The sequence below is a fragment of the Polypterus senegalus genome, chromosome 12 (assembly GCF_016835505.1).
Source record: "Polypterus senegalus isolate Bchr_013 chromosome 12, ASM1683550v1, whole genome shotgun sequence".
Lineage (NCBI taxonomy): Eukaryota > Metazoa > Chordata > Cladistia > Polypteriformes > Polypteridae > Polypterus > Polypterus senegalus.
The window spans coordinates 118,372,593-118,660,950 of NC_053165.1; the positions used below are offsets into that span (position 1 = coordinate 118,372,593).

The following is a 288,358-nucleotide window of genomic DNA, read 5'->3' on the forward strand; positions in this document are numbered from 1 at the left end:
CATCACATTAGGATCAGCAGTCACACCCAAGTCTGTAAGTTCCTCACACAAACTGCAAGCAAATTTATTAGAAACAGCCAGATCTTGCCAGGTCCAGCCTCATTTTCCTAGTAGGTGGTAGCCTATTGGACCTAAGTAGCAACAACAAGTCTGTGGTCAGAATTCACAACTGGGTACTTCTGTAGAACCTGCATTTTTGTAAGAGCTTCCATCGTCTGACCACAAGGATGAGATCAATCTCCTTCACCGTGCCACCAGTACTGGAGTACCAATTGTAATGATGCGGCTGAGGGTGTTAGAACCAGAATCCTGCAATCTGCAACCCCTGACCTTTTGCAAAATCAAGGAACATGGAGCCACTTTCACTACTGTTGCCAGACCCATGTGGACTGACACAGTCCTCATAACCAGCCCTGTCAGTGCCAGTGGTCACCTTGCAGACACCCATCAACCATCGAGCAAAGTTGCAAGTAAAATGTCTCCCTCACTGAAACATCACTCACTGCAGTCAGAGCATATAAAGTGAGACAACAGACAAGGCACCCACAAAGTAACTTAATCTGAGTCCTGTAATATGCTGATTGAAAGGAGTGACATTGGGCACCATTGGAAGGAGCTAATCCGCCACAGTATTTAGCTACTCCCTGAGTATGACAGCCATCAGAGCGACCAGACCAATAAAAGGTGTACCCACCCACAGAGATCTGGCCAGTCTCAGGTCACAGAGAGTGCCACCACTGAAATACAGAATTTACAAAGCTCCTCTGATAGCAAAGTAAGATGATCATCATGCTGGAGAGACAAGACGTTACACACGCCTACCCAGATGGGCCGCCTCCAATTGGGATCCGAGTTGTGCAGGCGACACCTTAGCACCACAACCAGTTCCAATCCCCAACAGGCCTGACCCCATTTGCTCTCCGACGGGTTTGATTCTTCCGGGGATAAGGCTCCAAAGGGCTTTCCCCCATCCCCTTCATAATGCGAGCAGCCTCTGTCTCAGAGCTGTGTGAAGCTTTTTTTACGGTGACTAGAGTGCCAGTCCTGCCACCGACCTCCACGATTTTCCTGCAAGTTGAAGGACCGCTTGCAGGGTTGGAGGCAGTTAAATGTCATACCCAGGACAAAATTGTGCTGTACAAAGTTTGTAAATGTTTGAAATGTTAAAATCTCCCACAAAAAAGCATTTGTAACTCTCCAAACTTGTCTTTTTCTTAAAACAGAGAAACTTTCTGTGTAACTTCACCTGCAAATTAGTTTTCTGTTTAAGTTTTACCTTGATGGTAGTTACACCAACATGTATATTTTTGTCTTTTACTCATCTGATGGCCACTCAGATCCCCAATTCATTTTTAGAGAAAGGGAGCATGCAAGCTCATACAACCTGTTATCTTGCTACTTTAGGTGAGCTAATCATAAAAGTGTAAAAAAACTAACTTTTCTGGAAATTAATGGAAGAGTAAATGAATCATTTAAGCATATGCAAGACTGAATTGACCGAACTAATATTTTCTACATATTATTATTGTAAAGAACTGATGTTATCAACCTGCAGCTAAAATGGTGTTTAAACTAATTAATTACATGAGGAAGGTGCAGCTGCCCTAACTGATACACATATAACATGGATTTAGAAATTGAACTGCAGATGGATTGCAGGGAGAAGACTAGGCCTGCAAAAAGGCCCTAAGGTGCACAAAGAGGCTGATTATGCTGCTCATTTTTACAAAACTCTAATATATAAAGCTCAATGTGTGTGTTTGTCCTTTATACAATTCCAAAACCTTGGTCCAATCTCAACAAAATTTTGCACGATTCCGGGAAGACCCCATAGACTACTTTGTAACACTAAATATTACCCCTGGGGGGGTACCTTTATTTATTTACTGCATTTTATTTATTTTTTTTTATTACAGTGAGTTTCATGGTTAAGTACAGTGCCACTTGGTAGCTCAGAAACAAAACAGCAGACTAGCAGAGAAAAGGACCAGAGTTTAAAACTTTGAGCGTGAGGTACGAGTTAATTTGTATCTCACTGAGCCTGTGAAGGCGTGATGTGTGATTGAACTCATATCTCAGTAAACAGCCATGGTGATGCAGCCAGTTTGCTTGTGAGCTTTGTTGCTACATCTTAGTTATCTACTATAGTGCTGCCACCAAGTGGAAAGCCATAGATTTTAGAAGCAACAGCTTGAGGCAAATAGTGCTATAAATAGGCAGTCTGTAGTTATATCATCGTGAGAAAGGTATAAAGCTGCTGACGTTTTGAAACAACTAGATTTGTTAAAGATGAATACTTTGATGATAACAACAGTAATCAAGATAGTGAGAATCAATTGGATGATATGGAACTGGTTTTCTCTGCCACTGATGCAGATCGCTGTCCTGAACATGTTTCTTTATCACAAGACATCCGACTTGTCATGACTGCCATGAGAGCACTACATGGACATTCTGTTGACCATGGAGCACAATCGGACACCAACTACCGAACGAGACAGCACAATTTTATGGCACATGTGCTTCTAAACCTGCACTCTGCGAGGTGCCATCCTTCAAGGAATCTCATTCAAATGCAGACTTTTAGCCATGATAAAAGTCAAAAATAAATAAATAATCAAAATAAAGTTATTTTACATTTTTGACAAAAGTTCCTGTAGATAATAAAACTGTTGCATTCTAATGCATTTCTTTACATTTTTCATGAATTTTGATTGAGTTCATTATTTATTATATTTGCATAGACTTACACTGCAGCATCCTAATAATAAATGGTCCAGCAGTCAGTGTGTTAAAATTACTTACCTAGGCAACATTGGGTTCTGCTGCCAAAATTTAATGAACAAAATTGTGATAACAGACTCTTGGATGAAGTAACTAAAAATGTGAAATGCTCCAGTTTTCAAATCACTTAACTTAGTCCACAAACACGTCTGAATGTTACTCCATGTATACAGTCTCCAAATTGTTACCTCTTCTCCTCACATATACACCTGTGGTATAAGTAAAGCACTATATGGCAGGGTCAGAATTGTGACTTTGAGGAGTCAGCAGATTTGCATGAGTGATAACTCAAAAATGAGTAACTCTATCCATCCATTATCCAACCCGCTATATCCTAACTATAGGGTCACAGGGGTCTGCTAGAGCCAATCCCAGCCAACACAGGGCGCAAAGCAGGAAACAAACCCCGGGCAGGGCGCCAGCCCACCGCTGGGCACACACACCCACACACCAAGCACACACTAGGGACAAATTAGAATCGCCAATGCACCTAACCTGCATGTCTTTGGACTGTAGGAGAAAACCCACACAGACATGGGAAGAACATGCAAACTCCATGCATGGAGGACCCGGGAAGCAAACCCAGGTCTCCTAACTGCGAGGCAGCAGCGCTACCACTGTGCCACCCATGAGTAACTTGATTCAAAGAAAAATTTAGCATGACTACTAGCACTGTAAAATGTTATAATTCAATTGATTATGAGCACAATCACCCCAATACATTTCATTCCACAAAGATGACTAAACATATACATATAGAGAAAGTACCAAGGTGGAGTCAAATCTTCAAAAGCAAAAACTTTTGCAGTGGAAAGTCATAGTACATAGTTCAGAATTGCTGCTTGTGCACCAAAATTTCAACTACCACACAACAGAGGATTTCAAAAGAAGAAGAATGTTCATTTGTTTAATTGAGCCCCTGATTCATAAAGTACTCAAACGAGAGTCTGGATGTACCGAATGTCTGGAATGCAGCAGTGTTAACAAGAGTTGAATCTCTAAAGGCTGTGCCTCATTAATTTCTGACACCCTGAGGCATTTCTCCTACAAGGTGAGAGCCTTTCCTGGACACAATTGCCATTCAAATAGCTCATAATAAAATCAATACGTCTGTGAAGTGAAATTGAATAATTTCAAGGTAGAAGTAAATGAATTCTAGGACACCAAACCCCCTATTCACGTTGCATTTTCATGTTATTTACCCTTGAGTGACACAATAACAATAGGGGAAGAGTAGCAGAAGTACAAGAGCTGATCAAAATGTTTTGAACCCAAACCTGAAAAAGCCAATCTGAAATGTTGACTTGGTAAGTAGGAAACAAGCAGCCCCTGTGTTCTAAAATATGGGTATTACAAGTTTCTGGCATTTGTCATTTATACAATACAATTTATTTTTTTTGTAGAGCCCAAAATCACAAAAGTGCCGCAATGGGCTTTAACAGGCCTTGTCTCTTGACAGCCCCCCAGCTTTGACTCTCTAAGAAGACAAGATAAAACTTCCAAAAAAACCCTTGTAGGGAAAAAATGGAAGCAACCTTGGCAAAGTCAGTTCAAAGAGAAACCCTTTTCCAGGTAGGTTGGGCGTGCAGTGGGTGTCAAAAAGAAGGGGGTCAATACAATACAATACAATATACAGAACAAATCCTCAATACAGTATAAAAATAAAAAAATTAGAAGTACAGAGTAGAATTTAACAGTAGATTATATCACATAATATGATTTGGATTTGTTTAGAGTCCTGGAGACCTCATTCATCTGGGCCATGGCACCAAGTGCCACATTGGAGTACCGAGAAGAGAAACAGAATACTGTAGGAGAGGGTTAGTATCCAATTATAACTATCGTGTTACTTATGATTTAGTGCTAATGGCTAACAACAGATGCAGTCTGTACAGTTAATCAGCAGCTCTAGTCAGGATATGCTAAACTGAAGTTGTTGAGTCTTCAGCCAGGATTTAAAAGCTGAAACCGAAGGGCATCTCTTATAGGAGGAGGCAGACCATTCCACAGTTTTGGGGCCCTGTAACTAAAAGCTTGACCTCGCACTGTAATTTTATCAATCCTTGGAATCATAAGCAGACCGGCATCTTGAGATCTTAATGTGCGCTCTAGTTTGTAAGTCATGATAAGTTCAGACAAGTAAACCGGACCTTGGCCATTTAATGCTGTATACAGTTAGGTCCATAAATATTTGGACAGAGACAACTTTTTTCTAATTTTGGTTCTATACATTACTACAATGAACTTTAAATGAAACAACTCAGATGCACTTGAAGTGCAGACATTCAGCTTTAATTCAGTGGGGTAAACAAAAAGATTGCATAAAAATGTGAGGCAACTAAAGCATTTTTATAACACAATCCCTTCATTTCAGGGGCTCAAAAGTAATTGGACAATTGACTCAAAGGCTATTTCATGGGCAGGTGTGGGCAAGTCCGTCGTTATGTCATTATCAATTAAGCAGATAAAAGGCCTGGAGTTGACTTGAGGTATGGTGTTTGCATGTGGAAGATTTTGCTGTGAACAGACAACATGCGGTCAAAGGAGCTCTCCATGCAGGTGAACGAAGCCATCCTTAAGCTGCAAAAACAGAAAAAACCCATCCGAGAAATTGCTACAATATTACGAGTGGCAAAATCTACAGTTTGGTACATCCTGAGAAAGAAAGCAAGCACTGGTGAACTCAGCAACGCAAAAAGACCTGGATGTCCATGGAAGACAACAGTGGTGGATGATCATAGAATCATTTCCATTGTGAAGAGAAACCCCTTCACAACAGCCAACCAAGTGAACAAGCCTCTCCAGAGGGTAGGCATATCGCTATCCAAGTCTACGATAAAGAGAAGACTGCATGAAAGTAAATACAGAGGGTGCACTGCAAGGTGCAAGCCACTCATAAGCCTCAAGAATAGAAAGGCTAGATTGGACTTTGCAAAAGAACATCTAAAAAAGCCAGCACAGTTCTGGAAAAACATTCTTTGGACAGATGAAACCAAGATCAATCTCTACCAGAATGATGGCAAGAAAAAAGTATGGAGAAGGCGTGGAACAGCTCATCATCCAAAGCATACCACATCATCTGTAAAACACAGTGGAGGCAGTGTGATAGCTTGGGCGTGCATGGCTGCCAGTGGCACTGGGACACTAGTGTTTATTGATGATGTGACACAGGACAGAAGCAGCCGAATGAATTCTGAGGTGATCAGAGACATACTGTCTGCTCAAATCCAGCTAAATGCAGTCAAATTGATTGGGTGGCATTTCATGATACAGATGGACAATGACCCAAAACATACTGCCAAAGCAACCCAGGAGTTTATTAAAGCAATGAAGTGGAAAATTCTTGAATGGCCAAGTCAGTCACCTGGGGCCTCATGTATAAACGGTGCGTACGCAGAGAAATGTTGCGTAAGAACTTTTCCACGTTCAAGTCGCGATGTATAAAACCTACACTTGGCGTAAAACCACGCACTTTTCCACGGTACCTCATACCTTGTCGTACGCAATTTCTACGCTCGTTTTTGCAGACTGGCGGCACCCAGCATCAAAGCAATGCTACTGTTCCTGTGTGGTTACTCCTTATTTTCCTGACGCGGCTTTATAAATACACTGAAACTAACTGCACATTGTTTATTAGTGTAACACATCTGATTGTAATTAACTTGTAACAATATAATGGTCCAGGGAATAGCCATAGTATTCCAAATACTATAACTGCTTTAGCGTTGTTACTCTCACTGCACCTTCTTCTTCTTCTTTCAGTTTCCTCCCGTTAGGAGTTGCCACAGCGGATCATCTTTTTCCATACTACTCTCACTGCACCACTCAGAGTATTTATATCACTGTATCCGAGTGTGAATCACAGCAGCAGCTGATCGGAAAGAGAATTATCGGTATACAGCTTCAAGGACACGCTGTGTCAGCCACGGCAAAAAGTTTCAAAGCCTTTCCTGTACGGACCTCGCGGTTCAGAAACAGTTTCATCCCAAGATCTTTAAATGCACTCAATCAATTACTCCTTGTAGAACTGTTTGGACTTATAAGTACAATCACCCCACTGTAAACTTGCACTACAGTTATAATATTGCACAACCTGCGCCACTTTATAAAGCGTGTATTTACATATGATGACAATATCATTTTTAAGGTGAAATGCAGCAAAATATGTTTATTATATTATACAGATAAAACTTTAACTTCATTTAAATAATCTATATTCTTCACTGGGAGTGTCGTGAAGGATAGAATAATTAATCATGTACTATGAATACAGTGGTGTGAAAAACTATTTGCCCCCTTCCTGATTTCTTATTCTTTTGCATGTTTGTCACACAAAATGTTTCTGATCATCAAACACATTTAACCATTAGTCAAATATAACACAAGTAAACACAAAATGCAGTTTTTAAATGATGGTTTTTATTATTTAGGGAGAAAAAATCCAAACCTACATGGCCCTGTGTGAAAAAGTAATTGCCCCCTTGTTAAAAAATAACCTAACTGTGGTGTATCACTCCTGAGTTCAATTTCCGTAGCCACCCCCAGGCCTGATTACTGCCACACCTGTTTCAATCAAGAAATCACTTAAATAGGAGCTGCTTGACACAGAGAAGTAGACCAAAAGCACCTCAAAAGCTAGACATCATGCCAAGATCCAAAGAAATTCAGGAACAAATGAGAACAGAAGTAATTGAGATCTATCAGTCTGGTAAAGGTTATAAAGCCATTTCTAAAGCTTTGGGACTCCAGCGAACCACAGTGAGAGCCATTATCCACAAATGGCAAAAACATGGAACAGTGGTGAACCTTCACAGGAGTGGCAGGCCGACCAAAATAACCCCAAGAGCGCAGAGACGACTCATCTGAGAGGTCACAAAAGACCCCAGCACAATGTCTAAAGAACTGCAGGCCTCACTTGCCTCAATTATGGTCAGTGTTCACGACTCCACCATAAGAAAGAGTCTGGGCAAAAACGGCCTGCATGGCAGATTTCCAAGACACAAACCACTGTTAAGCAAAAAAGAACATTAGGGCTCGTCTCAATTTTGCTAAGAAACATCTCAATGATTGCCAAGACTTTTGGGAAAACACCTTGTGGACTGATGAGACAAAAGTTGAACTTTTTGGAAGGCAAATGTCCCATTACATCTGGCGTAAAAGGAACACAGCATTTCAGAAAAAGAACATCATACCAACAGTAAAATATGGTGGTGGTAGTGTGATGGTCTGGTGTTGTTTTGCTGCTTCAGGACCTGGAAGGCTTGCTGTGATAGATGGAACCATGAATTCTACTGTCTACCAAAAAATCCTGAAGGAGAATGTCCGGCCATCTGTTCGTCAACTCAAGCTGAAGCGATCTTGGGTGCTGCAACAGGACAATGACCAGCAAATGACAGCAAATCCACCTCTGAATGGCTGAAGAAAAATAAAATGAAGACTTTGGAGTGGCCTAGTCAAAGTCCTGACCTCAATCCAATTGAGATGCTATGGCATGACCTTAAAAAGGCGGTTCATGCTAGAAAACCCTCAAATAAAGCTGAATTACAACAATTCTGCAAAGATGAGTGGGCCAAAATTCCTCCAGAGCGCTGTAATAGACTCATTGCAAGTTATCATAAGCGCTTGATTGCAGTTATTGCTGCTAAGGGTGGCCCAACCAGTTATTAGGTTCAGGGGGCAATTACTTTTTCACACAGGGCCATGTAGGTTTGGATTTTTTTTCTCTCTAAATAATAAAACCACCATTTAAAACTGCATTTTGTGTTTACTTGTGTTATATTTGACTAATGGTTAAATGTGTTTGATGATCAGAAACATTTTGTGTGACAAACATGCAAAAGAATAAGAAATCAGGAAGGGGGCAAATAGTTTTTCACACCACTGTATATTTCAATGTTCCTTAAACGTTTTGAAGAATCGGTGCTCTAACCTTACAGATGGCTTAACTTCTATTACAGAGCTTATTGTGTGGTGATTGGGTATTTGGGGAAAGAAAAGCAAGGACTGCAGTGGCAGCTACGCCAATATATATTGAATATAAAACAGAAAGAGAAAATAACAACACAGCTAAAAACGCAGCGACAAATTTCGACTAAAGTTAAATGTTTGTGTCATGAGCACGAGGCGGCTATGCAGTGTCCGCAACGGACGTGGCCATCCACCGTGCATAAGCTACCTTACTGACATTGGCGGGCGATGGAGCCACCGATTCTTCCTCTGCCCAGTGCCACCACAAGCCTAGAGCTGCCCCTGAGTACTGCTGAAATAAATTATTTCACCGAAAGTCGCACACAATCACTGTGACGTGAAACTCATGTTTAATAACGTGCTTTAACTCCTATCATCATAAAAATGATATCACGTATACATCTCAGTATTTCAGTTATTCAGAGAACTGTAATATCACGAATGTAATGGATTCTGTGTCCAGTTGGAGGAAGAGAGCCGGTTTAAGAAGCACGTAGTGATTCACACACATAGAGCACATAGAAGATCAAATACAAAACAAAGCATTTAACGTGCTACTTTAATTACGATGTGATTTTAAGATGAAGTTTATGATGTTCTACTTTAATGACAAAATAAACTACGTGATTAAAGTGGAAATGTCAAAATTGAATTTGACATTTCGTGCTTTTTCCCCACTGTGTGCCTTTTTTTCTCTGTACCCTAATAAGCTTTCATATGACACTCAGACAGTGGGCTACAACTCTCCTTTTCACGGCGACTTTGATATGTGATTTCTTTTTTATTTCCGGCACTGTGCGATTTTGTGAACGTGAGCTTTTAAGTTTCTCCAACACGCTATGTCACTCGATCAACTTCCTTTTGTTGATTATACCACGGTTTATTTAAACTAAAAATAGTATGTTTTTCTTTTGCCTCCAATTGGTATTCGCTGAAATTCTTATATTCCCCCCCCCGTGCTTTTCCCATTGTCTTTTCACAGAAGGCTGAGCTTAAGGGCGATTTATATTCATTTGCATATTCAAAGAGGCGTAATTCTGGGAGGAGTTGGGCGTTACATAAAGCGCGCACGAGCGTTACTTTTCACGCTGATCGGGATTTATGTAGCGGAAGAACGTGGAAGTTAGAGTACGCACAGATTCCTGCATCTGGATTTTTCTGTGCGTAAGCACATTTTAGCTTTTGTGCTTACGCCATGTTATAGTGCGAGTTCTACGCACGGCGTTATACATGAGGCCCCTGATCTTAACCCAATTGAGCATGCATTTCACTTGTTGAAGACTAAACTTCGGATAGAAAGGCCCACAAACAAACAGCAACTGAAAGCCACTGCAGTAAAGGCCTGACAGAGCATTAAAAAGGAGGAAACCCAGCATCTGGTGATGTCCATGAGTTCAAGACTTCAGGCTGTCATTGCCAGCAAAGGGTTTTCAACCAAGTATTAGAAATGAACATTTTATTTCCAGTTATTTAATTTGCCCAATTACTTTTGAGCCCCTGAAATAAAGGGATTGGGTTAAAAAAATACTTTAGTTGCCTCACATTTTTATGCAATCTTTTTGTTCAACCCACTGAATTAAATCTGAAAGTCTGCACTTCAACTGCATCTGAGTTGTTTCATTTAAAATTCATTGTGGTAATGTACAGAACCAAAATTAGAGACAAGTTGTCTCTGTCCAAATATTTATGGACCTAACTGTATGTTAAAAGGAGCATTTTGAAATCCACCCTAAACTTAACTGGGGAGCCAGTGTAAGGATTTAAGAACTGGAGTTATGTGTTCATATTTTCTTGTTCTTGTAATAATTCTTGCAGCAGCATTTTGGATTAACTGGAGGCTGTATAAAGAACAGTTTGAACATCCAGTGAACACCACATTGCAGTAGTCAATCCTACTAGAAATAAATGCATGAATTAATTTCTCAGAATCCTGTTTATTTAGAAAGCGCCTTAATTTCCCAACATTTTTAAGATGGAATAAAAATGATTTGGACAACTTTGTAATATGTGCTTTAAATGACATGCTGGAGTCAAAGATAACTCCTAGATTGCGGGCTGATTCAGTAAAATTAATGGTTATTTCAACTGAGTTAAATGATGACAAAATATTGTTGTGATCAGCGTCATTCCCTCCAACAATTAACATCTCTGTTTTATCTGTGTTTAAAGACAAGTAGTTCTCATCCATCCACTCCTTTAATTCACTAACACAACTAATTAAAGACAACATCGGAGAAACTTCATTTGATCTAAATGAAAGGTATAACTGGGTGTCATCTGCATACGAGTGAAAATTAACATTATGTTTCCTAATGACAGATCCCAGTGGAAGCATGTAAAGTGAAAACAGTAAAGGTCCCAGTACTGAGCCCTGCGGGTCACCATATCTCACTTCTGTGTATAATGATGGAGTACTGTCAGCACATTTCTGTACATATTGGAATCGATTTGATAAATAAGAGCTAAACCAAACGAGCACAGTGCCTGTAAGCCAAACATAATATTCTAACCTGTGCAGTAAAACAGAATGGTCAGTGGTGCTGCACTTAAGTCTAACAACATAATTACAGTGGAGTTTCCTTCATCAGAGGATATCAGAATGTCATTTACAACCCGCGTTAGTGCTATTTCTGTACTATGACCAGTGCGGAAACCAGACTGGAATTTCTCAAATAAATTGTAATGCGTAAGGTGTGACTGAAGCTGATTGGCGACTACTTTTTAGTATTTTACAGAGAAAGGATAAATTTGAAATAGGCCTATAATTATTTAGTATGTGTGGGTCTAGGTCTGACTTTTTAAGTAATGGTTTAATGACTGACACTTTTAGTGCATCAGGTACTGTGCCATGCAATAATGAACTATTGATAATGTTTAAAATAGGCGCTGCAAGAACATCCATTGAACTTTTTACTAGTTTTGTTGGCACCGGATCTATGGAACAAGTTAAGACTTCCTGCTCAGTTAAATTAAAATTACTAAAGTGCTGAATGCAATGTGAGGCAGGGTCTGCTAAGCTAGTATTTGGTTTGTACTGTGATGCTGAGATCTGGGATCTTATATTTTTAATTTTCTCATTGAAGAAGTTCATAAAGTCTGTACTGCTAATATCTGTTGGTATTTTGTACTGTAGATCTGAATTTCCATTTGTTAATTTAGCCACTGCTCTAAACAGTACCCGAGGATTTATATTATTGCTGTCTATTATTGTAGAATAGTATTCTAAGCGAGCTTTAAAGAGAACTTTTTTATATTTATTTATTTACACTCTCTGTCCATGCAATTTGAAAGACCTGCAGCTTTGTTGTTCTTCATCTGTACTCCAGTTTTCGACACTCTAATTTAAGAGCTGAGTGTTTTCATTAAACCAGGGAGAGTTTCTATGTGCTTTGATCACTTTTGTTTTAAGGGGAGCCACTGTGTCCAGAGCATCTCTCAAGGTCACATTATAATGTGATGTTAGCTGATCTAAATTGTTTTCCACTTTTACATTTGATGTTAACTGATCTAAATGGTTTTCCACAATTACACTCGACTTACTCAAAGTATCTATAAATTTTGAAGCAGAATTACAATCTAGATGTCGCACTGTCTTTGTTTTAATCTGTGAGTGTGTTGGCAAGGGCAGGACTAAATCAAATGTAATTAAGTAGTGATCAGAAATAACTTCATTTAATGGAGTAATATTTAAATTTTGAATTTCAACTTTGTAAGTTATAATTAAATCTAATGTGTGGTTATGATTATGAGTTGGACCTTTGACATTCTGACAAATTCCTACCGAATTTAACAAATAAGTAAAACATTTGCTAAACATGTCAGTTTCCACATCAATGTGTACATTAAAATCCCTCATCAGTACTATGTGATCATAATTTATAGCCAAATCAGATAAAAGGTTGCTAAATTCAGTCATGAACAATGAATATGGCCCTGGTGGTCTGTAGACTAGCACTATAATTGTGTTGGAATCCGTTTTAATATTTAAAATGAGTGCCTCAAAGGATGGAAAGTCGCCTACATTTTTAGACGTGATTTGCATACAGTGCTCTCCATAATGTTTGAGATAAAGACATGATTTACTCCTCTGCTCCACAGTTTAAAATTACATATCAAACAATTCAGACCTGATTAAAGTGCACATTGTAGACTTCCATTTAAGGGGATTTGAATACATTTCAGTCACATCATGTAGAAATGACAACACCTTCTCTATATGGTCCCCGCATTTCAGGGAAGTAGCAATGACAAGTCGATTAAAGATGTAATATTCAGGACTTTGTTGCATGTCCCTTGCAATGACTGCTTTAAGTCTGTGATTCACAGACATCGCCCAGGTACTGAGGATCTTCTCTGGTGATTCTTTGCCAAGACTCTAATGTAGCCATCTTCAGCTTCTGCATGTTCCCCTAAGCTTTGTCCTCAACAAATAGAAGACCTGATTAAATGGATTTAAATTGAGCGACTATCCTGCATATTCAAGAATTTTTTAACTTTTAGCTTTGAAAAACTCCTGTGTTGCCTTAGCAGTATGTTTGTGGTCATTCACTTTCTTGTAGGATCAAGCTCCGTCTGATGAGTTTGGAAGCATTTATAGGAACCTGAGCAGATGTTTCTATTCACTTCAGAATTCATTCTGCCAGTGCTTTCAGTAGCTTCATTATCACTGAAGAGAAGTGTGCCAGAACCTGTGGCAGCCACACATGCCCAAGCCATAACACCCCCATCACCATGTGTAACAGATGAGGTGGTCTGCTTTGGATCTTAGGCAGTTCCTTTTCATCTCCATGCTTTGCTCTTGCCATCACTTTGATGCAGGTTCATCTTTGTCTCATCTATCCACAAGGCATTTTACCAGAATTCTGCAGTCTCTTTTAAGTCCTTTTTCACAAACTGTAATCTGGCCCATTTTATTTTTGTGGTTAACCAGTGGTTTGCATCTTCCTAATGAATTCTTCTTTTAAAGATAGTTATTTCTGACACACACATCTGCTTCCTGAAGACTGTCTCTGATATGTTGAACAGGCACTGGAGCTTTGTCTTTGCCATAGTGAGAATTCTCGTCATCAGTCGGAGGTCTTTCTTGGCCTACCAGCCCCTTCCTTTGTGATTACTGCCCTCATCAGTGAGTTCTTTCTTCTTAATGATATTCCAGACAGTTGATTTAGGTAATTCTAAGGTTTTACCAATGTCTTGATTGGTTTCATTCTTGTTTTTCAGCTTTATAATGGCTTCTTTGATGTTCATTGGCACAGCTCATGTTAAACAATGGCAGCTACACACTCCAAAAGGCAGAAGCTATGCAGTGCATCTTATGAAGAAATGAAACACACCTGAGGAATCACAAACACCTGTGACACCAACTCTCCCAAATATTATGGTGCCCTGAAATGTGGGGAACATGTAATTTCTACATGGTGTGACCAAAATGTATGCAGATGCCCTTAATCATAGGTCTACAATGTACACTTTAAACAGTGCAGCAGTGGACTAAATCAAGGAAATATGTGTCCTTGTCCTAAACATTATGGAGAGCGCTTTAGTATATTAGCTGAAGTACCCAGCATTGTCCAGGTATATTTGTACAGTATAATGGGTTAAGGAAAGGAAGCAAATATGAGTTTTTTAAATGGTGATTATTGCCATTGCTGGCTAAAATGCATGTAACCCCATCCATCATCTACACTACATCTCTATTAACTTGTCTACTCTCATGAGTCGAGAACTTGTTTTTTTTTGTGTGTTCGGAGTGGATTCCATAATTACAGCAACTCCTTGCTGGCAATGTGTAACCCCATTAAAATAAAGTGGATGGCTTGTTGAATAAGTGAATTTGTGGACCTGGGAAAGGATATACAGTTATGGGGGGCCTGGGGATTGAGGTTCACAGACATCACCACAGATCTCCTTTTTTATTACAGAACAGAGCATCAGTGGTGGCCCTCGATTACGTTACCAACATAATCCAAAGCTTATTCATTTAATGTTGATGTAAAATAGATGCAAATCACAACAGTGTTTTGGCATCAAAGCCTATACATTGTTCTCGCCTGCTAAATAAGTCTTAGCCCAAAGAGTTCTATTTATTCTTTACATTGAAAATGACCCACGTAAGCATTTTCCAATGCTGTCTCTGTCCTAGTGCCTATATCCCTACAAGGGTTTTTTTTGGGAGTTTTTTCTTGTCTTCTTAGAGAGTCAAGGCTGGGGGGCTGTCAAGAGGCAGGGCCAGTTAAAGCACATTGCAGCACTTCTTGTGTTATCTTGGGCTTTACAAAAATAAATTGTATTGTATTGTACATGAACACAGGGAACTCCAGTTTCTGTATTACAACTTGCTTGAAGAAGGGGCCTGAGCTCCCTCAAAAGCTTGCACATTGTAATATGTTCAGTTAACCAATATAAAGGAGTTATCTTGCTTGACTTCTCAGTGTATCCCTTATGGCTAACATGGTACCACACCCTACTACACCAGCCTCATCATAAAATAGACTTGATTAAATGTCTACCTCCAAGAAAAAGTAATAGTTACTAACACTGTCCTCAGTCATTCTCTTCCTAACATATTTTGAACAGAGTGCTCAAAAAATCATCATGACATAGTACTGATATGCATGTAGATGACAACATTGGCTTTTTCAAAAATGTAAGTTTTGCTTTGATAAAAAATGTAGTGTGATCAGTTCATTTCAGACATACTGTTACATCTGCACGGTACAATGAACCACTGCTATCTGCATGCTTGAAAAACACCGAGCAGACCACTACTGGCCTTGTCCAGCAATCTCACTCCATTGGTTATGTATAATGCAGCATCACAAAATAATGGGTCGGGGTGAGCAGAAAAGCCGAGCTTCATTTTTGCACATAATTACGTAAAACTGATGCTAAATGTTGAAACTCACTTAAAAGGGTGTTTTCAAGTTTTAAAAGTCTTTTGGGCTAGGGGTGTTGAAAGAAGGGAACATTGCTCCTTAAGGGTTTGGCAACACTATATACCAGAGGTCTCCAGCATTTTTTTCCCTGAGAGCTACTTTTACAAAATGAAAATAGCCAAGAGCTACTCAAGTTTTCTAATACTTTATTACTTTATTCTCATAGCTTATTTCAACCCAAACAAACTGAATAAGCTTATTTTGTCTGAACATTTACAAAATGTTGGTGTCCACAACTCATATTTTGCATTAAAGCATCACAAAAAATATTTAGTTCACCTGCAAGTGCATTTTGTATGTCTGTATGCATTTTCTAGTGTATCTCACATTACTGAATTAAAACATGAACGCTGTCAAAACAAAACAATGCAATTCCAAATACACAAGACATTACTTATTCATTTGTCATTTTGTTACATGTCACTGTTTCACTTCACATGTCCAGTTGCACGTGTGATGTGCTGGCACTGCATGGAGTCAACAAAGGAGGTGTATGGTGGAGTGTAGCCTCTTAGGTTCACTCTTATGGAGTCATTTAAATGTTCATCTGTCAGTCTTGTTCTGAACTTTGATTTCATGACATTCATGTCAGAAAAGGCAGACTCACAGAGGTATGTAGACCCAAACAAAGCAGACATATTCAGAGCTGCTTGGTAAAGATTTTTATAGATGTCTGACTCTACCAAGCTCCAGAAATGTGGAGAATGCTGTCTTTAACTACACATTATGTTGAAGGTTTATGAATATATAATATATAAAATCCAATTTCTCTCTGTCTGTATGTCTGTCCGCTTTTCACAATAATTCACTTGTGGTATCGATTTATTTGCAGGAATCTGAGATCCACGCAACAGGCCGGGGGGAGGAGCCTTTCTCAGTCACTCGCCAGCTTCGCGGCATGTTCCTTAACTCTACTTAGCTAGCGAACAAGAGAACAATTGAATTCAACTTGTTTTATATTGAAAATTTAACATAAAGTTTTACTTAGGTCTTGATGAGTTTGAGTCTGGAAATTCTCTTAAGTGTATGCCACATTGAAAAGACAGATTGCAATTCAGATTGTGGATCGTGATTTTGTGTTAAATGGATCGTGATATGATTTTTTGGAAAGATCGCCCACCCCTAATTTGACTAATCAAGCTTTCAAATTCATAGTTAGGATTCATTAACCCTTTGGCGAGCTACTTGGAAAGGTGTTGCGAACTATTGGTAGCTTGCGAGCGACGTGTTGGAGACCCCTGCTGTATACCCTTTAAACTCTCTTCTGTTTCTCAGAAAAGGGTCTAGATGAAAATAAAAAGGGACAAACATTTTTGGAAATTCAACATGGCTAAACACACCCCACAATGAGACAAAATGACATAATTTTACATAAAAGCTGTAACATGGTGACACAACAAAACTGTTATCAAAATTAGTTATCAAAAAGTGTACCTGCAGTCTTAGCTGAGATCCCGCTTTGGCCAATATAAAAGGACATAGCAGCGATAGAAAAGGTCCAGAGAAGAGCAACTAGGCTGATTCCAGGGCTACAGGGGTTGAATTATGAGGAAAGATTAAAAGAGCTGAGCCTATACAGTTTAAACAAAAGAAGATTAAGAAGTGACATGATTGAAGTGTTTAAAATTATGAAAGGAATTATTAGTACAGTGGATCAAGACTGTTGTTTTAAAATGAGTTCATCAAGAACACAGTTGGAAACTTGTTAAGGATAAATTTCGCACAAACATTAAGATGTTTTTCTTTACACAGAGAACGACAGACACCTGGAATAAATTACCAAGTAGTGTGGTAAACAGTTAAGACTTTAGGGACTTTCAAAACTTGACTTGATGTATTTTTGAAAGAAATAAGTGGATAGGACTGGCGAGCTTTGTTGGGCTGAATGGTCAGTTCTCGTCTAGATTGTTTCAATGTTCAAAAACTTTGCACCTGCTGATAACAATGCCCTGCCATTAGCCCCAGCGATCACTTGCTCCCTGTTGGTTTTTGAGTTTTTACAGCCTCTCTCCCTGATATCCCATATAGTCTATATTTTAAGTTAGACCAACGAAGATGTACATGTAAAATTTAAAGACCTGTTTATATTCATGTCAGAAATATGATATTTATTTTTACCTCTTCTATAACTGTACAATTAAATAATTTACTAATTGGATTCAGTAGACACTATTAATGTGATATGTTACTTAACCTAAAAAATTGATTAATCTTAATTTTTTTCACAAAAAAACTTAAACATTGACTTCTGAAAACATTTATATATAAAACCAATAACAAAAGACATATACATTCTGTCATTTTGTTTTGAATACAGAACTGAGAGAGCTGGATAGTTTAGAAGTTTAATAAATGCTGAATACATAGGCTTCAAAACCACCAAATCCAAAGATTTGAGAGCAAGAAATTAAAGGAATTAAATCGACACGAGAGCCGTTTGATGTTGGTGACAGTACACTTGTGAAACGGGAGTGGTTCCTGAAGAACTGGTGGAGTCAATAGAGATGCCACTGACAGGGGCGTCACCTTATGGTTCTCAGAATGTCTCAGGTCACTGAATCTGCCTGAAACTTCAGACTGTCTCACCTGCAGCTGGTCTCTATTGTCACAGGCCACACTCAAAAGGGATAGAATGCAGAGTTAAATTTTTGTGGAACATTCTTGGAAGGTTTGGCTTGTCTTTAATAATAACAGAAGAAAATGTCAGCATTAAGGGGATTTCAAAAATGATGCTCAGATTACAGATACTAAACAGATCTGATATGGGTCGTTTGATCTATTCTTGATCAAAAATTAACATTGAGTGAGGCCTGTGCACATTGAGTGGATAGAATGTTGACACCTGAAATGAGCATTCACCACATCATGTACTCCAGGTGGAACCTTGAAATAATGATTTGGACTGATAAAAAATTGTTTTATAACTGGCCATGAAACATGGATTTATAACTATGACTTAAAGTTTACATAACAGCTGAAACAATGGAAGCACGGTTATTGTTCACTATCAGAGATATTCAAGATCTCTGCTAGTGCCAAAAAGTCACATGTACAATTTAGGACAATGAAGGTGTAGTATGTATTGATTGTATGCCCCAAAAGGCCCACTTAGCCAGTCAATATTACAGTATGATTTTTACTGTGTTTGTGGCAATCAGTCAGGGAAAAAGCAGTTGTAAAAACTGTTGTTCATACTATATAGCCTTTTGACTTCAAAACAATACCCCCATTCACACTGCACAAACTTCAAAAGCTGTTCTGCAAAACTGTGGGCATTCACTCAATTCTCCAGGCCTGGAACTATGAGGTTACTGTTCCCTAATCTAAAGGGATAACCCCCTTGGATGCACTATGCCAGTGATGAGGACTTTAAGTTACTTACAGAAGACAGGTTTCACAAAAAAGACAAATGTATCTGAATGTTAGCTACAAAAAAGTTACATTTTTTAAGCGTACTCCATAAATCCAATTCAGGGTCACAGGGACAGAAGTTTAGGAACCAACTTTGGATGGACATTGCGTCAGATAATGGCAGAGTATACTCTTGTGCACACCGACACAATCACATTGCAGGCCAATAATGCCTTACCACTCACAACTACTTTCAGGCAAATGAAGATGAACAGAGAGAACATGCAAACTCCATACAGAGTGCTTAGCCAGGCTAGGATTCAATCCTGATTGCCTGATGATTTAAAGTGAACGAGGGCTGTTGTCTTGCAGTATCCACCCTGTATTAATTTGACTTTTATAGGTCAAGGGTTATCACTTGATTTTCAGTATAGTCACTATCTTTCTTATTGCACAATCTCTGTGTTATCCCCCAGTTTTTGCCCGCAATCCAGACAAATCTTTAAAATAGCAAATTACAATGGATAGCTGTGATCTCTATGGATGACATTTGCCACATACCACTACTTTCTGGGAAAACTGGATGGATGATACAAGCTGCATTAAAAATACAGTAATTTAAATTTAATACTGCAAAACTAAAACAAAGACTGAAACGTTTTAGTTGCAAGATAAGCAATACAGGCCTTTAATATTGTTACAGTCAAAATAACTTTTCTTTATATTAGCGAGAAAGGGAGAAATCATTCTACACACCTTTAAAAAAACTGCAATATGCTATGAAAAAATAATTGCAGATGCTATTTAGAGCCCAAGAAGTTTGTTAAGTCCCAAGATGCTAAAATAATGTTCTATTTAAATTAATAAAGGATAATAAGCCATTGTTAAAATTTTCAAGAACTCTCTTTAATAAAGCCTTGGAGAACAACAGTTTACAATGTAGGAAAATTTAATACATACAGTACTATAAACAACATATTTACATCAAAAACACTAGAACAGTGGCTTTTTTCACAAATATAAATTATTTTCAGAATTCTTTTATGTCTATGTTTTGGATACACACCTGTTTACAACTGTAAAAGGAAGAATAAGCCATAAAAGTAATCATTGGCAGGGAGCAAAATAACCCTCGAAGAACAGATCTGTGCACCTCCACCTCAAAGTTGTAGTACACGGTTACTGCTGTGCAACAGGCTACTTACTCAGTAAAAACATCAAAACTGGTAATGTATCACCACCGAAAATAATTAAGACACCCACTGCGTAAATGATAACCAGTGATGGATTGACCCATTACAACTGCAAAATGTCAACCTTTTCTTGACCCAGTTGACCTTTGACATTTATAAAGTCAAACTAACATGCTGTACCCTAGGCAGTACAGATCATCCTTGTCACTTGAACAGTTTTTCTTTCTTTTCCATTTCATGTTGTTTCCTTAAGAAATTAAATAATTGCCATCTTCTAGCGAAAGGTACCTCTAACATTCATTAGGAAACAATGAATGGAAAAATGGCTCTCAATTAGTAGGAAATTGTTTTTCAACTTTATACAAAAGAAAAACAAATACTAAATAGTGAGGTTTGTCTCCTCCTGAAACAATGGTGTCATAACTGAAAACCGAACTCCTAGAAGATGGAAACAATTTTTAACCACGTCCAAACATTCTCACTAAATCTATGAGAATCTGTGGAAATTGTGAGAATGCAAATTTAAGGACAAACTTTTTAAAATTTTATTTTGGATATTCTTATAAAAAGTAGTTGACTTTCCAAATGAATTTAAAGAGGAATCCATATTGCAGAGAAACATACACTTAAAATTATACAACCACAATGAAACAGAAGACAAATGAAAAGGAAGCAAGAACAAGAAATTCTATAGAAACTGAAATTAGGGCTGCCTTTTTAGGAATTAAGCATTTCATTCATCAGGAAATAAAGACCACTGGAAACAGTATGCAACACTAATAAAATATTTTGGGACCAATTTCTTATATAATTCCAAACATTTTTGGTAAAAAATAAAGGAGTAAACATTTAACCTTTTTATTTTATTGTTAACAATCTAGTAAAATGTGGAAATTGTATCTTTTTGTTTTTGTTTGTGGAAGTTGTATCTTCAACACAAAAGGTGCAGTCAACACAACAAACAGAAAAAGGTCCTTCAAGTAAGGCACAGCTGAAAAGGCATACTGTAACTTCAAACTATTCAATAATAATCTTAGTCAGTATCTCTTTGTTTCATGGCCCCGATTAGTTAGGAGTAAGTAAAACGGTTGCCAAGTAAATACATGCTTGTTATAAACGATTAGAGTATAAAACATAGGGTGTTGATAACTGAAAATTATTGACACTTCCAGCAGACTACCTGCCAGTAGCTCTCAAATAGGCCACATTTGTCTGTATTGGATTTGACAGAGAGCTCATCCCATTGTGATCATTTACTCATGGGGCAATCACATACAACATTACTTCACAATGGCAGAAAACAGTGGAAGTAAATACCTCAGTCTCTACATCTGAAAAAATGAAATATACACATGGCTATGCAGGGAGTTTGCAAAAAGGATACCTTGTATCTAACCCAATTTGGACATGAAAAATTTAGGAAAAAGGATTACAATACTAAATATGTGTTAATATATCAACATTTATCCCAAATCATTTCTTTAAATAAAATTTAGGAAGGGTAAACACCCACCTTTATTATGGTACAATAAATGAAAATCACATACTGAATAGATGGCCAGGAAATCTCAAGACATTTCCAATATTTCAAGTATAATTTTACTTGAGACGTTTTGCTTTAATATCATCTTATATAATACATTCCCTCTTAACCAAATAAAAATGAAGGGATCTTTAAAGATGAATACTGCATTCTTGAGTGCAAAATATGCTACATGATGTACCTTTATTAAATTTATTCAACATCCAGCCTGGGTAATGTAACTATTATTGAAAAAGGAAATGGTATGGCAAAATTGCACACAAAAATCTGACTTAATAACCAAAAAAGTAAATCGAAATGACTTGTTCCAAAAAAATATATAGTTTTAAAGATTTAAGAAAACTAGTGGGTAAATGCATTTTTGCATGAAATATGGCCTCTCTCTTGTGAAAGTTTACAGTAAAATAATTTTCTTCGGAATAAAACTATTCCTTATGAACAAGAACATTAAAATTTAATGTTTCAAAAAGTGTAACAATAAATAACATTCTGTCTTAAAAGTTGAATAAAATATACCTTATTGTAAGTAAAATTTAACTAACCAATCCTGTTTCCCACATACTAAACAGGCCATGAGTTCTAGCTTACAAACAGGGAAAGTGCTTAAAATATACATAGGACTCAACATCTGGCACAAAGATGATTCAGGTAATCAAAAACATATTAAATAAATGAACAAAGACTTTATGAGAATCTCTACCTAGAAGAATCATGGTTGCTAAATAAGCAGAAATTTAGGTTCCAAAGCAGACATAATATTTTGTGAATTCCAAACTCCCAGTTAGATGAACTGTTGCTTCCAGCTAGTAGTATAATGTATTCTGCACACTGACCGATCAAATTCTGATAATCTGCAGTTGTAGAAGTCTTTAATACATTAACCCATTGTCCATATAGTCAAGCAGGCTATGAAAATATTGCCTTCCACAAAAGGACCACCAATTGAACACTTCAGTCCTGAGGATTATTGTTATAAAGAGCTGGATAAGGGACGGTCCACATCTAAAATGAGATGTTTCAGAGAAGTTCTTTGTAAAGAATTTTACTTCCAATTCTTAGGCACCCATAATGCCTGCAAATTTAAATTTATTCAATAGCGTCAGATTTTAGGCACTTCCCTTGCTGAACATTGTTAAAATGTAAAATTTCCTTTCTCCTGAAAAAAAAATCACTATGGCCACTGCATTAAAAACAAACAAACAAAAAAATATATATATGATAGAAAGTCAAAGGGCATTCTATCATTATGTCAAATCAGTTCTGCATTATTAGTAAGCTGCAAAATATGAGTTGCTGCTTGAATTTTAATTAAATACTTCTATTAAAATTGTCTTTAGAACTGAACCTGTGCCCAATACATTATCACTATTCCTTTGGTCTTTATATATATATATATATATATATATATATATATATATATATATATATATATATAGGGAGAGTGGTCTGCTGGTTCTCATATTTCCCTGGTTAATGGCAATTAACCAACTGATGAGAAAAATAGTCTTGGGTCATCCAACAAATATAAAACCATTCTCGTCTGTTTTTCTTAGCAGCACATAAGGAAGCAGGTTGCTCCACATCTTGCTTCCAATAAGCCCAGTTTAGTCACTTGCTGGTCACATAAAACTGTTAAGTTTTTCTGACATTCCAACTGAAGTCAGGAGTGTTCTTCTGATCTACAGGTCGGTCCAGAGGGGACCTGGAATCATGAGGTGATTTCTGAGATTGGGGAGATCGAGGATCTATCAGTGCAGGAGTGGCAGGTGGTATAGGTTTGTCAGGGTGGAAGGGTCGGTAGTGTTCAGGTGCACCCTGACTGTGATATCCCATCTGGACTCTGTGGTCAGGTGGTCTCCTATAGTCCTGCTGATGACTACTACCTTGGTGGTAGTTTTGAGATCTGAAATCATCTGGACGTCGTCGCTTTGGATCTTGATGTCTGAAATTAAAGTAATAAAGAGTACATAAATGCCAACATTAGAAGTATGCTGATAAGGATCTAAACCACTTCCAAAATCACTTAGTAGAAAAATGCTACCTGTCATAGTAATCCCTGTGTCCCCGGTGGTCTCTGTCATTATCATACTGATCATAAGGTCGCTTGCGAGGAGAAGTATTTGTCCGAAAGTTAACCCTGTGTGGGTCATTGTGAATTCGTCGTTCACTGTAATGATGATCTTTGTACCTGTGCTGGTCATACTGATGATGCCGTTCATTTTGCCAAGATGGATTACTATTTCCTGGATAATATTTACGCTCTCTTGGCCAATCACCACGATCTGTGGGGGAGGAGGAAATTCAAGTCATTGCTTTTTAATGTTATGTCTTTTATGCATAATGAGTAATATAAATTGTCATCCATAATATAATAATATTATTATTCCTAATACTATTACTACAACAACAGAAAGTTATGCCATTTTGCTTCTGTTATTATCATTTCTCAAATACTTCTCCCAGTTTGACATAAATGCCACTTTCCTCAGCATTTTGCACCCAAGTATTATCCTTCTTAAATTCATTTTTCAATGTGAGTCACACAATTGTAAAAGTATGCTCATTATTTAGTGCTTTGAAAAAATAAATTAAAAATACTCTGTTTTATATATGCACTATCAACTTAACACTCAGGTCAAGGTGGTTTTTTGACATTTCTTTCTAATAATAAAGGTTTTTAATAAGCATATACAGCACATGTACACACACATTCAAAATCTGCCCCTATTTCAACAAGAAAAAATCAAAAGTCATAACACACTGCCAAAAATAAACTTTGTCTCATAATATCCTTGTGAAACAAACTGGGATGTCAAATTCTAATAAATCTCATCTTTCCAAAAGAAAAATATTTCGATATTCTCAATTTTAATACTTTAAGTTATCTTAAAACAGGGTGTTGCCTTTAACTTACTGCATTCTACATCAATTTGATTAATATCATGTAGTACTTACTGAGCTTCAGTAAAAATGATTTTACTGATCCCAATCACAACAATGGCCCATGTCTCAAAAGGATGGATGAAGTCCTCATAAATAGAGCTGTTTATGACATTGCTCGCTGCGTGTTACATTACAGCTGTTTACAATACTGTATACAGAATATGACAACATTCTTAAAGAACCATGAACATGACTTACTGAAGTAGGTGGTCCCAAGCTCTGATTCACCCATGAAATGATCCCTCCATAGTTGCATACACTAGTGTTTAAAGGATTCTAATTACCCAAAAATTGTCACTTTTTTTGACAGAAACTGATACTTCTTAATCAATGTATTATTAAAACTGATTTACAAATATTGTATAGACCTTAATAACTGCTATTACTGATTGAAATGACTGATTTATGGTTTTATTCAAATATGATTGCAATACCCTATTTTCAGCAGCCATTACTCCAATTCCCTAATGCAAAGCTCTCTTCTTAAATAATAAGGTTTACATGCTGTTAGAATAGATTCTGTTCAATAGTCCAAATAAATTGTCTTTTCTTGGGCTGCAAGGTACTGGCATTCCTAAAGTTCAATTCATGGTCATAATGACAAAGCTTTCTCAAGAAAAATGCCAGTCTACTGTTGTTTTGCGAAATGAAGTTATTCCATGTGACAGATTAGAACATTAGCACAACTGTGACAAAAACAGTATACTCAGCCCAAGAAGAATGCCCATCTTATTCATGTAGATTCTCCAAAAGAACAACATATCAAGTTCTGAATTTCCCTAAACTAATACTCTTCACCATAATACTTGGTAAATTATTCTATGTGTCTATGGTTCTTTGAGTTAAGAAAAACTTTCAAATATTTGTGTGAAATTTAAATTTAACAAGTTCCTAACTATGTCCTTGTGTTGTTGTTACAGCATGTGTTTTAAAGTAACAGCTAGGATCCATTTTACTAATTCCGTTCATAAGCAAAGCACGCCCAAAAAGTATAATGTGATCTCTTTTGACAGCTGTTGCATTTAACTTGCTGATTGTGCCCATTTTTTCACACAGATTATTTCTTTGAAATAATAGCTTAAAATGCGTACAATGTCTATTCATTGCCAGTAACATCTGCCTCCATGTTTTCCAAATTAAGTGGTCTTAATTATTCTAATCTGTTCAAAGCAAAAATAACATTCTTTCCTTTGTCAATTAAGAAACTGTAAATTAATTAATGTGTTTTGTTGAATACTACTAATAGCAATTATATGTAAAAGAGGAACCCTTTCATGTAGCTGACAAACGTTATTAAAAAAGGTACTCAAACACGTATAATGAGCTAATGACTGTCTGGTTAATGTTGTGGTGAGTATTAAGGTGAGTGTAACAATTTTATTTAGTAATGAGACTGTCACTGGCTTATAAAGAAGAGATCTTGAAGGTTTTTACAATATCAGTTAAAAAAAAACACCAGGAAAATGCATTGGCACAGATATCTACAGATCATGTTGTTTTGCCTGCCTAAGGTAAAGTCATCCCTGATGGAGGAGCGCAGGAATCGTGGGAAAGAGGGGTCCTTTCATCGGACTGGTGGGCCCAGCACTGTTTCAGCTGTGGAATGGCCAAATGGGTGAGACAGCTTGATGGATGAGGTCTCCAGGACTCTAAACAAATCCAAATCATATTATGTGATGATATCTACTGTTAAATTCTGCTCCATACTTCTAAAATTTTTATTTTTATACTGTATTGAGGATTTGTTCTGTTCTGTGTATTGTATTGACCCCCTTCTTTTTGACACCCACTGCACACCCAACCTACCTGGAAAGGGGTCTCTCTTTGAACTGCCTTTCCCAAGGTTTCTTCCATTTTTTCCCTACAAGGGTTTTTTGGGAGTTTTTCCTTGTCTTCTTAGAGAGTCAATGTTGGGGGGCAGTTAAGAGGCAGGACCTGTTAAATCCCATTGTGGCACTTCTTGTGTGATTCTGGGCTATACAAAAATAAACTGTATTGTATTGTATTTTATCATCACAATTTACAGAATGTTGCATCATATTTGAGTCATATTTTATAATACCAAGAAAGATACTCAGACAGGAACAAACACTGCTCTTGCATAGCATTTGCTCACAGTCTAAGTTTCAAACATGTAAAGGAATCCTTAAAGGGCAATTGTTTTGGGCAATGGAGAGCAAAACATTTTTTGATTTAGTTTATAAAAAGAAACACTCTGAAATTATTGATTAGACTAACATTGTTAATTTAGCAATTATGGTCCAAATTTTAGCGACAGAGGGTAAAGATGAAAAAACTCACCCTAGTTTGTTTCAGTAATAATAATTAAAATAATAATAATACTACATTACTGTGTGCTGTTAAAGAAATTTCAGTATCTGTTTACTCCTGAAAAAACTGGACAATTCTAACATGATTAAATTTAGTTCAGCTTTGTTATGGCATTGCTAAAAGTTTCAATTGGTGCAAAATTATAAATAGCAGATTTAGTCCCTGTACATCATTAGCATGTACACAACATTTGCTTTCTATCATTATTGTGAAGAGCAGCACTATTTTAATATTTTCTTAAATTACAAAAATCGCTGTTATTAGAAACCAGAACACTCCACAACAATATTTTTGAAAAGTCTTGCTTCCTGAAAAGTTTTTGCTGATTGTGACAGGTACCTACTGGGTATGCACAAATATATTGGTTTTACTGCATCACATAGGAATTCTGAGAAATAGACATTTATATGTTTACTGACATTAACGTATTTAGTCACGTTTATGTTTCACATAAGCTATTAAATTCGACAGAATTAAAAGTGTTTTGCTCCTGATTTTCTTTTGTATTCAATGTCTGGTGCATCATGTTGCAGTGTCCAACATCAGTCAGCAAGCACTGATGGATTCCAGTTGCCCTGGTATCACTTCTCCATTGTAGCAATGTCCTGGTGAAACCTTTCACCGTGTTCGTCACTGACAGCACTGAGATTAGGGGGGAAGAAGTCTAAGTGTGAGTGGAGGAAATGAATCTTGACTGACACGTTGCACTTCATTTGTAACGGCCGACCCCTTACCCGGCCGGCAGCTACACCTCCAAGACCTGTGGCCTGGATTAATTGCTGAAGTTAAATCTTAATCAAGCCGTACCTTTAACAAATTAAACCTTTCACCCACAATCGACGGTGTAAATAAGCACAAAAGAAAGGCAGATATGTAAACTTAAACTGATAAATTATATTAAATGAAACAGAAAAGCTAAACAAATTATAAATATCCCTCCACCAAAGCAACACCGTGACAAATCCCTATATGAATATAACAACCCCTCCCTTGCCCTTGTAACATATAACAAACAACACAAATATCAAAAAAGAATGAATGAAGCTCGGAAATGAATGGTCGTGAACTTGAGTCCAAGTAACAATTGTCCTGAATGCAGATAACTGGTTAACCGATATATGGAGTGTTTGTAATTCCCGGAACAAAATGGAACAGCCTCACCGTGTATCCTCGGCGATGGTAAAAAATGATCCGACCCCGGTGGTCTCTCGTGATGAGGGTGTTGGAGTGAGTCCGGCGTAATGAAAGACAAACTGGATGGAAATGCGCGATGTGGAATACAGCAGGTACAAGTGGTTCGTGGTTGTAAAATGAATGTCTCCTTCTCTCTCTCCTCCTTTTTCCTTATTTCCTCTTGATTGTTTTTTTAATTCTTTGACGAATGTAATTGATTAATTGAAAGCCGGTGTTTTCCAGGTTTGGGGCTGCGATCTCCTTCCAACATCCGTCCCCCTTTACGGGGACGGCATTCACTGACACACACAAACAGTAAACGGGACGATGGAAACAAGACGCACATGGTACGAACACAAACAACACTATTACTACTATGTAGTCCCGCTACACATTGTATTGTATGCTTTGAGAAGTTTGTCTACCAGCTGAATGTAGTTTGGGGCTCTGTAATTGCTCAAAAAATTGTCAACAACATCTTTGAAGGCTTTCTAGGCAATTTTGTCTGGCCCAACTAATAGATCTTCAAACCACTTGTCACTCATAACATGTCTGATGTGGGGGCCAACAAAAATGCCCTCCTTGATCTTTGGAACATCTGTCTTAAATAACGAAAACCTTTGCATTCCTTGTTCAGTGCCTTCACGAAATTCTTCATGAGTCCCAATTTTATGTGAAGAGGAGGCAAAAATATCTTTGCTGGGTCAACAAGTGATTCATGTGACACGTTTTTACATCCTGGAACTAACTTCAGCTGGCCAGTGGCCAGTTCTGTCAAGAATAGTGCGACTCTTTGGCATGGCTGTCCCATTCACAGATGAAACAACAGTACTTTGTATAGCCAAGCTGCAGTCCTAGTAACAGAGCAACGACTAAGATCTCCACAGATATTCCAGTTGTACCTGCTATACTGGATGTGCTTCAGCAACAGTTCCATATTCTCATATGTTTCTTTCATGTGTGCTGCATAGCCAACAGGAAGGATAAACGTTGCCATTGTGTAGTAGAACAGCTTTCAGGCTTAACAAAGACAAATCAATAAAGAGACGCCACTCTTCCACGTTGTGATCACAACCCAAGGCTGAGAACAATCCTTCACTGTCACAAAAGAAACACAGACTGTCGACTTGTGCAAAAAATTTGGCTATATCATGATGTCGGCCTTGAAACACAGAAATTTTCGTACCTGGTGACAGCAAACTCCATTCCTGCAGTCTCGAACCCAGCAGCTTGGCTTTTGCTTTTGACAGATCCAAATCTCTCACCAAATTGTTCAATTCGAACTGTGTTATCAGATGTGCATCGCCTGATGAGCACGGTTTAAAATCTGGGTCATTGTCACTGTCAGTACCCTGCATTGCAGTTTCTGCATCTGGTTCGTCTAAGGTTCAATCTTCCAGTGGTTTCGGAGTTGGAAGACTGTCGTCATGTGGCACGGGTCTCATTGCTGAAGGCAGATTAGGATATTCAATTGACTTTTTGCTTTTGGCAGAGAAACCAGACACATTAGCCAAACAGAAGTAACAGTCCGTCACATGGTCTTTCTGTTCTCGCCATATTATTGGAACAGAAAACGGCATCGTCTTTCGGGTGCCTCTGAGCCAGACTCTCAGACTGACAACACATGTCGCACAGCAAATGTGAGGCGCCCATTCCTTGTCTTGATCACCAATTTTGCAGCCAAAATACAGATGATAAGCTTTCTTCACAAGAGCTGTCATCCAGCGTCTCTGAGGCGCAAGTGTATATTCGCCACAGATATAGCAGAATGTATCGTGGCTGTTACGACATCAAGGAGATATATCACCCGACACCAAAACATCTATAGCATCAAGCTATAATACAGCAGGTATAAGTTATATAAGGTACTGTTATATTGCTACAGACACTATACTTTACTATACTGATACTATACATACACACAGACTATCTATATAAACCAAATAAGCAAGATCGGTGTATGCAAGCCACCTTTATAGCATGCTGAGACAGCATCAAGCTCGTTCAGACCTGCCCAGGCATGCCCAGGATGTCAACTTCCACAGAACAGCTTCCAGTCTGGCCTGATTCCATGCCTGAACATGCCCAGGCTGCACAAACCATTGTTGATAAGTCACTTATGGGTGCGAAAATGTTTGGATACAAATATAAGAAAAAATCATAACAAAACTGAAGAATTTTGATGTGATATTCATGATCAGCACTCAAAAATCTATAAGAAACACCCAACAGTGTTCAAGAAGCAAAAACTTTGCTGTGCAGTGGAATTCATAGAATAATGATGGAATCATACTAATGTTTAGGAATCTACCCATATGATCTCTCAAGTATAAATACACTGCTGTTTTGGTTTGCCTGCAGGTAAACGACCATGGGTCTCACTTCTGCTTAGAATATACCACATAATAGTCTGTTTTAAAGACAGCAAACAGGTCTAGGATGTGTTACGCCTAGGTGGTTTAAGTATTATACAATTGTGATTACGTCTATGAGCAGTATTAACTACCCAGATAACACTGAGTCAAAGTGTCAGACTGCATAAGAATAATGGCTTCTTGATTTATGAAATGAAAACACCCTAGCCTTATCAATGAGATGTCAACTGGGATTCTCATGGTCAGCTCAGTTTGTCTGAATCACTTTCTCAGTTAACTCAATTTTCTCCAGTACCATCCACTGTTTGCAGCTGCATTAACAATTGATTTTTTTAACACATCCTTCATCATATACAGTACCTCTTGACATCTACACATTGGACAGTGCTGATTTGACAATATAAGACACATAAGAACATTAAACAATGTATTTACAAGCTAATTAAAAAGTCCATGGATTTGCTGAATCTTAAAGTAGGTATTAAGTATTTCACCGTTTCTGCTGTGTAATTCATTCAAAAACACTAAAGCTATTTGGCATTTGAATGTCAAGTTGTCAGACAAATATATAAAACATACTGCAAATAATTACCAAAATGCCTCTTGTTAGTCTGTCCATAGTTATCCCGATAATGTGGATTTGATTGTTGCTGCTGCTGCTGGGAAGGGCGTGACAGAGGCAACTGTGGTTTCTGAGGAGTCTGAGATCCTGCAGAATCTCGACTGGAACCAGATGGCTCAGGTCGGAATGGCTTTTTACATCCTGAAAAATCCTCTTTCTTTGGCTCTTTCTAAACAACAATTAAATCAGAATTAAGTTAACTGTAGTTTGCATTGTTGCATATTCACCCAGATTTACTGCTAAGGTAATCTACATGTGAATAGACATTACTCAGGTCAACTGCACTGAGGTGTACTTTCAAATTTCCCTCCTTCATGTTCTATAATACTTTCTTTACATACTACTACTATGCGCTAAATCATCTTATTAAAAATGCTGTGTGCTGTATGTTTAAACTAACCAAAAGCCTTTGCAAGTATGTTGTATTGCATCAGCTTCTATCCATTGTTGTTATCACATAATTACATACATACAGTATACATAAAACAATACTTTGCCATCAAGACAAATAAATAATATCATGACCAAAAACAAAATATTATCATAAACATAACATCAAAGAAATTTCACCCTTAGAAGTTATGTTGACAAGTGCATACCTCTTCCTCTTGTGATCGTTTCTTCTGTGCCATTTTGTAAAGCTTATGCAGTTTTCTAGCATCAAATTCAGTAAACTTGGAGACAAATATCCATAGGTTTCTAGAATTAGAAGTATATTGCAAATAAAACTCAATATACATCTAGCAAATGGTCACTGCTTTCCAGCAACAAAACATTTTCTCAAGTAACTTGTTAGAAAACTCAAATTTACTGTTTAAGATATATAAACTCTTTTATTCTGTTTAAGTTCAAACTTTTAACTTGATTATTTCAAAGTTAAAATAAAAAAGAACAACCACATACAACCAGTGAATTTCAGTTATTCCCATCAACTAATTAATGCTGTTGGGGAAGATTGCATAGCGAATACAAAACATTTCAATTAATACATTTAAGAAACTAGTAGAAAGTACAGGTAGCTGAAGTAGAACAGTTCAAATCTAAGATATCCCCTCTTAGCCTTAAGGCTTCCTGAAGCACCACATATCTTTAATAAAGTAATTTAATTATACTGGGAAAATCTGTTAACTAGTTCTTCTTAAATTAAAATTGCAGCAATCACCATAGTTGGTTGTCATTCTGTTCTGTTATTTGGTCTCCTAGCCACTATACGAGGTACCACAATACAGCATCAAACGATTAAATGATAATGGCATAGTTATGGAACCAACATGCCATACTATACTGCAGAATGCCCCACATGGTGCACGAAGCCAGTTGTACTAGATCAGCAGTGCTTTCACTTCATTTATTATGAAAAACCGTAAAGCAGTTCCATAGGTTTATTTTCTTCAGAAACTTTTTAAATAGTTTATGTTCCTCTAATCTAATGTCAAATATCAACATGTTTTACCTTTCAACTTGTATTCCAAAACATTTTTTCATTTACTACATTGGTCTTTCCTGAATTCCTCCTCTGAGAGAGGATAAGAACAGGTATTTACTGTATATGTTTTTATCACTATTACTGTATATTTAAATTAAATGTGAATTAATATATGTAAACACAGCATTGTGAGATTCTTTTCTGTCAACTGTTGTTTTGCACTTGAAAAACTGGGTAAGTGCTGTGATCCTGTCTTTAAAAACAATGTTTTATAACCTAAAATATATATAAGTACTAGCAAAATACCCGCGCTTCGCAGCGGAGAAGTCGTTTGTTAAAGAATTTATGAAAAAGAAAACATTTTAAAAATAACGTAACATAATTGTCAAAGTAATTGTTTTGTCACCGTTATGAGTGTTGTTGTCATCAAGGATTTGATTATCATTATTTCTTTCAATCAGGTTTGTATTTGTAAAGCGTGTTGTGTTCAAGTTACATTCCGTGTTTCACAACCGTTGTAAAGATAACAGGTTTCATTCATCGAAGTGTTCACTACCCAAATCGCTATGCGAGTATTTAGCGGCAGCATCTCTATTAAGTTGTGGATTTGTCTGCGAGTATTTAGCGACAGTGTGTCTATGAACTTGTGGATTTTTCTGTGGAGTATTTGGCGGCAGCATCACAAAGTTGTTTCCGTCTAGCTGCATCAGAAAATGTACCATGACGTCTGACACACCTCCTTTTTAGTGTTTTCTCACAGCTTGGATTGCTGCTGTCATAATCGGTTTGAGTACATATCTACACTATATATACACACATATACATACACACACACAAATATATATGTATGTGTGTATGTGTGTATATATATAATGTAGATAGGTGCATATATATATATATATATGTATGTATGTATGTGCCTATATGTGGTGTGTGTGTATATATATATAGATATATATATATATCTGATATATATATATAGCTGATTACCCATTGGCTTTGGTCACTGAGTGCAAGGGGAAAAAAAATAAAATGTAGTCTATAAGTTATTAAACAGTAAAACATTAACGTTTTAAGAAGTAAAGATACATTGAGGACTACTGGAGTGGTTTCGGGTAAGCTACATTTTAAAGACGGTATAACACAACAGGTGAGTAGTACTAACAGCAGCTAAAATCTATATGGATCATCTCTCGGTAGTTGATCCCTTTTGAAAGGCGCTACACGACGGCTGTGGTATAGAAATTACATTTTGTATGTGAACGTCCAAATTTCTGCCTGTGGCAATGTGCCTTACCGGCATTACCAGCAATTAAAGAAAATTAGTTTTGTGTCCTCTGCAGTGTTAAGAGAGAAAGGCTTTGGTTTGGGATAAAAGGGAAAAAGATTTAAAGAAAGGAAACTTGCTTTTTCTTTTATGTAGTGTAGAGAGACGTCTTCGCTGACGATATGAGCGCCTTTTGGGAAGTGTCGCGGCGGGTCTCGTGTAGACTGGAGAGACAGCCCTGCTATTAACTGGCTGGGATGGCACTGTTGGTCCTCCACTCCTGTGCGTGTCTTCATAATCCGACCTAACGACCTCATAATCGTGATATCGTGCAAAAGAAAGTCGCGCTTAATATTAGTTTGCCGCGGTCTAGAAATAGGATCCCGTGTTTGCAGTTGTCTAGGCTATAGCTCAGGGAAAGGAGTAAAAAATTAAAAGTGTTTACTTTACCTTATATGAGCAGGCACTCAATTACGTGGTAGGTGTGATGACGTGAGACGCAACTCCGCCTCCTACGGCCATCGAGCTGAAGTTTATTACAGTATATAGACGAAAAAATAGGTTCCAGTTATGACCATTACGCGTAGAATTTCAAAATGAAACCTGCCCAACTTTTGTAAGTAAGCTGTAAGGAATGAGCCTGCCAAATTTCAGCCTTCTACCTACACGGGAAGTTGGAGAATTAGTGATGAGTGAGTGAGTCAGTGAGGGCTTTGCCTTTTATTAGTATAGATATGATAGACCTGGTAAGATTAAGTGACTTGCACAGCTGTGGGCTAGAACTCAGCTATCACATTTGTGATTTAAACTCACTGCCTTTGTAGTCTCCTGCTTTCAGTAGTTCAAACTGCATTGATGGTTATATGGCTTTTATAGTACCCCCCCCTTTCATTTTTAGCTTTCTGTAAACCATTAATCTAACATTATGAAAAACTATTCTGCCTAAAAGTCTGCAGAAAAATTAAACACTTTAGGCTGATTATTGCATGTTTCCAGAGTGCGTTTTTTTAACTTTGATATATAACATATTAAATAAGTAAGATCTCTATGAACTAAATGTATATGTAGGGAAAGTACCAACAGAGGCCTTCTGTACCGAGCAAACTGTGGAGCTAAACATATGAAAAGTGAAGCATTGGTTCAAGATTAAAAGCAAAAAGTAAACATAAGATGATCTCTCTCTCTTTACACACAACTCTGTCTCATCTTTCCACCAGTATTCTCCTCAGACTCCTTATACAATGTCACATGTCATAGTCTCTCCGACTTAAGATGTCTTTAAAATCTGCTTCCTGGATTACATCTAGTCAAATCCCAGAGTAACCACAACAGTCTGAGAATCCACTTTATCATTTGTTTTCCATGCCTCCTAAATCGGTATTATAAAAATTTTTAAATCAAAATCATTCAATAAAAAACCCAAACGTTAAACAATATGTGAAACATGATGTTCTTTACAAGTAAACAGACATATAGCACCCACGTACAACATAAACAGATCGATATGCGATAGCACATGCAAAACAATGCAACATAGTTTCAAAAAAATAATTGGTACAATCTTGCCCAATTTTAAGGTCAACTAATCCATGTAGCCATACTCCTGTCCCTGTAGTATGTCTTCTCAGTGTGTCATTGGCCACAAGAGATGCTAAAATCCAAGAAATGTGTTTAAAAATTTATGTAAAGAATCTGAAGCAAGAAAACATTTGCACAGAAATCTAAATTTATTAATATCAAGTAACTCAAAATAAGCAGATTTAAATTTCATCTTATTCCCAGCAATTTCTGCTAAATAATGGAAGATCACACGGACTGCACTGTACCTCTACAATTTAAACTAGCATGACACTAATTCTCCACAGTTTATTCCATGTTTTATGCCAATGTTCTGTTTCATATTCCACTCTCTTTTTTATGGTCCTGGTCACTCACTGAAAACGCTCTCTGTCTTGCTTGCTCGTTTTGTGCTAGGGCAGACATGAAGTGGCTGCTATAATAGCTTGACTCTGCCTGTTTCTGTTTGTTTTTATCTATTTCACTTCAAAATATAAAAAGGAGAGTAAAATAAAAAGGACCTTAAACAGTGGACGGGTTAGAATTAGTTCACATGTGTGGTGCTTACCTCTGATACAGCAAATGCCAAGAAGTAATTGTCCATACATATTAATCACTTCTTTGCTGAGTGATTCTACATACTCTGAAATGGAGGTACTAAAACAAGCACCATTTGGGGCATACAGTTTTACCCTTGTTGACCTTCTTATGGAAAGTTGAACTCCTTAAATCAATAAAAAATTGATCACAAAAAAAAGCTGTGTCGTTGATTGAGGAACTAAGAGAAACAACTATTAAAGCACAAGTCCTTCAGCTTTAATTATGTTTAAAAAACTCACAATTTTCATTTTATGAAAACTAAAATATTGAATAATATACTGCTCTGTGAATCATAAGTCTATCAATGTGCCTTTAAGGAGAAAAAAACATCTTAGCTGCAAGAACACCATCATATCAATGCTTAAAATGGTTAAAGCAGCATGTTCACATTGATGTCAACAACTGGACCAACACCAACAGATGATATGGCTCTTGAAATCATCACTGACTGTGAAAACTTCAAACTGGATCTTAAGCAACTTGGACACTGTGCCTCTCCACTCTTCCTCCAGACTCTAGGACCACTTTTATATACAAAGGTGCATCTCAATAAATTAGAATATCATCTAAAAGTTAATTTATTTTAGTGTGTTGGTCCACTGTGTTTAATCAAGTCCAAAGTCAGCGCAGCCAACTACCAGGAAATTTTAGAGCACTTCATGCTTCCCTCTGCTGACAAGCTTTATGGCGATGCTGATTTCATTTCTCAGCAGGGCCTGGCTCCTGCCCACACTGCCAGAGGTACCAATACCTGATTTAATGACCATGGTATTGTGAAAGAAAATTTAACTGCTTGCAAGCTATTAAGGGTTAAAAGCCGTTTTTGCTATAATGGCAGGTTATTCATACAGGCGTCTGTCATAAGACAGGTTACAGTAAGCTGACCTAGGATAACTTCTTTATTTAGAATGCGTCCGTTAAGACACAGGAATCATTCCTTCTTTAGGGCCCCTTTTGCAATGTACACAAAATAGAAATGGTTAGTCGGTTCACGCAACATAAGATGAAATGTTTAGATAAACATATTGTATTTATTGATAAGTGTTTGAGAAAATATAAAAAGCCACTGAAAAAGCGGAACTTTGCTTCTGCCTTGCAACATGGAATCCATGTTCTCATCTGTGACTGAATAAAGACTGATTGATTGAACTATTCCTGTCTTCCTCAGAGATCTCCTTCCACAGTGTTGGCATAAACTACTGTATATAATGTATGAAGCCTGAAGTCCAAATATCAAAGAAATATTTTCACAAAAGGTACAAATATAAGACAACAATTGCGCTTTTATTCAAAAATATAGCTGCAGAAAAAAAAGCCGCCTTAACATGTGACATTGACACCCACTAACTATGATCGCCTCCGTGGCGCAATACATTCGACTACTGACTGGGAATCAAAAGGTTCGAGTTCGATTCTGCACTATTCCGTTTTGAGAAGTAAACTGCTCTTAGTCTTACTATTTTAGAATAAAAGCATACATTTGATTTCAGTCTGTAACAGCCGGTGTAATTTATGATCCTTGTAAAGGTTAGCTTTACTTTATTTTTTTTAATTCACTTTTAATTCTCTCAGTCGCGTTCAGAATCAATCCATACAACCCCATCTGACACGGCTGTTTTCACATAAAGATGCGCTATAGCTCTGCAGTGTACCACGATGCATACTAACGCACCCCCCACCCCCAAAGGGTTCTGACACACAAACGCTGGCGAAGCTGCCTTCTTCGTATCTCACTGTCACTTGATTTTCTTTTATTCAGTTTTATTGAGTGTTCCTGCCAGTCCCCGCATGTTGCTGTATGCTGTTTCTTTTGTACTCCAGGACATGCAGAGGAGAGAATGGTAAATAGCAGTAATTTCGGTGCTATATGCAATCATCAGACACTCCCCATCTGCCCGTGTCACTCAAACACAGGAACATATGTTGGTGTAAAAGTATAACAAAAGTGCACTTTTTCCATTGCCTTTTCCTGTAAGAAGCAATGTACACACTTCTCTCTATGCTGTGGTTTCTATTACACACCTGAAAGAAAGAGACAATATATGTGAAAATATCATCGCACTAATGCAACATTATTTGAAAACGAACAGCGTCAGATCGGGTGTGAATTTATGCAGGAAGTGGAAATTCTCTAATGTGGGATCAGTTCTGTATGGCTGTGGGCGTGGGTGTGAGTGGTGGACATAACTGGGAATTAATGTGAATGTGCGTGGTGTTTTGAGATAATGAATAGAGCTGCAAATTACAGGGAATTCTCAGATCTGACGCTGTTCGTTTTCAAATAATATTGCATGTACTGAACTATTTTAGAATAAAAACATACATTTGATTTCAGTCAGTCTGTAAGAGCCAGTGTAAATGCATAATAATTGTAAAGGTTAGCTTTTTTTTTTAAAATTCAGTTCCATTCTCTCTGTCGCGTTCACGATCCCCCCCCCATCCTGACAATGCTGTTTTCACATAAAGTCGCGCTATAACTCAAATGTGATTTATTTGGAGACGCGCTATAGCTCGAATGTGATTTATTTGAAGATGCGCTATACTCGAATGTGATTTATTTGGAGACGCACTATACTCGAATGTTATTTATACAGGGAAGAAAGTACAATGTCAGGTGCTCATTCAGTGTAATAGGAACCATAGCACAGAGAGATGTGTACACTGCAACAAGTGCACATGTCGTGAATGTAGGAAGGGTGTGCGGGAATTGTTAATATTTGAATGTGATGATTTTATATAGCACGAATCGGAAATCAGCAGTTCTTAGCATTGCACTACGCAAGCTGTTGTATCAACCGCCTACTGTAACTTGCTTTATTTTTTCTTCACTTATAGTCTAGAATAAAAGTGCACTTGTTTTGTTATACTTGCATACCAACATATGTTCCTGTGTTTGAGCGACACAGGCATGCTCAAAAAATAGACGTGTAATGCCACAAAAAGTGCACGCAGGCACTTCAGTTCACAAGCATTGGTACGAGAATGCAGTCACAAGTACGCTTTATGTGAAAACAGCATTCTCAGATGGGGGTGGGGGTAGGGAAGGATCCAAACACGACTGAGAAAATGAAAAGTGAATAAAAAAAAAAAAAACCTAACCTTTACAAGTATCATAAATTACATCGGCTGTTACACAGTGAAATCAAATGCATGTTTTTATTCTAAAATAGTAAGAATAAGAGCAGTTTACTTCTCAAAACTGAATCGTGTGGGATCGAACTCATGACCTTTTGAATACTAGTCAGCGGCTGATACCATTACGCTACCGTGACAGCTGTAGTAAGTATGTGTCAATGTGGCATGCTAAGGCGGCTTTTTTTCAGCAGTTATATTTTTGAATAAAAGCATGTTTGTTCTGTTATATTTGTACCTTTTGTGTAAGTGTTTGATATTTGGACTTCAGGCTTCATACATTTTATAGTTTATGCTTACATTTTGTCATTTACTACTACAATATGAAAAACGTTTCTGTTTTAAAAATGTGTTTACACGGATTACTGTAGAAACGGAACACACGTGAAATGCGTGTATTTCAAATAATGATCTATTATTTTCACTCTAAAACTCCACTTTACTCCCAGATAATCAATCAAGGCATGAGCTGGGAGAAGTTTGTGCACGTTCTAAGTTGGTGGGGGGATGGAATAGCCGGCTACTTGCAGCTTTTCTTTTATCCGCACATTTAGATTAACAAAAGACACTGGCGGAGAGGTGAGAACGGTTTTAAGAAGCGATTTAAGGTGGGACGGACCAACGAGTTTGTCGTAGGCTCTGGTAATTCTAGTGTTAAATGTGGTGTTCCTCAGGGATCCATTTTGGATCCTATCTTATTCTCTATATACCTTTACCCTATTGGAGCTATTTTTAGGAAATTTAACATTTCTTTTCACTGCTATGCGGATGATACACAGGTTTATATTCCTATCTGCAACTCTGCAATAAATCAACTACCCAACTGTTTTTCTGAACTAAGATCCTGGATGGCTAATAATTTTCTTCATTTGAATCAAAATAAAACGGAGGTGGTAATAGTGGGTCCACCAGCTAAAGCACAAATTGGTCTTGGACTTCTCAGCTCTTTCTCTGTCTTTTGCAAACCTCACGTCCGCAATCTACAGTTAGGTCCATAAATACTTGGACAGAGACAACTTTTTTCAATTTTAGTTCTGTACATTAATACAATGAATTTTAAATGAAACAACTCAGATGCAGTTGAAGTGCAGACGTTCAGCTTTAATTCAGTGAGGTGAACAGAACGATTGCATAAAAATGTGAGGCGACTAAAGCATTATTTTAACACAATCCCTTCATTTTAGGGGATCAAAAGTAATTGGACAATTGACTCAAAGGCTATTTCATGGGCAGGTGTGGGCAAGTCCGTCGTTATGTCATTATCAATTAAGTAGATGAAAGGCCTGGAGTTGATTTGAGATGTGGTGCTTGCATGTGGAAGATTTTGCTGTGAGCAGACAACATGCGGTCAAAGGAGCTCTCCATGCAGGTGAAAGAAGCCATCCTTAAACTGTGAAAACAGAAAAAACCCATCCGAGAAATTGCTACAATATTACGAGTGGCAAAATCAACAGTATGGTACATCCTGAGAAAGAATGCAAGCACTGGTGAACTCAGCAACGCAAAAAGACCTGGGGCCTCATGTATAAACGGTGCGTACGCACAGAAATGTTGCGTAAGAACTTTTCCACGTTCAAATCGCGATGTATAAAACCTACACTTGGTGTAAAGCCACGCACTTTTCCACGGTACCTCATAGCTTGTCGTACGCAAGTTCTCCGCTCGGTTTTGCAAACTGGCAGCACCCAGCGTCAAAGCAATGGTACTGTTCTTGTGTGATTACTCATTATTTTCATGACGCGGCTTTATAAATACACAGAAACTAACCGCATATTGTTTATTGGTGTAATGCATCTGATTGTAATTAACTTGTAACAATATAATGGTCCAGGGAACAGCCATAGTATTCCAAATACCATAACTGATTTAGCGTTGTTACTCTCACTTCTTCTTCTTCTTCTTCTTTCAGCTCCTCTCGTTAGGAGTTGCCACAGCGGATCATCTTTATCCATATTACTGTCACTGCACGACTCGGAGTATTTATATCACTGTATCTGAGTGTGAATCACAGCAGCAGCTGATCGGAAAGAGAAATATCGGTAGACAGCTTTAAGGACACGCTGTCTCAGCCACTGCAAAATCTTTTAAAGCCTTTCCTGTACAGACCTCGCGGTTCAGAAACAGTTTAATCCCAAGAACTTTAAATGCATTCAATCAATTGCTCCTTGTAGAACTGTTTGTACTTATAAGTACAATCACCTCACTGTAAACTTGCACTACAGTTATAATATCTCACAACCTGGGCCACTTTATAAAGCGCGATTTACATATGATGACGATATCATTTTTAAGGTGAAATGCAGCAAAATATGTTTGTTAAATTATACACATAAAACTTTAACTTCATTTAAATAATCTATATTCTTCACTGGGAGTGTCGTGAAGGATAGAATAATTAAACATGTACTACGAAGATATTTCAATGTTCTTTAAACGCTTTTGAAGAATCGGCTAAGCTTACAGATGGCTTAATGTCTATTACAGAGCTGATTGTATGGCGATCGGTTACTTGGGGAAAGAAAAGCAAGGACTCTTGGGCGCTACCAATATATATTGAATATAAAACAGAAAGAGAAAATAACAACACAGCTAAAAACGCAGCGACAAATTTCGACAAAAGATAAATGCTTGTCATGAGCACGAGGCTCATGAAACACATGTTTAATAATGTGCTTTAGCTCCTATCATCATGAAAATGACATCACGTATACATCTCAGTATTTTAGTTATTCAGAGAGCTGTAATATCACAAATGTAATGGATTCTGTGTCCAGTTGGAGGAAGAGAGCCAGTTTAAGAAGCAAGTAGTGATTCACACACATAGATCACATACGAGTAGAAGATCAAATACAAAACAAAGCATTTAACGTGCTACTTTAATTACGATGTGATTTGAGAAACTGGTTAATTAAACGATTTTAAGATGAAGTTTATAATGTTCTACTAAATGACAAAATAAACTACGTGATTAAAGTGGAAATGTCGAGATTGAAGTTGACATTTCGTGCTTTTTCCCCACCGTGTGCCTTTTTTCTCTGTACCCTAATAAACTTTCATATGACACTCAGACAGTGGGCTTACAACTCTTCTTTTCACGGCAACTTTGATATGTGACTTCTTTTTATTTCCGGCACTGTGCGATTTTGTGAATGTGAGCTTTCAAGTTTCTCCAACACGCTATGTCACTCGATCAACTTCATTTTGTTGATTATACCACGGTTTATTTGAACAAATAGTATGTTTTTCCTTTGCCTCCACTTGGTATTCGCTGAAATTCTTATATTTTCCCGTGCTTTTCCCATTGTCTTTTCACAGAAGGCTGCGCTTAAGGGCGATTTATATTGATTTGCATATTCAAATAGGAGTAATTCTGGGAGGATTTGGGGCGTTACATAATGCGCGTGCACGAGCGTTAGTTTTCACGCTGATCGGGATTTATGTAACGGAAGAACGTGGAAGTTGGAGTACGCACAGATTCCTGCATCTGGATTTTTCTGTGGGTAAACACATTTCGGCTTTTGTGCTTACGCCATGTTATAGTGCGAGTTCTACGCACAGCGTTATACATGAGGCCCCTGGACATACACGGAAGACATTTCCATGGTGAAGAGAAACCCCTTCACAACAGCCAGCCAAGTGAACAACACTCTCCGGGGGTAGGCTTATCGATATCCAAGTCTACCATAAAAAGAAGACTGCATTAAAGTAAATACAGAGGGTGCACTGCAAGGTGCAAGCCACTCATAAGCCTCAAGAATAGAAAGGCTAGATTGGACTTTTATTAAAGAACATCTAAAAAAGCCAGCACAGTTCTGGAAAAACATTCTTTCAACAGACGAAACCAAGATCAACCTCTACCAGAATGATGGCAAGAAAAAAGTATGGAGAAGGCGTGGAACAGCTCATTATCCAAAGCATACCACATCATCTGTAAAACACGGTGGAGGCAGTGTGATGGCTTGGGCGTGCATGGCTTCCAGTGGCACTGGGACACTAGTGTTTATTGATGATGTGACACAGGACAGAAGCAGCCAAATTAATTCTGAGGTGTTTAGAGACATACTGTCTGCTCAAATCCAGTTAAATGCAGTCAAATTGATTGGGTGGCGTTTCATGAAACGAATGGACAATGACCCAAAACATACAGCCAAAGCAACCCAGGAGTTTATTAAAGCAAAGAAGTGGAAAATTCTTCAATGGCCAAGTCAGTCACCTGATCTTAACCCAATTGAGCATGCATTTCACTTGTTGAAGACGAAACTTCGGACAGAAAGGCTCACAAACAGCCAGCCACTGAAAGCCACTGCAGTAAAGGCCTGACAGAGCATTAAAAAGGAGGAAACCCAGCATCTGGTGATGTCCATGAGTTCAAGACTTCAGGCTGTCATTGCCAGCAAAGGGTTTTCAACCAAGTATTAGAAATGAACATTTTATTTCCAGTTATATAATTTGTCCAGTTACTTTTGAGCCCCTGAAAAAAAGGGATTGTATTAAAAAAATATACTTTAGTTCCTTCGTATTTTTATGTAATCTTTTTGTTCAGCCCACTGAATTAAAGCTGAAAGTCTGCACTTCAACTGCATCTGAGTTGTTTCATTTAAAATTCATTATGTTAATGTACAGAACCAAAATCAGAAAAAAGTTGTCTCCGTTAAAAAATTTATGGACCTAACTGTAGGTGTTATCTTTTAAAGTAACCTCTCTTTTTAGAAACAAGATAATTCTGTAGTCAACAATTGCTTTTTCCAGCTTTGTCTATTAGGTAAGATCAAGCCTTTTTTATCTTTTAGGGATCTTGAGAAAGCTACTCATGCTTTTATCTTTTCTTGCCTTGATTACTGCAACTTGCTGTATTCTGGGATTAGCAAATCCCTGATACACAGGTTATAGTTGGTCCAGAATGCTGCCGCTCGCTTTCTGGTTGGGGCAAGAAAGTATGACTCAGTTTCTCCAATATAAGCTTCTTTACACTGGCTGCCCGTCAGTTTTCGAATGGATTTTCTTGTAGCTAGTTTTTAAATCTTTACATGGGCTTGCTCCTGCCTATTTATCTGAATTGTGTGTTTTACACCAGCCATCCATAGTGTTTAGATCTTCTGGTCAGATGTCTCTTGTTGTCCATTATACCAAGTGTTAAGACTAAGGGGGTCAGGGCTTTTGCAGCTGCTGCTCCTCGCCTGTGGAACTCTTAACCTCATCACATAAAGGAGTCGTCTACAATTGAACTGTTTAAAACAAGATTAAAGACTCATTTCTATTCACTTGCATTCCGTGACCTGCAGTAATACTGATGGTTTCCTCATTGTGATTATGTAACATTACTTCTATTTATTATTTATTTTATTTAAGTGAATTTATTTTATTTCTATTTATGTTATTCATGTTAATTGTATGTTTTTCTTTAATTCTATTATTGTAAAGCACTTTGGCTACAGCACTCCAATGTGGTTTTAAATGTGCTATATATATATATAAAGTTGACATTGACATTAACACATGTACATTAAATGAAGTTCAATGCAATCAGTCTTAATGACAAATTCAGGTTTATTACTTCAAACTTTAATCTTACCTCCTCCACAGTTTGACTTGCTCAGAGTCACTATACATTTTAAGGCACTCTGTGATGCGGTCCCCAATTTTTAGCAGACAGGTGCGAGTGTGTTGCAGCTGCTCTTGAACTGATAGACCTTCATCAGGTTTGTCCAGTTGCTTTAAAGCCTTCTTTACTGGTCGCATTCGCTCCTTACACTGAAAAAACGATTGAATTGTTTTTCTTTATCAGTAATACAAAATGCAATAGATGTCAACAACATGCAGAAACAGACTATACTCAAAAAGAAAATATGATATCCCAGAAGTACAATTATTTTCAGCATATCTACAAAACTGCTGCCTGTCAATAAAGCATTTCACATACTAACTAGCATTCAAACAAGTCATACAACAAACATTTTTTGAACAACAGTTAAAACTAAATGTGCTGGGAAAAAAGTGTAAATATTTAAGATCTACATAAAGCTTGACTTTTATTATCAGTTTTTATTGTGACATGGCTTTCTTTCAAATACACCAAGCATAATTTTTGATAATACATGGAGTGAAGATCTATTAAAAATACTGAAAGCAACTTATCAGTGTGGGTTATAACATTCAGTGTCCATCAATATATGAAGCATGTTATGAATAAATTCTTTTGGATACAAATCTTTAGTCTGTTTGTGTTCATATTGCTTGATCAATAGAGCTGGAATACTATAACTTAAATAAAGTATGAAACAAAGTACAGTATCTACCTGGGTTAATAAAGGAAATTACAACAAAGGGTGGAATGCCAATGCGAAAGTACCTTGAAATGTTTATTTACATCAGTGCTTCTCAACCTTTATGGTCTCGGACCCAGTTTTTCATTTTTAAGGTTATTGACGACCCAAATGTAATGAGGGTCGGGGGACTGGCTTGAAGTGGTTTCCCCTTGCTGAATTGAGCACAAATTGATACATTTTGCCCTTGATGAAATGAGTGCAAATACAAAAGCATGAATGGAATAGCTTGGGAGATAGTTTAAATATCATACAGTGCTGTCGATCGATTAGTCAACCCACCTAATCCACTGGCGGCAGCTTATGACCCAAAAGTGAATTGCAACCTGGCAGCTGAGAAATGCTGCTTTATATTACTAGCATGAATGCTAGGAAGCACAACAAAAATAAATCTAGAAACTTGCAGAGCAACCACTTTCATCTTCAATGTATAGTTCTTGTGTTGAATGAAATTAGATGATCCAGGTTGAATACAGTTTGCTACACGCTAGAGGATGGCATTTTTGTATACTAGCTTGGATGCTACTGCGGTAATAAATTAGATTTAGTCATTTCTTTCTCTATTTTCACCAGAGAAATTTATCCAGCAGTGTTTGCCAAGCTCAAGTTGTTTTAATGGATTTTCATATTCAATATAGATATCTTGTGCATGCAGGCACTATCAGCAATAAGCAGTCACCAACATAATACTAATTCTGTCACCTGTGCTTCTGTTTACTGTACTGTCTTAAATCCCCAGTCTATAATACAAACCGGATTCCAAAAAAGTTGGGACATTATACAAATCGTGAATAAAAACTGAATGCAATGATGTGGAGGTGCCAACTTCTAATATTTTATTCAGAATAGAACATAAATCACGAAACAAAAGTTTAAACTGAGAAAATGTATCATTTTAAGGGAAAATATGTTGATTCAGAATTTCATGGTGTCAACAAATCCCAAAAAAGTTGGGACAAGGCCATTTTCACCACTGTGTGGCATCTCCCCTTCTTCTTACAACACTCAACAGACGTCTGGGGACCGAGGAGACCAGTTTCTCAAGTTTAGAAATAGGAATGCTCTCCCATTCTTGTCTAATACAGGCCTCTAACTGTTCAATCGTCTTGGGCCTTCTTTGTCGCACCTTCCTCTTTATGATGCGCCAAATGTTCTCTATAGGTGAAAGATCTGGACTGCAGACTGGCCATTTCAGTACCTGGATCCTTCTCCTACGCAGCCATGATGTTGTGATTGATGCAGAATGTGGTCTGGCATTATCTTGTTGAAAAATGCAGGGTCTTCCCTGAAAGAGATGACGTCTGGATGGGAGCATATGTTGTTCTAGAACCTGAATATATTTTTCTGCATTGATGGTGCCTTTCCAGACATGCAAGCTGCCCATGCCACACGCACTCATGCAACCCCATACCATCAGAGATGCAGGCTTCTGAACTGAGCGCTGATAACAACTTGGGTTGTCCTTGTCCTCTTTGGTCCGGATGACATGGCGCCCCAGATTTCCAAAAAGAACTTGAATGTGACTCGTCTGACCACAGAACAGTCTTCCATTTTGCCACACTCCATTTTAAATGATCCCTGGCCCAGTGACAACGCCTGAGCTTGTGGATCTTGCTTAGAAATGGCTTCTTCTTTGCACTGTAGAGTTTCAGCTGGCAACGGCGGATGGCACGGTGGATTGTGTTCACTGACAATGGTTTCTGGAAGTATTCCTGAGCCCATTCTGTGATTTCCTTTACAGTAGCATTCCTGGTTGTGGTGCAGTGTAGTTTAAGGGCCGGAGATCACGGGCATCCAGTATGGTTTTACGGCCTTGACCCTTACGCACAGAGATTGTTCCAGATTCTTTGAATCTTTGGATGATGTTATGCACAGTTCATGATGATAGATGCAAAGTCTTTGCAATTTTTCGCTGGGTAACATCTTTCTGATATTGCTCCACTATCTTTCTGCGCAACATTGTGGGAATAGGTAATCCTCTACCCATCTTGGCTTTTGAGAGACACTGCCACTCTGAGAAGCTCTTTTTATACCCAATCATGTTGCCAATTGACCTAATTAGTGTTAATTGGTCTTCCAGCTCTTCGTTATGCACAAATTTACTTTTTCCAGCCTCTTATTGCTACTTGTCCCAACTTTTTTGGGATTTGTTGACACCGTGAAATTTTGAATCAACATATTTTTCCTTTAAACTGATACATTTACTCAAGTTAAACGTTTGATCTGTCATCTACGTTGAATTACAAATAAAATATTGACATTTGCCATCTCCACATCATTGCATTCAGTTTTTATTCACAATTTGTTTAGTGTCCCAACTTTTTTGGAATCCGGTTTGTAGTTTAAAGAATGACTGAATTGATCTATCTTCTAATTGTTCATCCAGGGCCAACCAAATTAACAGATGGCACTCCAGCCAGTTGGGTATGTTGTTATAACTGACTTTAATCTTCTGCACTGTCATTAATTAAATAAAGAATTGTCTGTAGAACATTTATTTCATTTTTCTAAAAGTGCATTTAGATGCTAATTTTCTTACAGTTGAAGAAACTACATATAAATACTATGTTCTAACAAAGTAATTTCCCTATCTCTATAATCTATTAAAAACATTGGGCTCATAAGAAATATAGGCAACTCAAAAATGCTCACAATACTGAAAGTTTCTTGGTCAAGTTCATCATCATCTTCTCCAATAGGAACAGGTTCACTTCCAGCTGTGATATGCACAGGGCCTTGAGGCTTCTTCCCTTTGGCTCCAGATTTGGCCTTAATTGAATATAAATTGAAAAATTCCTTAAAATGCTTGCATCCAAATAAATCACAATTTACAAAGAAAGTAATTCAACAGAAAGGGAGTTTAACTCAAATTTAATCAACCTTGAATCAGATGGAATTCATGGCTCTTTCAGTCAAGACCTAGGTGAGACCACACATAGAGCGATCTGTTCTGAATTATTTTTCCCATTATAATTTCCGTGCTTAGTTAATGCAGTCTTGCCATAGACAATGTACTGTATAAAGGGTCAGTGGGTGGGATGGTAGATGACTAACACTTATTTACAATTATGTAAATATGTCTTCTAATTTAGCTTCAACTGACCCTTGCATTATTTGGACAACATAGCAAGTCCTATGTTAGAATGGCAGTGTATGTTTTATTGGTATATTAAGGGACACATTGAAGGAAAAGCAATGTGTTTTGGCCTCCACATAGAGGATACTATGGAATACAGGACAGAATGCATTTATCATTCTACTGACATTTAAATATTAGTCACCAGTACCATTTCAAGTTGTGCATTTCAATTGCTGGTATTTTTTGTATACACATGCGGAGATGTCCAAAATGAAGAAATTGAAATTTTTTCCCTAACAGATCGCTTTGGTTAATATACCTACATATATGAACCAAGAACCTTTCTAGATGGCACTTTTATATGGTACAATATTGTCCAAGCCTCAGCATAAAATGTTAAAGTTTGAATACAGAACTTTGTGTTGTAAGTATGTCTGTGATAGTTTAAAATGTTGAAATATAATCCTTCAAAAAGGAAGAAATTGACAACTGCTTTAGTCTTGCTGATAACCTATACCAGGCTGGAGCAAAAACATTTTTCTCATCAATAGTCTACAAGCCTGTCTTACAGGTTTTGGTTAGACTTGTGAATGTCTTTGTCTGTTATTAAATGGTTTAACATTAAGTAATATGTGCTACAACCTCAATAGGTCTGTCAGCTGTGTACATATGCTCCACTATATAATCAACATACAGCTTATTCCAGTTCACACAAATTCCTAGAATATGACCACGTGCAAGCAAGTTATAAGCATAGCTTGTGTAATGGAATTCAGGGTACTCTTCTCTTGTAAAGTATCTGATCAGAAAAACTTGTTTACTTAATTGCCAAAAGTCAAAGTAAGTTGTTAGGTGTTTGCTAAATTTTATAACTATATGCTTATTTGCTATGCATTTTAAGCCATATTTCAAGGGAAATCTCTATTGCATGTCCAACACAATTTGTGTGTAGGTTGCACATGTACTGCCCATTACAGGCCTACTTTGTTTAAGATAACCATGAAAGACTCACCCTTTAATTAATATTTACGATGCAGTTAACAGGCTGGTGAAAAGCTTTGAACCACTGAGGGTCAAGTACCAGACAGACTGGTTCCAGAACCATAATCAGATATGCTAGATGTTAGAGCTCTAATTCAGAACAAGCTACAGAGAAGCCTGCCCCACTCTCTGTATTTATTGTTAATTTACACACACGATTTTCAATCCACGTTTCTTATAAGACAAAGAACTGGTGCAGTAAACTTCCCAGTGTAGCAAACTGTTGTTGACATGTCATCACCACAAAGAAAATGAAGGTAATATACAGGACAGGACATCGAATGAAAGATAGGATAAATAAACACAAACCTATCCTGAAAAATGAAAAGAAATTAGTCTCGAAATGTATACACCTGACCATTAACTAAGGGGTTATTTGAAACTTGAAATGCATTGTATAAAATCCGAAACACTTACAGAGCTCTGCAAAGACAAGTAACTAGTACACACATTAACAAATTGCACATCTAGTAATGTGAATAGCTCATGAAGGCTAGTGATGAAAGATCTATACAAGAGAAAAAATGTGTATGGTTCTGAATCATGATATTTGCATGATATATACAACATCTGAATTATGCAAATATATTGCTTGAAAAATAAAAATATCGATTAACTATCAAAAAAAAAAAAGCCCACAGGACATGTCTTAATGCTGTCCAATAAAAGCTGGGCATAATCTGAAAACAAAGTATATGGCATTCTTAGTTATGCTCATTTATTAGATACTAGCTGTCCCCTGAGGCTATGCCCACATAGTAGTGAAACAGAACAAACTTTAAAAATCAATAAAAAAAGTTATAATTTGAATTGAGAAGAATTTATATCGATAGCTTTTACATCCGAGGGCCTCTTGATATACAATATTTTTGATTTTCCTATGAGGGGCAAGAATGTAGCTGTGATCTCTTTGCCAAAAATGTAAAAAGTTACCGAGGTATCTCTGGTCAAGCGGAGGGTAGATACGCTCCAACTTCAAATGTTGCCACTGTATCTGATCGTGTTCAGCTCTGATGTGAGAGCGTCACCCATGTGGGGAGAAGAGCATGTGGCCGTGATATCTTTGCCAATGATCAGGTACCTTCTAAAACACATGTAGCTGTGATCTCTCTCTCTTAAACATGTTAAACGTTACTCTTTAACAATCTCTAGATGATAATGTCTGCTGAACAAACAGGAATCGCTACTTAAGCGGAGGCAAGGTACGCTTCAACATGTGGCGAGAGGTAAAGTGTCTCAAAGGAGGCTGGCACATGAGTGAGGATAGCCCTATCCAGCTCCCTACTCCGACTTCCTGACTCCTCCTCCCCTCGGCCCGCAGCCTGGCTCTCGGATTTACATGAATAAATCGGTGCTACAACCGAACTGTAATACTTAGCGTGGTGAGAGAAGTCGCAAAATCAACAGGAATGTTCAAGCAAATTATAGAAAATAAAACCAATCCAAATCTATTAAGTATTTCCTTTGTGAAAACCGCACAGACAGGCAGACAGATGTTGGATTTTATATATTATATATAGAGAGATATGAAACCAATAGTGTACCTTTTCTTTTTTCGGTTTTGTTTTCTTTCTTTCTTTATCCACTTCCTTCTCCTTTTTAAGTATTTGCTTTTCTTTATTTTCTTTATTATCTTTCTTTTTTGTTTTTTTTCTGGGAGGGCTCCTTTCAACACCTTCTTCCTAGACACAGAATAACAAACTGTCAAAAGGCATAACCGGTCTTAAAGGACAACTTCAGTATTGTTGAAATTGAAGTTATTTTTTTCCACAATCATAGCATACATTAACTTGTCCCTGTAGTTTGCACTGTTAGGTGAAGCATTTTTTTTTTTATAAAAATTTCAATGGGGCACCGATAGAAATATTAAACAACAAAAGTGTTAAAATTGAGTGAAGCCAAGAATATTTCAGAGATCTGATTCATATGACAGAATTTTACACATACCCTACATTGCCAAAAGTATTGGGACGCCTGTCTTTATACACACATGAACTTTAATGACATCCCATTTTTAATACATAAGCTTTAATATGGAGTTAGCCCTCCCTTTGCAGCTATAACAACTCTCCTGGGAAATTTTTCCACAAGGTTTAGAAGTGTGTTTATGGAAATCTTTGACCATTCTTCCAGGACAGCATTTATGAGGTCAGGCACTGATGTTGGACAAGAAGGCCTGGCTCACAGTCTCTGCTCTAATTCATCCGAAAAGTGTTCTACTAGGTTCAGGTCAGGGCTCTGTGCAGGCCAATCAAGTTCCTCCACACCAAACTCGCTCATCCATTTCTTTATAGACCTTGATTTGTGCACTGGTGCACAGTCATGTTGGAACAGGAAGGGGCCATCCTCAAACTATTCCCACAAAATTGGGAGTATGAAATTGTCCAAAATGGTTTTGTATGTTGAAGCATTAAGAGTTCCTTTCACTGGAACTAAGGGGCCAAGCACAACCACTGAAAAACAACCCTATACCATAATCCCCCCTCCACTAAACTTTACACTTGGCACAATGCAGTCAGGCAAGTACTGTTCTCCTGGCAATCACCAAACCTAGACTCAGCCATCGGATTTCCAGACAGAGAAGCGTGTTTCGTCACTCCAGATGACATGTCTCCACTGCTCTACAGTCCAGTGGTGGTGTGCTTTACACTACTGCATCCAACACTTTGCATTGCACTTGGTGATGAAAGGCTTGGATGCAGTTGCTCGGCCATGGAAACCCATTCCATGAAGCTCTCTATGCACTATTCTTGAGCTTTTGGAGGTCTGTAGCTAATGACTCTTCAGAAAGTTGCCAGCTTCTGCACACTGTGTGCCTTAGCATGCACTGTCCCCGCTCTGTGATTTTAAATGGCCTACCACTTCGTGGCTGACTTGCTGATGTTCCCAATTGCTTCGGTTGTTCCAACTTTGGTATAATACCATTAACAGTTGACTGTGGAATATTTAGTAGAAAGGAAATTTCACAAATTAACTTATTTTACAGGGGACATCCTATCACAGTACCACTCTTGAATTCACTGAACTCCAGAGAGTGACCCATTCTTTCACAAATGTTTGTAGAAGCAGTCTGCATGCCTAGATGCTTGATTTTATATACCTGTGGTCACGAAAGTGATTCGTACATCTGAATTAAATGATTTGGAGGGGAGTCCCAATACTTTTGACAATGTATTATAAAAGTGCATGTCCACATTGTCTCATACTAGGCCTGAGAAAGTTAACACGTTCATTTTTGTAATTAATGTGGCCTGTTTAATACATTAAAAAACATTGTCGAATCCAGGGCTGGCAATTAGGTTTTCACCTCAGACAGAGCTTTAACATTACAAAACAATAATACAAATTGGTGTGTACCTAAAAAATTACATACAAATCCAATACTGTATTTATATGCTAACTTTAAAAATTTTATGAAATTAAATTTTCATTTAATGATTTGACATTTCATATTGTGCAGTTCACAACAATATTCCACATCTTAATACACAACACTAGTGTTCATTTTCTTGATTTATAAATACATAGGCACAGGGGGGTGGGAGGAAAGTTGGTGGGGAGGGGCGAGGGTTATGGCACGTCTGAAGCAATAGTACAGTAAAACAGAATTTTTTATTTTTTTTTAATCTTTTTACTTTCTTATCCTAGGTATACACATTTACGAACCATTTTAACTTAGCAATATTTTTGTATTACTACTGACACATTTTGTGTATTATACTGTCTGTTGTATTCATGAAAAAAAACATACATTTTGTAATAAACAGAGAACATACTGTATTCTTTCCAAGAGGAAAGTCAGTTACTAGGAAATGTGATGAAAATTAACTATCTGTATTCCTTCCAAGGGGAAAGTTAGTTACTATAAAATGTGATGAAAATTAACTATGTCAACATTGGTTATATTCCCATAATCCTATCTCCAAACTATGTTTTCTGAAAATTGAATATTTATGTCTCCAAAGACATGTATTATACAAAAGCCTAGTTTCTCCCAGAATAGGCTTTGTATTATAGTTATTTTGGTGTCCAACTGACCACCATTGTATGCCAGTCAATTTATAAATTAAGCTTCACTTAACAATGTAAGTATCTGGGGCAAATAAACATAAGCCACAACTGAAAAAAAAACTTTGACTTCAAAGATACCAGCTAATCCTTTAAACTCAACACTAACATACATCCTAATTCAAGTACAATTTTGAAGATGTTAAATGTTACTTAAGAAATTAATTTACTGTAAATCAAAATAATAATGCATTATTTTAAATACAAATTAATATTTTCATTTACTCAACCTAACGGGTGGCATGGTGACACAGTGGGTAGCGCTGCTGCCTCACAGGAGACCCAGGTTCGGTTCCTGGGTCCTCCCTGCGTGGAGTTTGCCTTGTCTGTATGGGTTTCCTCCAGGTACTCTGGTTTCCTCCCACATTCCAAAGACATGCAGGTTAGGTGCATTGGCGATCCTAAATTGTCCCTAATGCGTGCTTGGTGTGTGTGTGCGCGTCCTGCGGTGGGCTGGAGCCCTGCCCGGGGTTTGTTTCCTGCCTTGCGCTCTGTGTTGGCTGGGATTGCCCCAGCAGACCCCCGTGACCCTGTAGTTAGGATATAGCGGGTTGGATAATGGATGGACTCAACCCACCTGACTATGAAACACAATTTCCTAACAGAATTTAAAATATACCCATTATAACAGTTGTTCCAAACGATTTTTCTATTATTGTGTAATACAGAATATAAATCTGTTAGAAACTTTTTTAGTTTAAGTGCAGCTTTTTAAAATTGACTATATGTAGTTGTCATGAAAATATTCATTAAATTATTTAAATGCCTTGTAGTTGGGGATAACCTTTTTCCATGTAAAATATGGTATCCATAGATACTTCTTGAGGCTGATTTATCAAGCTTCTTACTTAAAACTGAAAGGGGAGGTCTTTGATTATCTATTTAACAATAATATCTACTCGTTCTTATTATATAATGCACACATGTACAAAAACACCTAAACAATAATAATACAAATGATTACTTAATACAAAATAGTATGAAACAATATGAAGAGATGAAAAAAAAAATTGAGGAGAGGATGCACTACATCCAAACTAAATGTAAGAATTTTACCTTTACCTCTCCCTCCTCAGATGGATTGTCTGAGTGGCGAGGAGAAGAAATTTCATTTCCATGATCATCTTTGGGAAGTTTGTTTTCTTTTTTAATCCGTGGTTTGCGCTTTTTTACTTTTGTCTAAATACAAATTCAGAAGAAAAATATTTTAAAAATGCTATACTTGGTAAGCAAATAATATTATGTATTTTAAAGTTTTTCATTTATAAAAAAAAGTTTCACAAGATTATCAAATAGCACAGGTACTGTTGCTTAATGTTTGGGCTTTTTAGGAAGATTTCTACTCAGGGACACTCACTTCTTCTGTAAGTTTACTTGAGTCTTTGTTCTCAAGTTGCCGTTTTAGGAGCTTCAGGAGATAATCTGCCCGTCCTTGCAGATGTTTTGCTTGGGGCTTCTTAGATGGGTCATCAGGTAGAATCTGAGAAAAAAAAAAAAACACTTTAAAAATCAGACAAAAACTATTTTTTTTTGCTTAATCTTGAAAAAGACATAATATTTAGTATTGTTGGTTAGTTAAAAGATTCTGGCAAGAATTAAAAAAAAAAAGATGTGTGATGTCATACCTTGTTGGTTAACTTAAGGTCTGGATCTGCTTTGATCAAATCCCAGTTGCTGTAGCCATGTTCATATATTCCTAACAGTAAGTTGCTGTCATCTTCTACATCCCATTCAACATCAAAGTGGGAAACCTTTACATGGCAGTTCAAATGGAAACTAATTAAAAGACAAAGAAGAAACAAAAACTTAATATATGAGAACCTGAAAACGTGGCTAAATTGCTGCAAAAATACAGGTCAATTTAAATACATTTTAAACTGAAACAGACATAACCATGCAAGATCATTTTGCAGATTATGTACACTGGAGGACAGGGGGTCTGAGAAAATATTCCTTACCCTTACAGAAAATTTACATCATTAGTTTTATTTCACAAATTAAGAAAATACACCTAAAATAGCAAAGCGCAAACTGCCAGTAAAAGTCGTATTCATGAAACAATAATTTTGCCCTTAGTGTCTTATTTAGGTTAACTATTGATAAACTAAAGAAAAATAAAACTGTGAAGTGTAATTTTTTAAACTTACTTTTTTCTTTCTTCTGGATCTGCAGGTATAGCTTTATGCAGGGATGCAAATTCCTCCTCATGTTGAATGATGGACTTGGCATTCACCTGAACACCAGAAATCTTGATTGTTATACCTCTTCGTTTTCCTGGTCCTTTAGCTGTAAAAACATGTACTTCTTTTAGTATTATTGACAGCACATAAATATTTATGATACAGGTTGACCCTTGCGATTCGCAGGTTAACGATTTGCAGATCCATCAATAATTAAATAGAAATTATTTTGAGAGTTTTGCAGTCTATCACGGTGAACCACAGACAATGCTGTAGCAGCGCTACTTAAATGGAATGCATATTCATCACTGAGGGATAATCATTGAGGGAAACTAAAAAATTCAACAGGAAAATATCACGTGCTTGTTAGTGACCTGGACCTTAACAGAATGTGAGTGTTGTGGCACTTACAATGATCCTATATGCACAAATAAAAATGCTTCACAATCTAACAAACAGATTTCAGATCTTGTGCTCTGATGTTGTCTTTACAGAGTTACATGTTCTCTACATGTCTGTGTGGATTGTTTTCAGGGTACTCCAGTTTATCTTCTACATCTAAAGAGAAATGTAGGTTAAGCTAACTAATAATTCCACATTGAACCCAGTATAAGTGAGAGAGTGTGGGTTCACACATGCATTAGTGGGACCCTGTCCAGGACCGTTTCCTACCTTGTGTCCAGTTCTACCAGAAACAGGCATCAGGACTTGCAACCCTGCCTTGTACTATGTGGGTCCGAGAATTACTTACTTTTGTAGGAGGGCTACATAGAACTGCTGCTTCCCTGCTGCTACCATGAAACCAGACAAGAAAGAAAAAGAATGACCTCGTTCAGGTAACCAAGAAACTCTTGCAAGAAAAACCCTGTGATTTTTGCAGCAGCATATGTAAAATATATTGTAATTCAGCATTGATTTGTACAGCATCAAAAGAGAGCAAAATTGTTTTGTAGCATCTTTTGTGCATGCAGCACCACCAAAGGAAGACTGTTATTTTTTATCCTGATATTTCCCATACAGTAAGCATTAAAAAGACCCCTTATCAAGCGGGGTCATTTTTGCTAAATCGCTTGTAATTCGACCTCTCCAAATTAGAATCATTGCTGTTATTGAACTATCTGGAGTATAAACACATTTTTGGTCTCTTTGTAAAGGTAACATTCTCTAGTTTCACCCTTAGTAGTCAGAATCACTGTAGGTGTGACTGATCAAAAGTTATGCACATTAGAACTCACAAAAAAAACGAATGTTTTTGTTCTCGCCTAAGTTTTTTTATGAAAATAAAGGAAAATAAAGCTGCAGTAGGTAGGTGGGGACAGAAACACACTATGTACGAACAGAATAACTTGTTGACTACTCAAATTTCAAATTTGAAAAGAATACCTGTAAAAATGACATTTTTTACACCAGTTTTTATGTGGGCATGCCCAGGGGCTTTTAGAGGGACCATTATCCACATTTTGGAACATATGGAAAAAGTGTAATAACTTTTGAATGCTTCAACCCACATATATCAATGAGGGCTCTACTGAAAGCTTACACCTAAAGGAATCTATATCTACACACAGTGTCACTCTATTAGTTATAAAAATAATAAAACAATAAAAAATACACATTTCTATGTAAAATAGTCAATACAAGTTATGGGCCAAAAATATATTTATATTTTTATTTTTACTTTTTTTTATAAAATGCACACAAACTATATATATTTCTTTTACAAACTGTTACAACACAGCTCAGCGTTTTCCATGTGCCACTTGATGGCAGCAATCACTAGCAAGCAGAAAGCACAAGGGCGTGGCACGTCGCTCTCTGCCATTAGACGTCTCCTGGGCCGGTTGAATACTTTCGCAACGCGTACATGCATCTATTATTTAATCGAGCGTTTATTTACGTTTAAACTTCTACTTTTATTCATATTTAAAATGCGAAAAAACTTGGCGAAATCACAATAAACAACCACGCACCAACTCTGCAGACTGGCACAAATGCCACCTTCACGCAGCTCCGATCGCTTTGTTTACAAGTTAGTATGGCAAGTTACATATCAAAATGCTCGGCTGCTCATTGGCTGTAAGTTTTGAGTGTCAGTCACAGTGTCCAATCAAACTGGTAGATTCTACCAGGGTTTGGAGCTATACGTCATCCTTCAAGCTTTCTGTGACACTGCGTTGGCTATACGAGGTGCCAGTCAACCCCAGACCCGTCGTAATTGGCCAACTTAGGTGTCGATCAGAAGCTAACACTTCCGTGTTTCATGCGGTAGCATGGTTATCGTCGACAGAAACAAATTACGCCTGATATGAGCAATATAAATGAAAAAAAATTACGTAGGTGGTCTCAAGTTATGAAACGTTTTCTGGAATTTTTGTCCCTTTGAGAATATATCGTGTGTTTTGGACCTAAATCGTTTTACTGGATTATATTCGCTGGAGCCTTACGGACACAATGGGATCAATACTGCTCGGAAATATTGATGTTTGACTTGCAGGGGGTCTTCAAAGGTAGGGACAGTCAACTCTTAAAAGTATGTACTTCTCTGTAAAAAAGGCTTTAGTGTCAGTGCTGTGGTTGTTGTGTGTCAAAATGGTTTATATCATCGGAAAGACGAGACTTTGAAGTTTCATTTGATGGGTAGGGTGTCGAGATGCATGGCAGATGGGCATGCACACATTACTGTAACGTTTTTAAAACGCTGTTATGTCCCGGGACCGGTACGTGTGCGCGTTAAGAGGTTAACAATTTTAAAGGCTAACTTTAAAAGGTATAAACCGCTGCAAAAAAAATGAAAAAAATAAAAATCTGCTTTATATGAATATATTATACATGGTGTATATCACACTCAACTTATAAGTTTCCCTCTCATTGCAATGACCAGACTCCCCACATAATGGTTACTATATCAACAACTACTACCATGTCAGCCAGAAAGGCTAGTGATAAATCCTCATCTGAACATAAATGTGGACTCTCCATAACTGAAGGCCAAGTAAGGAGACAACTGAGGAAGCTACACACAGGAAAAGCTGTGGGACCAGATGGAAGCAGTCCTCGAGTTCCTAAGGCCTGTGCTGAACATCCTTGTTCAGTCTGTCCTGAAGGCTTCAGAAACTGCCACTGCCTAATGGCTTGCAGACTGGTGGCACTTTATGTCTCATATCATGAAGACCTTTGAGAGACTGGTCCTGCACAATACGAGTCCTCTTGTGGTAGACCACCTGGACCCACTGCAGTTTACCTATCAGACAAAGATTGGAGTGGAGGATGTAATTACCTATCTACCCCACAGGGCTTATTCTCACCTGGAGAAAGCTTTTGACTTCTCCAGTGCCTTCAATACCAACCAGCCAAAGAGCTTCTGTAAAAATCCAAATTTCCCCTTGGGGACAAATAAAGTTTGTTGTTTGTTCTATCTATTTTAAAACTGCATATCTTATAACTCAGAAGGAATTCTCTGCAAGTAACAGAGAAGCTGTGAAAAAATGAAGACCACATGTCAACAGTACAGTAAGTTACTGGAACAGCATTTGAAGTTTTACCTTGCATGTAGAACAGAAACATTAAAGTAACTAGCTATATAATAAACAACTAGTGCAAAATGTAGCACAGTACCAACTGATAGATGTACTTATCTTGTATTAATATTTGCAATGCCACTTGGGAACAGATCTCTGCCTTACCTGCAGCCCTGCCAAAAAGGAGAGAGTTGTGTCTCCTCAACAAGCAAGAAGAGGCAGCACATGATCTAGGCCACTGTTTTTTAAACTGTGTTCCGCAGAACCTTAGCTTAGTTCCATGATCCATCAGTCATGATGCTTTGTATCAGCAGTAGCTGGAGATCAACAAAAAGCATGAATTTGATGCAACAATGAGTACATCTCTTGCTGCATTGTTTTGAGCTTATTCAAACCAGAAAGCAGAGGTTCCACTACATGTCATGATAGTTACTAAATGTCTCTGATGTTTGATGCATGCAGTGTTGCACTAATCACCATACGTGTAGTTAAACTCATTAATTAAACTAAAAGAATTAAAATTACTATAATTCTTTATTTTATTACCATTATGAGTAAATAACTCAACTTAAATTTTTATTATTACATGCAGATGTTTGTTGTTTTTCTGTTAAGTCACATTTTTGAAAAGACTTTGTGTTGATCTAAGAGCAGAAATAATTATATTCCTATCAAACAAAAACTGTGACCTTGTGTGATTCTTAAAAGATACACATAAAGTTATCTTACCCTGCAGACATATTTCAGCTATTGAAAAAGTTTAACTTATCACTTCAGGTAATACACATAAGAAAATTAAACTTTGGATACAAAGAACTGAAAAAAAAAACTCTGATAATTTCTGAATTTAACTATCCAAATGAAGGAGGCAGGAATGAGAAATGAAGATAATAATTTTAAAAAATAAAGCTTATCATGATCAATCATTTACTAAATGTCACAGTTATATTTGAAGATTATTTTACTAAATGTCAGAACTCAGGAGGAGGTTTTTTGTGTGTTGTGGATCAATTCAACCTTAAGGAACATGTAAACAATGGTTAATCTACAAATGAAGAAGATAGTGTATGTTAATTGATCTAACCTTATACAGGCAGTCCCCGGGTTACGTATAAGATAGGGACTGTAGGTTTGTTCTTAAGTTGAATTTGTATGTAAGTTGGAACAGGTACATTATTTTAAGAAATGCAATTTGAACAGATGTTTGTCTCAACATATTTATTTAAACCTTTCTGTGCATGCACAGTAAATGCTGAAACATTTTCAAATACAGTACAGCCTTAAACAATGTTGGTAGAACTTAATGGACTTGATGAAGAGGATGGAACTGGTCTCTTAAAGTAAACATCAAGGGAGTTTTGCACAGAGCTTTTCTTTTTCTCATCATAAATAGCCTTGCCATTCCTGCTTTGATGAGATGAAATGCATCAGCTGTTTTGTAGAAAACTTTTTTATTGGAGTCCCTAGGTTCTGGTTTTCTTCGCTGAATGCTATCATTTGCTGTTCTAGTTCCATAAGGTCTTCATTAGTTAGTTCTTTGCTATGTACGTAACAGTACAAGCAGACTTGCTTATGAGAATGAATGGGGGCAGCGAGGGGTAGTTCACCGCTCACCAAGAACGAAAAGGGTGTGGCCAAAAGTGGGTAGTGAATCGTCCACCACTGCCCCCATTCAGCAGACTGCCACCCGAGACTCACTGCAATGCTGCCCCCCGACGCCCCAATCATCCTCAATGGCCACTGTTCAGCCACAACCGGGTCACCGTTTGCAGCATCACCAGCTGCCCACTGAGAACGAACGGGGCAGCTGTTCAAGGGACACTGCAAGGCTGTGTGGTGGGCGGGCAGTGAAACGGCCCCCTACACCCCATCAAGCCTCCATCCTGCAGATAAGTGGTACCATGTCTCCCTGAAAATAAGACCGGGTCTCATATGAATTTTTGCTCCAAAAGATGCACTAGGGCTTATTTTCAGGGGATATCTTATATTTATTCATGTAGAACAATATTCTTCTGGAATATCGTCATAACTCTCCACATTTAAACCCTGAATTCCAGCCTGAATTTCTTGCTACCCCAGCCGCTTTTAGGATCTTACAGGATCGATGTGCATGCTTCGATGTTTAATGAATGGATGGATGTGGTGAAGCAAAATAACGACATACAAATGCATTCGTAGTGCTTTTATACTCAAGCGTCGCATATTCCCCAAAGTAATTACATAATATATTTTAAAAGTCTCACATACCATCTTCTGTGCCATCTTTTTTTTTTTTTTTGCACCTTGTACCATCAGAATGTACAGCGGCGTATTTGAGTCACAGAGAAAAAAAAAAAAGTGCATAATGAAAATGTCTATTTTGTGATTAAAGTTGAAATTTCAGCTTTAAACTCGAAATGTCCACTTTAACCTCATTTTATCATTAAAGTAGACTGTCGTAAACGTCATCTTAAAACTGACCCAGTTGTTAATCGCTACTCGCTTCTAGTTTTTCCTTCTGAACTGACAGCAGCGGCAAGCAGCAATAGATCGCCACACAGAACACATTAAATTTATGATATTCCAGGTCTCTGCACATTTAGAATTCTTAGATTTATACTTGATATCACTTTAATGATAAAATGCATTAAAATATGTATGTTACATTTTACAGATAAATTGTTAACTTTGTTTAAATAATGAATACTGTTAATAGTTACACATCTGGGGGTGGCAAAGTGGTAGTGCTGCTGTCTCGCAGGGAGTCACGTCCCTTGTGATCCTTGCCTGGAGTTTGCTTGTTTTCCTAGTGGGTCTCCACAGTGTGCTGAGTTTTCCATCTGAAGACATGAAGGTTTGGAGATCTGGTGAAGCTACAATGACATTAGTGTATGTGTGTGCTAGTGTTCACCTTGCGATGAGCTGATGGCCCTTCCAGAGATTTTGTTTCTGTCTTGCGCCGATGCATGAATGGGCACATCCCTGAATTGATGGATATAATCATTAAACATCCTTTTCAGATATATTGTGGCAAGGTGTCTTTGGAATTTAATGGATGTTTCAGGCATACATGTCGTATAGCGTGGCGCCTTAGTTTTCAGCTGATGATCTTGACAAGGCTTATTTTTGTGGTAGGGCTTATATTACAGAGCAGCCTGAAAATCATTCTAGGCCTTATTTTCAGAGAAACACGGTAGCTGTGGCCCCAGTGACTATGGACTGTGGGTCACAACTTGCCGCGCACCCAGGCGCCCAATGAGAATGAATGGGGTGTGGCCCCCACCTCCCCATTCATCAACCAGAGCCGCCCGAGGGACACTACACTGCGCAAGCAGTGAAATTGCCCCCCTCCAGCCTCCATCTAGCTACTGCTTGCAGCATCCCCAGGCCGAAGATGACGGAGCGGCAGTTACTAAGGAGCCTGTGTCGCATCCCCAAGACAGATGAAGGAGCAGCTGTGGCCCCATTAGTAAACATGAGTTGTTCGTATGTCAGATGTATGTAACTCAAGTACTACCTGTACATTATATTAAAAAATGTTAAGATGAATTTACTTCTTGATAAATACTAGATAAAAATTTTTAAGTGAGTGAACATTTAAATTATTACTTCAGTTTGCAAAGACATGATTATGTGAAAGAAGATTTTTGACAGTCACTGCAACAGAAACAAATGATCAAAATCTATATAGATAATTCACTAAGGCAAGACAACCATAAAAAGCACGCCGGAAAGGGTGTGGATTCACTGAGCCGCCGACAAGTAAGACACCGATGGCGCACGCAGGAAGGAGCCACGCCCATCAACTCCAAGACCATTGGATACGACGATAACTCACAGAGCCACGCCCACCAACTCGGATGCGACGACATAGAAGAAACGGCGTTATTTATATCCGTCTGTCGTAGAGGCCAAATGCACCTGCACGTTGACTGTTCATAGAGGCATGTTTCTCGCGGAGGTAAATCGCCATATGCAGTGTGTAAAATGGTTTGCGAGGGGTATCCCATGGGATCTTTAAAACAATCCTTTACAACTGAGGTTAAAACACAATGAAGTAAGCAGTCTTTAAAAGTCTTCGGTTACGACGCAAGACCGCATGCACCATAACAAACTGTTTTACATGCTACATACAGCAATTCGAAATGTCATTGGCGAAACTGTTGCTCTCAAACTTCGTAACATGGCTGTTATCTTTATTTGCCAACATTGGGATAACTTCGGTGACGTGGTGTCCGTTGTTCTTAGTCACAGAGGCATTGTTATACAGTCTGCTCAACAATACGCTGATTATATGAATACGTCCGGAGTCTATGGTGGCGAGGCAGAAATTGTGGCAATGTCCCAAATCCTTCCAGCTACTATCAGCATTTACTTCCAAGAATGTCCTCATGCCTCTCCTCGAGTTTACAATCCGGCCCAGCGTCTCTTCATATCCCTGCTCTTTAGCGGTCCTTTGGATCATGGGCATTACAAGGTTCTCATGCCTCTCAAATACCCAAGTGATAACCTTCTGGTGACATCTTTTGACTCTGTCGGTATGTGCACACAGGATGCACACCCACTTGCTCGCCACACTAATGTGACGTCACCTGCCCACTCTCCTCTTCCTGAAAAACATTTAAAGACACCCTCCCCTGAACACACCCATTCCACACAGGACTTTCAATGCACCTTTTGTTCCAACAGCTTCAGAGTGCACAGATATCTGAACGCACATTTGAAAAAACACAACACTAACCGAATGATGCAATGTGGACATTGTCAACAATGCTTCGAGACAACTCGCGCTCTCAAAAAAAACTTACAAACTCATTCCATTCTCACCTTCAATTGCACATTTTGTAATGAGGACTTCACAGGTGAGATGGATCTCCACAACCATATGCAGATCCATTCAACGCAAAGATTTGTATGCAAAATTTGCGACAAACACTTTCACGCACGCAGATACCTTACTAACCATCTCAAAACACATTCCCTGATGAATTTTTTTCAGTGTCAACACTGCTCCAAAACCTTCACACGCCAGAAATATCTCCAAGCACGTTTACACACCCACTCCACTGAACAAACGCATTCCAAAAAGATCTTTGAATGCACGATTTGTTCAAAACGCGTTCCGAGTGCAGAGATTTCTCAACATGCATTTAAAACACACTCTACTGAACGAATTATGCAATGTGAACATTGCCAGCAATTTTTCGACACAACTCATTCCAATTCCCTTCAGTGTTAACACAGCACAAAATCGTTCATGCACAAACATCGCATTCACTTTTCTGCAGCTTTTCAAAAAGATACCGCCTTTCACGTCCAAGAACATAATATTGGCCTACCTACCGCACTATGTGCTTCTTGCAATGCTCTTCATTGGCCAGCAGAGGTCAACAAATCCGGACATTACACTAAGTGTTGTCATGCCGACAAGGTGTCTTTGCCACCTCTACCCAAGCCCCCTCTTTTATTGGAAGACCTCTTGACTGGCAAGAACCCGCTGTCCCGAAATTACTGTGATCATATCAGGGAATACAACTCTACTTTAGCTTTCGCGTCAATGGGCGCACACATCGCTCAACCATCTGGACAAGGACCGTATGCTTTCAGAGTCCACGGTCAAATTTATCACCAGGTCTCTCCTTTATATAACAATCCTGACACGTCTGCAACACGATGTTGCTGCTTTGTACGTGAAGACGGGGAACCTCCTGCACAACGCGACATTTGCATATATCTAAGGGGAGATGCTTGCAACCGTATCTCTGTTCTAAATATGAACTGTGACCCCATGGTTTTTCCACTGCTATTCCCTTTTGGAGATCCAGGCTGGCACATACAATTAACCCATGTTGAGTAAAAGCGAACCGCGAAAAGAATGTGAGTCACACAGCTCCAATTTTATGCTTTCAGGCTTGCCATGAGATCTTCATTTAGTGTCTTGCATTCCAGTGGCAAACTCTTCCAGCAATACATCGTCGACGCATCTGTCAGAACAGAAGGTGCGCGTCTACATTTCCTTCGCTCACATCAACAAGATTGGTCCGCCAGTTTTCAGTCACAGACGATTGTGTGTTGGTTCATTTTGTGCATTGTTATAATGTTGCATTTCTTGCTGATTTATTACATTACCGATTTTTCAAATGTTACTTTTCTCCCTGTGCTTAAAAATCATTAAAAAACCGACCTGATTATGAGGCGTATGGTACGCCGCGGGTTGGCTAGTAGGCTAAATATTACACCTACAGTGTATCAAAGCTACCTTTAACAAACATTATACCAAATTCTGATGTTCTGTGTCATACTATAGTGGCCCAGACACAAACGTTTTTAATACTACTTACATATATACTGTATATGCATTTATTTATAAATATCTTTATTACAATGTTTTTCATATAACTACAGTAATCCCTCGCTATATCGCGCTTTGACTTTCATGTTTCGCTTCTATCATGGATTTTATATGACAGCATAACTAAATATATAACGCGGATTTTTCACTGCTTCGCTGGTTCTGCGGACAATGGGTCTTTTTACTTCCTGTACATGCTTCCTCAGTTGGTTTGCCCAGTTGATTTCATACAAGGGACGCTATTGGCGGTTGACTGAGAAGCTAACCAATCAGAGCACGCAGTTAAGTTCCTGCTTGCTGACTGCAGTGTTAACCAGGAAGTCTCGTCTCACTCATTCAGCATCAACGTGTTTCGCTGTGTAAAGAGTTGTGCTCTTTTGTGTTTATCTTTGTGCATAGTCAAGCCCTTCATTATGGCTCCAAAACGATCTGCTGCTGCTTCAGGGGCCGTGCCCAAGTGCAAACGGAAGATGTTAACGATTGCCGAAAAGGTAAACGTTTTGCATTTGTTGAAGGCTACGGTTCTTTTTATTTAAAAAGTAGGAAAGGAATATAAGATCTACGGCCGCAGTGTCCTTTTAACCAGGGTGCAAAACAAGTTGTAAGTGGATGTAATAAGGCATTAGTCTGGATGGAATCTGCTTTAGGGATTTGGATTGAAGACTGCCAGAAGAAGAACAACGGCAGTGCTACACAATCGCCTGAAGTGGCTCCTTTAGTACAGCTGTAACGCTCTCCTTTGTTGTGCAGTAAAATTAAACTCATTGTTATCGGACAAGTCATTGTGTCATTGTTGGTGAGTAACCATAATTAATTTTCTACTTACAGTACTTAGTACATGTACGTGCGCTTAGTGTCACTGTACACACATTTACTGTATACTATTTTTCTTGCATTGTACGTATTTATTGCTGGTGGCATGTCTATCGTAATGGCTGTAACATATGTGATATCGGAGACACTCAATATCTTTAAAATAATATTTAGGTTTTACTGTATATAAACAGTGTGTTTATATACGTAATTTCAATGAATCTTACCTAATATCTAAGAGAATACAAAGGGATTATGCTATATAACTCTGCGGGGAATATTTATAAACAGTGTGGGAGAGTTTATAAGGGCTTAAAATATATAAAAATAACCATAGAAACATATGGTTTCTACTTCGCGGATTTTCACCTATCGCGGGGGGGTCTGGAACGCAACCCCCGCGATCGAGGAGGGATTACTGTATTTCCCTTTTTTAACATTTTCATAAGGGTTCTTCATATCACCATTTTTTGTACATGGCTCCACAATCCTAAAATGTTTAAGAAAAGATTCTTAATATACTATTAGTTGGAAGCTGACATATTAACAAAATATGCATTAAAATTATAAATCAAAATTTTCACTGACATCAAGATAAACCATCCAGCATTTTTTTTACTTTATGTTATTTTATCCTCTGAATGAAGCCACATCTTATCCAAGGGGTTACATAGAGGGAGGGCTCAAGATTCCACTTTCTCACTTAAGCCAGATTGAACAGTTGGACTACTGAATGTTTTTTTTAGTTTTAAGGGGTGGAGGTAATATCTTTCATGTTTTCAGGGCAAGTGTAGAGGAGAAGTCATGATGTCTGTAGACTATCCATATAAAACTCTTTGCTGCATTCACTCCGAATCAACCATTGGTTAAATATTGGCATTTTGGCTGTCTTTTGCAGGGCACATTTAAAGAAGTGCTTTTAAATATATTGCAATGCTTCTTTTTTATTTTACTAGAGTACTTTTCTATATTAATACCTATTTTGTTGCTTTATTAGCCATGCCTGTCTTTAGCTATAAATTAACATTCTATATTTCAAATAAAGACAGTGCAATAACAAAGTACAAGCCAAAAATATTTCCAATCAGATTTTTAGAATTCATCAGCAGGTGTATTCAAAGTCTGGATGAAGTCAAAGTTGCCAAATAAGTGGTCATGAATTATTAAACATAAAGGTTCATACAAAGTACTGTTTTTAGAAAACAATGTATTTATTGATTTACTGCCATCAATGAAAGTTTAAAAAAGAAAATTTTAATGTTATTTAATCAAAATATATTTATTAAAATTATTTCCATTGAACTGGTCATTCTAAACCAAACAGGAATAACACTGTTTTATAAGCTTTATAATACTTTTATTACATTCCACATAATATTTTTACATGACTGGAACATAAAAACTAATCTTCACATTATATTTTACACTTTTATCTGCCTGTACGGATGCTTCCTAAAATTTTACTGTATGCTTTTCTATCAATATCAACTTCAATGACTTGGATGACCCTTTATTATTAAATTGTGCTAGATGTATGAACTGTGTGCCCAGTGGAGGGTGGATGACCAGCTGGCCTAGGTCATTCTGACTTTCATGATTCACAAATTGATTACCACCAGATCTAACTATTTGATTTGCTTGTTTCTGTCTTCTAAAAGTGGCCCTCCAGAGGTTTATTTTTCTCCTATGGCCTATCGTAGGAGTTTTTTGTTTTCCTCTCCTCCGTGTCAGCTGGTCAACTAATTACATCCAGTAATCAAAAAATTTGGACGTAAGCGTCAGTAGGAACCAAGTTACCCAAACTATTCTATAACATTTTAGTAATTAGTTACTGCTCTAATGCTGATTTTTCTGATCATAAATAGGTCATTACAATAGCAATTAACAAGAAGAATTCATAATTAATTGCAGAATTACGGTATTTGAAAGTTCCTCTAGAGTGCCTCTTTCTCTTGGATAATTTGGCTCAAAAACTAATAAGCATATCGTCATCTCATGCTTAAATTTTGCGTTTAGTATTTTTCTTTCCAGCCTTTTTAGCTCTAGACCATCCTCAAGGAACTGTGACACACAGACAAAAACCCATCATCAAGATATAAATGTTTTTGGTATCAGGGGACAGTTTTTATATATATTAATTAGATCTAGCTATTCTATTGTCAGCCTTAATGTATAAATATTATAATTAGAAAACATTTTTCTTGTAAGAGTGAAGGGTTTTTTTTGCACTTTAGTGGTTAAATTTTGCTTAACAATACCTGGTGAGTTTGTATTTAGTATACTTACATGTATTACAAATTATCATAGTATTAATTAATGATAATAATCCAAGTAAATGTGGTATATCTTTTTGTTGATTAATCTGTGTAAAATACCTTGAGATGCATGTAAATGTATTACAAGGTGCAATATAAATAAAGTTATTATTATATAATAAATTAAACTGAAATACAGAAACTGTCAAGCCTAAACCTAAACAAACCATATTACGTTTTGCAAGCCAAATATAGCCACAGGATTACAAGACAATCTATGGAGGAAGAACATGACAGCTTGTTGCAGAGGACAAATGAATACCATAAAACTAATTTTATTAAGTTTGTTTCTGAATGTTAAATCTAAAATGTTTTAAGCTTTCATGGGCAAGAAATTTTATATTTTGAAACTTTTTTCTTTTTAATATAATGTTGGTTGTGAATTTGGACAGATTTTGACTTTTGTGCTTGCTTTATTATGTTTTATTTTATATGCATGTCTCTTTGTTTTCCTCAGCTTCATTTTTGGCCACCACTATCTTATTCATCACTGGCCATGAGATCAAGTTTTTATCAGTGTACGAAAAATGGTGTATTGGCATCTGCTTCTAATCCTCATAACATTCTGAGCAGAAAACGTAACACTGGACAAGACTAACGTTCAATAGCATTAATAAAGGCCATAAATACATTTTAATTTCTGGATATGGCACATGAATTGTAAGAAAAATATACAAAATATTAAAGGAGAAAAATATCTCCTTAAATTAATTAGAAAATAACATTAGTTTCCAAGTTTAGATGTAGTGGTATTCTGATAGTATGCTACATTTCTAAAAAACAATTTATACATGTTCTTCAATGTGAAGGCACTCAGGACAACCTAATACTAAAAATAAAGAAATGATCTTAGAAACCTCAGATATCGATTAAGTGTAAATGGGGAAAAGTAAAAGAAACAACAAGAGCAAGATGTGTAACTTTTTTTTCATTCCCTTATCTTGATATGTTGGGGTATGGTGAGGATGACGACAATTCAAATGCTTTCTCCTCTTTGCCATGTATTTACCATGCTTAAAAAATAATTGTGACAAATCCATCCATTATTAATTTCATTTAAATTAGCTCAGAGATGGTGAGGACCAGAACTAGCAAGAAATCTATTTTTTTTAATTCTCATATGGAAAGGTACTCATTTTTGTATTATTGTTTCTAACATTTCTTCCCAATTACCTTCACTTGGGTTTTCTTTTAAATGTTCCTCATGTTCTAACACAGCTGCTGCACAAGTGTTATGAATCAACTCTCCCAAACGTTTCAGATCTGCCACTGATTTATCAACCAGCTCTGCATCTCGAGCAATTGCTTCCAACCTGCAATGCATTCCAAATTACAGTAAATTACATAAGAATCACAGATTGTGAATTTAAGGAAGGCAGTTAAAAATGTCACAGCAGTATCTTAATTCTAAGGTGCTACACTACACTTCAGCAGCTGTTATATGTTCTTTCTTTAATTGTGACCAATATCATTTTGGCTTTATACATTTACTTAAAAACTTTATTGATAATGGTTTTAAAATAACGGCAATTTTTTTTTATCCTACTGTTCTTATAATTCTCTTGAAAGATGCTTAGAAAACTTCCAATACACTCCCAATAAAAGTCAGGCAGTAACTAACATACACACAGTAAGAACTGCATTTTTCTTAATGCAATGTTCAATTAACTCTTAACACTTAAAACAGTACAATTTCCCATCTTAAATAATATTGATTTTCTTATTACTTACCTCTCAAGTGGAGCACCAAACTTTTTGAAAGCTTTGATAAACCTGTAAGCATAAAAATAATTCAGAACCCAACCTTAAGTTTAACAAAATGTGCAAAGATGATTGATTAAAAAACAGTCCCATACCTTCGGATTTCTGTGTCTGTAAAACCCTCTACATTGTCCTTCCGTGCACGGGGCCTTCCTCTGCGTTTAGGCCTCTTGTCATCATCAGTGTCATCTGTTTCACTCTCTGAACCTGAAGACCTTTGGGGTTTTAGCTTTGAACCAACATCTGAGTCACTGTCGTTTGCTTGGGTCTGAAAGACAGAATGAGTATAAGTTAATATGCAGAGATGTTCACAGCATTTTAAAAGTATTAGGCTGGATAGGCAGTGCTTAACAGATGATGTTCTGAACAGGATTAATCAAGCACAACTGCTCTTCTATTATATACATGCACTTTCTTTCCATACTGCTATTTGTGCTTATATGTGTTAAAAGTCAAATAACTGGCAGAAAGAATTTCACAACTGCAACAAAATGATTAAACATATTTAATTGAATTCCTTTACTCTCTTGGAAATACTCCTTCAGCTTGCATTTTTGCCACAATATTATATCTACAGAGAACTTAGCCTGCAGCAATCAATGTTAGTCAAGTCATACAAGTTATTTCTTAACATTCTTATTCATTAAACAAGTACATACATTTAGACTAAACATCTTTTTTTCTACCGATGTAACAGTAAAGTATGCTAGTCTGTTACTGGGTTATAAAGAACCAAATTTATTTACAGCTGAATTAAACCAGTAGGCCTGTCCAGCCTATATATAGGATATAGTTTAGAAAATAATATACTATGTAAGATATTTCGATAATATCAAGCTTGTGACTACTGCTTAGAACACAAAATGTGAAACTTTAATCCAATATTCTAACCACGTACTGCAAGGTCTTGGCACATCTTTGTTTCACAAATGGTGTTGGAATAATGTGAGATGGAAAAACTAAGTCAACAGTAGGATACATCTGTACATGTTACACATAATATTTATAAATCACTCTATAAATCTGAGTTCATACAGAAGTCCCCACAGGCAGTTTTCTGGTATGTGCTATATTTATAACATTATTCTTGGCAATGTTTTACTACTGCATCTTTAATTGCTGAGGATAATTAATACCCTTTAATTTCCCTGGATTTTATAGAAGTGTTAAATTGGATATAGTTCATTTATGTCACAGGAGGATCACCTTTTTAGTCGAACTTCTGCTTCTTGGCAGCATGTAGATATCTTCCATTTCTTTCTGCTTTTCTTCTTCCTCTACCTTTTTCCTCTGGTCTTCTGGTATTATGTCATCCCAATCCTTTGCAGTCCTCTCCTCCAGTTCACTGCTCTCTTCCATGGTAGAGAAATTTGCAACCTTAAAATACATTCAAATTTTATACTTTCATTATCTGAAATATATGATATAGTTTATTGTCTGTAGTAGGAATAGCCTAATGTGTATACACACTGTTAAGAATGTATGATCAATATCCACAGAGAACCACTTTAAAGAAATACATTCAAATATCTATTCACCCATTGTCATAGCTTGCTAATTAAACCCTGGTTCTTGATTAGCCAGGCACTACTAAAGGGATGATGCTGCCCATCAGGGACAACTGAGAATGGAAGTTCATTCCAATGGTTTTGACATACTTAAACATACTAAAGTGTAATTAATCATTCAAAACAAATCAGTGATATCTTATTACTACAGTTGTACTGAACAAGCAATATAAAAGCCTATTGTGACTGTTTTAATCTCTAATTATTTTTAACCATATGCAAAAAATAAAATAATATAGTCCCTCCCAAAAAAAAAAAAATTACATACCTTAAACTGAGACAACAGTTCATCAGTGGCACTAACTGACTGTTCACTCTCTCTCGTTTCTGCCAGACGTAGAATTTCATCAATATCCATTTCCTGCAAGCCAATTGAATTAGAAAATCTGATATATCAGATAAAGTATATAAAGACTTTTGAATTAGAAAAATATTCTAAGTTATAGGAAGGAAGCTGTACATTTTCCATATAACAATTAAAGGTTTTGGTGATTTGATTTAACTACCAAGGGTTTTCAAAAAGTTTTGAGACTGTAGCTAATAATGGGTATTATAGGTATGTAAATCTTGCAAAGCATACAGGTCTTATAAGGTGTGAAAGATTACTAACTCCAGCACTGACAGTAGGACACATGAGAACTATAGTTAAAAGGGATACTAAGAAAGCTAAAAAGAAGGTGGAGAGAAATATAGCAGGAAAGGTGACACAATGCAGAGATTCTTTCATATTTTAGTAGTAAAAAAAAAACATCAAGGAGAAGGAGAAGTATATTAGGAACCATAAGAGCACACTAAAATATACAGGCACTGAATAGTGAATTCTCTGAATTTGCATTTTCCTGAAGTCTACTCATGTAAAGAACAATAACCTCCTAATAGTAACAGGCACGGACAAGGAGACACTTTGCTATCTGGAAACTGCAGAGGAAGTAGTGTTGAATAGATTCACCAGGACTAGACATGATTCCCCCAAGAGTACTTAAGGAGATTAGCGATTACGTATATAAACCCTTCACACATTTTTTTTGTTTTTGTTTTTAAGTCTTTCTTTAAGTTAGTGGTACTTAAAAGTGCTTCAGACTTAGGAAGAATTTGCTAAAATCAAAGATACAGTGGTCCACCTAGGGTCTACAGTCACTTGTTAGTGTAATGAGTCATTACATTTACCACATTTATTTGACTAAAGGTATTTATGTGATAAACACTAAAATTGTAATTCATTGTTGTGGTTTGCATTTCAAAGCCCTGGATCAGGATCACAATCAAGATCCATATTAACCCCTCAGCCATAAAAACAGTATAACAGCAGATAACATCACCACAGTGATGCAACAGAAGTGGCGCAAGTCACTGGCCAAAAGGAATTAAAGGATTACAGTGGTCACTCTTAAAAGAGAGACAGATGTAGTGACCAATAAAGGTTTGGCTAGGTGCAGAAGTGTTGAACCAGCAAAACAGAGGAGGCTATAACAACAGTCAATTGGGAAGAATAATAAAGAACAGCACTGAAAACATTGTTACTGTAATATAGGGGTTTTCAAGTTTGATCCTGGAAATCTGCAGTACCTGCAGGATTTCCTTGCAAACCAATTTCTTATTTAGAAGCCAATCATTGTCAATTATGGAACATGCTTTTAATTTTATGGCCTGTTAATGCTTTCATTTTGCCATAGCAAAAACATTTCTGTAAGTGTGGATTTCTTTTTTCCAAGTATATCAACAGCATGATTTGTGAACTGGTGCAGATTACAAACTGTCAGTCATTCACATTTTTCACTTCAGTTACTTTCCGCATTTTTAATTAAATCAGGTCCCTCATAATGAGCAAACACAGTTACAGATGAGGTTAAGTTAGATCTTTTTTCTCTAGTTTAGTCCTATGGCTGCAGGTTTTGTTCTAACCAGTTTCACAAGTTCTGTCTAATTTTACCTCTAACTGAACTCATTGTTCAATTAACAAGTCTTTTTTTACATCCTCTACATTCAAAAAGTACAGTAGTGAGATTTACATTTATAGGAAATTGAGAATTTATTTTTTTGTCCTAGTTTTAGCCACTTTGTTTTCTTTAGCCATTTTCCTATTAATACACTTTTTTCTGTGGACTTTGCTCCCTCAATTGTAATCCAACAATAACAATTAATAACAAGCAGAGGAGACACCAAAGCAAATGATACTGCAAGGATGCAGCTACGCCTTTTGCAGAAATTACAGCCTCTAAACGCTTCCTGTAGGTTCCAATGAGAGTCTGGATTGTAGTTGAAGGTATTTTGGACCATTCCTCTTTACAAAACATCTCTAGTTCATTCAGGTTTGATGGCTTCCGAGCATGGACAGCTCTCTTTAACTCACACCACAGATTTTCAATTATATTCAGGTCTGGGGACTGAGATGGCCATTCCAGAACGTTGTACTTGTTCCTCTGCATGAATGCCTTAGTGGATTTTGAGCAGTGTTTCGGGTCATTGTCTTGTTGAAAGATCCAGCCCCGGCGCAGCTTCAGCTTTGTCACTGATTCCTGGACATTGGTCTCCAGAATCTGCTGATACTGAGTGGAATCCATGCGTCCCTCAACTTTGACAAGATTCCCAGTCCCTGCACTGGCCACCCAGCCCCACAGCATGATGGAACCACCACCATATTTTACTGTAGGTAGCAGGTGTTTTTCTTGGAATGCTGTGTTCTTTTTCCTCCATGCATAACGCCCCTTGTTATGCCCAAATAACTCAATTTTAGTTTCATCAGTCCACAGCACCTTATTCCAAAATGAAGCTGGCTTGTCCAAATGTGCTTGAGCATACCTCAAGCGGCTCTGTTTGTGCTGTGGGCGGAGAAAAGGCTTCCTCTGCATCACTCTCGCATACAGCATCTCCTTGTGTAAAGTGCGCCGAATGGTTGAACGATGCACAGTGACTCCATCTGCTGCAAGATGATGTTGTAGGTCTTTGGTGCTGGTCTGTGGGTTGACTCTGACTGTTCTCACCATTCGTCGCTTCTGTCTATCCGAAATCTTTCTTGGTCTGCCACTTCGAGCCTTAACTTGAACTGAGCCTGTGGTCTTCCATTTCCTCAATATGTTCCTAACTGTGGAAACAGACAGCTTAAATCTCTGGGACAGCTTTCTGTATCCTTCCCCTAAACCATGATGGTGAACAATCTTTGTCTTCAGGTCATTTGAGAGTTGTTTTGTGACCCGATGTTGCTACTCTTCAGAGAAAATTAAAGGAGGAGGAAACTTAAAATTGACCCCTTAAATACTCTTTCTCATTATAGGATTCACCTGTGTATGTAGGTCAGGGGTCACTGAGCTTACAAAGCCAATTTGAGTTCCAATAATTAGTTCTAAAAGTTTTGGAATCAATAAAATGACAACAGTGCCCAAATTTATGCACCTGCCTGATTTTGTTTTATTCAATTATTGCACACTTTCTGTAAATCCAATAAACTTCATTTCACTTCTCAAATATCACCGTGTGTGTCTCCTATATGATATATTAAACTGACATTTTTTATCGTAACAACCAACGATTTATACAGGAAAATAATGACTATTAACAAGGTTGCCCAAACGTTTGCATCCCACTATACTTGTAGTTTATTCACCTAAATAAAAGAACAAGCATCTGTGTCTGTCCTGTTTCTGTCCCTATCATTCCAACAGATGGTGCATAACAAACATTAACACTGTAATGTGCCATCAGTTGGGATGACAAATGCAAGTTTTTGTCTATATTAAATATAATTTGGTGTGGGATTTGTAAAAGCGAACATGTATAGTAATGCACTTTACTACTGCAAATGTTTGTGATGTGCCAACTGTTGAAATAGAAAATTCAGCGCATTTTATTACTACATGCATTACAAAATTCATTTCAATTGATGCTACACTGCAAATTTTAATGCTACATTACTTAGATGTCAATCCATTCTAGACATGTGGCACAGCTAGTTAGTAAATAACTGCTTAAATAACTTGAACACTGGGAAAAACAGAATGAAAATTGTTATAATGATGGGTAAAAACTAAGTAAAAAAACACTAAATTACCCCCAAGTAATATTAACAGAATAGTAACAGAAATTAATACATTTAGGGCAGCACAGTGGCCCAGTGGTAGTGCTGCTGCCTTGCAGTTAGGAGACCCAGATTTGCTTCCCAGGTCCTCCCTGCGTGGAGTTTGCAAGTTCTCCTCGAGTCTGCATGCGTTTCCAGGTACTCCGGTTTCCTCCCACAGTCCAAAGACATGCAGATTAAGTGCATTGGCGATTCTAAATTGTCCCTAGTGTGTGCTTGGTGTGTGGGTGATTGTGTGTGCGCGACCTGCGATGGGTTGGCCGGGGTTTGTTTCATGCCTTGCACCCGGTTTTGGCTGGGATTGGCTCCAGCAGACCCCCGTGACCCGTGTAGTTAGGATATAGTGGGTATACCTCGCATATAATATAATGAATGGATGGATGTATAAATTTAGCAAATTCAGTTTTTTAATATAGTAATTTACACCAAAACAAATTGTGAAATAACAGCTTTTTTAATTAAAGTAGTGGTCCAATTAAAAGCAGAACTTGATGGGGATGAAAACTTGTACTTCACAGTAGGCCCAAAGGACTGAACTTTTCAAGTGCTGCGTTAGATGGCTGAGTGATGGTTCCTTTGTTACTTACATCTAATTGTTATTTGGCAGCTGGTTAAAAAAATAATCAATTAAAAACGTGAATGGAGCTGTTTAAGACTAAAAGAGGAAATTAAGGATTCAGAAAACTTAGCAAGTGGGTTAACTAAAATGAAGCACAAAAATATTGCTCAAGTTATAATTGCCTTAGCAGCAATATTAGGGTTTGAGTTAAGAGTGTGCAGGTATCTGTGTGAAAAAAGCAGTAAAGAAAGCGTGCATTATGATTTCCATTTGTTCAGTAATAAAGTCATCAGTTTTACTTGTTCATTAATTTTGTTGGCTCATTCTGAATCTTCTCCACGTGCCTACACAAGGCAAACTTGATGAAGCACTTGTTGCGACTGGAAAGAAAGTTGAATGATGCCCTACATTATGGAGGTTTTAGAGCAGTTCCTCATGGACCTAAGTTAATTGCATATTATGGGATGCAGCCAGATCATAATAAATGAATACCTACATACTGGAGTGGTGTATCTGAGCACTTTAAAAGTCACTCTTTACACCATATGACTCAGGCTTGTGGATGGCCATAATGAAAGATAAACCATCACTAACAGTGTGCAGACATGAGTTGTTGGATCAATTGGGGTTGGAATGAAACATTTTTTAAGTTTTTACCGCTTTTGATGAAATCACCACTCCACTACGAGGGAAGGCTCATTATGTCTGCAATACACTCAAGATATTTTATCAACAAGCATTTCTATTTCAAATCAATGTTGTTTACACATTTAAAAGTTATGAGTACTGTGCTGGCAGCTATACTAATGTTTGTGTTTATAGCAGTTGCCGGTTGTACAATGAATTACCCCATTTTAGCAAAAATTGTTCCATTTGGGGGAAATTTTGTCCTTTACCCATGAATAATTGGACTCTATGTATCAAGAGAGCTATCAGTGCTTAGCATCTGTTTCTGGGCATTGTATCAAAAAACAAAAAAGTACTGGGAGCTGTGAAAATTTCTTATGCAACAGACGTGTGCCATGTGCTACAGCCACACTCAAAAAATGGAATGCCTCTGGACATAAAAAGTGATGTCACATTTTCTTTTGATGCTGATTTTCCTTCCTTAGAAGGCTGGTGGCGTCCTTTAACATCTGCAATAAGATGCTGCAGATGTTCTATCAGACAGTTGTGGCGAACGCTCTCTTCTATGTGGTGGTGAGCTGGGGAGGCAGCATAAAGAAGAGGGGCACCTCACGCCTGAACAAACTGGTGAGGAAGGCAGACTCTATTGTAGGCACGGAGCTGGACACTTTGACGTCTGTGGCAGAGCGACGGGCGCTGAGCAGGCTCCTGTCAATCATGAAGAATCAAATGCATCCACTGAACAGTATCATCACCAGACAGAGGAGAAGCTTCAGCAACAGACTGCTGTCACTGTCCTGCTCCACTGACAGACTGGGGAAATCGTTCCCCCCCACAACATACAACTCTTTAATTGCACAGGTGGGGGTATGCACTGGGGGTGATGGTCTGGGAGGGGGGTGTAAACGGGAACACTACACAAGATTATAGACTGTTATACCTGCCTCACACTTTCCACCTTGCATTTTTTAACTTGCACTGCGCTTTTACTGCTCTTTAATTAATATTGGTTTTATCAGTATGCTGCTGCTGGAGTATGTGAATTTCCCCTTGGGGATTAATAAAGTATCTATCTATCTATCTATTTATCTATCTATCTAATATCTGTCAATCTTACATGGTACAGAAGCAGACTTGCAGTCATCTGAATTCATTTTCTACACTTATTTGATGTACTCTAACACTGCTTTTGTTTGGAAGTGAATTTTGTTTCATAGTGAATTATTTTTTCAGCAGCTGCAGTGTGTGAAGTCAACATGGAAAAAAGTATTATTCTTCTAACTAATCTCTCTTCACATTAATACAGGTCAAAACAACTTCAACTTCAAAACAACTTTCAGTTTAAATGGAGTACATGTTACCTGCGGTTCTGATTCTTCCCCTTCTGGTTCCTTGAATAGGTCTTCTGCACCAAACTTTAAAATTGCTGACAATTCCTCCTTGTTAAATGGATTTGAACTAAAAAAATACAAGATACAAACACACACACACATTTTATGTGATTTAAAACTCCATTAAAAGTGTTTTTGTTTCCATTATGGTCAATATCGAATACTACAAAATGTTTATTTCAGGCGTTCTAGGGAATTTAGTGCCTATACGAACAATGTTGGTTTAAATACTGTTACCAGCTGTTTAAAATTAATAAACTACCACACTATTCCACTGTTATAAAATGTTACTAATGTGTATTTAAATGCAAATGCTTTTGTAATTGAAATTAATAAGTACTTTTATGTTGAATATTGTCAAGAAATATGAATTAAAAACAGTGCAGTTTGTTTTGTAACATAACTAAAAAAAGAAAACCATAGATGCTGCTGAACCCTACAAAAAAACATGTACTATAATTCTATATTCTCACAACAGAGACCATTTACTGCAATTTACCTGACATTTACAGGACATTAAGAAAATAACATCTTTATAAATAATGATACAGAACTTTAAATCAAGGCAAGGTGAACTTTATTACAGGTGCATTATGGTATACCTCCTTGGTATTAACCCCAAAAATAACTTGGGCTGGGAATTCTATGCAATTATTGTTTAACCAGAGTCAAGCCTACCATAAGTAATGATAAGTGTTAAGCCTGATTATCTCTCGGGACAGTATTCTGCTGCCATCTAGTGGATGAAATAACAACATGCTGACAAAAAAAAAATATATATAATATATATACCTGTATATATATATATATATATATATATATACACACACACACACAGGCAGTGCCCCACGAGATAGGGACTGTAGGTTTGTACTTAAGCTGAATTTGTATGTATGTCGGAACAGGTACGTTATTTTAACAAATGCTATTGTTGACTGACTGTAACCAAGTGCCCTGCCTATGAATAAAGGAATTTCGGAGATTAACCCCTCTCTAACCTTTTTATTATTTCTACTTTATTTTCCAATGGTTATGGATTTAATCTTCTTTACTATATCACCAACAACTGCATTGTGTTTCAGAGACATTCTTTAAGGGTGAAGACAAAAGGCTAAGATGAGCTCTTCTGCACAGCACTGTCCACGCTATCACAGCAGGAAGGCACCTCTCAACACGTCTGATGTACTGACAAGAGACAACTTCCTGCCATGTGCGTAACAGTACAAGCAGGCTTGCTATTGAGAATGACTTAGGTTGGCGGCAAGGGGGGGTTCATCATTCGCCCACCACACAGTCACCTCCACTACAGTATGCTGCCTGTACCGCTTGCTGTCAGGAGCCGCCTGAGGGACACTACAGGGTGGGCCATTTATATGGATACACCTTAATAAAATGGGAATGGTTAGTGATATTAATTTCCTGTTTGTGGCACATTAGTATATGTGAGGGGGAAAACTTTTCAAGATGGGTGGTGACCATGGTGGCCATTTTGAAGTCGGACATTTTGGATCCAACTTTTGTTTTTTCAATAGGAAGAGGGTCATGTGACACAACAAACTTATTGGGAATTTCACAAGAAAAACAATGGTGTGCTTGGTTTTAACGTAACTTTATTCTTTCATGAGTTATTTACAAGTTTCTCTTTGTTTACAGCCATTGACATGTCGCAGAGGTTAACACGTGAGGAGCGGATAGAAATTGTGTTGATGTCTGGTGAACGCAGTAACCGGGTCATTGCAGCAGATTTCAATGCAAGACATCCTACGAGACCACCCATCTCCCATGCTACAGTTAGCAAACTGCTTGCTAAGTTTCGTGAAACTGGTTCAGTGTTGGATTTGCCAAAATGTGGACGCATGAAAACTGTCACTAATGAAGAAACATCAGTGGCTGTCCTAGCTTCATTCAGCAAGAGCCCACAGTGTGGCACTCGCCGCAAGTCACTGGAGAGTGGCATTAGTCGAACATCGCTTTGGCGGATATTAGCTACTCAAAAATGGCACCCTTACAAACTCCAGCTACTGCAGCATCTCAATGAGAATGGCCCAGATCGGCGCACTGAATTTGCAGAATGGGCAAAACAAAAATTCGAACAGGACCCTCAGTTTACGCAGAAGATTTTGTTCAGTGATGAGGCAAACTTTTATGTGAATGGTGAAGTTAACAAACAAAACCACCACTACTGGTCTGACACTAACCCACATTGAATAGATCCCTCCAAGACTGTTGGAACAAAAAAATTGATGGTATGGTGTGGTATATGGGGTACAAAGATAGTGGGGCCATTCTTCATCAATGGAAACCTCAAGGCCACTGGATAAGCTACATGATGATGTGTTTCCCTCTTTATGCACTGAAGCTGGCACGTTCCCTGAGTTTTTCCAGCAAGATGGTGCACCACCACATTATGGGTGTCAGGTCCGAGCATTCCTAGATGAACAGTTTCCTGGAAAGTGGATTGGTCGTCGGGCCAGTTGAATGGCCCCCAAGGTCTCCCGATCTGACCCCCTTAGACTTTTATCTTTGGGGTCATCTGAAGGCAATTGTCTATGCTGTGAAGATACAAGATGTGCAGCACCTGAAACTATGGATACTGGAAGCCTGTGCTAGCATTTCTCCTGCGGTGTTGCTATCAGTGTGTGAAGAGTGGGAGAAGAGGGTTGCATTGACAATCCAATACAATGGGCAGCACAATGAACACATTTTATAAGTGGTCAGAAACGTGTAAATAACTCATGCTTGCAGCAACCCCAGGCCAAAGACGACGGAGTGGCAGTTACTGAGGCACATACGTCACAGCTGTGGCTTCGTTCATATATACAGGGTGGTCCTGATCTAATTATGCAGATCTAGATCGTTTGAATGACTTTGATTTATGAAGGGGCGATTTCAGTTCAGCGCGAAGGCTATTCTTCATGTCGTCAAGTTCGCACACTCCTCGATGATCCGGGATTTTTCTGGTGATTTTCTATGTAATAAAATTAATAATTTATAGTGTAATGAAAACTGCATAATTAGATCTGGTCCACCCTATATATATATATATAGTGGAGGACTGCCGGCTTCCCATGCCGGTCCGCACCCCCAGGCCGCCAGGAGGAGCTCTCCCGACAGCAGGATCGTGCCCCGAGGTCCAGCAGGGCCTTATGGACTTTGTAGTGCTGGATACCTTGGGGACCACCAGGAGTCGCTGTGGGGGGGCTTATTGGCCCTGTGATGCCGTATGACCCGGGAGTACGTCACGGTCACATGACGGGAAGAAATGTCGTGCTCCCGGGTTGAATAAAAGGACTGATTGCCCAGACCCGGAAGGAATAAGGAACTATGGACTGATGGGACAGAAACACCCCCGGGTCAGGGGCTATAAAAGGACAGTGCCTCAGTCCAGACACTGAGCTGAGCTGGGAGGTAGAGGAGCAAGTGTCTCGGCGAGGAGGAGTGTTTATTGTGTTGGAGTTTGTTTAAAATAGTTTATTAGTAGTGTGGAAGGTGCTTTGTGCATGGTGAAAAACAATAAAAGGTCTTGGACTTTTACCTCGTGTTTGGAGTCATCCCTGAGGGATCAAGGGAGCACTAGCGCCCCCTACTGCCACAGTATATATATATATATATATATATATATATATATATATATATATATATATATATATATATATATATATATATATAGCAAAATACCCGCGCTTCGCAGCGGCAAAGTACTGCCTTAAAATTTTTATTAAGAAGGTTTTATTAATTAAACCTTTTTAAACTGAGGGAAAATATACCAATAATTATTTGTTATTTGATCTCTTTGTATACCACATTGTGAGTTTGGCCCTCCGGTTGTAATATGACCAAGCTGTGCGCTGAGCTTACTCTTGAGCATGCAACGTACAGTTGACCATGTGAACATTAATCTTGTTTCAAATCTCACAGCTTGGATTGCTGCTGTCATAATCGGTTTGAGTTTCATGGTTTGTTTCAATTACAACAGTATTTGTAGGACTTGTGTTGAAGAGACATTCGGCATCTGTCAAGCGTTGTAAGTATACAACCGGTTTCATCGATAACTTTACATCCAGCTTTTGAGAGTTTAAACATTCATAAACATCAAAGTGTCCACTACTGAAATCGTCACCTGTCAATCTAAAATGTTTAAGAGGTAGTGGCGGTTGTCAAAAGGCGTAAAATATTTGTCCATTTCGATACACTTGAAAGCGACAACCGAACAATTCACCGGCTGCCATCAACTCACATCCAGATGCATAGGTGAAGGGCTTAAGCATTTCACTCTTCTAGTGCTTCTGTGTAGAATAATTATCTCCTGTACCGTCATCAGTCCACACCTTGAACCTGTCCCAGTCATTCAATACATAAGACACAATGTTCCTCCGGATATCAAGAGTGAGCCTGATATGGCCGTGCAATATGTAACAAAGAGAATGGAAAAGGTAGGTGCCATCTCCGGGCATGGAAACCACTCGGTAAGTGACAGTTCTTTGATCGATGGTGATCACCTCGATAGACATGTTAATGGGGGTATGGTTGGAATGATAAAGGAAATGGGTACCTGAACAATGTAAAGTAAGTCTAAAATACCTAAACAATAACTATAATCGTAATAAACAAACAATAAAACAGCGGAGGAGCCGTGGATTAAATAAAAAGGCTGTAGTTATCAGCAAGGAGATGTGTATCCCGTGACAAAGCAAGGAAGGGAATGTAGAGACTGGAGCGACGGACGGCCTTATATAGGCAGGCAGCCAACAACGTGGGAGGCGTTGGGATGGGGGACCCAACGCTGCCTCACACGGTGACCGAGCTGCAAGCTATGGACGTATATATGTAAGTAGGATTCAGTTAGCGTTGGGAACCCACGTACCAAATTTCTTGAAGATGGGCCCATAAGTAACAAAGACCATTGAAAAGTTCAATATGGCGGCCGACAGTGGCATCATACCACCGAAATAAGTACCAAATTTCAGCCTTCTACCTACATGGGAAGTTCGAGAATTAGTGACGTTGGGAAGTTCAATATGGTGGCTGACAGTGGCGTCATACCACCGAAATAAGTACGTAGATTGGTTTCGGTTAGAGCAGGGAAGCTGCCTACCAAATTTAGTGAAGATGGGGCCATGAATAAGAAAGTTCAACATGGCGGACATTGTTGACCGTTATGACCATAACGCGTAGAATTTCAAAATGAAACCTGCTTAACTTTTGTAAGTAAGCTGTAAGGAATAAGCCTGCCAAATTTCAGCCTTCTACCTACCCGGGATGTTGGAGAATTAGTGACATTGGACACTTCAATATGGCGGCCAACAGTGGCATCATATCACTGAAATAAGTACGTACATCGGTTTTGGTTAGCGCAGGGAAGCCACCTACCAAATTTCGTAAAGATGGGGCCATAAATAAGAAAGTTCAACATGGCGGATGTTGTTGACCGTTATGACCGTTACGCGTAGAATTTCGAAATGAAACCTGCTTAACTTTTGTAAGTAAGCTGTAAGGAATGAGCCTGCCAAACTTCAGCCTTCTATCTACACGGGAAATTGGAGAATTAGTGACGTTGGAAAGTTCAATATGGTGGCCGACAGTGGCATCATACCACCGAAATAAGTACGTACAGTGGAACCTCGGTTTACGAGTAACTTGGTTTATGAGTGTTTTGCAAGACGAGCAAAATTTTTAATAAATTTTGACTTGATAAACGAGCGATGTCTTGCAATACGAGCAGTATGGATACACTTTGTCTGCTGAGCGTCATGTGATCACAACTGAGCTGATGGTTCTTCTCTCTCTCTCCTTATCTCGCTCGCTTGCCCAGCACCTCTCTCTCTCCTTATCTTGCTTGCTCGCCAAGCACGTCTCTCTGTTTACAGCGCGTCTCTCTCTCTCTCTCCTTATCTCGCTTGCTCGGACAGCGCGTCTCTCTGTTTACAGCGCCTCTCTCTCTCTCTCCTTATCTTGCTCGCCCAGCGCGTCTCTGTTTACAGCGCATCTCTCTCTCCTTATCTCGCTCGCCCAGCACGTCTCTCTGTTTACTACAGCATTGTGACTGTGTGTGTGTGCGCTGTGAAGCGCGAGTCCCCATCTTGCTCCCCAAAACACGAAGCTGAGTCTCAGTACTTTAACTATAGTTTTATTCAGCTTGAAACAGCAACAGCGCTGTTATTTATTGCAGCGGGATCTTTATAATGTTCCTTGTATGACCCATTGACAACAGGCGCTTATAGCATGTCTGCGATCTTTTTGGATGCGCTTATACGGCGAACTGCTACAGCGCTGGGAGACTGCGATTGCTTTGGGACACTCTTCCGCGTGTCTTCCTGTTGGGTGGAATCCCAAATGAGTTTAGAAACTCACACCAGCCATGATTCTTTTTAAAGGTAAAGTGCAGGTTAATTTGTATTATGTATGTTACTTTATATTTTGTCTTAATCATTTTTATATGAATAGTTTTGGGTTGTGGAACGAATCATCTGTGTTTCCATTATTTTCTTATGGGGAAATTTGCTTTGATATACGAGTGTTTTGGATTGCGAGCATGTTTTAACGAATTATGCTCACAAACCGAGGTTCCACTGTACATTGGTTTTGGTTAGCGCAGGGAAGCCACCTACCAAATTTTGTGAAGATGGGGTCAGCCTTCTACCTACACGGGTCGTTGGAAAGTTCTATATATATATATACTTAGCAAAAAAAGAAACGTCCCTTTTTCAGGACTGTGTATTTCAACAATAATGTTTTAAAAATCCAAATAACTTTACAGATCTTCATTGTAAAGGGTTTAAACAATGTTTTCCATGCATGTTCAATTAACTATAATCAATTAATTAACATGCACCTGTGGAATGGTCGTTAAGACCATATATATACTCAGCAAAAAAAGAAACGTCCCTTTTTCAGGACTGTGTATTTCAACAATAATGTTTTAAAAATCCAAATAACTTTACAGATCTTCATTGTAAAGGGTTTAAACAATGTTTTCCATGCATGTTCAATTAACCATAATCAATTAACTAACATGCACCTGTGGAATCATCGTTAAGACCTTAACAGCTTACAGAAAGTAGGCATTTAAGGTCACAGTTCTAAAAACGCAGGACACTAAAGAGACTTGTCTACCGACTGTGAAAAACACCCAAAGAAAGATGCCCAGGGTCCCTGCACATCTGCGTGAACGTGCATTAGGCATGCTGCTTCACTTTAGTGATTTTGAGCCCTTATTGCTTAATTTTGTCTTAAACAGCTATTTTAATTGCTCCTTATTATCAATAACATGCAAATGACAAGAGAGAGCAGCATTTCTCCATTTAGCTTATTTACATTTACACCTGTGTGTATTTATCTGCACTATTGGGTTTAATTAAATACTTGGAAGAAAAATGAAGAGAAAAAAGTGAAGGACTGAGAATTACTTGTCCATTTTAGCCTTCAAATCATTTGCATGATAGAAAGGGAATGAAAATCTAGGATATGAGAATGACCTGACATAGCAGAGTTAATTTAATTTTATAGCTTGTTAGTGCTTTATTGGCAAGAATTGCTTTATAATTAAGCAACCAGGTCAGAACAAAAACCTGCTGCCACTGCGGCTCTCCAGGACTGGGATTGAGGACCCCTGGGCTAGGGCAATCAATTGCCATGTCCGCACTGTGAGACGCCTAAGACAGCGCTACAGGGAGACAGGAAGGACAGCTGATCATTCTCGCAGTGAAAGACCACGTGTAACAACACCTGCACAGGATCGGTACATCCGAATATCACACCTGCGTGACAGGTACAGGATGGCCACAACAACTGCCCGAGTCACACCAGGAACACACAATCCCTCCATCAGTGCTCAGACTGTCCGCAATAGGCTGAGAGAGGCTGGACTGAGGGCTTGTAGGCCTGTTGTAAGGCAGGTCCTTACCAGACATCACCAGCAACGCCGCCTATGGACACAAACCCACCTTCGCTGGACCAGACAGGAGTGGCAAAAAGTGCTCTTCACTGATGAGTCACGGTTTGTCTCACCAGGGGTGATGGACGGATTTGTGTTTATCGTCGAAGTAATGAGCGTTACACCGAGGCCTGTACCCTGGAGCAGGATCGATTTGGATCGATGGCTAGGGCCATTCCCCCCAGAAATGTCCAGAAACTTGCAGGTGCCTTGGTGGAAGAGTGGGGTAACATCTCACAGCAAGAACTGACAAATCTGGTCCAGTCCATGAGGTGGAGATGCACTGTAGTACTTCAAGCAGCTGGTGGCCACACCAGATACTGACTGGTACTTTTGATTTTGAGCCTCCCTTTATTCAGGGACACATTGTGAAACATTTTTAGTTTATGTCTTATGGTGTTGACTCTTTTAGTGTTCATACAAATATTTACACATTAAGTTTACTGAAAGTAAAAACAGTTGAAAGTCAGAGGACGTTTCTTTTTTTGCTGAGTATATATCTATACTAATAAAAGGCAAAGCCCTCACTGACTCACACACTGTCTGACTGACTGACTGACTCACTCATCACTAATTCTCCAACTTCCCGTGTAGGTAGAAGGCTGAAATTTGGCAGGCTCATTCCTTACAGCTTACTTACAAAAGTTGGGCAGGTTTCATTTCGAAATTATACATGTAATTATCATAACTGGAACCTATTTTTCTCCATATACCATAATGGACTTTAGCTCGATGGCCATGGGGGGCGGAGCTGTGTCTCACATTATCACGCCTCCCACGTAATGACATCAACTGACTGTGAACGCAGTACGTAGAAAAGAAGGAAGAGCTCCCAAAGAGCGCTGAACAAAAACGCATACAAGCTTATTCCTAAGTGCAGCAACTGCGGAAACAAAGCACGGTGTAAACTGTAAGTTTAAATGAAGTTTATGGACACGCTCCCGCTGTCGTTTGTCATTCCTTTGTCGAATACTTTATTCGCGAGATACAAGTTTAATGAGAAGACACGAGGTATAAACAAGACTTTAGATCACTTTGTAACGGAGTTAAAATTGCTGTAGCGAGAAACTTTTAAGTGCCGGGTCTTAGCTAACATTGAATGAAGCAGTGGACATCGCAAAATCACAGAAGAGAGCAGCTCACGTGAACTAACTAAACGCAGTATGAGTGATCACTTCCATGCATCAAACCTGTTCAAAAAACGCATTACACAATTGACAAGGTAGGAAAAGAATATGCTCCGAGCTGAGCTCCACGGCTAACGCGGTCTTGCGTAGGCAACTTTGTCACCAAATACTCACAGAAAAACCCTCAAGTTAATACACACACTGTCTCTAGAGTTTCTCCACACTCAATTTATTCCTCGCATGCCCGTTATACCCTCTGATCTCCCATTTCAATTCAGATGCCTCAAATTTCGCGATGACAAGTAATAAGTCTCAGGGACAGACGCTACAAAAAGTTTGCCATTGATTTCAGGCAAGATTGCTTTTCTCCTGGACAACTATACGTTGCATTCTCAAGAGTGAGCTCGCACAGCTTCGTCATATTATAACCGGACTGCTGAACTGATAATATGCTATATAAAGAGAACTATAACAATCGTAATAAATGAACAATAAAACAGCGAAGAACCCGTGGATTAAATAAAAAAGCAGCTTTCTTGGCGAAACAAGGGAAAACGATGGCCTTATATGTCGTTCGTTTATAAAACTGCGGAGAAGCTGTGTAAAGGCTGCTTCACAAAAAACCAGCGGAGCACCTTATATGAGCAGGCAGTCAGCTAAAGAGGGGAATCAATAAATAACTATAATCGTAATAAATGAACAAAAAATAGTGTGCAAGCCGCGGATTAAATAGAGATGGGTACCTAAACAGTACAGTTAGTCTCAAATAGCTACACAATAACAATAGCAATCAACTTAAACGAATAAAACAGTACAGAACCGCAAAGCAAGGAGAAATGATGGCCTCATATGGCGTTCGTTTATAAAGCAGCGGAGATGCAGTGTGAAGGCAGCTACACAAAAAAACAGCAGAGCGCCACACTCTGAATGTTTTCCTAACATCACCGTTATACCCTCTGATCTCCCATTTCAATTCAAATGCCTCCAATTTCCAGTAAGGCTCCGATTCGCGATGACAATTAATAAGTCTCAGGGACAGACACTACAAAAGGTTGCCATTGATTTGAGGCAACAATGCTTTTCTCCTGGACAACTATACGTTGCATTCTCAAAAATAAGCTCAGTGCACAGCTTGGTCATATTACATCCAGAGTGCTGAACTGACAACGTGGTATACAAAGGTCGCTGCGAAGCGCGGGGATTTTGCTATATACAGTATATAAATATATGTAGATATGTGCATATATATATATATATATATATATATATATATATATATATATATATATATATATATGTATGTGTGTGTATATATATGTAGATCTGTATATATATGTTTATATATGCGTCTGTGTATATATATATATATGTGTGTATATATATATGTATATGTGTGTGTGTATGTGTGTATATGTATGTGTATATATATATATATATATATAGATATGTATATTTATATGTAGATATGTATATATATGTATATATGTAAATATGTATATATGTGTGTGTGTATATATATATATAGATATATATGACAGCAACACTCATAGCAGTGACAAAACAATCACATTGACAATCATGTTACATTATTTTTAAAATGTTTCCTTTTCTTTTTCATAACTTCTTTAACACACTACTTCTCCAGGGCGAAGCGTGGGTATTTTGCTAGTATATATATATACTGTATATATATATATACACATATACACACACACACACACACAAGAGAGACGATCATTAGGAAAACTGCATCGAAAGTGCCTATGTAGAAAAGTGATATAATTTGTGTATGAAGTTCTTAATAAATAGAGTTAAAACAAGTGCAGAAACTTTTAAAACATCCCTTGTATATATACAAGGAAGGACCCAAAAATAATAAGAAATTTATAAAAAAATACTGTATATTTCCCTGAACATTTAAAAAATTTAATCACCCTCAAAATACTCTCCCTGAGACAAAATACACTTGTCCCCTGTTAATATAATATTATTTTCAAGATTCTGTTATTAGTATTTGCAGTTCTTCATAGCGTCATATCCTGCTTCATAGCTTTCGGTTCTGCTACATATTTATATAACTGCTCGTAATCTGAGAACTTCTTATTCAAATTTTTTGGTTACACCCTCTGCTCATTTATCTACTGTGGGGTCTAGATTCTTTAGCTTTCTTGCTCCTTGCCTCTGGAACTTCCTTCCTCAAGATATCCATAGCATTGATTCAATTCCTATCTTCAAATCCTGACTTAAATTATCTTTTTAAACTGTTCTACTCCCCTTGCCTTGAAAGGCACCTTTAAATAAATAAATATTATTACTATTATTATAATTAGCATTTATACAATGAAATATGCAAAATATATTAAGAATTTTAAACACAAAATAATTCCAAAAACAGCTAGAGATCTTACTTTGAATTTCCTGAGTTGTTATCCAGAACAGTGCGACCAGTTGTGTCCATTCTTTGGATAACAAGGTGATCTAAAACCATCTTTTTCTTGGCTCGTTCAATAATATCTTCTTCTACTGTTCCCTTTGTAACCAATCGGTATATATTGACCTTAAAAAAATTTGATGAAATGTTCCTTATTGTGTTGATACACAATATTTTCATGTTAAAAAATAACACAGGCATTTTATTTTCATATTATTATTGCATATTATGATTTTTTTCAAGAGAATTTCCAAGTGCAAGCTTACTAATGGAAGAAGTTAAAAACTACAGTGAAGTAAGTGAAAATATCTGTTACTTCTTGACAAATACAATAGTGACAGAAGGCAAAAGCTCAACATAATGTACTGCAAAAATTACGACCAAACTGCACCTTTTGAGCCCAAGTATAAAGAAGTCAGACAAGCATTCGATGAATCGAGGACACAGAAACAAAAAAATCAAATACCCAGCAAAACGGGGAGAAAATGTCAAAATCTTCCACACATTCAAGGAGACAAATGATCTGAAAGGAGTGACAGTTAAAAAAAAAGTTTTCTAAATTATTCTTCACTGACCTGTTTTACAAGGAATGTTAAAACGATGTAAATGCTTTTATTATAAAGCCTTAAAAATTAAAGTTATTAGGATAGGGGGATTGCTAACTGTCACTCTAACCAAGATGAAAATTATCAAGTTCTTTGTAAAAAGTGAATGCTAATGGAGAGTTGTATGAGACTGGCAAAATCCATCAAAGAAAATATGACTCGGCAACTAATAATAAGAGCTTGCCCAAGTTATAGTGTGACTGGGCAGTAACAAGGATAGAGTTTGCTGTTTGGGCTCAAAAAGCAGGTAGAACTACTAATTATTGTAAGGAGACCAGGGTTCTCAGCCCAGGTCCTCCCGGCCTGGAGTATGTATGTTCTTCCTGTGTCTGTGTGGGTTTCCTCCCATAGATTCCAGGCCCCTCAATACTACTCTTATTAAGCAAGGTTCAGAAAATGGTATGGTGTGGAGTCACAAAACATTTACACTCTTTTGTGTAGCACAGAATGTATGCCAAATGCAATACATAATTATGATCATTACATTTATTTGTAGTCAACAAGCTGATATTTACCATAAGTAGGATTATCTTGATACTGAAATGTACAAAATAAGATACTTTGAATATCTCAAAAGTGAAGGTGTTAAAAAAAAAAAAAGTTTAATTTACTATATAAAGATAACAAGGTTGTTGTTGAGGACATGCACTTGTTCAAAAGCTTCTGAGAATGTCATATCTAAACTCAATAAAATGCCAAAATGAATAATGCTCAGTCCTCTATAAACATAAACAAGTTAAAATATTATATCAATGAAAACAATATTTTTCTTGAGGTACTAAATGTACCACCTTCTTATGGTTCATTATAGAGGTGAGCTGTGTGTTATTAAGCAACACTGCATGACTAATCTCTCAGAGATCTTCATGATAAGAGGTACAAGTGCCACTGGTCTGTAGCTATTAGGTGAAGAGACACCGATCTTCTTTGGAACAAGAACAATGCAGGATGTTTTCCACAGCAGTGGCCCTTTCTGTAGCCTTTGGGACAGATTGAACAGGTGACAGAGGACACTACAAAGTTGGTCAGCACCGGCCTTAAGAACTTGAAGGCTGACTCCATCTAGTTCTACTGCTTTTCCTGTGTGTAGCTTCCTCAGTTATCTTGTTACTTGGTCTTCAGTTATGGACAGTCCACACTGATTGTCAGAGGTGGACATGTCACTAGCCATTCCAGTTCACATGATAAGAATTGTTAATGTAGCAGGAACTGGGTGGAGGAGAATGGTCATTGGAAGAAGGTGGAAGTGGGAGAGAAAATTTAATCAAAAAATTGTTTCAGGGCGTTAGCTTTGTCCACATCCCCTTCTAGGACCTGAGCCCTGGATTGCTCGAGTCCAGAAATTATACTCAGTCCATTCCAGACATCCTTCATGTTATTCTGAGTAAGCTTGTTTTCTATATTAGCTTTGCAAGTTTCCTTTCCTTCACTTAGCTTTGTCTTTAGCATATGATCTATGTCCTTCAGAGCCACTTTACCACTGGATTTGAATGCCTTCTTTTTCTCATTCAGGAAACCTCTTAGTTCCTTAATAATCCAGAGCTTGTTTTTGGAAAGCAATGCCCTACCTTTGTGGGCACCACTGTGTCAATACAGAAGTTAATACAGTCTGTGATGCAGTGACAGAATTACTTAATATTGCCATAAAAACCTTTAAAAAAAAGGGCAAATGTCCAGCCAATGTCATAGCTAGTTATTAACAATAACCAGGTTTCCATCAAAGGAGTTTTTGCGAAAAAATATTTAGCGCTTCAAATTTATTTACCGATATAGCTGATGGAAATGCTAATTATCGATAAAATGTTGTACATGTCGACATAATATTTTTCCGTTTAACTTTAGCGCATCAATTCCATATCGATACTTCAGATGTCGCCAAAACTACATTGGAAACACTTTTTGTAGGAAAAAAGGGCTTTAACGCAAATAAATGTGTCACATGATACATTTTCATCACGTGCAATCAAAACGAGAATGGCGGAGCGGTTCGCATGGTCTGATGAAGAGACTCGTTATTTCTCGTGATGAGCCAATGCAGTAGCGGATAGGCTGGGTCTCCTGCTACTAAAAGGGGTACCTGAACTCCCTCCACATCAACTGTAGCCTGGGGGTGACTCTCAGAATGTCTAAATAATACAAAAACCGCAAAGGTAATTTACTGTGCCATTCAAAATATTTAAATAAACCGTGTGTTTCATTGTCTAAACATTTTATTCTTATTATTAAATGGCAGATGTTTTAGCATATATGAGAAATTCTCTCATTAATATTAACTTTAGTATTTTTTGATTAAACTTCGTTATTTTGTATTAATTCAAATTTCAGTTTTAATTAAAAACCTTAAGGTAAGCAGGTTACAGTACTAATTCAGTTGTTATCGCACTGAGAAGGGATGTTGAAAGGTAGGCTCACCTGTACAGATCCGATGCTGCAAACACAGCTGCATCATGGGCACTTCCAGGAGTGCCAACGCAAAATGTCTCGTATCATGCACCTGTCATCAACAAGGGCCTGGAGAACAATAGATGTCCACCCTTTGCGATTAATGTAATTGTGGTAGCCTTCCGTCAGGGAAAAATCGCCACATGTGCGCCATCAGGCGCACCGTAAATCTGTGGCACAAGATGCACCAAGGAATTGCGGTATGCAATTTCATTGGCCTCTGCTACAGTCGGAAGTCCACAGCATATACACATCGATGGACGGTAGTTTTACTAACCCCGAAAGTTTCTCCAACTACTCTATACGCGGCGCAGATTGCCAGCTTGTAAAGGGCGATGGCAATCCGCTTTTGGGTTGGAACCGGTGGTCAGTGGTAACCTGTGATGGGCGCAACATCAGGACTGATAATTCCACACAACCTCTCAAACGTCGGCCATGTCATTCTAAAATGTTGCAGCCAGAGATTTTCTGTGAAGTGTCTCTCCACCACCTCCTCCCAGAAGGTCTTATTCCGTCGTCTCTCCCATACCCGTAGGTTTCATCGCACTAGGGTACTTTCTTCTAGCTCTAGGGCTATCAGACAAGCAACTGCTTCATTCTGCTGTCATCTTCAGATATTATGTACAATTCCAATTATTTGTGAAACTGAAATAACAGTAAGCTGGCAAATTTCAAAAAACTGTCTGAATAATCTCTCCATTTCTTTGTTTAGTGGAGGGGGTGTAACGTGGAAAACAAAAGGTAGATAATTTGCGACATACACAAAATTATGTATAGAAACAGCTCAAGGGCAGATTTTTTTTCGCAATACAACAAAACTTATGCGACAGTTCGTTTTGGGGGATGACGTCATCACTCACACCATTTTATCGATAAAAAGCCAGCTGGATGGAGACAGCAAATTTCACACATTTTTTTACGTATATTCTGTTTGTCGATAACAAAACGTCGCAAAAAACTGGATGGAAACTTGGCTAATGACTGTTTTTTAAAACAATAGTGAACTATGGTTCATGCACAAACAAGAATTTAAAACTGATAGTGCTAGCTCATAAACATTTCTGCATTAACTCATTCCACTACTCCTGTGAACTGTCTTATTACCCTAAAGTTTTAAAATTAATAAACACCAGGTTTAGTTACTTGTTGAAGCAAAACAATGCTAATGTCATTATTGGACATTTTATGGTTGCTTCAGTTTAGCTTTGGGCATTAGAATTGGACATTGGCCCAACAACACATATTTATCAGTAAAACAGTTCTTGTTTAGTGATGTAGAAATTGAAGTTGTCACCAGTCTGTTCAAATTCTTTGTAAAGGTTTACATGTCAATTTTAGGGACTTTGCAAAGTTTGTTGTGTTAGCAGATTTGCTTGGCACTTATTTGAAGAATCTTTGCCATGTAAGCTTCTTATGCTCATTTGCCTTAAGGTCAAAGTATTTTCATACAGCATTTCTACTGCTGCACTTTTTGGCTGCAGGTGCCATTTCCAACATGCTAATTAAGAGGAGGCAAATCTGCTACTCTGTTTTGGGATTGGTGTACATGTGGTACGGTATCATATTAAAGTAAACAACAAGTAGGTTGGCGCATTTGACAAAGACAGAATTTATATAATGGAAAACAAGCACTGAAACCTTTCCAAAATTTCAGAATCAATATGTATTGTAAAACATGGTTATTTTTGTCAACACTAACTTTAAATTATTAAAGTTAACTAAATACTTCACCTAAGTTTTATTGTACAAAATTCCCTACTTTATGCTAAACCTAGGCAAGACACGCCCCACAAGACTATTGTACATGCACAGCGTTTTGTTCCTGAATTGCAACGTGCTCACAGTCTCTACCTGCTTGTTTGCGTTTTTCCAAGTTACAGTTTGCTGTTACCTTTTGTAACTGTGCATTGTGTGTTACTGACAAAATACCACACATACACTTACGTATGTAAATCTATCAAAGTACTTGAAGCAAGCTGGAAAAGGGTGCTATCTACTCTCTGGTGTAGCTGTAGTTCTTTCTAACCAAAGAATTAGACCAGCAAGTGTATAATCAGCACAGTAACGTACAACTGTCCCTTACAGTTATGCCATGGCTTTTTATTAAATAAACATGATTGTGCCTTAATGTTTTCAGCATAAATCTACAATAAAGTCAGCATACATTTCAGACATAAATACTGCACATACAAGTACAGTATTTATACGAAAATGGTTTAATGGTTAGCAAACACAAATGCATGTGCACATACACGCCCACATTAATGATTAACAGATAAAACTTGCAAAGCTACAAACAGTCACTGATACAATTAAGGCTCCTACCTGTTTTTTCTGACCAATCCTGTGAGCTCTGGCTTGAGCTTGTAAGTCATTTTGGGGATTCCAGTCAGAGTCAAATATAACTACTGTGTCAGCAGAAGCCAAGTTGATTCCCAAACCTCCGGCCCGTGTAGAAAGCAGGAAGCAGAAATCCTAACAAAACAAATAAACATCAACATTAAATAGGATCTAACCAAGATCTGTGGGATCATATTGTTGAAAGGAACATAGGAGAAGAGTCAAATACAAGAATACACAGTATTGTGAAAAATTACAAAGATGATCATTGAGAATTGGAGGAAATATGGTTCCAGTAGAACACTGCAAATATCAACTTGTACCTCCATAATTGGTGACTAGGTAAAGAGATAGTTCAAACTAGGGGCTATCAAAATCTAACAGTAATTTAAGGGAGGAGTGTAGGAGTGTATGGTGGTCGCTACCTACTGCATGTTACAATAATCTCAACATTTTGGCAACAAATCTATAATAAAGGGAGATGATGGAGATAAAAAAAGCAATTACTTGCAATAATCATCGTACAAATTGTTCAAGAAAGCAAATTAATTTTCTAAAAGCTATGGGGAAAAATGCCATATGGTGCAGACACCCAAGCAGAACCTTCTATCAATGCAAGTTGAACAACAGCCCAATACAGCTCATCACCCAGAGAACAAAGTACTACGAAGTATGGTAGGTAGTATCACACTAATGGGATAATTCATATTGGCATGGACAGCTCACTAGTCAGAAGGGAGATGTGAATACCAATATATATTAAGGTACTTTGTTGAAACACCTGCTACCCTCAGCTATAAAGCATAAAGGATTTCACTTTTAAACACAGAAACAAATCAAAAGTATCAAATGACTCAATCAAAAAATACCCCAAAGAGTAAAAAGTACACAAAACAAATCTTAAGGGTTAACCAGGTTAGCAGAAATGGAAGCATTAAATCTATCAATTTCTTTTTAATTGTGTTTGTCTTATTATAAAGTGCGTGCCTTAATGACTCAAAACTACACAATGCATGATTACTGTATGCAGTTACTTTTACATTTCATAAAACAAACACATATATAAAACATGAAGTGAAAGAAAATATTTAACAAGAGCAGCCACTGTAGGACAAAGTGAACCCTGCCCCACTTTGTTTTTTGAGGTCTTCCCTTTAGGAAAAAAACAGACTTAAATAGAGATGGAGGGAGCCACTTCCTCCTTCCTCACCACCATTCCAGACTGAAGTATTTCATAGCTGAGCCATATCATTAGGCAATAAAAATACTTAACATTTTTACACTTGTAATTGTAAACAGAAGCCTTTTAACTCTGTTGAACAAAATAATGCATCTATTAACTGGCACTGGATGTGTAACTAGAAAGCATCTTCATCTAATCACAAGATTCCAAAGGTGCATGCACCTCTTCTGTCACTTTTAAAGCAGTAAGCTGTCATACTCTCTTGGGAGGGAAAAGAAAGTTTCTTTGGGCCTAGAAGCTGCCCTCTGAAGAGCCTTGGAGTTGGACGTCCAGAACTAGCTCAAAGAATTTCAGTAGCCACATATTCTTGTATCAGAAAAGATTATGATTATTTTCTTCAAGGTGGCAGAAGACACAGCAAAAAGTCTGAGGAAGGTGAACTGAGGTATAGAACACTTCATTATAGACACAAAAGACCATGCTGCAAAGGCATGCACTCCACCAAAAGTGAAGCGCTCCTCTTAAATCTGAAGGAACTACATGCAACACATTCTGTATCATCCTTCAAGGCCAGGTCTTATGAAACTGTTTACCAGTGCCAAGATAAATAACAACTCTAAATAGCTAAAAACGCTTACTCCAGTTTAATTGCTTTTTTTTGGAAGATGATAATATTCCACACAATCAAATCTAACTTATACAATGAAGAAAATAACATTACATACAAAAAAATCGTGCTTAACAAAACAAAATTGAACCCCCACCTGAGAAAAATAAGAGCAAAAATGGAAATTTAAAAACAACAAAGAAGGGAGAATGTCCTTTTCCCCAATATAAATGCTTACACTGAAATTTTGTTGTCATATTTTAAAAAAGTTTTGAATGTATTCTCTAACCGCAAAATCAGTTACTCACTGCTGTCTGACAAGCATTCAAAGGCATTTAACCAAAATTATGTTAATTTGATGCATGCTCAAAACATGTGGCCAGTGAAGCTGGAGCTAGATTGCAATGTTCGCAGGCTGGATCTTGTCTTGTATATATTTTAGACAGTTTTAAACAAGATAAATGAGACTGATGAAAGATTTTAAGTTGAATGATTGAATGCTAAGTGCATAGAGCTCTAGTGTACACATTGTAGCCTACCAATTCTTTTATGAGATATTAAGTGAAAGATTCTTTCTCCACCATACCCTAGCATCTTTGAAAGGAAGAGACTTTAATACTTTTTGTATATTGTTGAGATATATTTGAGTTTTTATGATCGATAGGTATTTCTTCTGTAATAAAAATGGGTATGAGGTGTGGAAAATTGGGAATTGTGTGCTGGAAAGTTACATTTGAAACATAAGATCATTAGATGCAAAAAAAAAATATCTATATACAATTCTCCAAGTGTTTTAACACCAGATGTTTACCAAAAATTAAATCATGTGTAGATTTGAAAGGGTAGAAAGATGTGATAAAAGCTTCTCTGCCTTGAAGTGCATGCTGCATTAGTTCCATATTCTGAGCGATTGATGGACAATCGGATTATTGGTATACTTGAAATATATTGATAATCTGTATTTACTGCGGCAAAAACAGGGATTCTTACTTGATTATTACTGTGTAACAAGCTCATGATTAACTGTCAGATACAAAAACAGGGATTCTTACTTGATTATTACTGTGTAACAAGCTCATGATTAACTGTCAGATAAACTTCAAGTTTTTACAAGCTTTTAACTAAAAACAAAAGCATTATGTCACAGCTTAACAGTTCAGTCATCTCTCATTAACAGCTGTCAATTCAAGTAGGACAATGTGATGTCACGCTAAAAATTCCAAAAGTGGGATGCTAAACAAAAACCTCATAAACATCAAAGAAAAACCAGAACACATCTAAACAAAAAAGAATAGCCAAGGCTCTACTGTATTGTAGGTTCATACGCATTATCTGTCTTGTCTCTAGACTTTCATGTCAATATATAAGCAATTACCAAATTTTTATAATATGTGGTATTCAATAAATTCTATTATTCTGTTTCTTAAAGTGGGTGTACCTCAGTTCCCTTGATTATCAAGTCTAATGGTTGGGAACCCCCATTTCAGAGAAAGGTAATAAAGATAAAGTAGGAAATCAAACCATCAAATCAACCATTAATTAATTCATTCAATAACATCAATCAGTTGTACTTATCCCAATTTTCCAACACCACTACTACAACACAGTTCTCAATACAATAACAGACAACTGTCCTAATCACCATTGTTCATCATCACTTAGTTATACTGGTTAATATTAAATGCTACTCTATTGATTTGACAACAAAAAAAACTTGTAAAATGAGAATTTATTATTGTATCTACCTTACAACATAAGTGAACTTTACATGACTAAAATATGCAAGTAGCAAATAAAATGGTCAGCTGAACATTCCCCAACAGCTCTGATTTCTTTCTATGGTAAAAAAGTAAATATGTTTGGAACAATTTCTTTTCCTAAGTTGCCCACTACTGTGACTGAAACTATGCTGTTTCATCTTGAATGAGGAACTTCCTAAGATAAAGCTATAGCACATGGAAATAGACTCTCAGTAAACAAATCACTGAATTGACTTGTTAAAACATTTTACTGCTTATTCAAGGCAAATTCTAATGACTGATAAAATTAATATAGTGTGGTTGGAAGTTTAAACTGTTTGAATCAATGCCATCTACAAAGACATTAAATAAGAACAATTAATTTTTATCTTAATATCAAAAATAATCTCTCTAGAGTATATAAAGAATGGTTCTCTGCTTGCAGAAAAGTGAGAATAATAAAGTAAATATAGATTATATACAGCTATGAAAAAGTCAGCTAATCCAAATAACACCTAATTCTACATACCTCAGAACCTTCTGCATTAAAATGATCCAGGGCTTGCTTTCGTATTTCTCCTTTTATTGAGCCATCCAAGCGCTAAGACAAAAACAAATCAGTTTTTCAGTTTTGTTTGTGAATTGATATAACAGATGTATTTAGTATATATTTAATGCTGTCTGATACTCATCAAGGCCCCCCCAGTGAACATCATACAAGCTTGCATCTCATTCTTCCTTCCCTTCTTTAAGATATTAAGCAACAGTGACTTCTTGTGGACATCTGCTAGCTTCTATAAAAATAACACTAGAATAAAAATAACTACAGTTACTATCACTTGTCTGGCAAGCAGTGCTTATGCAGCAGCCTCTCTCTGACACATGATAACTTCTACAACCTCACCAACTTAATAGTTTTTCAAGCTGTAAATTAAATTGACACTTTTAACATATACACCTAATGATTTTCTCATATAAGATTACAGTTTATACACAAAATAGTTCACAATTTAAAATGAAAAAAATGGGCAAGCAGTTAACATGCACTAATGAAAAAATGACCTTTGGATTATTTACCACTGCCAAAAGCTATGACATGGCATTGCACTACCTTACTGCAATGAATGATGATTAAGCAGCTTAAGTTTTATATGTTTTTTGGCCAGATAGAAATTTGACATGACCTAAATAGACAACATTATTTTCTTGTCTTTAAATACAATACATTTATTCTGAACATTTTCAAGCAAACTAACAAGAAATGCCTGATAATCAGTATAATTACATTAATATATTAGTGCTACAATATCACATTCATTATCAAAAAGCAGGCTTTTTTCTAGATTTCATTTCTGAACAGAAAATGCAGTGTTTAAGTAGTTGTTGGAGTATTCATTAAGAACTAGCTATATACAGTATTTCCTTCAGGTATTGTGCTCAGAAATTGTTTTGGGCTCTCTCATTCAATTCACAATGCTGCCATAAACATTATGGATCTACTAATGTTTGGGTGTATCAACTAAACAACTATTTCCTTTAACGATTCCACTCATTTTGAGCACTTCTTAATTTCTGTCAACGTCTCAACTTTGTTTCAGTCTTACAACATTCTCACAGGACCCTTACATAGTTGAGAACTTTACCTAGTAAGTAAACCCTGTCAACGTTCCAAGTTTTATTAACTCAGAAGTAAATAGGAAATAGCATTACTTCCATGCATCACTGATTAAGAGCATTATGCATGTGCTAATATTGCAGGTAGTATATGTAATATGATTCAATATAACTTTCTAACACAATTCTCATACTTATTATGGAATCTGTTTAGCATTTCTACATTATCGTTAAATGTGAAAACCATCATATTAGAACCTGCATTTAAGAGTTTTGTCTATTTTTATTCTATCCATATATTTTTAATTCATCCATACTTATATAGTCATATGAAAAAGCACCCTCTCAGCCTGCATAATAATTTACTCTACTTTCAACAAAAAAGATAATGGTGGTTTCATTTCCTAGGAACATCTGAGTACTTTGGTGTTTTCCGAACAAAGATTTTTAGTGAAGCAGTATTTAGTTGTATGACATTAAATCAAATGTGAAAAACTGGCTGTGCAAAAATTTGGATACCCTTGTAACTTTGCTGATTTGAATGCATGTAACAGCTCAATGCTGATTACTTGCAACACCAAATTGGCTGGATTAGCTTGTTAAGCCTTGAACTTCATAGACATGTGTGTCCAATTATGAGAAAAGGTATTTAAGGTGATCAATTACAAGTTGTGCTTCCCTTTGACTCTCCTCTGAAGAGTGACAGCATGGGATCCTCAAAGCAACTCTGAAAATATCTGAAAACAAAGATTGTTCAGTATCATGGTTTAGGGGAAGGCTACAAAAAGCTATCTCAGAGGTTTAAACTGTCAGTTTCAACTGTAAGGAATGTAATCGGGAAATGGAAGACCACAGGCACAGTTGCTGTTAAACCCAGGTCTGGCAGGCCAAGAAAAATACACAAACGACATATGCGCAGGGTTGTGAGAATGGTTACAAACAACAAACAGATCACCTCCAAAGACCTGCAAGAACATCTTGCTGCAGATGGTGTATCTGTACATCATTCTACAATTCAGTGCAATTTGCACAAAGAACATCTGTATGGCAGGGTGATGAGAAAGAAGCCCTTTCTGCACTCACGCCACAAACAGAGTTGCTTGTTGTATGCAAATGCTCATTTAGACAAGTCGGATTCATTTTGGAACAAAGTGCTTTGGAATAATGAGACAAAAATTATTTGGTCATAATGAAAAGCACTTTGCATCACGGAAGAAGAACACCACATTCCAAGAAAACACCTGCTACCTACTGTCAAATTTGGTGGAGGTTCCATCATGCTGTTTGGCTGTGTGGCTAGTTCAGGGACTTGGGGCCATTGTTAAAGTCGAGGGTCGGATGAATCCAACCCAGTATCAACAAATTCTTTAAGATAATGTTCAAGCATCAGTCATAAAGTTGAAGTTGGATATGTTGGATATTCCAAAAAGACAATGACCCAAAACACAGTTCGAAATCTACAAAGGCATTCATGCAGAGGGAGAAGTACAATGCTCTGGAAAGGACGTCACAGTCCCCTGACTTGAATATCATCGAAAATCTATGGGATGATTTGAAGCAGGTTGTCTATGCTCGGCAGTCATCGAATTTAACTGAACTGGACAGATTTTGTATGGAAGAATGGTCAAAAATACCTCAATTCAGAATCCAGACACTCATCAAAGGTTATAGGAGGCTTCTACAGGCTGTTATATTTGCAAAAGGAGGCTCAACTAAGTATTGATGTAATATCTCTATTGTGGTGCCCAAATTTATGCACCTGTCTAATTTATTTATGATGCATATTTTCTGTCAATCCAATAAACTTAATATCACTGTTGAAATACTACTGTTTACATAAAGCATGTCATATATTAAAAGGAAGTTGCTACTTTGAAAGCTCAGTCAATGATAAACAAAAATCCAAAGAATTAAGACAGGTTCTCAAACTTTTTCATATGACTGTATTTACCTAAATTAGATCTGCAATTGCATCAGAGTGCATGCTAAAAGTATGTCAATGCAGACAGCAATGGTTCCCATTAGTTTCTGCAATGGTCCACAAAACCCAGTTACTCACATACAAGGTCCCCAACTTTCTATCCCAAAATAGCTGTTGTGATGTCACTGATAACTGCCATTACTGCAAAACTTGGAACATCTTAAAAAGATTCAAAATTTTCATTTACAAGAAAGGACAGAAAACTGAAACAGTTATGGCAAAAAAATACCTGAAAAGGATATCGCTTGATAGTTAGGTAATCAGCTATAATATCCAGCATTCGCACCATCTGGGAAAAAATAAGAACTCTGTTGCCTCTCTCACGAAGTCTTGTCAAAAGTTTATCCAGAAGTACCAGCTTCCCACTGCTTCGGATGAGTTTCTATAGATGGCAAAAATCAACCATGTACTTCTGAGCAAAATTCAATTTTCCTGAGCAAAATTAAATGTTAGAAACTACAAAAAGAAATTCCTGATTCAGCGATTGCAAACACTGTGTAAATTATATACTATATAACTTGAACTATCATCAATTAGAAGTATATGCTTTGTGCAGCCATTCAACAAAGCTAACAAAGATTGTATCAAGAAAATTAAACAGTGGATGGATGAAACCAGCATATTTTGAACTGTAAAAAAACTCAAAGATTGGGTATAAATTCTTTAAACAGTAAAGTACTTTTGCCAGCACTAAATACAAGGAGTTCATACTCAATGTTTACTAAATAAGATAAAACTGTAGATATATTTTTGATAATAACATTTTTTACACTGAAAATTCATTATGAAAGATTGCCCTTAATTACCACCATAACATCTCAAAAAAGGGCAAGTTCTTAACATACAAAATAAAGCAATAACTGTTCAGAAAGTACATCTGATAGCATTTTACTTTACATTCTGATAGGCATTTTCAATTATGGACATGCAATTAACTCAACACATACAACTGTAACAAGAACTACAAATGAAAAATCATTAGGGCTGCCACAATTACATTTTTGAATTGTATTTTCTTAAGGGACTAGTTGGCCTTGCTTCTCCACTACATTGTACACCAACATGTGGCGATTGTCATTTAGCATAAGAAGATTCTGCCAAATATAAGATGAAAATATCCTCTGTGTGGGAATACTTCTCCCAAAAATCTGAGGAAATGGTTATTTGTTCATTGTTTTGGTTTTCTGCGACAGTACTAGCCCAATGAATAAACATCTGAAAAGGAAGAACCTAGATGTACAGCACAGGACAACAATGCCTTAAGTAACCCACTTACTTTTATTTAGCTGTTTCACAAAAGGTGGGTTGAGAAGCTGGTTAAGTTCAGAAATTAATGCTAGTGACTAATGTTTGGGTGAAAGTTACAGCCATGGTATTTCTTTCGACAGAACTGATAAACTGTCTACTAAAGCACTTGTAAGTTGCTACTATTATTATTCGTGAGTATGCTTAAGTAAAATAGGCTAGTCAGCTAAATGCACTTTCTAGCTTTATTTAGGGCAGGGTTGATTTTCACTTTTTGTCAGATATCCACGTCAGGGTCAGTAACTTGTTAATATTTAACTGTCATATCATAGATATGAAAGAAAACTATTTATCAGCATCTGTCAAAATTATAGAGAGCTGGAAAGGAGCGCCCTGGAGGAGCCATAGCAAATCCCCTTATGAAGTGTTACACAGTGTAAAGGTTTCCTCTTATTCTCTTTGCCTCCTCTGCCTGAAATAGAGCATTTTGTAGCATTAGATTTCCACAGATTTCTGATGGATTATTAATGCACATTTACATAGTAACCTCCTGATTAACATATCTAGTATGTTTCTTTTGAAAAAATGAAACATTGTAGGCGAATGTAATAATAATAACAATCTATATATATAATTCACTAAGGCAAGACAACATGGAAAGCACGCCGGAAGGGGCGTGGACTCACTGAGCCGCCGACAAGTAAGACACCTATGGCGCACGCAGAAGGAGGCACGCCCACCAACTCCTGGCACCTCCGAGCCACGCTGACTGTTCATAGAAGCATGTTTCTCACGGAGGTGAATCGCCATATGCAGCGTGTTAAACAGTTTGCAAGGGGTATCCCATGGGATCCTCAAAACAATCCTTTACAACTGAGGTTAAAACACAATGAAGTAAGCAGTCTTTAAAAACCGAGTTTTCGGTTACGAAAGCACGACCGCGTGCACCATAGCAAACTGTTTTACTGTGTTGGTTTGTTCCGTGCATTGTTATAATGTTGTTTTTCTTGCTGATTTATTACATTTTTCAAATGTTAATTTTCTCCCTGTGCTTAAAAATCATTAAAAAGCCGGCCTGATTATGCAGCGTATGATACGCCGCGGGTTGGCTAGTCATAATAATTATTACTATCCATCCATCCATTATCCAACCCACTATATCCTAACTACAGGGTCATGGGGGTCTGCTGGAGCCAATCCCAGCCAACACAGGGCAGAAGGCAGGAGATAAACCCTGGGCAGGGTGCCAGCCCACCGCAGGGCACACCCACACACCAAGCACACACTAGGGACAATTTAGGATCAACAATTCACCTAACCTGCATGTCTTTGGACTGTGGGATGAAACTGGAGCACCCGGAGGAAACCCACGCACACAAGGGGAGGACATGCAAACTCCACGCAGGGAGGACCCGGAAAGCGAAATCGGATCTCCTAACTGTGAGGCAGCAGCACTACCCACTGAGCCACCGTGCCACCCCTACTATTATTATTATACATTTTATTTATATCACACCTTTTCAATTCTCAGAATTACTAACATCTAGAATTTAAAATGAACGAACGGATTTACAAGTGTACTTTCAGGTGGTCATCATTGTTTTTAAAAATAATACATGTTTGAATGCGATGATGGCAATAACAAGCAATGGAAATTGAAAAAAATTGCTCGTTGTGCATTCATTGCCTCGTCAAAACAAACCACAAAGTTGTATCAAGGTCGGCAATGAAAAAAATCAACTGTTACTGAAAGGTTTAACTTATAATTATTTATTGCTTTATGTTGCAAAAGTATAGAACATTGGTTTTTAACCTCAGTCTTCTCTTCAAGAGATATAAGTTATGTCTCATTTGTCTTTTAGGCGGCATCATTTGTATTTCACAAACACTATTAGGCTTTTTTAATTCCAATTATGCCTAGCATCTATATTCATGAGGCCTATAAATAACACCTGTTGCTATTTTAGATGGATTTAAAAAAAACGTGAAAGGAATCACAGTGGATCCTTCGTAATGCTGAGGGTTCTTAAAATAAAAAGAAACAAAATAGCCTAATTATTTGCTCTTGTTTCAAATTAAACTGCTGACATCAGATTATATTAACAAGTCCTTTATTAATCAAACATCATTTTTTACTTTTTGGCTTTTTTGACTTAACTACTATTAAATTTTGATAAATGTGTTATATTGTTGGTGTTCTTGTTGGGAGCTAATTTAGTTGTGTTTCTTTCATATCCATATGTTTTCTAGTTTTATATATCAAATCATTCAATAAATACTTAAATACAGCATATGCTCATATATCTGTTTGATTTATTTGAACAAAGTTAGCCATTTGATTAATAAAAATTAAATGATAAAATTACAGGTTAATCATTTACAAAATAATAATTTGTGCAACCCCAAAAATCATATTATACACATATATAACTCTCTTTATTAGCCATAATAGCCTTAATTTACTTTGATACTTTAGTCTGGCAATAAGGATGAACCATCAGTCTCAAGATTCAACATGACATTTAAGACACATTATTTTAGTTAAGCTTGCTCCTTGTATTGTGCTGTATAATGCTTACTGGTGTAGTAATATAGACATTTCCTTACAGTTTATTAGTAAGGTTATAGCAATTTCATCTATCATCTCTTCCTGAATGATGAGCGCTTTGTTGCTGTGAACCTAACGATTTCTTTAAATTTTTCCTCTGCAAAATCTTACAAAATTTACCATGGGAATACATTATGAAATCAACCAAAATCATAATCAAGATCCATTCATTATTTGTCTTCTTTCCAGAAGATTACAGAAACACTTCACTCACCTGCAAATGTTCCTCTGGTTTTTCATTTTCATTTTCTTCCAGCATTTTAACCAAATAACAATGATTACAACATTTTTTTAGTTCCATGACTATATTCAAAAAGCCAGAAGTGCTTCCTCGTGCCCCTTTAGAAAGTGCCTTGTAATTCCTTGTTAAAATCCACCTGTTATTATAAAATTCAATATCATTATAAAATGTAACTATAATAAAAAGAGGATGAAAAATTCAATACCAATGTGCAAATTAAGAAAAACTGGGAACAACTTTGTGAACTTCATACTTATAATACTGTTTTTGTTGGGCTGACATATCCACCCTTAAGATTTGCTCCACTTTAGCAGGCAATGACTTCTCTACATCCTTTTTGACACGTCGAAGTAGGAAAGGCTCAAGGACTTTGTGCAAACTTTGGTATCCATTTTCTCTGCCCTTGCCATGATCACTTTCAAAATCCTCCCATGAATCAAATCTTTTTTTTAGAAAGAAGAAATAAGAACAGTAGTGAGTGAAAAATTAATGCATGTAGCCTTCAGAACACACTTGACCATATCCTGCACAATGAAAAAACAGATCAAAGTAAAGATTTAACAAGACCCATGACAGGAGGCTTTACTACTCAATATAGTCATTCTGATTTAGGAGTGTACAGGCATATGTACGAAAAATGTTGCAAAATATACTAATAGAAATTTTCAGAACTGAGAATTTCTAACTAAATATATGCATCTGTATAATTTAATAAATTCAAGTTAAAGGTACAGAGCATTAATTTCAGAATATTACTCCAATAAGGCAATATTCATCAGATGTACGAATTATGCTGTTGCAATTACCTAGTGAACTATGATTCAGCTGGCAGAGTGGAAAACAATAACAACATATGGAAAAGCAGAAATGCATTTTTACTTATTATTCACCTAGAAAAAATTAACCAGTTGAAACAGAGCAACACGTTTTTTTTTAAATTATCATTATGCTTTGCTGATGCCTTAATCCAACTGTCTGATGCAGAACAACTGTAACAGCCAATCTTAGAAAGTTAATGTTTGATGTTAAATTCATTTAAGTGTTTGCTTAATTTTGTATAGCTACCTAGAATATGGTATAGCCATTTACCCCCTGGAGGTTAACATGAGATAGAACACTTTTAGCTATACCTGTAAAACAGAGTGTTTATTAGAACTGGAGATGGCATACAGTTTTCTGACTGTGCTTAAGTGCTTAACATTCATGAAGTACAAAAGTATGACCAAACTACAAGAAATGAAACAAGATATACAAGTCTTAAAACAGAAACTTTCTTAAACAAGAACTTTTCTATCATTTTTTTTATTTATTTTTGTGTGAACTGTTTTGCTTTGAAATTTTACTCATACTTTTAAAGCAAAGATATTTGGTCTGTGGTATTATTTCAACATGTGTCACACTTTTGCTTGAATGATCCTATGAAGCAAATGAAAAGCTGCATAACTTTAGTAATTTTGTATAAACACAGCAACAACAACTATTACATATCTGGTGAACCAGTAAATTGCTCACTATCACACTGGACTGGAGATGGTAACTGTACTTTTAACCTTGTGGTTTTGGGCCCAATTCTTTAGCTTCTAAACAACAATGCCTACAATATCTAAAACAACACAGATAAACATACAATATCAAACAAAAGGTGGCAAGTTTGTGAAGGCTTCTTTGTGATCCTTACTTTTCTGGCATGAGGAAGTGAAGAAGTGACCACAATTCCTTTAGGGAATTCTGAAGAGGTGTCCCCGTTATAAGCAGGCGGTGATTTGACCTGAAATCAATTAGGGTCTTATACAGCAGTGAATCATCATTCTTCAGCCTGTGAGCTTCATCTACACCCAGGAATGCCCAGTTTATGCTACCCAACACTGCCTGGTGAGAAAGTAGTGCAAAGGTCAATTACAATGGATATTTTAACTGGATAACACAAAAAAGAAACTGGGACTTAGGACTCCTACTATTCATTTAGCCTTGTAGCTAACCATAGCTTGCACTTCTTGTGCTTTAATTTAACTTTACTTGTGCTTTACATTTTTTTCTGAATTTTTTCTTAACTGAGTAGTTTCTCATAAGCACTCAAACTAATTTTATAGATATTTTTTTAAATTGTTAACTAGTGGTCACAGGACCATGCCATGTCTGTCCCAACTGAAAATTAGTGGAAAAGAAACATAATGTAACAAGAGTTTAAAGATATCTGCTAAATAAATACTTAATGAAGAGAAAGTACTTAAAGACCTCAAAATTCCAACATTTAGTATATTCTAGTGCTGTCAGATTGAACTTCAAATTAATTATTTTAAGGCAAAAGCTGACATTCAATTGTCAAAGAACGATTGCTTGCTTTACCCACACTAATTCTGGCATCAAATTACTCCAGAGGTGCTATGCAAACTGCAGTATTTTACTAATCTGTTTTTGCGCTTCACTTCCAAGATCAGATTTTTCGTAATTTTGAATGGTTAGCTTATTAGTCATTAGTAAAACGTACAGTCAGACCCATACACAGAATTGTTTTTTTTTTTTTCAGGTCCTGACTTTTTTATATTTTGAATGTCATGATATTAACTGTACTCTGCCACTGCCTATTGGACACTTACAAAATAATAAAACAAGTCTGTCTTCAACCTGCCTGCATCTGCTTGCGTTTTTACTTTGCTTACTGTTCTCAGCCTGTCACAGTCTAACTGACTGGTATTCCTGCTGATATAAAACTGCTTTGCCTGTGCTTGTTTGGCAGCAAGATACGTCACAATATGTTTGCACCACAAGAGTCCTACTAAGCGCTGAAAGCAGGACCTCAGAAAAAGTGTCATGAGGACACTTTGATTTGTAGATGCACAAGGTGCCAGTGAGTGGCTCTTATGGATTCCTGCTTCTTTTCATGGCTGCTTTTATGGCTCGCTTTTTTAGAGAAGTATTTTTGCACCCAGCTGACAGTACTACACTTCAATGCAAATACTAAGGATTTTGATAGCCTGTAAATTTAAAAAACAGTTGCCCAAGTACCACTAGGACTTTTTTTTGGCTGTTTTTGTTTGTTCTTGCTGTGGCACCCACAAATATACATGCAAGCTGGAATATGTCTGAGTATTTACTTGTTTCTAATTTGAATATTCAAACCTTATTTTTTGGCTAATTTTATAGCCCTAATATATCCAGTTCTTTCATAAAGGTTTCCAATTTCTTGTTTGGTACTCATGTTAAGAATTTAACCAGATGTAATTCTTTTCCAATCTACTTACTTGGAAGTTCCTTTAACTATCATGCCGCAAAACCACTTACCTATGTTTTTGTCATGTCTTGTATTGATTACTGTAATGGTCTACTCTTCGGTGTTTCAAAGAAATAGTAAACAGGTTACAGCATGTTCAAAACTCTAGAATTTTAACTTGCATAAAATTTTGGGAACCGTAACAGCTTCATTCATGTCCTTGCATCTCATAAGCTTTCCCTACTTCCAAATAAAATTCTACATGACAGTTTTCCCATCTATTTTTCCTAACATGTTACATGTGGCATTATTACATACCACTTTGCAGTTTGTAAGTTTTTTAATGAAGAGTTACGTATTGCTCCAGAACCAAACACAAGACACTAAGTGGCTGATTACTTAATTCAGCTTCTAGTTTATGGAACTCCTTACTAGTTCTTTTTATTCAACAGTCTTACTTTATTGATGATTTTAAAATGAACACTTACTGTAGCTTTTTGAAACGGTTATTTTGTTTTTCTCTTATTTAATTGTTATATACTATTTGGTTTAATTTTGTGTGTCTGTTTAAAACATTTCTTTGTACAGTTTCCTTAAGTGTTCCAAATGGTCATTATAAATAAAAATTAAGTCATCAGCAACAAAAATGCAAAGTATGTGTTGCCTGATATAGATATAATGAGCACTGATGGCATAAAAACGCTCTTTAAAATAGCAACTTTACATTATTTTATAAAAACAAAAGAAAAATCAGAAATATTGCAGTTATATTCTATTTTCTTTAAAGAAAACCTGTATTTGGGCTTGATAAGAAAAGTAAAAGAAGAGGAGAAAGGTAAAAATATTTATCTCACAGCACACTGTGAAAGGGTGTGTTTAAACAGCAGAAAGCTGCATGATACAAGATAACCATTCAAAAATAGAACTATTCTGAAGTGATATGTGAAAACAGTAAAATAACCCAGTATTGAATAGCATGTCTGGAATAAAAACATCACGATTAGTGCAAGAAAAAGCAAACAGTTAATCCTTCATATTTGAATGCTAGTTTTTAACATTGAGTAAGATTTTTTTTTTACTATATTTGAATTGTCACATTCAATATGCAAAACTGCACATAACATGTGAAGTTTAAAACATGAGAGAAAAACACCAAGTGTGAGTTAGACTAGAAGTTTTTAACACTAAATACACTGTACTTCAGCTGAATTAATTAAGCAATTGTGTTCAACACATTGCTACACCATCCATCAGTTCATTTTCTGAACCAACTTCTTGCATTTCAGGGTTGGCTAGCATCAGGCACAATGTGGAAAGAAAAACCTGTGTCAAACCATATTCCCACCCCTTCTCAGCCAAAAAGCAAAGACACCCAATTATCCCAGAATGATCAAATAAAACCCTTAACATGTAAACTAAAGCAGCAGGAAGGAAAAAGTGATGGATAAAATAAATGTAATTATTTATATAAAAAAGGTACAGTAAGCAGTTGTAGTAACAGAATAATACTTAAAAGTAACCAGCCCATTTCTACATGGGCAAAGTGAGAAAGAAAACATTATTGGTGTTTAATTGCTACCCCCACTAGAGTGTAACACCAATACCTACACATTTAAATGGAAAGTAAATACAGTAATCCCTCGCTACATCGCGCTTTGACTTTCGCGGTTTCGCTCTATCGCGGATTTTATATGAAAGCATAACTAAATATATAACGCAGATTTTTCGCTGCTTCGCGGGTTCTGCAGACAATGTGTCGTTTTTACTTCTTGTACATGCTTTCTCAGTTGGTTTGCCCAGTTGATTTCATACAAGGGACGCTACTGGCAGATGACTGAGAAGCTAACCAATCAGAGCACGCAGTTAGGTTCCTGCCTGCTGAATGCGGTGTTAACCAGGAAGTCTCGTCTCGCTCATTCAGCATCAACGTGTTTCGCTGTGTAAAGAGTTGTGCTCTTTTGTGTTTATCTTTGTGCATAGTCAAGCCCTTCATTATGGCTCCAAAACGATCTGCTACTGCTTCAGGGGCCGTGCCCAAGCGCAAATGGAAGATGTTAACGATTGCGAAAAGGTAAACGCGTTTTGGATTTGTTGAAGGCTACGATTCTTTTATTTAAAAAGTAGGAAAGGAATATAAGATCTACGGCCGCAGTGTCCTTTTAACCAGGGTGCAAAACAAGTTGTAAGTGGATGTAATAAGGCATTAGTCTGGATGGAATCTGCTTTAGGGATTTGGATTGAAGACTGCCAGAAGAAGAACAACGGCAGTGCTACACAATCGCCTGAAGTGGCTCCTTTAGGGGCTGTAACGCTCTCCTTTGTTGTGCAGTAAAATAAAACTCATTGTTATCGGACAAGTCATCGTGTCATTGTTGGTGAGTATCCATAATTAATTTTCTACTTACAGTACTTAGTACATGTACGTACGTTTAGTGTCACTGTACACACATTTACTGTATACTATTTTTCTTGCATTGTACGTATTTATTGCTGGTGGCCTGTCTATCGTAATGGCTGTAACATATGTGATATTGGAGACACTCAATATCTTTAAAATAATATTTAGGTTTTACTGTATATAAACAGTGTGTTTATATACATAATTTCAGTGAATCTTACCTAATATCTAAGATAATACAACGGGATTATGCTGTATAACTCTGCGGGGAATATTTATAAACAGTGTGGGAGAGTTTTTAAGGCCTAAAATATATAAAAATAACCATACAAACATATGGTTTCTACTTCGCGGATTTTCACCTATCGCGGGGGGGTCTGGAACGCAACCCCCGCGATCGAGGAGGGATTACTGTATTAAACATAATCAGCTAAAGTTTGTACAAAGTTTTGGAACAGCTGTTGAAAGAGGTCAGTGAAAAGTTTTTGCAAAGCAGAAATAAATTATTTAACAGAAGAGTATTGTTTTTGTCTTGGAAAAGAAGTCAGAAAAAATTTGCTTGATTAATTAAACAGCAAAAAAAAAAACATTTGTCTTGTCATTAGCTGATCCTAAACAAACAATTAAAATGGTAATTTTTTATTCAATTTTCATTTTAATTTAACCTTAATTTCCATCACTAGGCAATTTTTAAAGATCAAATGTGTTTGGGCTGTATGGAGTAAGCTGCTCAGACTAGAGAGCCACCATCTGTAAATGCAAAACAACTATGGTAAACTATTGGCTTTTACAAGACTTTGCATTCAAACTGCTTGTAAAGAAAAGTAAGAAATCATCTTGATAAAAAGTAGCACTAAAACCTCTCTCTATTACCCAAGAATGTACATAAAAGAAAAGAGAGAGCCTTGAGTGCCACATAGAAGACACTCAAAGAAAAACATGTAAAAAACAAAGAAAACCTAAAAACATGAAACACCTTTTTTGTGTAAAATATCACGTTTGTCTAGCACTTCTTATGTGTGTAAGCACACACATACTTGATTTCTATAACTCTTGTTTTACTGTTATCATATTATTTTGTTTTTTTAAACCTCAGTTATTTTGATGTGAATTTTATCAGTGGAAATCAAATTCCTAGAGAAAAGCAAGCAAACTTTAACACTTCTGAATAGGATTTTTTTAAACTATACCCTAAAAGTCACATTCAACCTGACAGACCTCTTGCATAATATAAAACAAGAAAGTTTTCCTTAATTATTGGGTAATCATAAGTGAAGAAAACTTCCATTTACATTTCCTCTGTATATCAGTTTTAAAAGAGAACAGCAAAAAGATGCAGTACAAAAGAGATTAGCATTAATAGGACATTACCTGTAATACAATGTTAAAGTAATACATTTTTCAAATTAACTGGTTAATTTAAAAGCAGTTAGAAACAAGGTTTTGCCTAATAATGAACTAGTACAAAAGCAGTTTCAATATACAATAAGGCACATCCTGAAGTAAATGATATCACACTTACAATATAGGGAAAAAGTGTCCAAAATTTTACAGAAATAATATAAACCAGCCCTCAAAAACTGCAAGATATAGCCTCTGGATTTGTGTTTTCATTTTTTTATATAAAGCTTATTTTTAGTATGTCATGTAAATGATACCTTATCTTTTAGTAGGATTTCATAGGTTGTTAGTAGTGCATTGAATTTCAACCTTTTCGTTTGAGGATGGACCCACTCATAATCTCGAATCTAGAAATAAAAAAAACAAAGAAAATCCAAAATAATTGGATAGTAATAAAGGCTGTGATAACATATGACAAACTCAAAAAAAAAACCTATAATACAAATGAAAAAGTGACACCTAAACCTTTAAGAAATAATATAACAATGATTTGATAAATTCTGAATTTAACTCAAACTTGAAACTAAATTAATAAATTATGAAATTGGCCTATATGTAAGGGCCAATGAAATAAATGAGCATTATCTAATTTTTTTTTGGTACACCGAAGACACCCTATTACTGCCACAAGCAATGCTACTGAACACTGGTAGGCAGTTATGAATTATGATCTCTATCGCCCAGTTCACACTTGACTGCATGTGCATCTCCTTGTTACCTCAGAAAATCCTCTCTTGCCAGTGTTGTTGAAATAATTGAATGCTGTCATCTAAGTGTGAATTTGTGTCTTTCCTCTATAGACACAGAGACAATATTCACCAAAAAACTACACAATTATTATTTTTTAAAAATGTGACACTTACAGTAAGTAACATTGTTTCATGTATATGTGATGAAGATTAAACAGAAATCTGAAAAATTATTAGCACTCTTGTTATTTCAGTCATGGACCATAGAAAGCACCTGTATTTGGGGGTGTTGGGGTGTTGTGTTATGTGATTGCAGATACACAGAGATTAGAAAATGATTAACAATCATTATACACTTCTACTAATCCCAACGAAAAATCTCCTCATTATACTATGGTCTGAAATAAATGCCCATCAACAAAAAACAGTTAAGTTACTACCATAATTAAATAAATAATCAATAATTGTTTTGTGGTTCTTTACTCTATTTCATCATAGCTTTGCTCTATTACAAGAGCCTATGAGATCACATCGACTTCTTTTTCCTTTAAATATGACAACTGACTGTTATAATCCAGTTTAACTTTTATGTCTAAAACCTACCAGTTCACCTCTCTTTCTAGTTAAAACTTCATCACACATGACAAAATAAAGCTCATAAACAGCAAACATCATTCTGCTTATATTGTCTTCCTGAAAGCACCAACAATCTTACCTTTGGCAATTTTCAAAAGTACTGGATTTGACACTACGCATCCAGTATTGCGGATAATAATTACTACACATTTCTCCTGAATTTCATCTTGTGCTGCATGTTTACATTAAATGCATGCATTCCTAAAACAGAATACATGCAAAAATACACCTTGACAGTCAGGCTATGAGTATTTAATGTGAATGGGATTGTTTCTATTATTCATGTTTCAGGGCTACAGGGAGTTACAGCCTACATCATGATCATCATGAGGATGAAGGTAAACAATAATCATGGAGAGGATGCCAGTAAACTGTCAGGGAACACTTACCCATGTTGGGTCATTTCATAACTATTAATTAAGTCTGAAATTTTTGAGAGATGGAATTTAACTAGAGTTCCTAGAAAAAAAACTGTAAATATGGAAAACATTAAAACTCCACATAGATAGTGAGCAGGGACTGTTCCAGAAAGAGATATTAGATAATCCTAAAACTCAGAATAAATTATGGTTTGCTATAGCAGATTTACAAGGACTTATAAATTGAGCACTGAACAGCCAATTAACCATGAACTGCAAATCTGAGAAACAAAGGGAACAACATCCATGCCAGCAGAGAAAAAGATACTGGCGGCTATGCATGAAGATTATTGACATATCCTCCTAAAGAGGAGTAATACAGCAGCAGCTGCCAAGGAAATTGAGATTCTGTGGAAGAATATCACTGACAGAGTGAATGGATAAAAAAGGTAGTGAAATCCAGGTAAACTCTTTGTGATAAATTGCTGCACTGTGAAAAACATACTCCTGATGATATTACTATACTTGAAATGTTGTATGACCTTAAGTAAGCATTGTATTCCATTTTTGTAATATCAATGACAGGAAAAAAGTTTATGACATTAAGTGTTCAGCATATGTACACATTACTGTTGAATGTGCCTGCACTGAACTCTATAATTACATGCCATAACGGAACCAAAGGTTAATTACTTTCATGTCTAATTTGGCAACAAAAGACTCACAATACCCACTCTTTGAATGGTAACTTGCCATGTTCAAATGTTAGACCCCAGATATTTGGCCTCAACATTTGTACAGTAATAATGTGCGTGGCATCTCATATTTTAAGAATGGATAAGGAGACACATCTCTCTATTATATAAAAAAAAAAAAACCTGTAACAAGACAAGACACGTTCAGGGAGATGAGACGTGCCCTTCTCAGAAAGACAAAAGACACTTTCATTTCCTGCGAGACTACACTTTGTGCCAAGAGATTTAACCACGCCCAGGGCCTTAAAAAGACAAAGAGTAGATGACAAAGAAAAACGTAGTAAAGAATTCAAAAATGTTGGCGCAATACACATGCAGAGCAGGTTAGAGATAATGGAAGTAGGAAAATTCGAAAGTCTCAAAAAAATGATAACAAAGATTGCATTACCGCAAACAAAGAGAAAATATTACTTGGTTAAATAACGGAACAGCAAAAGAGATTGAATAGTGTTTGAGGATGTCTGGAGGAGAAGAGAGACAAGACAGTGAGACAAAAGAACAGCTGCTGTACAGGCTTTTAAACGTTCAAAGCGCTGCACGAGATGCAGATTACGCAGCACGACAGCAGCAGCAAGCCAGCAGCTGACCGAACAAAGACTAGGTAAAAAAAAAAAAAACTGTATTAGTTTCCCATTGTAGCCCTGTTTAAGAGGGGCTTTGGAGAAGCGACCATACTACATTCCATTAAAGAACCCCAAATTGAAACCACAGTAATAAGCATACTGGGTACAGGTACCTGCTGAAGAGAAGACTCTTCAGAGGAATTTCATTTTTTTAAATAAAAGTCAGAGGACTCCACAGAAGAGCTAAAGGTGGTAGCTTGTTCCACCAGCGAATCTATTATCAGTTATTATTGGTCAGAAATGCTGCAGTTGCTTAAACTTGATTGCTCATAGTTGTGAAATTCCTCTTTGTCTCTCTCAGGAACACAGACCTGTGTGTGTTTGTGTGTGTGAGCAGATGCTGCATTAAAGCTAGGCACACTTTGCATTGCTTTGCCAACATATGTGGCATCCCCAATGTTGTGAAGAAAAGTGCCCTTTACAAAAAAATTAAAAACGTAAAAAAATGAAACAGGAAATGTCCATGATTTGCATTGAAGTCAGCTGAAAGCCACAGAGTGTGACAGTGAACATGCTTTACAACATTGCATATATATATATATATATATATATATATATATATATATATATATATATATATATATATATATATAAAAGTCTCAGATATAAAGTGTTAACTTTCATGAACACTCTTCTACAGACATGTCAGAATGTCAAATCACGGTCTGATTACATTTTTCTGTTCGAGAAAAACTGAGTTGTGCGACTATGCTTCAATTGTTTCTTCTGCTTTTTCGGCTTCTTAAGTGGTACAGGTGGTATCAACATTTCTGATGGAACATTTATGGACTATGGCCTTATGATTGGATGCTCTGCTCCTTAATTATTAATCTGAAAGCATTAATCCTTCATATTAAGACTGCTGTCTGCAGGTCAATTTCAGAGCACTGGTTGCCCCGCCCCAGTAACTGCACTGAATTTTGTCAAACCTTTATTTCTGAAACAGGAAAATCGCATCCCATTCCAATAAGCAGGATCAGCAAGCTATCTGCAACTCATGGATAACGTAACTCTGACTTAATCTGTACCAGAAACACGCATTTGGTAAAATCCAGGATTCCTTAAACAGATTTAGCTTGATTTCTATTAATTTGAATTTACTTTAATTGGATTTCTCACTAATCCTGCTTTCTGGAACAGACCCCTGGCCTGTATTTGTGTCCATTTTTGAAGCCAGTCACAAAATGTTCAACAAAAACCTTCTTTCATAATGCTTCTGTTTTTTTTGGTTATGCACCACATATTCTTTCACAGTATTCATAAGAAAATGCTGGTGTCCCTTAATAATTGTCTCTCATCTATTCCCACCACTTTACAGTCTGTGGCATGTTAAGCAAAAAACCTCAAAAGAGTTATTTGGAATAGATTTTTGCTGTTTCTTATTGTTTTCCTTCTATATAAAATTGGTGTATGTTTCAGAACTATAGAGTACTGATTTAAAAATTAAATGACCATTAAAATTAAGACTTTTTAAAAATATAAAAAACACTGAAAATATATACAAAATGTCCATGTAAACAAAAATTATGGGATCAAAATTGGTAGACATTTTAATAAGAAATGTGCAAAGGGCACTTTACATTTTTAAACTAGTAGCACAAACACATAAATTCACATGTTCATTTTCTATACCTGCATACTGAAATATGTATATATTTTAAAGATAATAATTAAAATTTGTTAAAAATATATATCTACAAAGGACAGGCATAACAAATACAACTTTCTCTCTTACCGTATTTCTGCTCCCTATGTCCCCAAGGTACACTACTACATTCGTATCTGGAGCCCACGTTTCAAACTCTCTCTGCCAGGAAGTCAAGGTAGAGAGTGGTACTACCAATAGAAAGGGGCCATACAACTGGTGCTGATGGAACAGGTACGATAAAAATGAAATGGTCTGAATGGTTTTACCAAGGCCCATTTCATCAGCCAAGATCACGCTATTACACCTGAAAAGCAAAGCAAAGTTAAAACACCACCATAATATTTTACACGAGTGTCTCTGTCTATTCTTTCATTATGGCCATATTAACCTTGATATATTGTTCCACTGTTAATTTATTTGGTTTTTATAATAATGGGGTGATCTAAAGTGGTTATTTTAAGGTAGATTCATGTACACACACACACACAATAATGTGAAAAAAATCTCACCATCTTCCAGTTCTCTGGTTTTACATATATGCTTTTATTTACTATTTACTATTTAATAAAACAATCACTGTGAAAGTGAAAAATCAAGAAAGCAACTTATAGACAAACTATAATAAACAACAAAAACATAATTCAAGCACTATATAAATAACATTTATTATCATCATTACTATTATTATTAATTCCCACCTGCACCAGGAATGGGCAAGCCAGTTAAGCCCATCTAATTGGTAATCACGAAGCTCTAGGTTTTCTCCTCCAATATATGATGGTTGCTTTTTCAGTGTGACAAACCGAGGCCTCTGCTTTAGCACCTGTCAAAAAAACATATGTTTTCTCAGTTCTATAATATTCAAAGAAATTCTATTAAAACATCCCATTCCATTTTATTCTTTTGTGTATTTTTTTCTGGTAAAACTGGTATTACTTACAGTATGACTAATATTAACAAATGATTTTTAATTAATTATTTTCATAGCAAGCACAATCATGAGATGCTTAAGTCTACCACTGCTAATTTGCAACATACAGCAATATTACTATCTAAACATTTTTTAAACTTGCTTTTAATCTTATATTTAATATTTATTTGATACACTATAATAGAAGAAAGTACCATCTCAAGGGTCTTTATAGACTAAACAATATTAAAAATGAATTCCCTTAAAAAAAAAAAAAAAACATGACATGCAATAAAGAGGAGCTTCGTAGTTTACCCAGCAAGAGTCAGAAGGATCTATACAAATCCACAACAACTACTGTACAAAATAATAAAACTGGGGATATTGCAATAGTAATAGATTACAGAGTTTCAACAACCTGGAGTCTGTTTCTACAGCATAAATTGTTTAAATTCAGAGGTTATTACAACCAGTTCACATAATGTCATATCCACACTCACAGTGAATCATAACAGGAAAAATTTAGAGATGCACATTAAATAAACATGTACATCTTTATTGAATCCAGTGTATCCAAAGAAAGGCAATGCACAGTTTAGAAGAATGTGTAAACTTAATGCACATAGAAAGAGATGGGACTGGTTGAAATTCAACTGAATTTATTTAGAAGTACAATAAATAATAAGGAAGAAAAGTAACATCAAAGACAACATAAATAAATAGTTCAAAACCAAGTACTATACACTAACAGCAAAAACAAGATATAACACAATCACTAAATAAAAGTGTGGCCTTCAACATCAAAATGCTAGCAATAAAAGAACTACATGGACTGGCACTGTAAAAGAATTCCACAGTACAAGTTTCCCAAGATAAAGTCGGTTTTAAAAGGTAAGCAGAAGTTATTTGAATGTAGAGCTTCACTAGTGAGTGGAGGTCTGCTACCACCTTAATGTCAACTAGCAATCAATGTGACCATCCTGTCAGCACAGTCTCATTTATGTAACAAGGCTGTGTGTAAACCATGATATTTTGGCATTACTGTACAAAGACTATGTAATTTTTATATGCAGTTTTCAAAAGACACAACACACACTCCTGATATGAATTACCAATATTTACATTTGATAAATAACACATTTATACATATTTATAAATTATTTTTAATATGAATAATTACAGTTAACTACTTTAAAGTTACTTATGTATCTTGATAAACCCATTATATATTGAAATATACAAAATATATGGTCTTGTATGCATATACGGGAGTGTGCTCCTTGTTAAACTGTATAAGAAGTTGAAACAAATATAATTTTGATACTCTTCCTTTGAACTGTGTCCTAAAAAGGGTTTGAGTACAAGAAATCCTTTAAAAGAATTTATGACATTTAAATAGCAACCTTTGTTTTAATCCATAACTACACTGATCAATCAGTAGCACCATGCTCTCATTGTTTCTTAAAATAACTTTAACTTTTGAAAACTTACTTTACAGTCTTTAGAGGGGATTGTTTTACAGTTATTCCTATTGCTGAATTTTTCAATACAGAGTGGAAATTTTTTCTGAATCAGTATTCCATCTTCCCAACTGCATTCGGCATAAGGAAGCCCCATCCATTTGCAGAGATACTCTGGTTCATTAGAAGAGGAGGTTTTGTGTGCTGAAGAAAACATTTTAAGAGACTCACTTAAATACAAACATACTGCTGGACACTCATTTCATCTTTCACACAAGCAGCAAACTGTTTTAATATTCTGCAAGCCTCAGGTACATTTATAAGTTTTAGAAATAACATTTCTTGCCAAGAACTCTAAACTAAGTTTTATCATCTGACTTCTTTCATAACTTCAGAAAGTGATAGTATAACATTTAAGGGCAAGTTTATATAAATTCACAGAGATCTTTTTTATTATTCATAAAAATTTTTTTTTTTATTTCAATACATAGATTTACCTTATGCCATGTTCTTTTTTTTCAAAACAATCCTCATTACTAAGAAAAATGTTAATTAATACAAAATTAATTAGGAGTTACTACAATAATAATAATAAAATCATTTTATTTATAGAACATTTTCTTACATCTGAATGCAGCTCAAAGTGCTTTACAGAGAGTGCAAAACACAGTAAGAATAAAAACAAAATAAGAACAAAACAGAATTAACAATAAAATAAGAACACAACCAAACATTAGGAAATCCTATTAAGATAAAAATACATTAATATAACGCAGTGAAAACTAACTAAAAGCCAGGGTAGAAAAGCATGTTTTCAGCTGCTTTTTAAAAATACTAAGAGAAGAGGCCTGATGAATATCTAAAGGCCGGTTGTTCCAAATGTTTGGTGCATAAAACATAAGGCACACATATTTCTTCTATTTTATTTTAGGAATGTGTAGCAAGCATGCACATGATGATCCCAAGGACCTGTTTGGAACATATTCAGTCAGACATTCTGAAGTGTATGAAGGTGCTTGTCCATTTAAAGCTTTAAATACTAATAAAAGTATTTTAAAATTAATTCTAAATGAAATAGGTAATCAATTTAGTCATGCTAAAAGAGGGATAATATGCTCATGTCTTCTAGTGCAGTAAGTACTCTTGCTGCTGCATAGTTGTAATCTTTTTGTTGTCTTTTTCTATAGTCCTGTGAGAAGTTCATTACAATAGTATGGGTTTGAGTCAGCTTTTTAGCATCTTCCAAGTTGAGGAATAGACTTACACAGGCTATGTTTCTAGGGTGGAAGAAGGAAGTCTTCACAGCACTATCAATGTGTGGTTTAAATGTGAGCTCAGACTCAAGAATAACACCTAGATTTTTAACCCCATTTTAGTCTGTAGTGCCAGAGTGCTCAGACTGTTTATAACTTTGTACCTTTGTATTTCTGGAATTTCACTCTTATCTTCATTCAATTTCTATCAAAATTCTATTCATCCAACTCATGATATTCGATAGACAATACGCCGGTTTATTTATAAGACTGGGATCCTCTGGCACTACAGATATGTATAACTGAATATCATCAGCATAGATACGGAAGCTGACTCCATGCTCTGGCAGCATATGCAGGGAGAACAGGAGGTGACCCAGTACAGAATCCTGTGGTACACCATAATGAATATCATATATTTTTTGATACATGGTCCCGTAAGCTAATAAAATACTGCCTTCAATTTAAATATGTCCTAAACCAGTTTAAAACAGTTCCAGATAAACCAATACATTTCTTAAGATGCTTTAAAAGTATATTATGATCAACTGTATCAAATGCAGTACTTAAATAAAGGAGTACAATAGAAACATTATTCATATCCACAGGGATTCATAGATTATTCACAACTAACAACTAACAACTAAATCTGTTTCAGTGCTATTCCCCTGTTTAAAACTAGACTGGAACTTCTAATAAATATTGTTTCCAGAGAGAACGGCATTGATTTGTTTATAAAGCACTTGCTTAAAGATTTTGCTTATGAAAGGCAACTTGTAAATAGGTCTACTGTATAGTTACTGAGAGTAGGACTGTCTAATTTATGTTTCTTAAGTTAAGGCTTGACAAATGTTATTTTAAGTGTTTCTGGAAAAGTGCTAATGAGTAGTTTGTGATATCCAGTACTGTTAAAATTATACAGTCAATAACTTCTTTATTGACTGTATAAAAAAAGAGAAACATGTAGGAATGGAATCAATGTCTCATGCAGAATTACTTAAAATAGTTAAATATTTTATGGAGCTTAGTTTCATTAATTTTACAGAATGAATTTCATTATGTGTTGTGGGTCAAAAGGTGAAGGATACAGTATTGTGCCAACAGTCTGAGTTGTACTTGATTGCGTATCAGTAGTTTAAGTATTAAAGAATTGAGTGAATTTTACACATATGGAGGGGATGCAATGATTGGACAATGAGACAAAGGGGAAAAGTTTAAAAGCAATTATACACTGATCATGTAAAGGTATAGAATTGTGCATTTCAAATTACAGTAGTTTACATATTTCTAATTCTGGCCCAAAATATCTCTGGAAATATTTTTGTAATTTTGTATAAAAAGCCACAAGTTAAAGCATACCACTCAATGCCCAGCTATCTACAAAGTAAACAGTCAAAGACAGCACAAGGAGAAGCATACATTCAAGTAAATGAAGAATGAGTTGAGTAGTCAATTTAAATAATTTAACTGTGATTAGTAACTTCTCTTTCTATAATATCGCCCAAGGCCAGATAAATGTGATACCATATCTTTAAATTTTTTACTATTTATTATTGCATTAACAATTTGTTCATACTGTAAATATGCATACTAAAAATCACTTTCAATGTTTTAATGTCATTTTATCAACTTTTATAATGGTTTAAAGAAAGCAGAATGACAAAGAATAAAATTATAAACACATCAAATAATGAAAAGTACTCTAAGAGAAAAAGGAAAGCAGACCTTGGATGCTATCAGCAGGCATGATTTTCCCCAAAATTGCTGACTGTGTCCTGTTTTGATTATATACAATTAATATTTTATATATTTACCCACAGAAGATCTAACTCATTGCAAATGTTTAATTCAGGTTTGTTTGTTCATTTGTTTTAATTCAGAATGAGAAATGTCAGACCTGAGAAAGCTAATTTAACAAGTGTGATTAATTTCAAAGGAAATAATAATAATTCTTTTCATTTACAGTTAGGTCCATAAATATTTAGACAACTTTTTTCTAATTTTGGTTCTGTACATTACCACAATGAACTTTAAATGAAACAACTCAGATGCAGTTGAAGTGCAGACTTTCAGCTTTAATTCAGTGGGGTGAACAAAACGATTGCATAAAAATGTGAAGCAACTAAAGCATTTTTTTAACACAATCCCTTCTTTTCAGGGGCTCAAAAGTAATTGGACAATTGACTCAAAGGCTATTTCATGGGCAGGTGTGGGCAAGTCCGTTGTTATGTCATTATCAATTAAGCAGATAAAAGGCCTGGAGTTGATTTGAGGTGTGGTGCTTGCATGTGGAAGATTTTGCTGTGAACAGACAACATGCGGTCAAAGGAGCTCTCCATGCAGGTGAAAGAAGCCATTCTTAAGCTGCGAAAACAGAAAAAACCCATCCGAGAAATTGCTACAATATTACGAGTGGCAAAATCTACAGTTTGGTACATCCTGAGAAAGAAAGCAAGCACTGGTGAACTCAGCAACGCAAAAAGACCTGGGCGTCCACGGAAGACAACAGTGGTGGATGATCGCAGAATCATTTCCATGGTGAAGAGAAACCCCTTCACAACAGTCAACCAAGTGAACAACACTCTCCAGGGGGTAGGCGTATCGATATCCAAGTCTACCATAAAGAGAAGACTGCATGAAAGTAAATACAGAGGGTGCACTGCAATGTGCAAGCCACTCATAAGCCTCAAGAATAGAAAGGCTAGAATAGACTTTTATTAAAGAACATCTAAAAAAGCCAGCAAAGTTCTGGAAAAACATTCTTTCAACAGACAAATCCAAGATCAACCTCCACCAGAATGATAGCAAGAAAAAAGTATGGAGAAGGCGTGGAACAGCTCATTATCCAAACCATACCACATCATCTGTAAAACACGGTGGAGGCAGCGTGATGGCTTGGGTGTGCATGGATGCCAGTGGCACTGGGACACTAGTGTTTATTGATGATGTGACGCAGGACAGAAGCAGCTTAATGAATTCTGAGGTGCTTTAGAGACATACTGTCTGCTCAAATACAGCTAAATGCAGTCAAACTGATTGGGCGGCGTTTCATGAAACAGATGGACAATGACTCAAAACATACAGCCAAAGCAACTCAGGAGTTTATTAAAGCAAAGAAGTGGAAAATTCTTGAATGGCCAAATCAGTCACCTGATCTTAACCCAATTGAGCATGCATTTCATTTCTTGAAGACTAAACTTCGGACAGAAAGGCCCACAAACAAACAGCAACAGAAAGCCACTGCAGTAAAGGCCTGGCAGAGCATTAAAAAGGAGAAAACCCAGCATCTGGTGATGTCCATGAGTTCATGACTTCAGGCTGTCATTGCCAGCAAAGGGCTTTCAACTAAGTATAAGAAATGAACATTTTATTTCCAGTTATTTAATTTGTCCAATTACGTTTGAGCCCATGAAATAATGGGATTGTGTTAAACAAAATACTTTAGTTCCCTCACATTTTTATGCAATCTTTTTGTTCAACCCACTGAATTAAAGCTGAAAGTCTGCACTTCAACTGCATCTAAGTTGTTTCATTTAAAATTCATTATGGTAATGTACAGATCCAAAATTAAAAAAAAAGTTGTCTCTGTCCAAATATTTATGAACCTAACTGTATATAGTGCTTTTCTCTTTACTCTAAGCACTCTCCATGCAGGGAGATCCGGGACATGAACCCATGATCTACTTACTGCAAGGCAGCAGTACTACCACTACACTTCGATATTCCTTAAAAGTATTTAAAGCGGGAGTTGTTTTACATCCCTTTCCTATATAAGCTAATAGTTTTAAAACTGGGGACACTATGAAATAAAATAAAATAATCCCAATTTTTAAAAAAGTCTTTAAATTGCCTAGTTTTTAAATAAAACAAACACTAACTGAAAATGTTCTTCAGTTGTTACATATGTCAATGTGGTTATACATGACAGAAACAGTCCTCAACCTGTATCGTACACAAACAGCTGACAGATGGTATGCAAAGAAACTAAAGAAAAAAAAGGTTCAAAATTGGAACTGGATTGTTGGTTATGCAGCGACCACACTTGAGTTTCCACACTCAGCTGTACTTCAATTTCACTTTTCTGTCTAATGATGCTCTGGCTTTTCGACTCAGCCCTTCTCTTTCCCATCTCCATTCTCCTCTTCAGTGTCCATCACCAGTACCAAACTGAAGTTTCCTGTGTCACAGCTACCTCTCATTTACATGTGTCTCATGTGAGTACTCTCTTTCTTCCTCCCTCAACCCACAGTAGCAGTCTGCACAGACGTTCAGTCTCTCTCTCTCTCAGACCTGGTTTTCCAAAATTACAAAATTTGTAATTTTATTACAAATTATTTTTACTATTTTGGGGCACCATAATTTTAGAACAGTTTCAGAAATTGGCAGACTAAGACTGAAGAATATACAAACATGTACACACACATTTGCTAGTACCCCTTGTTGAAAAAAGAAGAACCTACAATTGTCTGAGGAAAAACGTGAAATTGACAAAACTAATTGGCACCAATCATTGTTTACTCCATAATTAACAAAAATCAATTGCATTCAATGTTTAGAAGATGTTGTGGAAATTCAAATAAAACTTCTGAAAATCATATTGATTTGCCTATTAATTTTTGTAAAATATCGAATCAGATACTTGATAAATTGCTCAGCCCTGCCTTCACCTTTCTTTTAAAAATATCTACAAGAAAAGCCTGAAGTTAGAAGCAATTTATCAAAACTGAAACCCAATATCTAATATATAAAGCAGACTCGATGCATGTATGTGTGTGTGTATGTATGCATGTTTGTATGTCCGCCATATATTCACCAGGCGTCCGATCAGGGCTCCTGGGGACTGGGCTCCTTTGTGACCAGGAGGAGGTCATGGGGTATGTTTGGTTGGGAAAAATGTTCGTGGTGAAGCGCAGGGCACCTTTTCACCGTCAGAACGTTCGCCACACGTCCCTGTACTTATTATCGACAAGATGGCCGTATGTTGCAACAGACGTTCATGGCGGTTTCATCTACCAGCACATCTGGTCACTGTGCGTCTCTCTTTACCCATGTTTCTTTAAATTGCCAAGAGATGGCGGAAGTGTCCAAGTATGAGAAGGGCGACTGCTTTCATCAGGTGAAGGGGAACTGCCGTATGGATGTAAAACGTGAACGACCCAGTGCACCTGACTGGCTTTCCATATTTGTGGTGCTATTTGCTCGCTTTCCAACTCACAGTATGATTTCAGTGTTGCTCTTTCTGACTGACTGGTGCTATTTGTTCACTTTCTGACGTATTGTAAACATAATAAATTCATCTCACTGTGGTGCTTAGTCCGTATGTAATACCATGTAACACATTATAATTGTCCTGCTTTTCGCTAATATATCCATGCCACCGAAAATAAGACATAGAATTGGAAGGTCCACTTCAGATACTAGAAAAAAGTCTATTTTAAGGGCGTCTAAAACGCCACAGCAGACAGAATCCAGAGTGGACCAACTTACAATAAAATGTGAATAAGAAAACTGTTTGTTCTATTTCTATGTTCTGTTTCTTTCTTTTGGGAAATTCACGGATTACAGTAATCCCTCCTCAATCGCGGGGTTGCGTTCCAGATACCCAACACCCCCAAAGCGATAGGTGAAAATCCGTGAAGTAGAAACCATATGTTTGTATGGTTATTTTTATATATTTTAAGCCCTTATAAACTCTCCCACACTGTTTATAAATATTCCCTGTACAGTTATACAGCATAATCCCTTTGTATTCTCTTAGATATTAGGTAAGGTTCATTGAAATTATGTATGTAAACACACTGTTTATATACAGTAAAACCTAAATATTATTTTAAAGATATCGAGTGTCTCCGATATCAAAAGGTTACAGCCATTACGACAGATAGGCCAGAAAGCAATAAATACATACAATGCAAGAAAAATTGTATACAGTAAATGTGTGTACAGTGACACTAAACGTACGTACATGTACTAAGTACTGTAAGTAGAAAATTAATTTTGGTTACTCACCAACAATGACCAACAATGACACGATGACTTGTCCGATAACGATGAGTTTAATTTTACTGCACAACAAAGGAGAGCGTTACAGCCCTTCTGCCGTTATTCTTCTTCAATCCAAATCCCTAAAGCAGATTCCATCCAGACTACTGCCTTATTACATCCACTTACAACTCGTTTTGCACCCTGGTTAAAAGGACACTGCGTCCATAGATCTTATATTCCTTTCCTACTTTTTAAATAAAAAGAATCGTAGCCTCATTGATGCTGTAATGGCGTCCTACAGCGGTGTAGCTTTTCCCTTCCTTCAACAAATCCAAAACATTTACCTTTTCGGCAATCGTTAACATCTTCCGTTGGCGCTTGGGCACAGCCCCTGAAGCAGTAGCAGGAGCAGATTGTTTTGGAGCCATAATGAAGGGCTTGACTATGCACAAAGATAAACACAAAAGAGCACAAAAGTTAACTCTTTACACAGCGAAACACGTTGATGCTGAATGAGCGAGACGAGGCTTCCTGGTTAACACTGCATTCAGCACACAGGAACTTAACTGCATGCTCTGATTGGTTAGCTTCTCAGCCATCCGCCAATAGCGTCCCTTGTATAAAATCAACTGGGCAAACCAACTGAGGAAGCATGTACAGGAAGTAAAAAGACCCATTGTCCACAGAACCCGCGAAGCAGCGAAAAATCTGCGTTATATATTTAGTTATGCTTACATATAAAATCCGCGATAGAGTGAAGCCCGCAAAGTCGAAGCGCAATATACCGAGGGATTACTGTATACATTCCCGGGCAACGCCAGGTACTCCTGCTAGTAAAACATAAAGACAACTCAACCTTCACAACTACCCGTGTTATTTTCTTATTTTGACCTGAAGTCATATTTAACTTGACTTACATTTCTGTTTCTTTTTATCTGGAATCATATGTAACTGTATAATTTTTATAACTTAAAAATGCTAACATTTTTTGCTAATATTTATTCTTTATCAAACCATGCTATTGTTTTTACATTAGAAAAATAACTCATTAAAATAATTTTATGTACAAGAAAAAAACTAAAAGACATACACAATGACACAAGCAACTAATCACTTGTTAAAATCCCCAAATGCAATATTAGTGAGAAAGGTGGAAGTTACAACATAACAATTTTAGATGTGACTAGTAAAAGTTAAGTATGCAAGTATTTAAGAGTGAAAGAAAATGGGGATACAGTGGTACACCAAGAAAAAGGTTGAATATCCATAGTCTAGATATACTGTGTGACATTTAATCACATATGAGTCACAATGTGCTGTAATTAGACATTTGCTTTGATTAATAGGTCGACAACTGCACAAAATCATGCAGTATGACTGCTGTTTTCAGTAACTGATCCAGGAACATGTTCTATTTTGCAGCATTGGCTGTATATTAGTGGGGCCCTGACCAGATGATACATTTAAGGGGGCATCTTAAATGTTTGGGATCTTCTGATTTAAGCTATTTAATAAATGATAGCTGAGAAAGACTAAACTGGTGATGGTTGCTTTTAAATTAAAACTCAGACATTTAAAGGGCAAAATTTTCTGTACTTGGAAACTTAGTCTGGGCAAATTTAAATATCACAGAACAACCTTGGCTTATCACTTAAGAGCAAAACATGCCAGGCAGCAAAATCTTTCTCAGACTACAACCATAAAAGTACAACTCAACTTATGTTGATGAATGAAACAAAATGTAAAACATTAACTATTGCTATTGATTACAACTAGCCATCCCCTATGGCTTCACCCACGTAGTAGTGAAACAGGACAGTGAAGAGGGCCCTGCCCGGCTCCCTACTCCTAATGTCACACTTCCCCCTCCCTTCGGCCCGTAACTTCGGATTAGCACAAATATATCTCTTCTGCAAGCAAACTATGATACAGAGCGCAATGACAGAAGTCACAAAATCAACCAGAATGTTCAAACAAATTATACAGGGCTCCAGAAGGCGACTAAAATGGTCGCCAATGCGATATGATTTTCTATTTTGTGACTAGTTTTTTCATTCCAGTAGCCGGTGGCGACTCTCTCTGTCAATCTAAGGAAAGTTTTAAATTTAAAGCAGCAGAAACAGCTTTTAATTATGTGCGAACACTCTCAGCCCACGTCTGCCTTTCCTATTACACTATTATCACGTGATTAAAGCCAAACCGGAGCGAGGCATCATCTGACACACCCACTCTGCTTCAAATGTCATCTCGCTAACTGCTGCGAGTAGGGATCTGAAATAGAAGAGAATCGAGCCACGACTACTCCTCGAATTCCATCCTAACTTTCCACGTAACACGCAAAATGTTCTAAGTTTCCATGTAACACACAAAATGACCAAACGAAAAATTTCCAAATTTTTCTCAATGCCCACTCGTCCAAATCCTGCCTTGTCTACTTCTGAATGAAACGAAGATAATTCAGTCAGTGGATTATCTGATACAGCCACCGGCGTCCGGAAATGTCCAGTTATTAAAGGATGACAACTCCGTCCCGTTTGCAAAGTCTTCTGCGCCCGCGGCTCCGATGCCTTGAAGACAGTTTAAAGTGGCTTGGTTACAGGAGTTCGCTTGGTTACGGTATGACAAGGGAAAGATGTATTGCAGCTTTTGTGCACAAGCCGGACAAAAAATTGCTGGTAAAACAGAATTCAGAGAGACAGATACACACACACACACACACACAGGCGCGCGCGAGACAGACACACACACACACAGGTGCGCATGAGACAGACATACACACACACAGGCGCAAGAGAGACACACACACACAGGCACGTGCTTAAGAGAGACACACACACACACGTGAGAGACAGACACACACACACACACACACACACACGCAGGCCTGTGAGAGAGACACACACACAGGCACGCGCATGCATTGTTGCAATGTTACTTTTCTTGGTTGTTTATTAAATTACGGATTTTTCAAATGTTCATTTTTTCCCTGTGCTTAAAACTCATTAAAAAAAGTGTTTTTAGCAAGCGGATTGTAAGGCTATAGCGCGAACTCTACTGCAAAAACTGCAGTGTTAGTTTTCTCTGTTGTTCAAGGTTTTCTCAGTGTTATTCAATGTTTTTACATTTAGTTTACTATTACGCTGTGCATTCAATGGTGTAATTAACTATATTTGTGCTTAAAAACTTAAAAAAATATATATTTACATACAGTTCATACAGTCTGGAACGGATTAATTGTATTTACATACAATCCTATGGGGGAAATTACTTCGGTTCCACTGTATTACTGTCAGACAAAATTATAGGCATTTTACGGAACTACAAACCAGTATTACTGAGAGAGAAAATTAAAGGCACACAATACAGTGATGCATATTACAGAAGCATACAAGGTTCCTTGTCATTTAATATAGACTGTTCCTACTAATGTTTATGCACTACTGTTCTAGCGCCCGTTATTGTAACGGGCTTAATGTCTAGTACTTAATAATTATAGACACATTTTAAATTTACCCTTTCTCTCTAAAATATTTGGAAAAAGTAGTCACCAATCGGCTTCAGTCACACCTTACGCATCACAATTTACTTGAGAAATTCCAGTCTGCTTTCCGCAGTGGTCAGAGTACAGAAATGAGCACTAACACATGTCATAAATGTCATTCTGATATTCTCTTATGAAGGAAACTCCACTGTAATTATGCTGTTAGACTTAAGTGCAGCGTTTGACACCATTGAGCATTCTATTTTACTGCACAGGCTGGAAAGTGAGGTTGGGCTCACAGGCACCGCCTTTGCCTAGTTTACTTCTTAGTTATCAAATTGATTCCAGTATGTACAGAAATGTGCTGACAGAACTCCATCATCATACACAGAACAAAGATATGGTGTCCCACAAGGCTCAGTACTGGGACCTTTGCTGGTTCCACTTTACATGCTTCCATTGGGATCTATCATTAGAAAACATCCTATTTTTCACTCGTATGCAGATGACACCCAGTTATGCCTTTCTTTTAGACCAAATGAAGTTTCTCCAATGTTAACTTTAATTAGTTGTTAGTGAATTAAAAAAGTGGATGAATGAGAACTACTTGTCTTTATACACTGATAAAACAGAGATATTAATTATTGGAAGGAATGATGCTGATTGAAACAATACTTTGTCATCATTTAGCCCAGTTGGAATCACCATTAATGAATCAACCCGCAATCTAGGAGTTATCTTTGACTCTATCATGTCATTTAAAGCACACATTACAAAGTTGTTTAAATCATGTTTCTTCCATCTTAAAAAAGCTGGGAAATTAAGGTGATTTCTAAATAAACAAGTTTCTGAGAAATTAATTCATGCATTTATTTCTAGTAGGATTGACTACTGCAATGCAGTGTTCACTGGATGTTCAAACATTTCAAACTGAATTCAAAAATTCCAGTGAATCAAAAATGCTGCTGCAAGAATTATTACAAGACCAAGAAAATATGAACACATAACACCAGTTCTTAAATCCTTACACTGGCTCCCAGTTAAGTGTTGGCAGATTTCAAAATCCTACGGCACATCAAGATGCCGGCCTGCTTATGACTCCAAGGATTCATAAAATAACAGTGGGAGGTCAAGCTTTTAGTTATAGGGCCCCTAAACTGTGGAATGGTCTGCCTGCTACTATAAGAGATGCCCCTTTGGTCTCAGCTTTCAAATCCCGGCTGAAGACTTACTACTTCAGTTTATCATATCCTGACTAGAGCTTCTGATTAACTGTACAGAATGGATCTCTGTTGTTAGTTATTAGCACTAAAACATAAGTAAATTTGTTACTAACCCTTACCTATTATGTTTCTTTTCTTGGAACTCAAATGTGACACTTGGTGCCACTGCCCACTTGCCAAGTTGTTTTGCCTGCCTAAAGTAAAGTCATCTCTGATGGAGAATCACAGAAATCATCGGGTAGAGGGTTCTTCCATTAGACTGGTTAGCCCTGCGATGACTCAGCTGTGGAATGGCCAATAGGGGGAGTCAGCTTGATGGCCAAGGTCTCCAGGAATTTGAACAAATTCAAATCATATTATGTGATATCATCTAGCAGTGAATTCTGCTCTGCACTTGAAAGATTTTAATGCACTATTATATTGTACCATTCCCAAGGTTTTTTTCCATTTTTTGTCCCTACAAGGGTTTTTTGGGAGTTTTCCATTGTCTTCTTAGAGAGTCAAGGCTGGAGGGCTGTCAAAAGGCAGGGCCTGTTGCGGCACTTCTTGTGTGATTTTGGGCTATATCAAAATAGACTGTGTTGTATTGTATTGTATTGTAACATTTTGCAATTAATAACAAATAAAAATTTTATCGTTTGACAGCCCAATAGAAAAACCATGCCAATATACACTTTCATGTAATTAAGCTTTTGAGAAGAGAAAAACTTACAGGGGAAGTCAGTGTGTACCTGTGATGATTTTCCTGTCTTCATTGCTGTAATAAAGAAAAACAAGTGCAGTCAGAAATGCACATAAAGCATTAGCTAATTTAGATAGATAGACAAATACTTTATTAATCCCAAGGGGAAATTCACATACTCCAACAGCAGCATACTGTCTTTAATGAAGGAGAAATTAAGCAGTTACAAATCACAAATAACAACGTTCAACACTCAAGTTCTAAAATAATAAAATTACACAATGAAATAAGCTGCATTTGCTACTCTTATAATCTAAAGACATGCTCTTAGGTTGATCATACTATATTTGCTTGATTCAATTCTGGTATTTATTAGGAGTATTGGATGTGCAAAGATTAAAGGGGTAGAGCTTATTCTAGGAGCACGAGATGTAAAGCACGAATCACTCACATATACAGGTGCCGGTCATAAAATTAGAATATCATGACAAAGTTGATTTATTTCAGTAATTCCATTCAAAAAGTGAAACTTGTATATTAGATTCATTCATTACACACAGACTGATGTATTTCAAATGTTTATTTCTTTTAATTTTGATGATTATAACTGACAACTAATGAAAGTCCCTAATTCAGTATCTCAGAAAATTAGAATATCAATTAAGACCAATGCAAAAAAAGGATTTTTAGAAATGTATACCCTGTATATTTATGCACCTGTATACCCATGGTTCTACTTACACGAAGGACAATTTGAATTAAAAAAAGGCAACCTAAACAACACATCGTTTAAGCTGACAATCAAAACAAAGCTAAACAGAATGAGTATGCCAAACAATGGAGCAATGCTCTACCCAGGATTTGTTCTTAAACTGTACACACAGAGGCTTGGACTCCCTCCAACAACTTCTACTTCTTGTACTAGTTGGAATAGTTACTAAAAATTGATAGTAATTTCCAACTCACTATTATTCTCACGAGTTCAGACATATCCCATCCGTTCAGAAATTACAGAGGTGCTACACGAGGATGTCCCAAGTCTCCATTGTTGTTTAATCAGTCTCTCAAAATTATTGCCATACATCTGTATGATTAGTTTAATTCACACTCAATCCAATCCAGTATGGTCCTGGGTCTACTCTCCCACAGAATTCTAATTCTGGTTTCCCACTGAACTAAATGTAGGCTCCTGATGTATTGTAAATTTAATGCTATGAAGATGAAATCTCTCCATTTTACCAAAGGCCGTTTTATTCAATATGCTTTAAAAATGAAGAGCAATATGGAACTAATTCTTGGACCTTTCCAAATTTTCCCATTCCCTGTATTGGCACTCAAACCTGCGTATTGCCTGGTTGGGTAACTTGTTTCATGATCCAAGGACTTTAGACAATCCAAACCCTAAAGACCAGATTCTCTAATCCTTCTTCCTCTTCCCTTTTCTATCTATTGTTATGATCACTCACTGTAGATCATGTGGACTCTAATGTTCTTCTCCATCTTCTTATCACACACTTCAGAGTCCTTTTATCTCTCTCTTAGACAAACTGTATCCATTCAATGCATTGTTTTATCCAAGTCCTCATATAAACAATTTCCTGTATATTTTAGCTGGCGAAGTGTCCATTCACATAATCCTTTCACTTCTCTAAAATTTTCTGGACTTCCCCTCTTTACAATTTAAAGCTCCTTCAGCTTTATGCTATGCAAATTAACTGTGATTCTTGGGGTAACATTAAAAAGTGGTCCTAAGTAAGGAATACAATGCACAAACATATTTTAATAAAAAAAAACTCCCCTAAAATGAACAAAATATTCCTTTTTCTAATTTCTCCCCTTTTGTTGGGGTCTAAGGGGCTTGCACTATCCACCTCAACCCCATGAATTTCATTTTCATATTCAAGTTATTGGAAGGGATTAATTTTTGATACTGTGTTGTACTTCTTCTATATTTCTCTTAAATAATATTTGATAGTTCTCATGAATCTGTTTTTTAATAGTTTATCAATCAAAATTTACACAAAATAAAAAATAGACAGTTTAATTAACTTTAGAACCATAAAAATATGACAATCAATACTGGACATTATTTTCAAGTAGGGTAATCACAGATAAGGAAAGACAGTGAATTTAATCTCTCACCTATAACTCTTTCAACAATCTGGTACTGCTTATTTAAATCAACTGTCAACTCTTGTTGACAATTGTAGTACTCAATATCTTCAGGAGATGCTTTTGAAAGCCTGCAGTGTAAAAAAAAAATAGGTTACAAAATTAAGGACAACCACATGCATAGAGAGGAAGAACTTTTATTTCCCATAAAGTAATATATGCAACTCATCATACCATTGCTTTATTTCTTCATCTTTTTTCTTAAAGTTCTCTAGCTTTTTCAGACCCTTTACTTTCTGTTGAGTCAGAGAATCTATGCTTTCCCAAGTACAATGAATGTAAGACCAGCCTTTCCATTTTACGAGGTAGTGAACTTCCCCTTCTTCCTTCTGTAGATCAAAATCAGCATTGGGATCTCCATTAGCTTCTATAGCATAAACTGTAGTAGTTGCGCCTGTAGCTGAAAAACACAACATTTTTGAAAAAGAACTAATGATTGCAATTCATTTAGACCACTGACATTTCTTTTTCCCCAAACTAAAGTACCATTTTAGTGATATGCAAACATTTCATGCTGATTCAATTATGTGCTGATGTGTTTATCTACTCATAGTAACGTCTTTTGTACTAACTCAGGAACTTTAAAGTTAAACATCTGTAGCTTCTAATTAAAATATTCAAACATAATGCGTGTCAGTGATATTTTCGTAACGAAAACAAGAATTGGAACGAAAAATATTGTTTTTCATTTTACAAGAACGAGAACTGAAATTAAGGCAAACAGAGAAACTAAAACTAAATAAAAATAAAAATTAGTGATAGGTGAGCGAACTAAAATGAGAACAAAAATTGAGTAAAAACGAAAAAAACAGCAATTGCATTTTTGTACAAGCCCTGAGCGTTCAGTTATGTTATGCTGTTCACTATGCAGTGATCTTGTAACTTGGGCTTACTATAGTCACATAGCGTAACTTCCATAAAGGACTGTTGTTTGTTGAGCACATTTGGCTCGTTGGGTTGAAGCAGTAAGCAACTGTGGTTGACGATGGCAAGTTCTGCACAGATGTTTTCAGGTAGAAAGCGAGAAAGTAATGTGTGGAAATACTTTAATTACAACGCAGATGATATAAAAACAAATGTTAGCGTGCAAGAAGAAGAAAAGAGTCTCGGAGTTTCAGTGCAGAGCCAGCTGGATCAGTACTTAGTAGAAGTCCAGCACTTCTCTGGCACCATGAATGTATTTCATACAGGGATGATGGAGTTACCTGTCATCATGAAAAGTAAAAAAAACTAATAATGATAACATAAAATAAATTTGGGCACGGTGGCACAGTGGGTAGCGCTCGCTGCCTCACAGTTAGGAGACCCGAGTTTGCTTCCTGTGTCCTCCCTGCGTGGAGTTTGCATGTTTTCTCCGTGTCTGCGTGGGTTTACTCCAGGCACTCCGGTTTCCTCCCACAGTCCAAAGACATGCAGGTTAGGTGCATTGGCGATTCTAAATTATCCTTAGTGTGTGCTTGGTGTGTGAGTATGTGTGCGCCTGGTGGTGGGCTGGCACCCTGCCCAGGGTTTGTTTCCTGCCTGTGTTGGCTGGGATTGGTTCCAGCAGACCCCCATGACCCTGTAGTTTGGATATAGCAGGTTGGATAATGGATGGATGGATAAAATAAATTTGTCCACTGGTCTGTGCTATAAATTTGTTTTCTGTATGATTCCAATAATTTAGATAATTTTTATAGTCAAAATCACTGAATCTGCACATTTCCTGATCAAATATAGGGGAGAAACGTGAGGTGCGGCAGCGACAAGACAAGCCTCACCTCACCTCAGACTGCACTCTCCCTCACACACTGGGTTGATGCCTGCAATTGGCACGTGCCTGTTGCTGTCTCTCTGTATGTCGCCAATATAATGTTTGCACATGTGTTTATTATACACCCTGACTTTGCACAGTCTGGCTAATATTTTTAATGAATGTGTGTGCCATATCCAGTCTTTCAGATTGGATATAAAACAAGAGTAAAACGGCACAACGTGAGGCAGACTGTACAGTGTAACACCAAAGGGGGAGATGTGAGCCCAACAGGTGCTTGTTGCTGCTGTTCTTCTACGCAGAGGCTCTTGGCGCTAATAAGTTAGCAATATCAGAAAGTCAAGTGCACTGTAGCGGTCCATTTATTTTTATTTTTTGTTCTGACTGACTGCCAAAATGGAAGATTAAGACTTTTAAAACTAATGGAAAATAAGGATGACTTTTACAAGAAAGTGACAGAGATTTTCGTGGAGAAGGATAGGATTTTAGAACAAATGGGATCAGATTAAGAAAAAAATCCAATATTTAAAAGCTACATTTTGACCTTAAATAAAATATTCTTTTGTTTTCCTTGTTATCCTTTTGTTGAACAGTCTGTATTAAAATTGATTAAAGCATCAGAATTAAAAACTTTTAAAAACAACTAAATACTGTAATTCAATTAAGATCAAAATTGAAATTTGTTTTTTTGTACACCAATCTATACTTTCATTTGTACTGAATGTGTATGAATTGTGAAACTGCAAAAGCAAATTTAGAACATATGGAGGGCGCAAGAGCAAATGCGCTCTCTCTCGCCGCAATAAATGTAACGTTCTTTCTTAGCCAAATATGTCCCTTACCTATATATGTGTAAAAAATGCTGAGCAGATATGAAACATAACCAGTAGTCAATGTGCATGCTGCCAATTGAATTGTGAATAAGCTACTCTTTGGGGTTCATTTATTTGTAACTCTGACTCTAGAGAGTCAGTGCCTCTCCAGCCATGAACCTCACCGCACGTCACCGTTTCAGTACCGGCAGCAGAAATTGTCAACATGCAGTCTGTTGGCACCAGTGGCCGAGGACCTTATCTGTGCACCTGCATTAAAGGCACTCGTTGACTGAATATTTTCACAGTGTACCAATCTGTGCATTGGACGTCGTTGCAACATGAAAAAATCTCTCGAAATGCCTACATGTTTAAAACTTAACAGCAATGTGCCTGCACAGACTGGTTTCTTGGGTTGAAACATTTGATCTTGCTAACTATGCTCATTATGCCACTTAATCTGTTTCTTTATTGACAGTCAAAATGTGTTTAACAGGATTATAGACTAAGAATGTATTTTGTTGACTGAAACATAACTTGCATTGAAATATATGAAGGCCAGCATTTGTGGTCTTGCAACAGAAAAAAGTACAATTGTACAAATATTATGTAAAAAGTCAGAACTAAATAAAATCAAAACTAAAATTTTAAACACAGAACTAAATAAAAATTGTTGACTCCACTGAAAACTAGAATGAAATAAAAATAATTAATTTTATAAAGTAAAATAAAAACTAAAACTACAATTAATATCAGAACTAAAATATCACAGATTGTGTAGACAGTTCTGCGACTCACTACCAAGGTTTACCAATTCTTGAGGAACACAGGCACATCTTCTAAGAGTTCTCCATACATATCAGAGCAAAATATAAATAATACATGTTCCTTGGACTTAAATATAATAATACATTAAATGACAATGTAAATTATCACTTAAATCTCTGCTAATGTAACACGCCATTGCTAAATAATTTTTGAAGATGTGATACAACTCATGAAACCAAGCTCAGAAATCTATTCACATTCCACCCCAATAAAGTACACTACAACCACTATATTAAGTGAAATATATTAATGAAATGTTCAATATTAATTGCAATAAAGGGCATGGAATCAATAAACACATACTGTAAACTCTAATATATACAAATTCTATATCAGATTAATAGAACTTTATTTGTCCCCAGGGGAAATTTGGTTTTTTAAAGGAGCACTTTAAAGAAAGAAAACTTCTGATTTGGCAATCACAATCAGAATGAGGTATAATTCAGGTATATACCTGTGTGTATGAAGGAGCCTGAGAAGTACTTCCTGTCACGATTCTTCTGAATAATTTGTTGGCTGAAAGTACTCTGTGTTAGTGTGTCAGAGAGAGAATGTGCAGCATTGTTCATAATAGCACTCAGTTTTGTTTTAATTCTCTCCTTTGCTACAACCTGAAGGTGGTGCAAAGTGTGTCTCATAACTGAGTCTGCCCATTTAATTAGCTTGTTAATTCGGAACAACCACAGTGTAATAATGGAAATGAGTTATGACCAACATAACAGCTACCCATAGTCAATAACAAATGAGAAAGGGTTTCCAGGCACATAATGATAAATAATTTTTCAGATGCAAAGCTTGCTAAATAATGCTAAGATAGTATTACTCATTTCAACAGCATCAACAGACATGTAAATATTCCAGTAACACAAGTAAACATTAATTCTCAGGTTCAGATACTGCTACTGTGGATCCTTTCAAGAATGCTGTCCCTAATGTAAGGTGGAGGCAGTCTGGTGGTTAATATTACATAATCAAAAAAAAACTTCATGGCAACCGTAAAAAGTAGCTTTAGAAAATATGTCAATGACCACACAACATCACCAGCTGCATTTGGAATTTGCCAGGCACAAGAAGCTTGGATAGCAATCAGGTCATCTTTATTTCTTCTCCCTCATCTGGACAACATTTTGTGCTGATGTCACAGTGTTGGGTCCAATCTTCTGTAGCAGCTAATCAGTTTCACTGCTTGTTAGAGACAATCTGACTGCAACATAATATGTCAATGACATCCATTCACCAAGAAAATAACCTTTTGTGGAACACTTTTCTGGTACCATTTTTAAAAAAGGAAGTGCCCAAACCACAGACAATTAACTCCTCTCACAAATTCTTGTGTCAATAGCATAGTGGATTCAGAAACTATAGTGACAATAAAGTCAAAGACTCATAAGTAGTACTTAATTATTTTTAATTATAGTCAAATGACTATCACCTTTCTGTCATTTGCGATTAATTTGTCAGTTGCATAAACTTGGAGGTTCCAAAGCAGAGAGGTTTAAACACTTATGCAAACACAAACGTTTGAGTTTTCTTTTCTTTTTCTGTTATGTACAGAAAATGGCTTACTTTTACTTTGGAAATGTACCGTATATACTCATGTATAAGTCAGATCTTGAAACCCAAAAAATCGATCATAAAATCAGACCCCAACTTATACACCCATTCAAAAATGCAACAATTTTTTTTTTTTTACATCTTCTTGTCTCCTCCAATCTAGCATCAGTTTCTCAGACACATCGAATTTTGTTGCAGCGACACAGTTACCAATTTCTTTCACTACTTCAACGACATTTAATTTAAAACCAGCTTCATATTTTCTTCTGATCGAACACTCCATCGCAGATAAGAGATGCTCTTACAATAAAGGTAATCTGCGATTATATATGGCACTAGCAGAATACCCGCGCTTCGCAGCGGAGAAGTAGTGTGTTAAAGAAGTTATGAAAAAGAAAAGGAAACATTTTAATAATAACGTAACATGATTGACAATGTAATTGTTTTGTAATTGTCATGAGTGTTGCTGGCATATATATATATATATATATATATATATATATATATATACACACACACACAGACACATATATAAACATATATATACATATAAACATATATATATATATACACATCTATACACATATATATACAGTTATATATATATATATACATATACACACATACATATATATACATATACATACACATACTGTATATATACACACACACATATATACATACTGTATATACAACATATACATATCTACATATATACTGTATATACACATATATATACAAATCTACATATATATATCTACATATATATATTAGGTGGGACTCGATTAAAAAATTAATCCAATTAATTAGAGGCTGTGTAAGAATTAATCTTGATTAATCGTATGTAATCGCTTACGTAAATTTGCCCCAAATCGCAAATGTTTTTTTTTTTTTATTTAAAACGGTTTTAGTGGGCGACAGAATCAAATAATAGACATGGACATGAATATTGTAAACTGAAGCTGTTTTAATTTCTGAAAAAAAAAGCTTTTAAACTGCATTTGAATTCAAAACAGAAACAAAAATATCATCCCTGGTTAAAATTGGGCAGACTTAAAAATAAAGTGGTAGTTTAAGTACTTTAAGTACATTTTCAGAATAGTATTGTCTTTAAATAATAATAACCAAAATTTCACCATAAAGTGCAGTTTTCTTCTTAAAAAATAAGTCAGAAACATAAAAGGTAATTTGACCAGCTTACTCTTTAAACTCTGAGTAACATTAGCCAAAATTATTTTGTACATTAGGCTAAAACAGTGTGATCATTGAACATTTTGTAATTAGATGTATTTAGAATTACTAACGGTCACGGAAGTCCAATGATCCCCAGTAAGAGCCACAAAGTCCGCTTTCTGTAATGCATCTAATTTTGCTTGCTTTTCAGTGTGCACAAAACCATGCTTTTATCAAGGCTTCGCGGGTAGTCGAAATGATCAGTCGTAGGAACGCGCTTTATTCCGACTCTAACATTTTTGTAGCTGTGATGTGTGCATCAGTGTAATGGATGTACCAGGAAATCATGCATTGACAAAAGTTCCCGTTTGCTTGGAATTGAAAGTGTGATTAAATGCGTTATTTTTAGCGTTATGGAGTACATGCATCGAAGCTTCTCAACTGTGCTTGTGCTAAGAAAGGGAAAATTTTAAAAATAGCGTAACATGATTCTGCGTTAACCTAATATTTTTCATACGTCCCAAACCAAGGAGATGGGAAGGTAAAATGAATCGGTAGCGCGCTACATAGTCAGTACATCCCTCTGGAATCGAACCTCGAATGTCGGCGTTAGAGGCTTAAGACTCTACAATTGCGCCACCGCTTGTCTATGCTAAAGTATGTATTGTAGATCGGGCTATAGATATACATTTATATATATACCGTGTATCGCAGTGGAGAAGTAGAAGTTATGAAAAGAAAAGGGAACATTTTAAAAATAACGTAACATGATTGTCAATATACAGTAATTGTTTTGTGAGTGTTATTGAATGTTGCTGTCATCAAGGATTTGATTATCATTATTTCTTTCAATCAGGCTCGTATTTGTACGATGTGTTCAAGTTACATTCCGTGTTTGTCAATCGTTGTAAAGATAAGAGGTTTCATTCATCGATTAGTTCCTTACTGCATCAATAAACAGCTCGTCTTCCTTTTTATCTGTGATGTGACAAGCTGCATGCACGGGTTTTTTTTACTCTGTCTTCCTTTAGCGGGACATTGACTTTTTCCACCGTGTGCTTTGTTTCCACAGTAGCTGCATTTATGAATATGCTTATCAGGCGCTTCATATTTTTGCTGCCTTTTCAATTGTGTAATTCGGTTTTGTTCAGCTCTTTGGAACTGTTGCTTTTTATCTGTGCACTGCATCAGTTCACGTGAGCCACTCGGTGTACTTGCATCGAAGGTTCCCAGCTGTGCTGGTGCCATCTCGTGCTATGTCCATAGCTTTATTTAATGTTACCTTAGTCCTGGCACTTAAAACTTTCTCTGGCAGTTTCACTGAGTTTGTGTCAAACACCACCCTGACCATCTCATCTTCCTCTCCATAAGCACAGTCCTTCACCCGTGAATATTTACCCGTGGCAGTTTGCTATTGGATTGCGCTGACGGATGGCCTTATATGGGCAGGCACTAAATTACAAACGCCAGCGGCAGCCTGTCTATGAACTTAATTTAAAGTGTAGGTTTACATCGTGCTTTGTTTCCGAAGTAGCAGAACTCGCTTCTTATTGTTTCGCTGCCGTCTCAATTATATAATGCATGTTTTCTTCAGCGCTTTTTTGAGGTCTTCCTGGTTTTCTATGTACTGCGTGATTACGTGGGAGGCGTGATGATGTCACACGAAACTCCGCCCCGGCGTTGAAGCTCATCTCCATTACAGTAAATGGAGAAAAACTGCTTCCAGTTATGACCATTACGCGTAGAATTTCGATATAAAACCTGTCCAACTTTTGTAAGGAAGCTGTAAGGAATCAACCTGCCAAATTTCAGCCTTCCACCCACACGGGAAGTTGGAGAATTAGTGATGAGTGAGTGAGTGAGTCAGTGAGTGAGTGAGTGAGTGAGTGAGGGCTTTGCCTTTTATTAGTATAGATTATCTTTTTACAACAAAAGAGTTCACATTAAATAATACTGAATGGATAAATATGTGTACAAATCTTTTGTCATGCAGAAAATTCTGATGACGTTCAAAGGGATTGAATACTCTTGCACGCCGCTGTATTCAGACCAATTCACTTTCTGCACAATTTATTGTGTTGTACATTTAATTTTAAACGACAAATTTTCCATTTTTGTCCAACACACTATACTCAATAATCCATGATGACAAAGTGAAAATATATTTACAGAAAGGTTTGCAATTTTCTTAAAAATCAAAAACTGAAATCTCATATTCAGTATTCAAGTCTTCTTAGGTAAGTCTCTAGAAGCTTTGTATACATGGATTTTGGCAGTTTAACCCATTTTTAAAGGCAGATTCTCTCATGTTTCGTTAGGCCGGAGTTATACTTCATGCGATGCGACACATGCTGAAGCGGACGCTCCTGCTACGCAAGCGTTGTAGTGTTCATACTTGCGCGTACTTTACGTAAATCTGGAGGAATTCACCAGGTGGCAGTGCGAGATATTATCACGGTGAGAACATGTTCGTGTTCTCCGTGTTGTGAATTGCCTAGAAAACTTATTAAATTCTGATGACACCTTACCGCAATATCTCTGAAAAGGATGTTTATTGATTAAATCCATCAATCCAGGGATGTGTCCATTCCAGGAAGCATTGGGCACGAGTGAGAAAAAGTCCCTTGACGAGGCCTCAGCTCATCGCAAGGTGAATACAAGCACACACATACACTAGCGTCATTTTAACGGCACCAAATCCACAAATCTGCATATCTTTGGAAGGAAACCGGAGCACAGTGTGGAATACAAGCAGGAAATACCAGCAACATAACTCCCTGCAAGACAGCAGTGCTATCGCTCCGCCACCGTGACACCCCCATGTGTGTAATTATTCCCCCATGTGTGTAATTAACAGTATTCATTATTTAAACGAAATTATATGTAAAATGTAACATACACATTTTAATGCATTTCATCATGAAAGTGATATCAAGTATAAATCTAAAGATTCTAAATGTGCAGAGAGTTGGAATATCATACATTTAATTTGTTCTGTGTGGCGATCTATTGCTGCTTTCGCTGCTGAAGCAAAATGCCGACATACAGATGCATTAGGTGCTTTTATATTCAAGCGTCGCATATTCCCGATCGTAATGACACGATACATTTTAAAAGTCTCACATACCATTTTTTGTGCCGTCTATTTTTTATTTTTTTACTTTACCTGCTGTCAAGTCCAAGAAGCTCATAGCGATGAAAAACTGGGATGGCGTTTACGATGGTCTGCTTTAATGATAAAGTAAACTACAAGGTTAAAGTGGACATTTCGAGATTAAAGACAAAATTTCCACTTTAATCACAAAATACACGTTTTCACCTTGTCCTTTATTTTTTTCTCAGTGGCTCAAATATAACGCTATACATTATGTTGCTGCTGTTAAGTTGCAAAAATTAAAAAATAAAAAAGACATATATAAATGACATGATACATTTTAAAAGTCTCACATACCATCTTTTGTGCTATTTTTTTTTTTCCAACTTCACATCGGCAACATAATGTATAGCGCTGTATTTGAGCCACTGAGAAAAAAATAAAAGACACGGTGAAAATGTGTATGTGATTAAAGTGGAAATTTCGGCTTTAATTTCGAAATGTCCACTTTAACCTCGTAGTTTACTTTATTATTAAAGCAGACCATCGTAAACGTCAACGTCATACCAGTTTTTAATCGCTACGAGCTTCTTGGATCTGACAGCAGGTAAAGTAAAAAAATTAAAAATAAACGGCACAAAAGATGGTATGTGAGACTTTTAAAATGTATCGTTGTCATTACAATCGGGAATATGCGCGCGAATATAAAACACCACGAATGCAGCTGTATGTCGGCATTTTCTTCACCACTTTGAACCATTCATCAAACAGCAAAGCGCGCATCGATCCCCGAAGGATCTCCATAGAGGCTTGCTGTCACACGTAGATAGTAAACGGAGACTCTGACGTCACATTCCGACTTTTAGCACACTGCGTCCCCCCGACTTTTTGCTGGTACTGCAGCTCGCGCACGCGTCGCGTTAATTTCTGAGGACCTGCTTTAGAGGATGCGTGAAATGAACGCTGGGAATGCGTGGCAGTCATGATGCTGGAGCGTACGCGTTCTGAGCGTGAAGTATAAATGAGCCCTTAGACTAAATGGGAAGTGTGTGTAAACTGCCATTTTCAGATCGCATCGCAGATGTTCTATGTGGTTTAAGTCTGGGTTTTGGCTGGGTTGCTCAAGAATAGTCTTGACTGTATGCTTTGGGTCATTGTCATACTGAAAGGTGAACCGTCTCCTTAGTCTGAAGTCACATGAATTCCGGATCAGGATTCGTTTAAGGACCTCTTTATATTTTGCTACATTCATCCATCCCTCAGATCTGACTAGTCTCCCTGTCCCTGCTGCTGAGAAGCACCCCCATAGCATTATGATGCCATCACAACGCATTACCATAGGGGTGGTATTAGGCTGGTAATGAGCAGTTTCTACTCTTTGATAGACATAATACTTGGGAGTTATGCCCAGAGAGTTAACCTTTACGTTTCATAAGACCAGAGGATCCTTTCTTTAAAATCTCAGATTCATTTAAATGTTATTTAACAAACTCTAAGTGGCCTGTCAGAGGCAAATTTAATTTAGAAGTGGATTGATTGATGGGAGTGCTGCTGAGATGGTTGTCCTTTCCGAAGGGTACTCCCATCTCAGAAGAGGAATTCTGAAGCTCTGTTAGAGTGACCACTGGGTTCTTGGTCACCTCCCTAAGACTGTTCTTGCCCTGTTACTCAGTCCTGGTAGTTCCAAACTTCCTCCACCACAATAATTTAGGTCACTATGTTCATGGGACACTCAAAGATTCATAAATAGTTTAATAGCCTTGCCCTGATCTATGCCTCTCCACAGTTTGATTGTGGAGGTCTCCTGGGAGTTCCTTCGACTACATGGCTTGGTATTTGACCTGACATGCAATACTAATCATGGGACCTGATGTGTACACATGTGTGACTTTCTAAACTATGTCCAATCAATTCAATTTCCCACAAGTGGAATTCACTCACATTCTAGACACATATCAAGTACTAGCAAAATACCCGCGCTTCGCAGTGGAGAAGTAGTGTGTTAAAGAACCAATGAAAAAGAAAAGGAAACATTTTGAAAATAACGTAACATGATTGTCAATGTAATTGTTTTGTCACTGTTGTGAGTGATGAGTGTTGCTGTCATATATATATATATATATATATATATATATATATATATATATATATACACACACACACACACAAACATATATATATACATATCTATACATATACACATAAATATACACACACATATATACATACATATATATATCTACATATATACACACAAATACATATATATATATACATACACACACACATATATAAACATATATACATATACATACATATCTACATATATACACACACAGCTATTTCGTATCAGCAATACGCTGCTTGTTAAAACGGATAACTCCGCTCTTACGTTGCAAGTCTCGTGGATATTATGAACTATCGTATTTGTTCAAGTTCTATTTAAATTTTAAATAGAAGGAATTTTTATTTAGTCGACAGAAATATCTTTGGTAGGAATGGTAAAAACAGACAGGAATATTATTCCTGAATAAATCAACTCAAACCTTAAACAACTTATAATATTTTGCTCTCCATAAAAATATAGCCTGGCATCTTTTTTTGGCAACAAGTTCGTTTATGTTTGGTGTGAGGTTCTGTGTTGTGGAGATTCTCAGGATGGATTGCAGGTGCTCATCAGTGAGGCGACTCCTGTGTGCTGTTTTGTTAGTCTTTATCACTGAGAAGAGATTCTCACACAGATATGTGCTACCAAACATGCACAAGGTTCGAGCCGCATGTAGACGGACTTTTTTTGTTCTTCAAAGTCACCAAAGCGCAGTGCAAACTCAGTGCGCTCAGTTTATCAGCAAAGTGCGTATTTGGGAACACCGTAGTGACGACTTGGTTTAACATTACTTGGCAACAGGGAAAGTGGGGCAAATTGCACTGGTGCATTTGTGTCTCCCATAAAAGCAGCTTCACTTGAAATCACTTTGTGATTGTGCACGGGTAAAAACGTCCGCTGAAGTGTCAGATTCTTATTTAATTCTTCTGCTTTCTGTATCTTCTGCATTGCATTCAGGTTACCCTGATGTTTTGTCTCATAGTGCCGTCTTAGATTAAATTCTGTAATTACAGCCACATTAGCTCCACAAATGAGACACACGGGTTCAGTAAACATATACTCAGCCTCCCATCGGTTTTTAAAGGCTCTATTTTCAGAATCAACTTTTCTCTTCAGCATCGTGTGAGCTAGCTTCGCAATAACTTGCAGCATCATAAGCTACACTTGATTAACGCGGTAAGTGTTCGGCAAGGCAGCTGAAGCGCTGCATTGTGGGATCTGTAGTTTATTGTGTTACCAGCGCTTCATATACCCGGGCCATTAATAACAATAATACAGTATACTGTAAGGGGTCTGAATACTTTCTGAATCCACTGTATAAAAACACCCTCCAACCCACAGCTCCAAAAAAGATAAAGTTAATCGCAGAGGAGAAAAGGCACAGCTACACAAGAAGAAACAAATAAATAAAAAGACTATGTAGACATTAAATCAGACCTCTCATCCATGCGATGTATCTGGAATTGTCACTTAGAAATATTTGAGTCAGATACACCATTAATTCCAACAGCAGATAGTTTCAAACCATATGGTTGTACAAAGAAGGCTCTCAAAATGAAAGGAGAGAGATTCAGGATATTTCCAACTAAAACCTATGACTACCTGTGCAGCACTTGCGCTCAAAGAAATCAATCTTTGCTAGGAGGACAGAGAAAGAGCAGAATGATCCAAGAAACAGAAAATGTGAGGTGTAAAGGGGGTATTACAAAAGAGGAGTGAAGGAAGAGAACTACAACACAGCTCAAGGAAATGTTAAAACCTTTAAGACATTTCCAGTAAATATGAGAGCTTAAAAGAACAAAGAAAAGGCCCACAGCAAAATATTTATGATGGGGTAAAATAAGAGTGGTGCAAAAATCCAAAAAGTATGTTAATGACTGTAACGTTTTAGAAGCAAAAGTGATGTTCTTAAAAATCAGATCTCAGAAATAAGGGTGATACACAAATCTGAATTGTGTATATTGATGACTGGAACTTTTCAGAAGCACAACTGATTTTCTTAAATTCAATCAAAAGAAACAGACAGTTACAGCTTAAATTCCCTTGGCTGAATGAATGGGCAAGGGTTTGAAGGCAGCCTTGCATAAAAAAGTACAGGTAGCAGAGACCATTTTTCTCTTAATGAAGACAATGAGAACATGAAAAAAGTTACAAATACAATAATATGTATGTAAATGCAAGTTTAGTGATGTATTTAAAAGTGTAATTCTACCTACTTTGAGCCAAACTGTGAATGCAAAGAGACTAATGGGACTAATTTATGTTTAAAACTCATAGGAGTAAGGAAAAACGTATAAGAGACCTAGGGAAAACCAGGTTAGATCCAACTGAAAACAATAATGGGAGGCTTCCTGGAGATTCCAGCCAACCAAACAGATCTCAAGTTTCGCAGCCAGTGGTATAATCTGAAATAAAACAAGGCCACTCCTCAAACAAAACTTTCATGCGTCAATACAGTGTGTTTAATTGAGGAACTTGTGCCATCCCACAGGAATCAAGACAGGAAAGATCAAAGTTCTTGCAAACAGTTTATGGGGGGAGGAAGGCAGTAACATCCAACTTGCTATGACACACTGCCCTTTGTAAGACATCAGCTAAGTATTTATAAGTGTGCTCAATGTAAAAAAAAAGTTTTGGAATTATGGTAACAAAAGGCAAGAAGCAAATGTACATATATGAAGGCAGAACATAGAAATAATACAGCAGTATATCTTGTGGTGGCACGGTGGCGCAGTGGTAGTGCTGCTGCCTCGCAGTAAGGAGACCTGGGTCCGCTTCCTGGGTCCTCCCTGTGTGGAGTTTGCATTTTCTCCCCATGTCTGCGTGGTTTTCCTCTAGGTGCTCCGGTTTTCCCCCACAGTCGAAAGACAAGCAGGTTAGGTGCACTGGCGATCCTAAATTGTCCCTAGTGTATGCTTGGTGTGTGCCCTGCGGTGGGCTGGCACCCTACCTGGGGATTTGATCCTGCTTTACACCCTGTGTTGGCTGGGAATGGCTCCAGCAGACTCCCGTGATCCTGTGTTAGGAAATAGTGGGTTGGATAATGACTGACTATATCTTGTGGTATTTGATTAAGGTTTTCACTTGATAACATAAATATGCCTTCAGGTATTATATTAGTTATTTGCAATGAAGGAAATACAACAACTGAGGCTTATTAAAGAGCTAAACTTGTTCCTGCACTAAGCAAAAAAAATTTCTAAAACATTTCTTTTGACTTTCATTTAAATACGCCTTAAGCTTTAAAACAAACAAAACAACTAAAAGCTAATAAAACACATACCCCCCTTTTTTCCAATTCTGTTATCAAGAACCTTTTCTATTGTTTCACTGTCATCCTGCTGGTCTTCCATGCCATCACCTGTCATTTCAATCAAGTCATCTGAGTCAGTTTCAAAGTCATCTTCATCTTCTTTGTAACTACAATACAAAAATTTGACACTGTATTTTTTTTTTAAATTTTACACTTAATACACATTAGAACATGGAGGAAAGAGAAGTACCCACAAATAAAGATTTGCAAACGAAGGGAGAACAAATGAAAAGTAATCTGTCTCAAAACTACACCCAGATTCCAGGTGTTGCATGGCGAAAGTATTAACCAATATTTTGTGCTTTTATTTATACTGGATTCAGAAAGTATTTAGGCCCCTTAACTTTCTGAACACTTTATTATATTGAAAATTTAATTTTAAATGAATAAATTTGGTATTTTTATGGTATCAATTTACACTTAATAACCCATAAAAACAAAGTGAAAACGCTTTCAGAAAGATTTTCCACTTGAGCCTGATTTCATGTAAAGGTTTCTTTACGTCACTCTGGCTCACCTGACATTTTTGGCTGCACGTCGACGTGTTTGTCTCTTGGGGGTGTCATCATCATCATCATCTTCATCTTCATCATCTTCATCTGAAGACTCGTGTCTTTTCCGTTTCTTGTTCTGAGGCCGCTGCTGCTTTTTAGCAGGTTTTCTCACTTGTTTTCTAAGAACAAACACAGCAATAATGTTAAGATTACAATTAAATGTCAATATTACTTTTCAACAACAAAGAACATAAAGTCTGATTCTCAACATGTTCATATGTGTAGAACAGATCTAAATAACTGAAATTAGATTTTTCACTTATTTTATTAATAAATCATGAAGAAACTACTGTTTAAGGGATATTTAAAAGTTCATACGCCTTTGAGAACAGTTGCTATTATCTATGTTATACAGCACTGAAAAATAAGGCTGCATATACAAAAAAGAGCAAACTCTTAAGCCAACTCTTCAAAAACATGAATTTGATTTAAAATGGGAATTCCATATTTCACCATTTTTTTTTTGATAAAATGCAAAAGTAGTAAGCCAGCTTGGCCACCAATGTGAAAAGTGAATACGATAAATTTTTAGCAAAGAAATGCAGCCCAGTTACACAAATATAATTGTCCAAAATCAACATTCTTTTTATTTCATTACAATAGAAGACTTACTACAGATATTGAAAATAGATTACACCAGTGTTTCTCAACAACAGACGTGGGAAAAAATGGATCACAACTCCAAAAAGGTTGACAACCACTGGCTTACACAATACTTTAGAAGATAAGATGAATTTACAATGTGCAGTTATGCTCAACAGTTGATGATGTCTGTTCTTTGGAAATTTGTAATTTACAACTCCTACGACCTACAACAGTTGAAACTCCATGATTGGCAAGTACAGACACATTTAATATCTACCTTTTCGCAGTAGGTCTCTGAGATTTAACTTTTGTTTCCTCTTGTTCACTGCTGGACTCATCCTCCTCTTCTTCATTATTAGAGCCATCATCTTTCCATGTGATTCTTTTAACAACAACATTTTGATATTTATTTTATATTATTCATATATTTTTATATTTATTTTCTTTTTTATTGAAATAATGCATGCCACTGTACAAAACATTATTCACTATTACATTTTTTATTTACTTTAACGTTGTACCAATCAGACATCGTCCTTGACTAGTCTCCCACCTTTAGTTAATCAGATCCTGGTATAAAGCCTTCTTTTTGCATGTACAAGTCCAAGTACATCAATGTATGCGGAGACATAACTATTAAAAATGCATTCACATATGTGCAATCCAATCATTTTATTAATTACACACAGGGCTTAATCTGTTTTCCTCTTATTCATACTAAGAGTTACGAACTAAGAGGTATTAAACACAAGAGCATAACAAAGGTGGCAAGAATAGGTTTAGGTCTCCACCTGACAGTGAACTCAGTATCCTTTTCTTCCAAGGTAAATGAGATTAATTAAGCATTTGAAGCTCAATTATGAATAAACACAAAAAACATGCATACACTTTATATATATATACAGTTGTGCTTGAAAGTTTGTGAACCCTTTAGAATTTTCTACATTTCTGCATAAATATGACCTAAAACATCATCAGATTTTCACTCAAGTCCTAAAAGTAGATAAAGAGAAACCAGTTAAACAAATGAGACAAAAATATTATACTTGGTCATTTATTTATTGAGGAAAATGATCAAATATTATATATTTGTGAGTGGCAAAAGTATGTGAACCTCTAGGATTAGCAGTTAGTTTGAAGGTGAAATTGGAGTCAGGTGTTTTCATGTTTGTGGAAGGTTATCATGGCACGAACAAAGGAGATTTCTGAGGACCTCAGAAAAAGAGTTGCTGATGCTCATCAGGCTGGAAAAGGTTACAAAACCATCTCTAAAGAGTTTGGACTCCACCAATCCACAGTCAGACAGATTGTATACAAATGGAGGAAATTCAAGACCATAGTTACCCTCCCCAGGAGTGGTTGACCAACAAAGATCACTCCAAGAGCAAGGCGTGCAATAGTCGGCGAGGTCACAAAGGACCCCAGGGTAACTTCTAAGCAACTGAAGGCCTCTCTTACATTGGCTAATGTTCATGTTCATGAGTCCACCATCAGGAGAACACTGAAAAACAATGGTGTGCATGGCAGAGTTGCAAGGAGAAAGCCACTGCTCTCCAAAAAAAACATTACTGCTCGTCTGAAGTTTGCTAAAGATCACATGGACAAACTAGAAGGCTATTGGAAGAATGTTTTGTGGCCGGATGAGACCAAAATAGAACTTTTTGGTTTAAATGAAAAGCGTTATGTTTGGAGAAAGGAAAACACTGCATTCCAGCAGAAGAACCTTATTCCATCTGTGAAACATGGTGGTGGTAGTATCATGGTTTGGGCCTGTTTTGCTGCATCTGGGCCAGGACGGCTTGCCTTCATTGAAGGAACAATGCATTCTGAATTATATCAGAGAATTCTAAAGGAAAATGTCAGGACATCTGTCCATGAACTGAATCTCAAGAGAAGGTGGGTCATGCAGCAAGACAACGACCCTAAGCACACAAGTCGTTCTACCAAAGAATGGTTAAAGAAGAATAAAGTTAATGTTTTGGAATGGCCAAGTCAAAGTCCTGACCTTAATCCAATCGAAATGTTGTGGAAGGACCTGAAGCGAGCAGTTAACATGAGCAAACCCACCAACATCCCAGAGTTGCAGCTGTTCTGTACGGAGGAATGGGCTAAAATTCCTCCAAGCCGGTGTGCAGGAATGATCAAAAGTTACCGGAAACGTTTAGTTGCAGTTATTGCTGCAAAGGGGGGTCACACCAGATACTGAAAGCAAAGGTTCACATAGTTTTGCCACTTACAAATATGTAATATTCGATCATTTTCCTTAATAAATAAATGACCAAGTATAATAATTTTGTCCCATTTGTTTAATTAGTTTCCTCTTTATCTACTTTTAGGACTAGAGTAAAAATCTGATGATATTTTAGGTCATATTTGTGCAGAAATATAGAAAATTCTAAAGGGTTCACAAACTTTCAAGCACAACTGTAAGTATAATTCAAATATGCAAAAAACACAAAAATATTACTATGACTGGGGCTGCCAAGTCAGATGTTTTTCTTTCTTTTTAGTCATTTTGGGTGTTCAGACCACAGTGTGTGTGTGCAAATGGGGACAAATGAAGTTGTATCCATATATCTATGTATCTAAAATTAAGGCAGACAGCTGACTACCACAAGAGTAGGAATTAATTGAAAAACAGAATGTCATCAGTAGTACACGTCACATTAACAATCAAAAAGATACAGATCCCATCACTTCACATCACTTTCCACAAGTTTTTTGAATATTTGCCACCTTCTGGGTCATTTTACTAACTTATATATTACATGTTTTTCCAGAGTTAAATGCACTATTGGTAGCCACATAGGAAAATATGTATGAGTATCTAAGTTGCAGATTTGGAACCAGACAAGTATTCAGCAGGAGGCCATTTCACAAACAATCTCTATTCCACTGGAAGTACACATATTATTCACCCTCTGTTAAAATTGAAGAGAATTAATAAAGAAATAATTGCCTAGTACCATTTCTCCATACCGTAAAAAGGATATTTCCCATGAAAGTGCTGTAATGGAGTTAACATGTCAACTGCATTTGACAGATGTACCAATTAAATATTCCTAACACATTATTTGGCCATTTCTTGTACAACACCCACTTGCAGAAATGAGTGTGCTGAAAGCCTAACTCATGAGCAGATATACCAAACTCTACCAAATATGGCACTGTTATTTCAATCCTGAAACACTAAAACTTTACTGATTTTGAACAAAATTAATTAACAGGCACTTACATAAATGAGAAGTATCCTAAACCATTGTCTTATCGAAATAATATTTCAAATAAATGTTGTAGAAAAATGTGTCTATAAATCACATTTAAACTATTTTTATTGTTTTATTATTTCCAGCCATTTCCAGTATGGCATTATTTAATTCATGTTTACCACACTGATGGTTTTGCCATTTGCCATCTATGGTACTGAGACTTCATATTTTCAAAACACATTTTAAATAAAATTTGTTTGGAATAAAAAAGCTGCAGTATGCATCTAAAACTTTAAACCATTTTATGAAATTGAAAACATTTAGCAAATAATTACCAACAAGACCAGACATGTCTAATCAGCATATTGTATTTGCTTCTGTCAAGCAAGGGCTGATGTTGGATTAATTTTTTTTTAATATGTTTAGAGTATAGAGTTGGTATGTACTACCAAATACAGTGACCTGGTGAAAGCTGCATGATTGCCAAGCCAGTTTTTAAAGAATTACAAAATTGGAATTCTTTAATCAAAAATTTAAGCTCTCTTAGTCTTCTATAGCACAGAGTGCAGAATCCATTAACTCTAGTATACTCCTTTTATGTATAATTAATAGAAAAAAATACAACAAGTAAAAGTAAGAAATGGTACAGTATTACCAAAAACTCTGAAAACGTAAATCAATTTGTTAACAACTAGATCAGATTTATCAAGTGTCATTTTTATAATTTTAAAGAATTATAGAAACATTAGATTTATTCGTTAATGAGAGTGAATGTGTGTCACAGAATATTCACAAACTTTTTAAATAGGATTCAAAACAGACACTGCTAAAATGCTGTGCTGGAATACAAAAGATAAACTATTAGGCAAAGTAATGATAAATATGAAGAAGAAACAGCAAAATAGAAATATACTAATGTAAGCTTGAGTAACATTTTGTAGCATAACAAATCTGTTAAAATGCAAATGTAGATCAGGGAAGTTTAAACTATACTGTAGTTAAATGTGATTTAGGTAATTATTAATGTTCCCCCAGATTTAAAATATACTAACCCTCTCTTCTTTTGTCGAGTACCCCTTCTTTTAGGACTTTCATTTTCAGAATCACTACTCCCCTGAAAAGAAAAGAGGACTTAATCTTTTTATAGATGCCTTCAAGGAGCATTTAATTACTAATTTTATTGCACTGTTCTATGTTTGAAGTCAACAAGAAAACAACTATAAAATCTCTGAGTGACATGAATGGGTTTGTTTATTTGTCCTCTTTTTAGTCTCATTTCAATAAACGTGATCATGCTCATTCATAGTCTGCACACCATTTTGCAAATCACAAGCCATTCACACATTCTCCAGGTATACTGTAAAGCAATTATACTCTTCCTCCACTGTTAAGCTTAGAATCCAGGATGTTTGGGGCCACCCTAGACTTTTTGACATTGTGCCAGTATGTGGTTATTTTATAATACCACTCTAAGGACAGAGAACCCACACATTGGATTGGAAATAGCAATAAAAATCCTATATGATTCCAGGTTTTAAGCCAGATTTTCCCTTTATATGTTCAATTCAAAAAACCCACTAAAGCCAACTTATTGTCTGCTTTTCATACTGCCAATCTCCACCTTACAGGTTGAGCATATACAGTGGTGTGAAAAACTATTTGCCCCCTTCCTGATTTCTTATTCGTTTGCATGTTTGTCACACAAAATGTTTCTGATCATCAAACACATTTAACCATTAGTCAAATATAACACAAATAAACACAAAATGCAGTTTTTAAACGATGGTTTTTATTATTTAGGGATAAAAAATCCAAACCTACATGGCCCTGTGTGAAAAAGTAATTGCCCCCTGAACCTAATAACTGGTTGGGCCACCCTTAGCAGCAATAACTGCAATCAAGCATTTGCGATAACTTGCAATGAGTCTTTTACAGCGCTCTGGAGGAATTTTGGCCCACTCATCTTTGCAGAATTGTTGTAATTCAGCTTTATTTGAGGGTTTTCTAGCATGAACCGCCTTTTTAAGGTCATGCCATAGCATCTCAATTGGATTCAGGTCAGGACTTTGACTAGGCCACTCCAAAGTCTTCATTTTGTTTTTCTTCAGCCATTCAGAGGTGGATTTGCTGGTGTGTTTTGGGTCATTGTCCTGCTGCAGCACCCAAGATCGCTTCAGCTTGAGTTGATGAACAGATGGCCGGACATTCTCCTTCAGGATTTTTTGGTAGACAGTAGAATTCATGGTTCCATCTATCACAGCAAGTCTTCCAGGACCTGAAGCAGCAAAACAACCCCAGACCATCACACTACCACCACCATATTTTACTGTTGGTATGATGTTCTTTTTCTGAAATGCTGTGTTCCTTTTACGCCAAATGTAACGGGGCATTTGCCTTCCAAAAAGTTCAACTTTTGTCTCATCAGTCCACAATGTATTTTCCCAAAAGTCTTGGCAATCATTGAAATGTTTCTTAGCAAAATTGAGACGAGCCCTAATGTTCTTTTTGCTTAACAGTGGTTTGCGTCTTGGAAATCTGCCATGCAGGCCGTTTTTGCCCAGTCTCTTTCTTATAGTGGAGTCGTGAACACTGACCTTAATTGAGGCAAGTGAGGCCTGCAGTTCTTTAGACGTTGTCCTGGGGTCTTTGTGACCTCTCAGATGAGTCGTCTCTGCTCTCTTGGGGTAATTTTGGTCGGCCGGCCACTACTGGGAAGGTTCACCACTGTTCCATGTTTTTGCCATTTGTAGATAATGGCTCTCACTGTGGTTCGCTGGAGTCCCAAAGCTTTAGAAATGGCTTTATAACCTTTACCAGACTGATAGATCTCAATTACTTCTGTTCTCATTTGTTCCTGAATTTCTTTGGATCTTGGCATGATGTCTAGCTTTTGAGGTGCTTTTGGTCTACTTCTCTGTGTCAGGCAGCTCCTATTTAAGTGATTTCTTGATTGAAAAGGTGTGGCAGTAATCAGGCCTGGGGGTGGCTACGGAAATTGAACTCAGGTGTGATACACCACAGTTAGGTTATTTTTAACAAGGGGCAATTACTTTTTCACACAGGGCCATGTAGGTTTGGATTTTTTCTCCCTAAATAATAAAACCATCATTTAAAAACTGCATTTTGTGTTTACTTGTGTTATATTTGACTAATGGTTAAATGTGTTTGATGATCAGAAACATTTTGTGTGACAAACATGCAAAAGAATAAGAAATCAGGAAGGGGGCAAATAGTTTTTCACACCACTGTATTCCCCATGGAACACTGCAGAATAATATTAAAGGTAAAAACACCCATTTTCAAAAAGCTGTCCATTGACACTTTGAGTTTTGAACCGCCATTTAATTCTCTAGTCAAATCTCTGCTGCAATGAAAAACCTCTTAAGCTGAATTGTTTAGCAATTTTCTGTACTGATGAAATTTGATTATCTTCTAACTTTGCCTCAACGCCAACTCATTTAATAGTTTACCTCCATTCCAAGGTTTAAACGAGCAGGTTCGTGTCTGCTTCGATTTGATCTCCTGACCCCATAAACATCTGGATGTTCCTCCCACATCTGAAAGAAAGAAAGAAATAAAGAAAGAAAATGTCTGAATTATATTGTCGCTGATATTATACTGATCAATAAATATTTCATATAATCATAACCTGATATGGAGGAAAAGGAACACCCTAGGGCTAGATTAAATTCAAGGCAGCAAAAAACAAAACACTGCACCACATTAATATCAGAGAAAGCCCTCCAAGTCTGTTACTAAAACCATACTGTATGTAACAAAGAAGGCAGGAATCTCATTTCAATTTTTCATAACTATGAAGGAAAAAAGCATCCCAAATTTCAAAGATTAAGAACTATTCATTCTAGCATTCCACAGGAAGGTAGAAAATTCTTCTTTAGAGTCAAAGGGAGTCCAGATGAATCTTGGTTCCTAAAGGACAAGGTGGAAAGCTAATACTGAATGTCCATGACTGCATTAAAAACTTACATTCCTCTGTGCTGGATAAAACTATAGTACACAGGCTTGGGAATACTTCGGAAAACAACTTTCAATAAAACACCATTTATTGCTGTATCTAGAAATACAAGTTAGTGGAAGCCATATATCAAAATTATGCCCTCTAGCTCATTTTAAAGGAATATGGTACAATTTTGAGTTAAAGGACACACCAAGCTTAGTGACTGCAGTTGCTGGATATCATTGCCTTGAGGATGTCAAATTACATGACTAGGTGTCAAAGTGGATGAACTGCCCCGTGACTTTTCAATACAGCTTTAAAGTTATAAAGTATTACAAACTCACTAAATTTTGAAAGCCAATTATTGTATTGCCTGACATCACCAGTGACTGTACGAATGTTTTCTAGGTATGGTGAATTCAGCTGTACTCTTGGCCCTTTCTCTTTCCTTAATCTACTCTGTCATGGTACAACAAGTGCAGACATTGGATAGACAAGCCTCTCTTCTGTGTGCATTGTCCAAAATACTGGTCATTCCTCTTTCCTTGCGGATACGCTGTATGCATTATGCCTCTGGGTGAGCACCAATTTGGTTTTCAGCTCTTGCATGCACAACCCTACCCATCCTACAACCTGAGACAAAAATCTAACTAATTTGACTTTGTTGGGGCAGGGTACAGGTAAATATAACTAAGTCACTGGGGATATTAAACTACATGACTGTCATCAAAGAAACATGCTGTGAGTTCACTGACTCTCTAAGGTGACATAAATGAAGACCAAGACTAAAAACTGCTGGAAATGTCACATGTCTTTATTTATAATTTAGGCAAACCAATGTAATTTAGTGTTAATTTGGTGAAAGGTATTCATGTTTGCCAAACCCATCCCCCCGACGACACAACCCCACCCCCATTTTTTACGAGTGTCTCTTTGTAATTTTATGACAGGATTTGGGGGATGTGTCTTTAACCAGTTTGATGAGTATTTATTTGCTAAAGTCTTTTCTCCCATCCCCCACACAAAGCCAGGTTAGCGTAATATATGGTCTTGGGGGGGCAGGAGATAAGATGTTCTATTTCACCCATTGGTCTGAGGTATGGCTGTTTGGAATTGGCTTGTCTCGGAGGCCTTCAAGTACCATGATATCCTATTAGCTGTAGGGAGTTGGACAGAAAACCTATAAATTTGCTTGCTCAACCACATTCTCTCTCTCTAACCAACATATGATAAAGAAGCATCTCTCTTGCTAACCTGTGATGATGAAGACAACACAATGAAGAGCACAGCTCAGCAGCCATATTGAACAGACATATGGCTGAAAGCTGAGCACCAATGATGCCTTAACTAGAGACATTTTAAGGAACTACAAGTGTGTGGTTATATGGTTGCCAATATTCAAATGTACTTTGCATTTTGGTATTATTTATGGATATTATCAGTTACACATTATTTTATGTGTAACTTAACTCCTGCTTGTCTTTTTACTACATCTAATTGCCTGAGGTTATAGATATAGAAGGGAAGGTGGGGTTAAGTTAAAAACAATAATCTATACTAATAAAAGGCAAAGCCCTCACTCACTCACTGACTCATCACTAATTCTCCAACTTCCCGTGTGGGTGGAAGGCTGAAATTTGGCAGGTTCGTTCCTTACAGCTTCCTTACAAAAGTTGGGCAGGTTTTATATCGAAATTCTATGCGTAATGGTCATAACTGGAAGCTGTTTTCTCCATTTACTGTAATGGAGATGAGCTTGAACGCCGTGGGGGCGGAGTTTCGTGTGACATCATCATGCCTCCCACGTAATCACGCAGTACATAGAAAACCAGGAAGACCTCCAAAAAGCGCTGAAGAAAACATGCATTATATAATTGAGAAGGCAGCGAAACAATAAGAAGCGAGCGAGTGACATATACAACCATGTTCATGAGTTCTGCTACTGAAACAAAGCACGATGTAAACCTACACTTTAAATTAAGTTCATAGACAGGCTGCCGCTGGCGTTTGTAATTTAGTGCCTGCCCATATAAGGCCATCCGTCAGCGGCAATCCAATAGCAAACTCCCACTAAATATTCACGGGTGAAGGACTGTGTTTATGGAGAGGAAGATGAGATGGTCAGGGTGGTGTTTGACACAAACTCAGCAAAACTGCGAGAGAAAGTTTTAAGTGCCAGGACTAAGGTAACATTAAATACAGCCATGGACATAGCACGAGATGGCACCAGCACAGCTGGGAACCTTCGATGCATGTACACCGAGCGCTCACGTGAACTGACGCAGTGCACAGATAAAAGCAACAGTTCCAAAGAGCTGAACAAAACCAATTACACAATTGAAAAGGCAGCAAAAATATGAAGCGCCTGATAAGCATATTCATAAATCCAGCTACTGCGAAACAAAGCACACGGTGGAAAAAGTCAATGTCCCGCTAAAGGAAGACAGTGTAAAAAAACCCGTGCATGCAGTGTGTCAGGTCTCAGATAAAGAAGAAGACGAGCTGTTTATTGATGCAGTAAGAAACGAATCGATGAAAGAAACCTGTCATCTTTACAACGATTGACAAACACGGAATGTAACTTGAACACAACACATCCTACAAATACGAACCTGATTGAAAGAAATAATGATAATCAAATCCTTGATGACAGCAACACTCAGTAACACTCACAAAACAAATACTGTATATTGACAGTCATGTTACGTTATTTTTAAAATGTTCCCTTTTCTTTTCTAGCTTTTTAACACACTACTTCTCGCTGCGATACGCTGGTATATATATATGTATATATATATCCCGATCTACATACTCGAATAATGGATACTTTATTCGCCATCAATGATTGTTTTGGTAAAGCCATACTCAGTGTATTCATTAGATGAACGGTAAAAAGTAAGAGCGAGGGAGGATGCAGGCTGTAGTGCTGCCAACTCTATCTGAATTGCGCGATCACATTTCAAAAATATATCTTTTCAAGTTCTATTTAGTCCATATTTGTCAAACTCAAGGGCCACGCCACATCCGCCCGGCGTAATTATATCCGCCCCGAGATCATTTTATATACTGTATTATTGTTATTAATGGCCCAGGTATATGAAGCGCTGGTAACACAATAAACTACAGATCCCATAATGCAGCGCTTCAGCTGCCTTGCGACTTACGCGTTAATCAAGTCTAGCTTATGATGCTGCAAGTTATTGCGGCTAGCTCACGCGATGCTGGAGAGAAAAGTTCATTCTGAAAATAGAGCCTTTAAAAACCGATGGGAGGCTGAGTATATGTTTACTGAACCCGTGTGTCTCATTTGTGGAGCTAATGTGGCTGTAATTACAGAATTTAATCTAAGACGGCACTATGAGACAAAACATCAGGGTAACCTGAATGCAATGCAGAAGATACAGAAAGCAGAAGAATTAAATAAGAATCTGACACTTCAGCGGACGTTTTACCCGTGCACAATCACAAAGTGATTTCAAGTGAAGCTGCTTTTATGGGAGACACAAATGCACCAGTGCAACTTTCCCTCTTTCCCTGTTGCCAAGTAATGTTAAACCAAGTCGTCACTACGGTGTTCCCAAATCGCACTTTGCTGATAAACTGAGCGCACTGAGTTTGCACGGCGCTTTGGTGACTTTGAAGAACAAAAAAAGTCCGTCTACATGCGGCTCGAACCTTGTGCATGTTTGGTAGCACATATCTGTGTGAGAAGCTCTTCTCAGTGATAAAGACTAACAAAACAGCACACAGGAGTCGCCTCACTGATGAGCACCTGCAATCCATCCTGAGAATCTCCACAACACAGAACCTCACACCAAACATAAACGAACTTGTTGCCAAAAAGATGCCAGGCGTCCAGCTCTAAAATGACATATGAGCAAAGACAACTGAATGATTTGATTTGTTATTGCTGAAAGGAACACATTTTATTTATATTTCCAGGTTTTGTTATGCAGCATGTTCATATTTGAATTTGTATAATTTTGACAGGATATATTTTTATGGAGAGCAAAATCTTTTGGGATATTTAAAATCTAAGTTTATTTTTATATAAAATTACATAAGAGTAAAGAAATTTGAATGTTTGTTCTTTTAATGTTTACTTTATTTCTAACTTGTATAATTTAGACAGGATATATTTTTATGGAGAGCAAAATATTATAAGTTGTTTAAGGTTTGAGTTGATTTATTCAGGAATAATATTCCTGTCTGTTTTTACCATTCCTACCAAAGATATTTCTGTCGACTAAATAAAAATTCCTTCTATTTAAAATTTAAATAGAACTTGAACAAATACGATAGTTCATAATATCCACGCAGACTTGCACGTAAGAGCGGAGTTATCCGTTTTAACCAGCAGCGTATTGCACTGATACGAAATAGCTGTGTGTGTATATATGTAGATATGTATGTATATGTATATATATGTTTATATATGTGTGTGTGTATGTATGTATATATATATGTATTTGTGTGTATATATGTGTGTGTATGTATGTATGTGTGTATGTATATGTATGTGTATATATGTAGATATATATATGTATGTATATATGTGTATATGTATAGATATGTATATATATATGTTTATGTGTGTGTGTGTAAATATATATATATGACAACAACACTCATCACTCACAACAGTGACAAAACAATTACATTGACAATCATGTTACGTTATTTTCAAAATGTTTCCTTTTCTTTTTCATTGCTTCTTTAACACACTACTTCTCCGCTGCGAAGCGCGGGTATTTTGCTAGTACCTTATAAACAGTGGTAAATCTGTGAGATTAGGCATTCTAAGGCTACATATTAATAATACAATAGGGGAAAGAAGAGCAATATATATATTACTCTACCAAGATAAAACAAGTGTGACAGGTTAAATCTTCAGCTAACCAAGTACGTACACCAGTCTTATGAGTCAATAGGTACCAAAATTCTCTATATATATAGGTTCAGAAAGGCATTACTGTTTTTTATTATTCCATTTGCTTTGGTATTCTGTGTCCCCCCATACTCACCCTTTTACAAAGCTTTTGGACTCCTTCGGGTTATTCAGGGTTATTATTAACTGGTGTTTACAAAAACTTTGCTTTTAGATGGCACTAGCACATTACATCACATACGGTTCTGAGACATTTGTGAGTCCTTTGGAGTTTTCTTCATTACTGAATGATTAGTTTATAAAGTCTAATCTTCATATGTGTTTTACAAATAAAAAGAAATTGCCTATTTAAACAAAACCTGTACAGTGGTAACTTTAAGGAACACTTTTCAAATAATTAAGATTAAGAAGAGAAAAAATATGTGAACCTCTGCAGAAGAAGGTAAATTAAAAGAGGTTATTTTAATTTAGGTTTTCAAATCAGTCAGATAAAATTACACATACTGTTTAGTTGTCTAGGCATATTAAAAAATATTAAATTCATGAATCTTGTAAAATTACATTTATCATAATTAAGTCATGTTACCCACATCCATTAGTATAAGATTTTTATGTAGTTTCTCTGATACAGGTATAGTACAGTACAGGAGTAACTAACACAAGAAAATGAGGTTGGCTTTATGTAGAAATCCAAACTGTTAAAAAAACATTTGAATCATATTTATATTAGAAAAGTACAATCCATAGAGCAGAAGACCATTTTCAAAAACTTTCCTATAATAGTTTAATGAAGTGAATGGTTTTCAGCAAAGCATATTAATCTACATCATACAGAGCAACAACAACGCTGCTATTAAAACAGCACTCAATGCATTTACATGCATGCAGAAATTCAAATTTTAGACAGAATACTTGAGCAATGTGATTAAGACACCGCTCATGCAATCATGTCATTCCATAAAAAATGTATGCTTTCTTCAGACTTTGAGAATCTATAATGAAATTAGATACAGGCAGTCCCTGGGTTATGTACAAGATAGGGACTGTAGGTTTGTACTTAAGTTGAATTTGTATGTAAGTCGGAACAGGTACATTATTTTAATAAATGCTATTGTTGATCAACTGTAACCAAGTGTTCTGCCAATGAATGATGGAGTTTCACCTCTCTCTGACCTTCTTATTATTTCTACTTTACTTTTAATGGTGATGTTTATTCTCTTCTTTACTGTATCACCACCACTTGCATCAGATTTGTGTTTCAGAGACATTGTTGAAGGGTGAAGACAAAAGGTTAAGATGAGCTCTTCTGCACAGCACTGTACAGCTATCACAGCAGGCAGGCATTCCTCGTCAGCATGTCTGGTGCACTGACAAGAGACAACTTACTGCAACGTACGTAACAGTACAAGCAGGCTTGCTATTGGGAATGAATGGGAGTAGTGAGGGGTGGTTCACCACCAACCCACCATAGTCACCTCCACTACAGTATGCAGCCTGCAGCGTGCGTCTGCCCACCAAGAACGAACACGGTGCGGCCAAAAGCGTTTAGTGAATCACTCATCACCGCCTCCATTCAACAGGCAGCCACCTGATGCACATTACAATTGCTACCCCCCGCCGCCCCATTCACCCTCGATGGCCTCCATTTAGCCACAGCCAGGTCACCGCTTGCAGCATTACCAGACGCCCATCGAAAACAATTCGGGGGGAGCCATGTGTAGTGGGCGGGCAGTGAAACGCCCTCCACCACTCCATCCAGCCTGCATCCAGTCAGGAGCAGTAGCTGCGGCGGCGTAGTGGGCGGACGGAGAACCACTCCATTAAGCCTCCATCCTGCACACAAGCGATAGGATTCTTAATGTAAACACAATTAATATTACCCTCCTGTCAATCTATTTCTTTTGGCTGCTCCCATTGAGGGGTCTACCCTTGGTACTCCAAGTGAAAATCATAGCATTGTCAACTCTGCCAATTCCAGCTCTGCCTCCTGTCTTTACATCAGTGGAACCAACTCTAAACCATACAACATAACTAGTCTCACTACCATTTTACAGACTTTCCCTTTCACTCTTACAGTTACTCTTTTAATACAAATCACTCCTGTCAGTCACTCTTCTCAACCCAACCCACCCTGCCTGAACTCTCTTCTTCACCTCTGTGACGTATACTCTGTTGCTTTGGACTGCTGAACCAAAGTATTTAAAATTGTCTACCTTCACCACCTCTGCTCCTTGCAGTCAAACTCTTCCACCATCTTCGCTTTCATTTACGCACATGTACTCCATCTTACTCCTAACGAGGGGGGCTCTCTTTCCTCTTTCTCTCTAGTGCATTCCTCCACCTCTCCAATGTTCACCTAAAACTGTTCACTCTCACTACTGATCACAATGTCATCCAAAAATATCATAGTCTACGGAAACTCCTGTCTGACCTCACCTATCAACCTGTCCATCACCATTTCAAACAGTGCTGCTTGAAAAGCATACAGTACTGGATGCTATATGAATGGTGTTTAACAAAAAAACTTATATAACCTTTGCATGCAGGAAAAAGAACAGTATTTTTTTTTGGTGAACTACAAAATACCACCTCACACTTAAGTTCTCAAAAAATGAAAACACACTGGCATGAAAACCTAAAGTATACTAGAGGTGGAAAATGTCATCTTCTCTCCTCCTTTTCTTAAGTTGGAGAGTGAAAGTGATATTAGTAATTAGTAAGTGATTATGTAGTAATCTCTGTAGTCTCTGGGAGGCAATATCTACTCAGATCCTTGATGGAGACTTTTTACTATACAGTAATGGTCTGCAATTCCTAAAACTGCTGCTTGCACCTTTCTTTTTCTGCTGTGTTATTGCTAAAAGAATCAACTTCACATTGAAATATTATGTCATGGGAAAAAGTAACAAAATTGAAAACTCTGAAGAATGGCAACATGGGCAACACCAATGTGTGTTCTAAATTTTTAATTATTTCATCATTGTGCATGTAACACACCTGTCCTTTGATTTTTCATAAACAGCTGCACTGTAAAATTCTACTCAGAAAAATGAATTGATGATATTTCACATTGTCTTTTTTTTATTCACCAAAGACTCTCTACTTCCTCCATAAGCAACACCATTGAGTGCTGGATTCCAAGCATAAAATACAGCTCATCTCCTCCAGTAGATGGCATTTGCATATCCATTTTACCTTGACAATTTTTTTCCTGCCACTGTTGTTGACAACTATCACCCAAATGTGTACTGCCATCTCCAACAAAAAAAAATGATCTGAACTATACTGAACTGGTGGCATACAAATTACATACACACAATCGTGCTGAAATAATGGTTGTTTCTTAGTTCATAAATAGTGTCTCATTTATGGCCAAGTCCCATGTTCCATCGGTCCTTTCAGTTCCAGACTAGTACAATCCTGGATGTGTGTCAGCACATGTGGGTGGACCATGTACTCTCAGTTAATTTAAGAGGTTAATTGCCTTCTCTCTGACTGAGGTCCAAAAGTAGGTAGGTTTTCCAAAAAGCACACCAAAATTAAGACAAAAGAGCTCAATGCAGTCCATTATATGTAAGTGGAAAAAATTGAAACTATAATCTCACATTGTCTAGGTCACGTCACCCCTTTAAACTTAATAGACGTACAAAAATATCAGTTTTCAGAGAGGCTACTGTGATACCAGCTGTCACTCTGACTGAGCTGCACAAGTTAGTGACTTTCACTGGATAGGATACTCACAGCTGAACAAATTCCAATGCCCTACACAAAAAGGGCCTTTATGGAGGAGAGGCAAGGAAAAATCTCTTGTTGAGTGAAAAAAAAAAACTAATTTAATTGCAACGTACTTGGAAATTACTTGGAAAATACTGGTAGTGCCAACACTATGGTGTTGGGATACTTTCAGTACAGAAACTGGTAATCTAAGCAGGACTGATGGAATATCAATGCTGCAAAATACAGACAGATTCTAAAGGCAAACCTGTTCCCATCTACCCTGGCATAGCTTCATCAATTCTGCTAGACGTTATAGGCAAATCTTGCTCATAGGCATGTTTGTTGTTATGTGCACATAGTACAATAAAATTCATACTTACTTGTCTTTTCAACACAGTTGGAAAAATATAAAACAAATACTGTAAATAACAAGAACACCTAGTATGCAAGATATGTTCAGCATATAAATATACATAATAAATACATATTTGCAAGTATCATATATTATATACTGTTGTGTTACACTCTTTGTTCTTATAATTGACTCTTCAGAAAACTTGTATCTCTGAATCTACCAGTGAAAGTACCAATGTCTCAACACAATTTGCCAGAAGGAAGGAGTGAGAAAAACAGGTGTGTATGATGGCTGAGGTCTTTATTAATCCTCTCTGCCTAAGGCAGCAAGCGTTGTGTATGTCCTGAACAGAAGGCAGTTGAGTGATGGTCATATTCTGTGCCTCCATTCGTAACTTCTTCAGGGTTTTACAATCTTTAGCAGAGTGTCATGCCATGAACAGACGAAAAAATACAAACTATCCTTGTATGTCTAAGTAAGAAGGGGCCATGGTTACACTTTTTGACAGTAACAGTCACTCCAAGAAATCTAAAGCTACTCTTTCAACAGTATCCCCTCCAATATAGATAACACCATGATATGCCTTCTGTTTCAAGAAGTTAACATTCATGTCCATTTGTTTTGCTGAGATTATAAGGGAGAGATTATTGTCCTAGAACCACTTATTCAGTAGGTAGGCCTCTTCTCTGCAAGCTGTCTTATCATTGTTGGGTGTCCAGGGGTATGATGTTGGTGCAAAATTAATTATTTTTCCAAAAAATACTACTTGATGTAATACCTGCAGCTGACGGCTCAACAAAGCACTGAGCAGGATAGATAAATTAAAAAAAATTGTCATTCCAGTTTTTGAAATGTGGTTATTTAAAGGTCTTTTTTAGGGACCCTGTGAAAGAGTGTTTGATTTACAAACAAAAAAAATCAGTGTAATTGATAAAAAAATTCCTAGTCGTGACAATGACGTATGTGAAAAAACGATTAAAGTTTTCAATAATTTTTCAAAGCAGGTTATCTCACTTGTTTTAAATTTACCTTTGTTTTAGTTGATAGCCTACCATACTACAACATTCACTGCTTAGAGAAATCATATTCATTACTAAGCTTAGTTTAACTTGCTGTGCTGACCCCAGACAATCATTAAACATTAACATAAGCCTTACTTCTAAACAGATTTCTTTCTACTGCTAAGTAGGCCACATAAATTTAATTTAGCACTATAACTTCTCAGTATTATAAAATTTACTCAGATCATTTAGTTATTTACATTTTGAAGTGCATCAATGCTTTGTATGAAAGAAAACAGCTAAAGATCATGACAGCCCTGAGGTGGTAAAGGAGGCCTTTTCACAAAAAATGACTTGGCATTATATTTCCAAAAATACTTTTTACAACATGTGACTCACTTTTAATCACAAATTAAAATCCATTCTTTTAGGTTATTTTGAACATGTTTAGGGAAAAAAAAACAGAAGCTCTTAAAAACAAAAAGAAAACAAAAATAATGGGGCATCTACCAAGGTAGTGGTAAACAATACAATCAGCACATTTATCAATAACAGTCAAATTCATCTTTAGTTCAAAGAAAAATTCAAAGTGCTACTGAGCATTGAAACAATATGTGATTTTATAAGCATGAAATAAATAACATCCTTGTGTCAGAACTAAAAATGGAAGAGAAATCACACTTCAAAAAAGCATTAACTAGGCTAATGTGTAATTTCAGAAGCTTCAAACAATGATACTGGAATTCTATAATCCAAATGTTCCAAAACACCTGCACAATCAAGAAAGGATTTTGCCAAATACACACCAGACTTTTATTTTCTTTCCTTAAGATCCTGCTAAATAGTGCAGTAAGGCAAGAATAAACAGGTAAAAAGAAAAATTAAGGTAAACAGCCAAGCAGCTAACTTTTGTCATTTTATTTATCACTTCATTCTGTCAAAATACTTCTCCATCCTTTGCATGGTCTCAAAATAAAACACTGTAAACATGATGGAATACACAGTATGTGCATTAGTTATATTTAGTAAAATGTGTAGAAATGCAAGAATTGTTAATTAACTTTGTACTTCTCAATCTGATTTTTATCCTTCAATGTTGTACGATGATTCTTTTCAGAAAAACTCACTTTTTGTGAAAATTCTTTTTTGACAGAGCAGAATATAAGTCATCAATATTACAGAAAACATCTCCTGCACAGTATTTTTGACAAGAGGGACGTCAGTAGTTGATGCTGTGGTATTAGGAAAAAGAAAATTCACAGCTGAGATGCCACATGCACTTCAGAAGAGGTCATCTACCTGAAGCTAAGAATGTTCAGTCCTGGCCAATACTTGGGTGGGAGACCACCTTGAAGTTGAAGTGGGCCCCAATTCAATATGAAAAGGGCTTTGAGTAGTGAGCAAAGTGCTATATAAATGTAAAGAATTGACTACATTCATCTTGTGTCTTTGCTGCAATCCAGTAGATAAAGCTAAATAATACTCTCAAATAGAAACTTCTCGTAACGTTTAGCATTTTGTCCCTGTCAACTTGTGGGGTACAAAATCTGCACATTTTGGACTATATTTTCATTACATTTTGTTCAAGACAAAACAGCAGATGAACTTAATATTTGCATTGACAGTTAAGATCAAAGGCAATCTGATTTCCTAAATCACAGTGCCATTTGTTTGAACAGACCAGCAATTTAAGAGATTCCTCAAGCTATTGACTACATTAAAACCTGAGATCTGGGACAACAAGTTGCTAAATTGGTTTACAGCCTGGGAAAGGAAGATGTTCCAGTAGTACTATACAACATCAAAAGTTTCATTGTTTGGGAAAAACGGACATACTGAAGATTAAAGAATCTGAGTGAATCCATTCATCATATTGACAGCCAGCCAATCAGCTATATCTGAGTAGAATTTTAGAATAAATACCCCTCGTCTGAAGAGCGACACAAGAGAGGAAGACATCAAGAGAAGAGAACAGAGCGACATCAACGTGCATCCGTTTCCATTTGTCAGAAAAGCATCTAATGAACAACTACGACTGCTAAATCACAAGCCACCTACAACATTTATTCTTGTCATCTTTACTTTTTCGTAAGCTTTTTCTAAAGACTATACATATATATACTTTAATATCAGTAGTACTTTCTATTATTCTTTGTTCCACTGGTGTTATTATTCCTGTAATAAATGCTATGCTGCTTTTAACTTTCTATGCTTTGTCTTAATATCTGGAGTAACTGAAGTAATAAGGTACATTTCTCTGAGCGTCTGGTGCAGCCGGAGGTTTGCCATTACCTCTGTGCTGCGAGGTTTACTAAGGCTGCAGGTAAGGACTCCACCCCATAATAGGGAACCGTACGTAACGTAAGGTATTCTTGGCTCATAAATGGCCTATAGTCAAGGATGCTGCAGCATTTGCATGTTTGAAAATTTTCTTAGAGACCAAAAGTAATATTTAGGTTGATATATATTTAAAATATTGTATGTTCTTCATGCCGATAATAAGTCTTTTGAAGTGCTGAGAGAGTTACAGGCTGTGTTATTCCTAAGGCGCTTGTGTGGTTTAAAGTGCTAGAGGTTAACAAGCTCTGTGTGTGTCATTCATAGGGCACTGTTGAGTTTCTGTGGGTATGCATATATCTATGTACGTGTGTTTTAATCTTAAGGTGTGACAGTAGACCAACCCAGTAACAAACCTGATGAGTAAACTTACCCCTAGGTAAAGGGTAAGTGGAGGGAAATACCATGATAATACACAACTATTGTCGACACCCACCTTCTACCCTTTGTATCAACATTTGTCAAAACCCACCTGAAAAGAGTTAAAGTTGTGTATAGTAGCATTTCTTTACTGCATTCTACCTCTTCAATCAATGACATAGAGATAATCTAAAGCTATTTTCATTTCTGAATTTTAGTAGTTTAACAGCAATGAGTTCTTGGCAATTACATGTACTTTTCCATGAACTATTCAAACATTACGAATTTACTTGAAAATACCAACCATAAGAAAAGACTAGAAGTCTGAGTGGACTCATCACTATCTAAATCCATACACTGTTCAGTAGCCATCAAGAAGGCTACTATGGTGTTAGGTTATATAATATGATGTGTAGAGTATAAGTTAAGAGAATTTATAATAATTTAATGGGAAAATAAGCAGTGAACGCGTCAAAGTCTTTCTCACTAAATATATTTCTGATGGGGCTATTGACATAAAATTTTCACCAGATGTCGGGAACAACCCGAGTAATCAATACATACAAAGACATCAAAACAAATAAGTCCATAAATTAAGTTCAATACTTATTTTCCCCGCTGTATGTCAGTGAGCCATCCTCTAGAATATTGTGTGCAAGTTTGGCCACCACATTACAATAAGAACGCTAGAAAAAGTCCATAGCAGCGTGACCGTGCCGATTCCAGGACTTAGAAGTTTGAGCTACAAAGAATGATTGAAGAAGTTGAACCTTTTCAGTTTAAACAAGCATAGATTAATATCTGACATGACTGAAATTTTCTAATAATTAAAGCAATCAGTATGGTGAATTCCAATTATTAGTTTAAATTAAGTTCTTTGACATGAATATCAGGAAACAGAAATGTTATTTTGGAAAAAGTAGTGGATTTCCAAGCATTGTTGGCCTGTTAAACTTGTTCTAATATGCTAAGAGGAGCCTGAGACACGTATTTATAATTAAAAAAAAAAAAACACCTTTGAAAAAGCTCTAAAATGTGTGAAAGTGGAATACAACGTAAAACTGTGGTAATCTGAACCTTTTAACATGGTTATTGGTCATTAATTCCACCTCTGTCCTTTATGTAAAAGAAAACAAAATGAGCACAGTTATTTAAACACAACCGGTGAACTTGGGATTGAATACCTCTTTTTCTTTTGAAGTAAAGCATGTTGCAAAACGCCAGCACAAAAAGCTACACACAAGTAACTTACAGCAAATGGAGAGTGATTTACCCTTCTATAAGAAAAATCATATACATTTTGAAGTCATCAAACATATTAATGTTGCTTCTTTATTAATCACTTTATACAAGCTTCTGCAGGTCACATGAAGTACTGAAACAACAGTCCCTGGGGAATGTTGTATATATAAATGGGCAAACATTCAAACAGAATTTCACACTGTGTTAAAACTGTCAATATGGAGCTTTTGTTAATTTTTTCAACCTGCACCATTACCATGGACTAACTATTATTCTCCTTTAAAGTTATTTCAAAAGTAAGGGAATAACAACTTTATGCTATCCAATCACTAAAACTATTTTAATTCCACTGGGCACATTCATTTATACTAGGCACATTTGGAGTCACCTGTGGCATTATGTATAAAACTTGCTTACACTCAGAAAGAATCATTAGACATTTCTTATGCAAAACTCATGATTTATAAAAGACAAACTGGGTGTGGAAATTGGCATAAAGTTACTTAACCATTTGTAAATCCTAGTGTTGGTATTTAAGCAACTCCAGGCTGCCAGACTATGAAGTGAACAGAAAATCTCACTTCACTGGTCATTTCAATAACATGTCAGTCACATTCTGATGTTCTTGAACAAACTATATAACGGTTAACTATTTTCTCAATACAGCCATCTTCTACATTGGTAAAAATACCTAATGCATATGCTTAATGTTAATTGCTTTTAGTGTGTAACCTCTCTGTTTTGTCTACAAAAAGTGTGATGTGTGTTGTACAACATAACTGGCAATGGCAGAATTACCTCTGTTGGAGGATATCCCCAATGACAGGCTAAAGCAAGTTTTCAAGGATCACAATTGTTTATTAGCTCACTTTTTAGAGTTTTCCTCTTGGAGTTGTATGCTGAAATGGAGCCTATATTACATAGACCATCACACAGAAATCACGCAATCTATTCTCTATTACAGGTTATACCAACACTCAGAGTCTCAAAGTTATACCTCAGCCATGTGTGACATTGCTGGTTCACTGCATGCTCCCATCGTCCGTCCGGGATCCCTTGAACCCTGCACCGTCGGTAATGTTACCGATGAGCACGGCAGTGAGGCACAACTAATGGAGCAAGGGAATGGTATAAAAATTGTCAAGTGCTTTTATTTAAAACCAACAACAACAAAAAAAAGTGTTCAAATAGTTCAGTGTTTCAAAAAAAAGTCTTCATTAAATTAATAATCCCTAAAAACAGAAGTGAAGTGGAGGTTAAAATCCAATAGGAAAAAAAACAATCCTTTCAAACGAGATTAAAACAATGCTGGAAGCAGTCGTTTAAAATAAAGCCCGGTGTCTTCATTTATCTGGCGGCTCCCCTGCTTCTCCCATCTAGGCCCCGCAACAGGAGAGTTGCCCTACCAGCAGCTGACCTTCTTTCTGCTCATCTGGTCTGGAGGCTTCCCGATCCCTGCCTTCTGTTATGCTTCCCCAGACCGAGACTTGGCTTTCACCCAACGGCCAGGATGCTCAAGTTAGGGCTTCTCCTTCCAAGCCTCCCAACTCCCACTGCCTTCTCAGCCTTACGCGGCCAGCCGTCCTTCATCACCAGTCACTCCAACTCCTTGCCTGCGAGCATTCGCTCGCTCGCATCAGCTCTCTCTCCTCCTCGCTGCTTCCCGCAACCCTGCAACCTCCGGCTCTTTTCTTTCTTTTCGCTCCTTTAGCCACCTTGCACATCTATTTATGAAGAGGACGTGGCAGCTGTGGCAAATCAGCAGCCCTGAGCACAATCATGGATGCGGACAATTTTTCACCTGTGCACTTAGGTGAGAAACGCCCACATCACGCCTCATCCTGGGAACCACTTCAGCCACGCATCACCATGCCGCCTCACTAAACTGTGAGTGCGGTGATTATTTATTTAAAAAAATGGCCCTTTGACATGAGCTGTGGACCCACTATACCACATTCCACCTCCCATAAGCCACCAGCTGCACGGGAAGGCTCCATGCCACCGCCAAACCAGTGTAACTGGCAGCCCAGGTCCACAGCTCGGCCACACTACATCTACACTGCACTAAATTCACTAAATAAATAAAAGCACTAAAACAAATCCCACAGTAAAACCAACCCAAGCCCCCCTTCGTAAAAACAGGACATTAAAAGAATAAGAACTTTAAAATGACAATAAAACAATCAATAAATAAATGTCCATTAAAAAAGAAGCTCTGTCCTCCTCCGACTTGGGTCCGTGGGTTCTTTTAAAGTCTGGCACCAATCCCACTTGCTGCTCTGTCTCATCTTCCGTCCCCACTGCCAGCTCATCCCACCGCTGCCACCAAATGTGACGATGCGGATTCATTGCATGCTCCCATCATACATCCGGGAGCCCTTGAACCCTGCATCGTCGGTAACATTACCGAAGGTGATGGGTTCAAGGGCTCCCGGAAGCAAGATGGGAGCATGCAGCGAACCCACATCGTCACACCATGTTGTGCCATTTGTATGGATCTGTATAATTAAGATGCTTCCCAGATACCTCAGATTCCTTACAGTCAGGGTGAGCAAGCCAATGTCTGATTTTCTAATGCAACTGTCACAACTGACTGCAAACATGTTGCAATAGAGGGCACCATTAAAAAATGAATTTGCTTTTGTAAATAGAAGGCATATTCTTTAATGAATACATAACTAATTTATGGTGTTCAAATGTACCTAACTAATGGCTCAACCCACAATTCCTTTATTTTACCAAATAGCAGTATGGGAAGCAGACTTCGAGGTCATGTTGCGTGTGATGGTTAGCTTCCTGGTAAGTTAGCTTAATTAACAGAATCTCAATTAGGTTCAGTACATTACAAATAGCTCATATAGACTTTCTTTCTGGTAACAGTCCGGGCCATTGGCTCATTAAAAGATAGATGGAGGTGTTAGGACTTGTCATCAAGTTTGTCATCAACGCTTTGTTAGATTGTTATGGCTTGTATAGTACTGTAATACTGCATACTGCAGAAACATTGATGGCCTCAGGACAAATGGACTATTATAGCAACATTAATATTTACTTGGCAAAATTATTTTATTTTTTAAAAGTTACATAAGACTGTTCTCAATATCTTGCAGTTCTGTGTATGTAGCCAACATCAATTCATACCACATGGACGCAGCATAACGGCACATTGTTTTTGCTTTCTCCACACAGCTGCTTCCACTCGATTTTTTCCTCTTATTTGTGACTCCCATACAGAGACCAGCAAAAAAATATTTTTGCAATTCTCCTCTTCAGTCACCAATACCTCACGTTAACATGCACTTAAGTTTTGATTTCTGCCTTTTTTCCTCTGTTCTTCCATGGTTTGTACTAAAGGGCTCATTCAGGAACATAGGCAAAATTGTATGACGATTAGGTTGTGAAAATTCAAAAAGGCATTTGACAGGTCATGACAAGGAGTGACTATTAAGATGATTTCAGAAATTTTATAAATGAAATTTCATGGCACATGGTGTATGCATTGTTTAATAAATCCGATTTTATTTGTGTATATGCCATTATTGCCTTTTGAACATAAACAAAATTATAGTTTAGATTCTAAGCAAGGTTTTACACATAAGGCTCCTTGTCCTATGAGACAAACAGACTAATCCATGTGCTGCCACCATGCCATATGTAAGTAGCTATCCAATACATTTAAAAATCTGCAAGAAAGCCAAACACTGAAATATAAAATTGTTCCTATACCTTCTTTTAATATTAAAAGGTTCCATCATTACACATCTGGCTAACAAATCTGTTAATAACTACAAATAACTTATTTATTTCTCTTCCATATTCAGTAAAGAAATATTTATTTTTCTGTTGACATGACAGAACTAATAACACAAGATGTGCAATGTTCAGGACAAAAAAAAAATACAAATGTATAAAATTGCTTATAAAAGCATATTGATTATACTTTAAAATTTGTTGTAAAAAATATCTAAATACCTTCTTAACATCTGCTATTCTTTCCTTTTTGCTGATTGGCTTATCCTTAGCCTGTGAAGGTGTTTGCTGGGATTTTGACTCAGCTGACTCGCTTCCTGACTCAGATCGACTTTCAGATTCTGAGCTGCTGTTGGTATCTGAGCAATGATCACTGCCTGGCTCCGGGGCCTGCTCACTGCCTTGTTCACTCTCCGATTGACTTCCTGAATCATAAGCAGAGTGGTTTGACTCTTCAGAAGCTGAGTTGCTACAAGACAAATATATTTGATTAAGCCAAGAATGTGATAACTTAGATTAAAGGATGTAATATACAAAAGGTACATAAAATAATAATAACATCTATATTCAATCATCTTCAAATAAAAAACAATTAGCACTGAAAAACTTGAAAAATGGTAAAATCCTAAAATGTTGATTAACTTCAACAAACAAAGTCAATAAAAAATTACTTATTCTGAATAACCTCATGCACATTATGTTTCATAATTGATTTTCCTCTCGAACTCTCATGTTAACAAAGTGATAGAATACTCCTTAACTCTCTGTGGTCACAGATATAAAATAACACAATCAATGCATTATTGTGAGATATAAGACTGTTTTTTTCAATAAACTTACTGTAATTATATTTCAGGAAACTATAATAAAAATATAAAAACTTTCATGGCTACAACGGGACCTTTTCCTTCAATAAACTAAAGTTTGACCAAGGATTAAAATGTCACTGTTTTCAGTAAGCTGCTTTAAATCAAACATTAATTTGACAAACAAGTTTACATTTTACCTTCCTATACAACAGGGTCATAGGCAGTAACATGTAGTTTGTAGAATGACCACTGTAAATAGAGGCTTAAAAAGCAGGTCATCAGCAAGAAATGAAATCTAAAGATCCGCTGGGCTTAGATAACCAGATGACTAAACTAGTCAGTAATTGTCTGTTAATAGTTAATAAAAGATAACAGTCAATTTCTTAAATACAGCTCAGACTCTCATTGAAGCCTTTCCTATGGACATCCCCTGCTGTCGATGCCTACGACCACACTTCCAACTCACTCTGAAAATGGACATGAATTTCTCAAAGACCCCACTGAAACATCATAAAACTATTATACCGGTCCTTATGAATGACACTGCAAATGTGAACCACTATGCTGGCTACTTTGGGCAGCTGTTTAAAGCTGATCCTCCGGCTAGGACGTTGGACATCTCTGGGTCCACAGTTCTTGAGACTGATCCCCCAATTAACTGTAAACCACCCAGTCTCACTGTCATTGCACAGGTTGTGATCCAGGTGAGGGTAAGGGGGATCTATGGTATCCAGGGTGAACTTCTCTAGGTGGTGGCAAGGCTGTCCTCCTTGCATTGCAAGCAATCTTTGCTTCCATTTGGAAGATGGGTGTCATCCCAACTTGAAAACGGGACTTATCCCTACCTGGAAAGGGAAGGGAGATCGACTGGATTGCGTCAACTACAGGAGGATAATACTGCTCTCGGTGCCGGGTTAGGTCCTTGCTAGGGTCATCCTCAACAGGATCTGTGATCACTTGCTCACCTACGAGCAACTGGAGCAGTCTGATTTTACGCCTAAGAAGCTGACCATCAACTACATCCTAACACTGAGGGTTCTCATGGAACATAAACAAGAATATCAGCAGAGTTTCTTTGCAGCCTTTGTCGATTTTCATAAAGCATTTCACTCAGTTGATCGAGCTGTCCTATGGAACAACATGAAATTTTGTGGGATCTCCCAAAGTTGCTGGATATCATGGCTGGCCTATACACTGGTACTGTGAGCAGTGTGCAGAGTGGAGGCAGAACCTCTGCGCTTTTCCCAGTTGATTCTGGGGTTCATCAGAAGTGTGTTCTTGCTCCTACCCTGTTCAGTGCTTGCATGTAGTGGGTGTTGATCAAGGTCGTTGGGTCCAGCGGCTATACGGCATCTGTTGCTGAGGAAAGATTCATTGATCTTGACTTTGCTGACGATGCTTTGATCTTCGTGGAGTCAATGGAGGCTCTGATCACGGCTCCTGAGAGACTGAGCGAGGAGTCTGAGTGGCTGGGCTTGCAAGTGTCCTGGAAAAAAAAGAAGATCCAGGCCTTTAATGACCTCTTGGGCATAGCCATCAGCGGTGTGTCTGTCTGCAGAGAGAATGTCGACCTCATTAAGTGGTTTACACTTCAGCAATGACATTCATGTCTCTGGTGACTCTTCCTATGAAGTCAGTAAACAGATTAGGAGAGAGATGGAAAGGGGTTTGTGGCACTCTCCATATCTTTGTAAAAGGTCCAAGTCTTAAGAGTCCTGGTGCTTACTATTTGGCTATATGGTTGTGAGACCTGGACACTATCAGTGACATGAGATGAAGACTGGACTCTTTCTGTACCATGTCACTTCGTAGAATCGCTAGGTACCGCTGGTTTGACTTTGTGTTGAATGAGTGGATGCTCACCGAGTCCCGAATGAGGCACATTACCTGGAATGTGAGGGAATGTCAGTTACGGCATTACAGCCATGTGGTGAGATTCTCTGAGGGTGATCCGACTTGCAGAATCCTCACTGTTGATGTCCCGAGCGGCTCAACGAGGCCAAGGGGACGACCATGTACAACCTAGCTGTGGCAGATAATATATGGTTATTTCCAAGGGGTGCAAATGGACTGCATGTCTGCCTGGGGGACTGCCAACCAGGATCCCAAGCTGTTTTGTCATTTGGTGGGTGCGGTAACATGCTTTACCAGTGCATGCTCTCCAACCTGACCTAACCTGTCCTGTCCTATAAGCATCCATCTGTTGCTTGTTTATAGGAGTAAATACATATATTGTTTGGAGTATAACTACAATATTAAAAGAACACATTCCAAAGGGAGCATGTGCCCCCTGCTGGATACACTATCTTAAGCACACCTTAAAAATTATTATTGAAATTCCAGCATAAGCAACTAGTTCCATGAAAATATCTCCAAGTACCAGGCACAGACCAGCAAAAGTGATGCTCCAGAATAAGCTTACAATGGCTTAAGGAATTTTTCAGAGACTGTGCAATATGCCATATTTAAGAAATGCAATGTTAAAGCGTATGTAAGCTTTATATATATATATATATATATATATATATATATAAATTAAACTGGAAATCTAATGATGAAGATTAAAAAGGGAGGTGGTAGGAGCAGTTCTAGTAAGCATTTAAACACAATTAGTTGCCAAAACAGAAACACATGTTTTTATTATTATTTACCAATAAAGGTGCACTCTGCAAAACCAAGTTTTCACATCTAAGATACTTAAAGGAATAATGAATTCGAAAAATTATTTTTTTATGTTACTTATCCCATGCAGTTTGTAGTGCTGGACAAGGAAATGTTTATTGTTATGTTTTCACAGAGAACAGATGTTATAAACATTCTAACAGAATGAGCATCTTTGCAGACCAATGCTTGAAACAGTAAACAATATTAAAATGCCCATGAAAAATACCTCACATTGCACATGTCCCAAAACCCATACATTAAGTTATCTAAGCATAATTCACTACAGACAAAAAACATAGCTAAAATAAATACGTTTGGAAAATCAGAGCAGCACAAACAGATGTAATACATTCACACAGGACTGAACTTCTAAAATGCTGAATCGTTTGCATTCCTTAAAATGGATGGATTGTTAATATTTCAAGCTGCATCCTGTTAGACTGTTACCCAGTTATTTGTATTGTTTTAAGTTGAGGCACTTTGAAAGAACACAGATGAATGTAATCTACATAGTAAAACAACAGGCACTTTGAAAATTAAAACTGAACATGTTTATTAATGTATTTGACACATTTTTCTTTTTTAAATTTAGAGCTTATATTATTAAAACAAACTGGAATAAAAAGATATATACAGCCCAGGTTCTTGAGTTCAAAAAAGAAATAAAAATTAGCACTGAAATCATGTTTTTTTTTTAATATAAAATGAAGTACACAAAGAAAGTGATTACATATACCTCTTCCCAGGTAGTAAGTTAAAAAAAAATCATGTACTGTACTTGCAAGTTTGCCGATTTGTGCAAAAGTTATGCAAAAAAATGTACATCAAATCACAATTTTGGAAAAAGCCACTGCAAAATCAGGCATTAAGAATCACAAAAAAATTGGGGAAATCCAGTAGAGTCTGGTTAATTATTATTTTGATTTTATTGTAGTAAAGGACAAGAGAATAATAATGAACTTTTGGCATTCTTGACAGCTAATGTTGTTTCTTCTGCTTGCTTTAAAGACATGTGGCAAAATTTCGTTATATTGCTCACTAGTGGGTGTGTGTCTGTGTATGGACTGTGGAAGTTCAGCCCGACTACAGACAGACACCAGGACACACAGAAGTCCAAACACTCACTTTTATTTGTCTTCTTCTTACCACCATCTGACACAGTGCACCAACAGCCATAATCCTCTCAGAATGAAGTGAGGCAGCCCCTTTTATATTGTACCCAGATGTGCTCCAGGTGCTTATTGATGGTCTTCTTGCAGCACTGAAACACACTGGGTGTGCCTGGTTCCTGTTCCGTCAGCATTTCCTGGTGTGGCATAAGTGCTGCAGTCCAAGGCTTAGGAAATGTCCAGGCTAGGCTTGGGCGGTAAAACGGTAATATGGTATCCCGCGGGATCTAAAAATAGCAACGGTGTCAGTTTCAATACCGTTATACCGTCATAAAAGCAATGCACTTATATAGGAGACAAGGATTAAATATTAAATATAATTTATTTAATGCCTAAAAATGCGTATGCGATGCGTGGTTGTCATCACGTGACAGCGTGGAGGAGAAAGAGAGAGGTGGGGAAAGATGGAGAGTCGCACACCAAGTGACCTGGTCTCGAAAAAGAACACAACTTCTGTAGTTTGGCAGTACTTCGGGTTTCGGCCGAACGAGAAGGGAGAGGCGGTAAATACGGACGAGGCAATTTGCAAATTGTGCAACAAAAAGGTGACCGCGAGAGATGGAAATCGAACCTAAGGTCGCATATACGAAACCACCATCCACTCACTGCTGCGAGGATGGACCCGAGTTCACTCAGTGCAACAGTTTCAACTCCTGCCGATGCAGTACCAACAACATTTAGGTCCACCGCCAGAACGCAGTTGACGATAATGGGGGCCTTCGGGAAAGCAACAAAGTACAAAAGGGACAGTGTCCGTTGGAAAACCTGTACTGATGCAGTGACAAAATACTTGGCGAAGGAAATGGTCTCTTTCCACACAGTGGAAAAAAAGTCCTTTGGCTGTCACAAATGGATTGCATGACCAGAGGCAAAAACCGAGCGCGCCCTCGGACTATGCCGTAATATTGTCGGGGCCTTTTCACACAACTGGCAATGTAAGCATGAACTCCACAAGAAGCAAGTGGACTTGGGACTCCCAAAACATAGTCTCATAACGGTAAGCATAAAACGTGCAGAGAGTTCCTCAGGGGCAGGGGCTCAAATATAAAAAAAGGGATATATATATATATATATATATATATGCTTTGCATCACAAATTATATTGAAAAGTAGGCTATATTAAAATAGAAAACCATTTTTTAAATTGTACTTTTTTTCCTGTATTTTTTTATCAAGTAAATGCAGGCTTGATGCGCATAAAGGACTTATTTAGCCTAAAATAAATGTGCATGCAAATTTGACCAAGTGGAATAATATACGTTAATGGACTTATTTATGCATTCATTCGTTTATTTAGGCCTATTTATTCATTCATTCGTTTATTAACGAATGAATTGGCCTAAACAAAACGAATTTCGTTTATTTATGCCTATTTATTCATTCATTCGTTTATTTATGCCTATTTATTCATTCATTTGTTTATGCCTATTTATTCATTCATTTGTTTATTTAGGCCTATTCATTCATTTAATCATTTATTCATCATTCATTAATTAATTCATCCATCCATCCGTCGGCAGGACTGCGCAACTCGCTGGGGCTCCAAACTGGCAATGGTGGAGCGAATCCTCGAGCAGGCCCCAGCGATCAGACATGTCCTGTCTGATGACAGAAGGAGCAGCCTGTCTCTGACCTGGCAGGACATGGACGTCTTGAAAGCTGTTCACGAAGCACTGAAACCAGTCGGTGACTTCACTGATATTTTGTCAGGAGAAAATTATGTGACCAGTTCCTGTATCCTCCCCATACTACAGCTCTGCAGGGACAATGTGTTGGCTGCGTCAGAAAATGACCCCCAGCTAACAAAGTCAATCAAAACTGGAATTCTAACAAAGCTGGAGGCCAAGTATGAATCCAATTAAGTGCGCAAAATATTGCGAAAATGCAATTTCCTCGACCCTCGTTACCGTGGAGGATATGAGACGGATGACAACGCATTGGCTGAGACCAAGGCTGAATTACAGGCTGAAATCGTGAGCTTAGAGGCAGCAGGTCCAGTGGCCATCAGAGTGGAAGAAGAAGAGGAGCAACCTGCACCCTCACGAAAAAAGATGACTTTGGGGAGTATGCTGCAAAAAAAAATCTGATGCAATGGCAGGTCCCATCGGCACCATAGAGGACCGAGTCGGAGCTGAAATAACAGCCTACTGTTTGGAGCCAGTTACTCAAGGAGACGAGGACCCACTTCTCTGGTGGAAAAATGCTGCCGGCCGTTTTCCCCAGATGTCGCGAGTGGCACGAAAGTACCTGTGCGTCTGTGCCACAAGCACACCATCGGAGCGGGTTTTCAGCACCGCAGGTAAAGTTGTCGGTCCACAACGTGCCCTGTTAAAGCCGGACAAAGTAAACATGCTGGTTTTTCTAGCGAGAAATCTTGAATAGATTGATGCCACTTGCCATTTGTTCCTTTTCGCACTGTGTTTATTTTTATTTAATTGATTCAGGTATTTTTATTTGGTTTACATTAAAAACGATATTGGAAAGAAGACGTTTTTGTTTAGGACTATTGCTTTGCAATACTTTTTATAATATGGATGATGTTTATGTTAATTCAACTCTGGTTGACTGTTGTGGGTCTAGTTGCACTTTTTTATAAGGTGCTCATCTTTGTTATTAAAAGTTGTTCAGGCGGTGTGATTTAATTTAATTGATTTGTGTGCGCGTCTCCGCGGGAAAACTGTTCTGGATGTTTATGTTAATTTAATTCTGTTTGACTGTTGTATTTGCACTTTTTTATAAACTGCTATTTGTTGCTAATTAAAGTTGTTAATATTGTTCTGCATGTTATTTTGTTATTGTTTCAGTATTAGTGTTTGATATTCAGTTTCTGAACGGTTTAGGCACAAGTACAACAGTTTGGTGACGCTGTCTGAGCCTTATGTCACAATTTTTTTATTATTCACGGTAATACCGTATACCGAGGTAAAATAGGGAGGAGGTTTGACGGTATCAAAATTTGGATACCGCCCAACCCTAGTCCAGGCGCCCCCTGGCCCCAACACCCACAAGGGCGGCCGCCATCTCATGTTCCAGGGGAATTACTGCTCCTCTCCCGGTCCTTCCACTCTCCGAATATTCCAGCTGGGCATGAGTCCCAGCCATCCTCCACACAACCCATTAAGCAAAAGCTGTGAAGAAGGGGGCGAGTATAATATTCTCGTGAATGGATGATCAACATGAAAAAAAGTCCATTTGTTTTCCTTACACATGCAGGACTTGTTGCATCATGTTCAGCCCTTAATTCATCATTATAGCACCCATGCAATGACCTTCTCCTTGAAATTCCCCATTTAATGTACATGGTGCCACACCTGCATCACTGAATAGTTAAGAAAAATGTGTGTGTGCAGCAAGCAGCAAAAACGCAATGTGTCTCACTGCATTCAATGTCAAATTTGCTGTAATTCCAACCCAACCAGTGCAGACAAGTAAAGTATAAAATAGCTTTTAGATGAAGTTATGGAAGTCGGGAGCACCATAAGCAGATGTCTTCAAAAAATTAAGCATCATACATGCAGAGTTGGGTCTTTTGTTTTTATCAAATTTTTTTGATTAGGAATATACTGCATGGACCAAAGATCTGAAACATCTGGTAATGCACTGGCCTTCTAAATCTGTATTCTGGCTGTCTGAAATTAAACATCGGTAGTACCATGCATTCAGATTATTGATTTATCCAACCCTTTGGTGTGACTTTATGACAATTACAAATGAAGTATGGCTTAAGACTGATAATTTTTTCCTATTACATAACTGTAAGAAAATACAATGCCATCTGGTACCTACAAGAGAAATACATTTTAGAGTTTTTCATTACGTTCCATTGTAAATCAAGTTGATATTTTGCTGGAAAATTCTCCACGTTATTAAGAGTTTAACTTTGAACAAAATATTTAGTTGAACTAAATGTATAAAAGGACTGTGAGTTCTGTAATTATTATTTAAGCATTTTGGTTACTGATTATTGAGGAGTACTATCTTTCAGTCTCAACAGTTCTTAAAACAAATTTATGACAGAAATGTGCTCAATATAATTTTAATGTTTTATTTCAAGTGATGTGCCTTTATACCCCATTTTTCCATCGGCACATTTTCATTAATACTTGCACTTCTCAAGCACACTTGTCCAGATTTTTGCAACCAGGTCTAATGCTTTATTCATGTGCATTAATACAAATGTCCTTTCAAATTTGTTAATTTGCTACTTGGTCCATGCAAAAACCAGTGTTAATTTTGCTGATAAAAGTTAAGTCAAAAAAACAGAACAAAAACTAAATAAACATGCGCCTTTAATGGCGATAACTACGACAAATTCTTTTAAAATCATAATTGACAAAAACTAAATGAAAATGTTACAAACACATTACTGGAAAATGAGCGACGTAAAGCTCTTCCGTCATCTCTTTTACATTTGACACAGTCCGCCAAGAAATAAATGACCATGGACGCAGTGGTACAATTTTAAAAACTTGTCTGTGTGCTTGTAATTGGATAACACTAATTTGGGCAACATCAGGAAATAATCACATCAGCCAGAATCCCGCTCCACTATGAAGGCCACTGTGATTGTCGGATGAAAAAAGCGGTCAGAAATATGGATCAACTTTAATTACAACACAGCTGAAAATAAAACCCAGTGTTGACCAGGTAGAATGAAGCTCACAGGAAAGAACACCCCAAACGTGAGAAGCTTCTAGAGGCAATCCATCCTGAGATTTATGCCCAACACCAATACCATTACCTCTGGCTCTTGTTCAAACTGATAATATTAATGCGTCTAGTGCAATTAGGGAAAATGTGCTTATTAATAAAAAATAAAATAAAAAAGGGAGTTTATTTTACTTAAGAAATTAATTCATGCAGCTTCCAGAGCACAATCATATGCACTCAGCCTCATATGTAAATTTTAATATTTAGCTTGTAGTGTCACACATTTGTTACAGCAGATGAAATGACGGAGGGATTAATTACATTTAATACAGTGTCTTACACGGACCCAATAAAGGAACTGACTTTTTGTTTTCATTCTTTCATTGTAATGAGCACATCTACACAAGCTTGTCCATGTATCCATCCATTTTGTAACTGGTGTATACAGTTCAGGATTGAGAGTGAAACCACCTCGCACACATCTACTTATACATAGGGCATAGAGGCAGTGATGAAGCAGTTGTAGCAATAAAAAATTAAGGCAAATTTCAAATGAAGTGGCCATTTGGCTTGTCTACATCATTGATGAAATGAGTTATTCCATTTGTTAATACTAACATAAAATGTTTTAGGAATTCAGTGCTTGAAGCGCATCTCCCAATTAATATGATACTTACATGTCACTGCGGAATATGAATCTGCAAAGACTCAATTTGTGTTACTCATTTGGTTTCTGAGAGCAGACTAATGTTTATGAGCATAACCCCTAAAACATGAAGAATGTAGTAAAATCAAATATGATTTCATATATTACAATGCTACATTTGTGAATGTAACGCAGTATCTCAATTGCAATTAACTGACTATAGCTAACTTATGTAATTGCGGATTTGCACACAGGGTAAGCAATTAACAAAGTCTGATCACTCATGTGACACACTTTGGAAACAGCACAGCAAAGGCTCTTTTACAAGAGTTCCGAAATATTGGTTTAATGCGAAAAATTGGACAAGCTAATGATACAAATTCAAATTTTACAATAGCAAATGTTGCAAACTTAGAATGATTCTCTAACAAACTAGGTTTTAAAAGTATTTTATCACAAAAACAGCTTTTAAGGGATTGTTTAATAGCAAGTATGCTAAATTAATTTGGAATTCTCTAATTCAACAGTACAGATATATGTTAGAATTTTTATTATTATTTTAAGCAGTATTTTTCAGTTGCTGGTGAAAAAATATCACAATAAATGCAAAATGTACCCCAGCCACAGGGGATGCACAAACCAGTATATTTCTTTGTGCCGGTCCCAAGCCCGGATAAATGGGGAGGGTTCTGTTATGAAGGGCATCCAGTGTAAAATTTTGCCAAATCAATATGCGGACAACAATACAAATTTCCATACCAGATCGGTCGAGCCTCGGGTTAACAACGACCGCCAACAGTATTGTTAGCCAACAGGGTACTGGCAGAAATTGGGCTATTGTTGGCCAAAAAAGAAGAAGGAGAAGAAGAGGGGGGAGACGTGACCAGAGGCAGGAGGAAAGGAGTAAAGAGAGTGGAACTGAGGGTAAGAACTTTGAATATTGGCAGTATGTCTGGTAAGGGGAGAGTTAGCAGATATGATGGTGAGAGGGATGATATATTGTGTGTTCAAGAGACTAAAGTAAGGCAAGGTGGACCAGAGGTCAAATTAAATTGTTCTATCATGGTGTGCATGGGAGGAGAAATGGGGTTGGGGTTATTCTGAAGGAACAGCATGTCAAGAGTATTTTGGAGGTGAAATGAATGTCAGACAGAGAAATGATTATGAAACTGGAGGTGTGATGATGAATGTTGTTAGTGCACGTTGGGTGTGCGAAGGAGGAGAAAGATGATTTTTAGAGTGAGTTGGATGAAGTGATGAACAACGTACACAAAGGACAGAAACTGGTGATTGGAGCGGACTTCAATGGACATGTTGGTGAAAGGAACTGAGGAGGTGATGGGTAGGTATGGTGTCAAGGATAGGTATAAAGAAGGTCAGATGACAGTGGATTTTGACAAAAGGATGGACATGGCTGTGGTGAACACGTATTTTAAGAAGAGGGAGGAACATAGGGTTACATACAAGAGTAGAGGAACATGTACACAGGTAGATTGCATCCTATGCAGAAGTGTCAAGCTGAAGGAGATTGAAGACTGCAAAGTGGTGGCAGGGGAAAGTGTAGTTAAGCAGCATTGGATGGTGCTCTGTAGGATGATGTTGGAGATCAAGAAGAGGAAGAGAGTGAGCACAGAGCCAAGGATCAAATGGTGGAATTTGAAAAAGGAAGAGACTGCAAGGTTGAATTTAGGGAGAAGGTGAGACAGGGACAGGATGGTAGTGAAGGGTTACCGTTGAGAAACTGCAGCACAAGTAGTAAGGGTGACAGAAAGAAGAGTGCTTGCCGTGACATCTGAAATGAGGAAGGAAAAAAGGAAACCTTGTGGTGGAATGGGGAAGTACAGGAGAGTATACAGAGGAAGAGAATGGCAAAGAAGAAGTGGGATAGTCAGAGAGATGTACAAAGTAGACAAGAGTACAAGGAGATAAGGCGCAAGGTGAAGAGAGATGCGCTGAAGGCTAAAGATAAAGGGTATATGATGAGTTGTATGAAAGGTTGGACACTAAGGAGAGAGAAAACGACCAGTACCGATTGGCTAGACACAGGGACCGAGCTGGGAAAGATGTGCAGCAGGTTAAGGTGATAAAGGATAAAGACGAAAACATACTCACAAGTGAGGAGAATGTGTCGAGCAGATGGGAAAAGTACTCTGAGAAGCTGAAGAATGAAGACAACAAGAGAGAGAAGAGGTTGGATGATGTGGAGATAGTGAATCAGTGCAATGGATTAGCAAGGAGGAAGTAAGGACAGCTATGAAGAAGATGAAAAATGAAAAGGCCATTGGTCCAGATGATATACCTGTAGAAGAATGGAGGTGTTTAGGAGAGGTGGCAGAGGAGTTTTAACCAGATTGTTTAATGGAATCTTGGAAAGTGAGAGGATGCCTGACGAGTGGAGAAGAAGTGTACTGGTGCCTATATTTAAGAATAAGGGGGATTTGCAGGACTGTAATAACTACAGGGGGATAAAATTGATAAGCCACAGCATGAAGTTATGGGAAAGAGTACTGAAGTTAGGTTAAGAAGTGAGGTGATGATTAGTGAGCAGCAGTATGGTTTCATGCCAAGAAAGAACACCACAGATGCAATGTTTGCTCTGAGGGTGTTGATGGAGAATTATAAAGAAGGCCAGAAGGAATTGCATTGTGTCTTTGTGGACCTGGAAAACCCATATGACAGGGTGCCTCAAGAGGAGCTGTGGTATTGTATGAAGAAGTCGGGAGTGGCAGAGAAGTACATAAGAGTTGTACAGGATATGAGGCAAGTGTGACAGTGGTAAGGTATGTGGTAGGAGTGACGGATGCATTCAAGGTGGAAGTGGGATTACATCAGGGATCGGCTCTAAGCCCTTTCTTATTTGCAATGGTGATGGACTGGTTGACAGATGAGATTAGACAGGAGTCCCCGTGGACTATGATGTTTTCTGATAACATTATGATCTGTAGCGATAGTAGGGAGCATGTTGAGGAGACCCTGGAGAGGTGGAGATATGCTCTGGAAAAGAGAGGAATGAAGGTCAGTAAGAACAAGACAGAATATGTGTATGTAAATGAGAGGGAGGTCAGTGGAATGAGGTGGATGAGTTTAAATACTTGAGATCAACAGTACAGAGTAATGGGGATTGTGGAAGAGAGGTGAAAAAGATAGTGCAGGCAGGGTGAAATGTGTAGAGAAGAGTGTCAGGAGTAATTTGTGACAGACGGGTATCAGCAAGAGTGAAAAGAAAGGTCTACAGGACAGTAGTGAGACCAGCTATATAATATGAGTTGGAAACGGTGGCACTGACTAGAAAGAAGGAGACAGAGTTGGAGGTAGCAGAGTTAAAGATGCTAAGATTTGCACTGGGTGTGCCGAGGAGTGGTGACGAGCAGTGGAAGCACTGCTGCCTCGCAGTAAGGAAACCTGGGTTCGCTTTTCGGGTCCTCCCTGCGTGGAGGCTGCATGTTCTCCCCGTGTTTGCATGGGTTTCTGCCGGGTGCTCTGGTTTCCTCCCACAGTCCAAAGACATGCAGCTTAGGTGCATTGCCAGTTCTGAATTGGCCCTAGTGTGTGCTTGGGTGTGTTTGTGTGCCCTGCGATGGGCTGGGATTGGCTCTAGCATACCCCCGTGACCCTGTGTTAGGATATAGCGGGTTGGAAATTGACTGACTGACTGACTTTGTTGCATATCCCTTGTACGCAATGACTGCTTTAAGCCTGTGATTCATAGTCATCACCAGGTGCTAAGAATCTTTTGTGGAGATGATCTGCCAAGCCTCCAATGCAGCCTTCTTCAGCTCCTGCTTGTTCAGGGGCTTCTCCCCAGAAATTTTCTCTTCAGCATATGGAAGGTATGCTCAAATGGATTTAAATCAGGTGACTAGCTTGGCCATTCAGGAATTTTCCACTTTTTAGCTTTGAAAAACTTGAGTAAGTAAATGTTTGTATAAAGGATTCAAGTCTGTCAGCAGTCGCGTCAATAAAGAAAAGAAGTGTCCCAATACCTGTGGTTGCCATAAATGCCCAAGCCATAACACTTCCACCATGTTTAACAAATGATGTGGTTTGCTTGGGATCTTGGGCAATTTCTTTTCATATCCAAACTTTGCTCTTGCCATCACTCTGATAGGGATTAATATTTGTGGTGTCTATCCACCTTTTTCCAGAATTCCAAAAGCTTGTAAGTACTTTTTTGCAAACTGTAATCTGGCATTCCTTTTTTTGTGGCCAACTAAAGGTTTGCATTATGCAGTGTGGCCTCTGTATTTATGTTCATGAAGTCTTCTGTGGATAGTAGTCTCCGACACATACATACACATGTGCCTCTTGAAGGCCATTTCTGATCTGTTAGACAGGCATTCGGGACTCACTCCCTTGGGATTACTGAACTCACCAGGAAGTTCTTTCTTCTTAGTGATATTCCAGGCAGTTGACTTAGGTAATTCTACAATTTTACCAATGTCTCGTATGGTTTTATTCTTGATTTTCAGCCTCATAATGGATTATTTGACTTTCATTGCCACAGCTCTTGTCCTCATGTTGAATAACTGCAACTACAGACTACAAAGCTAGTCTGTGGACAGAACTGTAGGTGTCTTATGCCTGGCATAATTAAGCAATGAAACACACCTGAGCAATCACAAACACCTTTGATGCCAATTGTTTCAAAACATTATGGTACCCTAAAATCAGGGGACAACTATGTATAAAAAAATGTTGATATTTCTACATGGTTTGAACGAAATGTATGAAGATACCCTTAAATTAAAGTCTGCAATGTACACTTTAATCATGAGTGAATGGTTTGATTTGTGATTTTAAACTGTGCAGCAAAGGAGTAAATAAATGAAAAATGTCTTCGTCCCAAAAATAATGGAGGGCACCGTACGTTAGTTTCCATTCTTGGATAGTACTATCTATATTGGACATGAGTTAATCTTTTAAAAAAATAAAATCAACTAATTCAATTTACCCAAATGATTTAGTAGTAGTTGGAAAAGGCAGCTCTGCTTTTCATTTCAGTACTCCTTTGAATTTAATCTTAGATATGGCAGCAAAGAAACTTTTACAAGGGATGGAAATTGCCAGCAACTCTAGAATATGATGTTATTACCACTGTAGGATAATGGAGAGTGTGTGGACAGAGAAATGCTGTATTAATTACATCACTATGAATTGAGTGACTACATATGCCTATCCTAGACACTCCATTTATCATGTGGTGGGTGCAGCAACGCGCCACTGGCGCTTGCACCCACAAGCAGGAAAGAACTGGTTTCCATTTGTTGGGACAGACAACTATTACCTGCCTCAGTTGAACTGTCAAGGAGACTGAATAATTAAAGACAATTAAGTAATCTTCCCCTGAAATATTCTTAAAAAGAACAATTCTTTCTCTGAAGATAAATCAATGTTCAGTATAGTCTTTGGTCATTTTTCTAGGTCAATAACTGTTTGATTAAATATCAAATCTGTTTTTAATATTTTCTGACATCAGGGTCGAGTATATTTCAGCTTCCCATTTTTAAAAGTCATGGAGTCTTGCCTCATTCCATCTTGCTAACTATTGAGCTACACAGTTTATGTATTTATACCACAGTCTTTGTTTTCCTGTTGGTGCACCAAAACTGGTTCAGCAACTTGCCTCAGTAGGATCAAAGAATATTAAAACTAGAACACCATGAGAATTTAGAAGATTGTGGGGCAATTGTTGGTCTGGTCAAGAGGTTTAATCAAACTCTCAAACCATTATACACCATATGCTGTATTTTTGTAATTATATTATTTCTATTACCGCAATTTCCAGTTAATAAATTGTTAATTACTTTAAGCTATGTCTGATGTTTAGCTTTGCTATTGACAATATTAATGCTGTAAAGGTCCGATTCCATTTCCTTGTGGGCCCACACTGGAAACTCAGCCTCTAAGATTCAATCTGAATTAGTGAACATTCTTTTTATAGTTAGGTTCTGAAGTAAGAGTATCTATCTACATGTTAAATTAAGCTGTCTAGGCTCTGAAATGTTATTCTGAAACACACACCATGCTTAGCCTGTGAGGTTGCATATGAAATATTTATGTAACACACACACTTAAGATAGCTACTTAGCCCCAAAGGTTTTATTATAGAACACACGCAAGATAAGCAGCACATAACCTCTCAGGTTCCAGATGAAAGGTGAATATCAGCTATAGGTGAATTTCTTTATGAGGGTATATAACCTGTCACACACATGCGACTAGGAGTGAGCCAAGTGGACCAAGTAGAGGTAATTACCCGCAAGGCCAAGGGGTGGTGCACTAAACCTACCTCTGTTCTCTTTACAGGCCAAAAATGGGAAAACCTGCCTGATTCAACGACACTTCCAGTTCCCACCCCTAGACTGAAGTCACTTCCGGTTCCCGCCCCTAGACTGAAGTCACTTCCACCTTTCGGCTTATAAAGCCACCATCTTTCCTCCACTAGTCACTTCAGTGGAGAACTCAAAACAATGCTCATGAGTGTTGTACAAAAACCCTTTTGCAGCCAGGAACAATATATGGGTGGCTGTCCCAAACCTTTATGTCAAGGCTATTCATTTCACAGTGGAGTAGTCAGCAGGATGATGGCCTCCTCATTTAACCGGAAGCCAGACCAGAAAAAAGCCTTGACACACCCTCGAAATCACCAAGCCAAGAGGAATCAGGTAGGAGGAGTGGGTTCTAACCCAGAAACCTGTGAAGTGAACCTGGGCTAGTGGACAAGAAACCTACAGATGAGAGCCAGATTCAGAAGGAAACATTGGGGACTAGTTGTGGGCTCCTGAGTAAGGAGACCGCGAACAATGTCTCACAAAGTTGAAAACCTTTGATAAAGGTGGGAGTGCCTCAGGCTGGCAGACAAAAAAATGTATTGGACTGGGAATTCCACCCAAATGAGTCCACCAAAGAGCAGGCATACAAGCTTTGGGTGAAAGTATGGAATTGGCTGAGGCCAAAAAAAAGGAATGCCCGACAGGTAGTAGAGCAGGTAGCCTGTACCTTGCTCATAAACGCACTCCCTATGGAGATTGCCAAGCTAGCCTGGGGACAGACGTGCAAAAAAATGATCTATAATCCTGATTAAAGATATCATCTGTGAGCGGAAACCTGCTTGGGGGGATCCGGAACAGAACCCGTGTGGGCCCCAACGAATTTGCGTCCCTGCCTCACATTGCGGAGCTAGCTCGAAAAACCTGGTGCACAGTGGCGGGCTCCGCAAGGAGACCTGGGGGTTTATGGAGAGACACGGAGGAGGGGGCAGTGTGCTTTCACTAACCTTCTGGCCTTTTCACATACAGGAGAAGCGATGGTTAATGGGCTCAAGGTTACCTCTTTATTTGACTCTGCCAGTAACATTTCCATTGTTGCTCGCTATCTAGTGTTGCCGCAACAATGGCTTAAATTTAAGACCCCTCTAACCTGCGTTCACAGGGATGTCTGATTGTACGAGTCCGCTACCTGCTACATCTGCCAAAACAGAATTTTAAGTAAAATGGTGGTGGTCCTCGAGAATCCTCCCTTCCCCGTGATCTTAGGTAGAGATTGGGCTGACAAAAACCATGGCATAACACTCGCTGATCCCCGAAACACATCAGGTCTTGTCATGGACGCTGACACCATGTCCTCAGCTACCTCCACACCGTATTCACAGCCGGAGGAGGGTCAGACTTCAGCCTCTGACAGTGACATGGAAACTGTCTGGCCATCATGGTGCGACATGTCATCTTCAAGAGCTGAGCGGGCTCAGGTTGAAACCATGCCCTTTGAGGTCGGAACTGATCCTCTCAGTCATCTGCCGTTTCAATTTAGGCTAACCCCGGCTTCATTTAAAAGGGAGCAGTGGGACGATGACTCCCTTAAATTTGCAAAAAATGCAGTGGGCTTAATAGATGGCCAACACACAGTAAATACCATGCCTCAAGGTCCCCACTTTGTGTTAAAGAATGACCTTTTATATCGGGTGTCAGAACATGAGGGAGAGATAAGGTCCCTGCTATTAGTTCCACGGACTTACCAGCAAAAAGTCTGTGAACTGGCTCATACCCTTCTCCTGGGTGCCCATCTGGGCCCCGAAAAAACTTTAGAGCGGATCAAGCTCAGATTTTTTTGTCCTGGAATTAATGAGGAGGTCCGCCACTTTTCCACGTCCTGCCTGGAAAGTCAATTGCGGCAGATTCCTAGGCGGGACCGCACTCCTTTAATCCCTTTATCCTTAATAGATGTCCTGTTTGAGCAAATCGGGGTTGACCTGGTGGGACACCTAGAACCCTCAGCTAGGTCATAAATACATAATGGTCCTGGTAGATTATGCCATCCGATATCCTTAAGCTGTTCCCTTGCGCTCAGCTACATTGAATGCTATCACATGGGAATTGGTAGTGGTCTTTGCGTTAGACGGCATTCCTAAAGAAATCCTGACGAATCAAGGGAAGCCTTTTACCTTGGAGACATTCAGCGAAACAGCTAAGTTACTGAAGATAAAACATTTAAGGATCTCGGTATATCATCCTCAAACCAATGGTCTGGTCAAGAGGTTTAATCAAACTCTCAAAACAGATGCTACGCAAGGTAGTCAATGAGGATGGAAGGAACTGGCATCAGTTCTTCCCCTTCCTCCTTTTTGCATATCAGGAAGTCCCACAAGCCTCCACGGGGTTCTCACCCTTTGAATTATTGTATGGACGACAACCCCAAGGTTTATTGGATATATTAAAAGTAGGCTGGGAGGAGGAGGCCCTTCCCTCTGTAAATATACTTGAATATATTGCGCAATTACAGAATAGATTGGCTAAGATTAGGTCCCTCTTAAAATCTCACATGGAAAAGGTGCAAGCAGCCCAGGCTCATTGTTACAACCGTAGTACGTCCCTTCAGGAGTTCTGCCAGGGGGATCGAGTCATGGTAGTGGTTCCTACCTCACACTCCAAATTACTGGCACATTGGCAAGGCCAATATGAAGTTAAGGAGAAGGAAGGGTTTGGTCTGTTATTCGGTTATCCAACCTAATCGTGGACCTAAAGAGCAGATTTATCATGTCAACTTGCTGAAACCATGGAAGGAAAGGGATGCCGATCCTTTCTCCGGACAGCCCTGCTCTCTCTTTGCTCATAAACTGAACCTTAACTTTGGTGATAATTTGACTAGTCTACAGCTAAAGGAGCTTGAAGCAGCTATCAGTATGTTCCAGAGGTAATGAACGAAAAACCCCGGACGAACCTACAAATGTACAAGAAAGGGGAAACCAAATCACGTGGTATGGGATGATGTTAAAGATGCTGCATTTTGTGACCTTAAGCAGGCCCTTACATCAGCTCCTATTTTGAAAAGCACCTGATTTTTCTTTGCCTTTCATTCTCTAGATGGACGCTTCGGACACAGGTCTTGGTATCGTGCTGAGTCAGAGCATCGATGGACTAGAACACCCCATAATGTACCTGAGCCAGAAACTGTTGGACCGGGAGACCAGGTATGTGGCAGTGGAGCAGGAAGCTTTGGCGATTAAATGGGCGATTACTCAGCTGAGGTACCACCTCTTGGGTATGTGAGTTCGCCCTGTTGACCGACCATGCACCGTTACAGTGGATGGCATTACACAGGAATTTAAATCCGAGAGTTACGAGATGGTTCATACACCTACAGCGTTACAAGTTTTCGGTTATTTATCGTCGTAGCGTACTGCAGGCCAATGCTGATGCCCTTCCCCGAAGCCACGACCTCACAGCCAGGTACGCTCGACCTGATGGGTCTGTGCGCTGGGACCCGTGTCACACATGTGCAACTAGGAGTGAGCCGAGTGGACCAAGTGGAGGTAATTACGGTGCACTAAACCTACCTCTGTTATCTTTACAGGCCAAAAATGGGAAAACCTGCCTGATTCAACGACACTTCCGGTTCCAGCCCCTAGACTAGAGTCACTTAAGTCCGGCCAGATGAAATCACTTCCGCTTTTCGGCTGATAAAAGCCGCCATCTTTCCTCCACTAGTCAGTTCAGTGGAGAACTCGAAAAAATGCTTATGAGTGTTGTACAAAAACCCTTTTGCAACCAGGGACAATATATGGGTGGCTGCCCCAAACCTTTTGTGTGTCATGGCTATTCATTTCACAAACCTAAAGCTGCACAAATGATAGCTAGTCAATGTTAACTAAAAAACAGTAACATAATCAATTTACAACTTTCAGTAAAAGTAATCTTTACACATTCATTAAAAACTGGAGACAAATTAAAAGATCCACAGTTATTTTGTTGTTGGTATAGTGATGTGACAACTTTTGCTTAAAAGTTGGCAAAATAAACAATTAAAACAACCATAATTATGAATAATAAATAAATCCATAAATTAACAGCCAGCTGAAAAAGCCTACAACATTTGGGTTAAAATAATGCAGTTTTTTTGCAATTTTGAGATACTGGAGTACTGTAATTTGATTCTGTAACATATTGCAATGTACTGTATTATAGCCATTTATTTCCCTAAAAATGTAAATTTTCTGATGTAAAACAAAAAAACACTCCAGTCAACTCACCCCACGTATTACTTTATAATCGTGGAAAGTAAAATTAAAGCAATCTTCATCTCCACAATAAAACTGTGAATACTCGACAGTCAAAAACGCACTACCTCAAATGTAGCCTGGGGGGATGCTTTCCAACATTAATCTATACTTAGTCAAAAATAGTAATTATTTTTAATATTTTTAAAGGCAGATTTAACATTCTCAAGGTTATTATGTATGTTGACTAGATGTGGGACTTGTCACTGGCACTCCATCAACTTTTTTTTAATAAGTTGTGTAGTGAAAACACCAGGGGCCTCATGTATAAACGGTGCATACGTACAAAAATGTTGTGTATGCCAGTTTCCATGCTCACATCGCAATATATAAAAACTAAACATAGCATAAAGCCACGTACATTTTCACACTAGCTCAATCCCTGGCATACGCAAGATCTCTGCCCAGTTTTGCAAACTGGCAGCACCTAGCGTCAAAGCAGTGCTTTTGTTCTAGTGTGGTTTCCCTTTCTTTATTAGATCCACATCCCTGGCGCGGCATTATTAAATACACTGAAATTAACTGCATATTGTTTATTACATCAAGACATCCGATTGTAATTAACCTGTAACAATATAATGGTCCATGGAATGGCCAAAATATCATAGCTGCTTTAGCGTGGTTACTCTCATTGCACCTTCTTCTTTCAGCTTCTCCCGTTAGGGGTTGCCACAAGAAAAAAATAGCGCTGTGTCCCGTGGAAGGAGGAGGTAGGCTGAAACTGATCACTTCTGCATACACTGCTTCCACGTAGGCCGCTTTTGGGCAAGGACACCTAATTAGTATATAAGGGAAGGTTCCGCCCTCAGTTTCTTTGGACGCTCAACCGTGGGGAAAGGCACAACGGCCCGGTACGTGATAAAAGGCACACGGGGATGATCCTCTGACGAGACTGACATGCGGGCTCCCTCAGTCTACTGGTCTAGGATGATGGCTCTGGGTCTTTTGATGTATGTTACTGTATGTATGTATGTTATTGTAAGTATAAGTTTGTCTCTTTAAGCATATATATTTATTTCTATAATTTATATGTTATAATTGAATAAGTAAATTTTATTGAAGTATCGGACCTCTTCTCTCTGATTTTTGCCCACTTATTCTAAAGAACCCCTTGAACCATTTTCCCAAATCAAAACACCCACTGTACCGGAGTGTGAAATCACAGCTCTACAGCAGCTGATCTGAAAGAGAATTATCGGTATACAGCATCTAGCACACACTGCCTCAGCCATGCTGTCTATCTGAGCTGCTCCCATACGGCAAACACTTCAGAGCCTTTCCTGTACGGACCTCGCATATCAGAAACTATAAACAAAATCAATAAGTCCATCAAGTGCTCCTTGTAGAACTGTTTGTACTTATAAATACAATTACCTCACTGTAAACTTGAGATACAGTTTTAGCTTACTTTAGCACATATTTACATATGATGACGATAACATTTTAAGACAAAATGCAGACAAAATATGTTTATTACATTATACAGATAAAATCCTAACATCATTAACAGTCATCGGAACCACTGGAATTTTCCCAGAAAATGCACCATTTCTCCAAGAAAATTGTTGCAATTACAAATGTTTTGGTATACACATGTTTATTTCCTTTATGTGCATTGGAACAACACAAAAAACAGAGAAAAAAAGGCAAATCTGACATCAATTCACACAAAACTCAAAAACTGGGCTGGACAAAATTATTGGCAGCCACAACTTAATATTTGGTTGCACGCCCTTTGGAAAAAATAACTGAAATTAAGTGCTTCCTGTAACCATCAACAAGCTTGTTACACCTCTCAACTGGAATTTCTGACCACTCTTCTTTTGCAAACTGCTCAAGGACTCTCAGATTTGAAGAGCGTCTTCTCCCAACAGCAGTTTTGAGATCTCTCCATAAGTGTTCAATTGGATTTAGATCCAGACTCATTGCTGGCCACTTCAGAACTCTCCAGCGTTTTGTCTTCAACCATTTCTGGGTGCTTTCAGAGGTATGTTTGGGGTCACTGCTCTGTTGGAACACCCATGACCTCTGACGCAGACCCAGCATTCTCACACTGGGCCCTACATTGCGCCCCAATATCTTTTGGTAGTCTTCAGATTTCATGATGCCTTGCACACAGTCAAGGTATCCACTGCCATAGGCAGCAAAACATCCCCAAAACATCTTAGAACCTCAACCATGTTTGACTGTAGGTACTGTGTTATTTTCGTCGTAGGCCTTATTCCGTTTTCTGTAAACAGTAGAAAGATGGGCTTTACCAAAAAGCTCTACCTTGGTCTCATCTGTCCACAAGACGTTCGAAAAGAAGGATTTTGGATCCCTCAAGTACATTTTGGCAAACTCCAGTCTGGCTATTTTATGTTTCTGTGTCAGCAGTGGGGTCCTCCTGGCTCTCCTGCCATAGCGTTTCATTTCGTTCAGATGTCGACGGATACTTCCAGCTGACACTGTTGCAACAGAACATGAAAAACTCTCGATATGGACTTGTAGCCTTTTGATTGTTGATATTTTTCCACAATTTTTGTTTTCAAGTCCTCAGACAATTCTCTGCTCTTCTTTCTGTTCTCCATGCTTAATGTGGCACACTCGGACACATAACAGAAAGGTTGAGTCAACTTTTCTCCATTTTAACTGGCATCAGGTGTGATTGCTATATTGCCAGCACCTGTTTCTTGCCACAGGCGAGTTCAAATGAGCATCATATGCTTGAAATAAAACGATTTACCCACAATTTTCAAAAGGTGTCAATAATTTTGTCCGGTACATTTTTGGAGTTCTGTGTGACAGGATGTCAGATTTGGCTTTTTATTCTCTGTTTTTTTGTGTTGTTCCAATGCACATAAAGAAAATAAACCTGTGTATACCAAAACATTTGTAATTGCAATAATTTTCTGGGTGCATTTTCTGGGAAAATTCCAGGGGTGCCGATAATTTCGGCCATGTCTGTAAATAAAGCAATGTTCTATATCAACAGCTATGCTAGAGCAGCTATCATGTAGTACACACTGGAATATAAGAAAAACTGGGTAAAATAAGCAAACCTTGAAAGGATCACTGGATACACAATGACTGAACTGAAGTCTCCTTGCTCAACTGCACTTCAGCTTCACCATTTCCACTATGCTCTAGACATGAAACTCCACTCCTGTCTCTCCCACACTCAGAATCATCCTCTTTCCAGGTCCCCCACTCATGCAGACTAAAAAAGTCTCCCACTGCTCACATGGGGTCCAAAATAGCACTTCTTCTCACTTGCCACCTCCCTGAGTCAATTTGTGCCGCAATCAAAATTCCCAAATAAACATGCACCAAGGGCAATGGATATTTGCAAAACAGCATCTTAACATAAAAATTCACTCTCTCACGTCTTCCAACCCCCTATGCGAGCATTCAACACAACGCATCTGTGCCAGTCTCTCTCTGGTGAGGTCTGTCATCATTGCAGTATTTTTTAGCTTTGGCAAGTTTCTTTGGCTTACCATCATTTTAGAAGTTTTAGAAACTGACAGATTAATTCAGAAAAACAAATGGAACTTCTAACAGTTATTAATAAAATTTGTAATTTTATCTTAGCGCTCAATAATATTAAACACCAACAGAAAGCTACTGGTCTGGCCAGACATCAATGTTCACTAAACTTCTTTACTTAATTAATTATCAGGCACAGACTAAATCAAGAAGCAAAACTGTGCTTGAAGTTACAAAAACTGAAATCTGACAAAAAGTCCCTCTGTGCCAACGAAGTGGTTCAATCAGGTTCAAACTTCACATTCTGTGCATTTACTTTAATACTTCAATAACCCCCATATTTACATAAACCTAGTTTCTAATATACCATGTAAACCCTTATTCTTGTTAAAAGAAACTGGGTTTTCAGTATCTGAGAAACCAAGGTAAAAGTCTCCATGAGTAACCCAGCTATTTAGCACTTAAACCCTTAACCGTCTCACAATTAACGATTTTGTAGTTTCTGTATATCTATTGCACTCTGCTCACCTGTGCACGTTAGTGCCTGCGATATAAATCTCCTGAGGCAAATGTTTGGGCAATCACATTTTTCCTTCTCCTGATTAAAATAACTGCCATCAATATTTCAGAAATTGTTGTCATCTTACAAGAAATTATTACAAGCTTCATGTTTGTTTTTGGATTTTCAGTGGCTTGTTAGGACATTGGTGCGTGTTGCCAAAGGTGAATTATAGAAATGTACTTGAGCACGTAAACAGGATTTTAAATATCTAAGATTCTGTCTTAACCAGGTTACTCACCTTATAACACTTGTGTGTGCATGTAAACATATTCATTGACTTGGTAATATTTATGGTTCATAGTCCTGTTTTTCTTTTTAATCTAAATTATTATAGAACTACTTAATTTTTGTAAAATTGTGGAAATTTATAATTTTCTTCCATATCACACCACATGCATTAAAAATCATTAAAAAAGCATTTGGCATACATAAGGAAATTAGAAAAGAAATGCACTGACACAAAAAACACAATTTTTAATAATCCCCAATAGTATACAGTTTAAAGAAACATCACCTTTTGTGTGCCTAGTAAAGAGTTCAGCACTTAACTATTAAAGACTGAAAACATGGCGGCACTTTAAAACGTTTCAGAAAAAAGAGAATTCCTGCTCTCTTTACAGTGATCTGTTCAGAATATTAGTTTTTACACATTTAAAGAAAACAAATCCAAGTTTTTTGGGTTTTTTTTTTACTTTTTTTCATAGTGATGTACAAGGTCATATACCCTGGCCAAGACTACCGTTAGACTTTTACTTAATGTGACCTCTGACAGTCTGTAGTTTAGTTCTTCTGTGACATAAATAGATTAGGGATGGGCAAACTTTTTGGTGGTAGGCCAATTTGTCAATAACAACTGATACAATGAGTCGTACATAAAATCTACACATTGACTATGAGCCCAAGTAATCTAGCAAATGTTTATGTTTAACTTTAAAAAATAGCTGTTCCACAAACTGTTTGTTATAAATCTTTAATAAATGCTACTGACAGCAATGCTCAAACAACAATAAGACAGTAATTTTAAAGTAAACTGATTTTACTATAACCTTGTTCTTGTTATGAACATGTAACTGCTTTCTTGAAAATCTGGTAGTTGTAAAAATTACCTCATTGCAAAGTTTTTATCTTTTATGTTTTAATACTTGGTTTTAGCCATTTTCATTTGTGTTAACACCTGCTCACAACTGTATGTGATGTCAAATAATGACACTGTGCACTGCACATTTGCAAAGCGTCAGAAATAAATCCTAATGGATAGTAATGAGACTTGTTAAACATATTTCAAGTTCTAACTGCACTGTTGTTTACATTAACAACTGACAAAATTTGACAAAACATAACAAAAATTGCAAATTCTGGCTCGATGCTTCTAAAGTCCTGAAAGTGAGATTCAAATTTAGAGTGATGGGAACCTAAGCTAAATATCCAGCAAAGTCCTCACTTTTGTCTGAACCTTGTTTCCTAAACTTGGAGAAATTAACAGGTTTTGCTTGTTGTAATTAACTCATATTATTTTTAAATTTAAAGAATAGAGAAAAAGAAAAATTAGTAGTGCTGCACAAAAACTGAAATGAACTCACCTGGAAAAACCATTACCTATGTTCTTCTTGTGACACACACACTTGCTGAAGGCACAGTCAGGATGTCGTTGCCAAGGGAATTTTACTCCTTGTCTCACCATACACACGAGTCGACATATAGGAATAATGTGTTTTGGTAGTACCAGTACCAGAAAACCGTTCAACCTTAATTCTTTCACATTTGTAAACTAATCTCTTTCTGATATATGTAAACCCGGAGTCACACCCAACAAAGTCCATAGCTCATAAACCTGCCATGTTCTTTAAAAACACATATGCAAGACAAAGGCAAGCATGCAGCCAAAATGTACACTTTAGGAACAAACCTCGATTTCTATTATATATTCGGATGACACCACATAGCAACTGGTTACAGTTACACCTGCCAACTGTAGCAACATCTTGTTAAAAAAACCTGATGATGGCAGTATTATCTGATATTTCTACAAAATGCCAATCGGCTATTTGTACTCCAGATATATGCATAGTTTACCGATCCCTGAAAAAGGCAATTATTTTCTTTCATTATCAGTTTATCTTTGATACACTTTGTTCCTGCCTTGCACTCGATGTTGTCCGAGATGGTATCCAGCTGCTTTGCAACACTGACCTGGACAAGCGGAAAATGGATGGAAGTATAAAGCACTTTAAGAACTTGTACAGCACTGTCACAAAGCTGTAGAAGCTCATCATAATTCATGTATATCTGTGCCTCCTGTCTCTTTGGGTTTTCCATTGATATCCCAACTCCCTAATCCCTAAAAATTGCACTGTTGCGGCTGAAAATCTATGTGCTCCAGAAATGTGATGCCCCTTGAAGGTTTGGTTCGTTATTCATAGGATACCAATAGAATGTAAAATTATATTTTTTTATTGCCATGCTTGATAATGCTAAACCAAAATGAGTGAACAGCACAGATCATTAGTAAGAATGTATGGCTCTCTCAAAATTTTTAATAAATGTTTCCATAAATGTCATATTTTTTGGTGCAAGAAAATCAAAAAAAATTGCATTCTACATATGTACAACTCATCTGTCACAGTTAGAGAGCTAACAGAAGAGGAAACAAGCTCTCACTCAAAAAAGTCAACAAATGACAAACCAAATAGAAAAGAAATCCAATGTGAAGTTCTCAGTCAAAACAGCTGTAACACTGGTAACATTACAAGGACCTAAGAGTATCTGTCTTTTGTCTGAGAGGCACAAACAGTTCAACAGTCCAATAAGAACCATATGAAAAATACACTTAACTGAAATTTGGGGTTACAAGTGTGCAAATCAACAATTGATGAAAGATCAAATCCTGATTGGTATTTAATACCAATTAAAAGCCCCTATCAACTAAAATATTTGAAGCAACTGGGTCTCAAAGAGAGAAGCAACCACTTGCAGAGCCACAGCACCATATGTCACCGAAGTTCTAGACCCACAGTTGTAGCCCCGCAGTTGCAGACCCGTAAGTGACGTCTGTGTCGATTCAGGACTGACTTTGTAAAATTAATTTTTGAAGGTTTTGGCAGGACTTGGCAAAGCCCGGAAAGTAACATCGGGTCAAGGACCCGTTCAGAAATTAAGCGATAAAAATGAGAAGGAAAAAAAGTATGTCAAACTAAATAATATGCATCATTGTAAAGTTCAGAGGGTTTCTGCCATCACATCGTGACACACATCAAACTAAACAATATGGATCGTTTCTGTGAAATATTAATATAAACGTTGTGTTCGGGTCTGTGGGTACGATTTAACATGTCGGCAAAACTAAAATCATCAAGATCTGTGTTAACTGAAAATAGTTTATCGTTTACATTCATGAAACGAAATATACAATATAATTACAATGTTTGCACCACGTTAAGAGTTTATAATAAAAGTGATTACTTTTTTTAAAATGTAATATGCATGTGACTAAAACCAATTCTATTCTAAACAAATTTAGAATAAACATTTAAGCCAATCTAATATTTTTAAACATGTATGTGAAGAAAACGGCATTACATATTCTACACTGAATTATCCTATATATTAATTGCATCATATAGAACTCTAGTCTTTTGTCACTTATTATTATAAACAATGGGCCATCAAAAGAAAAAAAATAAAAATACTCAAAAGAACACAATTTATTTATATAGCACCCTTCCTATGCCCAAAATTTTGAAAGAACAGGACCGATATAACATTGGCTACAAATAATATCTCACTAAATAAAGATAAATACAGGATATACAAAACATTCAAACAGAATAAAAGACAATAATTCAGATTAAAATACAACATAAAAATCTTGAACAAATACCATAAATTATGATAAAAATGCAAACCCTGAGTACATGGACAGATAAAGAGGGTAAACTGAAAGAAGGGGCAGAATGTCAGGTCTGTTTAATGTCTTCCAAAACAAATGAGTTAAAAACAAATGAATGGAGTGAGCTGATGTGATTAATTTTGAGAGGTCAGTCCACAGTCTGGGCACAATATACAGCTGAAGGCCCTGTTGTCACCCACAGAGTGCAGGTTAGTGAGTGGTACAAAATGAGCGGACCTTAGTGGGCAGATCAAGAACAGAATTTGATATTCAATCCTGTAAGACACAGGGAGCAGTGAAGGTGCAGCAGGATGGCTGTGATGTGCTCGCTGTTGGTGGTTCGTGTCAGGACTCTTGCAGTTGAGTTTTGAATCAGCTGGAGCTGTGATATAAGATTATATTATAAAATTAAGGTAACTTATCTTAATAAATTATTTATATAATATTTATTTATATTTTTTATATAATATAAATTATATATTATAAATTAAGGCATGAGGGTTGCCCTGGACATAACATAGGCTACATAGTGTCGGACAATGGGTCCAAGGATTTCATCCCGATACCTAATGGCAGTCAAGGTGCCGTTGTCTAGCTTGTAGAGGTCTGTACGTCCCTCCATGGATATGTCTCCCCAGTCTGACCATCACTGACCCCCACACCCAACCAGTCATGCTGAACGATGTTACAGGCAGTATAACATTCTCCGCGGCTTCTCCAGACCCTTTCACCTCTTTCAGATGTGCTCAGGGTGAACCTGCTCTTATCTGTGAAAACCACAGGGCACCAGTGGTGGACCTGCCAATCCTGGTATTTTATGGCAAATGCCAGTTGACCTCCACGGTGCCCACTAGAGGATGTCAGGCCCTCAGGCCACCCTCATGAATTCTGTTTCTGATTGTTTGCTCAGAGACATTCACGCCAGTGGCCTGCCTGCTGGAGGTCATTTTGTACGCTCTGTCAGTGCTCATTCTGTTCCTTCGGTCCTGCTGATGCGTTAAGGACCTTCTACGGCCCTGTCCAGCTCTCCTAGAGTAACTGCCTATCTCCTGGAATCTCGTCAGTGCTCTTGAGACTGTACTGGGAGACACAGCAAACCTTCTGGCATGGCACATATTAATGTGTCTGCCATCCTGGAGAAGTGGGACTACCTGTGCCAGCTCTGTAGGGTCCAGGTATGGCCTCATGCTACCAGTAGTGACACTGACCGTAGCCAAATGCAAAACAAGTGACAAAACAGATGAGGAGGGGAAAATGTCAGTGGCTTCCCTCCACCTGTTAAACCATTCATGTCTGTTTTGGGGGTCGTCTCATTGTTGCCCCCTACCCCCTAGTGCACCAAAGCAGCTGAAACTGATAAACAAGTCCCTCTGCTACTTCACTGACCAGATCAATAGCTCACAAGTTTCACTGACTTGATCCTATACTCGGATTAAAATGGGGTCCTTTAATTTTTTGAGCAGTATATATTAATGTAATATTGTGGTTTTCTAAGTCACTACACAAATTACTGAAACACACTCAATGATAGTTTTGGATAGCCACACACTTAAGTCCTTCACAAATGCAGTAGTTTACAAACATTGTATTTTAATTTCTCATTGAGAAGCAAGAAATATAATTGAGTTGAATCACTTATGATTACATTTTTTCTACGTATGTACTATTGAGGGACTTTTTTTTTTTAAATTAGATGGTCACTTTATTTTAACAAGCAATGTAAATAACCTGTTTACTCTTTATCCTCAGATCATATTCTATTTATCAAGCAGAACTGAATACAGTATTTTCATTTTCTACACAATACTCTAATAACTGTACAGTTCAGCGGGCTAAAATAACACAGTGAGACACACAAACACACTCATTATGTACACACACTACAAGTGCCGTCATTGGTTCATTAAATGTATTGGACTGTTGAATCGACATAATAGCTGTACATGCTGGGGTTTTTGTCAGATGTTGTCCCAGTAGCATGCAAGGTGTCACCAATGATTTACCCTGCTTCTCTCCTTCTCCCTGTTCCAGTCTCGGTTCAAGGTTGTCGAGACGAAAAAAGTATTTTTTTCTGAGATGTTCAGTATGTTGAAAAAAATTGCCAGTGGCCAGCATCCAGCATAATGTTTTGTCTAAATTCTCCACGCCTCTTTTTGTAGCATTATAGTCCATTATCATTTCTAGCCCCAGAATCTCCCATCTCTGTGCAGGTCTGTTTTTCCTTATTGTGCAAAGCATTGTTACCTTCCTCTTGAGAAGCTACTGTCCCAGTTTGTGTAAAAGTAAGTTATTACATATGGCATTGTGGCCATGCAACTTATGCCATGTCCAGGGCCATGCCTTAATTTCTCACAGGAGTTCCTCCATCCTCTGTTCATCTGTGTCTCTGTGCTTCCCCTTGAGCAAGCTATTCGTAGCACTGGACTGGCTTATCATTTTATGCAGATGATGCTTAGATCTATTTTCGGTGTTAAAAGTGACAATTCATCATAGCTTTCTCTGCTCAACTTACCTCAGTGAAATTAAATTAAAACTTGAATTAAGCAAAACTCTTTAAAATTAAATTGCAACATAACTGAATTCCTGCAAAGTGGCACTTAAAAGTGTAATTTAAAAAAACAAACTCCTCTTCAGCCATTCTGGGTGATGATCTCATCAGACCTTCTTTTACTGCAAAGAATCTCAGTGTCACTTTGATTCCTCCTTTTCTTATTTCACCCATGCAAACAATATTAAGAAACTTTCTTACTTCCACCTGTGTCACATTCCTTATGTTTGGTCATTCCTCTCCTTTCGAATGCTAAGTTAACTTATCCCTGCTTTTATCACATCCCACATTGATTATTGTAAGTCACTACTGGCAGGTGCCACTTCTAATCTTATATCACAGCTCCAGCTGATTCAAAACTCAACTGCAACAGTCCTGACACGAACCACCAATATTGCACACATGAATAATACATTTTAAAAAATGTAATCGCTTTTATTATTAACGTTTTACTAAACTCTAACGTGGTGTAAACATAATTATATTGTACTAGACATTAAGCCCATTAAAATAATGGGCGCTAGAACAGTAGTGCATAAACATTTGTATGAACAGTCTATATTAAATGGCAATGGACCTTGTATGTGGCTGTAATATGTGTCACTGTATTGTGTGCCTTTAATTTTCTCTCTCAGTAATACTGGTTTGTATTTCCGTGAAATGCCTGTAATTTTGTCTGACAGTAATACAGTGGAACCTCGGTTCACGACCATAATTCGTTCCAAAACTCTGGTTGTAACCCTATTTGGTCGTGAACCAAAGTAATTTCCCCTATAGGATTGTATGTAAATACAATTAATCCGTTCCAGACCGTATGAACTGTATGTAAATATATATTTTTTTAAGTTTTTAAGCACAAATATAGTTAACTATACCATAGAAAGCACAGCGTAATAGCAAACTAAATGTAAAAACATTGAATAACACTAAGAAAATCTTGAACAACAGAGAAAACTAACAATCTGTAATTTAATAAACAACCAAGAAAAGTAACATTGCAACAATGCGCACGTGCCCCTGTGTGTGTGTGTGTGTGTCTCTCTCTCCCGCGGGCCTGCGTGTGTGTGTCTTAAGCACACGCCTCTGTGTCTGTGTGTATGTCTGTCTGTCTGTCGTGTATGTGTGCGCGCCTCTGTCTGTCTCTCTCTCTGCACAGGAAGAGACTGAACACGTGCTGTGTGGCCCCGCGCATGCGCACTTCACCAGAAGACACACACACGGACACTGGACGCACATAAGGGTTCTATTAAAGAGGATACTTAATTTCATGAATGTAAACTAAAAAACTATTTTCAATTAACACAGATCTTGATGATTTTAATTTTGCCGACATGTTAAATGGTTCTCACAGACCCAAACACAACGTAAATGTTAATATTAATATATCACAGAAACGATATGTATTTAGTTTGATGTATGACACGACGTGAGGCAGAAACCCTCTGAACTTTACAATGATTAGTATTATTTGGTTTGATGTACTGTTCATCCCTTCTCATTTTTATCGCTTAATTTCTGAACGGGTCCTTGACCAGACGTTACTTTCCGGGCTTTGCCGAGACCAGCAGAAACCTTCCAAAAGTAATTTTACTAAGTCAGTCCTGAAACGACACAGACGTCACTTCCGGGTCTGTAACTATGGGTCTACAACAGTGGGTCTAGAACTGCAGTGACATATGGTGCTGTGGCTCTGCAAGTGGATAGTACTGCTCAAAGACGGAAATGCAAAAAAAAAAAAAAGTAAAATTTGAATTTTTGCCAATTCATACTATCATTATGTATGGCATCTGTATGATGCATATAAAATAAAATTACAAGCGCAAGCTATGCTAATTGATCCAGATTCATGCATCTATTGAAAACCATTTGGAAGCAGTTTGCTAGGCTTCATTAATATAAAGGAATCATAGGAGATATTCTGACCAAAAACCTGTATCTTTCAGCATGAAAATAACTATGAATACACTACAGAACTAAAAAAATAAAAAATAAAAAAAGGGCAGATTGAACAAGGCAGCCAGTAAGATGCAAACACTACCACTGGTTTTAAACCTGACTGGTCTAAGCATGCCATTCTAAAAGCATACACCAAACAAGATTAAGAGACTGGAAACTTTCTGCATAGTGGAAATGCCACCTTCAACTTTTCCACATTTTATGTTATAGCTGTTAGGTATGCTAAAACCAATTAAATTCACTCTTGAAACTTGAAATTTGGCACAGGTATGCATTATTCTTTTGACAATCATTGCAGTATTTCAAAACCTTGACTGGTGTCACCTGTGGCCAATTTAACTGATAATGCAAGGCACATATATGTCTATATAAGGTCCCACGGTTGTCAATGTATCAGAGCAAAACCCATGCCATGAGGTCAAACGGATTGCCAGCAGAGCATAGAAACATTACTGTGTCAAGGAAAAGATCTGCAGAAATCTTAAAAAAATAAATAAATAAATAAATAAATAAATAAAATTCTGCAGTCCTGATGGTAAACAAGAGCACAACTAACTTCATAATTCTTAAGTAGAATAAGTTAGGAGCAACTTTTCTAGAAAAGGTCTCTGAGCCAAATTGAGCAATCATGGGAAAAGGGTGATCAGAAAAACTTCCAGAAGGAGAACCACCACTGCAACACTGCATGGATCTGGGCCTTGACAAAGTGGCCATACAAAAGTCTCTCCTCAGAAAAAGACACATAGAAGCCCACTTGGAGTTTGCAAAAAGGTACCTAAATGACACTCAATACTGTGAGAAATAAGATATTCTGACCTGATGAAACTAAGATTAGTGTCATTACTGAAGGAAATCAGGCATTGCTCCTCATTTGCACAATACCATTTTAACTATGGCATCATCAAGCTGTGGGGTCATTTTTCAGCATCTCTGGACAGCTTAAAAAAATAGCTATCCACCAACATCTCCATCAAAATTGTCAGAGCTTGAAAGGAATTGAAGAGGAGAATATCGATAAATCCAAAAACCCAGGCGCAAGAAGCATGTCACGTCATACCCAAAAAAACTCCAGGTTTTAATTTCTGCCGAAGGTGCTTCGACTAATTACTGAGTAAGGGGTCTAAATATTTGTGTCAGTGAGACATTTTCAGTTTTTTATATTTAATAAACTAGTTAAAAATTTAACATAAAATCTTATTTCCACTTTTTCATTCAAGGTTCTTGAGTACTGCTTAAATGATTTTTGTACAAGGCAGCAACTTTGCTAAATTTGAAAAAAGTGAAGGGGTAGCAACACATTCTAAAATCAATTGCATCTCTTAATGTGTCCACTTATAGCTATTAAACATTCTAAAGCAGGCAGCACAAATATCACAAAAAGGGGATATGATAATATTGGCAACTACTTTATAAAGGAAAAAAAAACATTTTTTGTACATAAACGTATTACAATAAAAGGCTACCAATCATTTTATTGCAAAACACACAGCTAGGCATACAAATTTAAATTGCAGTGATTTTGTGTTTATCTTGTTTTTAAAAGCGATTAAATCCTGACCTCACGTTATACTGTACATATTCCTCATTGATTCAATGAACGATTTTTTGTATTTAAATTATGTATACTTGTAAATCTGTTTACCATAAAGTCCTTGATGATATGGGTGCCCTAATAGTTCACTAATGTTAAACTTTGCTCAAGTCCTCCACAGGCAAATCATATTATCAAACATGAGAAACGCAAAAGCAATGGTCATATGGATATGTGAAATTAAGTGCTGCTGAAAATTATGACTACTAGGGGACTCCCCACCCCCCACCCCCCTACTCACTTCACTCGCCCACCCCCATGTTTGGTTTACCGGATATACAATTTAAAAAGATTGTTATTTTCATGGGAATTGTTACATATGCATTATTTTCACTTTTACTTTAAAAACTTTTCTAAAAACAATACTTGTCCTTTATTTTCGGCCCCGGGCATGGTTAAATCTCTTTCTTGCAGGACGTATAATGCTGCTCGTGTTGTGGGGGGGCAGGGGGGTGTGGCAGCTGCTGTTACGCTGCCCTTCGATCATTTTAAAGCCTGTACAGCTGCTGTCCTTTCTGCTGCTCACATTGTGATCGCTTCTCTGTGATCATAAATATACACCTGACCGAATTGTGTTTTCTTTGAAATTAAACTTGTCGTTGCTTTAACTGCTGCAGGACCACAGATTCTCATAGTGTATGGTCCATTACTGTGTAAATCTACGTTTTGTGCATTGAATGATGCAAATGCGAAAAGACTTTTTCTCCTCTTTGCCTTTTATTTCTGACCTTGCTTTGTCCTACGATTTTTTCAATTACACCTGTTCCTGATTATCAATTTCCATTTGTTTGCGCTAATGCAATCTTTTAGTCGTTGACGTTTCATTTATAATATATTGTCCTTTATACGCGTAATATGCACTGAGACCCCTGTATCCGTTTGTGCTGTGTGCCTTTACACTACTGATTTTTTTTGCTGACCGTGCTCCGATATTGCTTGTAAATAGGGCATGTCTTGCAAGAATCTCAAGTTATATATCCCCGCGAGATGCTCCGTCGCCATTCTGTTTCGTCTTGCGGGTCTTTTATTTGTCTTCCTGTGATCTTAACGTGAAGCTCACGGATCACCTCCTAGGCATTCCCTCCCACAGGGTTTTTTTTTTAGTAGATGTTAGAGCAATAATATACAATCATGGCCGAAATTCAGCACCCCTGGAATTTTCCCAAAAAATACACCCAGAAAATTGTTGCAATTACAAATATTTTGCTATACACACATTTATTTCCATTATGTACATTGGAACACAAAAAAAGAGAAAAAAAGCAAAATCTGACGTCACACAGAACACCAAAAATGGGCCGGACAAAATTGGCACCTTTTCAAAATTGTGGGTAAATAAGTTTTATTTCAAGCATATGATGCTTGTTTGAACTCACCTGTGGCAAGAAACGTGTGCTGGCAATACAGCAATCACACCTGAAGCCAGTTAAAATGGAGAAAAGTTGACTCAGCCTTTCTGTTGTGTGTCCGAGTGTGCCACACTAAGCATGGAAAACAGAAAGAGCAGCGGTGAATGGTCTGAGGACTTGAGAACAAAAATTGTGGAAAAATATCAACTATCTCAAGGCTACAAGCCCGTCTCCAGAGATCTTCATGTTTTTGTCCACTGTGCACAACACAATCAAGAAGTTCACAATACATGGCACTGTAGCTACTCTCCCTGGACATGGACAGAAGAGAAAAATTGATAAAATACTGCAATGAAGGATAGTCTGAATGGTGGAAAAACAGCCCCAATCAACTTCAAAACATATTCAAGCTGTTCTGCAGACTCAGGGTGCAACACAGTGTCAGCTCTATCCGACATCTGAACGTAATGAAACACTATGGCAGGAGAGCCAGGAGGACCCCACTGCTGACACAGAAACATAAAGCCAGACTGGAGTTTGCCAAAATGTACTTGTGGAAGCCAAAATCATTCTGGGCAAACGTCTTGTGGACAGATGAGACCAAGGTAGAGCTTTTTGTTAAAGCTCATCATTCTACTGTTTACAGAAAACAGAATGAGGCCTACACAGAAAAGAAACAGTACCTACATTCAAACACGGTGGAGGTTCTAAGATGTTTTGGGGATGTTTTGCTGCCTCTGGCACTGGATGTCTTGACTGTGTGCAAGGCATCATGAAATCTGAAGACTACCAAAAGATATTGGGGCGCAATGTAGGGCCCAGTGTGAGAATGCTGGATCTGCGTCAGAGGTCATGGGTGTTCCAACAGGACAATGACCCCAAACGTACCTCTAAAAGCAACAAGACAAAACGCTGGAGATTTCTGAAGTGACCAGCAAGGAGTCCGGATCTAAATCCAACAATTATGGAGAGATCTCAAAATTGCTGTTGGGAGAAGACGCCCTTTAAATCTGAGAGACCTTGAGCAGTTTGCAAAAGAGTGGTCGGAAATTCCAGTTGAGAGGAGTAACAAGCTTGTTGATGGTTATAGGAGGAACTTGATTTCAGTTTTTTTCCAAAGGGCGTGCAACCATATATTAAGTTAAGGGTGCCAATAATTTTGTCCAGCCCAGTTTTTGAGTTGTGTGTGAAATGTCATCAGATTTGGCTTTTTTTCTCTTTTGTGTTGTTCCAATGCACATAAAGGAAATAAACATATATGGCAAAACATTTGTAATTATACAACAATTTTCTTGGAGAAGTGGTGCATTTTCTGGGAAAATTCCAGGTGTTCTGATAATTTTGGCCAGGACTGTAGATCCACCATTAATTGTAGCACCATCTGTGTGTTATAAATTGTAGCACCATTGTATATAAAATTATGCAATAAAAAATATTTTCTATTTGATGTTTAAAGTTTTTTTTTACCCAGTGTTATTTGTCATCTTTCTTTGTACCTTTATTCCTATTGCACTCTCTTGAATATTTGTGATTTGCCCAAAGCACAAGAAAAATATACCTAAATTTGGTGGACAACCTCTTCATATACAGATGAATTAATTCTATTTGAGCTTTAGTCATTCTTCAATTTCTAAAATTAGAAAAGCATGTATATATACACTAAGAGGACAAATTGAGCAAATTTGCTGAAACTCATACTGCAATGTAAAGAAAAATGTATAGGAACTGGTTAAAGCACTCAACCCCAAAGGTTTCTTTTTATTTTTTTGCCTTTTTTAATCCTTTAATATTGCAGATTACAGAATACAAAAAAAATTAATATAAATCCTAACTGCTGGGAAGTGGACTGTATTTAAAATTTGGATAATTAATAAATAATTTACCATCTGGAGCATAATTGTTTGTCTGGTATATTTTGTGATTGAAAATCCTGTAGGTATAAGGAAAACCAGTTGTTGAAGTCCATGTTGTGGAAAAGGAGGGTCGGCCGGGAGGGGAAAAAAAACTTCTACTCTATAGTCCTTTCCCTCATAAACCTTCTTAGTAAAAAAACAAGAGGTTTGTGGTAGATTACCAACATATTTTTAGATATTGTTAAAAAATGCATATAATGGGATTTAACCTGTAAGACCTCAAATTGCAAACAAAAACAAGACATCTTTCTTCCCTAAATAACCCTCGACAACAGTCCCAATATCCACCTTTTTTATATTATGTATTGGTATCTTATCTATTCACTTCCCATCTCTCCTCCTAGAAACCGGCCCTACTGACCTCCCAAATCCTTAAGTACAAACTATAGTAACTTATTTTACTTTGTTCTTTACAGCTTAACTTCATACTTTCTAGCTGCTTACTGTATTTAGTATAATTTGCTCTACAACTTATTCTGACACGTCCGCAAATTCAAAAGAGTAATTATTAAACACCGTATCGTGTACGTCTTGCGACTTTTAACACTTTTTTAACTGCAAAAGCGAAGTTGCACTTCTGGGTTTCTGTAATGATAGTGTAGCCCCGTCTCATCTCGAAAGTGCTGTAAGCCGAGATGGGCTCAGTATCAACATGATACGCAAACACCAGTTCAAGTGCGGCCATAAACTTCGGGGTTACAGCTTGTGATGTCACCAAAACACACACACAGTTCACGTAGTTTATTGGTCGAGGTTAAAAAAGGGAAGTCGCTTTTGGTTAGTATGAAAAGCAATTGGAAGTTCTGCTAGCTTTCACGAGAATAAAAGTACACGCAGTGCATCACTCCGCAAAATTTCATGTCGTACTTTTGGTAAAACTAAAGAGGGGTGGGATTCCTTATAAGTCGGGAGATAAAGAAAAACATCTCTGAATTTTCCAACTAAAAATACCGCTTATTAACTGCACGTAAAATGTCCCACATCTCATGCCACGTCAAATTCAAAATAGTTTTTAAATTGCTATGCAGCTAGCGACCTCCGTTCAATTAACTTTCTACAACATGCTACAAACTGGGCCTCTTTTCGAAGCATGTGAATTAACATGCGCAAGAATAACAGCGTCTTTAATCCTCTATACGTGTCCCAACAAATCATCAAGAGCAGCTGCGCGTACGTAACTCGGGAAAAGCTGATGACGTCAGCCAGAAGGCGGCACACAGACTGCTGGAGTAATACAATAGGTCGTACAGTTGCTAAGTGAGGAGCCTGTCCAATCAACGCTCACGAGAACACGCAATGACCTTTGAACTATACACTCCCGTAGCTTCCTGTAGTTCCAAATACACAGTGTAATGCAGCATGTCTGCCTAGCTATGCGGCACAAAGCAAGAGCCATTTTGTGACTTTGAAGTGGACCTGCAGCCATTTGAAATAAAGAAACAAACGTTACACAAATATATAAGTAATGCACTATTCCCTTTACAGGAAAAATACGTCAACGTATACGTAAATTAAGAGGTACAAACGGATTTCCTTATGTGGCCATCTTAATTACGAGGTATAAAAATCTGCCTTTATTGTATTTTTTCTCCACTATCAGCCTTTCATAAAATGGCTGCCACAATTTAACGGGCCTCGTATTTGCTTCCTATCCAAACATCTCTACAAACAAAATAAGATACATTACCCAAGTACCTCAGAGCCATGACAATCTATCAGCAATGACTCATTTCTGTTAATTACTATCAATTGACTAGTAGTAAAAGTAATATTCTGCAGTATAACCCTCTTGAACATGTATTAAATTTTTACATAATCGTCAGATGTGTTGCTAAATTACAATTCAACTGTCTATGAAGCCTATATCACTTCATTAAATACGTATTATCCAGCAATGGTAAAGGCAATCAACTGCAGCGTTAACCACCTCACTAAAAACAAAGCTTATTAATGTGGTACTCTTTTTGAACTGGCATGTTTTATAAATGTGTCTCAAATCTAAACTTGAAAATGCAGCACAACAAGCAATCCTAAAGAATGGAAATCAAGATCATGACTGGAAGCACAAGTTACACACACTTACCCAATCTCTATGCTTAATTCTAGAATAACAAAGTCTACACATTGTCATAAAGGAGAACAAAATTGTGTTAATTATGTAGAAAATGAAAACGACAATTCAGTGTTGATAATCATAGCTTCCCTGGTCATTAATTCACTAGGACATACTTGATAGTAGTTATCTAAACATTATAAAACACTCTTGCTTTCTAAACCTTTATTTTTAAAGCTGCCAAGAAAACCAAATGCAGATCTTCTATTACAAGCTAAATACTACATATTGCCGTAAATGTTTGTAAATAAATTCTATACAAATGTCTGCTTTCACCTGGTCCTTAAACAGTACTGTGAATTTCAAGTCATGTCAATCATTTGTGTGTAAATGTGTTCACTCAAAAAAATAAGTTTCATATTCACCCGGATAAATGTTTCAGCACAAAGTTTTAAAGAAAATGACAAGTAAAATGAAAGCCCAAGATATTACATTATGCACTATTTACACAGACCATAAACTCAAATTATGGGCATTCTGGAAACAAACACTAAACACTGTAATACAAGTATATCTATGTCACAAGTCTTGTCATTTACTATTGACAGCATTATCATTTAGATAAAAAGTCAACATTTATAAAATAAAGCAATTTCAAAAGTTGTGGAAAACTAACCTTAAAGGTGCATCACACTAAACCCTATGCCTATAACAAATACATTATGTATTTTATTCACTTAGTTGAATGCAACTAAGTTTTTTCTTTAATAAGGCCCATTTATTAATGTGAAAATGTCTTGTATAAAAAAAAAAAAACCTGCCCAGAAATGTATTTAAAAATGAGAGAAAAGTTCTCTTCACAAAATCTCTGTGACGGTTCATTCATAAATTCATTAAAAGCAAAATTTTACTAAAACTATTACTTATTTCCAAATGTTAAGTCCATACACTAAGCCAAATTAGGCAATAATATGCATATGCCTAAAATTCCAAACTAAAGTTATTCACATTTATTAAAAATAGTAAAATAGAAAACTGAATAAAAACAATACCTTGTAAAATATAAAGAGTATGGTGAGACGTGGATACACAGTTACTCATCCTTTAAATAGTCTGAAACTTAACAGTAATTTTTTATAGCAGTTCAACATTCAAAATGTAAAATCTTAAATCTTTATATCATAAAAGCCATTAAAATGTAAAATGAAACGATATTGTATTAAAACTGTCATTTAAAGATGACAACTATATCATTAAAAAGTATTCATATTTGGGGTTTAGGGGGGAAAAAAAAAAAAAAACCTGACCCCATGTGGATAAAGCCCTAATAAATACATTTAAAAAGCAAATCTGCATTGTATGTCAAAAAATGGTGCAATGCAGCAATAGCTTAATCGCCAAGGTCATTTTAGGTTGACATGAATTGGGAGAAAACTGCAAAAATGTTCCAATATTCTATGTAATACCAGAGTTGTCAAAATATTCTGGTCTAATGTTTTAAATGGGCCCAGATGTCTCGTCTTAAGTTTCAGAAATTGCTAGCAAACCGTGGGTGTGGCAGTGAAGAAGTCTCAAGGTCATTTTAAAATATAAACAAAATTTGACCAAAACAAGATATTTTATTACAGGTGAGCATCACTGCAAGAGCAGACACAAATCACCGACATAGGTAACAAGTAAGTGAGAAAAGTTGAAGATCATACCTGGACCCATTACTTTGTGTGGAGCCATCGTCCTTTTGTTTTTCATCCGTATTCTTCATCATCTTTTATAACTTAAAAATGTATATTCGACGATCCGAATTGGCTGGTATTTACTGTCAGAGGTTGGACAGCAAAAGGGTAAAGGTAAGGTCTTCTTTAAGTTGCATTTGCTTGAAGAACAGAAGGCAGCCTTGACAGCTCGGAGATTTGCAGAACACAGAAACAAAGCATTTCCCTCAAAAAAAAAATCACCAAAATAAAATAAAGCTTAATAAATGTGTGCTCCTCAAGATTTTGTAACTTGATAACCTCTTCGGCCTCACAGCCTTGTTTACATACGATAACAAAAGCTTTAAAAAGCGACGGAATACAGGTTATTAAAACTGCGTCATCGACGAACAATGTAGAAAAATTAAAAAAAAAAAACAATAATTAAAACTACAAAAATATTCTTACTTGTTTTATAAAGAAAAAAAAAACATACGAAGTCCACACACTGGAGCGAACGTGTCGAGTATAGACGAGTACTACACTCCGAATAAAAAAAAAATACGCATAAAATAACACATTTCGATATATTTACAAATATTACTTATTAATAAATCATTCCATAAAACACAAAGCGAATCGATATTTTTACTGTCCGTGCTAGACAGTGCCTTCAGCCGAGCGCTTCAACATGGAGGAGCGCCATGGCCGCCGCTGAAGCCGTCGCCAGCGCCGAGCAGGCAAACAACGGAGCCGCACACGCGTACACGTCGCCCCGATCGCACTCGCGGGCCGAACTCGCCGGAATCGGACAAGCCAGTCCCGAGGGTCTTAAAGGTTCCCCGAAGAGATGTAACGAGGTCTGTGTCACCCAAACTTGAGCAAAGTTTCTAACTCCCCCAAAAAAGTAAGGGTGGGAGGAGGAGTAAAAGGAAGCAGCTCAGCGAGAGTCTCTTCTCCAAGGCACGGCCGCCATCTAGAGCTCCTTCCCAGCTCTGAGAGCTCTGCCTTTGATTGACGCTCTTTCCATATACCCCAGGACTCAGGTGATGTACCAAAGACCCACCCCCTTTCATTTTCAAAATCAGTAATTACCCGCTAAAATGCTGGGGGGCAAGCTGCCCACTGCCACCCTTGTCATGTACTCTGGGGCCCACACCACCACTGACCTGAACTCATGTGAGAGGGGATGGCATAGAGCACTCATTTATTTTGTTAATTTCTGGGTAGGAAATTGTGTTCCTGGAGCTTCTTCCACTTCCTGCTCAGACAGGAAATGAGCTCTGTGGAGCCATTTTATAAAACAACCATAAAGACTGTACTGGACACCATGACAGACCAAAACTTAACTCTTTGATGGCTTCTTTTGTGTTTCACTACTGAAACATTTGGGGGAAAAACAAGGGGACACCATGATCTAGGGATGTTACTGTGCATTCCAAGAAGCCAGCATGGTCAACAGGTCAAGCTGTGCCCAATTATGAAGGTCTTAGGTCCATTCATGATTTCTGTGGTGAAATTTATAAATTGTGTTTGACAAGCATGGTTTATGCCAACCCATTTCCAGACATGTCAATCCTTATTTTTAATGAAAAATGAATTAAAGATTCTCTGCAATAAAATACGGTTACCCCAAATTCCATTAAAGATGTGTATTAACATACAGATACATACCCTAACTGGTCAAGGCAAAAGTTGACATTTCTAATAGCCTACAATTTCATCACCACAAATGGTTTAGGATAATTCCATTGACCCTACAAAGTCAAATGGTGACTTGGTCGTGCAAATACAGAATGTAGAAAAAGTCAACAATAAGCAAGAGAAACAGAAGATCCCAATGGATGACAACTATGGCCAGGGCAAAAAGTACTTCATTGGGAGTGTCTGGAACAAATTGGCCATTCACAGAATGAATAAAGGAAGAAAAAAAGCAACATCCCAGAAAGTCAAAACTCAGGATACATATGTAAAATGTTCACCAACAAAATAACTTAAAAAAATGACACCTCTCCAACCCTTGTGGCAAGGCAACATGATCACCCACTTCAAGTAAAATCACCATTATGAATTGAGTAAAAACCATTACAAGCACTCCAAACACACTTGGATTCAGACATTCTGGTATTTGCCAGAAACATTCCTCTAAAAAAAACTACCCCAGTTTCCTCAGACACCACAGCATAAAAAAAACCTTCAATGATTGTAAAAAAAAGCAAGACATACAACAGCAGACAGTGAAACCCTTTATTCAAGATCCTGTAAAGCAATGGAGCCATCCAACTTTACACATTACATTAGTTTCAAACATTCAACACTGCATTTGGTTATCTAAACATTGAATTATACACAAAGGTTACACAACTTTAAAAAGTTAGGGTTTGTGAAAATCAATTCAAAAGTCCAAATACTGTTGCAGCTGATCAAAGAGCATCCAATTGAAATCACAGCCAGGCTTGTCCTAAGAATCAGCAGTCCCAGAGAACAGATAAAGTAGATGCCATCTTGAAGAATCATCTGATGTCTGTCTCCACTTGACCCTCTCGTCAGCCGTATGGAGTCTTAACAGAAAAAATTAAAAAAAGTTGGTACATAGCCAATGTCTTTGGTGGAAACAGCTTACCTGTGTATCACCAATTTCTAAATATGTCTCTTAGCACATACAAAAGGGATAATGAAACATTAAATTCCAAAGATGCTCCATAATTAAACTATAGATTCTATTAAAAAACTTAAAAATGAGAATGCATTTTGGTAAACTAGACTCTCAATTTAGACATATAAATAAATAAAACCAAAAAAGAGCCAATTCAATAGATTCACCAAATTCTCCCAAGCCTACCTGAGCTGTTAAAGTGGGTGGGGGGGATACAAGAAAAGCCAAGGTTATGTAAACCTTTCAAAAACATGCTCCAAGCAAGCAATCCAACTAAGTACAAACACCAACTTTCACCCCTTACTGTTAATCATAATATTGCAATCCCCACATTAACTTTGAAATAATGCCAATTTGATCTTATTCAATACGGCTGATAAAGAAATTCTTAGACTATGCATAAACACCTCAAATGGTGGTCTATTTTTAAAATACTGCAAATTTTAATGGATAATTTTCCAGATTATTCACTGTAAATGTTGCTAACATTGCAGTTACACTGCCTAGCAATGATGAAATAATTTCTATACTGCAGCAGAACTATCCAAGATTGACTATCAAGATTTCAAATTCAACAAAACAGATCGGGAAAATGATTACCCCGAAAAGTTTAAATACACATATACATACATACATACACTGGTAAGATACAAAAATACAAGACTGGAAGCCAAAGAATTTTTTTAATACTAAAACAATAAAACTTGCTGCTACTTAGCTGCTCACACACTACCATGTATATATAAACTCAACAGCATGTAAGTGCATCACAAGACAACGCAATAGTAAACATTGATTTGTCTACTTTAAACAATTCAGTTATGTGGAATAAAATTTTGAAAATGTAAACATGCAAACAGAAAATATGGAATCTCATTGATCAAACAGCCATTCAACTTTATAACTTTTACAGTTGCATGTGTAGTTTGAACCATAAATTACTTTATTAGAAATGATCAAAATTGTGTGTGCTCAAGATACCTGACAGTATGCTGTGCAAACTGAGCCACAGGAGGTCACACCATTTTAAAGTAGCATTAAGGAAGTATAAGACACATTAAGGGCATCTGAAATCTAAAATCATGGCCCCTCATTAGTTAAAACATGGGAAGCACATCAGCCTTAAGTGTCATGTTCTGTAGTTACACAGAATTTAACTTAGATGGGTACAACCCTGGCAAAGGCACTGTGTGGAGTTTCCACATCCTCACCATATCGGTTTTCCTCAGTTTAATGCAGTCTTCCTTTCACATTTCAAAGATGCACATAATAAAAAGGACTGGCGATTTTAAACTCATCCGAGTGTATAGGCTATCAAGTCAGTTTGACCCTTAAATGGTATGCTAACCCATTAATGTTGGATTACTGTATTCCACATAATTCTACAGAGAAAAGCTCAGACTTCCAATGTCCTTAAATAGATTAAACAGGATGGAATAAACACTACAAATAAACACAACACAATTTATATGGGAAACTGAGTAAACAGAAGATTTTTATGTTGCTGTTCAGAATACAGAGGTGTTAAGTCTGAATGACTTGCATCAATCAACATTTGTAAAGAAAAAACCCTAAACACAAACAAGCCCACAATAACCCACTGTCCCAAAAGTAGACTGAATGTGCAATTCCTACTTATTTCTTTACGAACATTAAGTAGTTGACTTCATTGTGTGGTCCTATAAGCATAGGACTTAAATTATGCAAAGACAAGACAGTAGTAGATGCTACATACACCAAGGCAAGGAGCAGACCGAGTTTGTACTTTTTAATCAAACAGGTCTACCAACCTCCATGTGCAAATAACACATTAACTTGTAAATGTGTTAAACATCACATCTTACATGTAATTACTAAGAATTTTTTGACAGAAGCCAGTTGTAAAGTTACTATTCATATACAGGGTGGGCCATCAGTTTCCATACACAGGAAAAAAAACAAAAAAAAAAACAAAGAAAAAACATTTTTATTTATGTAATATGCTCTACATGACTGCCATTGTTTTGAAAACATTTCAATCCTGACCCAGCCATCAGTATAATTTCAATTTGTTGCTCTTTATTCAAACGCATTTTTAAGGGTATCTCAAACAAATCTTGGGAAATGTATCACCAACACCATTACAAGCATAACTCCAGCTGTGCTAATACATGTTCATCAGCATTGGCAGACACGTATTGAAATGTGTTTTCAAAACAATAGCAATCATGTACAGCATATTACATAAATGATTTTCATAAAAAAAAATATTTTTTATGTATGTAAACTTATTTCCCACCCGGTAGACGGCAACAGAAGGAATGTAGTTTTTCCTCAGTTTTTGTCCACATCTTTTACATTAACAAAGAGGGCAGAAAACTGAAGGGAGCACAATGCTGCCATATATGGGCAAAGTGGTTCCAAGTATTTTCTTCAAAAAGAAATGGGGAACGGAATACTGCTCACTGTAAATTTGTTTTATTGTCAGTGAACCTGGCCAAGTAGCACATTAGACTGTATTAGGACAAACAGGCTTTCAAACAAGCCAAATTATGTGACAAGGGTCAGATAAGCATAGCAACCCCAAAATCCAAAGGCAATTCTTTATATTCAATTATGAGACTTGTACTCTTTTCAAATGGATTACAGATCATTGTCACAAGTATTTCCACAAAAATACAACCAAAATTAGCGTCCAAATGTGGACCACAAAAAAAACCAAAGACTTGATATAGCACTGTACAAAGTATCATGAGCAAAAAAAAAAAAAATCAAGACTTGCTATATAGCACTGTACACAAAATGTGGATCACAAACAAAAGATTAAAAAAAAATGCACATCAGTTTGGAATGCTGACTTCTTATTTCCCAAGTAGATACTTACTCCCATATCAATATAAACACTACAAAGAAAAACAAATGTACAACATTCATTACACAAAAAGGGGAAGAAGTTAAATCTATTAAAACTGAAAAATGTATTGGTTCCATGGGGTAAATTGGCAATTAAGGTAGATTATTAATTGCAAAACTATTCTAACACTATCAAGAAAATTTCTTACATGCAGCTTAATCATGTCTTACCATTTATTTAAAAAAAAACAAAAAAAAAAAACCTGAAGTATCCTACACAACACAGAGAGCAATCTTCTATTGGTGTACAAGTACTCCAACTTGTGACTGTTAAAAAAAGTGTACAGTCATTAAACTGTACTTCATTCTCTTCCCCATTGAAGTAAAGTGGTTATCACTGGATCATGTGATTTTATAGATTATATAAAAACTTAATGAAACACTCATACAATGACATTTAAAAATTTTAAAGAGGACAACTACAATGTAACGCAATAATGTTTATCTGGAATATATAGTATATACGCATCTACTGTAACACCATTTCCTTGTAAGTAAAATGACTTGTTTTCACAACGAGATTCCATAAAGTGGAACAAAAGACTAAATCAAAAAAAAGTACTTACCAAGCAGGCTTGAGAAGGCAGCGACACATTCGACTCCGAAAGAAAACCTTTCACAACCTGTAAAAGCACAACTCTTATTACAAGAGCTACCAATGCAACTTTTTAGAAAGTAACCTATACAATAATCACTTAAGCTTTCTCTCCTCAAATCACATGAAATATTACAATAATCCCACTTTATGCAATCTTACAAACCATTGAAAATGCAAATCACATTCATGACAAGTCTCTTTTTTGAACAGAATATTGTTCAGAGTGTGAATAACTGCTTCTCACAACTCAACATTTATATGAAATGCCAAACTGCTTACAGATCAATGGAAACCTACACTATAAATAATTTTAACAAGATAACACGTCCAGAATGTATGCAAGTAACTTCACATTAGCTGCAAACTGAATACTTGTTTACATGATTAATGACGCTAATCCCAAGACCACTGACTGACACTTTACTAGGGGGTGGACTCACGTGACTTGGAAAACACTTTACACTAAAAGCAGGGGACCACTTCACAAAGCATAAGCTAAGTGGGATAAGAACAGCGGACAGTTCCCATAGTAACTCCTGCTAGTACATGCCCCCATAAAGAGAAACCAGTTTGTGTGAAGTCTCTGCAACATAATTGTGTTTTACCGTTGTAAGATGCATCCATAAAAAGGTAAAGACATTGCATTGCTGGAATTTGGCAATTCAAAAGGGACCACATTTGACTCGTTTTCTACATAAAAACCCTTAAAACTGAAAATATACAAGGTATCCAAAAAACACCCTACACCACTTGTAAACTGATATATAGACATTTACCAAAAAAAAAAAAAAACCTTGGAAGCTCTCTAGAACACAAAAAAAAAATACCCTACAAGAAATTCAAAACGTTCACTCAATAAGAGATGAAAAGTACAGAACACCTACAATTTAAATCACAAAAGAACAAAAATGAAACACATATCTAAAATGGCTGCTACTTTAATGACATAGAAATATTTTCTTGTGATTTATGATCTAAGATCCATCAAATTGTGTAGTGTTCCTACAGAACTTAATTGGCACTAACCGAACATGGTCTAAAAATTGTGCATCACCTCCTGTTGGTCACTGGCACTTGCAAAAAATAACATTAGCTTTTACTTATCTAAACTAGGACCACCATTTTAAAACCCGCATCTCACGTCGCTACCTCAAGTTCATGGCGGACCCTTATTTAAATAAAAATAAAAATAAAACTCTTTGAAAACAATACTCAAAAAGATGTCTAACATTTAAATTTTCAAAAAAAAAAATAAAATAAATTACCTTAAGAAAAAAAGGACATGGCTCCACGCAATGCCTAATTTCCCTAGAAGGGAAAAAAAAAAAAAACATTACTTGCAAATAATTTCAAAGTATAGAATAATTTAACATACACATGAATGTAATTATGAATGGCAACGAAATAAAATTCAGTTCAATATTTAACAAAAAATTGCCATCAGTTGTCTAAATTATATAAAATGCAGACCAAAGTTTCTTACACGACAAATTGGACGGTTTGAAGCTCACCAAGATAAAATCCATTACAAACCCCAAAAAGTTTTAACATCTCTCGGAATGTGAAACCCAACACAAAAAAAAGCATGCGAACAGTTCTCTTCAATAATCGTCAAATCAAAACCATCCCAACATTCCTGAGAAAATGTACATTTTAGTCAACTGAAATCGATGCCGAAACACACAAAACCAAGAAAGAAAACGCTTAACCTTAATTCCTGCAAAAGTCCGAAAGGGGCTCATCTACGTATATGAATAAACCACCGACTCTTACTAAAACAGCAGTACTACACTCATAATAAATACAAGTTTTAAAACTGCAGTCCGAGAACAGTAACGGAGTTGGCTAGAAAGGGTTACACCAAGTGCCGCCAACAATTAAGTGATGGAACTGATCTAAATAAATACAAAATGTAACTGAAAAAAATACAATTGCTGAAATATACAAAGCATTACGCCATCTGCATAAAGAGTTAAAAAGCCAACACCCATATTTTGCTAGGACAAGGACCTCTTTTCGCCTAAAAATATGCTAAGACAAAATAAAAGAATTAAAATGAATATAGCATTCACCGAAAATAAATCGCAATTAAACCAAAATGGGTATGAAACCAAAGGAAAACTGAAGTAGATTTTATAAAAACGGAGATTACAAAGTTAGAGGTTGTTCTATGAAACAAAATACTGCAGATCCGACATTTTACAGTAAACTTGGTGCTGCGTCCGTTTAACAAATAAAAAATGTGACGCAAAAATCTATTTACCTTCCCGATATCACCGTCTTATTTACTCCCACTCATACATCAAATAATTTTCCATTATACGATTTAGTTTCTGTCACTTTTTCCATACTGGACTCTTATTAGAGGAACTTTAAACTAGACAAGGACGTTACAGTTCTCAAGGACAACGCAAATTAAAAATGCGCAATGACTGCGTTTTCCCTACCAGAAAAGTCCAATTTCTGGCAACACTCTATTAAAAAAAACCGCTTTTCTGGATGGAGAAATAAAAATCCTGCTGGAATTTCTAAAATGAACACGATTAAAAACACGCATGCCGCTATCCCCAGTGTATCCACCTCATCCGACTGCAAGCTCCCGTCATGGCCATGTTTAAAACGAAGACTCCAGAACCTTCTCTTTCCCTCCATATTGTCACATCTCAAACACACTCCTTCACCGGCATGTCTGCGTCAGAAACCGTACATAAACAACGATAAAATACGCTCGAAACCAGCCTTACCCAACAAAGGCTCAAGCGCTTGTATTTCATCAACCTTCATCTACTCTTTGTATCGACATGCCTCCTCCACCACTGTTTGTCTCTCGGACGATTCTTCGCTTCCCTGCCATCTTGTGCTATGGGCGTGTGTTTAACACACTACATTAAGGTCCGTCCTCCTCAGTCGCCGTCTTGTTTCTCTGCCGAACATGGGCTGCCTTTCTCTTTAATGTATCATCGAACACAACTTCCTCTAAAGAGCGCAAAGAACGCTGGGTAGGGGAAGCGTCGCTCCCCTCCTTCTCTTGGCTTATTGGCTGATGTGACACATACGTCAGAGCGATTCTCCGCTTTCCTGCCCTCGTTTTGCATTTCAGAGCAAGTTAGTATATACCAAAGTATATAATCCAAAATTGTACATTTTATCTTCTTAGTTGTTGGTTTTACTCGTCTCCACTTTGTTGCACATGTTTAACGCACACATTTCCTTCCTAAGTGTTGAAGAGCGAGAGTTTAGCGGTGTCGCTGCAACATTGGTAACAAAGTAGGAAACATCCCTGGGTGGGGTGCCAGTCCTTCACATACAGAAGCTTATGGGGTCAGTTCATATTGCCTAACATATCCTACTATAATCCGATGCAGGCATGGTACAGTATTTTCAGGAACTTTATACATTAAATTGTGTTTATTTTTTAATTGTGATATATGTTCTTGTGTGCTTAACTCCCACATCCCGGATATTTGAGTGCAAAGGGTTGTGTACGTGTGCATGGCCTATGAACTGACGTTCCATTTGGGGGTGTTTCTTGCACTTATAGCTTCCAGCTCAACAAATGTTTATTGTATATTGTTTATTTTATCATTTCGCTTATTTTTAACAACCAGGTAGCTAAGCTGTTGAGATATATGGGAAATCCCTAAACTAGTACAAACATGCAGTTAGTTACTATTCACTTTTGAAGTTTCTACATCAAAGTCAACTTTATTGTCATCTCTGCTATACACTGTACAGGGACATAGAGAGACGAGACGACGTGGCTCCAGGTTTCCAGTATAGACAAACATAGAACAGCATAACAGAGGATATAGAATAAATAGGCATATGAAATAGACAATAAATAAGTGACACATATTCAGACCAGGGTGACAGGGAAGTAGAACCTTGACAGTTAAAAGTGCAAACCAGGAACCAGCTAGAAATATAATATTTGTTCGTTGATAGGTAGGCCAATATTTGTTCACAACGGACCCTTGCATGCAGTCAAACTAAGATAATGTCTTTAAAAAATCTCAGAGAAGAATGGAACATAATGCTACCCTACAAATTATAATGACTTGTCTAATTAACTCATTTAATAATTTTTCAGATTAGTTTAATCTATTAAAGGATTATGGGGATCTGGAGAACAGGAAAGCAGTACTAAGTATCAAAATGGTGCTATTTCTGAACTGTAAACTAGTCTGTTGTAGAACAAACTCATGCACAACACATTCACTGATCTAAATGTCTTTGGGGTGTAGGAGGAGATTTAACTAAACTTAAACTTATTTAACTTCACATAGGCACTGGTAGAACAGGGCACTGAGGCGCAAACCTCTGGCATCAACGAATGTTGATAAATTGATTAATCAAAGTGCCTCTGTCATCATTTTTGTAATACATAACTTTTTTTTGCTTTTCATTTTCAAAGTTTCAGTTTCTTGTTATTATGTCTCTCTCATAATTCCAGCTACATCGTTTAAAAATAACAAGAAGGAAAATAAACCCCCAATTAAAAGCACAAAAAAATATGTTATGAAGACATTAAAAGATCATTTCTTACTTTCTCCTTTACAAAGTACTGTATAGGAGAAGTTTTGGAATCCTCCAAAAATTAAGTTTCAAGACTTTTATGAATCTCAACATTTTAGACATCCCTGAGTCTGAAAATACAATTTTTGGAATTATGTCTGTGTATCTGTCTGTCTGTGTGTGTGTGTGTGTCTAAACACGATAACTTGTGTGCGCTTACAAATTTTGCATGCAAGTATTACGTACAAAACACAGATTTCTAGCAACTTTTGGGCTATTTCTATTAACCAGAAGTGGTACTTTACCTTTTATTCATGCAGCTGTAGAGTCCAATTTAGGCAACTTTACTTTTATAATAATTGTTCAATATATTATTAATTTGATTTGATTTGTTGTTGATTGTTCTTTAATGTACATAATATAAAATTATAATCATTGTCATATCTGAGTATATGAGAAAGTATAGGGGAGACCACTGATTTTTTGTTTCACATATTTGCTCATTAACAAGTGGCTATTTCAGTTTTTTGAAAGAATCAGGTACACTCAGGGAAAATATCTGTTTCTGTGAATAAATCAAACAAACATCTACCAAATTCTTTAAAAATACAAAACAAACTGATAATGGACTAATATATTTTAATTAAACAACAGTATGGTTAATTAAGCAAATACAATTACAGGCAGTAACTGGCACTTGATACATATATTGTTTCAGATGTCAGATTTCAGCTATAAATGATAAAGTTGAGTTTGGGAACCATAAGTCTGTAGTTTATAATCACACTAATGTCTGTGTCGCCTACCTGACTGTAATGTATTTTTGTGTTTGTCTCACTCTTCTATTCAGGCATCACTTCAAATTTTGCCTGTTCACCTTTTGACGATGAGATAAAGCCTCTCTGAAACTACTGTACAGTAATCAACACTTTACTGTGTCAGCTTGTTTTCATTATAATTGTATTTTCATCACAGAGTCTACATTTGTTAGTTATACATTTAGAAAATAATCAATGAACAATAAAACAATGTCTTAAGAATTTAGAATGTTTTATATCAGACACTACATGCACTCCTGAGAATTACCTTAAAGTTACTTACAGCTTAGTGCTGCTACTTGACTAAAATAAATTTATTTATAAATTGGTTTATGACTTGCAACATTAAGTTTATTGTAACCTTTCCTTTAAACTATGGGATAATTCTTATATAAATACTAAGAACACCACACATCCATTTTCAAACCCACTTAATCCATTTAAGGGTTAAGGGGTGAGCCAGTTGAGAGTTAAGGGGTCATGTCCCTATTCAGGTGCAAGGCAGGAACCATTCCTGGACAGGGAGCAAGTTTGTCACAGGTCACACAACTGCATACCCTAACACAGAGACAATTTAGAGTTGCTCATTACCCTAATACTATTTGAGATTGGCTAGGCACCTAATATTGCAGACGTGGGATTTACATTCAGTACTGTATAGAGATGTTAGAATGTAGTTTTCTTTCTTTCTCCTATTAGAAGATCATATACTGTAAATATAATCATAAAAACAGTGCCCACATTCTCCTGATATTGATAACTAACTAACTCATTAGGCATAATCCTGTGTCATTTCACATGGCAGACTTCCACATCCACTAAGATGTTCATTCTTATTAACCTCCTTCAGTTTGATAACTTGGTTCCTTTAATATATTTCTGTATTATCCGTTTACGCCACTTCAGTCACACATCAGATGAAGGCTCAACATCTGAAATGCTGTGTATTTCTTTTAATTAACTTTATATTGGTAGACCATAATGGGCACTACACCAGTGCTCTGCAACATGTACAGAGATGGATTGCAGAGTAAAAACTTGATAAAAGTCTCATATAGCCAGGGCCTCTATGAACTGTACATCATTTTTGGGAATAACAGTTGTGTTAATGTCTACAATATTTAGATAAACTGTAGAAACCAAAAGGACCATGTTGTACTAAAGGTCAAGATTTTTTAAATTGGACTCCAAAACATCAGTGGATTTTACATGTGTAGTGCTTGTAGTAATTTTCACCAAATATTAATGTTTGTTGCCTTTTAAAACAATTTGACAGCAGAATGATACATCAAGTATTGGCAGGCCCGCTTGGGGAGAGGGCATATTTGTAAATAGACTAATGCCTAATGACACACAACTCTTGGGAGTGCTTGTGTGATGTCTGCTCCCTTATCTGTCCAGTTCTGTTCCTAGTTCTTTATTAGAAAATGTGAGAGACATTTTAGGACACCACTTTCCATGGAACATTGACTATTTTGAAGGCCATTGCTTAAAGCTTTCTTGCTGGCCCCACAAGCCCACATTTGTCACCCATTTGTAAGTCTTTGTCATGCTGCATAGACATCTCCGTTATTAAACCTGGGGCTTATACATGACAACATTAATGCATGGTTCCATTCTGGACCAATAACAACAAATTATACATGTACTTCAGCTTTGGAATACTTGCTTCTTGATGCAACTTTTGTTTGTTGAGGTATGCATTTGAATATACACTAGATAGACAAGTTGGACGGTTGAGAGACAAAGTCAGAGAGGCGAGATTGTGTTGGTTTGGACATGTGCAGAGGAGAGATGCTGAGTATATTGGGAGAAGGATGTTAAGGATAGAGCTGCCAGGTAAAAGGAAAAGAGGAAGGCCTAAGAGGAGGTTTATGGATGTGGTGAGAAAGGACATGCAGGTGGTGGGTGTAACAGAACAAGATGCAGAGGACAGGAAGATATGGAAAAAGATCCGCTGTGGCAGCGCCTAACAGGAGCAGCTAAAAGAAATAGATAGATAGATAGATAGATAGATAGATAGATAGATAGATAGATAGATAGATAGATAGATAGATAGATAGATAGATAGATAGATAGATAGATAGATAGATCCCCTTACTTGACATACTACAACTGAACATTATTTCTTAGTTGTTCTCAAACCAAATGAGATTTCCATGATTGCCAGAACTGCTTCCAATCTACTGGTTTTCAGGAAACTCTTTAAGGCACGTCTCTTTACAAAGCATCTTGCGACTTTTTAGATATTTTAGAAATCTGTTGTCCTCTTGTATATCTACAGATGTGCTTATCCATTTAAACATCAAGCAAATTAAATTTTTTCTTGACCTGTAATTTTTCACCTAGCCTTGGAGCAAACTACACTACTATACTTCTTGTTTCTGTGTCCTACTTGTGTTCTGTATTTTGTTCTCTTTTGCTTGTTAATTTGTACTTTCTAGTAAGTTAAATTGTGTGATATTGTTTGTTCTTATAAGTTGTTTTGCATAAAGATGTGTGTTAAATAATAAAAAATAATAATAACTGATACTGTATGTTGCACTAATTCCAGGTTTGTCTCAACTATTTTCTTCAGCATGACTTCCTCTCTGCAATACAATATATGCAATATACAACAAATGACTGCAAAGTACAGTAAATGTGCAAAAAGTAAACTAACAGTTTTTTTTATAGTACCTGTTGGCTTTATGCACTATAGTCAGTCCCACCCAAATATCTCCTTCATGACTTTCTCTGCATTTTAAAATGTACATCATTATTTCACTGTTTAAACCACTCAGGTATCCCCAATACAAATGTGTGCTTTAGTTAAACAGCTGGACTTTAGACCATGCAGCTGCTGGTTATATACCCTCCTTTCCCCACAACTGACTCACAGTGTGATTGTGTGAGTGCTTCAGTTTTAGAAGTCAGTAAACAATTGTGGTTTGTAAGTCATTTTGGGGACAGAAATATCAGCTGAGTGAGGTAAGAAAAGGTATTAGACATGATTCAAAGTATTTACTAACAATAATACATCTGATCATGTTAATGAAAGCCTTTGTTTACTTTCTTTTAGTTTATTACTGTATTAGATAACATTGTTAGCAATATTTTGCCTAAAACATTTTTATTTAGCAAATGCTAATAAAGATTATTTGTGAATTTAAGATCATTAAAACTTACGAAACTGTCCTTAAAATGTTAGGAGTAAAATAGCTTTGTTTCACATCTGTAGCCTTATCACAATATTTTCTTTGAATCCCATGTTGCCCAATGAACTGTTCCCATCCCCCAACATTACCAGAACCAGTGTCTATATTCTTGCAAAGCTGAAATGCTGCAGAGAATTACTCCACCTACCACAACAACCAATCGGATCAGGGAATAGAAAATATCCTTTTGAAGTGTTTGTAAGGAGGCCATTGCCTAGAAATAAACAGGGACGAGTCAAGGCTTGTGTCTGGAAATGTGGTTTACAGGAAAAAGCAGTGGAAAGACAAATATTTTTCTAAAATGTATATAAATCAGAACAAAGCATGTAAATGGAGGTATAAACTAGCACTTTTTATTTTAAATGCAAAACAATTATTAAGAGAAAAAAATCTGCACAGTTTCTTAACCTTTTAGCTTTTGTATTAATTGCTGAACTATAGAAACAGGACGAAAATCATTATCATTAAAAATACTTCAAAGTAACTTTACTAGACTCCAAACTCAAAATAGCAGATTTAAATGGTAGACTTACATTTGGAATGATAGTTAATAGTAAACTAATTGAAGTTTAAATGGTGAATGCCAGTGTCCAGTAAACAATGAAATCAATAAAGTAACTTGAGCCAATAGATGGTCTCCTATGCTTAGGCATTGCCAAGTAATTCATATGCTACAAGTCCAATTCTCAATAATTATTCACTGTATGAGCTTGTGAAAAGCATTCTGCCTGATAGTGTTCCAACTGTAGAATATGGTAGCAATTGTATTATACCTGCAAGATGTATTTTTTTATTCTTTATGTAATGTGTGTCACACACATGCGTTTGGGAGACAACTTAAAGGCTTGTCTGATTGTAATTCCATCCTGAGTCGAGGGCTGAAACTGTTGCCTAATGCTTCTCCTTCTTTCTCTCCTGCAGATTAGACGACCAGCAGTCTCAATGATGTTATTTCTGGGTCATGGTCCCTTGCCCTCACCTCTTCCGGTCTGCCACCATCATTTTTGAATCAGTGATTATATGACTACTGCCTGCATAATATCTTCTATTTCCTTGATCATTTGCCCTTTTTTCTATCAATTATATGGGGTTTGCCACCAAGGTGCCCCACATCTTTATCTTGTTTTTCTCTCTTGTTTTACATGTGTCATACGGAACAAACTCTGCTTTTAAGGAAACATTGCATCAAAACAAACATAATCCTGTCTCATTCAGATAGTATTGAACTTACCAACTTAAAAAATAAAATAAAAATAATAATTCCATACCAGCATTATAGGTGGAGCAGTATAAGTGGGAGAGGTTTGTATCGGATGTCAAACATTAGTGTTTCAACTATATGTTTACTGTCATGTATACATAGTACAATGGAATTTCTACATGCAGGTCTCATCAGAACAACAACAATAATACAATACCAAATTATAGTATTGTTTATATACAGTACATACAAAGATACAATATGTATATATACACAGTGTTTCTATGTTACAATATGTGTTATTATGATTGGCTGTTCAGTAATCTTATGATTTACAATCTTTCAATTGAATCTGTCCCTGCATCTCTACTGGGGTAAGTGCCAGTATTGGTTACCAGAAGGGAGGAGTGAGAAAAATGAATAACCTTTCAAGATTACTTTGGACTTTGGAAGGAAAGAAGAGTCTTCAGAAAACAAGAAATGAACATACTGTATACAATATACTCTACCTAGAAGGTACTCCTGCCCAAAATCAGGGCACAGCAAAAATATTAATACTCATGTAACAATGCTGTGCTGAAATGCAGGAAAAGAGAATTCTGATTCAAGAGAGAAATGACAGTAATTTAACTGCAAGTTCTAACAATTATTTTAAAGTTAGTGCTCTTGAAAGAAGTAGACAAATCTTTGACTTGGGTGGTTAGGAGCTTAATGCAATCATATTTCCTATTTTCATTTTATACTGCTATTACCTGAAGACAGAGTAAGGTGATTTTGCCTTTTGCATGTCAAAAAAGGTTGGTGTCAAGAGGGGTATATGAACTTAAAAATTTCTGGACTAATACCCCTATTGATGAGAAATACTTAGCACAGGCAGAGTACAGACCATTGTACTCCATGGGCAATTTCAACTGCCTACATCAGATAGAAATTTGGATTTCAAGCCAAATTTCAGGTAGTAGAAATCAAATATGCAGCAGTCTTACTCCATACCACTGCTGAGGCCATGAGTAAGAGGTATGAAGAAGAGAGTATAAGAATTACAACTTGGAATATTGGAAATATAATAGTAAATCAGCAAAGTGGTGAAAATGTAAAACAGAAATAGGATAACTGTGTGCCGTGTAGAAGAAAAGCTGGAAAGGTAAAGGTTATATATTATTATATATTTCTAGCTGGGAAGAATGATGGCAATGCTGGGGTTAGTTTACATGTGTCTGAATAATGGGCAGGCAAATTAATGGAAGTGATGAGGTAGATTGAGGGTGTTAAAGTTATTAATGCATCTGTTTTACATAAAAAAATAAACTGAAAAAATGCTATGCTACAAAAAATTACAATTTTCCAGAATAACAGTGTATTGTGATTTTGTGATTCTTTTACCACATTTGTTAAACACAAAATAAATTATATTAAAAATAATATAATACATCCTTCTAAAATGAATCCTGTTGAGCCTCTTCACACTCTTTTTAGAGAATGAAATTCCTTCACTGAAATAGGTGTTCCTGAACTCCACAGAATAATTTCTCAATTTAAATCCCTGTCCAAACATGGTTTTTCAAAAAAATCTTGGACATGATAATTGATAGTGTACTTGACATAGTGAAATCATCATTAGATACAGGGGTTCTTCCTAGATTGCCTAAAAACTGCAGACATTAAACCCCTGTATAAGAACAAACATCTTAACTCTTCTGTTCTTGACAATTTCAAACCTATTTCTAACCAGCCTTTTTAAAATAAAACTGTAGAAAAATTACTTGTTCATCAGTTAGATTACTATTTAAATAAATATATTCCTGATAAGATTTAATCAAGTTTTAGAACAAATCATATTACAGGAACTTTACCTTTAAAGTAGAAAATAACATGTAGGTTAATCCAGACAATGGCTACATATCTGTTCTTGTTCTCGGGACTGAGTGCAACGTTTCTCACCTTAGACCACAGTAATCTAATAAATCGCTTCACTGACACTGTCTTAAGTGGTGTCAGTCAGTCAGTCAGTCAGTCAGTCAGTCAGTCAGTCAGTCAGTCAGTCAGTCAGTCAGTCAGTCTAGGTGGAGTAGTGGCTCTGAGGCTAGGGATCTGCACTGGCAATCAAAAAGTTGCCGGTTCAAATCCCATAAATGCCAAAAGGGACTCTGCTCTGTTGGGCCCTTGAGCAAGAACCTTAACCTGCAATTGGTGAGCAATCTGAGTAGTGAGAAAAGCACTATATAAATGCAAAGAATATCTATCAAGTTGTTGTTGTTTTCGGCATAATTATAGCACCCCAGCAAATACACCATATGCACACACTTTCACAGCATAACCTCATGTTTTCTGCCACAGGCAGTCTCTGTGGAGAAAAAAGGAAGAATTTAATTTACTGGACACTTGAAATATGACTTAAAGGTTTGCCTGTTGCTAAAAATCTTATTGGTTTTAAGTTTTAGGCCTTGTGATGACTTGGCTGCTGCTTTTGCAGAACTTGTGGACCAAGTTATAGGTGTCCAGATCAAGATATGTCCAACTTTAACTGCCACCTGAAACAGTTAATATCAACATATGAACAGGTGCTACTTTTGGACTTTTTGCAAAGGATTGCACATAATGTTGAGCCGAATACTAAAGCCTCCCTTTTATTTACACGGTTTTGTGTTTTCTCTCCATTTTCATATAATGTTTCCCCTTGTATTATATATTTTATTTTGCTACCTCTTTTAGCATTTTGATTATTTTTATAAAAATGAATCTTTTCACTAAATAATTTAATGGTAAAAATACCAAATCATGAAATGCTTATCTACAGATGACTCATTCTTGCAGTTTATTTTTATGTATATGTTTATTTTTTAAAATGGTTAAATTCTACAATCTTCCTTTGCACTGTTCATTGTAGTGTAATGGCTTTTGTGTAATCATGAGCCTTTGAGTTTATTGGTCCCATCTTATATGTATTTGATAGGAACAAACTCTGCTTGGTTTTGGGCATGTTGAGCTACAGAATGAACCTGTATCATTGTGTTATGCAGACTGAAGTTCAATAACAAGTGCACTAGTTTGTGTAATTGTAAAATTGAAAATGTTGTTGGTGTTATTTCATTGAACTCCAAAGAAGTGAGAAAACAGGTGAAGGACTGTAAAGACACAGAGCAAAAAAGGAAGTCCAAACAGAAGTGAGCAGTAAATGGGTAAAAAGGGCAAGGAAAACAAAGCAAAATAAAAATCCAAATGAAAATCAAAATGTGAGTGATCCATAGTACAATGAGGTACTAGAGTCTAAAACCAGGAGGGGACAGTGCAAAACCGGGCCTGGAAACATTTACTTAAGTAATCAACATCAGAGAAGCCTAAACTGATTAGCCTATACAGCATATGTGACTACTAAGCAAGTGGATCACTCCCTATAATAAATGGCATGGTCAAGAGCATAAATATAAGCTTGACATGTTACATTTGGTCCAATGTAATCCAAACTGCTGTAAATTTGTTTCAGGATTATTTGAAAAATAACATAGTATATACATTACATATATGCTGCTCAAAAAAATTAAAGGAACAGTGTTCAATCAGAGTATAGCATCAAGGCAATGAAACTTCTGTGATATTGATCTGTTCAATTACAGTTTTTCTCAGTTGCTTTGATGCATTTCTCACAACATAATTGCAGTTCTCAAAACTGCTCGTTCAATTCCCACAACCTTTAGTCAGTTGTGCACATCATAACAGCAATTTCTGGGTGTTTTTGTCATTTTGCAATTGCTTTAGTTCACTCAGGCAGATTCTTATGTGCAATTCTCAGCTATATCATGCATCAGCGGTTACTTATGTCATGATGATCAAAATGCATTGTGTAGCCCACTTTTGTATAGTCTTACACTCCAGACAAACTTGTCATTTTTTCATTGTGTAAGTCATTGCAGTCAAAAGTGTTCAACAAGATATCACTGGCTGTCAAATGTCTTTTATAGGTTTCTACAAACCTTCTTCTTCTTTTTTTGGTTTGTATTCACAATAACAATACTAATGATTCCTGCAGCACCTTAAATTGCTCTCAGGTGACACATTATCCGGGGCAGGCGTAAGATCTTCTCAGTTGCTTTGGTGCATTTCTCACAACAGACTTAACATTTGCATAACAGCGAGTGCACTTCTCAAAACACTTATTGCAAATGGCAAAACATCATGGATGACCAGCAAAAGCTGGTGGGAATTGAACGAGCAGTTTTGACAACAGGATCAGCAGCGATTGTAGAAAGCATTCAGAGTTTCAGTATGTATATATTGTTTTCGATGTTGTAATTTTTTTTCCTTCATTTCATATGTTATGTATAAAGTATTGAAATGCATTTTTTTGCTAGACTCCAAGTGCAGTGCATGGTATGTCACCATATACCTGTGCAATCAATAAAATATTCTTCTTGAATCAATCTCCTGCAATCGGTGTTTTGTATTTTTATGTTTCCTGCCCTTGTCATTCAGATGTTTTGTGCATCAGAAAATGTTTAGATTGTGCCAATTTTATATTGATAACATGACTTTACATTTTGACTGTCATGTCCGTGGACGATGATTCATGGACTTGGCATTTTGATGGCACTGACATATTCAGCGATGCAAATACTTGTATTTGAGGCATGGATTAAGGATTTTGAAGAGGTTACCTGCTTTTGCTGGTCATCCATGATGTTTTGCCATTTGCACTAAGTGTTTTGAGAAATGTACTCGCTGTTATGCAAATGTTAAATCTGTTGTGAGAAATGCACCAAAGCAACTGAGAAAAACTGTAAGTAGCAGAGGAGGTCATTAATCAGTTTCAGCTGCTTTAGTGTTAATGAAATTAACAACAGGTACACTAGAGGGGCAACAATGAGATGACCACCAAAACAGGAATAGTTTAAAATGTGGAGGCCACTAACATTTTTCCCTCTTCATCTTTTCTGACTATTTTTTCACTAGTCTTGCATTTGGCTATGGTCCGTGTAACTACTGGTAGCATGAGGCGATACCTGGACCCTACACAGGTTGCATAGGTAGTCCAACTTTTCCAGGATGGCACATCAATACGTACCATTGCCAGAAGGTTTGCTGTGTCTCTCAGCACACTTTCAAGGGCATGGAAGAGATTCCAGGAGACAGGCTCTAGGAGAGCTGGACAGGACCATAGAAAGTCCTTAACCCATCAGCAGGACCGGTATCTGCTCCTTTGGGCAAGGAGGAACAGGATGAACGCTGCTAGAGCCCTACAAAATGACCTCCAGCAGGCCACTGTTATGAATATCTCTGACCAACCATTCAGAAACAGACTTCATGAGGATGGCCTGAGGGCTTGACGTCCTCTAGTGGGCCCTATGCTCACTGCCCGACGCTGTGGAGCTTGATTGGCATTTGCCATAGAATATCAGAATTGGCATATCCACCACTGGTGCCCTGTACTTTTCACAGATGAGAGCAGGTTCACCCTAAGCACATGTGACAGACGTGAAAGGGTCTAGAGAAACTGTGAAGAACGTTATGCTGCCTGTAACATCGTTCAGCATGATCAGTTTGGTTGTGGGTCAGTGATGGTCTGGGGAGGCATATCCATGGAGGGACGCACAGACCTCTACTGGCTAGACAATGGCACCTTGACTGCCATTAGGTATCGGGATGAAATCCTAGGACCCATTATCAGACCCTATGCTGGTGCAGTGGGTTCTGGTGCAGGGCAATGCCCAGCCTTATGTGACGAGAGTATGTAGGCAGTACCTTGAGGATGAAGGAATTGATATAATTGACTGGCCCCCATGCTCACTTGACCTAAATCCAATAGAACACCACTGGGAAATTATTGTTTGGTCCATCTGACAACGCAAGTTTGCACCTCAGACTGTCCAGGAACTCAGTGATGCAATGATCCAGATCTGGGAGGAGAACCCCTAGGATACCATCTGTCCTCTTATTAGGAGCATGCCTCAATGTTGTCAGGTATGCATACAAGCACGTGGAGGCCACACAAACGACTGAGTACAATTTTGAGTTGCTGCAATGAAATTGCCACAAAATTAACTAGCCTGCCGCATTATTTTTTCACTGTGATTTTCGGGGTGTCTTTGAATTCAGCCCAATGTGGCATCCTTTTATTCCTAAAACATTACACCATCCATAGCAGTATAGATATCCAAGCATGATTTGTTCCCATTGAGATCTGTTTTGGTTTCAAAATGTTCCTTTCATTTTTTTGAGCAGTTTACATTTTGATATAAAGAATGAATTGCATGCAAATTCTGGCAGTGACTTTTAATATTTTTTTTAACTTCACAAAATGTGTGTGGTACATTAATTTATTTTTCTTGCCATGCCAAAATGAAGGTGCTGAATATGTATAATTTTTAAGTTTTGATTGTCCTATGAAGTTTTTTTTTTTTTGTCATTTTTCCAATTTTAATTGATTCAAACAGATGATGGATGCAAGATCACAGAGAAGCAAGTCAGAAGTAAGGAAATAATTCCACAAAATGTATACTTCCAGCAGATTACTTCAATAGCCAAAAAAAGAAGCACACTATCTGAAGGTGCTGAAAATGAGAAACACCATCAGAGTTCAACCTCACTTGATTGATTTCTGGTCTTCCAGGACTTTAGGAAGAATTTCTAATAACACCTGCGGGCTTTCTTCTGAATGATGTTTCACTTATCACAAACAATTTAAATGTCTTTACTCATCAATCAGTTTCTTGGCAGGAAAGAAGCAGGCTTTCGTATATCATTTTTTTTTTCTCAAGGTGGTCAAATCAGCTGGATAAAAGGCTGAAGGACTAAGTGAAAGAAGGAATAATTTAAATAATGCCTGGTACTGAGGTAAACTCATATTTTTGAATTATTTACAAGACAGCTTTGTTACTGATTTACTTTGACCTTACAAAAACCTGTTTTACTATGACTATTCTCACAATCACTATAGTTTCATTAGGTCAGTATTGTCATGAGTACAGTGAAATTCTAACTGGCATTTTATGTAGATGTGCCTTCAATTTTTTAAAGATTACAACAGCAAAGCTTTTTTATTTTTCCTTTTTGTATTAAATTTTTTCTTAAATATCACAGGATATAGCGGGTTGGATAATGGAAGGATGGATGGCTAAATATCACATTTCTTTTCTTATTCTTGAAATGGCATGTATGAAGTTTTGCTACAATGGGCTAAGCAATGACTTTTCTGTTTAATTAAGCTGCCTTTATTTTCACACTCAATTTTCAAATCATTCAATGGCAGGATGGTATCAAAGTTAGCTGTCTTCTTTTGGTTTTGGTAAAATTCTTTAGAGGTAGTGGAGTTGTAACCTACTGTATAACAGGACTGGTCACTTCTTAGCACTTTTAAAAATTGCTAGCTTCATACACTCAGAGAATTTGTTAAATCTGTGACTTTTGAAACATCCAGTCAACATTTAATTCATCTCTTATTTGAACAGAAGATGTAGAGTATGCTTTTATTCAGCATGGTCAATGGCATTTTATTAAAATCATATTAAATTGCATGACTCAGTCAGCTGCACCAAATCCTTTCTCACTGTGAATCAATGGCCTTTATATTTAGTAACAATGTCCCTAAAAAATTGATCACCAATTGCCTGAATTAAAAACTTTAAATAAAGAGAGTGATTTTAATCTCCTCATAGTATGAACAGATAGGACAAAAGGCATGTATTTCTTGCACCTTGTTTGTATTGAAGTCATTTCAAATACAGTATTTTTTAGATTTACAAGCATACACTTTATATTAAAAATAAAACATTTCTAAATACAATGCACCATTCATTTCTTTCTTCTGTTTAAACACATTTTTGCTACATGATAATTCCAAGTAATGCTTAGTATAATGTATGCTTATCCAAACTCCATCTAGTCCTCACTTCAATTCCCATTTTGGTGTTTGTTTTGTTACTGATTCCTCAGATTATTCATAAGGTGCCCTCTAGGGGATACAATTGAGATGCCCACTAAACAATTACTATAATTTCAATGTAACACCAAAGCTGTGGCTTGCAGTAATGAATATTTATAGAGAAGTATTTTCCATACTTCCTATATATGTCTGTATTGGTAATGACTTCTCACATCGTATTAAATATTACAAGTGTAAAATTATAACATACAGGTTGTACTGTATTTAAGAAATAAATTAAATGGTAGAGAAAAATGAATAGTAGTAGCTGTGCAGCTTAACAGTGTGTGGCAAGCTTTCAATTAAATTGCACACAACGTGTCTTTAAAAGTCACACTAAACTACATTTCTAACTTACCTATATTTGCATGGTAATTAATGCATGGTCTATATGCTAAATTAAGATATAGAAAACATGTTAAACTTCTTAGCATGTAATTGATTAAATATAATTCATATGTGTTTTGAATATGTTGCAAAGGTGCTCATGATTCCATTAAATATGTGTAGATTAGATGTGCCCTTCGATTTTGAGGTATGAGGTTGGCTTCTTCCTTATTCCGCTCCAGTCATGGGCTCTGCATCCCTGTTAACCAATAATAGAAAAACAAATGGATCAAAAAATGAATAAATACATTTTATTTTTACCAAAATCTGTTTTATAAAAAAACATTTTTTTTAGAAAAAAGAAGCACAATACTTGTACCTGGATGGAAGTTTAGGTTTTTATACAAATGACACCAATAGGAAAGTAATACAGTACGACACCAAAATCAACATAAAACATTAACAGCAGTCATGTTGCAGTCCTCAACATCTTTGTAAGAGAGTAGACAGGCTATGATAACGAGTGTTTCACCACGCAGTGACACCATACAATTGAAAAGCAGAAAACAAGGAATAATTGCAAGGAATGTCTTTTGAGATAGGAGCTCACAATGAACTGATTTCAGAACGGTTGAATTTCCAGTTATATGTCCTTCTGGCAGGAAGAGGCGGATCCAGGCAAGATGGACACTGGAAGTGAAGTCAGAAATGATACAGCTGACTGTCATCTGGGGCCTCATGCATAATGCCGTGCGTAGAATTCGCACTATAACATGACGTAAGCACAAAAGCTGAAATGTGGTTACGCACAGAAAAATCCAGATGCACGAATCTGTGCATACTCCAACTTCCACGTTCTTCTGCTCCATAAATCCCGGTCAGTGTGAAAAGTAACACATGTGCACGCGCCTGCTGTCCCGCCCCAATTCTTCACAAAGTCGCACAGTGCCCAAAATAAAAAAGAAGTTGTCACATATCAAATTCACGGTGAAAAGGCGAGTTGAAACCCACCATCTGAGTGTCATATGAAAGCTTATTAGGGTACAGAGAAAAAAAAGGCACACAGTAGAAAAAAAGCATGAAATGTCAACTTCAATCTCGAAATCTCCACTTTAATTACGTAGTTTATTTTGTCATTAAAGTAGAACATCGTAAACTTCAACTTAAAATTGTTTAATTAACTAGTTTCTCAAATCACATCATAATTAAAGTAGCACATTAAATGCTTTGTTTTGTATTTGATCATTTGCTTTATGTGTGTGAATCACTACGTGCTTCCGCTTTCTCTTTCTCTGAGAGGACACAGAATCCATTACATTCATGATATTACAGCTCTCTGAATAATTAAAATAATGAGATGTATACGTGATATCTTTTTCATGATGATAGGAGTTAAAGCATATTATTAAACAGTGCGCGACCTTCGATGAAATTATTGTAGCAGTACTGTCTCTTTTAGACGTACTAACCTCCAATTCCTGTGCTTACTTTTCTTTCTCCAAATACCCAATCAACACACAAACAGCTCTGTAATAGACGTTAAGCCACCTGTAAGCTTACAACGACGATTCTTGAAAACTTTTAAGAAACATTGAAATACCTTTGTAGTACATGTTTAATTATTCTATCCATCTATCCTTCCAGTGTTGCGTCAGCCCCAGTAAGAATACAGCACAAGGTAGGATCAATCCATGAACTAGCTAGCGCTGTGGAACCGTGTCCTCACATGTGTAATTATTAACAATACAGATTAGTTAAATGAAGTTAAAGTTTTATCTATATAATATAATCAACATATTTTGCTACATTTCATCTTAAAAATGATATCATCATCATATTTAAATATGCGCTTTATAAAGTGGCGCAGGTTGTGCAATATTATAACTGTAGTGCAAGTTTACAGTGGGGTGATTGTACTTATAAGTACAAACAGTTCTACAAGGAGCCATTGATTGAGTGCATTTATAGTTCTTGGGATGAAACTGTGTCTGAACCGCGAGGTCCGTACAGGAAAGGCTTTGAAACGTTTTGCCGTGACTGAGGTAGCGTGTCCTTGAAGCTGTATACCGATAATTCTCTTTCTGATCAGCTGCTGCTGTGATTCACACTCAGATACAGTGATATAAATACTCTGAGTGGTGCAGTGAGAGTAATATGGAAAAAGATGATCCGCTGTGGCAACTCCTTATGGGAGCAACTGAAAGAAGAAAAAAAAGGTGCAGTGAGAGTAACAATGCTAAAGCAGTTATGGTATTTGGAATACTATGGCTATTCCCTGGACCATTATATTGTTACAAGTTAATTACAATCAGTGAATTACACTAATAAACAATATGCGGTTAGTTTCAGTGTGTTTATAAAGCCTCGGCAGGAATGTGGATCTAAGAAATAAAGAGTAACCACACAGGAACAGTAGCACTGCTTTGACACTGGGTGCCGCCAGTCTGCAAAACCGAGCGGAGAACTTGCGTACGACAGGGTATGAGGTACTGTGGAAAATTGCATGGCTTTACGCTAAGTGTAGGTTTTATACATCGTGATTTGAATGTGGAAATGTTCTTACACAACATTTCTGTGCGTACGCACCGTTTATACATGAGGCCCCAGGTCTACAAGAGGGAAGAAGAGAACACAGCGCCATCCCCTGGTGCGGCGGGTAATTACACTCAGAGTCCTTAAGCTGTCCCCTAGGCGCACACAAGTGACACTTGTATGACCACCTATTGCAGCTACCACAACTTGACACCTGGTACATATGTAAGCATTTGAACCTGCAGTTGTTGGATGTTCTTTAATTCCTTCAGATGGGCCTAATGAAGTTATTGGCCATTGGCAAGGTCACACCTCTAGATGTTGCCATTCAGATCATCTCAAAGGTGCTCTATGGGATTAAAGTCAGGAGAGAAAGCAGGTCAAGGCAGCACATTAGGGTGAGAGCAGATGGCCTCTTGACAGGTTGTTTTGCTCTAATGTTGGCAGCAATGAGCATTTCCATCTGTGTCACTGATGTCAGCATTGAGTCTGCTGGCATTGTCAGCAGCAAAATGGGTGGTTGAAATGATCTGCTAGATGCACTGGTCTGGTGTGGTCACTTGAGTGCAACCAAATCTTGGATTGTCATCTGTCTGGTTGGCCTCCTAATACCTTAGCAGCAGTTGAAGAACAGTAGAGTGGCTTAATCCATAGTGGCATCTGAGGAATCATGAAATACACAAAATCTGAATAATTGTGGCCTTGGTCTTGCTATGACCAATGTGACCAGGTTGGGCATTGTTTGTACTTGACTTCATTGGGTAAAAGTGCACCTAATGCACTTTCATGTAACATAGTTGTGAAAATAAATAGTATAGATAATACAAGTATATATAATTAATATATGCAGCCAAGTACCCAACTTATAAATACTGCTGTCTCAGAATTCCAGTGACCTGGATTTGGTTCCCAGCCCAGTTGCAGTCCATGGGGAGTTTGTTCATCATATGTCCACATGGAGGTTGGTTAATAATACTTTAAAGTGGTCACAAGCTGATAAAATGTGTAATCAGCAGTGAAATACTTGATGCCTCTAAAATCTGTAATATCAGAAAGTAAATTAAAAAAAATTAGTATTACATTTAATGTCCATAGTTTATTTTCAGCCTGTAAACTGATGCAGTAATGTACTATTTATAGTAAACAGGAATACCTTACTGTGCAAGTATTAGCAGTGTCTGAATTGGATATACCTCAGTGCTGGTATTCTCTGTTTGAGATTGATTCATTCTAAGAAAAACTTGATTTTAATGCACTGCAATACACAAACATTAGAAAAAGCAGGATGGGGTTATGATTGGATATGCATGATGCATGACAGTACACATGAAAAAAACACTGACAGAACACAACAGCTAAAAATGGAGAACTGGAGTGTACCAACCCACTTCAAGCACTTGACAGGACACAACAGCTAAAAATGGAGAAGAACTGGAGTGTGCCAGCCCACTTCAAGCACTGAGTATGAGTATGTGTTAAAACAATAGTAGCTGTGCACAAGGGTACAAACTGCCCTGTGCCCAGCTTCAAATGAAGTGGGCTTATAGAAAGGCCTGACAAGATCCATTTAAGTTTAACTGCTAAAATACCCAATAGCCTTACTTGTACAATATCTGCCATCATTACTTTTATAACGGCACACAGGTATTGATTGTTATGGGGTTTTGTAGTCAGTCAGTCAAACAACATTTACTCAGAACTAAAACGCAACTCACAGCTATCACAACAAAAAATACTTATCGCACAGGTGAGCGAGAGAATGAGTTTAGATCCTTACTATGTAAATGTGAAAATGTTCAGTTTTACTCCTGTTAATGCTCACGGGCATAAAGCTGACATATTTTACACATTTCCTGTAGCATTCATGTAAATAAGTTTACATATTTCTAGGTTTGGTTTTATTTTAAAGTACCATTCTTTATGGGGAAACTCTACTGCTCAACAATATGTAATGAATAAGTAATATCATTGAATAAAATTTGAAAAACGTCAATACGTTCCAGTGTTGACGTGGGATACTACCAGGACTATATTCTGTTTTAAGCCCTTTCCTGCCAGGTTGGCCTTCTGCAATTGGATTAACTGGATTTAAAAATGAAGGACGAAAGGACGAACGGGCAGCCTCGAAGATCAACTCTATAATCCTAAGCAGATGATAGCCCTTTTCTGACTTACATCTCAGTTTTCCTCGTCGAATACCGGGACGAGTAAAACAAGCAAGGGAAAAAAAAGTCTGGCGAGACTCGGAGAAAACTTCATACGCTCGCTAGTTACTTGGACGCCTTTGACTCCTTAAGCCGCTCTCCACGCCCTACTTCTTTAATGTGGCCTGCATACCAATCGAGGTTCGTATCTAGGCAACCACTAGGGGCTCGAGCAGGGGTTCCTTCCCATGATGCACCTGTGCTGCAAATTCTATTCTTGCCACGAAGACAGAAACGCGTGATGGAAAATTACTGCGGTTACATTCAATTTAAAGGGACAGTGAACACCAAAAGAGAATCAGCAATAAGAGCTGAACAATGATCGTTTTGTTTGCTTGTCTTTTTAGATAGTACTGGAATATTGAGCATTATTTTAATTAATCGAATGATTTGTTCGACACAGGCCATGAGTGTTCCACGTTTAAGCAATCTTCTTTTTCCGAATTAATGTCAGATTTGCTGTCATACTATAGTCATATTATACCTGTATACTATGAAAGTAAAGCTGTCACCTGTATCAATGCAGTGAATATCTGAATAGAAACTTTCTTATTCAATGAAGACCAAATCCTCCCTATACTGTAATGTGTTTAAGACTAACACATGCTGACTTATTGGTTGTCTTTTTGACCTCCTCGTTATTTAAGCGGGGAGTTTCTTAACAGCGATCTTTAAAGGTCACAGCCTGGCTTCTCACTGCCGAAAATAGCTTATTTTTCATTGCCGTTCAATGAAGGAGCGAATACAGTCTTTGCATGCACACCTTTCGCAGATCTGCTAAAATTGTTCAGCTAAAGCCAAAAAAAATCCACGTATGTTGTGCCTGTCCATAAATCTACCAAATGTGCAAGTGTCTTTAGATTAGAAAAAGCAGGCGAATTTTAGCAGAAGAGTTATAAAAGCTGCTGGAAAAGAAACCAGTCAGCCATAGAAATGCGGAGTAGATTCTTCATCCCAACTCATGTTCTGAAATCGTTTTTCTTTGTGAGAGTCGTGGTTAAATTCTTATAACAATTAATTCAAGTAAAATGCAGTGCGTTTCTGAGAAGGCTCTGGGAATTATAGCATACGGTTGAACAGCAATTTGCAAGTAACGTCTTTTCCCAAGCTATCTGTCACGTAAAAAGCAAACAGTACATCAGTCTTTGTATGGAAACTTTTTCGTACACGTTTGATGCACCTTTCACTTCCTGTGATCACTATTAAATATTAATGGAGTGCGTGAGTGGTTATAAGAAAATGAAATTTTAATCACAGACTGCCTGAGGTAGCAAGTGTCTTTCCTCCTTGGTTAATAAATTTACTCTTATGGTGCATGCATTATTTGATTTATTCAGATTCCTCAAAGGGTTCTGTTATCTCACATTTATTTAAACAGCTGTACAAATACTGATCTCCTACTAGGATGTTGAACTGTCATCATTAAACCTTTGCATAATTAATCCCTGAAGCTTGTTTTGAAACTATTTGTAAAGTTTCTGTGTGCATACTGTAAGTGCTACAAGTTTGCAAGCCAGTTTAATACACTATGCATTCCATGTCTCAATCTTTCATTATTTAATAGGGGTGCCTCTTTTAGACCAAACCAGTACAAGTTTTTCTTTTAAATTTTATTTATTTACTTATAGCAAAACAAACAAAAAAAGACCTGGGTTCGCTTCCCGAGTCCTCACTGCGTGGAATTTGCATGTTCTCCCCGTGTCTGCGTGGGTTTCCTCCGGGTACTCCGGTTTCCTCCCACAGTCCAAAGACATGCAGGTTAGGTGCATTGGCGATTCTAAATTGACCCTAGTGTGTGTGTGGGTGTGTGTGTGCACCCTGCCGTGGGCTGGCGCCCTGCCCGGGGTTTGTTTCCTGCTTTGCACCCTGTGTTGGCTGGGATTGGCTCCAGCAGACCCCCGTGACCCTATAGTTAGGATATAGCGGGTTGGATAATGAATGGATGGAAAAAAAACCAAAAAAGAACAACCATATTAAATGCAGGATATTTTACAGCAAGATAAATTACAAGGAAACAAGCCTTGTACTATTCACAATTGTAAATATGAATTCACATCAGATGAAAGGCAATGAAAGGCAATCAGATGAAAAGGTATGAAATGACAATATAGCAGAATCATGGTAGGTACGTCTGGCACATCAACTATGAATGAGAGAATAGTATGTAAAGCTGATTTAAATGCAAGAGAGAAAAGGTGAGTTTTTAAACATGATTTGAAAGTAAAAACACATGGCATTTTGCAGGCTGAGTTTGGTACAAAGTATGGGAAAGTGGTATATACAAAGCTAAAGAGTGTTAACTGATAGCTGCAAAAGGAGTCTTTGGCATACTGGGAAGGCCGGTTTCAGAGGATTTCAGCTGTCTGGCCTGTTTGTGTGAAGCAATCTGAAATGGTTGGTAATTTATATTAATAGAATAATCACCTTTGCACATCAGTAACAGAGATTTAAAAAAAATAAAGTATTGTACTGGAAACCACTATAGGCAAGAAAGTTAAGGTGTGGTATTGTACTGTACATTACATGTGTACTGCCATCTACTTTTCACCCCATATTGTTTAACACATTCTATATGTTTGCACAGTTCTGTTTTGCACTGTGTATATTAGGCCTTTTTTCTGGTACTTGTTATTACTATATCTACCTTCTCTAACTCTTATTTATTTACGGCATTTATTTATACATCATCATATTGTCTTATTGCCTGTACATACTTTCCGGCCTGCTACCCCACTGCAAATGTGGCAGAAGAATGCCACTGTGCTCATGCAATGTATGTGACAATAGAGACCTCAAATCTCTATGTTCATTATGCATGATCATAATCTGATATTGTAATTTATTTGAGCAGGCATATTGCAGAGTGGTCTCCGTTTGAGAGGTTATTAAGATGTGGCAGGAGAATATTTCTCCATTAGAAGTGAAAGCTGAGACACCAGCAGAGTTTCATAAGCAGCAGAGATCTGCAATGATTTGATTTTCAAACCTCACAGTGATGGGGCCATGCACAGCTCCAAGGCTAGTGACAGTAAACATCCATCCATCCATCCATTTTCTAACCCGCTGAATCCGAATACAGGGTCACGGGGGTCTGCTGGAGCCAATCCCAGCCAACACAGGGCACAAGGCAGGAACCAATCCTGGGCAGGGTGCCAACCCACCGCAGGACACACACAAACACCAAGCACACACTAGGGCCAATTTAGAATCGCCAATCCACCTAACCTGCATGTCTTTGGATTGTGGGAGGAAACCGGAGCACCCGGAGGAAACCCACGCAGACACGGGAGAACATGCAAACTCCACACAGGGAGGACCCGGGAAGCGAACCTGGGTCTCCTAACTGCGAGGCAGCAGCGCTACCACTGCGCCACCGTGCCGCCCGACAGTAAACATAAAAAAACAATTTGTGACAAATAAGAATTGGTTTGGATAGATCAGTAAATGTACAGTACTTTGTGTAACACTTTCTGATTAAAAAAAAAGGGTTTCATTTGTTCATTGCTTTGGTTCAAAAATACTAAAATAATAAAATAAAGCATGTGACTCAACAGACTAAAGAAAATTAGAAAATGTCTCACATAGGCACTCAGACAAACACATTTAATTGTGTGGATATCCATTTAATCCATATACTTTGTGTCGTAGCAGTGTCTCGTAATAGGCAGGAAATGACATGGAATGGAAACACAGTTCATGGCAGGGTGCAAATAGAACTGGGATATCAGAATTGACATATAACAAAACCCTATTCATTTAAAAAGAGTTCTCATAGTGGAGAATTCACACAAAGATTTTTAACTACACTTTTTGAACAAACTTGTAGCTTATGACTGCATGATAACGTTCAGCATCCGCAAAGCTCTAGAGTCCTGGATTCTTGGTCCTGGATCCATGGCAATTAAAGCACTAAAAATATGTTTACTTTGCTTATTTTTAACAATAAGAACATAAGAAATTTGACAAATGATGGGAGACCATTCTGGCCATCAAGCTTGTTTGTTTAGCCAATAGGTAAGCGGTTCCAGTATCTCACCTAGACACTTCTTGATTAGTTTGTTTCCAATTCCCACAACTCTTTGCCTAAAGAACTGCTTTCTAGGTTCATTGCTAAATTTTCAACCCCTTAATTTTGCCTGGTGTCCTCAGGTATGTGATTCACCATAAAATCGAAAGAGTTTTGCTGGATTTACTTTATCAGTCTTTTGAGAATTTCGATGACCTGGACTAAATATAGTCTCCTCTGCACAACCCGTGTATTTGTTACATGGAAAAGAGTTTACAAAAATGTTATAATGTACAAAAGTGAGAAAATATTGTCAGGTGTCATCCCTTCACTTTCAGGATAAGGAGTTGCTATCTTCAGTTATTTATTTTTACACTCACATTACAAATACACTTGTAGCTGTACTTAAACAAACATGCAATAGAAATAACATTAGGATGTCCATGCTCCTGTGTTTTTACCATTAGCTGTCAGCATGGCTAAGCAAGGAAAAATCGGTAATTGATGGTCTGATACACAATCTGAAGAGTTTTTTGGGCCATTATACGAACCTTTTCTTAAATCGGGCCATAACAAGCTCCTGAAGTCAAGTCTTCATTAGGTACTCAAACGGAGAGTTAACGAAAGTCAGGGAGGCTATACGTGGCAACTTTTACTATCACGCCAGCTGTACAATTTTATTGGACATTGCGGTAATAATAGTGTTACCTATGGGCACTCATAAGATCAGTTTTTAGTATGGAATGCACTTAATTTCTGTATTCTGTAGTTGGTACGTTTTCTGCTGCAGATACTTCCCTGTGATATGTGCGGGAGTAGTAGGCTGACTTCATAAAACTGACTCGTTTTATTCAAATGACGATGTGTTCTCGACAAGGGAGACGTTTAAATATTGAACATTATCAATGATTATATTGTTGTCATTGTATATATAAATATTTTAATGAATGCACTTATTAATGTAATACCTATCAAAGAGTCAGTCAAAATGCGATCATCAAATGGAATTTCAAACAGGGCATTAAGTTGGTGATGGCGCCAGTTGCTTAAAAAGAGCCTCAAATAATTGCTGGGTGGGGCGGCGGAGGCACTGATAGGTCTCCAGCACCACCTGGCGGTTATGTTTCCGAATTACACATGAAAGGTTCCGAAACTTTGAAAAGTAGTTATTTACATATGTTATACTCTATACTTAAATTCTCGTTGTCAACGTTGTTCTGCTTTCCCCGTTGTAACATAATGCGTACACATCTATGTTTCTCGCTAAATGGCAGTCGTCCAGAGCGGATAGAAATTCAAGCCTACAGCTGTACTACAAGATTTTGAGTCCTATTAAAATCGGATACCCCTGCATATTTTGCGCATGCGTGTAGCGTTTGACCATATCACGGTGTTCAACGTGATCGCCTGTTCGGAGCTTGTTAAAAAATGGAGGAGTAGCGTGTTTTTCAGTACAGACTACGTGTTTATAGTATCATCATCCGTTGTAGGCAATATATGATACTTTTTTTACGTTACTGTATGGAGTTCTTGCCATCACCATTATTTTAGAATCTTCAAAAAAACACAAACTCATTGCGACCCTAAGCTGGATTCTTACTTTTACAGATTTATAAAGTCATATAAGTAATCATCAATATAGATCGTGCTTTCAGATGGTGTATGACAATGAATAATTTATTACATACTGATCAACGTAGGGAGGCACCATCGCCAAGTTTGCTGGCCATTTGTTCCATTATTCTCCTCCTGCTGGCGTGGGTTTGCCCCTAAATTTTAAATACTTTCTGTTAGTCTTATCGTATACGTCGCTATGACTTGGCCGGTCCCTGATTTGATTTTTGGTTTTTTTAATCCGGTTGTTCTGTTATGCTGACGCATTCAAATGCATTGTGTGTCATGTTAAATGGAGACGCTATATAATCTGGTATGAATGACTTTAAGTGTGCATGATGACTGGCGCTCCGTGCGAAGTGTATTCTTTCTTTGCTCCCAAATAATGCTAGGGTATCAATCGTATAGCTCCCGGACCGTTTTTTAACTTCAACCAATCAGCTTTTAAACTTAGACTCCGACACCATAAAGGCGGGACTTAATGCTCGGAGACATACGAGTTCCCTCTTTTATTAATACTGTACTAAATAAATATGATTAACTCCGAAATTTGAATGATTTTTATGCATATGTGGATTTTGCATATTTTTCGAATATGTAATAAAAGGCCTTTTTAAAAATTCAAACGCTGCATTTTCGTGCTTTTCCCTTTCCCGTGATATTAAAGGCAGAGGTTAAAGCTGATAAATTGAAAGTAAATAAGAGTGAAACTCATGCATTTAATGTGGGAGTAGAAGAATGGTGCAGGATTCAGATACAGGATTTCCTGTATTCTGCTGTACTACTTTGCATTTATTACTTGTTTTATGTATTTAAAAGTGCTTTGTACACACTGTGTGCGTAATTTGTCAAAATACATTTGTGAAAAAGGTTGCAGATGCAGGAGAGGCAAGCCAAAAAGTAAAGTGTGAAATGAAGAAAAGTATTGGGGAGTATGAATGGGAAACTGTAAGCTGGAGAAGGAGAACAGTATTTTTATGAAATAAAATAAAAGTTCTTGCAACCTAAGAATTGTAACTAGGTTGTAGATTGCTCTGAACTCTTCACTTGTGATGGTCAGTTTTGTAACCTTGTCCCGTAACAGTTGTTCCCAAAAAGTACCCCAGACAGATGTTTAATTGATTATGCCGGCCACTTTTATTCAAAACAGCTTACAAAAGTGTCCATCCATCCATCCATTGTCTAACCCGCTGAATCCGAATACAGGGTCACGGGGGTCTGCTGGAGCCAATCCCAGCCAACACAGGGCACAAGGCAGGAACCAATCCTGGGCAGGGTGCCAACCCACCGCAGGACACATACAAACACACCCACACACCAAGCACACACTAGGGCCAATTTAGAATCGCCAATCCACCTAACCTGCATGTCTTTTGGATTGTGGGAGGAAACCGGAGCGCCCGGAGGAAACCCACACAGACATGGGGAGAACATGCAAACTCCACACAGGGAGGACCCGGGAAGCGAACCCGGGTCTCCTAACTGCGAGGCAGCATTACAAAAGTGTCTGCTAATTAAATAAATGTAAATGTAAGATTAAAAAAAATCAGAAATATATTCAAAAAATGTTCTGTAAAGTATCTGCTTAAGTATGGATATAGCTTCTGCAAAATGATAGAAATATTAGTATTTGAAGGGAGTACTGTGAGCTTAAGTGAAGTTGTACTGTCTATGAAAATGTTAGGGAAGAGTAACAGATGCGGGATGCAGAAAATTTGGGTAGAACTGAGATGGTACAGTATGAGTTAATTAAATGTAAAGTAACAGTAGAGAGAGAGAGAGCTTGGGTGCATGCGCTAATTGCACGTTGTCGCACCCACCACACAACGAACCACCTGGATTTGGACCTGAGTTCAGTGTGTGACACTTCAGCACTACATTGGATAAAAAAATACATTTTTTTGTGGTGGCTAGAATGACAATCCTGCCACTAACCCCCGAGTTTTTCCTGTAACTTGGAGGATCTGCTTGCAGGGCTTTATGCAGTTTAATGTCATAATCAGGACAAAGCAATTGCAGGTTAAGGGCCTTGCTCAAGGGCCCAACGGAGCAGAGTCGCTTTTGGCATTTATAGGATTCATACCAGCAACCTTCCATTTGCCAGCACAAATCCCTAGCTTCAGAACCAGCACTAACAGAAGATGCAATATTTATCGCACAGCAACTTCCGAAGAAAATATTGAAGTGAAATGAAAAAGTAAATTATGCAATCCTATATCTAGAAGAGGCCTACAATAGAATCCTAAGAGATATAGTGTTTCAGAGTTTAAGGAAAAGGAAAGGTGCAGAAAAGCTGGAAGGACTTGCAGAAATAATGTTTTTAGTAGCAACAATGGGAACTGCAAGTGGAAATACAGAAATGTTTATATATGTAGTTCTACATCAGGGTTTGGGACTCAGTCCTTCTCTTTTTTTTCTTGTAGTGCATGTGCTTAATGTGAGTATGAGGACTTGTGAATGATACACATACAGAGCAAGATACAGAATATGAAAGCAGAAAAAAACAACAGTGTCAAAACAAAGAAAGTAAACACTGCATTAGCGCAAACAAAGAGAAATTATTACTCAGAGAAATAATGAAAGGCGAATAGAGATTGAATATATGGACATAGGTGATATGTCAGAAGTATGTAAATATTGTAAGGCTTTGAAGTTTAAGTCAGAGAATTTCAAAAACAGGGTTTACCTCACATGCATTTATTGGTTACTTTGCAAAAAAAATGTTAACTGCTGATGGTGTAGATTGTTTTCTCTGTGCAGAAATTCCAAACAGAGAAACCTATCCTGAATTATGGTATAAAGTCATTAAACACATATCTCACTGACCTCATTTAAAAGATTCAGCATTATGGGTCACAGGGGTCTGCTGGAGTCAATCCCAGCCAACACAGGGCACAAGGCAGGAAACAAACCCCGGGCAAGGCACCAGCCCACTGCAGGGCACACACACACACACCCACACACCAAGCACACACTAAGGACAATTTAGGATCACCAATGCACCTAACCTGCATGTCTTTGGACTATGGGAGGAAACCAGAGCACCCGGAGGAAACCCACACAGACACAGGGAGAAAATGCAAACTCCATGCAGGGAAGACCAGGTAAGCGAATCCAAGTTTCCTAACTGCGAGGCAGCAGCGCCACCGTGCCATCCAATAGCAACAATTCAAAGAAAAAAAAAAATCTTAAAAGTGTGTATCTGGAAAAACAAAAACAGGGCTTGGCGAGCGAATTGAGCAGGGGGCGAAGCCCCCTAGTCTTAATAATAATAATAATTCTTTACATTTATATAGCACTTTTCTCACTACCCAAAGCACTCAAAACACATGGAGGACCCATGATGTGAACCCATGATCTCCTTACTGTGAAGTAGGTATGCAACCACTGCACAACCTGCATTGTGCTCAAATTATTTAAAGTCAATTTTATGTTAAATCAGGCAACACTTAATACTCCAGAATGACAAAGTGAAAATTGGTAATATTCATTAATAGTAAAAACATAAATCTATACTAATAAAAGGCAAAGCCCTCACTGACTCACTCACTCACTCACTCACTCATCACTAATTCTCCAACTTCCCATGTAATGTAGGTAGAAGGCTGAAATTTGGCAGGCTCATTACTTACAGCTTACTTACAAAAGTTAAGCAGGTTTCATTTCGAAATTCTACACGTAACGGTCATAACAGTCGACAACGTTCGCCATGTTGAACTTTCTTATTTATAGCCCCATCTTTACGAAATTTGGTAGGTGGCTTCCCTGCGCTAACCAAAACCGATGTACATACTTATTTCGGTGGTATGACACCACTATCAGCTGCCATATTGAACTTTCCAACGTCACTAATTCTCCAACTTCCTGTGTAGGTAGAAGGCTGAAATTTGGGAGGCTCATTCCTTGCAGCTTACTTACAAAAGTTAAGCAGGTTTCATTTCGAATTTCTACGCATAACGGTCATAACGGTCGACAAAGTTCGCCATGTTGAACTTTCTTATTTATGGCCCCATCTTCACGAAATTTGGTAGGTGGCTTCCCTACGCTAACCAAAACCGATGTACGTACTTATTTCAGTGGTATGATGCCACTGTCGGCCGCCATATTGAACTTTTTAATGGTCTTTGTTACTTATGGGCCCATCTTCAAGAAATTTGGTACGCGGGTTCCCAACGCTAACTGAATCCTACTTACGTACATATATACGTCCATAGCCTGCAGCTCGGTCGGCGTGTGAGGCGGCGTTGGGTCCCCCATCCCAACACCTCCCACGTTGTTGGCTGCCTGCCTATATAAGGCCATCCGTCGCTCCAGTCTCTACATTCCCTTCCTTGCTTCGCCACGGGATTCACGTCTCCCTGCTGATAACTACAGCCTTTTTATTTAATCCACGGCTTCTCCGCTGTTTTATTGTTCATTTATTACGATTATAGTTATTGTGTATGTATTTTAGACTTACTTTACATTGTTCAGGTACACATTTAATTATCATTCCAACCGTACTCGACAACCGCCAATGCCTCTTAAGCATCTTAGATTCACAGGTGACGATTTCAGTAGTGGACACTTTGATGTTTATGAATGTTTAAACTCTCAAAAGCTGGATGTGAAGTTATCGATGAAACCGGTTGTATACTTACAACGCTTGACAGATGCCGAATGTCTTCTCAACACAAGTCCTACAAATACTGTCGTAATTGAAACAAACCATGAAACTCAAACCGATTATAACAGCAGCAATTCAAGCTGTGAGATCTGAAACAAGATTACTGTTCACATGGCCAACTGTACGTTGCATGCTCAAGAGTAAGCTCAATGCACAGCTTGGTTATATTACAACCGTAGGGCCGAACTCACAATGTGGTATACAAAGAGATCCTTAACAAATAATTATTGGTATATTTTCCCTCAGTTTAAAAAGGTTTAATTTTCTACTTAATAAAAATTTTAAGGCAGTACTTCGCCGAGGATAGATACTTTATTAATCCCAAGGGGAAATTCACATAATTCAGCAGCAGTATACTGATACAAAAAACAATATTAAATTAAAGAGTAATAAAAATGCATGCAAAAGCAGACAATAACTTTAAATAATGTTAGCATTTACTCCCCCGGATGGAATTGAAGAGTCGCATAGTGTGAGGGAGGAACAATCTCCTCAGTCTGTCAGTGGAGCAAGACAGTGACAAAAGTCTGTCACTGAAGCTACTCCTCTGCCTGGAGATGACACTGTTCAGTGGATGCAGTGGATTATTCATGATTGACAGGAGTCTGCTTAATGCCCGTCGCTCTGCCACAGATGTTAAACTGTCCAACTTTACTCCTACAATAGAGCCTGCCTTCTTAACAAGTTTGTCCAGGCGTGAGGCGTCTTTCATCTTTATTCTGCCTTCCCAGCACACCACCACGTAGAAGAGGGCACTTGCAACAACCGTCTGGTAGAACATCTGCAGAATCTTATTGCAGATGTTGAAGGACGCCAACCTTCTAAGAAAGTATAGTCGGCTCTGACCTTTCTTACATAGAACATCAGTATTGGCAGTCCAGTCCAATTTGTCATCTAGCTGCACTCTCAGATATTTATAGGTCTGCACCCTCTACACACAGTCACCTCTTATGATCACAAGGTCCATGAGGGGCCTGGGCCTCCTAAAATCCACCACCAGCTCCTTGGTCTTGCTGGTGTTAAGGTGTAAGTGGTTTGAGTCGCACCATTTAACAAAGTCTTTGATTAGGTTCCTGTACTCCTCCTCCTGCCCACTCCTGATGCAGCCCACAATAGCAGTGTCATCAGCAAACTTTTGCACGTGGCACGACTCCGAGTCATATTGGAAGTCTGATGTATATAGATTGAACTGGACCGGAGAAAGTACAGTCCCCTGCGGCGTCCCTGTGTTGTTGACCACAATGTCAGACCTGCAGTTCCCAAGACGCACATATTGAGGTGTGTCTGTAAGATAGTCCACGATCCATGCCACCAGGTGTGAGTCTACTCCCATCTCAGTCAGCTTGTCTCTAAGGAGCAGAGGTTGGATGGTGTTGAAGGCACTAGAGAAGTCCAAGAACATAATTCTTACAGCACCACTGCCTCTGTCCAAGTGGGAGAGGGATCGGTGTAGCATATAGATGATGGCATCCTCCGCTCCCACCTTCTCCTGGTATGCGAACTGCAGAGGGTCGAGGGCGTGGCGGACCTGTGACCTCAGGTGGTGAAGCAGCAGCCGCTCCATGCAGCGCACATCATCAGATGTGACGTCAGAGCAACAGGCCGGAAGTCATTCAGCTCACTAGGACATGATATCTTTGGGACTGGGGTGATACAAGATGTTTTCCAAAGCCTTGGGACTCTCCCCTGTTCCAGGCTCAGGTTGAAGATGTGCTGTAGAGGACTCCCCAGTTCCAACGCACAGGCCTTCAGCAGTCGTGGCGATACACCATCTGGACCCGCTGCTTTGCTGGCACGACATCTTCTCAGCTCTCTTCTCACATGGGCTGCTGTAATTGTAGGTGGGGATGTCTCACCTATGCTGGTATCCGCAGAAGGATGGTTGGAGGATGCAGTACTCCAAGGTGAGAGTGGGTTAGGGTGATCAAACCTATTAAAGAAGTTGTTCATTTGGTTTGCTCTCTCCACGTCTGTCTCGATGGTGGCACCCCGCTTCGAGCTGCAGCAAGTGATAATCTTCATCCCATCCCACACTTCCTTCATGCTGTTGTTCTGCAACTTCTGCTCCAGCTTTCTCCTGTACTGCTCTTTTGCCGCCCTGAGCTGGACTCGGAGTTCCTTCTGCACTTGAGCTCATGCTGATCACCATCTTTAAAAGCCCTTTTCTTCTGGTTCAAAAGGCCAAGCTAGGAGGCAGAAGGAATTACCTACAGAACTTAAAGACAGGATTATGTTGTGCTTCAGATTTGGGGAAGGTAACAGAAATTTATGGAGCATTGAAGGTTCCCAAGAGCACAGTTGCATTAACAATTTGTAAATGGAAGAAGTTTAGAACAACCATAACTCTAGCTTGAGTGAACCATCTGGCTAGAAGGAGTGATTAGGGGAGAAGGGGTATGGCATCAGAGGTGACCAAGAACCCAATGGTCCTTCTGGCTGTGCTCCAGAGAACCTTTTCTACAGATGAGAAAAAACTCCAACAGGACATGCCATCCCTTCACACTCCATTGATTTGTGCTTTATATGACAAAGTAACCAGAACTAAATCTTCTCCTCAGTAAAGGATGCATGGAAGCCCACTTGGAATTTGTAAAAATTCACCTAAAGGACAACTAGACTATGAGAAACAAGATCATCTGGTCTGATAAAACCAAGGTTAGTGTCATGTCTGGAGGAAACTAGGTACTGCTCATCACCTGCACAATACCTTTCCAACGAATATTGACTCTGACCTGAATTTTAAATCACGTATTAATCAGATTACTAGGACAGCATTTTTTCACTTAAGAAATATAACAAAGTTAGGCTTCTTATAACATTGCAAAATACTGAAAAATTAGTCCACACTTTTGTTTTCAGTCGGCTAGATTACTGTAATCCACTCCTCTCAGGACTACCCAAAGAAGACATCAATCGATTACAACTAGTGCAGAATGCAGCTGCTAGAATCTTAACTTGGAAACGAAAATCTGAGCGCATCACCCCAGTTTAGATGTCACTACACTGGTTACCTGTGTCATTTAGATTTGACTTTAAAATACTGCTTATGGTTTACAAAGCCTTAAATAATCTCGCTCCATTTTATATTTCGGAATGTCTTACACTCCAAATTGTAACCTTAGATCTTCAAATGAGTGTCTACTTAGAAGTCCAAGAGCTAAACTTAAAAGAAGTGGTGAGGCGACTTTCTGGTGTTATGCACCTAAAATCTGGAATAGCTTGCCAATAAGAATTCGCCAGGCTAATACAGTAGAGCACTTTAAAACACTGCTGAAAACTTATTAGTTTAACATGGCTTTCTCATAGCTTCATCTTAGTTAAATCCTGATGCTCTGTATATATTCAATTAATTATCATTATTATTCATGGTGGCTCCAAAAATTCGTACTAACCCTTACTTTCTCTTTTGTTCTTTTTCCGGTTTTCTGTGGTGGCGATCTGTGCCACCACCACCTAATCAAACATCCGTGATGTCCTTACATTGATGGATTAAAGGCCAGAAGTCCACATGACCGTCATCATCAGATTCTTCCATTCCATGAGAACCCTGAATACAATGAGGACTGATTGAGGTCATTTATGTTAGATAGAATGCTTAAAAGGGGCTGGGCGGTCTTGTGGCCTGGAACCCCTGCAGATTTTATTTTTTTTTTCTCCAGCCGTCTGGAGTTTTTTTGTTTTTTTCTGTCCTCCCTGGCCATCGGATCTTACTTTTTTTCTATGTTAATTAGTGTTTCGTAATTTTAATTATTTATTTTGTCTTTTTTCTCTTTCTTCATCATGTAAAGCACTTTGAGTTACATTGTTTGTATGAAAATGTGCTATATAAATAAATGTTGTTGTTGTTGTTGTTTCCAGTGGTGAAGCATGGTGGTAACACCATCACTGTGAGACTAGACAGGGTTGAATGAAAGCTGAAAGCACAGACAGATCCTTAATGAAAACCTGCCCCAGAGATAAGTGGACCTCAGGCTGGGCCAAAGGTCACATTCCAACAGGGCAATGGTCCTAAGCACAAAACAAAGACAATGTGGGGCAGCTTTGGGACAACTCTGGGAATATCCTTGAGCTGTCCAAAAAGAATATGGACCTAAATACAATCAAACATATCTAGAGGGACCTGGAAGCAGTGTAGCTGTCCATTGACACTCTCCATCCAACCTGACAGAGCTTGAGAGGATCTACAGAGATAAATTACAGAAAATCCCCAAGTCCAGAAGTGTGAAGTTTGTCGAGTCAAAGGTGCCAGAGGTGCTTCAACTAAATACTAAGTAACAGGTCTGAATACTTGTGTCAATGTGATATTTCAATTTTATTTTTATTAAACATTTTTAAAATTCTGTTATATATATATATATTTATATATTAGTGCAACAACTATTCTGGGTGCAAAGAAGAGTTTTATTTACAGAACACCTTTTCACAGGTTCTTCAAAATTCACAGTCTGGCTATAATTTCTCTCTTTCATTTTTCTTTTTCTCCACTCCTCCCAGGCAAGTGTCAACTGCCTCCTCCTGATTCTGACTCTCTGAGTGAATGTAGGCAGTTCCTTTTATGCATGACTTAGGAGCACTTCCAGTGTTAGGACATGACAAGGAAAACACACCCCAGTGGTCAGGCAGGAGCCCCAAAAAGCAGAGACAACCCTCCTCTGTAGTTCCTCCTGGTGGCACTCAGAGAATCCTGCAAGACTGCCTCATGGAATTGCAATTCCCAACGTGTCCTGCAGGTGAATCAATGGGCACAGCAGCCCAGGAATGCTGCCACCTATCATATTGGGGAAGCATATACTCTTGGAAGGCTCTCTCTCCTTGTCCATCAATTAGTATGGCCTCCCTGACAGGTAAGGGGATGGGGATCATCCCAGCCAGGGTGTCAGTCCTCCCCCTCTTCATCACTATGTACCGTATATATATACCATATTTACTCGTGTACCATGCGCGCATTTTTTCCCGAAAATGAGCATTAGAAAATCAGGTGCGCGTCATACACGAGGAAATGGTACGCGTCATACACAAGGAATACGGTAGGGGTAGGTTTGTTTTTTAATCAGTTTGGCGTCGTCATTCAGCATGGATAGTAGCAAGTGTCTACACTCCATCACGGCGGGAAAAAAACTAAAAGTGATTTTGGAAGCAGAGAAGACAGGAAATCGGGCAGTAGGTCGCAAGTACGGTGTTCCAGAGTCATGTGTTCGAGATTGGCGACAGAAGAAAGAATAACTTTCGTCATGCAACATAAACAGACGGGCATTTTGCGGAAAACGTGCCCAGTTCCCACAAGTTGAAGTTGCACTCGCTGATTACATTCAAGGCAGGCATCAGCTTGGATATGCAGTGTCCACAGAAATGATTCAGGTGAAAGCTCATGATATAGCGAAAGAACGTGGAATACCAATCACTCAGTTCAAAGCAAGCCGCGGATGGGTTACGCGTTTAATGGGCTGCAACAGAGGTGCACGAAACAACACCAACTGGCAAATTGAAAGCCCCAACATTGGCGCAGGTGTGTGCCTGGATCATCGCTGCTTGGAAGCTTATTTCAGAGGTTTTGTTTGTGAAAAGCTTCAAAAAGTGCAGCATATCCAACAGCATCGATGGAAGCGAAGACGATACCTTATGGGGAAGCGAAGATGACACCGTATGGGACATCAGTAGCGGTGGCGAATCCAGCAGCGAATCGGAAGATGATGATTAAATTGGAATATTCTGGTGAGCACAATAATTTTCCACTTGCTGTTACAGTCCTTTACCGATTGTCTCTATACGGTTCTTTCTTTTCTCATTTCACAGGGCTATTTGTCATTCCCACCTTTCGCAACATGGTGTGACAAACACTCGGAGGCGTGGCCACGGGCAAAATGACCCTGGAGAAGAATAACATTTGATTTTCACAGTTCACGTCGCCGCACATTTCGCAGCATGTTTTGAACCTGTTGACCACATTCTTTAATTAAAACTCCGCTGACATCTTCAACCTCTGTCCCTCCGCAAGCTGCTGGCTCCACGGTTGAGCCCAGCACCGCTGCTACCAACATGGAGCACAGCACACCCACGCCGGGAACTGAAACTCCAAAAGATGTAGATAAGCGTACACAATCCTCCAGCTCTGCTCCCGTGTCGGGTACTCCAAACCTCTGCCTTCAACAAAATATACAGTCCGGTCTGCCTGACTTAAATATGCATAGCCCAATCCAGCCCATTTTAATTAATTATCCCAAGCGCACATTCGGAAAGACACTCAGATGTTTTAGTGCAAGCTGGTATCAGTCTCGACCATGGCTTGAATATTCTGTTGTCCATGATGCCAGCTTTTGCTTTGCCTGCCGCAAATTTAGTGTTTCCAATTCGGACTGCAAGGACATATTCACCAAAGACGACTACACTAATTGGAAAAAAGCTCTAGAAAAAGACGGTGGCGGCTTCCACAAACATGTGTCTAGTATCCCGCACGTAAGAGCCATGTCTGCATGGCAAGAGTATCGGCACCAGGCAGAGATGGGTGAAAGCATAGTTCAACTACTGGGTCCAACCCAGATAGAAAAGAATAGATATTATGTGAAAAGCACTGGGGAGACCGTTCAGTTCCTTGCAGTCAATGAACTGGCTCTGCGTGGTTATGATCACGAAGGTGGGGAGGAGGGACTCTCCTTAAGTTCTTTGATTACACAATCAAAAAAGATGCCAAACTTGCAGAAATTGTAAAATACATCTCAGACAACGCAAAATACACATCCAATGTAATTCAAAATGAAATAATTGAGACTCTTGGCAAAATGGTCGTTAAAGATATCAGGACCAAATATGAAAAAGCAGACTCTCCTGGACTTTGCATTAAAAGTGATGGTACCAGGGATTGCTGTAACATTGAGAATTTGTCTAGTGATTAGATTTGTCCAGAACTCCATCCCTGAAGAACACCTGATTGGCTTAATTGAACTGAATCAGCTTCATGCTGAATATATTTGTAACCAAATTCTGTCACATCTCTCTGAGCTAGGTTACAGCCCATACAATTTAGTGTGTCAGTGTTTTGATGGTGCTTCTGTCATGTCTGGGGCAAGGCGTAGTGTCCAGGCATTGTTACAAAACAAAATTGTTAAGTACATTCCATATGTACACTGCTACAACCACCAGCTCCATTTAGCAGTGATACATGCAATGGAATTAGAACCTCTGGTAAGAAGTTCTTTGATTGGTCAAATTCATTGAAAACATTTTGTCACAGACATTATGTTTCACACACATACAATACACACACACTGAAAAGCCTATATATATAGTGGAATGCCAGGGTGTACAGCTCCTCAAGATAGGCACAGAGACAAAATGCACACAGTTTATTTCCTCGTGGGGCAGCTGTATTCCCTGTTCCCCACTTCAGAGTACAATATAATACAATACGATAAAATTTATTTTTGTGTAGCCCAAAATCACACAATAAGTTCTGTAATGGGCTTTAACATGCCTTGCCTCTTGACAGCCCCCATCCTTGACTCTCTAAGAAGACAAGGAAAAACTCCCAAAAAAACCCTTGTAGGGAAAAAATGGAAGAAACCTTGGGAAAGGCAGTTCAAAGAGAGACCTCTTTCCTGGTAGGTTGGGCGTGGTATCAGAAAGAAGGGGGCCACTACAATACAATACAATGCACAGAACAGAACAAATCCTCAATACAGTATAAAAAATAAAAATTTTACAAGTAAGGTGCAGAATTTAAAAGTAGATGATATCACATAATATGATTTGGATTTCTTTAGAGTCTGGAGACCTCATCCTTCAAGCTGCCTCCTCCATTTGGACATTCCACAGCTGAAACAGCGCTGGGCCAGCCAATCTGATGAAAGGACCCCTCTACCCCACAATTCCTGCAATACTCCAATCAGGATGACTTTACCTTAGACAGGTAAAACAACTTGGCAGGTGGGCTGTGGCACCAAGTGCCATATTTGGATACCGAAAACAGAAAAAGAATAGGTGAGGGTTAGTATCCAATTATAAATATCATGATACTTATGTTTTAGTGCTAATGACTAACAACAGAGATGCAGTCTGTACAGGGTGACGGATGGCCAGGGCCCATGCCTGGCCAGGACTCGCCTTCACCACATCTGCCAGGGGGACAAGGATGGGAAGCCCAGTATCTCCCCCTGGATGCAAGATGGCAGCCTCCTTGGGTTGCAGCTGTGCCTCAGACTCTCCCAGGGCTTCATGAGGGTTGGAGTTCTTTGCAGCTCTGTGGGGTTCTGCAGTGCCCGCCAGGGGGTGTTGCAGCAGGAGCGGCTGGCCCCTTTTGGGCAGTGGTTTCACCTTACCCGGAAGTGCAGCTGGATGTCGGCAATCAACCACTTGGAGCACTTTAAGGGAGCCAGCGACCACCACTCAGCCGGCCAGTCGAGAGGAGGTGAACAAAGCTTGCTGAGGAGGAGTGGTGGTGAGAGAAGAGAGTGTCTTGGTGTTGATTACTATGCTTGAGACTGTGTTGTGGCTGGAGGGATTACAGGGAAGACGTGCCCTCCAGCTGACGAAAATAAAAGTTTTGTTTATTTTACCCATGCCTCCTGTGTCCCAATCTGCGTTGGGTTGGGCGCTATATAGCGTCTTCTTACAGCAGTTAATCAGCAGATCTAGTCAGGATATGCTAAACTGAAGTAGTGAGTCTTCAGCCGGGATTTAAAAGCTGAAACCGAAAGGGCATCTCTTATAATAGCAGACAGACCATTCCACAGTTTAGGGGCCCTGTAACTAAAAGCTCAAACTCCCACTGATATTTTATTAATCTTTGGAATCATAAGCAGACTGGCATCTTGAGATCTTAATGTGCGCTCTGGTTTGTAAGTCATGATAAGTTCAGACAAGTAAGCCGGACCTCAGCCATTTAATCTATACTAATAAAAGGCAAAGCCCTCACTCACTCACTCACTCACTCACTCACTCACTCACTCACTCATCACTAATTCTCCAACTTCCCGTGTGGGTGGAAGGCTGAAATTTGGCAGGTTCATTCCTTACAGCTTCCTTACAAAAGTTGGGCAGGTTTTATATCGAAATTCTATGCGTAATGGTCATAACTGGAAGCAGTTTTTCTCCATTTACTGTAATGGAGATGAGCTTCAACGCCGTGGGGGCGGAGTTTCGTGTGACATCATCACGCCTCCCACGTAATCACGCAGTACATAGAAAACCAGGAAGACCTCAAAAAGCGCTGAAGAAAACATGCATTATATAATTGAGAAGGCAGCGAAACAATAAGAAGCGAGCGAGTGACATATACAACCATATTCATGAGTTCTGCTACTTGGAAACAAAGCCGATGTAAACCTACACTTTAAATTAAGTTCATAGACAGGCTGACGCTGGCGTTTGTAATTTAGTGCCTGCCCATATAAGGCCGTCCGTCAGCGGCAATCCAATAGCAAACTGCCACGGGTAAATATTCACGGGTGAAGGACTGTGCTTATGGAGAGGAAGATGAGATGGTCAGGGTGGTGTTTGACACAAACTCAGCGAAACTGCGAGAGAAAGTTTTAAGTGCCAGGACTAAGGTAACATTAAATACAGCCATGGACATAGCGAGATGGCACCAGCACAGCTGGGAACCTTCGATGCATGTACACCGGCTCCACGTGAACTGGCGCAGTGCACAGATAAAAGCAACAGTTCCAAAGCGCTGAACAAAACCGAATTACACAATTGAAAAGGCAGCAAAAATATGAAGCGTCTGATACAGCATATTCATAAATCCAGCTACTGTGGAAACAAAGCACCGCGTTGGAAAAAGTCAATGTCCGCTAAAGGAAGACAGTGTAAAAAACCCGTGCATGCAGTGTGTCAGGTCTCAGATAAAGAAGAAGACGAGCTGTTTATTGATGCAGTAAGAAACGAATCGATGAATGAAACCTGTCATCTTTACAGCGATTGACAAACACGGAATGTAACTTGAACACAACACATCCTACAAATACGAACCTGATTGAAAGAAATAATGATAATCAAATCCTTGATGACAGCAACACTCAGTAACACTCACAAAACAAATACTGTATATTGACAGTCATGTTACGTTATTTTTAAAATGTTCCCTTTTCTTTTTCTAGCTTTTTTAACACACTACTTCTCCGCTGCGATACGCGGGTATATATATATGTATATATATATATCCCGATCTACATACTCGAATAATGGATACTTTATTCGCCATCAATGATTGTTTTGGTAAAGCCATACTCAGTGTATTCATTAGATGAGCGGTAAAAAGTAAGAGCGAGGGAGGATGACTTATTGAGGCATGCAGGCTGTAGTCTTGGCGTCAACTCTATCTGAATTGCGCGATCACATTTGAAAAAATATATCTTTTCAAGTTCTATTTAGTCCATATGTGTCAAACTCAAGGGCAGGGCCACATCCGCCCGGTGTAATTATATCCGGCCCGCGAGATCATTTTATATACTGTATTATTGTTATTAAAGCCCGGGTATATGAAGCGCTGGTAACACAATAAACTACAGATCCCATAATGCAGCGCTTCAGCTGCCTTGCCGAACAGTTACGCGTTAATCAAGTCTACCTTAAGATGCTGCAAGTTATTGCGAAGCTAGCTCACACGATGCTGAAGAGAAAAGTTGATTCTGAAAATAGAGCCTTTAAAACCGATGGGAGGCTGAGTATATGTTTACTGAACCCGTGTGTCTCATTTGTGGAGCTAATGTGGCTGTAATTACAGAATTTAATCTAAGACGGCACTATAAAACAAAACATCAGGGTAACCTGAAAGACCTGAATGCAATGCAGAAGATACAGAAAGCAGAAGAATTAAATAAGAATCTGACACTTCAGCGGACGTTTTTACCCGTGCACAATCACAAAGTGATTTCAATTGAGCTGCTTTTATGGGAGACACAACCACTTGCCCCACTTTCCCTGTTACCAAGTAATGTTAAACCAAGTCGTCACTACGGTGTTCCCAAATCGCACTTTGCTGATAAACTGGCGCACTGAGTTTGCAGGCGCTTTGGTGACTTTGAAGAACAAAAAGTCCGTCTACATGCGGCTCGAACCTTGTGCATGTTTGGTAGCACATATCTGTGTGAGAAGCTCTTCTCAGTGATAAAGACTAACAAAACAGCACACAGGAGTCGCCTCACTGATGAGCACCTGCAATCCATCCTGAGAATCTCCACAACACAGAACCTCACACCAAACATAAACGAACCTGTTGCCAAAAAAGATGCCAGGCGTCCAGCTCTAAAATGACATATGAGCAAAGACAACTGAATGATTTGATTTGTTATTGCTGAAAGGAACACATTTTATTTATATTTCTAGGTTTTGTTATGCAGCATGTTCATATTTGAATTTGTATAATTTTGACAGGATATATTTTTATGGAGAGCAAAATCTTTTGGGATATTTAAAATCTAAGTTTATTTTTATAAAATATAAAATTACATAAGAGTAAAGAAATTTGAATGTTTGTTCTTTTAATGTTTACTTTATTTCTAACTTGTATAATTTAGACAGGATATATTTTTATGGAGAGCAAAATATTATAAGTTGTTTAAGGTTTGAGTTGATTTATTCAGGAATAATATTCCTGTCTGTTTTACCATTCCTACCAAAGATATTTCTGTCGACTAAATAAAAATTCCTTCTATTTAAAATTTAAATAGAACTTGAACAAATCTGATAGTTCATAATATCCACGCAGACTTGCGTAAGGCGGGTGTCATCCGTTTTAACAAGCAGCGTATTGCACTGATCTGAAATAGCTGTGTGTGTATATATGTAGATATGTATGTATATGTATATATATGTTTATGTATGTATGTGTGTATGTATATATATATATATGTATTTGTGTGTATATGTGTGTGTATGTATGTGTGTATGTATGTGTGTATGTATATGTATGTGTATATGTATAGATATGTATATATATATGTTTGTGTGTGTGTGTAAATATATATATATATTTATATTTATATATATATATATCTATACTAATAAAAGGCAAAGCCCTCACTCACTCACTGACTCACTCACTGACTCATCACTAATTCTCCAACTTCCCGTGTGGGTGGAAGGCTGAAATTTGGCAGGTTTATTCCTTACAGCTTCCTTACAAAAGTTGGGCAGGTTTTATATCGAAATTCTACGCGTAATGGTCATAACTGGAAGCAGTATTTCTCCATTTACTGTAATGGAGATGAGCTTCAACGCCGTGGGGGCGGAGTTTCGTGTGACATCATCACGCCTCCCACGTAATCAAGCAGTACATTGAAAACCAGGAAGACTTCAAAAAAGCGCTCAAGAAAACATGCATTATATAATTGAGAAGGCAGCGAAACAATAAGAAGCGAGCGAGTGACATATACAACCATGTTCATGAGTTCTGCTACTTCGGAAAACAAAGCACGATGTAAACCTACACTTTAAATTAAGTTCATAGACAGGCTGCGCTGGCGTTTGTAATTTAGTGCCTGCCCATATAAGGCCGTCCGTCAGCGGCAATCCAATAGCAAACTGCCACGGGTAAATATTCACGGGTGAAGGACTGTGCTTATGGAGAGGAAGATGAGATGGTCAGGGTGGTGTTTGACACAAACTCAGCGAAACTGCGAGAGAAAGTTTTAAGTGCCAGGACTAAGGTAACATTAAATAAAGCTATGGACATAGCACGAGATGCAACCAGCACAGCTGGGAACCTTGATGCATGTACACCGGCGGCTCACGTGAGCTGGCGCAGTGCACAGATAAAAGCAACAGTTCCAAAGAGCTGAACAAAACCGAATTACACAATTGAAAAGGCAGCAAAAATATGAAGCGTCTGATAAGCATATTCATAAATCCAGCTACTGTGGAAACAAAGCACACGGTGGAAAAAGTCAATGTCCGCTAAAGGAAGACAGTGTAAAAACCTGTGCATGCAGTGTGTCAGGTCTCAGATAAAGAAGAAGACGAGCTGTTTATTGATGCAGTAAGAAACGAATCGATGAATGAAACCTGTCATCTTTACAACGATTGACAAACACGGAATGTAACTTGAACACAACACATCCTACAAATACGAACCTGATTGAAAGAAATAATGATAATCAAATCCTTGATGACAGCAACACTCAGTAACACTCACAAAACAAATACTGTATATTGACAGTCATGTTACGTTATTTTTAAAATGTTCCCTTTTCTTTTCTACCTTTTTTAATACACTACTTCTCCGCTGCGATACGCGGGTATATATATATGTATATATATATATCCCGCTCTACATACTCGAATAATGGATACTTTATTCGCCATCAATGATTGTTTTGGTAAAGCCATACTCAGTGTATTCATTAGATGAGCGGTAAAAAAGTAAGAGCGAGGGAGGATGACTCATTGAGGCATGCAGGCTGTAGTCTTGGCGTCAACTCTATCTGAATTGCGCGATCACATTTGAAAAAATATATCTTTTCAAGTTCTATTTAGTCCATATGTGTCAAACTCAAGGGCCGCGGGCCACATCCGCCCAGGCGTGTAATTATATCTGGCCCGCGAGATCATTTTATATACTGTATTATTGTTATTAAAGCCGGGTATATGAAGCGCTGGTAACACAATAAACTACAGATCCCATAATGCAGCGCTTCAGCTGCCTTGCCGAACACTTACCGCTTACTAGAGTTATTGCACTGAGTTTGCACGGCGCTTTGGTGACTTTGAAGAACAAAAAAAGTCCGTCTACATGCGGCTCGAACCTTGTGCATGTTTGGTAGCACATATCTGTGTGAGAAGCTCTTCTCAGTGATAAAGACTAACAAAACAGCACACAGGAGTCGCCTCACTGATGAGCACCTGCAATCCATCCTGAGAATCTCCACAACACAGAACCTCACACCAAACATAAACGAACTTGTTGCCAAAAAAGATGCCAGGCGTCCAGCTCTAAAATGACATATGAGCAAAGACAACTGAATGATTTGATTTGTTATTGCACGTAAGAGCGGAGTCAACCGTTTTAACAAACAGCGTATTGCACTGATCTGAAATAGCTGTGTGTGTATATATAGATATGTATGTATATGTATATATATGTTTATATATGTGTGTGTGTATGTATGTATATATATATATATATATATATGTATTTGTGTGTATATATGTGTGTGTATGTATGTATATGTGTGTATATATGTGTGTGTATATATGTAGATATATATGTATGTATATATGTGTATATGTATATATATATGTTTATGTGTGTGTGTGTAAATATATATATATATATATATATATATATATATGACAACAACACTCATCACTCACAACAGTGACAAAACAATAACATTGACAATCATGTTACGTTATTTTCAAAATGTTTCCTTTTCTCTTTCATTGCTTCTTTAACACACTACTTCTCCGCTGCGAAGCGTGGGTATTTTGCTAGTCTATACTAATAAAAGGCAAAGCCCTCACTGACTGACTGACTCACTGACTGACTGACTCACTCACTCACTCACTGACTGACTGGCTCACTCACTCACTAACTCATCACTAATTCTCCAAGTTCCCGTGTGGGTAGAAGGCTGAAATTTGGCAGGCTCATTCCTTACAGCTTACTTACAAAAGTTGGGCAGGTTTCATTTCGAAATTCTACGTGTAATGGTCATAACTGGAAGGTATTTTTCTCCATTTAGTGTAATGGAGTTGAGCTCAAAGCCGTGGAGTTTCGTGTGTGACATCATCACGCCTCCCATGTAATCACGTGAACTGACTGTCAACGCAGTGCATAGAAAACCAGGAAGACCTCCAAAAAGTGCTGAAGAAAACATGCATTATATAATTGAGAAGGCAGCGAAACAATAAGAAGCGAGCGAGTGACATATACTACCATATTCATGAGTGCTGCTACTTCGGAAAGAAAGCAAGGTGTAAACCTAAACTTTAAATTAAGTTCATAGACAGGCTGCCGCTGGCGTTTCTCATGCCCACGGGTAATGCAGGATACAAGTTTAATGAGAGGACGCAGGATATACAATACAATACAATACAGTTTATTTTTGTATAGCCCAAAATCACACAGGAAGTGCTGCAATGGGCTTTAACAGGCCCTGCCTTTTGACAGCCCCCCAGCCTTGACTCTCTGAGAAGACAAGGAAAAACTCCCAAAAAACCTTGTAGGGAAAATGGAAGAAACCTTGGGAAAGGCAGTTCAAAGAGAGACCCCTTTCCAGGTAGGTTGGGCGTGCAGTGGGTGTCAAAAGTAGGGGGTCAATACAATACAATATACAGAACAGAACAATTCCTTAAGACAGCATAATAATAAAAATTTTAGAAGTACGGTTTAACAGTAGATGATATGACATAATTAGGTTTGGATATTTTTAGAGTCCTGGAGACCTCATCCATCTAGCTGCCTCCCCATTTGGCCATGCCACGGCTGAAACGTTGCTCCGATGAAAGGACCCCTCTTTCCCATGATTCCTGTGATCCTCCATCAGGGATGACTTTACCATAGGCAGGCAAACAACTTGGCAGGTGGGCGTGGCACCAATGCCACATTTGGGTACCGAGAAAGAAACAGAATAGGTGAGGGTTAGTATTCAAATATAATTATCATGTTACTTATGTTATAGTGCTAATGACTAACAACAGAGATGCAGTATGTACAGTTAATCAGCAGCTCTAGTCAGGATATGCTAAACTGAAGTAGTGAGTCTTCAGCCGGGATTTAAAGGCTGAGACTGAAGGGGCATCTCTTATGGAAGCAGGAAGACCATTCCACAGTTTAGGGGCCCTGTAACTAAAAGCTCGACCTCCCACTGTTATTTTATTAATCCTTGGAATCCTAAGCAGACCGGCATCTTGAGATCTTAATGTGTGCTCAGGTTTGTAAGTCATGATAAGTTCAGACAAGTAAGCTGGACCTTGGCCATTTAATGCTTTATATGTTAAAAGGAGGATTTTGAAATCTGCCCTAAACTTAACTGGGAGCCAGTGTAAAGATTTAAGAACTGGGGTTATGTGTTCATATTTTCTTGTTCTTGTAATAATTCTTGCAGCGCATTTTGGATTAACTGGAGGCTGTATAGAGAACAGTTTGAACAGCCAGTGAACACCGCATTGCAGTAGTCAATCCTACTAGAGATAAATGCATGAATTAATTTCTCACAATCCTGTTTATTTAGAAAGCGCCTTAATTTCCTAACATTTTTAAGATGGAAAAAACATGTTTTGGACGACTTTGTAATATGCGCTTTAAATGACATGCTAGAGTCAAAGATAACTCCTAGATTGCGGGCTGATTCAGTAAAATTAATTGGGATTCCAACTGAGTTAAATGACGACAAAATATTGCTGTGATCAGCGTCATTCCCTCCAACAATTAACATCTCTGTTTTATCTGTATTTAAAGACAAGTAGTTCTCATTCATCCATTCCTTTAATTCACTAACACAACTAATTAAAGACAACATCGGAGAAACTTCATTTGATTTAAATGAAAGGTATAACTGGGTGTCATCTGCATACAGTGAAAATTAACATTATGTTTCCTAATGAGAGATCCCAGTGGAAGCATGTAAAGTGAAAACAGTAAAGGTCCCAGTACTGAGCCCTGCGGACACCATATTGAACTTCTGTGTATAATGATGGAGTACTGTCTGCACATTTCTGTACATACTGGAATCGATTTGATAAATAAGAACTGAACCAAGCGAGCACGGGCCTGTAAGCCCAACATCGTTTTCTAGCCTGTGCAGTAAAATAGAATGGTCAATGGTGTCAAATGCTGCACTTAAGTCCAACAACATAATTACAGTGGAATTTCCTTCATCAGAGGATATCAGAATGTCATTTACAACCCGTGTTAGTGCGTTTCTGTACTATGACCAGTGCGAAAGCCAGACTGGAATTTCTCAAATAAATTGTAATGCGTAAGGTGTGACTGAAGCTGACTGGCGACTACTTTTTCTAGTATTTTTGAGAGAAATGGTAAATTTGAAATAGGCCTATAGTTATTTAGTATGTGTGGGTCTAGGTCTGACTTTTTAAGTAAAGGTTTAATGACTGACACTTTTAGTGCATCAGGTACTGTGCCATGCAGTAATGAACTATTGATAATGTTAGAATAGGTGCTGCAAGAACATCCATTGCACTTTTACTAGTTTTGTTGGCACTGGATCTAGGGAACAAGTAGTGGGCTTCATTTTAGTAATTAAAGTTAAGACTTCCTGGTGAGTTACAGGATTAAAATTATTAAAGTGCTGAATGCAATGTGGCAGGGTCTGCTAAGCTAGTATTTGGTTTGTACTGTGATGCTGAGATCTGGGATCTTATATTTTTAATTTTCTCATTGAAGAAGTTCATAAAGTCTGTACTGCTAATATCTGTTGGTATTTTGCACTGTTGATCTGAATTCCCATTTGTTAATTTAGCCACTGCTCTAAAAAGTACCCTAGGATTTTTATTATTGCTATCTATTAATGTAGAATAGTATTCTGAGCGAGCTTTAAAGAGGGCTTTTTATATTTATTACACTCTCTGTCCATGCAATTTGAAAGACATGTAGCTTTGTTGTTCTCCATCTGCTCCAGTTTTCGACACTCTAATTTAAGAGCTCGAGTATTTTCATTAAACCAGGGAGAGTTTCTATGTGCTTTGATCACTTTTGTTTTAGGGGAGCCACTGTGTCCAGAGCATCTCTCAAGGTCACATTATAATGTGATATTAGCTGATCTAAATTGTTTTCCACGTTTACATTTGATGTTAACTGATCTAAATGGTTTTCCACAATTACACTCGACTTACTCAAGGTATCTATAAATTTTGAAGCAGAATTACAATCTAGATGTCGCACTGTCTTTGTTTTAATCTCGAGCTGGCATGGGCAGAACTAAATCAAACGTAATTAAGAAGTGATCGGAAATAACTACATTTAATGGAGTAATATTTAAATTTTGAATTTCAACTTTGTAAGTTATAATTAAATCTAATGTATGGTTATGATTATGAGTTGGACCTTTGACAATCTGACAAAATCCTACTGAATTTAACAAATAAGTAAAACATTTGCTAAAAGTGTCAGTTTCCACATCAATGTGTACATTAAAATCACCCATCAGAACTACGTGATCATAATTTATAGCCAAATCAGACAGAAGGTTGCTAAATTCAGTCATGAACAATGAATATGGCCCTGGTGGTCTGTAGACTAGCACTATAATTGTGTTGGAATCTGTTTTAATATTTAAAATGAATGCCTCAAAGGATGTAAAGTTGCCTAAATTTTTAGGAGTGATTTGCATTTTGTTACAATGAATTATTCCAAGGCCTCCTCCTCGACCAGAATCTCTAGACTTATGAAGGAACGAGTATCCATCTGGTGACGCCTCAGCTAGGGAACAGTGTCACATTTACTAAGCCAGGTTTCAGTAAGAAGACACAGATCAGATTTTGTACTTAATATTATATCATTTACCAAAACAGCTTTAGTGCCAAGAGAGCGAATGTTCAATAAACAGCATTTAAAACTGCATGGTTCTTTCTGAACTGCTGATATATTTTTTGTTTTAATTTGAATTAAATTTCTATTACAGATGCCCCTGGTGGAGTGTCTGGTTTTATCCCTTGGTCTAATTATACACCTTATTTTTGGTTATCAATTAATTTATGGTTTGTATCAAGACTAAATTTACTGGATGCCCCACAACAGGGATTATGGGTAACAGCTTCAGGAAAATAACAGGTGGGATAAAGAACAGCCTGTGATTTAAGATCACATGACTGCGGCCTGGATGGTGCTCTAATCAGTCAACCAGGCAGTTTTGCTTCCATATTTTGGGATAATACATAAGATCCCTCCAGTTAGGATGAAGACCATCTCTTTTGAAAAATCCAGGCCTTTCCCAAAATCATCCCAATTGTTGACAAATGCTCTGCTTTTATTTGCACACCAGGTTTCTAGCCAGCAGTGAAAGGAATGCAATCTGCTATAAATCACATCCCCTCTATATAATCTTGGTAAGGGACCAGATACAATTAAATTCCGACATTTTGTTTTAGCTTTGGTGCATAGAGAGATGAAGTTCGCTTTAATACCTCTGATTGCTGTAAATAAATATCATTAGTGCCGACATGCAGCAATAAGGTAGATACTTCATCGTCGGCAACACGGTCCAATGCGGCCTTTATGCCAGAAATCTTGGCCCCTGCAAGGCACTTAACATTAACTGCTGGTTTAACATAGTTTGGAATTCTAACATTCCGCACTATGGAATCGCCAATTATGAGCACTTTATTATTCTCAGTTTCCACAGGCCTGGAGAGCTGAGAACCTGTTCTGGGTCCAATTGGTGACCTGGGTGCTGGGGACTAAATTTTGGATTCTTAGACCCCGTCTTACTGTTACCCACTCGCCCTGTGGCTGAATTGGTGCTGCTGATTTCGGCCTCGCACTGACTACAGTGGGACCTGGAGAGACTGAAGCCGAATCAGATGTAGCCGAATTGTCTAAACAAACCGAGTCGATCCAATTTTCGGTTTGCCTAATCGCTATCAGATTCCTAACGCGGTCCTCCAATTCGCGTATTTTCCCGACCAACTCTAAATTAACTAAACATTTTTGGCAGGTGAAGCTATCTGCACTGTCGGCCGGAAAACCTGAGCTGTACATACTGCAGGACACACAACATATAAACGGTCGATATAAACGAGAGTTTTGATCACTTTGTAACTAAGTTAAAATTGCAGGTGAAGGGTGTGCTTATGCAAATTCGAGACTGTGTTTGTGGGAGATTGACAGTTAAGGCGGGTGGGGGAGCATGTCATCATCTCCCCTCCCATTAACTAATTTCGCTCTGAGCTGAGCTCCGCGGCTAACGCCGTCTTTCGAAGCAAATTCGTCACACTGCCACCAAATACTCACAGAAAAATCCACAAGTTAATACACACGCTGTCTCTAGAGTTTCTCCACACTGAATCCTCCAGGCACTACTTACAAAAAGGTTACATTGACAATTGTGTTCGTTATTTTTAAAATCTTTCCTATTCTTAGCACAAGCACAGCTGAGAAGCTTCGATGCATGTGCTCCATAACGTTAAAAATAATGCATTTAATCACACTTTGCATTCCAAGCAAAGGGAACTTTGTCAATGCATGATTTCCTGGTACACCGATTACTTTGATCAGCGCAACCCTATTCATTTTACCCTCGCACCACCTTGGTTTGAGAAGTATGAAAAAATATAAGGTTAACACAGAAAAACAGATCACCAATTCAAGATTTATGAATAATCGATTCGCCATCAATAATTGTTTTGGTAAAGCCATACTCAGTGTAATCCTCCTTCCATTTTATATTTTTTTCCGCCACTAGCCATGATTAAATGAGCGGTAAAAAGTAAGAAGCGAAGGGTGACTTATTTAGGCAGGCATATATATGACAGCAACACTCATGACAATGTCAGTCATATTACGCTATTATTAAAATGTTTCCTTTTCTTTTTCATTACTTCTTTAACACACTACTTCTCCGCTCAGACGCTGGTATTTTGCTATATATATATATATATATATATATATATATATATATATATATATATATATATATTGTAAAGGACCGAGGAGACAGTAGCAAGGGTTGGGGTTTTCCGCCCCGTGATATTGTAAATACAAACAAAAACTGGTCAAAATTATAAACAAAACAGTTCATAATGCGCGACGCCGACTCCTGGCGTCGCGGCCATTTTATTGGGGAGGAGCCGGAAGTGGAGGAATGCCGGGAAGGACCGCAAGGGAGGATGGGAAGGATGACGTCAGGGCAAGATGGCGGAGGAAGGGCGGAAGTATCGCACTGCGGTCAATCCAGGCCTATGGTGCAGGAAGGTCTTTCTTTCTATGAGGAAGCAGAGGGAGAAAGTTAATACCCCACCATTCCCTGGCGGCAGTGGTTTCCCAGGTGCTATCAATCCGGCCTCCTACTCAAGCGCGTGACACGATCCCCCTTAGCCCAGGACCGTCAGGTCGGGCGGACCTAACCGAGGTCGTGAATACGAGAGAGGGCATCGGCATTGGCCTGAAGGGTGCCCGCCGATAAGTGACAGTGAACTTATACGGCTGTAAGTCCAGGAACCACCTGGTGACCCGCGGATTCGACTCTTTGTGTAGGGACATCCACTGAAGTGCAGCGTGATCAGTCACCAGAGAATCGCGACCCAGCAGGTAGTAACGGAGGTGGGTCACTGCCCACTTAATGGCCAAGGCCTCCCTCTCCACTGCAGCGTGCGGGTCCCGGTCCATCAGTTTCCGGCTAAGGTACATCACAGGGTGCTCGACACCATCGACGCTTTGGCTCAGCACGCACCCAGGCCTGTGTCCGGCGCCGGTCTGGAGAATAAACGGAGCCCAAAATCGGGCGTCCGTAACACAGGTGCCGACGTTAGGGCCTTCTTTAGGTCACTGAACGCTGTTCTGCTTTGTCGGTCCACACCACGTATAGGGGCGCCCTTTTTGTCAGGTCAGTCAAGGGTGCTGCTCTTTCGAGAAACGAAACAAACCGGCGGTAGTAACCGCAAGCCCCAAGAAAGCCTGCACCTGTTTCTTGGTACTCGGACGGGGCCATTCTAAGATGTCTTTAACTTTGGAGCTCTGTGGCGCACCTGTCCTTGTCCCACGAGGTAGCCTAAATATTTGGCCTCCTTTAATCCAAAAACACTTCCGGGGTTTATGCGGAGGCCGGCTTTAGCCTGTGTTCGAGGACAGCTGCGACCTGCAGTAGATGCTCCTCCCAGGTGCCGGAATAGATGACAACGTCATCCAGGTAGGCGGCACTATAGGACTGGTGGGGCTTCAGCACTCTATCTACCAGACGCTGGAAGGTCGCCGGGCCCCGTGCAGCCCAAATGGGAGGACCTTGTACTGCCAGTGCCCGCTAGGGGTGCTAAAGGCCGCTTTCTCCTTTGCGGATGCCGTTAAAGGAATTTGCCAATACCCTTTTGTCATGTCAAGGGTAGTCAGATATCGAGCCGTACCCAGCCGCTCAAGGAGGTCGCCAATGCGGGGCATGGGGTAGGCATCGAACTTGGAGATCTGATTCAGACGCCTAAAGTCATTACAGAACCTCCAGGAGCCGCCTGGCTTGGAGACGAGGACAATAGGGCTGGACCAGGGACTATGGCTCTCTTCAATTATGTCCATGTCCAACATACGCTTCACCTCCAGTTCGACCTCTGCGCTGCTTTGCCTCCGGAGTCGGTAGGGCCTCTCCGGACGATTACCCCGGCTCCGTGACTATATCGCGTGCTCAATCAGCGCGTCCGCCGGGTGACTCGCTCACTACCTCGGGATGGCTCGGAGTGTTTGGGCTAACTCCTGCCGCTGCTTGGGGTCAGCTCTTCGCCGAGGTTAAGGGCAGTTGTGCTTGCGAAAGGGAGAGTGACCTACGGGGCTGGGAGCTCCTCTCTATCTCTCAGGGCTTTAACAGGTTGACATGATAGATCCTCTCACTTTCGTCGACGATTGGGCTGTTTCACCAAATAGTCGACGAGTCCTTTCTCTCCTTAACCTCGTAAGGCCCTTGCCAGTGGCGAGCAGCTTCGAAAGTGGGAGGTTGGGACGAGCACCATAACTCGGTCCCCCGGGCGGAACTCCCTGAGGACGGAGTTGCGGTTGTAACACCGGGCCTGCGCTGCTTGCGCACGAGTCACGTGCTCTTTTAGGAGGGGCCTGATCTTTGTGAGTCGGTCGCGCAGTTGCGCTACGTACTCAAAATGTTAGAGGAGGGAAGAGCCTCGGCCTCCCAGCCTTCTTTTAGGATGTCGAGGATTCCCGGGGTTGTCGCCGTATAGTAATTCAAAGGGGAGAAGCCTGTAGAGGCCTGGGGTACCTCCCGTAGGCAAAAGCACGGCGGGAGGAGCTGGTCCCAGTTCCTGCCGTCCGCTGACTACCTTGCGGAGCATCTGCTTAAGCGTCTGATTAAATCGTTCGACCAACCCGTCAGTTTGCGGGTGATAGACTGACGCTTTCAGGTGCTTTATCTGCAGTAATTTGGCTACCTCCTTGAACGTATCCGAAGTGAAGGGCGTACCTGGTCCGTGAGGACCTCCTTGGGTATGCCCACGCGTGAAAACAATTAACCAGTTCCCGTGCGATGCTTTTAGTATTAGCGGGCGCAGGGGAACCGCCTCTGGGTACCGGGTGGCATAGTCCACCATGACTAGGATATACTTGTGGCCACGGGTTGAGGGCTCCAGGGGTCCCACCAAATCGACCCCTATCCTTTCAAAGGGGATGTCCACGAGGGGAATAGGGACTAGAGGAGCACGGTCCCTCCTAGGAATCTGGCGGGTCTGGCACTCCGGACAGGATTGACAGAACCGCCGGACCTCCTCATTGATCCCAGGCCAGTAAAAGCGGATCTTAATCCTCTCCAGTGTTTTTTCGGCCCCGAGGTGGGCGCCTAGGAGGTGAGCATGTGCCAACTCGCATATCTCCGCCCGGAAGGTACGCGGAATTAGCAACAACTTCCGCACCTCGCCCTCATGGGTAGCCACTCGGTACAACAGATCATTCTCAAGGACAAAGAAGGGTTCCCGCGGTGTGGATCCGTCCGCTGTTGAGCTGTTAGGCAGAACGATCGCATTCCGGGCAAAGCGCAGGGAGTCATCATTCCACTGCTCCCTCTTAAAGGAGGCCGGCGTGGACCGAAATTGATGGTCCAGGCCGCCGAGAGGGTCTTGGGGCCTGGGCCCGGGAAGAGTTCCCTGGCTAGTCCCTTCTCCGGCGGAATCTTCCGGGTCAAGGTCCGTAGCCACGGAAAGGTCCCCCGAGACACCAGCGCCCATAGGGCCTGCCCTTGTGCACGGCGTGGAGGCCGCGGGAGGGTGCCTTTTCCCCTCATAACAAGATCCAACGAGGCCCGGGAGCGCGAATGGCTTACCGCTGATTCTTTTAGACCAGTCTTGTCCCAGAATCACTGGGAAGGGGGGGTCAGGTAACACAGCGACCGTCATTTGGATTGGTTCCCCCTTCCAGGTGACATAGCAGTGAGCGGAACGATATGACCTAGTCCCCCCATGCACACAGGTAACCAACAAATGCTGTTTTAACCACTGTTGCGGTAAGACAAAGCGGGAGCAACAATGGTAATGTTGCTGCGGAATCAAACAAAGCCACCACGGCGTGCCCATTTAGCAACACCACTCCCGTGTCGGACTCGCCAAGGGATGCGGCGGGGTACAATACCTCTCCGATGATGTCCAGCTGCAGTCCATAGGCTCCGGGGCGATGTGATGGGGGCAGTTTGGCAGCAGGTGGCCGGTCTCGCCACACTTAAAACAGCGCGCGGACCCGGCCTCTCTCTGGCTCTGGCTGGCGCTTCTGCAGCGCTGCGAGGGGCTCGGGGTGGCCGCCCGTCCCTGCGGTTCCAGCGAGCAGGCTTTTCTGACCCCCAAGTCGGAGGACCGCCAACTGACGCTCCAGGACGCCGAGGAGGCCCGACATGTTCTGATAGGCGTGTCCCGGACCTGCTGGGCGAGGAACTGGGCATCGCGTTGACCAGGCCTTCACAGGCCACCCGCTCGACCACTTTCCGCCCGTCGGGCTCTCTGGCCGTAGCCAGCGCCCATCTTGCCCCAGAACTCAAGCGCCTGGGCGGCGGCTTTTCGGGTCAAAGACCCAGTTCCGCCATTCGCCGCCTGCTGGCCCGGCTAATGCCGTAGCGGGCCAGTATTTCGGGCTTGAGGAGGTCGTAATTAGCGGCCTCCTCCTCAGGGAGGTCATAATAGGCCCGCGCTGGTCCTTCAGGTATGGCGCCAAGATGGACGCCCACTCGGACCGCTGCCACTCGCCGGGTGGCCGTCCTCTCAAACATGCCCAGGTAGGCATCGACGTCCTCGAAGGGCCCATCGGACCATAGGATGAGGCGGCTGCCTGGGCGGGTCTGGTCTCGCCCGTTGGGCTTCCACTAACCTGGCCTCGTGGCCTCCAGCTCCCGGTGGTGGCGGCTTGCGCAGCTGCAGGCCTGGAGCTGGTCATTCATCCTGCAGCACGTGTTGAGGTCCTGTCCCTCCGTCATTCGGGATCTCTCTATCCTGCCGACTACGCCACTTGTAAAGGACCGAGGAGACAGTAGCAAGGGTTGGGGTTTTCCGGCCCCGTATATTGTAAATTACAAACAAAAACTGGTCAAAATTATAAACAAACAGTTCATAATGCGCGGCGCCGACTCCTGGCGCCGCGCCATTTTATTGGGGAGGAGCGGAAGTGGAGGAATGCGGGAAGGACCGCAAGGGAGGATGGGAAGGATGGCGCCAGGGCAAGATGGCGGAGGAAGGGCGGAAGTATCGCACTGCGGTCAATCCAGGCCTATGGTGCAGGAAGGTCTTTCTTTCTATGAGGAAGCAGAGGGAGAAAGTTAATACCCCACCATTCCCTGGCGCGAGTGGTTTCCCAGGTGCTATCGAATCAATCCGCTGCCTCCTACTGCGCGTGACAATATATATATATGAATGACCTCCAAAGAGCGCTGAGACTTTTGATATCGTGAACGTGTCTGCAAAAACTGGGGTCTCCTGCCCAGTGAAAGTCGAGCAGCCGGTGTGCGCGTATAGCTGTGCCGGCCTTTGAGACGCTGACTGCGCTTCTGCCTTAAGTCAAAGTGAGTACTTTTAATTTTTTTCATCCTCCCCCTGAACTATAGCCCAGACAAGTGCAAACACGGGACCCCTTTACTACACCGCTGCAAACTAATATTAAGGCGATTCGCACTTTCTTTTCAATGTATACGATTATAAGGTCGTCAGCTCGGATTATGAAGACACGCACACGACTGGAGGACTGACAGTGCCATCACCGCCGATTAATGGCAGGGGACGTCTCACCAGTCTACACAAGACCCACCTCGACTGTCCCCAAAAGGCGATCATAACGTCAGCCAATACATCTCTCTATACTATTTAAAAGAAAAAGGCAACTTTCCTTTCTTTACACCTTTTATCCCAAACTTTCTCTCTTAACACTGCAGAGGACACAAAACTAATTTTCTTTAATTGCTGGTAATGCCGGTAAGGCACATTACCAGAGGCAGAAATTTGAACGTTCACATAGAAAATGTCATTTCTATACCACAGCCGTCGTGTAGCGCCTTTCAAAAGGGATCTACTGTACTACCGACAGATGATCCATATACATTTTAGCTGCTGTTAGTACTACTTACCTCTTGTGTTACACAGTCTTTAAAATGTAGTTTACCCGCAACCACTCCAGTAGTGCTCAATGTACCTGTACTTCTTAAAACGTTAATATTTTACTGTTTAATAACTTATAGACTAGATTTTATTATTTTTCCCTTGCACTCAGTGACCAAAGCTATACACACACATATAGACACATACATATATATATACATATATATACCTGTGTGTATGTTTGTATGTATGTGTATATATATATATATATATATATATATACACACACACACACCTATCTACATTATAAAATATACAAATATATATAATATATATATATATATGTCTATATATAGATATGTATATAGATATGTATATATGTATATAGATATGAAGATATGTATGTATATATATATATATATTGTAATAGATTAAGTGCTTTCTCACACCCTTGCACCCTCAGACACCACGTCAGACACTAGGTAAAAGTCCAATAATGATATTTACTATATCAATAATGTGCACAAAGCACCACCACTCCACTATTCTTCAATAAACCAATAATAAACAATACTCAATCACAATCCTCCACTCCCAGACTCTTAGCCACACTGCCTCCCAACTCAGCTCATTGTCTGGGAGTTCCCATGATCCTTTTATACTCCCTGACCCGGAGGTGTTCCTGCCCAACAGTCCACAAGTCCTTATTCCTTCCGGGTCAGGGTAAATAGTCCTTTTCTCACCCCGGAATATATATACAGTAATCCCTCGCTATATCGGCCGACTTTCAAGGGCTTCACTCTATCGCGGATTTTAAATGTAAGCACATCTAAATATATATCACGGATTTTTAGCTGGTTCGCTTTCTTGGACAATTGGTCTTTTAATTTAGGTTACATGCTTCCTCAGTTTGATTGCCCAGTTGATTTCATACAAGGGACGCTATTGGCGGATGGCTTAGAAGCTACCCAATCAGAGCATGTATTACATATTAACTAAAACTCCTCAATGCTAAAAGATATGCTTCCCGCGTGGCGCTTGTTTTGTTTGCTTCTCTCTACCTCTCTCTCTCACTCTCTCTCCCTGACGGAGGGGGTGTGAGCAGAAGGGGCTGTTTACACAGTGGCTGTTTGCCTAGAAGATAGGACGTTCCTCTACAAAACGCTGCTTTATCGCGGTGCTTCTGTATACTTAAAAGAATGCAAACATATCTTATCTTCAAAGGAGCACCGTGAAGAGCAGATAATGTCAGAGAGAGCACTCGCTAAGAAAAGAAAACAATAAAAAAATCAATACGTGCTTTTAATTGTGAGAAAGAACTGCCATCTGACTTGTAATGAAGCACAGTTTAAACGTTTGACTAAAGTGTGTTATTTCATGTCTAGAGGGCTCTAATAATGTTAACAGTGTGGGAGAGTTTATAAGGGCTTAAAATATATAAAAAATAACCATACAAACATATGGTTTCTACTTCGCGGAAATTCATTTATCGCGGCAGAGTCTGGAACGGATTAACCGCGATAAACAAGGGTTGACTGTATATATATATACTAGCAGAATACCCGCGCTTCGCAGCGGAGAAGTAGTGTGTTAAAGAAGGTACGAAAAAGAAAAGGAAAAATTTTAAAAATAACGCAACATGATTGTTAATGTAATTGTTTTGTCATTGATATGAGTGTTGTTCTCATATCTATCTATCTATCTATCTATCTATCTATATCTATATATATATATATATATATATATATATATATATATATATATATATCTATCTATATATATATATATCTCTATCTATCTATCTATATCTATATATATCTATATATATATATATTGGCAGCGGAGAAGTAGTGTGTTAAAGAAGGAAAGAGAAAGAAACGGAAACATTTTCAAAATAACGTAACATGATTGTCAAAGTAATTGTTTTGTGTATTTGGCGGCAGCGTCACAAAGTTTTTTCCGGTAGCTGCATCAGAAAATGTACCATGACGCCTGACACGCCTCCTTTTTACCGTTTTCTCACAGCTTGGATTGCTGCTGTCATATACACACACACACACATACATATATATGTATGCATAAATATACACATACATATCTTCATATCTATATACATATCTACATATACACTTATATATATACATACCTATCTACATCATATATACACACACATACATACACACACACAAATTATATATGTGTGTATGTATGTATGTGTGTGTGTGTATATGTATCTATATATATATATATATATATATATATATATATATATATATATATAAAATGTAGATGTAGATGGGGTGTGTGTATACATACATATATATACACATACATATACTTGTGTGTATGTTTGTATGTGTCTATATGTGTGTGTATAGCTTTGGTCACTGAGTGCAAGGGAAAAATAATAAAATATAGTCTATAAGTTATTAAACAGTAAAACATTAACGTTTTAAGAAGTACAGGTACATTGAGCACTACTGGAGTGATTTCGGGTAAACTACATTTTAAAGACGGTGTAACACAACAGGTAAGTAACTAACAGCAGCTAAAATGTATATGGATCATCTCTCTGTAGTTGATCCCTTTTGAAAGCGCTACACGGCGGCTGTGGTATAGAAATTACATTTTCTATGTGAACGTTCAAATTTGTGCCTCTGGCAATGTGCCTTACCAGCATTTAAAGAAAATTAGTTTTGTGTCTTCTGCAGTGTTAATAGAGAAAGGCTTTGGTTTGGGATAAAAGGAAAAAAGGTGTAAAGAAAGGAAAGTTGCCTTTTTCTTTTTATATAGTATAGAGAGGTGTTAAGCTGGCGTTATGATCGCCTTTTGGGGACAGTCTTGGGGTGGGTCTTGTGTAGACTGGTGAGACGTCCCGCCATTAATCGGCTGTGATGGCACTGTGAGTCCTCCACTGTATGCGTGTCTTCATAATCCGAGCTGACAACCTCATAATCGTAAACGTGCAAAAGAAAGTGCGAATCGCCTTAATATTAGTTTGCCGCGTGTAGAAAAGGGGTCCCGTGTTTGCACTTGTCTGGGCTATAGCGCAGGGGGAGGATGAAAAAAATTAAAAGTGCTCACTTTGACTTAAGGCGGAAGCGCAGTCAGCGTCTCAAAGGCCGGCACAGCTATGCGTGCGCTGGCTGCTCGACTTTTGCAGGGCAGCAGACTACAGTTTTTGCAGACACGTTCATGATATCAAAAGTCTCAGCGCTCTTTGGAGGTCATTCATATATTATATATATAGCAAAATACGCGCCTACGCAGAGAAAGTAGTGTGTTAAAGAAGTAATGAAAAAGAAAAGGAAACATTTTAATAATAACGTAACATGATTGACATTGTCATGAGTGTTGCTGTCATATATATGCCTGCCTAAATAAGTCACCGTCGCTTTGCTCTTACTTTATTTACCGTTCATTTAATCATAGCCTTATGGCGGAAAAATTATAAAATGGAAGGAGGATGGCTTTACCAAAACAATTATTGATGGCGAATCGATTATTCATAAAGCTTGAATTGGTGATCTGTTTTTCTGTGTTAACCTCATATTTTTTCATACTTCTTCTCAAACTAAGGTGGTGCGAGGGTAAAATGAATCGGGATGCGCTGATCAATGTAATCCGTGTACCAGGAAATCATGCATTGACTAAAGCTCCCCTTTGCTTGTAATGCAAAGTGTGATTAAATGCATTATTTTTTAACGCGTTATGGAGCACATGCATCGAAGCTTCTCAGCTGTGCTTGTGCTAAGAAAAGGAAAGATTTTAAAAATAACGTAACACGATTGTCAATGTAACCTTTTGTAAGTAGTGCCTGGAGGATTCAGTGTGTAGAAACTCTAGAGACAGCGTGTGTATTAACTTGTGGATTTTTCTGGGAGTATTTGTTGGCAGTGTGACAAAGTTGCTTCGGAAGACGGCGGCGCGGAGCTCAGCTCAGAGCGAAATGAGGTAAATGGGAGGGGATATGATGACGTGACTCCCCCACCCGCCTTATCCGTCAATCCCCCACAAACACAGTCTCTCGGAATTTGCATAAGCACACCTCTTCACCTACAATTTTAACTTAGTTACAAAGTGATCAAAACTCTCATTTATATCCTGCATCCTCTCATTAAACTTGTATCCCGCATTACCTGTGGGCATGTGAAACGCCAGCAGTAGCCTGTCTATGAACTTAATTTAAAGTTTAGGTTTACACCTTGCTTTCTTTCCGAGGTAGCAGCAGTCATGAATATGGTAGTATATGTCACTCGCTCGCTTCTTATTGTTTTTCGCTGTCTTCTCAATTATATAATGCATGTTTTCTTAAGCGCTTTTTGGAGGTCTTCCTGGTTTTCTACGCACTGCGTTGACAATCAGTTCACGTGATTACGTGGGAGGCGTGATGATGTCACACGAAACTCCGCCCCCCCCACGTCATTCCAGCTCAACTCCATTACAGTTCATGGAGAAAAATACCTACCAGTTATGACCATTAGGCGTCGAATTTCGAAATGAAACCTGCTCAACTTTTGTAAGTAAGGTGTAAGGAATGAGCCTGCCAAATTTCAGCCTTCTACCTACACGGGAAGTTGGAGAATTAGTGATGAGTCAGTGAGTGAGTGAGTGAGTGAGTGAGGGCTTTGCCTTTTATTAGTATATATATATATATATATATATATATATATATATATATATGTAGACTCAAACCCATTATGACAGCAGCAATCCAAGCTGTGAGAAAACAGTAAAAAGGAGGCGTGTCAGACGTCGTGGTACATTTTCTGATGCAGCTAGGCGAAAACAACTTCGTGGACGCTGCCGCCAAATACACACAACAATTCCTTTGACAATCATGTTACATTATTTTTAAAATGTTTCCTTTTCTTTTCATAACTTCTTTAACACACGACATCGCTGTGAAGCGCGGGTATTTTGCTATATATATATATATATCACAGCGACACTCATAACAGTGACAAAACAATTACATTGACAATTATGTTATGTTATTTTCAAAATGTTTCCTTTTGTTTCTCTTTCCTTCTTTAACACACTACTTCTCTGCTGCCAAGCGCGGGTATTTTGCTATATATATATATATATATATATATATATATATATATATATATATATTCAGTA

At 37.9% G+C, this 288,358-nt stretch overlaps 1 protein-coding gene and 3 long non-coding RNA genes across 4 annotated transcripts; 1 reads left to right on the forward strand and 3 right to left on the reverse strand.

Annotated features, from left to right (window-relative positions):
- Window positions 1-21,494: 21,494 nt before the first annotated feature.
- On the reverse strand, window positions 21,495-219,091 carry chd2 (chromodomain helicase DNA binding protein 2). Its single transcript, XM_039773298.1, has 38 exons — window positions 217,937-219,091; window positions 176,640-176,886; window positions 158,280-158,366; window positions 155,862-155,923; window positions 151,878-151,982; window positions 150,979-151,134; window positions 150,432-150,568; window positions 136,002-136,227; window positions 135,798-135,898; window positions 133,686-133,730; window positions 121,063-121,235; window positions 119,360-119,484; window positions 118,749-118,965; window positions 114,209-114,298; window positions 108,620-108,810; window positions 107,195-107,383; window positions 106,915-107,077; window positions 103,077-103,229; window positions 99,782-99,853; window positions 95,709-95,858; window positions 90,314-90,462; window positions 78,816-78,912; window positions 72,465-72,557; window positions 71,835-72,005; window positions 70,724-70,896; window positions 70,599-70,640; window positions 70,041-70,180; window positions 55,858-55,996; window positions 55,336-55,486; window positions 55,068-55,190; window positions 54,767-54,889; window positions 51,187-51,324; window positions 48,175-48,291; window positions 44,772-44,950; window positions 31,817-31,916; window positions 31,188-31,386; window positions 23,815-24,055; window positions 21,495-23,715 (listed from the first exon to the last, which is right to left on the reverse strand). The coding sequence occupies exons 1-38, from the start codon at window positions 217,996-217,998 to the stop codon at window positions 23,406-23,408; spliced, it is 5,436 nt and encodes a 1,811-aa protein (XP_039629232.1). The 5' UTR covers window positions 217,999-219,091; the 3' UTR covers window positions 21,495-23,405.
- Window positions 219,092-220,157: 1,066 nt separating this feature from the next.
- On the reverse strand, window positions 220,158-227,032 carry LOC120541554. The gene is made up of 4 exons (XR_005636031.1): window positions 226,815-227,032; window positions 225,336-225,378; window positions 224,039-224,095; window positions 220,158-220,485 (listed from the first exon to the last, which is right to left on the reverse strand). It is a non-coding gene; the product is annotated as an uncharacterized LOC120541554 (long non-coding RNA).
- Window positions 227,033-232,285: 5,253 nt separating this feature from the next.
- On the forward strand, window positions 232,286-233,718 carry LOC120541555. Its single transcript, XR_005636032.1, has 2 exons — window positions 232,286-232,373; window positions 233,522-233,718. It is a non-coding gene; the product is annotated as an uncharacterized LOC120541555 (long non-coding RNA).
- A 7,772-nt stretch (window positions 233,719-241,490) lies between these two features.
- On the reverse strand, window positions 241,491-246,968 carry LOC120540707. The gene is made up of 4 exons (XR_005635841.1): window positions 246,751-246,968; window positions 245,729-245,830; window positions 245,439-245,615; window positions 241,491-242,302 (listed from the first exon to the last, which is right to left on the reverse strand). It is a non-coding gene; the product is annotated as an uncharacterized LOC120540707 (long non-coding RNA).
- Between the last annotated feature and the right edge of the window lie 41,390 nt (window positions 246,969-288,358).

What these genes read in the sequence shown, in the direction of transcription:
- chd2 (XM_039773298.1), bottom strand. Translation starts at nt 217,998, where the DNA reads ATGATGAAGAATACGGATGAAAAACAAAAGGACGATGGCTCCACACAA. An exon ending in GATTGTTGAAAGAGTTATAG is followed by an intron (nt 133,731 to 135,797) that starts GTGAGAGATTAA and finishes TCTTTATTACAG; the next exon opens with CAATGAAGACAGGAAAATCA. An exon ending in ACCTTAAGTTAACCAACAAG is followed by an intron (nt 55,191 to 55,335) that starts GTATGACATCAC and finishes TTTTTTTCTCAG; the next exon opens with ATTCTACCTGATGACCCATC.